This window comes from Narcine bancroftii, chromosome 1, assembly GCF_036971445.1.
Source record: "Narcine bancroftii isolate sNarBan1 chromosome 1, sNarBan1.hap1, whole genome shotgun sequence".
Classification (NCBI taxonomy): Eukaryota; Metazoa; Chordata; class Chondrichthyes; order Torpediniformes; family Narcinidae; genus Narcine; species Narcine bancroftii.
Genome location: NC_091469.1, coordinates 472,496,919 through 472,772,106, shown reverse-complemented (window position 1 = coordinate 472,772,106; position 275,188 = coordinate 472,496,919). Strand labels below are relative to the sequence as shown.

The 275,188-nt window shown below is 41.1% G+C and overlaps 1 protein-coding gene across 5 annotated transcripts; it reads left to right on the top strand.

Annotated features, from left to right (window-relative positions):
* The first annotated feature begins 40,652 nt into the window (after positions 1–40,652).
* Positions 40,653–233,506, top strand: rbm33a (RNA binding motif protein 33a). 5 transcript variants are annotated; one of them, XM_069914774.1, is made up of 20 exons: positions 40,653–41,059; positions 43,929–44,007; positions 55,335–55,383; positions 62,674–62,744; positions 87,105–87,453; positions 94,625–94,765; positions 103,683–103,851; positions 109,044–109,228; positions 112,992–113,283; positions 120,160–120,218; positions 125,951–126,077; positions 126,278–126,597; positions 132,754–132,924; positions 133,833–133,901; positions 145,292–145,618; positions 177,123–177,749; positions 192,410–192,610; positions 201,282–201,470; positions 222,189–222,277; positions 226,046–233,506. In XM_069914774.1, exons 1-20 carry the CDS (start codon positions 41,041–41,043, stop codon positions 226,095–226,097), a joined length of 3,585 nt encoding a protein of 1,194 aa, XP_069770875.1. In that variant the 5' UTR covers positions 40,653–41,040; the 3' UTR covers positions 226,098–233,506. The 5 variants fall into 5 exon arrangements, with proteins under 5 accessions (XP_069770875.1, XP_069770876.1, XP_069770877.1 ...); XM_069914775.1 differs by having other exon boundaries at positions 40,654–41,059; positions 125,954–126,077; XM_069914776.1 differs by lacking the exon at positions 133,833–133,901 and having other exon boundaries at positions 40,654–41,059.
* The last annotated feature ends 41,682 nt before the right edge of the window (positions 233,507–275,188 follow it).

Genomic DNA, 275,188 nt, shown 5'->3' with positions numbered 1-275,188 from the left:
TTCCCCTCAAGTCTTTGTCATTGCAATTATTGGGGCCACTGATAGTGCCCAACAATCGTGGTTAAGTGAAAAACACACACAAATGCTGGAAAAGGTAAAGATACATCACCAATATTTTGGGCCTGAGCCCTTCATCTGCATCAGAACTGAGAGTGTAAGGTCTGTACAAAGAAGTGAGAGGGAGAGGTAAGGCAGAAACTGCAAGCAATAGGTGGATTTAGGTAAGGAGGGATTGATTGGTGGGGGAGGAAAGGGTGGAGCTAATGACAGAGGCTGCAAGATGATAAGTGGAAACAATAAAGGGCCATAGATTATGAAATCTGATAGGAAAGTGATATGAGTGAAACCAGATAAGGGAGGGTTGCTGGGCAGATGGGAACAGTAGGAGGAGGGGATGGGGAACCAGTGGAGGAGTGTGCATTATGGGCAGATGTATCTTGGTGGAAAAAAAAGGCAGAAACTGACTAACAGGATACTGAGGTGGGGTTGTATGTGTGAAAGGACATGGGTGGACCAGAAGGAGAGATAAAGCACCCGAAGGGTCACAGCTTACCTGAACTTGGGAAATTCAATCTTCATTCCATTAGTTTGAAGACTACCCAGATGGAAATGGCAGTGGAGATGGCCAAGGATTTACATGTCGGTCTGGGAATGGGGAGGGGAGTAAAAATGGCTTACAATCATAGCTGTCAATGAAGCAATTGCCCAGTAAGCACTTGGTCTTGCCATATTGAGAACACCAAATCTAAAGAAGATGCGCCAGATCAGCCAGATCTGGATGGGAAGTTAGGTCTTGGCATAGATGTGAGGGGGAGGTGTAAGTTGATGAGATTGCTCTGATAACTAGCAGACTCTTGGTGGGTCAAATAAATAGCCTCCTATATTTTGGGAGAGGTACTTCAGGATACATTGACTTGTCTGGATAGCAGCAAAACAAAGTTTTTCACTTTGTCTTGGGAATGGCATTGAAATGAAAGAGTAGCCTTGATAAATGGTGGAGCAAACTTTTACTGGGTTAAATTACTCCTCCAATTCTTATTTTTTATGTTCTTATAAGACAACCATGCAACGTGAAAGTTATTGGTAACAATAATCAAGGTCTCTCAGGAAGAGATATGACTAAACTTTCAATCAAAATAAGAGTCGGAAAAACTAATAGACTCAATAGACTAATTTGTCTTGTAGACATAAAGAGTCAATTGTGCCATTAGACAAGGAACGACCTCTTGAGGTGTATTCATGTAAGGAGCTACCACAAGAAGGCAGCCAATATCATAAAGGACTCCCAGTGGAACCTTGGCTGTGTGGATTTTAAAAAATTGGTTTGTAGGAAGAAAGAAAGCAGAGATTAGTAGTGAAAGGAAAGTATTCTGCCTGGAGGTTGGTGACTAGTGGATCTGTTCTAGGACCCCTGCATTTTGTGATTTTTATAAATGGCCTGGATGAAGAGGAGGAAGGATGGGTCAGTATGTTTGTGGATGACATGAAGGTTGGAAGAGTTGTGGGTGCAGCTCAAGGTTGTCAAAGGTTACAAGATGATATATAGCTAGGGTGAAGAGTTGGGCAGAAATTTAGCAGATGGAGTTCAATCCTGATAAGCGTGAGGTGATGTATTTTGGAAGGACAAACTAGAAGGCTGATTACAGGGTTAATGGTTGATTACTTAAGAGTGTGGATGAACAGAGGGACTTTGAGGTTCAAATCCATACATCCCTCAAGGTCACCACACAGGCTGATATAATATTTAAGAAGGCCTATAGGATGCTGGGCTTCATTAATAGGGGGATTGAGTTCAGGAGATGAGAGGTCATGTTGGAACTCTATAAATCTCTGGTAAGACCACACTTAAGAGTATTGTGTTCATTTCTGGTCACCTCATTGTAGAAAGGATGTGGAAGGTATGGAGAAGGTGCAGAAGAGATTAACCAGGAGGTTGCCTGGATTGGAAAACAAGTCTAGACCTGTGCAATCTCCTACTCACCTAAAATCCATTCATGCACATGCTGCTTCTTTCTGAGGAGTGGGACTGAAAGGAACCATCATCATCCTATGGGATGAATAGCCAGAAGAAAAGACAAGATTATGAGAGGCATAGATAGGATGGACAGCCAGCATCTGTTTCCCAGGGCAGGAACAGCAAACACCAGAGGACGTGTGCAAAGTTAAGGGAGGGAAGTTTAGGGGAGACATCAGGGGTGTGTTGTTTGCTCAGAAAGTTGTGGGGCCTGAAATGCCTTGCTGGGAATAGTGGTGGAGGTTGAAACATTATGGTCATTTAAGAGACTCTTAGACAGGCACATGGATGAAAGTAAAATAGAGGATTTAGTGCTTTTCATTGGAAGGAATATGGGGATCAGCACAATCTCGAGGGCCAAATGGCCTGTACTGTGCTCTAGTGTTTGATGTTCACCCTAGTCATAACCTATTCTCACTGCTGTTTTTGAAAAGGAGGTGAAGAAGTCTGAAGTTCAACATTTCTAGGTTGAAGAACGGTTTCGTTCCAACAATTATAAAGCTCCTGCTAAATAGTTTATTTTTCATTTTGCAAGCTATGATTAGTTGGGTGCTGTAGGGGTTGATGCAGGCACTATTCAAAATGCATGTCAATAATTTTAATAGATCCAAATTTATTGCATCCAACTGTGGAGGAATATAAACCATGCTGAGTGAATAGGCAAGGATGTGGCAGATTAAATGAAGCATTAAGAAAATGAGAAGATGCAAAAAAATGGAAAACCAGATTTTTTTTTACACTACAGGAGACTGCAACTGACGATTGGAGCAACCGGATGCTCTTGTACAAGAGCCACTGTAACTTAATGTGCAAGTGGCACATTAATGATGAAGACAAACAACGTGTTGCCCTCTCCTGCAAGAGGAGTTCGAGTACAAAGTGCGTTCCTGCCTCAACTTCTCCTCAATCTCCTTGATCATAAGCACATGAAAAGAATAATCTTGTGTTGACACGAGTGAGGACTGGTATGTCATGGATTACTAAAATATCATGTTCATGGTAATTGTTCTGGGATTCCAAGTATGCTGCTCTTCACCATGTGTTTCATGCATTGGAAAATTGCACGGCTACTGGGTCTTCTTGATCTGTATGGATCCGTACTTTTAGCAACGCGGAGAGAATGGCACACAAATCACAGTGCAGTATTCCACTACTATGTTCAGCATTTCATTGAAGAATACACAAAGGTTCATTTGCTTCAGACTGTGGTGATGTGCAGCTTAATGAATTCTAGTCCGGCATCTGAATGTGACAGAAAAATGAGACATAAATATTTATAAAGAACCATAAAAGTGAAGTGGATTATTATTCCTACTTCTGTGCAGTCACCCATGAAAATTCATGACATTTCTGTCGACATCATCCACAAACAGTTCAGCTGCGCCAACACATAACATGGATAGTTGATGAACTATTAAGGATCATTTATGAACTTTTCCGAGCAAACATCAAAGTTAATTAAATCATGAATATTAGTTCCACAGTGTAATTAGGGCATTGAAAGTTAGGCTAATGGAACTTTTAACTTTTCCCTTTTGTTGGAACATTTGACTCTTGAATTACAATCTAATGCTCAAAATACCTTTTTTTTTTAAAGGGAACTGAGCGTTACCTGTGCCTGATGAAATCAATAGGATATTCTCAAGCTGAACCAGAATTTTGTGGAAGTTTATCAACAGTGAGAATTTATATTTGCTGATTTGAAAGAGGAGAAAGATGGGTGGGAGGACATTAGTGTTTACAAAAATGAAATGGACTGTTGGATCAAAAAAGAAGACCATGAATCTGGAAAAAGATCAGCATTGTTAGGCAGCTTCTGAGGAAAGAGAAACAGTCAACATTTCAGGTCAACAACCATTTGGCAGCAATCCTAAATTCTTCTGACATTTGGTTTTAAGCTTTGATTGCAGGAAAATAGCAGTTTATTGCACTTATTGGACATTGAGAATCAGCATGAGATAAAAATTGAGAAAGAATTCTGTTAGGGTCCATCACTGCATGGTAAGGGATTTGTTTCATCCATGATTGCAAGAAACTGGAGAGAGCTGTGAACACAGTTCACACCATCATCCAACCTGCCCCTTCTCCCTTCATGAACTCCACCTCTGCCTTGAAAAGCAGCCAACATATTAAAAGACTCATCCCACCCCACCCATACACTCTTCTCCCTCTTCCTGTCAGGAAGAATATTCACAGGTATGAGAACACGCACCACCAAGGATAGTTTCTTCCTTGCCATTAACATATTCCTTTTTTTCTCTTTTTCTTTTTTTTTAATTTTTTTTCTTTTTCTTTTTCTTTTTTCTTTTTTATTTATTTTTTCTTTCTCTTTATTTATTTTTTTATTTTTTTATTTTTTTGCAACACCCCGTCCTTGAAGTTCCTTGAAGAATGAAGAAGGTGCCTCACCTCGTATTCATTCCGAATGAATGTTCCAGACGGTGTCCCTATTAACATATTCCTGAATGAGGCTCACACTATTAAAATAATGTTGCATTGATTTCTCTCTCTGTAACTGCACTCTGTTTACTTGCAGTACTGTGTATGGGTTGACTAACAGAACTGCTCACAGAACAAACTTTCCCACCACAACTCAGCAAATGTGAGAAGAAACTTGAGTTGAACAAATGTGGATTGATGAGAAAGCCAAAGTTAAATGCAAATCGTGTCCAACAAATTTGTTTTAATGAACTAACATATGGTCAATGAAGGAAATGATGGATTTACAAATGGAACATTATATGTAATAGGCTTGTCATCAATATTGAATTTGTTGGAATAATAAAACATGTACCAGCATAGACAGAAAATTGGATAAGTAATAGGGTGCAGATAGGTAACAGTGAAGGATTTTCCTCGAAGGCTGTGGAAATATACATGGTGTATTACCCTTCCTCAACTTCTTCTCCCCAAAGACAGCAGTTGGACTCCAGCTTTTCTTAAAATGTAACTGCTTATTTGGACTTTGATGCACTGTTTCAACTTCCAAATCTGCATTTATCATAAAACTTGGAGACATAGTGAACTAAGGAGGATAAAAACTCCTTTATTTTTTCACAGGTGCAACGTGCTTCTAATGTCTTCTGTTTATGAACGGGCTGTTAGAATGAGCAAATTATTCAGATTAAATCTAATACTGAAAAATTAAAAATGTTACCTTTGTTTGAAAGAATTAGAAGAAGCAAGATCAAGTAAAAAGAAAATTCTAAAATGGTTACAAGATCAGCAAGATCTGGGTGGATGTGTGGCTAGTTTTGTTCAATGTAGATGAGGACATAGGACAGTGATGACAGTAGACTTGGAAGTCTTTAAGTTTTGTGGTGTACTTCACATTGTGATGTTAATGAGTTGAAAGCACCTAAGAGGTTTACCAGATTGATACCTAGGATAGGCTGGTTGTCTTACGTGGTTTCTGATGCACCATCAATGACTCCAAAAGACTGAAGATGAGCAAATTGATAGGCTTCTATTTGCTATAGAACAAAGGTACGTCCATTCTACTCAACTGTCCTGCAATGGGGAGGGGGCTGTGGAATAGTCACCTTTATTCAGGAGCCTGTGGGAGGAGCCACAGGAACAGTCCACCAATGGGTGTGCCCAAACAGATAAATATATACATACAGTGGTTTACCACATTCACCCCTTGTTTTTATTTAAAAGAGTCCAGGGTGGTGAAGTGGTGATGCTACAGTTACTAAAAATAACAATAAATTAATCCCTTCATTCCAATCTTTCCCATTCTTCAGAAAATAAATTCTCATCGTATTTTTAAGAGTAGAATGAAATTAATTCCCAACCCAGAAATCAACTGCTGAAAAACCCAGACATAAAGTTAGATCTCTGATCATTCTGTATCTCCTTAGGTAATCCAAAAACTGAAAAAAATCTTCCCAAAGCCTTTACCACCATTTTCACTTTAATATTCCTTAATGGGATAGTCTCTGGAAGTCTCAATGCCGTACACATAATTGTTAACGAGTACCGATTCCCAGACTTAGTTTTAGGCAGGCGATCCACACAATCCACAATAACCCCAGTGAAAGGTTCCCCAACAACAGGAATAGGTTGCAATATAACTACTGGAAGACCTTGGTTAGGTTTCCCCACAACTTGACAAAAGTGACATGTCCAGCACCAATTTATAACACCGTTCCTCAAACCAGGCCTGAAAAATTTTCTCAAAATCTTATTCATGGTTTTCTTTACACCAAGATGACCACCCAAAGGTGAGCTAGATTTAAAATTTAATTCCGGTAAAGTCTAAGAATGACCACCTGATGAATTACTCCCCACTCTTCATTAGCAGGAATATCAAGAGGTCTCCATTTCCTTATCAGCAATTCACCCTTCAAGTAGTATCCACAAGCCATTTCTTTAATCTCCTGTTCAATTACTGCTTTGTTCCGGAAGTCAATAAGATCTGGATCTATTTTCTTTTGCTGAATTAACTCTTTCCTTGACAAAGAGAAATCCTGACTCTCACATTTAACCTGCTGTTTCAAGACTATTTCAGAAGGACTGGGCAAGTCTCTATCAACAGGATCTTCCTCTGCTCTCATCATTTTCTTAGGCAAAGACCTTGTGACAGCACATACAGGATATGTCTTACAATCTTCTTCAAACGTATCTTTACTAGACTGATTTGTTAATCTCAAAGCTGACCCAACTTTATCCTCTGCCAAATCATTCCCTAATAAAAATGAGACTCCCTGCATGGGTAACTTTGAAACAACTCCTACTACAACTGGTCCTTTAACTAATTCTGAATTCAGCACTATGTTGTGAAGAGATACTGACTCTACCTCACCTCCAACCCCTCGAATCAAAGTCATCTCCCCTGTGTCAGTCTTTGGATCAAGAGTTAAAACATTCTCCAACAACAGTGACTGTTGTTCTAAGAATTTTAACTGGAACCTATGATTCTCCCTCCTTTACTGAAACCAAGCCCTCTGACAAAAAAAGGTTTGAAAACATCCATGACACAATGACCAGGTTTGGAACATCTGCTCTCCTTAAATTCACCTGTCTGAATACATGCTTCTGGTAAAACCTCCTTTTCAACACTAAACAATTTGACCAGTTTTTTTTAGAAAAATGACGTACAAACCCAGAGGTTCTGCCCTTTCCCACCTTACCTTCATCTATTCTCTTTACATTCTCCCCAGACTTAATGTCAGGCTTAATAGTCTGCTCCTTCTGGGCGGGCTTATTAATCTATTCCATATCAACCCTCTGAAAAGCCTTACTTTTCTAAAATTTGTTCCTGTGAATCAAGGCATATTCATCCCTAACCTTGCCATTTGCTGCCACGTCCCTGTGTCTCTCTCATCCAAGTATAATTTAATCTCATTTGGAACACACCTTTTAATTTCCTCAATGAACATCAATTCTATCAATCTGTCAAAAATCATTATTTATTCCTTTTGAGGTGCACCAATGGTCAAAACATACAGATTTTCCCAGAGAAAAATCCAAATAAGATTGGATCCATGTTTTCACTAAACTAAATTTTTGTCTTTCTGCATCTGGAACCAACTCATAAGCTTTAATACTGCTTGTTTAACCATATCATAATTTGCCACTTGCTCTGTAGTCAAACTAGAGTATGCAATTTATGCTTTTCCCTTCAATACACTTCGGAGCATAAGAGGCCATTTTATGGCCATCTTGATCTCTCAGCAACCTTTTCAAAAAGCTGAAAACATGTATCTATATCTCCCTCATCAAAAGGAGGAACTAGATTTACCTCTCTACTAGCCAAAAACCTCTCCCAAGAGTTACAGCCTCAATTCCCTTACTTCCCTCCATCTCAATTTTTGACTCCTCTAATTGAAACCGTCTGTCTCTCAATTTTTTCTGTCCTATTTTCTTTGTTTTTCATCATCCTCCCTCTATTTTTCAGCCACCTCTAACGCATATTTCCTCCATTTTTCAACTTCCTCTGTCTATTTTTTTTGTTTCTGAAACTCAAAGTTCCATTTCTCTCTTTCTTCTTCCACCCTCAATTTCTCCATTTCCAATTGCAATTCAACAGATCTATCCTCTGGAAAATTATCTGTCTTTCTCAACAAATTTTCCCTCACCTATTTTATATTTCACAATAATCCTCTGTATTTGTATTTTCCTCATCCAGTGCTTGACTTCAATCAGCTTTAATGCCTTAGAAATAACCACCAGTTCCTCTTTTCTCTTGCTCTGCAGCTCCACAGATGAAGGTTGTGACAAAAATGTATCCATTGCTGCTGTTTTCATTCAGACACAAGCTTTAAATTAGCTTCGAAAAACCAATTAACTAATAAATCACAAAAACTCCAAAAGTTTAAGATACCAAAACTCCAATTTTCAATCTGAAAAGACAAGCTCTCAAATGCTATGGGCGCAGAAGACCCCAAAACCCAGCAGCAAGAAATTTACCAAGACAAATGGTTACTTATTACTCTTAGCTTAACCTAACGTCACCCCCTTCTAATTGTAAGTGCACGTGTATGTAATGTGTATATAAGTTCAGAAAAGTTCTTTGATTCACAGTCCAATCTCACTTCTCACCCCTGAAAGTTCACTGGTATCAGGCAATCCTTACACTGTGCACAGAATTTAACATTTATGAAGTTCACCGGGCTTTGGTGCTTGAAAGGTAAATAGTTACTTCGAAGGAAGGTTCTTCTCAGTTTCAGAGAGAGATTTGTTGCTTGTTGGACACCTACAACTGATTCCTTCTGATTACCCACTTCAGTGTCTTGCTGAGGAAACTTGCTCCATCAGGGTTTTCCAGATGATAACTGATATGCCATAGACATGGACCAGACAAGCATTATACTAATATTGGGCTTTTATTAACAAGCTCACACCAAGACACAAGAGAAACTTGTCCGTGAACTACTCTTTGCAGACGATGCCGCTTTAGTTGCCCATTCAGAGCCAGCTCTTCAGCGCTTGACGTCCTGTTTTGCGGAAACTGCCAAAATGTTTGGCCTGGAAGTCAGCCTGAAGAAAACTGAGGTCCTCCATCAGCCAGCTCCCCACCATGACTACCAGCCCCACCCCCCCCACATCTCCATCGGGCACACAAAACTCAAAACGGTCAACCAGTTTACCTATCTCGGCTGCACCATTTCATCAGATGCAAAGATCGACAACGAGATAGACAACAGACTCGCCAAGGCAAATAGCGCCTTTGGAAGACTACACAAAAGAGTCTGGAAAAACAACCAACTGAAAAACCTCACAAAGATAAGCGTATACAGAGCCGTTGACATGCCCACACTCCTGTTCGGCTCCGAATCATGGGTCCTCTACCGGCATCACCTACGGCTCCTAGAACGCTTCCACCAGCGTTGTCTCTGCTCCATCCTCAATATTCATTGGAGTGCTTTCATCCCTAACGTCGAAGTACTCGAGATGGCAGAGGCCGACAGCATCGAGTCCACGCTGCTGAAGATCCAGCTGCGCTGGGTGGGTCACGTCTCCAGAATGGAGGACCATCGCCTTCCCAAGATCGTGTTATATGGCGAGCTCTCCACTGGCCACCGTGACAGAGGTGCACCAAAGAAGAGATACAAGGACTGCCTAAAGAAATCTCTTGGTGCCTGCCACATTGACCACCGCCAGTGGGCTGATATCGCCTCAAACCGTGCAACTTGGCGCCTCACAGTTTGGCGGACAGCAATCTCCTTTGAAGAAGACCGCAGAGCCCACCTCACTGACAAAAGGCAAAGGAGGAAAAATCCAACACCCAACCCCAACCAACCAATTTTCCCCTGCAACCGCTGCAACCGTGTCTGCCTGTCCCGCATCGGACTTGTCAGCCACAAACGAGCCTGCAGCTGACGTGGACTTTTACCCCCTCCATAAATCTTCATCCGCGAAGCCAAGCCAAAGAAAAAGATAACCACCACTAAACTGACCAGTGGGAAAGCATCTTCATCTGTTATACCAGTGGGGTTGAGTATCTTTACAGCCATAGCCAATAGCAAGCAGTCAGTATAACACAGTCCCCCCCATTACATCATCACATTCACCCACCCCCTCCCCCAAAAAAAATTGACCAATTTTGAAAAAATACAATAATGGCAAAAGCAAAAGAAAAAAAAAATCATGGAAGATGAAGGGTTACAAACAGAAATAATGAGAACACATAGCAAAAACAAACAGACTGCAAGCTTGAGATAATACAGGGTGACTCCACTCACTGTAATTATGGCTAAGATTAGAAATGGCCATACAGCCTTTGTGGAGGCTTTGAGATACGTGTTGATCTACGCAAAGGCACAGATGGAAGAGTCTTATCTCTAACCGAAGGACTTCTGTCGCCAGGTGTGGAAGGGTGTGGACGGCACAAGGAAACATTCCCAAGAAGAGGGTATTGCTCCTCGAGTGTTTCACGTGATGGGAAGGGTAGAGATGGAGTTAGGTCAGTGGAAGGGTGAGCAGGCTGTAGACCAGGTGAGGCTAGATCCCTAAGGGAAACAGTGTCCTTTCTTCCATCAGGAAAAATAACGTGAGCATACTGCGAATTAGCATGAAGCAGTTGAACATGCTCTGCAAGCGGGTCAGCTTTGCTGGGTCCAACACGTTTTCTTAATAAAACTTCTCCGGGTTTAGATAGTGAAGTCGGCAAGGTCGATCCAGTTTTCGATTTTATAGGGAAACAGGTCTCAACTTGATTTAGGGTAGCTGCTAAGGCCCAATCTGACACATCAGATTCCACTTGGAATGGTAAATCCTCATCAATAGCTGACATTGTCGCCTTGGCTATATCCTGTTTGATGTTTTCAAAAGCACGAAAGGCTTCTTCAGACAGAGGTAAACTAGTAGTTTTAAACAGTGGCCATGCTTTATCTGGGTAATTGGGCACCCAATGAACGAAATAGGAGAAAAACCCCAGGCAACCCTCGAGCGACCTTAGTGTTCCAGGTGGGAGTAGATCCATGAGTGGTCTTATTCTCTCTGGGTTAAGGGTTAAGTGCAGATGCTTAGCCAGTGGGAGAAAATGTTGTAAGTTCCGATCGTGATCATTCAAGTCCTTGCTACAAATAGTGACATTGTCCAGATAAGGGTATGTGGCTTTCAAGTTATGAGCATCTACTAGCTTATCCATCTCTCTTTGAAAAATGGATACACCGTTGGTAACCCCAAAATAAATTCTTTTAAACTGAAAAATTTTGCCATTTGCCTCAAAAACAGTAAACTGCTTTTCATCTTTGTGAATAGGCACCTGATGATACGCTGATTTCAGATCAATTGTGGAGTATATTTTGTATTGTGCAATCTGGTTTACTATGTCTGAGATACGAGGCAGGGAATAAGCATTTAGTTGCGTAAACCTGTTTAGTTGTAGTCCATGACTATTCTATGTTTTGTGCCATTTTTGACAACTACAACTTGTGCGCACCAAGGACTTGTACTGGGTTTGATAATTTTTTCCTTCAATAAACGTTTAACCTCGTCCTTAATAAAGAGTCTGTCCTCTTTGCTATAGCACCTACTCTTTGTAGCTACAGGCTTACAATCCGGGGTTAGATTGGTAAAAAGATGTGGAGGTTTAACCTTTAGAGTTGATAACCTGCAAACAGCCTCTTGGGGTACTGTGATTGATGGTAATGGGCCATTAAACGGCAATATGATACTTTTTATTTGGCTTTGGAAATCTAATCCTAAGAGCATCGGAGCACACAGACCGGGGAGCATGTGCAATTTGAAGTCTGTATATTCATTTCCCTGTATCTTCAGGGTTTATTTTACAACAAATTGTTGCATCTTGCTTCAGTTCAGAACAAGCCATAGAAATTTTGAGCTTAGACGAATACAAGGTAAGATTCAGGGTACTAGTGGTGGTAGGGTGAATTTAGCTGTCAGTACTGCCCAAATCGAACAGTCAATAGGCTCCCCGTTTACCTCCACCTACATCATGGAATGCTTCAGGCCATGGGGTTCATCTTGATTAATCATCACGGATGCCAAATCAGGGTCTTCCCACGGCGGCGATCTGTCGGAATTCACCACGTCGCTGGCAATTCCACCTACAATTTCAGAAAAAGAAGAAGGAGAAGAGGAAGAAGAACTAGAACTGTTGGCTCTCCAGGCCCACACAGCAGTCTTGTGGCAGCGCACCTGCTTATTAGTAGCGTTTGAGCGCTTCTTCTTCTTCTTACTCTTCAGCTCACGGCATGAGCTAGGCGAGAGCTCTCACGCATGGCAGGCTCTGGCCTAGTGCCCTCATATTCCACAGTTGGCACAATTGGCTTGCCACACGGGGCACTGAGAGCGAAAGTGTAGCACCAAACCACAGAAGTAGCATCTTCTGTAGCGGCTTTTATGCTGCAGTTTACTGGCGCTCAGCAGTGGATCGTCGCAGCGAGCGGGCCTTGGGAGTGCTGTTTCAGCACCTCTTTCTCGAGGGCTTTAGCACTTTCTAGTGCAGCCCTAAGAGTCTTTGCTTGTTGTAGAGCATCATTAAAGGTTGGACCTGGGGTCTCCAGTAAATGTTGCCCTATGTACCCCGATCCCAATCTGCTTATGAATGTGTCCAACATCGAAGATTCTCGGTGGGCTTCGGCCATGGCAGCAGCGCAAGCACAGGCTTTTAGCTCTTTTAGTGCGAGCGCAAAAGCATCTTCACTCCACATAATCATTTATAACCATATAACCGTTTACATATACATAACCGTTTACAACGCAGAAACAGGCCATGTTGGCCCTTCAAGTCCGCACCGGTTCACTTGAACAACTCCACTAGCTCAACCCTTCCGCTCTCCGCCCATAATCCTCCAACCCCCTCACCTCCACGTACACATTCAACCTTCTTTTAAATGACAGAAAGGACCTTGCCGCAACTATCTCATTTGGAAGGCCATTCTATTCTGGCACCACTCTCTGAGTGAAAAAGCATCCTCTAATATTTCTCCTAAAGTTTTTCCCCCTTACCCTTAACTCATGCCCTCTTGTTTCAACCTCCCCTGCCCTCGGGGGAAAGAGTCTGTTTATGTCTAGCCTATCTATTCCTTTCATAATTTTAAATACCTCTATCAAGTCCCCTCTCAGTCGTCTACATTCCAATGAATAAAGTCCCAGTTTCCTTAACCTCTCCCTGTAATCCAGATGCTGTAAGCCAGGCAAGATCCTTGTAAATCTTCTCTGCACCCTCTCCACCTTATCTATATCCTTTCTATAATTTGGAGACCAGAATTGAGCACAGTACTCCAAACCTGGCCTCACCAATGCCTTAAACAGCCGCAGCATCACCTCCCAGCTCCTATACTCTATGATTTATGAAGGCCAGCATACCATATGCCTTCTTAACCACCCTGTCTACATGGGAATCCACCTTCAAGGAACTCTGTACCATAACCCCCAGGTCCTATTCTGGTTATTTTTACCAAAATGCAACACCTCACACTTGTCTACATTGAATTCCATCTGCCATCTTTCAGCCCACTCTTCCAAACAAATCAAATCCTTCTGTAATCCAAGAAAACCTTCCTCACTATCCACCACTCCCCCTATTTTCGAATCATCCGCATATTTGCTTACCCAATTAACCACACCCTCCTCTAAATCATTAATATAAATGATAAACAACAAAGGACCCAGCACTGATCCCTAAGGCACCCCACTTGTCACAGGCTTCAAACCAGACAGAGAGTTGTCCACCATGACCCTCTGCTGTCTATCTCCCAGCCACCTCTGAACCCATATCATAATCTTTCTACTAATTCCTAGTGACTGAACCTTCCTTATTAACCTTCCATGCGGATCCTTATCAAAAGCCTTACTAAAATCCAAATAGATCACATCCACCGCTCGACCTTCATCCACCTTTTTTGTCACTTCCTCAAAAACTCAACAAGGTTCGTCAAACATGACTTTCCTTTTACAAACCCATGCTGGGTGCACCTAATCAATCGCTGCCTATCCAGATATGCATATATACTATCACGAAGAATACCTTCCATAGCCTTCCCCACCACCGAAGTCAAACTTACTGGCCAATAATTACTTGGCCTACACCTAATGCCTTTTTTAAACAACGGAACTACATTCGCAACCCACCAATCCTGTGGTACAACACCCTCCTCCAGTGATCTTTGAAAAATCACTGTCAGTGCCCCCACTATTTGCTCCCTGACCTTACTTAAAGTCCTGGGAAAAATCCCATCAGGATCAGGAGACTTATCCACCTTAATTGACCCTAGAAGCTCCAAAACCCTCACTTTACTAATCCCTATCCTCTCCATAACTAAGCCCTTTGCCTCACTTATCTCATATAGCCCAATGTCCCTTTCCCTCGTGAATACAGATGAGAAAAAAATTGCTCAATATCTCTCCCATCTCATACTGTTCCTGACATAGTTCACCGGTCCCATCATCCAGTGAACCTATTCTATCCTTAACCCTCCTTTTACTGTTCACAATTCTGTAAAAACCCTTAGGATTCAATTTCGCCTTATTAGCTATGGATTCATACCTTCTTTTTGCCTTTCTAAAGTTCTTCCTGCAATCTAAGTATCAGTCATACATCTCCCCAATCCAGTTTTTTTATATTTAGCATTGGCCTCCCTCTGGTCCCGAACCAACTTCTTAATTTTTCCAGAAAACCATGGCTCCCTTGAACCTTTAGTCTTCCCCTTTGGCCTGACTGGTACATAAAGATCCTGTACTCTCAAAATCTCACTCCTAAATGCCCTCCAAATTTCTTCTACATCCTTTCTAGCAAAAAAATCAGCCCACACAACTCTCTGAAAATTCCTTCTCATTTCTTCAAATCTGGCCTTCGCCCACTCAAAGACCTTCAACCTTTGATCTGACCTATCCCTTTCCATCATTAAGCTAAAGCTAAAGGACCCATGATCACTGGATCCAAAGTTCTCTCCAATGCTCACCTCCGTCACCTGCCCCATTTCATTTTCAAGCAACAGATCTCACCCTGCTCCCCCTTTAGTGGGCGTCTCAACATATTGCTGCAAAAAGCAATCCTGAACACAATGCATAAATACTGAGCTATCCTGCCCTCTTACTGACTGAGTTTCCCAATCTATGTTTGGAAAATTTAAATCCCCAACCAGCACCACCCTATTTCTCCTGCACATCTCACCTATTTCCTTGCACATTTTCTCTTCTAGTTCCCTATCCCCACTTGGAGGCCTATAATAGTAACCTCACCCTTCTTATTTTTCAGTTCACCCACACTGCCTCCCTCGATGAGCCCTCCAGTCTATCTTCCCTCACATCACTGTAATATCTTCCCTGACAAGTAATCCCACACCTCCCCCTCTTACTCCACCAACTCTGTCATATCTAAAGCACCGAAACCCTGGAATATTTAACTGCCAGTCACAACCCTCTTTCAACTGCGTCTCACTAATGGCCACACATCATAATGCCATGTGTCAATCCATAGCTTTAGCTTACCCAACTTCCTTATTATGCTCCTTGCTTTAAAATAAATACCTCTCAGGATCTCCTTATCCTACCTTCTGCCTATCCTCCTCTCTACAAAATCTTTTTATTACTTTCCACTGTTCCTCTCTCAAATTATTTAAACATGTCTCTTTCCTTCGCCTACAAACCCTCTCCCTGCTGACTTGCCTCACTTGAAACCCTGACTCCAACCATACTAGTTTAAACTCCCCCTCCCCTGACAGCCCTAGAAAATGCCCCAGCCAGAAGACTGGTCCCTCTGGGATTTAAATGTAACTCTCTCCGGCTTGTGGTCTTTAAGCTGATGTCTTGTGAACTAAGTGTTTTGTGGCCTATCATAATAGGTTCAGAGGAGATTCACTGCATTCTGATAGACAGCTGTCTCCCTAACCACGGAGTAGGGTACTTCTCCAAGGAGAGCACCACAAGATGGTCCATTTGTGCTGCGTCTTGCACAACATTGTTCACTCGCATGTATGCTTCAAAACACGAGCCAATGGTGAAAAATTTCTCCAGCTCAGGTGGCATCTTCATCTATCTTGAGTCTTCCAGGTTTCAGGGAAGTATCCACGATTGAGAGTCTGTTAATAAAATTGATATGCCATAGACATGGACCAGTCAAGTGTTTTACTGGGCTTTTATTAACAGACTATAACCACCAGAGAACAAAACAAAGGACTCTACATCACCTTTGTTGACCTCACCAAAGCCTTCGACACCGTGAGCAGGAAAGGGCTTTGGCAAATACTAGAGCGCATCGGATGTCCCCCAAAGTTCCTCAACATGATTATCCAACTGCACGAAAACCAACAAGGTCGGGTCAGATACAGCAATGAGCTCTCTGAACCCTTCTCCATTAACAATGGCGTGAAGCAAGGCTGTGTTCTCGCACCAACCCTCTTTTCAATCTTCTTCAGCATGATGCTGAACCAAGCCATGAAAGACCCCAACAATGAAGACGCTGTTTACATCCGGTACCGCACGGATGGCAGTCTCTTCAATCTGAGGCGCCTGCAAGCTCACACCAAGACACAAGAGAAACTTGTCCGTGAACTACTCTTTGCAGACGATGCCGCTTTAGTTGCCCATTCAGAGCCAGCTCTTCAGCGCTTGACGTCCTGCTTTGCGGAAACTGCCAAAATGTTTGGCCTGGAAGTCAGCCTGAAGAAAACTGAGGTCCTCCGTCAGCCAGCTCCCCACCATGACTACCAGCCCCCCCACATCTCCATCGGGCACACAAAACTCAAAACGGTCAACCAGTTTACCTATCTCGGCTGCACCATTTCATCAGATGCAAGGATCGACAATGAGATAGACAACAGACTCGCCAAGGCAAATAGCGCCTTTGGAAGACTACACAAAAGAGTCTGGAAAAACAACCAACTGAAAAACCTCACAAAGATAAGCGTATACAGAGCCGTTGTCATACCCACACTCCTGTTCGGCTCCGAATCATGGGTCCTCTACCGGCACCACCTACGGCTCCTAGAACGCTTCCACCAGCGTTGTCTCAGCTCCATCCTCAACATCCATTGGAGCGCTTACATCCCTAACGTCGAAGTACTCGAGATGGCAGAGGTCGACAGCATCGAGTCCACGCTGCTGAAGATCCAGCTGCGCTGGATGGGTCACGTCTCCAGAATGGAGGACCATCGCCTTCCCAAGATCGTGTTATATGGCGAGCTCTCCACTGGCCACCGTGACAGAGGTGCACCAAAGAAAAGGTACAAGGACTGCCTAAAGAAATCTCTTGGTGCCTGCCACATTGACCACCGCCAGTGGGCTGATAACGCCTCAAACCGTACATCTTGGCGCCTCACAGTTTGGCGGGCAGCAACCTCCTTTGAAGAAGACCACAGAGCCCACCTCACTGACAAAAGGCAAAGGAGGAAAAACCCAACACCCAACCCCAACCAACCAATTTTCCCTTGCAACCGCTGCAATCGTGTCTGCCTGTCCCGCATCGGACTTGTCAGCCACAAACGAGCCTGCAGCTGACGTGGACTTTTTACCCCCTCCATAAATCTTCGTCCGCGAAGCCAAGCCAAAGATAACCACCACTAAAATGGCCAGTGGGAAAGCATCTCCATCTGTTATACAAGTAGGGTGGAGTATCTCTACAGCCATAGCCAATAGCAAGCAGTCAATATAATACACCCCCTCATTACATCATCACAATAACCTTTTTCTTTCAGGTCACCACAGAGTTCCTTTCCTGTTTCTCTTATTTCAAGTGAGACATTAGACAGCCAGCCAACTCCTCTTGTTTGGGCCACAAGGGATTTGAACAGGTTGAACAAAGAACTCACAAACCATCTTCCAAATGGGGGTTTTCCACTAGCTTGTCAGCTTGTCCTGTTCCAGTCCCAGCTGCTGTTGCTGAACTGTAGAACTGATCTCTCTCTCTCGCACCCACTTGAAGCCATGAACATGAGTGTTGACAAATATTCATTTCCTGCTTTGGTTTTTGGCAATGGGCCAACACAATCCACTATCACTTTTGAGAGGGGCTCCCTGAAAGCAGGGATGGGTTGTAAAGGTGCCACTGGTGGTCCTTGATGAGGCTTGCCCACCAGCTGACATGTGTGACAGGTTCTACAAAAGTTCACAATAACCATTCTTAATTTCGGCCAATAAAACTGTTTCCTCATCTTCACTCCAAGATGACCTCCCAAAGGTGCCAACTTTAATATTTCATTCCTGTAAGTTTTGGGAATTACAACTTGCCTTATTTCCACCCAGTTTTCACTGACAGGTATCACTTGTGATCTCCACTTTCTCATCAATATTCCACCTTCAACAAAGTAACCTACTGGCACAGTTTCAATTTCCTGGTTAGACAGATTCTTATCTCTTATCCCAGCAAGATCAGGATCATGCTTTTGTCTGGCTATTAATTCTTCTCTTGACAGCAGCAAAGCTGCATCCTTAGGGTTGTCCTCAGTGCTTGCCTCCACTACAGGATCATCACAGACTTTCTCTACCTCTACCTTTTTTCTAGACATGGCTCTAGATTTCCAAATCCTTTTTGGACTCATAAACCAATGGCTTACTTGTGAGTTTCACCGCAGGTATGACTTTACCCTCTGCTAAATCATTCCCTAACAAAAGAGAAACTCCATCCACCGGCAGACTTGATCTTATCCCTATCGTAACCAGGCCACTAACTAAGTCTGATTTCATCACTATTCTATGGAAAGGTATAGGCTCTGCTTCACCACTAATGCCTTTAATTAAATTCACATCTCCAGTATCGGTCTCCTCACCAACATTCAAAACGTTGCTTAATACAAGCGATTGGGTTGCTCCAGTATCGTGCGGGATTTTAACTGGAACTTGATTGGATCCTTCTTTAACTGAAATGAAACCTTCAGTCATGAATGGTTTAAAAATATCCCTAACTTTCTCACTCTGAACACAGGCAGTTGGTGCCACCCCTTTCTTTTTCTTCCTTTGCAATACAGGACAATTTGCTATTATGTGCCCTGCCTTCTTACAATAGTGGCAAATAACACTCGAAAATTTTTCCTTCACCTATTTCTCTTCCTCTCTTCCTTTAACCTCACTTCTAAATTTTATTTCTACTCTACTTGGATTATCAGCAGTATTCCTTTGAAAAGTTTTTCCTGGTGACCACTTAGACTTGTGGGTTAAAGCATCTTCCTCTGCGAATTTAGCAATTCTTGCCAAGTTTTTATATTTTTCTCTGCCAAGAACACTTGAATATCTCAGGAACAAAATTTTTAATCTCCTCAATCAGAATGATTTCCCTCAATAATCAAAGTTATTTTCTACTTTCATTGCGGCACACAACCAATCAAAACACACAACCTTCCGAGAAGCAAAATCCAGGTAAGATTGGGTTGCTGCTTTTTTTAAACGCCTGAACTTTTGTCTATAAGCCTCTGGGACTAGTTCATAAGATCGGAGTATAGCCTGCTTTAATCAGCTGCTTGTTGTACCATGAGACACAAATACACCTGTTGGGCTTTCCTTTAAGAACATTTTGTAGCAGGAGTGACCACTGGTCTGGTGGCCATTTTAAATTTACAGGTACTTTCTCAAAATGCTGAAAATACTGGTCTATTTCAGCTTCCTCAAATGGAGGAACTAACCTCACTTCTCTACTGACCAGAAACCTCTCCTCCTGACCAGCACATGGGTTTTGGGTTTTTCCCTCTCCTTGCGTTACGGTCAGTTTTAATTTAGTTAGTTCTAGCTCATGCTTCCATTCTTTTTCTCTCTTCTCCTTTTCTGTCTGCCTTCTTTTCCCTCTAACTCTAGTATTCTCAAAGCCAACTTTACTTCCTCTAAAGTTTTCTCCTTTGGAAATCGCCCCTAAAGCTTCCAAACTGGTTTAATCCTGGACGATGCCACAAATTATGTTACAAGATCAAACCAGCAACCACAAAGAAGGCAGATCACACAGGGGTAAACATGAACAATTATTTTATTAACAAAAATTCAACTTCAAACTTTAATTCAAAATCCCCCCTTTTATAACAATGCCCACTGGTTACTATGCAATCTCTATAACAGTGTAAAACCCTCCAACTCCCTGTTCACCAGCCTAAATATAACATATGAAATTAAAGTCTAAGTTATAGTTCCAACCAGCCTACAGAAAAAACTTCAACACAAAACACACAAGACTCACAAAACTTCGATCAACCAAAGCAAAGATCATAAACAAAATTCAGTTTGTTTGGTAAACTGAAGCCAAAAGATTTTTGAGAGAGAGAGAGAGAGAGAGAGAGAGAGGGAGAGAGAGAGAGAGAGAGAGAGAGAGAGAGAGAGAGAGAGAGAAAGAGAGAGAGAGAGAGAGAGAGAGGGAGAGAGAGAGAGAGAGAGAGAGAGAGAGAGAGAGAGAGAGAGAGAGAGAGAGAGAGAGAGAGAGCACAAAATTTGAAGTTGTCTTCTTGTGTTGCTTGCAGAGAGAGGAACAACTGGCTTGGTCCAGATCTTTCTGGCTGCATTCGGAATGTCCATCCCTTTTAAAATGCCCAACATTCTAAATGGTCTTCCAGACAATGACTCATGTTTTGGGCTTTCTTCCACTCCACAGCACCCCCAGTGGTGGTTTATCATCCAAGTCCAGAAATTTTAGATCATTTTTTGCACATGATCAGTCCGTCTCCCACTCTCTCGGCAGTCCACCTTTACCTTGGCTCTCTAAGCCAAACTGTCACTTTTCAACACAAAACCACACGACACATAGGCCAATACACAACGCAGAACTCTGAAACAGTGGAAAGAAAAAGTCGAACACCACTGTGTTAGGTAATAGGTGAATCAGTTTGCAAGAAACTAGTTCCTTGGGATTCATAGCAAAGTGCTGAAACATTCCACAGCCAATTAGAATTTGCAGGTTGCAAAAGAGAGCAAATTTGCTACTCTAGTGGTAATGTGACAAAGGCAAATCTCAGAGATGACCCACTTACTCTGATCAGAACCACAAGTTCTGAAATAAAATATTGTCGATATTGGAGGTATACAATTGTTATGGGTCAGAATTCACCAAGACAAATAGTTACATAAACAAAAGTTGCTTTTAATTATCTTTAAACATGAAAACAGGATTGAACTTTAACTTATTACTATTAACTTATCTTAACCTAACTTAACCACCTTCTAATTCTAAGCGCACGTACATGTAATGTAGTTCAGAAGAGTTCTTTGATTCACGGTCCAATCTCACTTTTCATTGGTTGCAGGCAATTCTTAGACTGTGCACAGAATTTAACATTTATGAATCTTCACCAGGCTTTGGTGCTTGAAAGGTAAATGGTTACTGTTCAGGAAGGTTCTTGTTGGTTTTCAGAGAAATTTGTTGCTCATTGGATTCCTTCCGATCAGCCACTTCATTGTCTTGCTGAAGAAACTTGCCCCATCAGGGCTTTCCAGATGATAACCTCTTTCTTTCAGGCCACCACATAGTTCATTTTTGTTTCCCTCATTTCATGTGAAACATTAAACAGCCAGCTATCTCCTCTTGTATGGCCCACAAACCATATAACCATATAAGCATATAACCATTTATGGAGAAGAAACAGGCCATGTTGGCCTTTCGAGTCCGCACCGGTTCACTAAAACAACTCCACTAGCTCAAACCTCCCACTCACCACCAATAACCCACCAACCCCCTCACCTCCATGTACACATTCAACTTTCTCTTAAATGACAGAAGGGACTCTGACGCAACTATCTAATTCCAAAGATCATTCCATTCTGCCACCACTCGCTGAGTGAAAAAGCCACCTCTAATATTTCTCCTAAAGTGTTGCCCCTTTACCCCTAACTTATGGCCTCTTGTTCCAACCTCCCCTGCCCTCAGGGGAAAGAGACTGTTTATGTCTAGTCTATCTATTCCTTTCATAATTTTAAATACATCTATCAAGTCCCCTCTCGGTCGTCTATGTTCCAATGAATAAGGTCCCAGCCTCCTTAATCTCTCCCTGTAATCCAGATGCTGTAAGCCAGGCAACATCCTTGTAAACCTTCTCTGCACCCTCTCCACCTTATCTATATCCTTTCTATAATTTGGAGACCAAAACTGAGCACAGTACTCCAAACCTGGCCTCACCAATGCCTTAAACAGTCACAGCATCCTATACTCTATACTATGATTTATGAAGGCCAGCATACCATATGCCTTCTCACTACATGGAAATTCACCTTGTGATAGTACAGATCTATCACCAATGTATATAGTGTATATAGTTACAGTATCTAGACTGTGCTTACAGCGATTGGCTGAGAGTTTAGCCACGCCTACTGTCTGGGCCTTAAAGGGTTGTGTCCCTAGCCAGGTCGGATCATTCTGGACTGGTCGGCCACCTGTGAAGAGCTCCTGTCCTTTGCTAATAAAAGCCTTGGTTTGGATCAACAAGTCTTTGGTTCTTTCGACGAGCTCTACAATTTTATTAGCAAAAAGAAAAAAGAATTTTTTTTGAAAGGGATGGAGCGTTTGACTCGGCCAGAAAAACTTGATATCGACCCACAGACAGCTACAGCCTTCAAAGCCTTTAAGTTCTGGCTGCTGAACTTTGAAAACTTCCTGAGATTCATTGAGGTGGAGGAGGATAACCAGTGTCTAACAGCATTGCTGTCTATGGTGTCCTTGAGAGTCTACAAGAACATCCAGGATGAGACCACTTACACCGCAGTCATAAAGGTACTGAAAGAACTGTATGATCAACCGGTGAACAGAGTTCATGCCCGGCTCGTGCTTGCGTCAAGGAAGCAACAGCCGATCGAGGAGTCACGTGATGGAGTAGTGGCCGGACAGTGAACTCCAGCCCTCTCCAGAAAAATCGGGAAAAACAAAGGAAAACACAAAGGCACAGAAATAAAAGTTAAAGAAAAGTGAGTATAAAGGTGGAAAGAAAATGGCGACAAAAAAAGAAAAATCGAAAGCAACGGTAAGAAGAGAGGAAGAGAAGACAACGGAGGACGAAGGTGAAGGCCTTACCTGTCCGAAGAGGCCCGCTGTGGAGAGAGAAACCCGCTCCCTCAGGTCGGTAGATAATGGACTACAAAAATGGCTCGCTGAGCCGAGTAAAAGTGCGCGATGCGCATGAAAAAAAACACACCGACGGGAGGGGAGACCAGCTGGGGAGTCGATCTCCACAGCCGGCAACGACAGCTGCAGAACACCTGCAGCAAGAAGAGACCACAGAAGACAATGGAAACAAGAAAGAAGAGAAGAAAAGGGCAACAAAGAAACAACAGATGGCCAACCCAGAGGAAGAAGAAGAGGAAGAGGGAGAGTACAGTGAAATAGAAGAAGAAAAGAAAGGCAAGATAAAGGAAGTACTTTCTCTTATTAAAGGATACATGGAGTCATTTAAAGAATGGCAAACACAGGAATTTAATGATTTAAGAAAAAGAATAAACAACACAGAAGAGAAAATGAATAAAATAGATATGACCTTAACAGAAATGGGAAAGAAAATGGACAAGATGGAAGAGCGGGCAGTAGCAGCAGAAATGGAGGTAGAAGACTTAAAAAAGAAATTGGAGGAATCTAATAAAAAAGCGATAGAGACACAAGAACTGTTAGCTCAAAAAATAGATATAATGGAAAATTATAACAGAAGAAATAACATAAAGATAGTGGGCCTTAAGGAAGATGAAGAAGGCAAGAATATGAGGGAGTTTATAAAAGATTGGATCCCTAAGACCCTAGGAAGTCCAGAACTACAGCAAGAAATGGAAATAGAAAGGGCACATAGAGTATTGGCCTCTAAACCACAACCACAACAAAAACCAAGATCTATTGTAGTAAAATTCCTAAGATATACGACAAGAGAAAAGGTACTGGAGAAGACAATGGAAAAAGTAAGAGAGGGCAACAAACCACTGGAGTATAAAGGGCAAAAAATCTTCATTTATCCAGATATAAGTTTTGAACTCCTAAAGAAGAGAAAAGAGTTCAATACAGCAAAGGCGATTTTATGGAAGAAAGGGTATAAATTTATACTAAAGCATCCAGCGGTATTGAAAATATTTATTCCAGGACAACAAAACAGACTATTCTCGGATCCAGAAGAAGCACGAAAATTTGCAGAACAATTACAAAAATAGACTGAGGGAGGAAGACGGGTAATGAGAGTTAAAATGATCACGATTGATATGTATGTGGGTAAAGACAAAAAGAGACTGAGGGATGAAGACGGGTAATGAGAGTAAAAATGATCACGATTGATATGTATGCGGGTAAAGAGGTATAAGAGTGAATAGAGACAATGAGCATACATGAATGTATCTGTACTTAGAGGAAAATATAGATAGTATAGACAAGAATTAATAAGGGAAGGTAATGGAATAGAGAGAATAAGGAGGGAATTAAAAGAGTGACCTTTGTGACATATGAAAAATGGTAAATATTTGTAAATTTATTAACTTAATTCATGCAGTAGAAGGAAATAAAGCACCCCAACCCAACCTTCCCCAACTCTTTATTCCCCAAGCCCCATGCCGCAACAGAAGGACAACAGCACCCCAACGACCCAGGCCACCCTGCCGACAGCACGACTGGGGAATTGAGCAAAGGAGCAGTCGCACCCGACGAGCCCGCTGGCGACACCACTTCAGCGACGCCAATCCCGGCAACACGGCGGTCACGCCGGATGGTCAGATACCCCGACCACTACAGTCCTTAACCTACCCCTTCCTTTCATTCTCTCCCTCGTTTTTGTTTTTTTTTCCAGGGTCAGTTCTCCAAGAAGGGGTGAATGTGATAGTACAGATCTATCACCAATGTATATAGTGTATATAGTTACAGTATCTAGACTCTGCTTACAGCGATTGGCTGTAAGCCACGCCTACTGTCTGGGCCTTAAAGGGTTGTGTCCCTAGCCAGGTCGGATCATTCCGGACTGGTCGGCCACCTGTGAAGAGCTCCTGTCTTTTGCTAATAAAAGCCTTGGTTTGGATCAACAAGTCTTTGGTTCTTTCGATGAGCTCTACACACCTTCAGTGAACTCAAATGTCCCTTTGACCTTCAAAGGTCCCTTTGCTCCTCTGCATGCCTCAATGCCCTCCTCTTAACTGTATATGTCCTATTCTGTTTACTTTTACTGAAATGCAACACCTCACACTTGTCTATATTGAATTCCATCTGCCATCTTTCAGCCCACTCTTCTAAACAAACCAAATCCTTCTGTAATCCAAGAAAATCTACCTCGCTATCCACTACTCCCCCTATTTTCATATCATCCGCATATTTGCTTACCCAGTTAACCACACCCTCCTCTAAATCATTAATATAAATGATAAACAACAAGGGACCCAGCACCGATCCCTGAGGCACCCCGCTTGTCACAGGCTTCAAACCAGACAGAGTTGTCCACCATGACTCTCTGCTGTCTATCTCCCAGCCATCTCTGAACCCATGTCACAATCTCTCTACTAATCCCTAGTGACTGAACCTTCCTTATTAACCTTCCATGCGGAACCTTATCAAAAGCCTTAGTAAAATCCAAATAGATCACATCCACCGCTTTACCTTCATCCACCTTTTTTGTCACTTCCTCAAAAAACTCAACAAGGTTCGTCAAACATGATTTTCCTTTTACAAACCCATGCTGGGTGCCCCTAATCAATCACTGCCTATCCAGATATGTGAATATACTATCATGAAGAATACCCTCCATAGTCTTCCCCACCACCGAAGTCAAACTTATTGGCCAATAATTACTTGGCCTACACCTACTGCCTTTTTTGAACAATGGAACAACATTTGCAACCCTCCAATTCTGAGGTACCACCCCCTCCTCCAGTCACCTTTGAAAAATCACTGTCAGTGCCCCTGCTATTTGTTCCCTGACTTCCCTTAAAGTCCTGGGAAAAATCCCATCAGGACCAGGAGACTTATCCACCTTAATTGACCCTAGAAGCTCCAAAACCTTCACTTTACTAATCCCTATCCTTTCAATAACTAGGCCCTTTGCCTCTCTTATCTCGTATAGCCCAATGTTCCTTTCCCTCGGGATTAGGGAGGAAAAATAGTTCAATATTTCTCCCATCTCATACGGTTCCTGACATAGTTCACCAGTCATCCAGTGGACCTGTTCTATCCTTAACCCTCCTTTCACTGTTCACATATCTGTAAAAACCCTTAGGATTCACCTTCGCTTTATTAGCTATGGACTCCTCATATCTTCTTTTTGCCTTTCTAATTTCCCTCTTAAGGTTCTTCCTGCAATCTAAGTAATGACCATACATCTCCTCAATCCCTTGTTTTTTTTTATATTTGATATAGGCCTCCCTCTTGTCCTGAACCAGTTTCTTAATTTCACCAGAAAACCACGGCTCCCTCAAACCTTTATTCTTCCCCTTTGGACTGACTGGAACATAAAGATCCTGTATTCTCAAAATCTCACCCCTAAATGCCCTCCAAATTTCCTGTACATCCTTTCCAGCAAAAAGATCAGCCCACAAAACTCTCTGCAAATTCCTTCTCATTTCTTCAAATCTGGCCTTCCCCCACTCGAAGACCTTCAACCTTTGTTCCGACCTATACCTTTCCATCATTAATCTAAAGCTAATGGACCCATGATCACTGGATCTGAAGTTCTCTCCAATGCTCACCTCCGTCACCTGCCCCATTGCATTCCCAAACAACAGATCTAACACCGCTCCCCCGCTAGTTGGCGTCTCAACATATTGTTGCAAAAAGCAATCCTGAAATGCGTAAATACTAAGCCATCCTGCTTTTTTACTGACTATGTTTCCCAATCTGTTTGGAAAATTGAAATTGTCAACCAACACCACCCTATTTCTCCTGCACATCTCACCTATTTTCTTGCACATTTGCTTATCTAGTTCCCTTTCCCCATTCGGAGGCCTATAACATACCCCCATAATAGTAACCTCACCCTTCTTATTTTTCAGCTCTACCCACACTGCCTTCCTCAATGAGCCCTCCAGTCTACCTTGCCTCAGCACTGCTGTAATATCCTCCCTGACAAGTAATGCCACACCTCCCCCTCTTACTCCACCAACTCCGTCACAGCTAAAGCAGCAAAATCCTGGAACATTCAATTGCCAGTAACAACCTTCCTTCAACCATGTCTCGCTAATGGCCACAACATCATAATGCCACATGTCAATCCACACCTTTAGCTCATCCAGCTTACTTTCTATGCTCCTCGCATTAAAATAAATACATCTCAGGGATCTCCTACATCCTACCTTCTGCATATCCTCCTCTCTTTCATTCTCACATTTTTCACTACAACATCTTTTTACTACTTCCTGCTTTTCCTCCCTAAAATTATTCAAACTTGTCTCTTTCCTTAGCCTACAAACCCGCACCCTGCTGTCCTGCTTAACTTGAAACCCTGTCCCCAACCATACTAGTTTAAGCCCCCTACTGACAGCTCTACCCATCATTATAGTATAGGTCCCATCTCCCCCAAAAAAGGTCCCAGTGGTCCAAGAACTTGAAACCCTTTCTCTTACTCCACCCCTTTAGCCGCACATTTAACCTCCACCTAATTCTATTTCTGCCCTCACTGTCATGTGGCACAGGAAGCAATCCAGAAATTATCCCCTTAGTGGTCCTCCTTTTAAGCTCCCTACCCAACTCCCTATGCTCATTCTGCAGGACCATTTCCTCCTTTCTTCCAACATCATTGGTACCAAATGTACCACAACCTCAGACTCACCCTTCCCTTTTAGGATGTTCTGAACACGCATAGTCACATCCCGGACCCTGGCACCGGGGAGGCAAACCACCATCTGGTTTTCCTTATCGCGTCCACAAAAAACTCTGTCTGTCCTTCAAACCTTTGAATCCCCTATAACTATCTCCCTTTTCCTTTTATCCCTACCTTTCTGGGTCACAGAGGTTGACACCACACCTCTGCCCAGAATGGTCTGACTATCCCCCCCCCTCAGTACTCAAGGTGGAGTACCGATTTCTGAAGATTACAGACTCGGGTGCTTGCACATGAACCTGACCCCTCCCTTTCCTCCTCCTATCGGTAACCCACTGCCCTTCCTCCCATGGCCCCTGTGTGACCACCTGCCTGTAGCTCTTGTCTTCAATAGCCTCATTCTCCCTAACCACAAAGTAACGTCATCAAGCTCCAGCTCAAGTTCCTTGACCTGGTCCTTCAGGCCACACTCCTTGTCCGTGATTGCCTCACTCTCCCTAACCAGAGAGAGGTCATCGAGCTGCAGCTCAAGTTCCCTGACTCGGTCCCTTAGATGCTGCAGCTCAGCCCACTTTGTGCACACGTGGACGTCCGGAAGACGTGAAGACTCCATGACTTGCCACATGTGACACTGAGAGCAGAAAACTGCCCTCACACTCATCCTTCCATCTTCTCCTCACACCTTACAAAGTAAAAAAAAAACAGATATATATTAAATTAACTGTGAATGTCTTATCTTTAGTCCAGCTCGCTTGTCCTCAGCCTCTGCTCGCTGAAGCCTCTCAAGCCAAAGCCTCAGAGACCTACTCCTTCACTGGGCCACTCACTCATTGGGCCACTCCTCACTGGCCACTCCCTTATACTTACCCTCCTTTTATTGGCCCCTTGACCAATTAACCCCCGTCACTCTCTCCAAGCTCCTCCTCCTCCAGATAGTCGCCCCAACTCCAGTCGTCACCTCCTCCAGCCCGAACCAAGTAGGACCAAGCCCCAGTAAGCCCTGGAATTTAACGGCTTACCTGCCCGTCACACTCTCCAAGCTCCTCCTCCTCCAGATTGTCACCCGAACTCCAGGTATTGCAAAAACAAATGCAAACACACTGTATATATGGTAACCTATGACCATGTACTCCTTTTGGAATGGCCACCCTACCTTCAGAATAGACAAAAAATAGAGTTCCATATTCCTTAAATTCCATCCCACCAGCATCATAATTTAACTGTAATTTAATTGTATTTTTTTGCCAAATCCAACAAGATTCCACTACCAGACAACTATTTCCTTCTCTTTCTGTGTTTTGAAGGAATTGCTGCCTTTGTGTTTCTTGGTGAAATCATCACCTCCTCATGCAACTGCAAAAGTTGCAATGCCTCTTCTTTCACCTCTTCTCATCATCCAGAGACTTAAACAGTCTTTTGGATTAAAGAATGATTTGCATGCACATCTTCCAATGCACTGCACTGCATTTGGTATTCATAATGTGACATCCTCTCCAGTGGAGGAACCAACACAAATTGAATGAATACTTCGTAGAGCCCCTACTGCAGGAGTGACACAAAGTTGCGCTTCCATTCACCAGCCTAATCCCATTTTTCTGACTTTTCTGTCTGTGGCCTACTACATGATTAGAATGAAGCTTACGGAACAATACCTTGTCTTCCACCTGACACTTTTTAGGCTTCTGAACTCAATATCAAATTTCCCCTCTTGGTAATTTACTCTTTTCTTTCTGCCTGTTCTTATTTTACAATCCAATTTGTATTGTCTGACCTGCAGGGCATTCCCACAGTCTCACTCTAAACCATAGATTCTCAAGGTGGGGTGTAGGAATATTTTGGGAAATAATTAAAAAGATGGTTTGAAAAATAAACTCGTTGTGCTGGTGTGAAAGGTATCACTTTGCAACACTGTCAGTACAGCACAATTGTGATTTCCAAGAAAAATCTCTTTGTTCTTTTTATTTTCATAACGTGTTTTTGCTCTTCCGATGTTTCTCTGTTGTTTCTCCATTGTTTCTCTTATTTGAACTGTTGTAATCCTTGCTTAACATTATAATTATATATTTTCTGTCCAGTCTTATTATCATCCATTCTAAATTATCTCATTTGCAACGAGGATTCCAAATTATCTCAACAATCACGTCTCCGTCTGTACCCCTTTACTTTTTCAGTTCAGTGGTGAGTAAGACCTGTACCTGTATGTATCTTTGTGCATTAGCGTATTGATGGGGAGGTGGGATACCACCCCAGGTGCAGCCTGAGGGGGATGCCAAAATTGGGAAAAAAAATGGACTCCAGAAAGAAAAGCATGAAAAAAAAAATCAGAAACCGCACTAGTGTTTTTTTTCCGTGTTTTTTTTTAGGGTCAGTATTCTTCCTTTGATTCGATCATTACTTTTATTACATTTTTCAATTCTAAGACATAATAAAATATTGATTAATCTGTTTAAGGGAGCTCACGCTGTTGTATATTCAAAATGAGCAGACCAAGCAAGCAAAGGGTTTGTCAATTTTCAGTGCTTCTTGAAGTTTGGGTTTATACCTGCTGTACACTATGAATGCACACCTTTTTGCCTATTATACCAACAGACTTGCCAAACGAATCAATGAAAGCAGGCTGTCTTAAAGCTCATTTGAGGGTAAAATATCCTAACCATGTCAATTCAAAATTGGAATATCTTAAATCACTGAAAGAGAAGTTTGAAAATAGATCAAAAATCACTTAATTATTTGCTGCACAAACTATAGCCCTGAATCATACCTTTGAAGCTATCTAAGAAATTTCTTTGCTTATAGAAAAACATGGGTAGAGTCATATGACTGGTGAGGAACTGATTAAACCCGCAATATCATTGTTTCTCAAAACAGTTCTGCAAAAGAATGACAAAGATGTCTGAATAATGCCATTGAGTAATAGTACTGTCTGCAACAGAATAGATGACATGGGTCAAGATATTGAAAAACAGCTTAGTGAGAAGTTGAACTCACGAAAGTTCTCAATACAACTGGATGAATCTTCCGTACGGGACAGTGAGGCTCTGTTATTGGCATACATGAGATATATTGATCAGGAAGGTTTCAAGAAGAGATCTTGTTTTGTGAAACATTAGAAACAAGTTGATATCTACAGCAAGCTCAAAAATTATTTGGATGAAAATGAAATACCACAAGGAAACATTGTATCTTGTGCTGCAGATGGTGCACCTGCTATGATAGGTAAAAAAAAACCCAGGATATTTAAAATTAATGAAGGATGAATTTTGGTTGTGCATTGTGCTATCCACTGAGAAAACTTAGTTGCCAAGAACATTTCCCCTGTTCGACACCAGATACTGCATTCTGAGATCAAGTGCATCAATGCCATCAAAGCTAATGCCAAATGTGAATGTCTGTTTAAGCAGTTTTGAGTCAATAAAAATACAGAACATGTGAGATTATTGGTTCACACTAAAGTAAGGTGGTTGTCAAAGGGAAACTGCTTCAAAAGGTCTTTGGAACTGTTTGATCTCTTCAAGGAGTTTTTGAAGGACAAACCTGAAATGAAGCTCTTGCTAACAACAGATGGCAAAACTTATGTAAGTTACTTGATAGACATTTTTGAGAAACTAAGTGCATTGAACAAGCAACTCCAAGTAGCAAATATGACACTCGTTGATGCAAAAACAAAGATATTTGGATTCATGACACTTCTAGAATTATGCCAAAGGAATATTTCTGCAATAAATTTCACTCAATTCTATTGATTGAATGTGTGAGGTAACCAATGCTGCTACAAACATTATTGTTGACCATTTGAAAATGTTGGTTACCAACTTCAATGATAGATTTTGTGATTTAAAGGCAATGGATTTTCCCTCTTGGTTAACTCAGCCATTGCTGGTGGACTTTTCTGAAGTTCCAGTGTAATATGAAAAGGAGTTATCTGAGTTGCAACATGATGAATCTATGAAAATTCTGTTCAAAGTGAAAGGAACCATGATGTGGCTGTCCAACGAGATTGAAAAGAAATACGCAAACTCAACTACTTTAGCAAGGGAAGTTTTTCATCATCTTATTTAGTAGAATGTGGCTTCAGTGATTCGCTACAAGCTAAGGGAAACCGAATGGAAATTACAAAACGTGGAGATTTAAGGTTGAAATGAACAAAATTAGTCTCTCGAATCAAAAAATAATCTGCAGCCAGTGTCAGGGGCAAGGTTCCCACTGAAGTGACAACAATTGTTGAATGCATGTTTGAGATGGTTGACATATTGAAGTAGTAGTTGAATATGAAATATGTGCTCCAATGTCTTCCTGACCTTAATTGCATTGAAGTACACTTGCAGTAAATGATTGAATTAAAACTTCTTCTGAATATATAACTTTTTCTGCTAATGGTGGAGTGTATGATTTTTTGAAAAATTTAAATGGGGCCTAAGGCAAAAAAGGTTGAGAACCACTGCTCTAAACCATTAAAAGACAAAGAAGTATTAGGTACCTGTAACTGCCTCCTTTAACTGTTTGGATAACTTGGTTGTTTTTTCTCTCCCAATTCTGACCAAAGGTTTCAGATCTGAAACAAAAGCTGTTTTTCTTGCATTTATTAAATGCAGTCATTGTTATAATTTTAAACCCAAGATTTCTGATCAATCATTATGAACAAATATGATTTTAACACCAGAATTTTTAGGCTAGGGCCACTGCATTCAAATTTTAAAATTTAGACCTACAACATGCTAGCAGACCCTTCCGGCCCATGAGCCCATGCTGCCAAAATACCCCAATTATCCTACAACCCTTCATACATTTTGAATGTGGGAGGAAACCAGAATACCCAGACACAGGGAGAACGTACAAACTCCTCTAGACCGTGCTGGATTTGAACTGGGGTCGCTGGCACGGTAATAGCATTGTGCTAAGCGCTACGCTAACCACGTCGCCCCTGCCACTTGTGCAAGTCGGCATTGCCACTGATTGCTGTAGAAATGGTGTCTCACAAAGTCTCCATGAATCGAACGCCGTCAGTGGTCTAGGGTGTGCACTGTTTTATTCGTACTTGTCAGCTATGCCCAGGGTGCAAGGCTGGAGTTGACCTCTGGTTAGTAGCAGGTGTGTGGAGGCCACATTGACTTGTAGCTGAAAGTGGTTTAATTTATTGTCGGCGGTGAAAATGCAGTGACTTTTACTTTCGGTTGCCAACTCTATGTGTTGAATCTCTGACTTCATACAAAACTTTTATGATTTTCCTGACCTGGGAATTAACTGAAAAAGTTTGAGTCACAGACCAGGAAAAACATAATAGCCGGCAGTTTCTAATCAGAGGGCACTGTTGGCTCATTGCCGACCCCAGAAATAAATTGAAACTTAAATCAGGGAGATTGTTCCAGCAGAAACATGAGAATCTGGAGTCCTTCCCGATGAAGCAAAACAAGACCACTACATCGCCTTACCACACAACATTCTGGCTCCATCAGCCCTTCCCCCATCACATAGTGTTGACAAAACGTCAGCAAATGTTATCCCCAATCAAACCGACATAAGTCTTCCCACAATCTTCCTTGAAGGTACACCAATTTCTATCTGGACATTTAGTATCATTATCCTGCCACCAACAGTCCTCATTCTAATGGACTGTCTTGTCTCTCCCTCATGCAACCAACCACTTCACAAGTAAATATCCACAGGGCACGAACTGCAAGAGAGAAGCAGAGTCTGGGTTAGTTACAAAACAATGGCCACTGACCAATTCAGCCACAAACCCATCGCACCACGGCACCCAACCTTCCCATTGACTGAAAGAACTGGATGTGGTGCAACTCATGTCGTCCGGAGAGGACCACAGAGGGCCCCGTTGCAGCGCCCATACGAAGGGCCATATAAGGTTCTCCGGCGGTTGGGTGAAACTTTCACTTTAGATGTGGAGGCAGTTAAGAACTATTTACTGTGGACCGCTTAAAAGCCGCTCATTTGGACTTGTCACAGCCGGTGCAGATGGCTGCACCCAAGTGCCGGTGCCGGCTCCCAAAGAGACAGGACGCATAGCCGGTTCGGGGGTTGTGTGGCGGCGCATATCCTCATGGCGAACTGGCCCTGCTTCTATTGCCACGTGGCGGGGCAGCCATGGGGAAATGGAATCGTCCGAGGTTGCTCTCTGACTCCAGCATCCCTTTAGCGATTATGACGTCACAATGCACCAGGTGACTGAGCTCATGCTGCCCTTAGAATAAAAAGTTGTTAACAACCTTCGGTGAGGCAGCAGTGATTTCCTTCAGCTCTCGCAAGTGCCACACTATCTTTGTTTCAGATTGGGGTCCCTTCTCGAGACTTGAAAAAGAGTGCTGACTCAAAGCATACATTTGTAGCGGCTGCTACACGCACACAGGGAAACACACCATAGGATACGGTGGAGGTTTCGGTTGTACTGTTTATTTGAATTTTGTGCGCGCCCCTTTAAGGCCAACAGGAGTACTGAGCTATGGCCTAAACCACGAGGCAATCAGCAAGCCCCAACGGCGCCATCTCCCAGCACGCCGATACAAGCGGGGCTGGTTCGCTACAAGATATGTGCGCCGCCACACATTGTCTATTTCTCTCCATGGATGTTACCTGCCCCATTGACTATCTTTAGCTTCTAATTTTTTTGCTCATGGAATTATTTGGTATGGTAATACTGTATTGAAAGTATAAACAAACACACATTAAAATGTAAATGCTCCTTTAATAAATCTTTTATATGTTGAGGTAAATAAACAATGCTTCCTTCTTATTTTTCAAGCTCTTCTTCTTGAAAGGCCAGACAAGTTGTTGCCCTGGCAACTAGCCTTCAGTGAAGACCCTGACTGTTTTTTAAATTCAGGCTAACTTCTATCTTCAATTATCCAAATTAATCAGCCATTTCTGAAATTTATTAACTCAATCCTGCAACTGGAAAATTGGGAAAATATTCATTGGTTAACATGGACAAGATTGTCAAATCGGCCTCTTAAATGCCATGAAGTTCTACAATGCTGTAAGAAAACAGAAAGAAATGAACATCAATGGGTGTGAGAGAGAAATAAAGGAAAGACAAAAAGGGAAGAAGTTAGGAATAACTACAAGTAGGACAGGATGATCGTTCATCAAAAAGTGGAGAAATTGGGTAGTTTAAACAGGGGCAAAGGAAGAAATGTACCAAAGTTTGGCAGAACGTGATGAAAATAAGTAATTTGGGGAAATGGAGGATTAGAACAAGGTTCAAGTGGATTGCATGGGGAAAATAATGCCAGGATCAATGTCTCCAGAGTCATAAAGTTTTACAGACCAGCCACACGCCTCTTGGCTCAGATCTTGCAAACAAGGTTGTCCATTATCTCCAGCTCTTTTCCTCCTGGCTATTGAACTGTTAGTGGAATCCATCCATTTAGATCCAGACATAAAGTGTTTCAGGATCAATCAGGAAGAATATTACATCAATCTCATTTAAAAAATTGCAGTCTAAATTGGAAGATTTTGGGATTATTTTGGGTTATAAAATCAATTGGGACAAGACCGAGGTTATGCCACTTACAGGTGGGAATTACGAACAAATTAAAAGAATTTCTCAATTTAAGTGGCTGCTCAATGGGATTAAATATTTAGATATCAAGGTAGATAATACCTGCAGAATTGAAATAAGTTGAATTATCTTCCCTTGCTTCGGAAGATTGAGGATGACTTTAATAAATGGATGACCCTCCCAATAATTTTGTTTGGAATGGTCAACTGTATTAAAATGAATGTGCTTCATAGAGTACAATTTTTTTAAAAAGTTTGCCTGTTCCTATGCATCAGTGATTCTTTCAAAACCTTAATAAATGCATCAGGAAGTTTCTGTGGAAAGGTAAGTCTTCCAGAGTGTCTAATGTGGAATTACGAATTGGGAGGATTAATGCTCCCGATTTCAAAAGAAAAATTTTTTGGCAACCTAATTTTGATGGAGGAGACAAGTCTTCATGGGTAAAATTGGAGTTGCATAAAGTTTGTGAGAGGATAGCAGAAAACCTTATATGTATATATAAATGGAATTCTAAATTATTATCTGGCCCTAAGGAAGCCCCCCTATAAAAGAATATAATTACAATATGGAATAAAATAATGGTCAAGTTGGGGCCTTTCACCTAAAACATCCCTGGCTCAAAATATGTTAATTCCATTAACGAATGATAATAAAATCATGGACACTTTGTCCCAGAGAAGGGTCGAGTGTATTGAGGATTGTTATGAACAGGAACAATTTATGACATTTGAGCAAATGAGAAATAAATAAGAGTTTTAAATACATATTTTTTCTGCTATCTTCAGTTAAGATCTTATTTAAGGGACAAATTAGAAAGAGTGAAATAGAGACTCTGGTTTGGAAGGGTAGCACAAAAAAATTATTTCAAAAATGTTTTCCTTACTTCAGGTGGGAACCCCTATACAATGGTTGGAATCAGATTTGGGTATAGAAATTGATTCATTTTGCTGGCCTGACTTATGTACCAGTGGTTCTCAACCTTTTTCTTTCCATTCACATACCACTTTAAGTATTCCCTATGCCATAGGTGCTCTGTGATTAGTAAAGGATTGCTTAAGTTGGTATGTGGGTGGAAATAAAAATTTTGAAACCAGTATGTTTTAATCGTATCTCATTGACTCATTATGTGCACAGTTTCATAACTCCAAAGGAAATGGGCCAATGACAATTTTTCTCAAGCAAAATATTTCAGTCACAATGGCGTCTACAGCAGTGATTCTCAACCTTCCCTTCGCACTCACATGATGAGGTCCTGAAGAGGGAAAATAGGGAGTTAGGCAAGAAGTTAAAAAGCAGGACCAACAGGATGGTAATCTTGGGATTACTGCCTGTGCCACACACTAGAGAGGGTTGGAATAGAAAGTTGTTGCACGTTAATGTATGGTTGAAGAGTTGGTGCAGGGGGTAGGTTGCTGATGTAAGAGAGGAAAATGATAACTGGATTCGTGGCTATGATCTTTGAGTCCTCTTTGGCCACAGGGGAGGTTCTGGTGAATTGGAAATATAGTTCCCTTGTTTAGGGAGAATCCAGCAAATTATACACCAGTGAGTCTTGAGTCAGTGGTGTGCAAACTATTGGAGAGGGTTCTTGAGATAGGATCTTTGAGCACTTGGGGAAGTATCGTCTACTCAAGGATAATCAGCATGGCTTTGTGAGGGGAAGGTCATGCCTTTTGAGCCTAATAAAGTTTTTTGAGGAAGTAACAAAAGTAGTACAGCAGATGTGGTCTATATGGATTTTAGTAAGGCATTTGACAAAGTCCCCTCATGAGAGACTCGTTCGATAAGTCATAAGGCCTGGGATACAACCTTGGCTGTGTGGATAAAAAATTACTTTGCATGTAGAAAGCAGAGATTTGTAGTGGAAGGAAAATATTCTGCCTGGAGGTCAGTGACTACTGGAGTTATGCAGGATCTGCTCTGGGATCTCTGTTCTTTGTGATTTTTATAAATGACTAAGATGAAGAGGTGGAAGGATGGTCAGTAATGTGGATGATACAAAGGTTGGAGGAGTTGTGGATGGTGGCTGAAATTTGTTGTAGGTTATAAAAGAATATAGACAGGATGAAGAATTAGGCAAAAAAGTGGCAGTTAGAGTTCAATCTGGATAAGTGTGAGGTGATGGATTTGGGAAGGACAAACCAGAAAGCTGAGTACAGGGTTAATGGTTGTTTACTTAAGAGTGTGGATGAACAGAGGGACCTTGAGGTCCAAAACCATACATCCCTCAAGCTCACCGCGCAGGTTGACAGGATAGTTAAGAAGCCCACATATCCAACAGAGATGGTCCTCACTGGGGCCTATGCAAGTATGCATAGCAATTGTTTTGCTTTGGAGAAATTGGATGAGCCAAGGGAGAAGCTATTGGGTGCGAGTACAAATCATGTCAGGCAGAAGGAGGGTGGTGGAGGAGGACTTTGAGGTTTTCTTTTTGGGGAATGGACAGAAGTGTACAAGGACTGGACATCCATGATGAAATTGAGGTGGTTAAGCCCAGGGAACTGAAAGTTCTTGAAGTGATAGAGAGCATGTAAAGTGACTTGGATGTAGGTGGGGACTGGACAAAGAGGAACAAAATGGAGTTGAGATATGATGATATCTGTTCAGTTGGCAGGAACACAGAGACAATGGGTCCACTGACGCAGTGGGGTTTGTGGATCTTGGGTAGGAGATGGAATTGGGCACTGCATGATTGAGAAACAATGAGATTAGAGGCCATGGAAGTGAGATAACGGGCAAGGTCAGTGATGGTGTGGGATATGGTGGCCTGCTTCTTGGTGGGGTCATCTGGCCTTGGCAAGATAGAGGTCATTCCAATAGACCTCTCTTGTCTGCAACTTTGATAGTGAGGTTGGGATTGGTGGGGAGAGAATGGAAGAGAGTGTGTTCTGAGAGGGGAAGATTGGATCAGTTGAGTAGAGTGGTGAAGTTGAGATAATTAATGTATTAACACCAGTCAGAATTGAAAGATCCTGAGTGGGCAGAAGGCCACATCAAGGTGTTTTTAAAAAAAAGGCAAGATAAGTTAAGGGGTGCTCAGAGTGGCATGCAGAATCCTTGTTGAAGAAGTAGGCTCAGTGGAAGAGTTCACCATTATGGCAAGCATGGATCTTTTTGAGGTCTGGGTGTCCGAGAATAAAGGCAAGTCTTCAACCGTGAACAGAGATTTCTGTCTCAGAGAGGACAGTGAAGACCCAGCAGAGTTAAAGGGTCAGCAGGGGTGGGGGGGGGGGGGCAGAGGTTGGGCTGGTCAGAAGGGGGGGCAGAGGTTGGGCTGGTCAGAAAGGGGGGGGCAGAAGTTGGGCTGGTCAGAAGGGAGGGGCAGAGGTTGGGCTGGTCAGAAGGAGGGGCAGAAGTTGGGCTGGTCAGAAGGGAGGGGCAGAGGTTGGGCTGGTCAGAAGGAGGGGCAGAGGCCAGAAGGGGGGCAGAGGTCAGAAGGGGGGCAGAGGTCAGAAGGGGGGCAGAGGTCAGAAGGGGGGCAGAGGTCAGAAGGGGGGCAGAGGTCAGAAGGGGGGCAGAGGTCAGAAGGGGGGCAGAGGTCAGAAGGGGGGCAGAGGTTGGACTGGTCAAAGGGGGGGCAGAGGTTGGGCTGCTCAGAAGGCGGGACAGAGGTTGGACTGGTCAAAGGAGGGGGGCAGAGGTTGGGCTGCTCAGAAGGGGGAGCAGAGGTTGGGCTGGTCAGAAGGGGGGGGGCAGAGGTTGGGCTGGTCAGAAGGAGGGGCAGAAGTTGGGCTGGTCAGAAGGGAGGGGCAGAGGTTGGGCTGGTCAGAAGGAGGGGCAGAGGCCAGAAGGGGGGCAGAGGTCAGAAGGGGGGCAGAGGTCAGAAGGGGGGCAGAGGTTGGACTGGTCAAAGGGGGGGCAGAGGTTGGGCTGCTCAGAAGGCGGGACAGAGGTTGGACTGGTCAAAGGAGGGGGGCAGAGGTTGGGCTGCTCAGAAGGGGGAGCAGAGGTTGGGCTGGTCAGAAGGGGGGGGGCAGAGGTTGGGCTGGTCAGAAGGGAGGGGCAGACGTTGGCTGGTCAGAAGGGGGGCAGAGGTTGGGCTGATCAGAAGGGAGGCAGAGGTCAGAAGGGGGGCAGAGGTTGGACTGGTCAAGGGGGTCAGAGGTTGGGCTGGTCAAAGGGGGGGCAGAGGTTGGGCTGGTCAGAAGGGGGGCAGAGGTTGGGCTGATCAGAAGGGAGGCAGAGGTCAGAAGGGGGGCTGAGGTTGGACTGGTCAAAGGGGGAGCAGAGGTTGGGCTGATCAGAAGGGAGGCAGAGGTCAAAGGGGGGGCAGAGGTTGGGCTGGTCAAAGGGGGGGGCAGAGGTTGGGCTGGTCAGAAGGAGGGGCAGAGGCCAGAAGGGGGGCAGAGGTCAGAAGGGGGGCAGAGGGCAGAAGGGGGGCAGAGGTTGGACTGGTCAAAGGGGGGGCAGAGGTTGGGCTGCTCAGAAGGGGGGACAGAGGTTGGACTGGTCAAAGGAGGGGGGCAGAGGTTGGGCTGCTCAGAAGGGGGAGCAGAGGTTGGGCTGGTCAGAAGGGGGGGGCAGAGGTTGGGCTGGTCAGAAGGGAGGGGCAGACGTTGGCTGGTCAGAAGGGGGGCAGAGGTTGGGCTGATCAGAAGGGAGGCAGAGGTCAGAAGGGGGGCAGAGGTTGGACTGGTCAAGGGGGTCAGAGGTTGGGCTGGTCAAAAGGGGGGCAGAGGTTGGGCTGGTCAGAAGGGGGGCAGAGGTTGGGCTGATCAGAAGGGAGGCAGAGGTCAGAAGGGGGGCTGAGGTTGGACTGGTCAAAGGGGGAGCAGAGGTTGGGCTGATCAGAAGGGAGGCAGAGGTCAAAGGGGGTCAGAGGTTGGGCTGGTCAAAGGGGGGGCAGAGGTTGGGCTGGTCAAAGGAGGGGCAGAGGTTGGGCTGGTCAGAAGGGGGGCAGAGGTTGGACTGGTCAAAGGGGGGGCAGAGGTTGGGCTGGTCAAAGGGGGGGTCAGAGGTCAGGCTGGTCAAAGGGGGGGTCAGAGGTCGGGCTGGTCAGAAGGGGGGGGAGAGGTTGGTTGGGCTGGTCAAAGGGGGGGGTCAGAGGTTGGGCTGGTCAGAAGGGGGGCTGGTCAGAAGGGAGGGGCAGAGGTTGGGCTGGTCAGAAGGGGGGGCAGAGGTTGGGCTGGTCAGAAAGGGGGGGGCAGAAGTTGGGCTGGTCAGAAGGGAGGGGCAGAGGTTGGGCTGGTCAGAAGGAGGGGCAGAGGTCAGAAGGGGGGCAGAGGTCAGAAGGGGGGCAGAGGTTGGACTGGTCAAAGGGGGGGCAGAGGTTGGGCTGTTCAGAAGGGGGGACAGAGGTTGGGCTGGTCAGAAGGGGGGGCAGAGGTTGGGCTGGTCAGAAGGGAGGGGCAGAAGTTGGGCTGGTCAAAGGGGGGACAGAGGTTGGGCTGGTCAGAAGGGGGGGCAGAGGTTGGGCTGGTCAGAAGGGGGGGCAGAGGTCGGGCTGGTCAAAGGGGGGGTCAGAGGTCGGGCTGGTCAGAAGGGGGGAGATGAACTGCTGAGCGTTTCAGGGGGGAGGTGAAAGAAGGATGTGGTAGGAGAATTGGTGGGGGAGATGGGGCACTGAGATCCACGGCTCCGGCCTGCTTTGGGATGGGAATCAACGATGGAGTCGGCGGGAGGGAACCAGGCCAGGCCAACTTCGAGTCGGAGCTGGCGGCTTGATGACGTGAGCCTCCGCCCCGCCCCGCCTGTCTGTACGCATGCGCGGCGCCGATGTCAGTCTTCCTGTAGACCATGATGCTTCAGGAAGCCGCCGACCATCCGCCATGTTGTAATTATCTCTCTGGAGAGAGAGACGAGCCGGCGAGAGGGTAAATTAAGTGAAGAACGAGTATTTCAGCGGCGCTCTTCCGTCTCGGTCGGCGAAACGCACAGCTGGGTTGATGAAAGACCGGCGCTCAATGTAAAGAGAGGAACGGCAGCCCCTCACGATGGCCTGCAATGCTCAAGGTTCGTGACAACATCAGAGGCCGTAATGTTAGGAAGGGGAGGGGGAGGGTCTTCATCGCGGGCGAGGCTCACGGAGGCTCAACCTGACTTTGGTGGGGGGGGGGGGGGGGGGAGGTGTCTGCCCTGTGCGACCCGAACTGTCGAGTGGCCTAACTTGTTCATCGTGCTTGATGATGGTATCTGCGTTCAGCGCCTCCCCCCCCCCTCCCTCCGTGTGTTTGGGGGTGGGGAACGATTGTCTTGCTCTTTCACGATTCCCCCCCCCCCCCCCACCCCCCACCCAGGAAAGGAGAGGCGCGGTTTTGCTGGCCCGATGGTCCTTTTTCCACCCCTCAGTCGCTCGAGTCTTAATTCAAAAATAAACAACCACGTTCAACATGGCTGCCACCCTCCGGGGATGCAAACATTAGTGGTGATTTTTTTTTGGGGGGGGGGGTCAGAACCTTCCTGAAATGGATGATTTCCCCTTCATTTTCATTAGGTTTGTGGCTGAATTGGTCGGTGGCCATTGTTTTGGCAATTATTTGCTGAAAGGAGCCCAAATTATGAAATGGAATTATGCAAGGAATTGTCAGATTCACCCTGTTCCATAGCCACATCTTTTCACTGGACCGTTGAACACTTTGAAAACTCATGTTTCTTGGTTCAGTCTTCATAATATGTGTATATTTTTTTTTATTTTCGTGTCACTTTCTTGTGTGCTTCACTCCAAATCGTGGATAATTTGGTGGGAGCAATGGATAACCTATTTAAAAAAAAATCCAAGTACTGCCGAATTGAAGTAAAAGTTGGAAATGACAGAAATATAGAGTTGTTCAGGCAGCATCTGTGGGAAGGAAGCCATCCAGTTGTCCAGACTGTTTTTCTGTCTCGCTTGTGTTGCTTGACCACTTGACATGAATAGAATTACTTTAGTTTAATTTCCAGCCTCCTGTGAACTTGTGGGTAAACAGAGGTACTGTGGTTCTTAATCTTATCTGTCCCTTTTCATTAAGAGCCACTTAATATCGCAGAAGAATTGATGTTTAGATTGATAACTAAACATTGGATGGTCACATTGATCTAGTTTGCTTATTTTAAATTTCTGAGTGATTCATTATTTTGGTGCTTCAAAAAAGTTGTAGTCTGTCAAATCATGTTACATATTTGCAATCATTAAATCGAACAAATAGATACGAATATGTTTTATGATTCACACATTATGCTATTTAACAGCTGGCAAAAGTTGAAGGTTTTCTTCAGCCCAAATAATAACACATTTGTGGTTAACAACTGAGTAATTTATTTGAGTATGGTTTCGATGCAAGACATTGATGTGCAAAATTAGAGAATGTGTATAAGAGATAATGTACTAATGTGTCTAGAAAACCGGTTGGTGGGCAGGAAGAAGTGGTAACAAATGGGTTCTTTTCAGATTGGGAAGCAGTTACTAATGGGGTGCTACAAGGTTCAGTGCTGGGACCTCGCAACCATCTGCCAATATATCTTCAGTCTGTCACTGATGACTCTTGTATACTTCTACAAGTGTACCGTGGAGGGCATTCTGGTTGGTTGCATCACTGCCTGGTATGGAGGTGCCAACTCTTGGGACAAGAATAAACTTCAAAGGGTTGTTAACTTGGCCTGTGACATCACAGGCAGCAGACCTTTTTTTTACACAACTCTTCCCCCACACCGCTTCACACTAAAAATCTGTACACTGTCAGGTCTTACAGTTGGGTTTTTTTAATTAAAAAAAGGAAGTCTTCATTGGGGAGGTCATTTATATTTTTATAATAGTAGTTCTTTTTAAAAATTATATTTGGGCCCCTATATGGTCCAAATATTGTTGCCACATTTTTATAAATGTCAAATTTGTTCTTTAGATAATGTGATTTTTTTTCTTTTCCCCCTCCTAAGTATATAACTGTTCATTTCTGTCTTCCATTGTGCTATCTGTAGAGGGGATTCAGATTTTCAAGTAATTATAATACATTTCTTAACCACAACTAAAGCTATTTTAACAAATTAAATTTGGAATTAAGTTAGCTTATTACTTAATTCAATAAAATTGCCCAAAAGATAAAGCTCCGGGTCATCTGCGAAGGCCACCCCCTGTTATCCTTGTTAGTATTTCAGTAATATTCTGCCAGAAAGGTCTCACCTTTACACATGACCATGTAGCATGTAAGAATGTTCTTATTTCTGTCTACTGAAGTCAATGAGCAGTTCCTACTCCTTGCGGACATTGAGGGAGAGGTTGATGCACTGACACCATTCCACAAGATTCTCTACCTCCTTTCTGTACTCTCACCTTATCCCAGCCTCTTCACCAGGCCCATGTTCTGGTGATATAGATTTGGTTTATCTGGCTAATGGAGATTCATCAATATGTAGTAGATTTGATGTTGGTTATGTTGTTGAAAGCTGTGGGTAATTACTTGATTGGTCAAATTTTTCTTGATTTCCCATTTTGGCTTGTTCCACATAATAAGAAAGGAGAATTTGTAGAGAAAATTATTTAAATATTTTTTGAGTTCAGTGAATTCAAAAACACTTGTTTTATAATTGTGCACTTCAAGCTTTTCAGGCAAGGCACTTTAACCAAATTGTTCACTCAGGTGATGTAATAATTAAAGAAGGTTCTCCCTTCCAAATAACAAAGATTATTTAAAGGAGTGGAGGTAGTATCCCAATTTAAAAAAAAAAAAATCTTCTACTCTATCATTTTGCCAAGTAATGTAATATGAGAGGAAAATTCTAAGTGATAATTTTTAGTCTTGCTGTGAGATCGTCTTTTGCGGTCAATACCAGTAATTTATCATTATGGTGTATTATTATTTTTCTAGGCCGTAACTTATGTAATTACATTTTTCTTTTGGTTTGATAGAAGATGAATTTGACCAAGTTGATAAACCTGGTGCTGAAAGATTTCGGAGAAGACGACCAGCCAATGAAGAATGGGACAGGTAGTACAATCATTTGTTTCTGATACACAATTAAAACAAAACCTGTATTGCTGTCTTTCAAACAAAAATACACTTGCATTTGTATAGTGCCTTTTATGTCTAATGAGATATAGCAATGTATGGGCTGCATGCCCAGGCATGCTTGAAAGAAGTTGAGGGTGAAATTTGACTGCTCCAATGATTGTCCAAACCCTTTTTACACTTGGTGAATTCAGCGTGTAGGATGGCACCAGCTGCTTTGAGCAGCCTCATTCAGCAACAGGGCGAACATGTATTCATGCGTGAACAGGTTCCCAGCACACCAGAAATATTGGCTCCTAAGAGTGCTCCTTTGGGAGTGCTTTATTAGTGTTTAGAGATAAATTTGGAAGAAACTAGCATAATTATATATGGATAATATATAGCATTATTGCAAGTATATTTGGCACAGTTTTCTGATTGTGGACAAACAGTATGCAGATAAATGCAAGATTAGAATGATGTATTTAAAGGTAAAGACAAAGAAATGAAACTTCGAAGTCAGTGAAGAGGGAGGTTGCAGGGCCATGAGTGAGAAAAGGGAAACACAATGATTGTACATGACCAAAACCAAAAGATAACAAATATGGAAAATACTGAATGTGGGTTTGTGACTCAACATGGATCTTTTTGGGCAAGTGGTGTTCAAACTTTTTAGCTTGTTTAGGTTGATTACATGTTCCAATTTACCAGCGTCAAAAGTTTCCTGCAATATTTGTTAATGGATACTTGAACACCACCATTTTATTTTTGCATTATTGTTTTCAGAGAAAGCTTCAAAATATTATTTTGGCTTTTTCATGTTTCTTATTGATGTTGCATAAATTTGGATTTTATAGTAACATTGAGGCTATGCACTTAAAACTTTCATCCCAAGCTAAAGGTAATATAGCAATTCCAGGCTGACCATAGTTCAGGTTCAATTTCTTTACACAAGTCTCAGTAAAATAAAATTAAACAGATGTTTACGCAATAGAAAGGTTAGAAATAAGGTATATTTGTTGAATTGGCATTGACTTAAGACATAAGTATGGTGAAAATACAGTTTTAGTCATGTGTATCATTGCAGTAGAATATGCTTAATGAGCTGATCAGGGATCTAAGGATAGCTTAGTGATAATTTTAAATGCTGATGAGGTTATTAAATATGAAAATACAAATTCTTTCCTTTAATTTTCATGTTTTTAAAAAAATCTTGTGGAAAAGTTGGACTTCAGAAACCATCATAAAATTGTAGAAATCAATAAAGCACAAGACCACTAAAGGGAACAATGAAAAGCTAAGAGGTTGCAATGACGTGCATAATTCGGAACATCCTACTATCATGGAACTTGAAAGAAACGGGACCCTTCTAGCCTGTGCCGAACCATTTTTTTTTTGCCTTGCCCCATTGACCTGTACCTAGTCCATAGCCCCCCATACCCTTCCCATCCATGCACATGTCCAAATTCTTCTTAAATGTTAAAACTGAGCCCACATTCACCACTTCATCTGGTAGCTCGTTCTACACTTCCTCCACTCTGTGTGTGAAGATGTTCCTCTGAAACTTTTCCGCTTTCACTCTTAACCCATGTCCTCTGGTTTGCATCTCACTTACCCTCGGTGGAAAAAGTCTATCTACATTTACTCTGTCTATGCCCCTCATAATTTTAAATACCTCTATCAAATCTCCCCTCATTCTTCTACACTCCAGGGAATAAAGTCCTAACCTGTTTAACCTTTCCCGTAACTCAGTCCCTGAAGTCCGACAACATCCTAGTAAACCTTATTTCCACTCTTTCCATCTTATTGGTTTCCGTCCTGTAGTTAGGTAACCAAAACTGCACACAGAACTCCAAATTTGGCCTCACCAATGTCTTATACAATTTTACCATAACATCCCAACTCCTATACTCAAAAATTGATTTATGAAGGCCATTATGCCAAAAGCTCTCTTTTTAACCCTGTCCACTTGTAATGTAACTTTCAGGGAACTATGTATTTGTATTCCCAGATCCCTCTATTCTACCGTGCTCCTTAGTGGCCTAGCATTTACAGTGTATGTCCTTTCTTGGTTTGTCCTTCCAAAATGCAACACCACAGTTGATCTGCTTTAAATTCCATCTGCCATTTTTCAGTCCATTTTGCCAGTGTCTCCAGATCCCTCTGCAAGGTTTGAAAATCTTCTTTGCTGTCCACAACACCTCCAATCTTAGAGACATCTACAAACTTGCTGATCCAATTTACCACATTATCATCCAGATCATTGATATAAATAGTTCCAGTACTGATCTGAGGTACACCACTTGTCAAGGGCCTCCAATCTGAGAAGCAATCTTTCACTACTACTCTCTGGCTTCTCCCGTCTAGTCATCGTCGAATCCAGTTCACTACTTCACCATGAAGTAGGGGGCAATAGTTTAGAAGTAACATGAGGGGAAACTTCTGCACTCAGAGAGTGGTGGCTGAGTGGAATAACCTTCCGGAAGAGGTGGTTGGAGCAGGGTCATTTCTGTCACTTAAGAGAAGGTTGGATGAGTGCATGGATGGGAGGGAATTGGAGGGTTATGGGCAGGGAGCAAGTAGGTGGAACTAGTGGAGTTCTTTTGTGGACTAGAGGGGCCGAGATGGTCTATTTCCGTCCTGTAATTATATGGTTATACAAATACCCAGCATCTGAACCTTCCTGACTAGCCTCCCATGCGGGACCTTGTCAAAGGCCTTTCTAGAGTCTTTTTTCTTTTTCTTTGGCTTGGCTTCGCGGACGAAGATTTATGGAGGGGGTAAATGTCCAAGTCAGCTGCAGGCTCGTTTGTGGCTGACAAGTCCGATGCGGGACAGGCAGACACGGTTGCAGCGGTTGCAGGGGAAAATTGGTTGGTTGGGGTTGGGTGTTGGGTTTTTCCTCCTTTGTCTTTTGTCAGTGAGGTGGGCTCTGCGGTCTTCTTCAAAGGAGGTTGCTGCCCGCCAAACTGTGAGGCGCTAAGATGCACGGATTGAGGCGATATCAGCCCACTGGTGGTGGTCAATGTGGCAGGCACCAAGAGATTTCTTTAGGCAGTCCTTGTACCTTTTCTTTGGTGCACCTCTGTCACGGTGGCCAGTGGAGACAACATCCACAGATTTTTGTCAACTTTCCTGATAAGCTCCTCGAAAAACTCGAAGATTGGTTAAACACAACCTACACCATACAAAGCCACGTTGACTATTCCTATTCTGTCCATGGCTATCCAAATAGAGTGAAACTTCATTAGAACGCGATTCGTTAATCCGCGGAATCATTTACAGTGCGGGTGTCTGTGGACCCCAAACATTGATTTTAGGATGCCAGGCTAACAGCCACAAACTCAAAAATGGACTCTTATGTATCATTTATAAGATGTGAATGTTAATATGTGGAGTTTATAGATCTTAAAGGTTTGAGTCACAGTATTCTGTTTTCCTGCTTCCTGAATCATGACATATATGCATCTGTTCCGCGACTCGGCTGTAATGCGGTATGAAATCTTGGTCCCCAGTTACCATGTTCTAACGAGGTTTTACTGAAATTGTATATCCAATCTCTTAAAACAACTTCCAGTGATTTACCTGCTACTGACGTCTGGCTCACCGGCCTATAATTTCCAGGGTTACTTTTGAAGCCTTTTTTAAACAACCCTCAAATCCTCCTGCACCTCACCCATGGCTAAGGACATTTTTTAGAATATTTTATTTTTTGTTTTCCATCAATAAATAGGGAGATAACATCACTGATTGTTACAGAATATATCAATATTTCCCAGCAATCTACATGCATATGGTGTTTGTCCTCCTTCCATTCCCACCCCCCCAAGGGAAAGACACAGAAAGTGAAAAAGGAAAGGGAGGAAAAAGAAAAAAAGAGGCTGCATGTGGTGTTGGTGCTTCCAATAAGTGTCCATAGAGGCTGTGGAGCCACCCCTTATATAATTACTTTTATTAATTCATCTTATTGGTTGATCTCTAAATCTTTTATCAGTGTGTGGCTCCAGCTGTGCTTCCATGTACGTCAGAAATGGCTGCCATAATTTAACAATGGTGCTGTGTTGGTTTCTAAGATTTTATGTAATTTTTTTTCCATGGGAATACAGATATGCATCTCAGTAATCCACTTACTGATAAGAAGAGGGGAGTCAGACTTCCAGGTCGCTGCTATGCATTTTTTTTTGCTATTGGCGAAGCAATAAATATGAATTGAATTTGGTTAATTTATAGCTTATGGCCATGAGGTTCCCTGATATAACGTTGGATCCGGTGGAAAGGTTATCTTTGTTATTCTGCTTAGTATGTCAGCCAAATCCTGCCAAAATGGAGCTACCTTTGTGCAGGACCAGTTTACATGAACAAATGTTCCCTGCTCCACTCCATACCTGAAGCATGTCTCTAGCACCTCTCGTTTTGACTTGTAATCTTTTACAGTGTGAGGTAAAGCTGGTGCAGAAAGTTGTATTGAACTGGTCTGTATCTAGAATTAATAACTGTTGTCACACTGTCTCTACACCAATCTGACCAGCATCTCTCATCAATTGTGATGCCCAGGTCTGACTCCCATCTCTTTCTTGATCTGTGTAGCCCCAGCTTGGGGCTTTCATCTTGGAGTACCAAGTACATTCTTGAAATATATTTTAGGTGAGTTCCCCAGTCGAAGCAACCCTTTAATCTCACTTGGTGTAGGTGGGGTCATTGTAGGGCCTTACCTATCCCTTAGAAATTATCTTAACTGGAGAAAACAGTGAAAGGTCCCATAAGACAAATCGCATATACCCTTTAGCTGTTCGAAGGACATAAGCTATCTCCCCTCGTAGCAGTCCTCTATAAATTGGATCCCTTGCCGATGACAAATCTCCAGGATTTTATTGCCCGTGTTCATGGGCATCAATTCATTATGAATCAGTCGTATTTAGTGATATTTCCACTTTCTCTCCAAGACGTTCATTGATTTCATGCCAGATTTTAATCAGATGTTTCAGTATGGGTTTTTTTTTTTGCTATTAATGTGGCATCCCATTTGTGTATGAAATCCTTCATCGTCCTCTCCCCCATGGAATTGCCAAAGACTGGAAAAGATATTGGAGTGCCGGCATCACCTTCATCTTTATGCAGTTAACCTTTCTCACTAAGGTGATGGGCCGATCGCTCCATCTCATTCAATCTTCTCTGGTATAAGGGCAATAGTTAAGCTTGTATACATTTTCCATATTGCTATTAATCTTGATTCCTAGGTATTTCACAGTTCCTGCATGCCAACTAAAATTGCTGTTTCTTTGATATTTTTAGTGGTCAAATTTATTCATTCACAGGATCATGCTTTTTTCTGTGTTGGCTTTATAGCTCAATATTCCACTGTGGCGAGGAACTTTGGCAACGACCTGGCTGGGCATTAAATTTATCTTGTACTTGCGCTGACCCACTTTGAATCATTTTATCACTGGCTCTTTCCTTTTTTTGATCTGATAAAATTCTAGCTTTATATTATGCGTATGCAACCCATCCTTGTAACTGAGCTGAAATTAAAAAGAAATGTATTCCAGAATAAGAATCAAATTAATATGAATAAAATGAATAATCCCTTTCACTTGGATTTAATTTTCTCCAAATATCTACTAAATTCAAATCTTCCATGAATGCCAAAATTCTTTTTTTGCAGTTTTAGTTAATGATTTTTGTGATTTATGTAATAATATGTCTAAACCACAATTAAAATCTCCACCAATTAATACATTTCCACACTGGATCTTTCCTGATGGCCTTTGCTAAATGGTTCAATTGCTAAGACGAACACCCCTGGAGACAGGTGACAGCTCTGCCTGCTGGACCTACTGAGGAGGAATGTTGGTGTTATTTGCCCATTCATACTGACTTTTGCTCGTGGTTTGTCATAATGCTTTTATCCAATTCACAAATGTTTGTCCTATTCCAAATTTTTCCAAAACTTTAAACAAAAAAGGCCATTCTAGCTATCAAAGGCCTTTTTAGCATCTAGCAAAACTATTATTCTTGGATCATGTTTTACTTGTGCAAAATGTATAATGGTAAATTGTCTGCCTCTTCCTGATGAAGCCCACTTGATCTGAATCTATCAACTTGGGAAGGTACCAACCCAGCCTATTGGCCAGTGTCTTGGCTATTGATCTGTATTTAATAGTGAGATAGGTCTGTATGAGGATGGCTTCAACAGGTCCCTGTTGTTTTTAAGTATCACCACAATGATAACTCTTTAAAAAGATTCTGGGAGAGTCTGCATCTCTGCCACCTGGTTCACTATGCCCATTTTCAACAGTATCAATAGGACTTTGAATTCCTAATAAACCTTGGGGGGGGGGGGGGTGGCATCCTCTCCTGGAGATTTGTTTGTTTGTAATGGCCCCAAGGCCCGTTCAATTCCTCACTGGAAATGGGACATCTAATTTCGTCCGGTTGTCCTGGGCCAATCTCAGCAACTCAGCCCCTGTCAAGAACTCTTCAATTTTATTTTAGTCTCTTGGTCTCTCAGATTTATGCAATTTCTCATAATAAATTAAAGGTGTTATTTTGTTTCTTTTGGGTTGTATGCTACTGAGTCCAGCCATGATTGAACTGCATTGGTCATCCTTGGAGTTTCCTCTGCTCTCAGGTGGCTAAGGATATTTTAAATATTTCTGCCAGAGGCCCTGCAATTTCTACACTAGCGTACCTTAAGGTCTGAGGGAATACCTTATCAGGCCCTGGGGATTTATCTGCCCTTGTTTGCTTTAAGACAGCAAGCACTTGCTCCTCTTTAATCTGAATAGGTTCCATAACCTCAGTGCTTGTTTTCCTTACTTCCCATTACTCTGTGCCCATTTCTTGAGTGAATATTGATTTAAAAAAAATCAAGATCCCCTCTTTTGTCCCTATATATGTGGTTTAAAAGGTGATTACACTGATTTTCAAAGGGACCAATTTTGACCCTTTCTATTCTTTTACTCTTAATATACTTGTAGAAACCCATAGGATTTTTCTTCACATTGTCTGCCAAAACAACCTCATGTCTTCTTTTAGCTTCCTGATTTCTTTCTTGAGGTTTTTCTTGCATTTTTTTATACTCCTCAAATACCTCATTTGCTCCATGTTGCCTGTACTTGCTAAACACCTCTCTTCTGAACCAGATCCCAAATGTTCCACCAAAACCAAAGTTCTTGATGTCTACTATCCTTGCCTTTAGTCCTGACAGGAACATACAAACACTGCTCTCAAAGCTTTATCTTTGAAGGTCCTCCACTTACTTCACACATCCTCGCTCGAAAACAACTTAACTCAATCCACGCATTCTAGATCCTTTCTCATTTCTGCAAAATTGGACTTTCTCCAATTTAGAATGTCAACTCCAGGCCCAGACCTATCCTTCTCCATAATTAACTTGAAATTAATGGCATTATGATCAGTGGACCCAAAATGTTCCCCTACACATACTTGTATCCCTTGTCCTGTCTTGTTCCCCATTAGGAGATCCATTATTTCCCTCTCTCTAGTTGATATGTCTATATATTAAGTTAGAAAACTTTCTGAATGTATTTGACAAACTCCAAACCATCCAGCCCTTTTACATTATGGGTAATCCCAGTCAATTTGTGGCAAATTAAAACCCCCTACTATCACTTTTCCCGTTCCTCAGCTCCACTCATTTAGCCTCAGTTGACGAGGTCTCTGGTCTGTCCTGCCTGAGCACTGTTGTGATATTTTCTCTGCCAAGCAATGCCACTCCTCCCCCTCCCCCTGTTCTATCGCATCTAAAGCAACAGAACTCCAGAACACTGAGTTGCCAGACCTGCCTCTCCTGCAACCAAGTTTCACTAATGGCCATAATGTCATAATTCCACATGCCAATCCATGCTCTAAGCTTGTCTGCCTTTCCAGCAATACACCTTGCACTGAAATAGATCCACCTGATAACATTTCTAGCCCGTACAACCTGTTGACTTTGAATGGTGCATGCAATTTTCACAATCTTTTCCCTCCTTCACTCCTCTGTCTGCTCTGGCACTCTGGTTCCCCTCCCCTGCAAATCTATTTTAAACTCACCAGCACAGCACTAGCAAGGATATTGGTCTCCCTCCAGTTCAGATACAAACTGTCCCATTGGAACACGTTCCACCTTTTCTTTAAGAGACCCCAATAATCTAGAAACTTGATACCCTCCTTCTGGTACCATGTCTTTCGCCACAGGTTAAGATCCACTATCTTCCTATTTCTAACCTCACTTGCACATGGCACAGGTAGCAGTACTGAGATCACAACCTTGGAGGTCCTGTCCTTCAACCTAGCACTCTCCTTGTAGGATCTTCTCATCTTTCTTACTCACATCATTGGTCCCTATATATGTGGTTTAAAAGTCAAGACATTCTATTGATAGCTGTGACTCCAACTACATGATTATTGAAAATGTATAATATGAGAGGTACAGTAGCTGTAATCTTTCCATAATTTTTGGCTTAGTCTATTTTCATGCATCTGCGAAGTGTCTTAACCATTTTACAAAGTTGAGGATTCCTTCATTGTAGTAACTAATTGGCCTCTAAATTGTGATCATAGGCATGTGACATTTCTCAATGCAAAGAAAGGAGAAAATTCAAGAGAGATCTCATGCTGGCCAGTGTCCTTGGAGAGAGAAATGCAGTGTTAATGTTTCAGGTTCATGAGCAACCAAGGTTAAGGATCTGGTTGGGTATACAATTAAAACTTCACCTGATCAATTGCAATATGAACTTGATTTGACATTGAGGACTTTTGACTGCAGATTCAGTTGAAATTTGTTGAATTTTTCTGAATCTTGTCAAGTTCTAAACTAGGTTTTATAAAAAGATTTTCAATATTGCAAATGGTGCATACTTTTTCTGCTAAATATTAGGTACCTGGGAGGCTGTATTAAATACTGATTTGAGCATGGCATATTGAGCATAGTGGATTCTAGCAGTGCATCTAAAATCTAAACACGCAGTGACCATCCCTGAGGAGTTGAGGAACAGTAAGGGCAGCATTCGCAAAGGATCTCTGGTGAAATAGAAGTCACTGAGCATTGAGGAGAAAATGCTGTAGTGCGTAGAGGAAAATAGTTGTGGTTATTGAGGGTCTGTCATTACACAGGTTTCTCACAGCATATCCAAAGCTCAACCAACTTCTGTTTCATCAATGATCTTTCGTTACGAGGTCAGAATTGGGCATGCTTGCTGATGGTTGCTTAAATTCATTTTCATTTTCAGCCAGTTCCTTCATTGTTATTATTTTTGGATCTCTTCCCAGTAGCACTTTTGGAAAACCTTGATTAGAAGAACTGCAATGGTCTTAAAAAAAAATTGAACCACAATGACCTTGAAAGGAAATAGAGTGCACAATGAATGTTTGCCCTGCCATTGAAACTCGGATCCTTTAAAAATTGCTTTGACACCTGATATTAGGGAACAAATCAATGGAAAGGTTTCTTGTGTGTTATCATTGATCTGATGAGCAGTTGTCCAGTCATCGTTGATGGTGATGCTTGTAGTTATAAAAATGATAAATCATGCAAAGCCATCAATGTTCAAATTAGAGGATAGGTTTGGCAAAGTGAAAGAGATGTATGATTTGACCATTTAAAAAAAACATTTTTGCTCTATTGCAAGAGAATATTTCCAATTTTCTTGATGTTGCATCAGGGATCTGCAACTAATCTTGAACACAATGAGAGAATTCTGAAATGAAATAGTTTCAGTTTTTCTGATTTTATTCTCCAATTGGAAATCGGGATGTCCAAAGCAATTGTTAATCCCATTCCAAGCATAATTCCATTGATTCTGTTTCTGAATCTCTCTTGCATTGAATATATGAATAAGGGCCAGGACTAAGCCATTAAACAGTTCTTTTTTTCATTTAATAAGATAGAGGGTGTTCTTATTGATGAACCTATACTGTAGCTTCCTGTTGAATTCAGTTGAATAACAGCTTCTTTGAGACCTCACTTTGAGGAGTCTGATGGTGGAGGGATTGCAACTGTTCCTGAACCTGGTGGTGCGAGTGACTCTTTCCTGATGGTAGCAGTGAGAACAGAAAGTGTGCTGGGTGGTATGGATCCTTAATGATTGCTGCTGCTCTCTGACGATGGCATTCCTGAAGATGTTCTTGATGGTACGAAGCATTTTGCTTGTGATGTGCTGGGCTGTGTCCACTACATTTTGCAGGGCTTTAGGGTCAAGGGTATTGGTGTCCCCATACCAGATGCAGCTGGTAAGCACAATTTCAACCACACATCTGTAGAAATTTGTCAGAGCTTTTTATGTCATACCAAACCTCCACAAACTACTGAGGAAGTAGAGGTGCTGACGTGCTTTCTTCACAATGTTGTTGGGTTCAGGAAAGATCCTCAGAGAGTGACTCCCAAGAACATAAATTTGTTCACCCTCTCCACCTCTGATTTCCCCCAATGATCACTTGATCATACACCTCTGATTTTCTCTTCCTGAAGTCAACAATCAGCTCCTTAGCTTTGGTGACATTGAGTTTGAAGTTGTTGTTGGTGCACCATTTGGCCAAGTTCTCAATCTCCCTGCTGCATGGAGACTCATTTTCAGTGAATTTGTAAATGGTGGTGTTGTCATACTGAGCCATACAGTTATAAGTGTAAAATGAGTTGGGCTGGGGGGAGTTGTTAAGAGTGCAGCCCTGTGGTGCTCTGGTACTGATGGTGATTGTGGAGGAGATGTTCTTACCAATCCTCACTGATTGTGGTCTGGAGGTGGGGAAATCCAGATATGCAATCCTCTATCATTATTGTTCCTCTCACACTGGCTTCTGAGAACTCCCATCTCCTTTAAATCCATGAATAGGTATCCCTTTTAATGTCTGGTATTTTCACAAACCTTACTACCTGAACATTATCCGTTATGGTGCTTGCCTTATGTTGTTGCCTTCTCGTTGGTATCAGCCATTGCCTGATTATTCCTGATAAGTACCATGGAATGTTTATATTATTAAAGATGCAATATTAATTCAAGTTGTTATTTGGATCAAAGATAGATAACTTGATAGAAAATTGGTTGCATTTTTCTTTGCATGAAGTTTGTATGTATAGAGTGTATAATTTGCAGTTATATTTTGTCTTTTACATATGCATAAAAATGCATTTGAATGTGCAGATACTTGAGTTTTGTAGTTTCTAATGTTGAATCAACAAATAACTAACTTAAATGTTATGCTGATGTATTAGTAAATAGTTTCTAAATGAGTGAACGTAAAAATATAAATTTGTAATGTTCCTTTGCATAACCTTTTTCCAGCAGTGGTCATTAAATAAAATTATGTACAATTACATTATCTTGCAGTGATCTTGAAGATGATTTACTTAGTGATGATTGGGGATTGAGCAAAAAGGTAAGACAAACAAAAAAAGTTACTGGATTTATTCTTTGGAACTCACACATTTAATGTGTTCTTATTTTATTTTTTGTGTGTGGGAAACAGTGACATTAAGAGTTAATGTTGGTCTGCTAGTTTTCAGAACCAAATAAATGCACTGAGTGAGAAACATTATTGAAATTTAACTGGACCAGCTGTATTCTTTCCATGATTATATAGAGTCAGGCAGAAGCTAGTTGAACTATAACAAATAACCAACAGTCTGACTCCCAAAGCAAAATTCACCTGATTGAAATCGGGATTGAGGTTGAACTTTGTTGGACTTGTCCTCAGCAATATTTGAGCTTAGTACCATTCAGAAGGAAATTACATTCTTGATTGGCATCACAACTACTGCTTCAAATATTTATCTTGTTCACCATGGCTTCCTCAAGCATCATCATTTGGCACATGTTGTTAGATTATGTTACCAGTTCCTATATTGACCTAATAGGAGATTCAGCAAGGAAATGGAACTTTAGATCCTTGCTGACAACAATCATCCATTTACACCATTCCAACATTAATCCTAATTTATTTTACTTTCACAATTTCATCAACTACCCAGATATTGTACCACTTGTAAACCAGTGGTAATTTGCAATTAATCTTTCAACTACTGACCACCACCTCTTTGGGATGAGGTTGAAAACTTGGGCACCCAGAGGAAACTCATACAATTAAGGTGTACATGCAAGCTCCATACATAGACCACTGAGATCTTTGGCACTTTGAGCCACTGATTCAACTAGCTATGACACTTTGCTGCTCTATCATTGATTCAAAATCCTAAGGTTATTTGCAGGATATATACATAGAAACATAGAAAATAGGTGCAAGAGTAGGCCATTTGGCCTTTCAAGCCTACACCGCCATTCAATATGATCATGGCTAATCAGTACCCGGTTCCTGCCTTCTCCCCATACCCCCGATCCCCTTAGCCATAAGGGCCAAATCTAACCTACTTTTAAATATTGATAAGGAACTGGCCTCAACTACTTCCTGTGGCAAATAATTCCACAGATCCACCACTCTCTGAGAGAAGAAATTTTGCCTCATCTCAGACCTAAAAAATTTTCCCCTTATCCTTAAACTGTGACCTCTGGTTCTGGTTTTTCCCAGCATTGAAAACAACCTACGTGCATATAGTCTTTTCTAAATCCTTAAGAATTTTGTATGTTTCTATATGATTTCCCCCCCACCTCAATCTTCTAAATTCCAAGCCTAGTCTATCCAACCTTTCTTCATATGCAAGTCCTTCCATCCCTGGTATCAGTCTAGTGAACCTTCTCTGCACCCCCTCCATGGCGAGGATGTCCTTCCTCAGATAAGGAGACCAAAACTGCACGCACTACTCCAGTTGTGGTCTCACCAAGGCCCTGTACAGCTGTAGCAGGATCTCTGTACTTCTCTTGCTATGAACGCCAACATACCATTCGCCTTCCTCACCGCCTGCGGTACCTGCACGCCCACTTTCAATGACTGATGCACAGCAACACCTAAGTCTCGCTGCATCTCCCCTTTTCCTAAACAGATACCATTTAGATGATACTCCTCTTTCCTGTTCTTACCTCCAAAGTGGATAACCTTGCATTTATCCACATTATATTGCATCTGGCACATCTTGGCCCACTCGCCTAACTTGTCCAAATCACACTGCACCCTCCTAGCATCCTCTACACAACTAACCCTGCTACCCAACTTCATGTCGTCTGCAAATTTTGAGCTATGGCTATCTATTCCCACATCTAAGTCGTTAAACAATTGTGGACCCAGCATGGAGCCCTGTGATACCCCACTAGCCACTGGCTGCCATTCTGAAAAAACCCGTTTATTCCTACTCTTTGCTTCCTGTCCATCAACCAATTCTCTATCCACCTTAATATCATACCTCCTGTACTGTGCTTTTCAAGTTTGTACGTTAGTCTTCTGTGCGGAACCTTATCAAATGCCTTACTAAAGTCCAGATATACCACATCCACTGATTCCCCCCCTATTCTCTCTCCTGGTTATATCCTCAAAATACTCTTAGATTTGTCAGACGTGATTTTCCCTTCACAAGACCATGCTGGCTCCATTCGATGATACCACTACTCTCTAAATGTGCTGCGATTGCATCTTTAATAACTAATTCTAGTGCCTTCCCTACTACCGATGTCAGGCTAACTGGTCTGTTGTTTCCCGGTTTCTCTCTCCCTCCCTTTTTAAAGAGTGGGGTTATGTTGGCCACCTTCCAATCTTCAGGAACTAATCCAATATCTAAGGAGGTTTGAAAAATTATCACTAAAGCATCCACTATTTCCTGGGCTACTTCCTTCAACACTCTTGGATGCAGACCATCAGGCCCTGGGGATTTATCTGGCTTTAATCCCTGCAATTTAACTAATACAACCTCTTGATTTACAATTATTTCCTTTATTCCCTCCCTCACATTTGATCTCCAGTCCTCAACAATTTCCTGAAGATTAGTTATGTCTTCCTTGGTGAAGACAGAACTAAAGTAATAATTCAAACAGTGTGCCATACCTTTGTTACCCATGATTAACTCACCCGTTTTTGTCTGCAATGGACCCACATTTGTCTTAACTATCCTCTTTCTCTTAACGTATCTTTAAAAGCTTTTACAGTTATTTTTTATCTTCCCTGCCAACTTCCTCTCATAATTCCTTTTACCTTTCCTAATTAATCCTTTTGTCCTCCAATGCAGAACTCTGAATTTCTCCCAATCATCAGGAATTTTTTTTGTGGCTAAATTATATGCTGCTTCTTTGGATTTGATACTCTCTCTGATTTTCCTTGTTAGCCACGGATGCGCTACCTTCCTTGATTTATTCTTTTTACAAACTGGGATGTACATTTGTTGTACTTGCTCCAAGCTATCCTTAAATGATTGCCATTGCATTTCTACCATTAGTCCTTTAAGTACCATTTGCCCATCTATTTTATCCAATTCACATCTCATACCATTAAGGTTTCCTCTCTTCAAGTTCAGAACCTTTGTTTTTGAATCAACTCTGTCATATTCCATTCTAAAGAAGAATTCCATCATATTGTGGTCAGTCTTGCCCAAGGGATTCCTCACAACAAGATTGTTAATTAACCCTTCTCCATTACCAGTCTAGAATGGCTTGTTCCCTCCTCAGTTCCTCAACATGCTGATTTAGAAAACAATCCCACATACATTCTAAGGAATCCTCTTCCTCCTTACCTTTACCAATTTGGTTTGCCCACTCTACATGTAGATTAAAGTCACCCATTATAACTGCTAATACCATTCCTAACCTCACTGCTACTGTTAGGTGGCCTGTACAAAACTCCCACTAGCGTCTTCTGCCCCTTTGAGTTTCACAGCTCTACTCCCATCGATTCCACATCCTCCAAGCTAATGTCCTTCCTTTCTATCACATTCACCTCTTCCCGAACCAACAATGCTATTCCACCTCCTTTTCCATTCCGTTTATCCCTCCTGAATGTCGAGTAACCCTGAATGTTGAGCTCCCAGTCACGGTCTCCCTGAAGCCACGTCTCTGTGATCCCAACTATATCATAGTCATTAACAGCTATCTCCACATTAAATTCATCCACTTTATTACAAATGCTACTTGCATTGAGACACAAGGCCTTCAGACTTACTTTAGCCCCACTCTTAACCCTTTTACCTTGATGTAAATAAGTATCTCTTTTTGATTTTCGCCCTGGTCTTAATGGCCTGTCACTATTGCTTTTCACCTTGCTATCTTTTGCTTCTATCCTCATTTTACACCCCTCTCACTCTCTGGACTGGTTCCCATCCCCCTGGCACATTAGGTTAAACCTTCCCCAACAGCGCTAGCAAACAAACCCCTGAGGACATTGGTCCCGGCCCTGCTCCGATGCAGACTGTCCTGATTGAACCAGTCCCAATCTTCCAACAATCTAAAACATCTCCTACACCACTGCTCAAGCCACATATTCATTCTAGTTATCGTGTTATTCTTACTCTGACTAGCTCGTCGAACCAGTAGCAATCCAGAGATTATTACCTTCGAGGTCTTCCTCCTTAATTTATTTCCTAACTCCCTAAATTCATCTTACAGGACCTCATCCCTTTTTTTCCCTATGTCGTTGGTACCGATATGGACCATGACAGCTGGCTGTTCTCCCTCCTGTTCCAGAATATCCTCTAGCCGCTCTGAGACATCCTTGACCCTTGCACCAGGGAGGTAACACACCATCCGGGAGTCTCGTTTGCAGCCACAGAAACTCCTGTCTATTCATTCCCCTTACAATGGAATCCCCTTTGACTATTGCCCCACCATTCTTTATCCTGCCCTCTTGGACACCAGAGCCACTCATAGTGCCATGATCCCAGCTACTGCTGCCTTCTCCTGGTGGGCCATCTCCCCCAACAGTATCCAAAGTGGCATATCTGTTCTGCTGGGAGACGACCGCAGGAGACTCCTGCACTACCTTCCTACTACTTTTCTTACTGTTGATCACCTAGACCCTATCCTTCTGTCCCCTCTGAAACTGAGGTGTGGCCAACTCACTAAAGGCACTATCCACCAGCATTTCAGCATCCTGAATGCTCCAAAGTGAGTCGACGCGCAGCTCCATTACCAACGTGTGGTCAATCAGGAGCTGCAGCTGGTCACACTTCCTGCATACGTAGTCCCTAGGGACATTGACAGTATCCCTGAGCTCCCACATAACACAGAAGGAGCATGACACAAGTATGAGCTCACCTGCCATGCTTGAATCAAACCCTCTGTGTCTAAGTAAAATGAAAAGAATGGAAAGACTCGCCCCTCTATTTTTCTTACCTGTGACTCCGCCTCTCTATGCCGAAGCCTCTCAGGTCAACGCTGCAGGTGTCCCACTCCTCCACTGAGCTGCTCCCTTATCCTTTCCCTCCTTTTATTGGTCCTTGACCAATTAGCCCCTCACTTTCTCCAAGCTCCACCTCCTCTCGAAAACCGCCTGAGCTCCAGTTGCTGCCTCCTCCGACTCTCCACCTGAACCAAGTAGATGGCAAGACCTTTAAGAGGTACAGAAAGATCTTGGGTTGCAAGTCCACAACTCACTAAAAGTGGCCACACAAGTAGATAGGGTGGAAAAGAAGGCTGAAAACCTCTTTAATTATTTGGGTATTGAGTATGAAAGTCAGGAAGTCATGTTGCATGTGTAAAGAGCTTCGGGCCACATTTGAAAATGTGTAGTTCTGGTGGCTGCGTTACAAGAAGAAAGTGGAGGATTTTCAGAGAGTATAGAAAATGTTAATTAGGATGTAAGATGGATTACAGTTTATTGGCTAGAAGGAGAGATTGGACAAACTTGAATTGTTTTCTTGGAAATATTAGAAGTTGAGAGAATGACCTGACAGAAGTATATAAAATTAAGGGAGGCATAGATATTGTCTCTAATCCAGAGTATAAATGTTAAAAAAATAAAGGGCACAGGTTGACAAAGCAAGCTATTTTACGTAGAGTAGGTACCTATACCGCAGAGCTGGGAGATATTGTGGAAGTAGATACAATTGCATTGCTAAAGACACATTTGGGCACATGAATATAAAAGGAATGGGGTGGATATAGAGCATATGCAGGAAGATGGAATCTATTCAAATTGGCAACATGGTTGACACAAACATTGTGGGCTGAAGAGTACCATAGGAGTACCTGAAGGCTGATGTCGTTCAAGAATTTATCATTTTTTAAAATGATGTGAGATTGGACGATGGATGAAGGACATCCATCACATCAGTGGAATCTGGGTATGTTTTCCTGGAACACAAGAAGTTGAGAGGAAAAGTTTAAAAAGTGACATGAGAAAAAGCTGTTTAACTTGGTGGTTAGGGTTTGGAATATGCTGCCAATGGTCGTGAGGGGAGATTTATCTGCTGTATTTGAAACTGAGCTGGATAAGAATTGTTATGAGCCCAGAGGAGCCATAAACCCAGCAGCAATAGATAATCACCAAGACAAATGGTTACTCAAACAAACATTACTGTTATCTTTAAACATGAAAACAGAATCACACTTTAACTTGTAACTATTAACTAACCTAATTTAACCCCCTTCTATTTCTAAGCACATGTGTATGTAAGTTCAGAAAAGTTATTTGATTCACCGTCCAATCTCACTTCTCATTCCTCCAAGTTCACTGGTTGCAGGCAATTCTTATTCTGTGCACAGAATGTAACATTTATGAAGTTCACCAGGCTTTGGTGCTTAAAAGGTAAATGGCCACCGCTCAGGAAGGTTCTTTTGATTTTCAGAGAGATTTGTTGTTCCTGGAAACAAACTGATCCCTTTTAATCAGCCACGTCAGTGTCTTACAAAAGAAACCTGCCCCATCGGGGTTTTTCAGATGATAACCTCTTTCTTTCAGGTCACTACAGAGTTCCTTTTTGTTTCCCTTATTTCAAGTGAAACATTAGGCAACCAGTCCTCTCCTCTTGCATGAACCAAAAGGGCTTTGACCAGGCAAAACTAAGCACTCACAATCTGTCTTCCAAATGGGGTTTTTCCACAAGCTTTCCAGCTTGTCCTGCTCCAGTCCAGCAGCCTGTGGCTCTGAACTACTCCTCAGATCTTTTGTCTTTCTGGCGTGAGCAGAGCTCCAGTATTTTACATGAGATCTGTTTTGAAGTGTTTGTACACTAAAAATTTTGTCCCAATTTATCTCCCAAAAACATATCTATATACAATACAGACACAACATAATCTGTCACAGAATGTAAAAGGAAGAATTTTGCAAGGTCATAAGAAGGGGCAAGGTGATGAGATGAGTTGAATCACTCACTGAGTTGATACGGTCTTGATGGGTGAAGTGGTCACCCACATTTTAACTATTTTGTGAAGAGGGCATCTTACAACACGTCTCCAGGGAAATTGGGAATTGGTCATTAATGCTAACTTTGCTAGTAACAGCCCATCTCTTTGATGAAATAAAAAATTAAGAGACAATTTTGAAAGCACTAATTACTGAAATCGTAACACATCTGGTTCAAGATTCCATTTATTGACATGTAATACATTGAAAATGTAACATGCATGATGTATGAGTAGAGTCTAAAGGAGGCGGCCATAGTCAAATCAAGGTTGAGAATAGCTGTGGAAGAGCATAAAGACTTGGATCAATTGATTACAAACAACTTCAATTTGCAGTTTGTTAGTTGAAAACTGAAATATGTTACAGCTGATGAAAGTTTATTGGATAAGGACATTTATGGTCAATTCAGAAATGACATTGAAGTGGATTTGATGCTTTTTATTCACATGTTAGAATCTGTCTGACCAATCTGACGAAGAGCTTGATGATAACCTTTTGCAGAGTGATGAAGAAGCAAATGAAAGGTACAGTAAATTCTATATTTGATGCTCTAGAATTTCAAAATCATATTTTCACAAATAGATATGATGGTTGACAACCTGAAATACTGGGCATAAAACTATAATTAAACTATCATATCACTGTTTTGCTATTCTCTGTCAACTAATGTGCATCGATTTTGGTATATCTGATCAGAGCAAAAATTTATGAAATGCTTAAAAAGTTGTAGAAAACCTATAGATTATGAAAAATAGAAAATCACTGTAATTGAATAGGATGGTATTTGAAACTTTAAAATCTTGGAGAAATTCAGAACAGTTACCAACGACTATGAACATCAATCACCCAATTTTACAATATTTCTCTTCCATCCCATTTTATTCTTAGACATTTCCATCAACTTATCCTCAGATTCTATCACTGAGGACAATTTGCAGTGGCTAAATAACTTGCCAACCAGCAATATTTTTGTGAAGGCAACCTGATGACTAAGGAAAGTCAAGTGGTCACAGGGACAGCATGCAAACTCCACACAAAATACAGCAGGTCACAATCAAATCCAGGTCTCTGGATCTATTGAGTAAGCTGCTCAACGGTCCCACCTTGTAATTGCAAATATTTTACCTGTTATTTTTAGAAGCAAGAAATGAAAGTTGCCATATGTGTTTTTTTTTTTAAAAAAGCAAGTTTTGACTGATATGCCTTTGATAGTTAATCTTTTCATTTTGAAGTTGAATTTTCAACCTACAGCTTTTACCCAAGTAAGCAAATACAATTTAAATCTGAAGCATTCACATGTGAGTGCCCAAACTTTGTTCAAATTAGACTATGGTTACCATGCCACATTGAACAAAAATCACTCTTGCATTGTGCAATTATTATTAAATTTAGGCACGTGAATCTTCCACATACTTTTGGTGGCCCAAAAGATGAATGTTCCAGATTTGTTACAGGAAGAACCACTTTTTAAATCTTTTCTCAAGTAAATCTGTCAAGTTAATCTTTCCATGACTTTAACATGAAGAACATGATTTATGTTGTACTTTTACATTCAATGTGAAGATATGGTGAAGAAGGTGAATACAATGTTGGCATTTATTACCAGAGGAACAACATACAAAAGCCAGGATGTATTTTTTTGGAATATTTTATTCTATACATTCAGTAATAATGAATACAAATATCAAAAGAACAATCAGATTACATCCATGATGGTTTGCTCCCCATCCCTAAGTCTACCCCCTTCCACCCAATCAACCCATCTTTAAAAAAAAAATACTACAGAATAAAACAGAATATAACTTTATAGGTATAAACAAAAATAAATAAAAGAAAGATCAAAACCTGGATTGTCGAGAAGGGTGTCCCCCAGTTCTAACATAACTACATAGAGGAGAAAATATTGCAGGTCCAAAGGCTTGAGAGAATTCAATCCCATTATTTGGGCATATGGGTGCCAGAATTGTAAAAAAAAGATTGAGGATTTATTCTTTAAATTATAAGTAATTTTTTCTAAAGGGGTACAACTTTGAATTTCAACATGCCACCTTAACATATTCAAAGATGTATCAAATTTCCAAGTAATTGCAATCCTTGCGACTGCTAATTTAACAAATTCCAATTGATAAAGCGATAATTGCAATTTTGGCCTGTACCCTCAATATTACATATAAAAATAAATCACGACATTGTGGAAAAAAAACCTATAACTTGTTCCTAAAAGTTACATAAATTTGCCCAAAGGGGCTTCACTTTGGGACAAGAACATGTCAAATGGACAAAGGATCCTACTTTTTGACCACACTTAAAGCTTTGATCTGATAAATTTGATTTCAGTCTATTCAACTTCTGTAAGCCAGGATGTAATGTTGAGACTCTGTAAAGCACCGTTGAGACCTCACTTGGAGTATTGTGTACAGTTTTTGGCACCATATTTGAGATAAGGTGCTGGTGTTGGAGAGGGTTCAGAGGAGAATTACTAGAATGATAGCAGGAATTGAAGGGATAGAATATGAGGGATGATTGTCAGCACGCGTTGGCATTGAAAAGGATGAGGGGAGACCTTTTGAGTGCTGAAAGGCCTGGACAAAATAGATGTAGCAGGGATGTTTCCCATGGTAGGACAGGGGGAGGGGTCATAACATCAGGATAAAAGGGCATCAATTAAAACAGATGTGAAAAAAAATTTAGTCAGAGGGTCATGAGTCTGTGGAACTTGTTGCCACAGGTAGTTGTGGAAGTGAAGTCGGTGGGTGTATTTAAGGCAGAGATTGACAGGAATTTGATTAGTCAGGGTATCACGGGTGAGTGGGAGGATAGATCAGCTCATGATCAGAATGATGGAGTAGACATTTATTATTACTGCATGTATAGAATAAAATAAAATATTCCAAAACAATTACAATAAGGCCTTGAACTGAAAAAAAGTGCATAACCTAGCATAATTTCACTTCCCTTTTGAAAACTGTGGTGTGATTTTCTTTTTAAAAAAAAAAGTTGTTCAAAGTGACAAATTACCCTTGTGTACTCTACCGGCACCACCTACGGCTCCTAGAACGCTTCCACCAGCGTTGTCTCCGCTCCATCCTCAACATCCATTGGAGCGCTCACACCCCTAACGTCGAAGTACTCAGATGGCAGAGGTCGACAGCATCGAGTCCACGCTGCTGAAGATCCAGCTGCGCTGGATGGGTCACGTCTCCAGAATGGAGGACCATCGCCTTCCCAAGATCGTGTTATATGGCGAGCTCTCCACTGGGCACCGTGACAGAGGTGCACCAAAGAAAAGGTACAAGGACTGCCTAAAGAAATCTCTTGGTGCCTGCCACATTGACCACCGCCAGTGGGCTGATAACGCCTCAAACCGTGCATCTTGGCGCCTCACAGTTTGGCGGGCAGCAGCCTCCTTTGAAGAAGACCGCAGAGCCCACCTCACTGACAAAAGGCAAAGGAGGAAAAACCCAACCCCAACCAACCAATTTTCCCTTGCAACCGCTGCAATCGTGTCTGCCTGTCCCGCATCGGACTGGTCAGCCACAAACGAGCCTGCAGCTGACGTGGACTTTTTACCCCCTCCATAAATCTTCGTCCGCGAAGCCAAGCCAAAGAAAGAAAGAAGAAGATCAGTGTTGGGGAAATTCAGAATACTGGACATAAACTTTTAAGTTGTAATAAGATTGAATTACATCAAGCATTGAATTTTCAAAATTGATATTCCTTGATAAGCTAGCAAAAGCACAAGGAACATGAAGAGGTAAATAAAATGGAGGTATATATTACAAAGTCATTAAGGAATGGGTTGGCTTGAAAATTGTCTTTCCAGATAAATGTTTAATCATAACTTTGATAAGAGGAATAATTGTGACACTTTGGTTTATTCTAATATAAAGTAATTATAACAAAAGTATATCATATTTGTTGGAGATGGCTTGTTAATTGCCACATTTACATTAAAATGTGTTAAAGTGCATGCCTTAGGACATTGAGAGAGTTCAGTACTGTCAAAGACTTGGCAGAGGGGAAAGGGCTGCGCTTCACTGAGTGAGCAAACATCCATTCCATTTCTACTCCAAGATCTTTGAACACTGTTTTGGCAGGGTTAGTAAATTGCGACATAATGATCTAAAACTATCTATTCGGCTTTATAAATTTTCTCACATATTCGTTTGACTATAACGACAAAAAAAATGGCATTTCTGAAATTCTTCAAAGCATCTGCAATATCATTTTCAATTAATCATAACACATTTCGCCAATAGTGGAGAAAGATAACTTGAATTGTGTAGGTCGGCTTTCCACTGGTCAGATGTTTTTTTTTACATTATTGTTGCAGATTAATTTGGTCTTTTTTTGGAAATTTGTACTAGCACCAGTACTCTGAACGAGCTGTCTTGACTAGTGTTTGCTGTGAAGTGAAATTATGATTTTGACAATGTAAACATCTTAAAATATGCTTGATAAAATATTTCCGAGCGAAGCCTCAGTGGTAATATTGTTCAAATCCTTTACACTGACAAATATATTAGGTGCATGCCTTCATGGATTACAATATATGCATAGAGTACTTGATACTGGTTGCTTCATTAATGATTTAAGAAGAAAGCAAATTTTAAGCTTTGATTAAACTTTTTTCTGGTGAACACTTTCCATGGATGCCAGGTTGAAACCTGTGTAATCAGAAGTATGTTGAAATGCAATGTTTTTTTGGCATCTTCAATGTTGATTCAATTCTTCAATGGTAAGAATATAAGATTTTTTTCCCTCTAATGCTCCTTAATGTCCTTTCAACATTTTAATCTTAAGTAAAATTCTTCATTTCAGAAGAATGGTTCACTTTAGTTCATCTTGTGATAAATCAAAATTTGAGATTCGTTCTTCAATTGTTGTCATCAATCTTCTTGTATTTTTTTACATTCTTGGAGAATTGCACAATCGTGTGGGGTAACCTGAAAATTTTAATTCAAATGGGGAAAATTTTAATTCATCTGGGGATGCCTGTTTATAACTGTTGTCAACTGCTTAATCAATTAGTCAAATATGATTTCTCTTTTACAAATGCATTGTTGATTTTTCATGATTACCTTGAATTTAAAGGTGCCCTATTGTAATGTCTTTAACAGTTTAACATTTTTTATGACAGTTGAGTAACATGCTTTTAGTTTCATAAATGCACAAAAAAAATGAGTAGGAATGGGCCTTCTCTATTATTGAATAAAATCAAGCCCGATTTAGTTCCGGCCTTGACATCTTTTTTCCCCACTCTCTCCTGTTACGGAGTCCAGAGGACCCCAAAACCCAGCAGCAATAGATATGCACCACAACACAGGGTTATTCAAACACAAGTAGTTTTTAATTATATTTGAACAAGAAAACAGAATTAAACTTTAACTTATTACTATCAACTTAGTTATTAACCTACCTAACCTACTTAATTCCCCCCTCTAATACTAAGCACAGGTGTGTGTGATGTATATTTAACATTTAAAAAGTTATTTGGATCACAGTCCAATCTTACTGGTTGCAGGCAATTCTTGTAGCATTAACAAAGTTCACCAAGCTTTGGTGTTTAACAGACAAATGGTTACCACTCAGGAGGGTTCTTGCTGGTTTTCAGAGAGAGATTCCTTTTCCAGGACATCTGCAACTGATTCCCTTCCAAATAGCCTTGCTGACGAAACTTGCCCCCTTCAGGGTTCTCCAGATGATCCTCTTTCTTTCAGACCGCCAATCTCCTCCTTTGATTAGGCTGCCTTCCAAAGTTTGACAGCTTGTCCTTCTGGAACTGATTTCTGTCTCTCCTCTCTATTTCACTCCCTCCCTCTCTGAGAGCCAAACTGTTCTGTCTGCCAGTAAAAATCTCATGCTCTCGCAGGCAAGCTGTATGCCGATACTTCGTTGCCTCTTGCAAAAAGCACTCTGCAAAAGTGCTGCAAATATTCTGTGTTTTAAAATGTGTGTGTGCAAGCTACTCTCTAGCAATTCTTCCCAAACCACCTCAAAATACTCTGTCACTCTCCCATTACCACTTGACTCCCATGTAATTCAGATATTGGTCGGTCACCATCTGCTCAGTGACTATCTTCACAGCTCTCTGTCATAGCAAACTCCTTAGAGTCACAACCTACCACCTGCTGAGGGGAGAAATTCCTTCTTGCATCCATCTTAATAGGGCAATCTCATACTCGAAACCATGCGTCCCAATCCTAGAAGTTCATAAAATTATGAGGGGCGTAGATATGGTAAATTGTCAGAACCTTTTTCCAAGGGTAGAGATAAACTAAAGGGTATAGATTGAAGTTGAGGGGGGAAGACTTGAAAGGGACCTGAGGGACACCCTTTTCATACAGAAGATGGTAGAATGAGCTGTCAGAGGAGTGGAAAAGACAGAAACAATAACATTTAAAGACATTGAAATGTCTTTTTCTTTGGCTTGGCTTCGCAGACGAAGATTTATGGAGGGGTAAATGTCCATGTCAGCTGCAGGCTCGTTTGTGGCTGACAAGTCCAATGCGGGACAGGCAGACACGGTTGCAGCGGTTGCAGGGGAAAATTGGTTGGTTGGGGTTGGGTGTTGGGTTTTTCCTCCTTTGTCTTTTGTCAGTGAGGTGGGCTCTGCGGTCTTCTTCAAAGGAGGTTGCTGCCTGCCGAACTGTGAGGCGCCAAGATGCACGGTTTGAGACGATATCAGCCCACTGGCGGTGGTCAGGGTGGCAGGCACCAAGAGATTTCTTTAGGCAGTCCTTGTACCTCTTCTTTGGTGCACCTCTGTCTCGGTGGCCAGTGGAGAGCTCGCCATATAACACGATCTTGGGAAGGTGATGGTCCTCCATTCTGGAGACGTGACCTACCCAGCGCAGTTTGATCTTCAGCAGCATGGATTCGATGCTGTTGGCCTCTGCATGGATAGGAAAGGCTTGGAGAGATGTGGATCGAACACTGGATTAACTTGGATTGACAACTTGGTTGGCATGGGAAAGTTAGGCTAAAGGACATGTTTCTATACTTACAATATTTCGAAGTTACGAGCCCAGAGAATTCCAAAAACTAGCAGCAATAGAAATTCACCAAGACAATGGTTACTTAAGAATGTTTTTAATATTCTTCCTATATACTAATAGGATCAATATTTAACTTGTTACTATTAACTTAACCTAACTTAATCCCCTTTAAATTCTAAACACACATGTGTAATGTGTATGTGTTCAGGAAAGTTATTTTTCACTGTCCAATCATTCTCTTTTTACTTCTCCAAGTTCACTGGTATCAGGCAATTTATCGTATTGTGCACAGAATTTATCATTTATGATCTTCACCAGGCTCTGGTGCTTTAACTTAAATTGTTCCTGTAAAGGAAGGTATCAGAGAGTTTGTTGGACACACATAAACTGATCTCCTTCAATCAGTGACTTGCTGAAAAAACTTGCCCCCCTCATGGGTTTTTCCAAATGATAACCTCTTCTTCTAGGTTACCAGAGTTCTTTTTTCCCTATTTTAGGAGAAACACATTAACCAGCCAAATCCCCCTGTAATTGACTACAACAGTTTAGAATGGGCTGTAGTTGGAACTCAAAACCCGTCTTCAAATGGGGTCTTTACCAAGTCTCCCAATTTTGCATCTCTCTCCCTCTCTCTCTCTGTTTGCAAAACCACAAGACCCCTCTTAGAACAAACTTCAACTGGCTCCAGTTTTAAAAGATTTTATCAGTTTCTGAGCCTGACAATAGTCCATCTCTCTCTCTCTCTCCCTCTCTCTCTCTCTGTTTGCAAAACCACAAGACCCCTCTTAGAACAAACTTCAACTGGCTCCTGTTTTAAAAGATTTTATCAGTTTCTGAGCCTGACAATAGTCCATTTAAAGACAATAGTCCATTTCAATTCCACAGCATCAGTCACATTAACACCTTCTGGTGAAGTCTTCATAGGCACTCTTCATGGTTTCTGTAAAGACATTGGCAGACATGAAGTGTATCCTAAGGCATAACTCTTGTTAACTAAAAGTTAACTTTTAAATTTGATGTCTTTTGTGGAATTTAAACTGAGATGTCTGTTTGTGAAGTGTGACCTAAACTAATACCATAACCCCCACAATCTAACCTTACCCCTTAAGATATATTTTATTCCATAATTTTATTAACTTAATCCTTAATAATGATCAGAATCTGTTTGGAAAAAAGGTAAGTTGGGGTCTACATCTATCACCGTAGTTGCTTTTCCTTCTCTGAAGATAATGTTTCTGTCTATTCAGCACACGCAGATTACTTCCTACTGCCACCACGCCCTTGAAACATTATAATTTCGGTGTTCCTCTTGTAGTGACATCAAGGAAGTGTGCTTTGAATGATCCAACACCATTTTCTTAAAAAAAAAAAAATGATTTGGAACGTATGCACAGATTGCTGTCGCTGGGGAGGGACAGAGAGCGACGTCAATCTGTGCATGCATTCCAAATCACAATATAGGTTGTGTGATGCCACTGCCCCTAGTTACCTGGCACAGTGAGGAGAAGATGGTGAGTGAAGGAACTGGGGGTGCCAAGAGCAGGGTCATCTTGCTCACCGCCTGGCAAGAAAAGGGGGGTAGATCGAGCGGCAGGAGGGAGAGGAATGTTGACTGCATCTCCCTCCAGCGAGTTGCACACAGCCTTCTCAGTGCTGTGGAGTTCTCGGTTGCCGTGATGCTATGGCCGTGGGGATCAAACTGCAACGTGTGAATAAAGGTTTTCAGCATCTTTTCCCTAACTGCCCATGCATCTGTGCTTATCACTGCTTATTTCCTTATGCCTCAAGAGTATTAACTCTGCTTTCAATTATTTTTTTGTGTGTCTTATTCCAGGAATGTATGATAAGACTGTTACAGTCTGTTTATTTTTGATCTGTACAGATAGACCCCAACTTAGGATTTTTTTTAACTTACGATGGAAGTCATAGAACCAAACTCCTTCATAAGTCAGGGTCAACCTGTGCTGTGCTGTACTGTAAAATTTGAAAAACAATTCCATCTGCCAGTGCAGTACCCAATTTTGAATCTGATTATATATTCTGAGGTAGCTTTTGACAACCATCCTCACAATCCATAACACCTATTTTGGTCATTTGCAAACATACTATTCACATCTCTATTTATATTCAAGCCATTTATTTATATTCTAGTGGTACATTTCATGTCACAGTCTTCCAATCATAAAGTAACACTTCTACTGCTACCTCTGGCTCCTGTCTCCGAATTAACTTTGGATCCCATTCATCATTTTGCTGAGGATCCCATTTACCTTAAACCAACCTACCTTGAAGAACCCTGAGGAATGGTCCATGTAGATTACAATTACTGCCCTGTCCACATCAATTGTTTTTGTTACCTCCTCAAAAAACCCCAACTTAATCAAATTAGCGCAACAAGGTTTCTCCCGCACACCATACTGTTTTTCTCTAATCACTCTATTTTTGCAGTTTAGCATAAATCCTGTCCTTTAGAATTTTCTTCAGAAATTTTTCTATTATTAACCTATGGCTCATCAACTTGTAGTTAGTTCATTTTTTTGATGCCCTTTTTAATTAAGAAAATGGAATTTAATGGTCCTCCAGTCTCCTATAACCATATAACCACTTACAGCACAGAACAGGCCAGTTCGGCCCTACTAGTCCATGCCGTAGCAAATCCCCATCCTCCTAGTCCCACTGACCAGCACCCGGTCCATACCCCTCTATCCATGTAATGATCCAGTCTTTCCTTAAATGTAACCAATGATCCCGCCTCGACCACGTCTGCCGGAAGCTCATTCCACATCCCCACCACCCTCTGCGTAAAGACATTTCCCCTCATGTTCCCCTTATAATTTTCCCCCTTCAATCTTAAACCATGGCCTCTAGTTTGAATCTCCCCCTTTCTTAATTGAAAAAGCCTATCCACATTTACTCTGTCTGTCCCTTTTAAAACCTTAAACACCTCTATCAAGTCCCCTCTCAATCTTCTACGCTCCAGAGAAAAAAGCCCCAGTCTGCACAACCTTTCCCTGTAACTCAGACCCTGAAATCCTGTCAACATTCTCGTGAACCTTCTCTGCACTCTCTCTGTTATTTAATGTTTGGTGAACAAATATATAAAAATCTGTCAGAGCCCTAGAACATCTCAGAGCATCTGTGATAGATCTTATCTAACCATGGGGATTCGTCCACTCAAATATATTTCATTTAACACTGACCTACTCCTGTTAACTTATCTCTCACTTTCCACCATGTTCTTTTCCTTTGTACTTACAGATGAGAAGTATGTGTTTGGGACCTCTCCCACATCTTTTGGGTTCACACTCCATCGGTTTCAAAGCTTTTTCACTAGCTGCCTACTTGTTCTAATATATTCATGCAGTGAATTGGGATTATCTTTAATATTTTCTGCCAAGGATATTTTGTGACCACTTTTTGCCCTCCTAATTTCTTTAAATTAATTACTGCACTCTGCATTCCCCAAAGAACCCTAAAATTCAATCATACTGTAATATATCCAGTCACTTATTGGTGGTGCCTTTGTGATGAGGATTGAGGATCAGAGGTCCTTTGGAGTAAATACTCAAGGATCCCTGAAGGTGGCAGCACTAGTAAAGATGATATTTGGGATACTTGCCTTTATTTGCCAGGGCATAGAATACAAGAACAGGGAGGTTATGGTGCAACTTTAAAAAGCACTGGGTCACGGCTGGAGTATTGTGTTTGTGGAGTTTTTGTTATAATATAGGAAAAGCATGATTGCAATGAAGAGGCTACAGAGATGATTCACAAGAAACATTTCAAGCAATTTCAAGTTCATGATCAGATTGAATAGATTGCTTATGCTTTTTTTGGATCAGAGAAGACTTGAAAGAAGTTCAAAATTATAAGAACTGTAGTCGGGAAATTTTTCCCCTTGACAGAGTTATCTAAAGCCATAGGGTAAGGGAAGGGAAGGGATAAGAAGTTTTGAGGGAATCTGAAGAAGAATTTTTTTCATTAAGAGGGTTAAGTCAGAATCTGGAAAACATGGACTGAGAGGGTAGTGAAGACGTAACATACTTTTGTAACATATCTATGAGTGCAAGATTCACCAAGGCATCGAAGACAACATTCTCAGTGTTGAAGAATGGAATTAGAAAGATGGTTATTTGATGGTTGGCATGGACATAGTTATTTTGTGTGTGGTGTGAAAACAGGTCATTGGAAATATGAAAGTGTTGGGAGTCTTACACAATTGTATGAATACTTGTGTGTACAATTTCAGGTATGCCCAAGTTCAGTCTCCTTATTTAAGTAGGATATATTTGTGTTGGAGCTGGTTCATTGGGCTCTGGGCATGAATGGATGAGTTTTCTTGTGATGCCCATGTGAATTGGAGAAAGAGATGTGATCTTCATGAAATATGCAAAGGTTCAGAATTTGAGGAGCTTAGTTCAAGAGGAAATGCAGAATTGGGGGTGGTGTCATTTTTAGAACAAGGGATTACCAGTTTAACATTGCAGTACTTTTTTTGAGACTCCTAATCCTTAGCAATTCTTTATCCCAGAATGTGGGGGAGACTAAAAAAACACTGATTTTTTTTGCATCATATGCAAGTTGAGGGATATAAGGGGAGGGGGGGGGGGATCAGATTGAAGGTCAAAATAAGATGCCCTGACCTTACTGAATAATGGAGCAGACTAGGCTAGCCGTTTGAGTTGCTTCTGCTCCAATTTCTTACTCTGCCAAGAATTGCTGAATGTTTTGCGAATTTCAGTCAATAATGTGGATAAGCTTGAAAGCTGACGGCCCTCATGGCAGAGCTTTTATTGCTGACAGATGAATTCTGTTAGTGCAGCAAGTTGCTTTCATTACACTTGATCACCTCAATGTGGCCACTTGGAAAAAAACTGTGATTCAGGGGCAGGTAGCTAATCTGCTCTTATAAATTGTTACCTGTAACCATCTAACATCTATTGGCTTTGATTTTAAGCCTCAAAGCCACCACAATAAAATACCAAACTAGGCAATCTATGGCTTGATTAGTATTTATTTGGCTGAATATCCTGACAATAACAAATGATGTCTAAAAAGCCTCATCAATGCAGATAAGTTGCTGAAATAAATTTAAGAAGGAGATGAAACTTTTTGCCTGGTTTTAAACCTGAAATTTGCAAAAACATTAAGAAGCATTCTCTCCACATGGTTATAGAGAGAATGTACAAACTCCTTCCAGACAACGCCAATTTGAAGACAGGCCGCTAGCATTGTAATAGCATTGTGCTAACTGCTCCCCTGAGAAGATTCAATCTTCTTCAGCATGATGCTGAACCAAGCCATGAAAGACCCCAACAATGAAGACGCTGTTTACATCCGGTACCGCACGGATGGCAGTCTCTTCAATCTGAGGCGCCTGCAAGCTCACACCAAGACACAAGAGAAACTTGTCCGTGAACTACTCTTTGCAGATGATGCCGCTTTAGTTGCCCATTCAGAGCCAGCTCTTCAGCGCTTGACGTCCTGCTTTGTGGAAACTGCCAAAATGTTTGGCCTGGAAGTCAGCCTGAAGAAAACTGAGGTCCTCCATCAGCCAGCTCCCCACCATGACTACCAGCCCCACCCCCCCCACATCTCCATCGGGCACACAAAACTCAAAACGGTCAACCAGTTTACCTATCTCGGCTGCACCATTTCATCAGATGCAAGGATCGACAATGAGATAGACAACAGATTCGCCAAGGCAAATAGCGCCTTTGGAAGACTAAACAAAAGAGTCTGGAAAAACAACCAACTGAAAAACCTCACAAAGATAAGCGTATACAGAGCCGTTGTCATACCCACACTCCTGTTCGGCTCCGAATCATGGGTCCTCTACCGGCACCACCTACGGCTCCTAGAACGCTTCCACCAGCGTTGTCTCCGCTCCATCCTCAACATCCATTGGAGCGCTTACACCCCTAACGTCGAAGTACTCGAGATGGCAGAGGTCGACAGCATCGAGTCCACGCTGCTGAAGATCCAGCTGCGCTGGATGGGTCACGTCTCCAGAATGGAGGACCATCGCCTTCCCAAGATCGTGTTATATGGCGAGCTCTCCACTGGCCACCGTGACAGAGGTGCACCAAAGAAAAGGTACAAGGACTGCCTAAAGAAATCTCTTGGTGCCTGCCACATTGACCTCCACCAGTGGGCTGATAACGCCTCAAACCGTGCATCTTGGCGCCTCACAGTTTGGCGGGCAGCAACCTCCTTTGAAGAAGACCGCAGAGCCCACCTCACTGACAAAAGGCAAAGGAGGAAAAACCCAATACCCAACCCCAACCAACCAATTTTCCCTTGCAACCGCTGCAATCGTGTCTGCCTGTCCCGCATCGGACTTGTCAGCCACAAACGAGCCTGCAGCTGACGTGGACTTTTTACCCCCTCCATAAATCTTCGTCCGCGAAGCCAAGCCAAAGAGAAACTGCTCCCCTAACCATGCTATCCTTAGTCTGAGGAATATAGTACAATACTCTCCACTTGCCTGGATGAGTGCTACTTCAACTTCACAGGAACCATGATACCATCCAAGACAAATGAGCCACCTGTTTCAGCCTACCCACCACCTTTATACTATGACATTTGCTCGTGCTATAGCTAATTGACAAAGGGAGCTCCTTAAGCACTTCCAAAACTTGCAGCCTCTAATGCCCAAAGAACAAGGGAAGCAGCTACAATTGAACACCACTGTCCTTTAATTCTTGATTTTGTCATTACTGTTTAAATCCTGGAACTATTTTCCTAATAACACATAGGAAGTGTCTATGAAAATGATTTCACTGGAAGTGAATACTCGAGTTTTCATGTAAAGATGCTTAGTGCACCAGAAGCCTTCCAGAAGGACAAATGCGATTGGGTACCAAATGCAAAGAAAGGTAAATAGTTTGGAATAGAGGAAATGAAGGAAAGATTTAATTGAGGTGCATAAAATTATAAAAGTTCCTTAAAGAATAAAGAGGAATGATAAATTTCCAGGGAGGTCTTGTAATCCCTGCCTGAATGGATTGTAAAAGCACAACAGTGTACTTGCATTTGAAAAATAAACTAATGTATAGTTGAATTAGTATGTTGTTTAGTTCAGTTTTTGATTTGAATGAACATAATGGTCTCCAGCTGTTCTATAACTTTGATTCACTGCACTGAAACATCTTTACAAAAAACTATTTTGTATCAGTCAATGTGAAAACAAAGCTGAGCTGCAGAAATTGCTAAGAATTTCTATTAAGCAGATATCTGATGTTGAAAATGCAAAATATCATTATCAGAATTTATTGTCATGAACAACTCATTAAATTTGCTGTTTTGCGGCAGCGTCACAGTGCAAACATTTATATAAATCACCTGACAAAAAAAAATAAAAGTGGTGAGAAAAGTCCAAGTAAGGCAGTGGCTTTGGTTCATTGAACATTCAGGAGTCTGACGGTAGTGGGGAAGAAACTGATCTTGTGCCGCTGAGTGCTCGTCTTCAGGGTCCTGAACCTTTTTCCTGATGGTAGCGGAGTGAAGAGAGCATGACCTGGGTGGTTAAGGCCTTTAAGGATTGAGGTTGCTTTCTTAAGACACTGCCTCATGTAGATGCCCTCGATGGAGTGAAGACTGGTGCCTGTGATTCCTCAAGCTGAGTTAACAACCCTCTGGAATTTTTTCTTGTCCTGAGCATTGGCAGCTTCATATCAGACAGTGATGCAACGAGCCAGGACACTGTAGAAGTTTTCGAGAGTCTTAGGTGAGTCAAAACACCTCACAAGGTATAGCTGCTGGCGAGCTGCCTTCGTGGACTCCAGGACAGATCCCCGGAGATGTTGACCAGCAGGAATTTGTAGTTAGTGACCCTCTCCATTGAGCCTTCGAGGACAGTTTCGTGTTCTGACTTCCTCCTGAAGTTCACAATCATCTCTTAATAGTGTGGCATTCAATGTAATCTGTTCCTGTGAGGAACTCTGAATTTTACACATATCAGAATCTGAACATCATAAAGTAAGTTTTTAATTCTACACCTCCTGATTTAAGAATCTGAAATTTACACCCTGATGTCAGTATTAACAAAATAATTGGATCTACATGGCTTGCAAAACAGAATTATCACAGCAAGCAGAATCCACTGAAATCTTGACAATTTTATTCACAAATCACAGAGACAGAAAAGCTAGTCTCCCAGTAAAGTATTTGCCCAGAGGTGTGTCATGATTTTTTGGAGGGGGAGGGTGGGGGCGGGGGCGGGGGGGCAGGAGGTGTGGAGAGGGAATTCCAAAGTTAACTATCATGTATGTTACTGATGATTATTAAGATTAAAGATGCTCAAGAAGGTTGATTTGGAGTCCACAGAGGTGGCTGGACAGTTTTTGAGAAGAAGGGCAAAGTGTAATTTTAAATGCAGATATGGATTTTTAAACTGAGGCTTTGCTTAATTGGATGGAGTAAAAACACAAAAATACTGGAGGAACTCAGCAGGTCACATAGAATATAAAGACATAGCCAACGCTTCAGGCCTGAGTCCCCCTTCAAAGTACAATATGAACAAAAAACAGGCAGGCCTATTGGTGAGGCCATATTTGGAGTATTGCAGCACCTAACTACAGGAAAGATGTCAATAAGATTAAAAGGTTGCAGAGAAGATTAGCTAGGATGTTGCCAGGACTTGAGCAACTGTCTTGCAGGGAAAGGTTAAATAGGTTAGGATTTTATTCGTTGAAGAATGAGGGGAGATTTGATCGAGGAAAACAAAATTGAAGGGTATAGATAGGGTAAATGCAAGTAGGCTTTTTCCACAGAGGTTGGAGAGATACAAACCAGAGGACATAGGTTAAGGGTGAAAGGGGAGGTGTAGGTGGAACATAAGAGGGAATTTCCTCACACAGGTGGTGGGAATGTAGAAAGAGGTGCCAGTTGAAGTGATGAATGTGGGTTCAATTTGACATTTAAGAAAATATATGGACAATTACATGGTTGTGAGGGGTATGGAGGATTAGGACTGGGTGCAGGCCAGTGGGATGAGGCAAAATAATAATTTGGCACAGACTAGAAGGGCTGATGGGCCTGTTTTCTGTGCTGTAATTTTCTCTGGTAAGACACAACTAGAAGGAGCAATAATAGGCTACATCTCCACTTGCACCTGCTCTGCCATTCCATAATATCAGAGCTTGTATTTTACTTAGAAATCACTTTCCTAGACCAACCCAAATTCCTTATTACCCTAAATATACAACATTTTATCTCTCTCTTGAATATGCTTGGGGACTGAGTTGCCAATTACCTCATGGGCGGGTAATTCCAAGGATGCTCTATTTGGATGAAGAACTTTATTCACAACTTAGTACCAAATGTGGTTCTGAGCACTCCATTGAAAAGAAGCATCATCCCTCTTGACCCTGTCAAGCCCTTTTAATATTTCCATTGTACCTCATCAGGTCTCATTTTTCTAAACATCAGTCCGTTTAGGTGTAGTCTGCTTAATATTGCCTCAGAGGATCTCCATTCCCCAGTAATCAATCTGTTAGGGAATAGTGGAGGGAGTGGTCATCGTCAGAGTAAGGGAAGTTGGCTGAGTCAGAGTGGTAATGCTTTGGCTTAACAGGCTTTGGTAAGAGGTGAGGAATAGTCAGAATTGAAAGTGCCACTCTGAGGAACAAAAAGGATTTGGCAGGTAGGCACAGGTTAGGGCAGGTTTTAGATACCATATTTTGTTCATTTAGTCATAGACAGTGGGAATGGCAGTCAAGGCAGGGGAATGCTTCTCTTTCAAAATGTAGGTCATCAGGGAAGCCAGCAGTGTCCCTGATGACTTCATCTGCGAGAAGTCCATCCAGCTGTAACTCCTGACAAGCTGAGTTGAGGAATTGGAGCTGAAGTTGGATGAACTCCGGATAATTTAGGAGGTGCAGGGGGGTGATATACCGGAGTTACAGCAACACTAGGAGGAGGGTAGATGGATGACAGTCATGAGAGGGAAAGGGAACAGACAGGCAGTGCAGGGCACCCTTGTTACCATCCCCCTCAATACTTTTGTGGGGGATGACATACTAGGGACGAGCCATGGCTATCAGGTCTCTGGCACAGAGCCTGCTTCTGTGGTTAAGAAGGGAAGGGAGGAGAAGGGGCCAGCTGTAGTGATAGAGGATTCCATAGTTAGGGGGACAGATAAGACGTTCTGTGGAAGAGATCGAGTATACTGGATGATATGTTGCTTCCCTGTTGCCAGGGTCCAAGATATCTCAGATTCACAGCATTCTCAGGAGGGAGGATGTCGTAGACCATGTAGGGACCAATGACATGGGTAGGAAGGGTGAGGAGGTCCACAAGGAAAGTTTGGGGAGTTATGCACTATATTAAAGGACAGGACCTCCAGGGATGTGATCTCAGGATTGCTACCCATGCAATGTGTTAGTGAGGTTAAAAATAGAAGTGTGATGCAGCTTAACAAATGGGTAAATACATGGTGCAGGAAGGAGTGTTTCATGTTTCTGGATCATTGGGCTGTCTTTCCAGGGGAAATGGGACCTGTTCCGACGGGACAGTGTGCATCTGTCCTATAAGAGGACCAAGATCCTTGTGGGAAGGTTTGCTATTGATGCTCCGGTGGGTTCAAACTAGATTTGCACGGGGAGGGGAACCAGAGTGCCAGAGCAGATAGAGGAAGGAAAAGATGATGTGAACATTTCGTGCACTGTTAGAAATCAACAGATTGAATGTGGTGGAAATTTTCTCAGGAGCATCTATTGTAGGAAAGGCAGATGAGCTTAGAGTGTGGATTGGCATGTGGAATTATGACATTGTGGGCCATTAGTGAAACTTGGTTACAGGAGAGGCAGGACCGGCAGCTGAATGTTCCGGCTTCTGTTTCTTTAGACATGATAACAAGGGGGGGTGGGGGGGTGGGGGAGAGAAATGAAAGGAGGCATTGCTTGTCAGGGAAAATATCACAGCTATGCTTGGTTATTGATCCTCCAAAATATTCCGTATGGAATTTAAACTGCAGGTGGTAGTGGGTGCGCTTAGGCAGGACAGACCAGAGGGCTTATCTACTGAGGCTATATGGGTGGAGCCAGAAAGGTATGACTACGTTCATCGGATTGTCTTTTGACACCCAATAGTCAGCGAGCGAGTATTGGAGAACATCTGTAGAGAGATAGCAGACAGCTGTAGGAAACAAAGTTGTGATAGTAGCAGATTTTAACTTTCCACATATTTGACTTGGAGTCCAATAATGTAAAATGGCTGGATGGCTTGGAGTTTGTCAAATGTGTTTAGAAAAGTTGACTCACTTAATATATTGAGGTACCAAATGGAGAGGGTGCAATACTGTATCTCTTATTAGAGATCAGGACAGGTGACAGAAGTATGTGGAGGGGAACATTTTGGGACCAGTGATCATAATGCTATTAGTTACAAGTTAATTATGGCGAAGGATAGGTCTGGGCTTCAGGTTGAGAATCTAAATTGGAGAAAGACCAGTTTTGAGGAAATAAGAAAGGATCTAGAATATGTGGATTGGGATAAGTTGATTTCAGGAAAGGATGTGCGAGGAAAGTGAAGGGTGGTTGGAATTATGTTAGGGTAGTATGACAAATACAATAAATATTAGTTATAGATTGATTCCATATTTTTTTTTACATCAACTATATCTTACTCCACGAAAATTAAATAGATCGAAATCAGATAAATATTTTTGGTGCAATCAAGAGATAGGCACTTTTTTGCATTCTACATGGTCTTGTTCAAAATTGAGGCCATTTTGGATGGAATCAGGAAAATTTGCGGGAATTAAATTTACGCATGATCCAATGCTTTTTTTAAAATTGGGTAACATTTTGGCGATAAGACCAAAATTGAAATAGAAGTTTTTTCAAAGGGAATTTGTGAAAATTGCATAAGCAGTTGCAAGAAAATGTATAGCAGTGACATGGAAATCAGATTCCCATTTAAGAATGAAAAGATGGCATGTGGAAATACATGGTTGTATACTGTTGGATATGATTCCATTACGTGTACGTGATAACATGATTTATACTGAATGCTTCATAGTAATGCTTGTAGTATGTAATTAGTGAAGCATTGAGTTAGTCTGCACTGATGTTGTGGCTGTCGTTTATTTACAACGGGTGGCTTCAAACATAACAGTGGTGACGGGGATTCAAGGACTCACTCAACCATTACCAATTTATCCATTCTAACTACTGAAGACAGCGAAAAGCTGGAAAACCCAAGAGATGGCAACAGCAGTTTCTGCAGCTCACTTCGACAAATTCAATGAAGATGAAGACACTTGGGAAGCGTATGTAGAACGTTTTGATAATCATCGTATTGTACATGAAAACCCTCCAGTGAATAGAAAACGTTAATTGTCTCTAACCGTAATGGGAAGAGACACCTATGAGCTCTTAAGATCGCTAACTAGCCTACACATGCCTTCAACAAAAACATATGCTGAAATCTGTCGAGCTATCGGTCAGCACCTTAACCCCCCGACCACTAGAAATGATGGAAAAGCAAATTTTACCAATGTAAACAGCATAGAAAGTTGTCCCAAATTTCATGGCTGCGTTACGTAAACTGTCTTGATACTGTGCATTTCGACAATTCAGAGACAGTGCGCTAAAACATCAATTACCTGAGGAAAAACTAATTGCAGCACAAAATCTGACACTTGAAGAGGCATTAGACATTGCTTCTGCTGCCGAGACAGTGACAAGCAATGCAGATGTCTGCCAGAGAGACTTGGCTATCAATAAATCTTGGCGCCAAGATTCTTCCCTCCGGGAACATGCCCGCCAAAAACGTTTTTGTTGCAGGAATCAGTCCCAATAATTACTATTTCAATAAAGCCAAATGCCACAAATGCGATGAGAAGGGAAACATCAAAGCAAGATGCCCAATGATTAAACTAAAGAAAGATTACCATTTCCAACGGTTGGAGGAATTCGGTCTTACCATCAACCCAGGCAAATGTCAGTTTGGTAGATCCACCATCAACTTTCCAGGACACAAAGTAGACGCAGTCCGTGCTTTTTCCAAACCTACCATGGTTAAAAGACTGCAGAAATTTCTGGGCCTGATAAATGTTTATCACCGGTTTATTCCCGCAGCTGCTGACATTCTTCAACCACTTTCAGATTGTCTCCACCAAGCACAGGGATGTGATCTGGACATCAGAGGCGGATGTTGCGTTTACGGCTGCCACGGAGGCATTGGCCAAAGCAGCAATGCTTGCCCATCCCAACCCTGAGGCTACCTTGGGGCTTAGCACTGATGCCTCAAGTATGGTCACTATCAACCTCTCGCTATCTTCAGCCAACATTTAAGGCCAGCGGAAATGAAATATAGTATGTTTGAACGGGAACTGTTGGCATTGTATCTAGCCACACGGCCCTTCTGATATATTTTGGAAAGTCTGCCTTTCACTGTGTTTACAGATCATAAGTCCTCATTTTTGCCTCAGCAAAATATGGATCCATGGTCAGCAAGACAGCAACGTCATTTATTATGTGTTTCAGAATTCACGACACGGACGTGCACCATGTTTCAGGAAAAGACACTTTCATCGTAGATATGCTGTCCAGACTGACTGTATATCATATTCAGGGTGGAATCGATATTTCTAAATTGGCCAGTGAGGCCATCGACCCTGATGTTCAGGCATACAGTATGGCCATTACTAACCTGGACATACAACGGGTGGCGCCACAACAGGACGGCCCAACCCTTTTTTGTGACGTGTCTTTGGGCTACCCTAGACCATTTATTCCGGCCCCATGGAGGCGACGCCTTTTTGACCAGACACACGGCTTGTCTCATCCGTCCATCAGAACATCAGTCAAGTTCATGTTAAATAAATATATATGGCATGGACTAAAAAATTACATTGCTCAATGGGCTCATACTTGTAACTCCTGCCAGACGGCCAAAATTCAGCGGCACACCAAGGCACCTCTTCAGCCTTTCCCAGCAGTACGCAGGAGGTTTGAACACGTGCATGTGGACCTGGTCGGACCATTGCCAGTATCTCAAAACATGAGATACATTTTAACAGTGGTGGATCGTTTCACTCTCTGGCCAGAGGCCATCCCTTTGCCTTCCAGTGATACTGAAACATGTGCTAGGGCATTCATTGTCAATTGGATCGCTAGATTTGGTGTCCCAATGCACGCAACTTCAGACCGCGGAGCACAATTCACCTCTGCATTATGGACTGGTTTACACACTTTTGCGGCACACACCTGCACCACACCATGGCGTACCACCCACAGTCCAATGGCCTTGTGGAACGTTTCCGCTGGCAACTAAAGTCTGCACTTAAGGCCCGACTCACCGGATCCAATTGGGTCGATGAGTTGCCATGGGTTCTACTGGGAGTGCGCATGACCCCAAAGGAGAATTTGTCTGCATCATCTCCAGAGATGGTTTATGGTACGGTCCTTACAGTTCCAGGGGTCATTCATTTCACAACCCACTCTGACCTGGACGTCCTTCAGCAGCTTTGACGTGGTATCACTAACAGCAAACCTGTTCCTACCAACTGGGATGGAACCCCTAAACAACATATGCCCCCACCGCTCCTGGACGGTGATTTTGTTTTTGTATGTAGACAGGTCCCAGGAGTGCTGTTACAATGACCATATGAGGGCCCTTTCCACATGATTAAGAGGCATGGGATTGTGTTTATTTTGGACATTGGGGGCATTCGCAGCTGTTTAGCGTAGACAGACTCAAGCCTGCGCATGTGGATCCCACTTCACCCATTCAGTGCCTCCAGCCCAGGCGACGTGGGTGTCCACCTAAGGCACACAAAACTGGTGTTTTAGTTTCCAGCAATGATTCTTGGGGGGGGGGAGGTTGCCAGCGGGGTTCTTTGGACGTATGGAACCATAATACGGACAGCTGAATACTCACCTAATGGACCGCATGCGAGAGATTCTGAGTGCCGAGGAACAGCACGCTGATCTACTGAGTCTCCTGCTGGAAGGTGCGGGACACTCATAAGGCTTGATTTAAACCTTTCGGTCCCGTGGATTGGCAACAAACTTGTAGTGATGTCCCACATTGTCCTGTGGAGCCTGGGATTTGCGGTATATAAAAGAAGCTTGTAAAGTCTGAATAAATCAGTCTTGAGTTGACTAATCTGGCGTGTGTGTTTGTATTACTTTAGTAGCTCTACTGTAGTAGCCGCTACACCTTCATAATTCAGAAGAGATCATTTCCTTTGTGGTCTATCATCTCCACCAAACACTTTCTTATTTTAGATCTTCTTTTCCCACCATTCAGTGGCCCAAACATTCCTTTCAGCGAAACAGAAATTCACATTCACTTCCAATTTAGTGTATGGCATTTGATGCTCCCGATCTGTGTTTCATTGAGAGGAACATCCCTCAGTTTTCCAGTTTGGCTATAAATGTAGTTCTTCATTTCACTGGCAGAACTGCCTGGTTGCTGCCTTGTGTTAACAAGCTTCCATGTGGCCATCTTGCAATCTTGAAAACTGAATTTCAAATTGAAAATTATTGGTAACTTGCATTGTTTGCTTTTCCTGCTGTGGTTATCAATCTGAAATATTCTATTCACCCCCCATTCTGGTCCAATCCATTCTTTCCATGCCACTTTAAAGCTAGCCTGTTTTCTTTCTTCCAGTTCTGATGAATTGTTTTTGATCAGAAAAAAAAATTCTGTTTCTTTTAATACAGAATCTGTTTTTGCTTGTTGAATGCTGTGAACAATTTCTGTATTTATTTTGGTTTTCCGAACCCGCAGTATTTTATTTTTAAAATATTTTGTCCACTCTGCCAGTTTTGGTTTGCACGTGACTCCCATCTCTCCAACAGGGATGCCTTCTGAAATGGCCCAGCTGCTTTAAAGAACTTGATTTTGTGTAAAAAGATTGCTGGAGCAGGCCAAGACCCTTGATGAAGGTTTTCAACCCCAAGCATCAACATTTCATTTTGCTTCTGCTGATCACATTTGATTCTTCCTCCACCAAATTGTTTTTTTTAATGTTCAAATCTGCAATCTCTTGTGTGTCCACTAATTTTGTGCATTTCAGCTCCTTGATTGTGACTGAAATTTTGTCCTTTTTATTATTAAAAAAAATGTTTTATTTGTAATCTCTGAGTAAAATAGTACTGAGAAATTGTCCCAGCATAAGGAGGCACATCAAATGAGAGATGGTAGCCCTGCCATCCCTTGTTGATTGGTAAGCTTCTCGTCTCCTGATTGAGATTGCAGGTTGCTTGACACAAAAAAATCTTAAGTATTATTAAACATGAAATCGCACTTGTAATTGTTGGGGAATAAGGATTTGCTTTGTGAAATCTATCTGTAATCCTTCTGACTTGCAACCTCAGTAATTAAATAATACCATGACTTTGGAGGTAATCATCCTTTGCAAGCATTTTAACTCTTTCTCCAGATAAATTGGTTTCTGAAGTGCTTATAGTATTGGTTTAAATTTAATATTTTATTAAATATTGACTGTTATATAATTGTCTGACTTTGTGAGAGAGTAGAAGACTATTCAGATGTGCTAGTCTTTAAATTGAGAAGAGCATAATTCCTGCAGCTTTTTCCCTTCCTTTCCAGGTTTCCTTATTTGTACGAGGGATATCCGAGAGCTAATTTTTTAAAGTTTCCTTTTGGGAAGATGGAAAGCAGCCAGAATGCACTAAGTTTAAACAATGTTTTGGATAGGTGCTAATTAAATAACCTTTAATAATTTTAACCCTCATTATCTATATCTTTATTTGTTAGTATATGCTGAGGCTCTTAATTTCTCTCAGTTTACCAGCAGTTGCATTTCCAATTAAAATATATATTTTTTAGCCTCCACTTTACCCATCCATAGCCAAATAAGAGGGTAAATTGAAATTGGTCATTGCTATTCTTGGAGAGGGGATGACAAAGTATTTGTTACAAGCAAATTTCTAAGAGTGTGCACCTACACCATGTCCCCTATCCTGGAAGAATGCTCATTTTGAAAATGCTCGATGATGACTTTTCAAGCACCCAAGACACGCATGGGAAATTTATTTTTTTTGGCTGTAATTCAAAACGTGACTTGAAAAATGGATGTCATCAGTAATGTGTTGTCCTGGTCTCTGAAGTGGTGCAAGCAACCTGAAGGATGTGATTGTAATATATGAAGGCAAAATTTTGATTTCAGGATGAAATTAATACTATATATGGGCATTGTCAGTTATAGGAGTGTATGCTCCAATTGATACCAGTGTATTACCAGGTGGAAGTAATGACAAACAATGTTTTAATAATAGAAATAGTTATCTATACATATTGCTAGTTAACCAACAGTGTTTAAATATTCTGTATATGCTCTAAGTATAAAAAAAATTGTAGAAGTGATGGAACTTCCCAGGAGGGAGCCAGAATCTAGAGAAGGCAACAATGGTTATGCAAACCATTCGTCAAAATTGTTCAAACCTCTTGTATTTCCAGCCTTTTCTATTTTATTTTTGATTTTCTGCACTCGGGTTTTTTTATAATCTTTTATTTATAATTGAAAGATTAAAATGGTGAACTTAATTCATATTGAAGTATTTTTGTGATTTTTAAATATAGCATTAAAGGGTTTAGTTTGAAATCTTTGAAGGTTTTATTTTATAAAATTATAACTGGAAAGAATAAAACTTGGCCATTAACATCAACAATGTGAATAAGAGGAAAATTTAATTGCTTTTTGTTGTAACCAACTGCTTGTTTTCATGAATAACGTGTGTTTTGCCTGAGCATTTTTGGAATTAACATCTTTGCACAATATTTTAATATTTAATGTTATGATGCTCCTGGCTCACTATCAGTTTTAAATGTAGACTAATGCAAAACTTTTAGAAACACTGGATTTCATTATTTTAAAACAGGCAGTGTAATTTTTTTTTCTTGCAGTTACCAAGGTGAATCAATTGATATCAATGTCTCAGCATCTTTCCCAGCTTCATCCTTGGAATTGTCACAGAATATTGGTGACAAATCTACAGAAGAAATATTCCATTATGCAAACCAAGATGCAGATGATGAAAATGCAGCCCTGGAAGATGTAGAGGATGCACAAGAAGAGATTGCAGGCTATAATCAGGATGAATATGTTGAAGAGGAAGAAGGTATACAGTACGAAAGCAATGACTCTCATCTAGATGACCAAATGGATTACCCGACAGAACAGGGCGAAGAGGAGATGTACAATGATGAAGTGTTAGACCTTGAAATCAATGACCCTCTAGATGATGAATTTCAAGTAAGTCCTTTTCTGTTGTATCATTTCAGATAACACTTCATCACCAGGATCCAGACTGATTTTAAAACTATTTCTGTCCCAGGAGAGGTGTGAAAATTAGACCTATTATCACTCGCTGTCAGTTTCTTTATCTCCTGTCTGACAAAGTTTATGTTGACAGCTTGTTTGGAGGTAGGCAATACCCTTCTGACAGGCTTAGAAACTGCTTGGCATTATGACCTTGAGGGTTGTATCTTTGTGAAAAACCCTGCATTGTCTGATGCAGATACACTGCCAATTGTCAAGCACAGTTAAGGTGAAAAGCTTTTTTTTATCTGCAGATTGGATGGGATCTGATTGAGCCCTGTAAAGGTGCATAGATTACTGACCTCTTTAGAATGTTAATTTTCTCGAAATGATTGATGTTCTTTGCGTCCTTTCTTTCAACACATAGCAGCTTTAAGCTGAATAAAGAGATTAACTCTTAGCTCTGGAGATGATCTCTCATGTAGAAGCATTTATCACCATTAAATGGGTAAAAACCATATGTCAGATGCATTTTTGAAATGGAAGAAATGCTGATCTCTATAATGAATTTATTATGGCTGGGTTTTGGGGTGAATTATTAAATCTTGTTCTTGATAAAGAAAATTTAAATTAATTTTGATATCAATTTCATCATTTTTAGATTTTGTTGAATTATTCCAACTTGTTTCCATTGGATGTGGAAGGTTTGACATGAATAAACTAAACCTGAAAATTCATAGAATTGTAGCTTGATTTAAATAATTTTTTTTTGTTTCCACTTCAAGATTCTCTTCCCTTGTCTTTCAATTAAATGATCGTCCAATTAAAACTTTGGATTCTGAAATTCTGTTTTTTTTTAAAGCAATGCAGTGACATTACCCTTCTCTGAGAATCATTTAAAGCTGATAATGCTCACTCAATTAGAACAAGTGAAAATGCTTTTTAAAATGATTTGTGCCTTCACTTTGTCAACATGATCACCTCAGGTGAATTTCTGGACACACATGACCGAATGGCCAGAATCTTGCTAGTGTTTTGCAAAACATCTTTCTGAAGCTGGTACGTCATTGGGCTGCGGTGACGCAACTTTTCCCAATGCTTAGTACTATACATGCTACTACATTACCTGAGCAATGCATATTTAGTGTGAATGTTAGAAAATGCAGTCCTGAACACTTTTAACATCACCCCCTATCCCTTGATGAGACAATAAAATGTTGACTTCTTGCTTATTTGAGAACCACATGATCTCCACCTTTTGTTTGTGATGTTTGACACGATCCTGAATAGTAGGCGGTCCAGAAGGTTAAGGAACATGAGATCCAAGGAGAGTTGGATCATTGGGTACAAAAGTGGTTTGGAGAAAGATGTTTTTCTAATTGCAAGTCTGACCATTGATGTTCTCAGGGATTGATACTTAGACCTTTGGTGTTTGTGATATGTATCAATAACTTAGAAATGAATGTTAAAGATGTCATCCTATAAACAAGAAAACAGGCCATTCAGCTCAACACATCCATACTGACCAAAATGCCTATCAAGTGTAAAAATAACGCTTCATCACTATTCTGTGCCTCCTATCACCAGGTCAGTTTGTTATGATTGGTAGATTTACAGATGACACAAAATAATGAACCTCTGCTCTTCTATCCACTCCCACCCCCAAGAACAGATACATGTACAGTTCATCCTCATTCACTTGCATATACAATCACCCTCATACACTTGCAAATTCAAGTTTATCATCTGATTGTACAAATACAACCCTATGAAACCGCTTTCTCTGGCCCTTGGTGCAAAAATCATGTAAACACACCCAGACATAACACACGTGTAGACAAATGATACATATGCAGTGCACATATAAAAATTGGGGTCTTGGAGGGTTAGTATAAGCTGTTCATTCAGTTGCTCAGCAGATGAGAAGAAGCTGATTTTCTATGTCATTCTTGTGGTCCTGTGGATAGACCTCCCATCCAATGCTCTACAGCAACCGTATCACATTGCGATACAGCAGGTAGGACACTCTTGATAGCGTTTCTGTAGAAAGTCAACGGGATGGTAGTTGGTAGCATTTCCTGCCTCAGAGTTCTCTGGAGGTGCAGTCACTGTTGCGCCATTCTGACAAGTGAGGAGATGTTGGGTGTCTAAGATAGTTCACTTTTTCAGTTGACTCCGAGGAACTTGGTGCTCTCTTTCTCCACTACTGAGCTATTAATGTGTAGTTAATAGTCCCCCTGAAGTCAATGAAATTCTCCTTTTGTCTTGTCCTCGTTGAGAAGGGTTGTTATTCTTGAACCATATCACAAGATTTTCCACATTTCTGTGGTGCGACTCATCTTTGTTGCTGACGAGGCCAACTACTGTCATGTCATCAGCAAACTTGATGAGTGTTGGAGCTGGATCTGGCTTCACAGATGTGGGTCAGTAGTGTGAACATTAGTGGGCTAAGCACACAGCCCTGAGATGCGCCAGTGCTCAGCGTGACACAAGAACAAAAGATAAAGGAGCAAGAGTTGGCTATCTGGCCTGTCGAGCCCATTCTGCCATTCAATGGGATCATGGCTGATCTGATGATAGGCTCATCTCCACCTACCTGCCTTTTTATAAAAATCTTATCAAACCTTGTCTTAAATATATTTACTGAGGTAGATTCCATTGCTTCAATGGCAGCGAATCCTGTAGATTCACCACCACCTGGGAAAAGCAATACCTCTTCATCTCCATTCTAATTCTACTACCCAGATCTTGAGGCTTTAAGTTTCCCCATCAATGGAAACAACTTACCTATCTCTATTTTATCTATGCCTTTCATAATTTTATATGTTTCTATAAGATCCCCTCCGATCCGAAATTCAAGTGAGTAAAATCCCAGACGACTTATCTCTCCTCATAGACTAACCCTTCATCTCTGAACTCAAACCTGGTGAACTTCCGCTGAATCATCTCCTAAGCCAGTACACTCCTTTCTCAGGTCAGAAGAGCAGAACTGCACACAGTACTCCAGATGTGGCTTCACCAGTACCTGGTACAGTTGCAGTATAACCTCCCTGCTCATAAATTCAGTCCCTCTAGCAATGAAGGCCAAGGCTCCATTTGTTCTCTTGATGGCCTGCTGCACCTGCAAGCCGGCCTTTTGCGATTCATGCACAAGCACTTCCAAATCCTCTGCAAGGCAGCATGCTGCAATTTCTTGCCATTTAAATAAAAATCTGATCTTCCATTTTTTTCCAAAGCGGATAACCTCACATTTACCAACATTGTACTCCATCTACCAGACTTATGCCCACTCATTTTACCTATCTATATCTCACTGTGGACTCTCTGTATCTTCTGCATAATTTGCTTTTCTACTCAATTTAGTGTCACCAGCAAACTTATGGCCCTTTTATACAAAGATCCCACTAAATTGGTGTGTCAAAGACCCGTGTTTAAAGCTAGGTTGGGTCGGATTTAAGCATTCACACTGAATCAAGAAAAGCTGGTTCAGTGCGCCACTTTTACATCAGGACCTACATCCCGGTGCAAAAGGAGGTGGGACCTCAGCATTACAGCGTTGGTATCCTGGGAAGGCGGGTAAGCCTTTGACACTGGAGCTGATGCAAAAAGCAGATAAGTACCAGGATGAAATTGACGGATATATTATCTTTTATATTGTATATAGATATGTTTTTAAAGGAGTGTAGGTCACAAACAAACACTTCACAAAACAGATCTCATTTAAAATGCATGAGCTTTGCTGAAAGTGAGTCATGCAGGTGCCGAGAGCCTTTTCAAAGACAATGAAATGAAACATTTTGCTAAGGAACTTCAAAAGCAGGTGTAAATGTATTATTGTTTTGAAAGCAATAGTTGAACAGGCTCAGAAGATTGGGTCCGATGCCACTATCTGTCTGGTTGCAGTTTTCTCTTTTTTAGGAGGGTCAGGTGGTTTTGCAAGCAGAGAGTGAACAAAGACCAAACGTGTTTTTTCTCAGAGAGAGAGAATTCATTTCGAGTTCTGTAGTGGCTTTTGAAAGCTGGCAGCTTGTTTAAACCCCATTTTGAAAACGGGTTGTGAGTTTCAGCCTGTTGAAAACGCTTGTGGTCCTATCTATGAAAGGCATAGATAAGATAGAGGAAGATAAGTTGTTTTCATTGATGGGGAAGACTTAAAGTCTCAAGATCTGGGTAGTAGATTTAGAATGGAGATGAAGAGGTATTGCTTTTCCCAGGTGGTGGCGAATCTACAGAATTCGCTGCCATTGAAGCAAGGGAGTCTACCTCCGTGTGGCTGGCTGGAGTGTTTAACCTGAAATAAGGGAAACAAGTGGAACTCTGTGGTGACCTGGAAGAAGAGGTCATCATTTGGAAAATCCTGATGGGGCAAGTTTCTTCAACAAGACACTGAAGTGACTAATGGAAGTAAATCAGTTTGTGTGTGTCCAATGAGGAATAAGTCTCTCTCTGAAACCAACAAGAACCTTCCTGAGCGGTAACCATTTAAGCGCCAGAGCTTGGTGGAAATTCATAAATGTTAAATTCTATGGACAGTACAAGAATTGCCTGATACTGGTGAACTTGAAGGAGTGAGAATTAGATTGGACTGTATATCAAATAACTTTTCTGAATGTATACACATTGCAGACACGTGCACTTAGAATGGGATTAAGTTAGGTTAAGTTAATAGTAATAAATTAATAAATAAACATAAAAACTGGATCTTATTAAATAAAACTCAAAACTACATTTGTCTTGGTGAATTTCTATTGCTGCTGGGTTTTGGGATCCTCTGGGCTCAAAACACTCCCCATACTATGTTCGTCGCATTCACGCAGGTAAGTGAAATGATTAAAAAAAATACCAGTTAATTACCTTCTTTCAAGGGCACTGGAAAAGGGTCTTTAGATACACTACACTATCCCCTTCTCCAGATCATTAATGTCTATTGTGAACAGTTGCAGGCTCAGCCACAACCTCTGCAACACCCCACTCACCACTGATTGCCAACCAGAAAAAGACCCCAGTATTGCAACTTTCTGCTTTCTATTGGTTAACCAATACTCTATCCATGCGAATACATCACCCCCAATTCGATGTTTCCTTATATGTGTAAGGTTTTTATGAGATACCTTCTTGACTGCTTTCTGGAAATACAAGTAAACAACATTCATCTGGTCCTATCTATGCACTGTGTACGTGATATTCTCAAAGAATTTTAGTAAGTTTGTCAAATAGGACCTGCTTTTGCTGAATCCACATGTCTGGTGGATCCATTTCACTAGAGATGCCTCGTTATTTCTTTTTTAATGATAGCTTCAAGCATTTTCTCAGCTATTGATATTAAACTAACTGGCCTATAGTTCTCTTCCTTTTGCTTACATCCTTTTTTGAATATTGATGTGACATTCTCCATCTTCCAATCCACTGGAACCTACTCAGCGCCAGAGAATTTTGGTAAATAATTACCATGTTGCTGCTGGACATTTTGCTGTTGACCCTTTCAGATTGTGGTTTTTCCATTGGAAGTCCAGAATCCAGTTATAGACAGGGACGTTGAGTCCCAGTGAGGACAACTTCTTCACCAGCATCTGGGGAATAATTGTATTAAACGCCGAGCTGAAGCCAATGAACAGCAGCCTGGCGTATGAAGCGTGGGTCAGGATGGATGAGGGGCAAGGTTATCGCATCATCGGTGGAATGGTTCCATCTGTGGGTGAACTGAAATGGGTCCAGTGTCTCTAGGAGGTGCAATTTGATATATTCCATCAGTAGATGCTCAAAGCATTTCATAATGGAGGAGGTTAATGCCACTGAGCAGTAGATATTGAGGCCTGTTCGTGTCGCCCTCTTTGGTACAGGGATGATGGTGGCTCTCTTGAAACCCATGGGGACGATGGACTGCTGCAGTGACATGTTGAAGACTTGGTTCATCATCTTCCCTTTCTTTGTGTGCAATCCTCCCTCCCTCATGTGGTCAAATATTCTCTATCTACAATGAATTCATACCAACTCAGTTAATGTGCTGGGCTGATGAAAAGATGAATGAAGCAGGATACATTGTTAACAAAAGCATTGGTAACTAAATTTGTTATCTCCTCAAAAAAATTCAAAATTGGAATAAAAGTATTGAAAGGAAGCTTGATTATTGAAATAAACAATGCAGTTTAGATTTGACAACTCATATATTCAGGTCTTAAGTTGCTTGGTTTAAGCAGATTTATAAGCTGGCATATATATTTCAGTTTAAAGAAAAGTAGAACTTGTAATTATAGCATTTACATGGATATAACATTGCATTGGGATGACGAATAGTAGGCTTACTTTGCCAAGAAGAAATAGGAAGTAAAGATAAAAACATTAAATTCAGATTCAGATTTATTGTCAGAGTACATCCATGACATCACAAACAACCCTGAGATTCTTGCTCCTGTTTGAGAAGCAGAATTACCATTTCTTGGCAGTCCAAAGAAAAAGTACACATCAACATATACATGTAAACAAATAAGGAAATGTAAACAAACTGTGCAATACAGAGGAAAAAAAGTCACTAGAGCCCAAAATTAAGAGTCCTTAATTAAGAACCTAATTGAGTTTCTTGTTGAGGAATCTGATGTTGGAGGGGTAGCACCTGTTCCTGAACCTGGTGGTGTGAGTCTTGTGGTACCTAGACCTCTTCCCTGATGGTAGAAGCAAGAACAGAGAGTGTGCTGAGTGATGTGGATCTTTGATGATTGCTGCTGCTCTCTGACGGTAGCATTCTATGTGGATGTTCTCAATTGTGGGGAGGGCTGTGTCCATGACCTTTTGCAGGGTTTTTCACTCTGGGCATTTGTGTTTCCCCCCTTACCAGACCATGATGCAGCTGGTCAGCATACTTTCTACCACATATCTGTAGAAATTTGACAGGGTTTTCAATATCATGCGAAACCTTCGCAGATTCCTGAGGAAGTAGAGGCGCTGACGTGATTTCTTCATGATGCCATTGGTGTGTTGTGTTGAGGAAAGATCCTCTGAGATAGGAAGAACAAATTTTCTCACCCTCTCCACCTCTGATCCCCTTCCTGAAGTGAACAATCAGCTCCTTGGTGTTGGTGAAATTGAGTGTAAAGTTGGTGTTGGTGAAATTGAGTGTAAAGTTGTTGTTGGCAGACCATTCAGCCAAGTTTTCAATCTGTGTTACCAGGATGAAGAATATTCACAATTGTACGTTGCAAATCAAGATCTGCCAGGACAGCTCCAAACTCGGGAGGGTGAAGAATATGAAGACCCAACAATTGCAGACGTACAAGAGAATGCAACAGAAAAACTAAATGAGCCTGAAGAGGTAATGTGAAATATAGCTTTGGACATGGCAAACTCCAGTTATGATGAAAGTTCACTGAAATGTTAACGTTATTTCTTTCGACAGAGGCTGCCTGACTTGGCTAGTTTTAGAATTTGACATTCTTATTTCTGATCACCAGCATTTGTAATATTTTTTTTTCTGCTTTTCAACACCTCTGACATTTATTCAGGACAACGAGAAATTTCAAGTAAACCAAAGTGATTCTGCACAAGAATTTATCGATAATTGGAAAAAAAAGTTGATTTATTTGACACTGTTTGTAGTGGTTAAGTACAGTTGACAGTCACACAGGATTCTCTTTCTCAATTGAGGTCTTTGGAGAAAGAGTGAGAAATCAATTTGAAAAGCATTTTCTATGGGTAGTCCCTGAAGGACACTTCTTACTTCTGCATTAAGCCATGCAGGCCAAACTGACCAAGAGTTAATTACCTCACCATGTTGATTTGCCTCATCTAAATGTCCTTCTGAACTTGTTTTGATGATGAGGTGGAAAAGATGTGATTTTTAAAGCATCAGAAACAATAGGTTTTATTTTACTTATAATGCTTTAGAAATTCTTCTATATATCAAACAGCTTTTATGCATTAAGCAAAAAAAATTAGTCAAAAATCTCTTCATTAAATTCAGTAATTATTCATAAAGTTGCTTCAGCCCCCTCATCCATCCCAACCATGATACCTATCTACGCTAATTCCATTTGCCTGCAGTTGGCCCATATTTCTGAATTTCTTTTCTACTCTGGTATCTGTCCAAATACAATTTAAAATAGCCATTTTCAACCTCCTTTTGATTATGGCCCCCTTGTGGCTCTGCTCAAAGTTTATGGACCTCTTACCCTGCAAAACAGTCAAATTTAGTTATTTTTTTCTGTACTCCTACCAACTACATAAAAAACAGAAAAAATGTTTTAGGATTTCAGTCTGTGCCTCCCCACCTTTAAATGTGCTCTGGCCCCTGTTGAGAATGGCTGAAACATTGTAATTGATTCTGCCTCTACCACCAACCATATTACCTTTTGCGAGGGGGGGGGGATAATGCTCTGATCTTTTGCCCAGAGTCAGGGAATTGGTAGGCAGAGGATATAGGTTTAAGGTGAGGGGAGGGATTTAAAAAGTGCCTGAAGATAACATTTTTTACATGGAGCCTGGTGGGTATATGAAACAAGCTGCCATTGAACGTGGTTCAGACAGATACTATGGCAACTTTTAAGAAACATTTGGATGGATGCATGGATAGGATAAATTTTGATGGATATGGGCCAAGGGCAGGTATCTGGGTCTGATGTGGGTGGGTCATTTTGGTCAGCATGGGCAAATTGGGCACACAGGCTGTTTCCACACATGATAGCCCTATTTAAATATCTCTGCTCTACCTTAAATCTATGTTCACGGGTTTCAGACATCCCCCAAATGGATAAAAGACTGTGATCATCTACCCACCTATGCTCCTCAGAAATGTTTATAAACCTATGTTCCAGTGAGAAGATAAAAGTAAAAACACAATGGTAGAGAAACTCAGCAGGTAAAACAGTATACTTTATTTAGCAAAGATAAAGATACATAACCAATATTTAGGGCTTGTGCCCTTCTTCAAGATGTGAGCAAAATGTCAGCAGGCACCTGACAATGGTGGGGGTGGTGGGGCAGGGGAGAAGCACATGCCCCACAGGCAAGAGGGAGGGAGGGCACAAGAAAAAAAAGAGAGGGATATAGGAAACAGTGGCATAGGGAAGAGAGGGAGAGTGGGGAGTGGTCTCTCAGAAACCAGATAATTTGATGTTGCTGCCATCTGGTTGGAGAGTACCCAGAAGAAATATTAGGTGTTGCTCCTTCAATTTATCGGTGGCCTTGGTTTGGCAGTAGGTGAGGCATGAACCAACATCTCGACGTGGTGCAGAATTGAAATGATTGGGCACTGGGAGATCCCTGTCATTGATGTGGACAGAGCGAAGGTGCTCAGCAAAGCAATCTCCAAGTCTGCATCTTGTCTTCAATGTAGAGAATAAACCTTCCATTGTAGCCAACATCCTGGTGAATCTTTTTTTTAAATTCTGTTCACATCCTTTCAGTAGTGTGGAAACTGGAGCATTCCAATTCTTATACTAGCCACTTTCAGGTGGCCACAAACCTCGATTGTAAAGGCGCACAGAATACTCCTGTGCGGCTTTCGGGTGGCCATCTGAAACCGGAAAAGCCACCCAGGAGGGTTACTCACCTAACCCTTCTCCGAGAGGTATAATTAGCATGCTCGGAGTATCGATTGTGGCAGCTGAAAGTGGCCGGGCTGCCAGGGGGCGGGCTGATGACGTTGTCAGCCACCGACTCCATGGACAAGGAAGCCAGACTAAAGTAGACTTCTTCAAATTTTATTTTGTATCCTCTCCCGCTGCCGGTCTCTCTCTTCCCCCCTCTCCCCCCCCCCCCCCCCCAAACCCTTGCCTGCCTGACTGCCGCTGCTGGTTCCCCACCCTCTCCCACCTGACTCTCGTTGCCGCTGTCGGTCTCCTCCCCCCCCCCAAACCATCGCCCGCCCAACTCCTGCAGAGAGTCCGGCAATTGGAGTCGGGCGGGTGGGGGTGGGGGGGGTGGTGGAGAGACTGGCAGCAGGAGTCGGATGGGCGAGGGGGTGGGGGGGGAGATCGGCAGCGGGAGTCAAGTCATGCCTGAGCTGTTTGTCAGGCATGCCTTGACGCGTTGCTATGAAATGAGGTCAGCGTGGGCCAGACTAGACACCTGTCTGGAGTAGCCGGCTTTTGCTGCTAGACAGCTAGCAGTCAGCTGGCACATTTAGGTGCCAGAAAGCCGTCCATTCCGTGGCCACCTAAATGTGCTAGCTGAACTCTCTTGCCACGCCTGCAGCTGCCTAATCTTCTATCAGAACACCTGAAAGCGGCTACTCAGTGCCTTGGCCTATGAAGGAGTATGCCAAATGCATTCTTACCCTATCCAACACTCCAAAGTTCCTCAGTATATCAATACCTCTGGGGACCCTGCTATTTATTTTGTATATCCTGTTGGCATTTGATGTCCTAAAGTACATTTCTCACATTTGCCTGCATTAATTTCCACCTGACTCTGCTCAAATTAAAAATTACTATTAAAATATTATTCATTTAATTAGGAAATTCAATGAATTGGAAGTGTTTAAAATACAGTACACAAAAACTTAAAATAAATGCATTTAAATTAATTTATTGAAATCAAGTAAATTACCCAAAATCTACTCCTTGGTATATTCTTCAGAGATGATGGTGCTGAATGTTTGCTGGCAGCTACAGAATCCTATGAATTCTGTTTTGGATTGGTGGATTAACAAGGATCTCTTGGAAATATCAGGAGTTTAGTGGGCTCAAAAGTGTCTGTTCTTAGTTTTAAGCTACCTGAGAAAAGCTGATTTGAATATATAATTATAGACACATTGAGAGTTAAAAAATTATCACAAATATGTATATTAAATTGCAAAATAATAAATGATAAAGGAATGTAGAAATCTAAACAATGTTGGATTAAGTACAGATTTAAAAAATGAAACTTGGTCTGAACTATACAATAAATACACGGTATTGTACAATATTGATACAATATAATCTTACAGAGATTATATATTACACCAAAAATTAAAAGAATGGAATCCCACATTATCAGATAAATGCTTCCATTGAAAACAAGAAATTGGTACAATACTACATTCAATTTGGACATGTGAGAAAGTAACATTTTTCTGGGATGAATTGAATCTAATATTAAATCAAATAACAAAAAATAAAAAGCCTAAAGATCCAAAAAATTTTCTATTAAGTAATACAAATGATAAAGTCTTACAGTTAAAATTGGATAGATCTCAAAAACAGTTTATCATGATTGCTTTAGCAGCAGCAAAAGTAATGCACAGCAATAACTTGGAAAATGGAAACATCTTTGAAAATACAGCGCTGGTAAATAGAAATAGATCGCTGTATTCCAGTAGAAAAAATCACCTATAATTTAAGAGATAATTTTGGACAATTTAAAAAAAAAAAAAATCTGAGAACCATTTATAAAGTTCATTGGTAATCTCCAGATTCAAACCACCAACTCTTAAAGGAGTAGTATAATGAATGTTACCGAATATATTATATCTAATATTATTAAAAATTGACACCCTTTTATTTATTTGGGTTTAATTTTGGAGGGAGGAGGAATGGGGATAAAATGGAAAATGTCACTATATATATGAAGTTATGTACGTAAAGTGTATAGTTTTGAATTATTGTGACTTATTAAATAAAAAAAAATTAAAAATGGTGTCTGTTCTTTACCTTCTCTAGTGGTAGATATGGTTAGTAAATTCTGGCCATGGTTATGTAATTATATTTGGGCCTCAGAAATAAATTATAAAGTGTGCAAGAAAGAAACTCAGGGTTTCATGGTTAGCCTAGTTGTTAATGCAACACTTTGAGTGCCAGTGACTCAGGTTTGAATCCAGTGCTGTCTGTAAGGGGTTTGTACTTTCTCCCTGTGTCTGCGTGGGTTTCCTTCAGGTGCTCTGGTTCTCTTCCACCTTTCAAAAACTGGATTGGGGGGTGGGGGGGTTGTTGGTTGTGGGTTAATTGGGCTTGCAGACTGGAAGGGCTGTTACCTTGCTGTATATCTAAGTTTAAAGATTATCGAAGTTCAAATTTATTGTCAGAATACATTACACGACATCACATACAATCCTAAGATTCTTTTAACTTGCGGGCCAAGCAGAATTTCTGATGAATGGGTAATTGTAAACTGTACTCAAGAAGAAAGAAATGTACACCAAAAAATGTAAACAAACTGCAAATACAGAAAATAAAATATTTGGTAATAAATAATGAGCAAAGTAAGAATCCTTAAATGAGTCTCTGATGTTGAGGGGCAGCAGCTATTCCTGAACCTAGAGGTATGAATCTTTTGGCACCTGCACTTCTTTCATGATGGCAACAGCGAGAACAGAACATGACTTGGGTGGTGTGGGCTCTTGATTCCTGCTATTTTCATTGTGCAGTGAGACGGGCTCTTCTCAAGCAGCTTAGGAAGTCATCTCTAATGTGTAAGCAGCTGTACAAAGTTGAGGGGCACGAGTACGACTATAGAGTTACAATGTAAAGATCAGTTTGTATCTAGCAAGGGCATCACCCTGTTGTGGGGTTCATTCAGGAGCCTGATGGCTGTGGGGAATAAACTGTATGCCTGTTGGCACGTGCTTTCACGCTCTTGAACCTTCTCCCCAATGGGAGAAAAGAGAGGGGAGCGTGTCTGAAGTGGGATGGATACTTCAACATGTCAGCTGCTTTCCAAATGACATCCTAATAGTGAAATGATTAGTAGTCATCGACTGTCTGTTTCACTAATGCCCTGCAGGGAAGAATATTAATTTTTCCAGCCTATTTGCTGTATGTTAATCCAAACCCTCAGCAATGTCTAACTCTTAGCAACTCTTTAAAATGACCTAGCCATCTACTCAGCTGTAAATATCAAATTGTTATGTTAAAACATGAGAACAAAGCTGGAAGTTCTGGTCTGCAATTACATTGAAATGGACTCTGTTCTGAATTCATATGTGGCCGAGACAGACCCAGTTTCTTGAACATCTGGGGATATTGTAAGATGCTATTTTATTGGGCGAATCTGACGATAGCCTGGCAAAATAGAACTTGCAAAGTTGCATCTTTATCCGGATGTTTTATCATGATCCTTGAGAGGTTTAAATTCATCAGCTGCAGTAAATAATCTGCTGGTTGAACACAGCATATCAAGTCGCATCAGTGGGAGCAAAAGGAATTGTTAACGTCTCAGGTTGGAACCCTCTGCTAGAACCCTTTTATGCTGCAGGTTCCAGTACAGTATCTGCAGTCTACTGTGTGTCTCAAGATGAGGTGGGCAACTAGTGTACATGTGGGAGAAAATGGCATAGGCAGTCATCTGGATTAACTCTAGATCAAAAGAACATTCTAGACATTGGATCAAAAATGAACAGAAGAATCAATTGAGCCGTCCCACAATTCAGTGTCTGGACATCACCTGAAAGAAAACCTTTAACTTCAAAGGACATTTTCTAGGTCAGGAATTTCATTGCCCATCAACTAAGGATGACTTGGTGCCATCACAGTTGACTAAGTCTTGAAAGAAATATGTGGCAAATTAGATGTGCAGCAAACAGAACATCCAAATCCCATGCTTTACAGACTTGTAGGAATTTTTGCCATTTCATCGCTGTGCTTGGATACTGGAACCTTCTAAACAGTACTCTTTATTGGAGTAACTTCGTGAAGTTGAGCATATTCACTTTCTCAAGGATAGTTCAGCCCATTGGGATCATGCCATTATCCAGCAATGCAATTCCGTTCCCACTCTTACTTGCCTTTAGCCTTGAAGTTTATTCTCTCTCCCATGACCATTATTCCCCTCTCTTGGCACTTGCCTACAATGTTTAATTTACAGTAGCCAATATCCTTAAAAGGACATCTTCGGGATGTGAGAGGAATCTGGAACACCAAGCAAAACCCAATGTGGTCATGGGGTAGAAAATCTCTGTTTCTATAGGGGTAATGTACAAACCAAGGTTCCTTCAACTGTGAAGGTTGAGTTAACTGCTGATCTACAATTGCCACTTGCTGAAAAGCTCAATAATTTTCTTCTTTGGGAGGAAGCTTAATCTTTGAAGTTTCCTGGTCCAGAGGGAAGGCCAGGCTTGATAACAGAGTTCACACACTGCAGAGATGGAACAATTAATAGGTGTTTCAGGAATTTTAAGGAATGGTAACAGGCCCTTTCGCCCCGTGTCACCCAATAACCCACAAGCCCCATACATTGTTGAAGGGTGGGAGGAAACCTATGCAGACACTGGGAGAATGTACAAGCTCCTTACCGACAGTGCCAGATTTGAATGCTGGTCGCTGGCCCGGTAAGTGTTGTACTAACCGGTACACAAACTCTGCCACCCTATGTGGATTGCACAGGAAAATGGCATTGATGTCGAACAACAGTAAAGAACAATGGAGGCTTGAAGGATCAGAGGGCCTGCTGTTCCTGATTTATGTTCTTTTTACACAATTATGTACATGAAATGAATCAGAATCTGTTGCCTCACAAAAAAAATATGCAATGATAAGTAGAGGAAACATTTAATAGCTGGAATTTCTCTCTCTCCTTGCATCTAATGCAACTTTATTGACATTTATCTCATCAGTAGCTGTGGAACTTTGCAGTACATTATTGGATTTGTCTACTGTTCTGCTTATAACACGGTGACTCCACTTTCAAAAGTGCTTCATTAGCTGTAATTTAAAAAAAATTGTAATAATGTCATTTTTTTCTTTTCTATCTTTTGAAAAATGATGTACTGTATGTGACATTGTATAGGACAATCTCAAAACTTAAAATTATCACCTTAAAATCAGGCTTGTCCTTTTCAAAGTGTCTAAATTTTTTTTACCTTGACGACAAAGTCGCAAAATGATGCCATCTTCCTGCCGGCTCTGAGGCAATCTCGCGCAATTATCTTTAGTTATTTGTGAAGTCTCATCGCTTATCCTCGGGGTTGGGGGGAGGGGATCTATTTGCCCGGTCCGACTGCTGTTAGTTCTCTGCAGGCTTTAAACGGCTGGTACAGGAGCTGACAGTGGTTTATTTTAAAATTTAGACCTTTGATTTGTTATTTAAATATTGTGATTTGCTTTTAACAGCATCCACTGATCAGCGGTAAGAGCCATATTTTGGGTGGGGGTGGTCATCTTATACAAAAGATATCGCTCAAAATCAACATTTTAGGGAGAAATTCTGGTGTATATGGTAGCCAACATTCATATTGCTACCAAATTAGTGCCAATGTACTCATTCACTAAAATGTCCATTTTGGGTTTTGCAACACCACTCAGTTTTGGACTTCCTCACTGCCTTGATCCACATATGGATTAAGTGCTGAGTTTATGAGATCACGTGAGAGAGAATGCCATTAATAATAAGCATTGGTGAAAAAGAGACAATGGATCCTAGATTAAACCACCCCATAAAAATTCCGTCCACAAAGGAAAACAATCATCCCAACTTCATAGTCATTGCAGGCAGGAGTGTTGCAGGCCTAACCATCTTCATCAGCTGCATCAAAAACAACCTTCCTCTGTCATAGGGTCAGAAATAGTCATTTGATTGTGCAATACTCAATTTCATTCAAAATTCCTCAGCATACAAGCAATAAAAACGAGTTAAGCATGAGTTGAAAACTGGCAAATATTAGCAATGGAACAAGTTTTAGATGATGGTTGTTGCCAACAGCATAGTATAGTTGCCATGACATTAACACTGACATCTGTTGTGGGGAGGAGGAGGGGATTGTGTTGGTTTCTGATCAGAAGCTCAAATGTGACAGCCACATAATACTCTGATCAGAAGAGGTCAGAATTATCTCATGATTCCCTAAAACTTGTGCTTGACTACACACAGAAGTCGGGAGTTGGTTTGAATTGCTTAGATTAGCGCAGTTCCAGTTATGCAACGGGAGCTCCATACCATTCAGGGCAAAGTAGTCTTCTTGATCTGAACCCCATTCGCTACCCAAATATCATTCCCTGCGTTAAATGTCCTTGGCTACTGCAATAGTAACCCCAATCCGTAATCACTGCCACCAGAAATGGGCAGGTGTTTCAAGCCATATAGAACCACCAAATTCTATATTTCTCCCAAATCGACTTCATTATTGCTGGGTCTAAAACCTGTACCTTCCTATCCAACTGCACTTCGGATCACAACTATTGTAAAGGCAGTCACTACCACAAAGATTGGACAATAAAATGCTGAACTTGTCAATGACGAACATTCCCAAAAAGTGAATAACACAAAAAGGAGATGACTTTTATTTCAGTAAATGTTGAAGTGTTGTTTTTAAATTTAAGGTGATGAAACTAATACAGGAAGTGGAAGAAAAGAAGGATGTTTCTGATGACGAAGATGACGACGACGAAGAATCCGGGCGAATTCGTTTCAAAACTGAACGGAAAGAAGGAACTGTCATTCGGTTAACGGATGCAGCTCGAAAGAGGAGGAATATACCGGACACGTTGGGTAGGGGAGCATCATGTAATTAAGTTTGATTGTGTTCTTGCAAATCTCATTATCCGAAATCCTCAGTTGTCCAAAAAAAAACTGGATCCGGAAATGACACCTGTTTGGCTCCGAAATTTTGTTTTTGGATAATCTTGGATTTCAGAAAAATTAGAAATCCTTGTTTATCTGAAAAATTTCGAAGTCTAAGTTGCCACATTTCACCTCCGAAAATTTTTTGGATAACTGAGGATATTCAATCAGAAATCCTCAGTTATCTGAAATTTTTTTCCGGAGCCAAACTAACTTCACAAGTTGTAATTTTTTTTTGGAATTTTGGAAAAATCTCTGAGTAGAATTTTGAGTTTTTGGTGTTGGATTTATCTTATTTTGTTCAGGTTGTTTTTTTTTTAAGTGAGAAAGACTTTAAAAGCCTTCTTGTTGTTTGTTCTTTAAACACTTCTTTGTTTTGCTTCATTTGGGAAGAACCCAATCTAATTCTGACATAACAAACAGTGGGTGTTCACTTTAACTTCAGTAACATTCTCATTACTACCCTGTCCAGGGTCTGTAGATTACACTTATTTTCTTTTTCAACTTTAAAACAAAACCAACCTGAACAAAATAAGATCAGTTATCCACAAATATCGTTTATCTGAAATAGGCCGGTCCCAACCATTTTTGATAATCGGAATTGTACTGTAATGCAAAACAAAAGACTCCTATCCCCTGATTTCCTTTCTCTGTTTTTTCTTGAAGGAACTAACTCGTGTCTGTTAGGAGTTTGATGGGAACAGGTGGATGAAATTGGTTGTTAACCTTGTGGATAATCTGATATGGGTGTGTGCGTGTTGAAGTAGAAAGTCTAATCTACAGACCCTGGACAGGGTAGTAATGAGAATGTTACTGAAGTTAAAGTAAACACCCACTGTTTGTTTTGTCAGAATTAGATTGGGTTCTTCCCATCTGATTTTGCTGATGGGTGGGTGGGTGGGGGGCGGTGTGGGAGTCGTTAGATGAGCAAATGCAATGAAGACAGAGGAACTAGGATAACAGAATGGAGTCATTGCAGGAGACAGGGTGGGACAACATCTAATCCAGAAAGCTGGAGGCGTCTGATGCACTCTGATGGATTTTTGTGACCATCTTATCTCCTGAGATGGGGACAGATATTCAATTAAGGGAAGAGTCAGAGGTAGAAGTTGAGGAGCTATGAGAGTGTTATTTGTTACTTCATTTTTATGCCTTTGTTAACAATCTGAAGCAGCAAATGCCATTGTTATTTATCACCTTTGTTACATTGCATTCAAAATAATAAGATGAATGTTGGCTACATTACAAGCAGCTAGTTCATTGGACTATTTGTTTTTGAGGTGTGAGTTTGCTTGCTCCATGACATCTTGGAAGTTTAATTTGGATCTAATTTAATTTGGACATACAGCCCAGCAACAGGCCTTTTTGACCCATGAGCCCGTGCCACCCAATTGACTACAACACTGGTTATGTTTTGAATGGTGGGAGGAAAACCGAGCACCCAGAGAAAACCTCCACAGACACTGGGAGAACATGCAGTACCAATTCCTTACAGACAGCACTGGATTTGAACCCTGGTCGCTGGTGCTGTAACAGCGTTGCGTTTACTGCTATGCTAACCATGTTACGTTCACATTCTCAAAATTAGATAATCAATTAAAAAAAAATCAAATCTCATTAATACAATGTCACGAAAGTATATTTGGCTCACTATTCTGCCAAGAAGATTTGCTATTATTAGCTCATTAGCGACCGAACCAACCAATTGGATTGAACATAAACTGCTCTCCCAGCCCGCTCGGCCATTTCAGAGACATTTAGAGATGGACAATAATTGTTTACGTTGACAGTGATGAACAAATCCCGCAAACAGATTAAGAAAAAAGAGATTGCTTCTATTCCTTCTCATTCCATCTAGAATTGAAGATTAAAAAGGAAAATGCTGTTTCCCTCCAGCAAGGGCTGCAATAATGACTCTTTCTCCTTGGATAAAATCTGCAGTGCAGGTTCTTGGAAAGCAAACTGGAATAGTGTTCATTCTCATGTTCATGGATTATTTAAAAAATGCTTGTCTCACAAAGTTAAGACTTTTCAGGTTTTAAGTTAATATGCTCTTTCATTGTTTGCCACAAAATTTGGGGAACAATAAATGAACAAGTATTTAAAAAAAACTCTGAAAAATCAATATATGTGGACAAAAAAGAACCCTGCAACTGCTTTCAACTAGAATCTTGAAGCACTTGAAAAAGCATTTAAAGGGCAATTGACACTTCAGTTGAAGTTGCAAATGCAATCTTCGCTTTGTCAGATTTTGCTGACCTAATGTGACAGCTTATTTCTATTGGGTGAAAGCATTCTTGCCAGCTGATTAGACTTGTCGTGTGAAACCATTTTATTGTCAACTATACTGAAATTAATCCCGACGTCTAGGATGTAACATGCATAATTGCTGATTCACTGTATCACAAAACGAGAAAACATTGTGTGTTCATATTTGAAATTAAAGGTCTAATATGAACGTTTAAGTCAGGAAAGAATGATGGTTTATGTGGAAAAAAAACCTGACCTGAAGTTGATGCTACTTTGTTGGCGATAGACTTTTCTCAGTAATATTTTGTTTGCTTTAATAGAAACATGGTGCCGATCTGAATTGCTCTTCTTCTTTGTAGTTGTATAAAAATCCATAGCATCTCTGCGGAATTTAACCTCCAAGCAAATGGTAATGTGGCTCATAAATAACCTAACTACTCAAGCCTGAATTCAAAGGTTCCAGCATATTATGTTGAATTATAATTCATTATATACTGGAGGAATGCTGAAGTGTCATCTTTTGGATGGGGCATCAACTGCTTACCTAAACTTGAGGCTTTGTGTTATTCAAATCGGTTATGAAGTTAATGGTTTCATTGTTTAGTTGGAATAATCGTGAGCAAACTGAATGACATGCTAGTAATATAACTGTTTTGGGATGCGCATTGTCAAAGACCGTATGCTTGTGCATTCTTTCTTCCTCTTTGATATTTGCAAAAAAATGATGTTCATGAACCAATATGTTGGGTTCCTTGTCAAAAGCAAAGCTCATTATTTTAGAAAGGGATATACATTTATAAGCCTCGTTTTCTGTGTGGGAAGTGGTTCATATCGATTGATCAACTTTGAAGGCAGAGCACAATGTTAAAGGGATGACTGAGCAGTGTGGAAGAACAGAGTGATCTTGGGGACCATGTCCATAGCTGATGCAGAGGTTGATGGCGTTGTTAAGAAGGTCTTCATTAATCATGGAATCGAGTTCAAGAGCCATGTGGTAATGTTGCAGCTATCGAAGATCTTAGACCTCACTTAGAATATTGTGTTCCGTTCTGGTCACCTCACTACAGGAAGGAGGTTGATGCAATAGAGAGAGTGCAGAGGAGATTTACGAGGGTGTTGCCTAGATTGGAGAGCATTGTTCATGTGGATGGCCAGAGGCTTTTTCCCAGGGCTAAAATGGCTAACCCGAAGGGACATAGTTTGTTGGTGTAGGTTATTAGGTCCTGACATATGAAATATGTTTTTAAATGTGAGTGTTTTTCCTTGCACCATATATTTGGTTGGTACCAGAAACCTGACTTGTCAGAAAATAGTTGCAGCATTGATTAAGTATATTTTCCAATTTCTCTGTAACTTGATCAATTAATTGCAAACGTGAGTCATTTCAACTGAGAACGATGCTACTTGAGCAAGACTCGATGACAATTATTACTTTCTCACTTGACTCAACTGAGAATGTCATTAACATTTATCCACTTTCTGCAATAATATTGAATAATTCATAAATAAATGATAAGTCTGAACTTTGAATTTGATACTGCCTCAACCACCATCTCCAGCATGCTGCTCCATACACCCACCATCCTCTGTGTTTTTAAAAAAAAGTTACAGCTTGAGTTCCTATTGAATCTCTATCATTTATGTTAAATTAATGCTCTTTAGTTGTTGATTCCCCCTATTATGGGTAAAAGACTCTCTGCATTCACCCGATTTATCCTCTGTGAGATCATCCTTCTGTGCTCAAAGGATTAACTTCTCCTTGTTGCTCAAGTTCACAAATCCTGCAACAATTCTCTCAATCTTCTCTGCATCCTCTCCAACATGACTTTTTTGCACCCCCTTCAGCTTGAAAACCCATGATATACTGCCAGGTTCCCAACAGTAGATAGTAATTGGATGAATATGGGCAGATCATGGGAGGTTATACAAGGAATAAAGATGCAATAATGGGGAGGTGGTTAACTTTCCCATTCTTGACTAGAGTTGCCTGAGTCCACTTAAATGGGTCGGAATCCGATAAGGTGAATCAAGGCAATGTCATCAACTGCAATAACATCACTTCTGGATGACCTCAATGTCTTTAATGCTCGCTCCGAAAGAGAAAACAGTGATATGCACCTCAACAGGTCAACGTAGCCCACAGTGACTCATTTTCTAACACTAACGTAAAATGAATCAGCAGCAGGGTGAATTCTCATAAACTTTCTAGTCCACGTGGTGTACTTGGCTGCATCTTCGAATCGTATGCAGATCAATAGGCTGGAGTTTTTGCAGATGTTTTCAACCTCTGCTGCTATAGTCTGAGGTCTCAATTTGCTTTAAAAGAACACCCATTATATTAGAACTCAGGAAGAACAACGACTGTTGGTTGATGGCACTTGCATCTATCATGTGGAAAGTGAACAAGAAGTCTGCAGGGGCTGGGAAACTAGTGCAGTAAACAAAGATTATGGAGGAACTCTGCTTCAGGCCACACATCAGCCACAGAAAGCAATAGGCAGTGGGTGATTTAGGCATGAGCCCTTCTTCCAGCATGCCTAAAACCTGAATAAGATGATGTTTTGTGGGGAGGGGTGGGGGTGGGGGTGGGGATGCAGATGGATGGTGAGGAAGGAGGAGGAGCGCAAGATATTGAAATGAATTGCTTTAAGAGATTAATTCTGAGAAATCAACCCCTGTCTCAGGTTGGACTTAAGCCCACTCCAATTCATTTTTGTCTCGCTGGCCCTCCACTCTGTGTGTTTGATCACCTTGACCACAAGAACGTCTACATCATGCTGTGGTCATTTACTACAGCTTGTCAACTCACACCCAATATTTTGGTGCATGTGACGATAAACTTCAACATTTATTTTGTGTTTTCACTTCAGAACTTTCTGATGAGGCTAAGGCAGCGTTACGTGAATTTGAGGAGACAGAACGTCAACGGAAACAAGGAAAAAGGGGGCGAAGAGGGCGTTCAGCTAACTTTGGGTTTTGTGATCCAAGGAAAGATGGTGGAAGGAGGAAAGACCAACAGCGCCTGCCTTTAATGCAAGTGCCACCATCACTACCGGTAACACTTGTTTGCCTGTTTGTATGAGTTCTTTTGTTTTGATTAAACTGGACAGCAATTTTTTTCAAAATGTTTGCTTCCTGAAAAAAAAATTGGGAATTATGATACTCAACTTCAAGATGAGCACAAAGACGATTTCAAATTTGTTGAATCACGTCGTAAATTGGAGAAACATTAAATCAACTTTTATTAAATTTTGTATGTTTAGTTCCACTAACTTAAAAATATTTGGCCGCTGATTTTCATTCATACTCAGCATCTGATGCCTCTCGCATCATTGTCCAACAGTAGTCGGCCATTGATGGATTCCGGTTGTCCTGATATGGTGCAATTCCCTGGTGAAACTTTTTTGAACATTTAATTTTTCATTTGCATCAATTCTTCATTATATAAAATAAAAATGATATATAATTTTTTTCTTTTTATGGCCCTTCCTCCCCCCTCCTGCAAAAGAAAAAGAAAAGAGAGGGGAAAAAAGAAAAAAAAAACACCTGAAGTTATTTATCATTCACTATTCATATATTCCTAACATATTATTCTATCCTATACATATTATTTGGGGGGAGTGGGTGTTATGGACGATGTGGTTGGGCTCTTACTGGTGAAATCCATATATGATTTCCAAATCACCTTTCACCATGTTCATCACTGACTATACCAAGATCAGCAGGGAAGATGTCCATATGTGAAGGCAGAAAAGGAATTTTCAATGACACGCTGAACTTCATGGTTTGGATGCTTGAAGCCTGTTAAAGATATGACAGGAAAGCACAAAAATTTGTCGCATCAAAAAAAAGGTACGATATGAAAATTTTAAGGTGATTTTCCCGATCAGCAGTCCAAAATCCATAAAATACACCCAAACGAGTTCAGCAACCAAGATCCTCCTTGAACAGCATTATTAATTGTTATTCAAGTTGATTGCATTGGGAATGACGAATGATTAGCTTTTTTCCCCAAGTATATCTGCCTCCACAGCTGATCATTAGAATAGATTCTGTGATCACACAACAAACTGCTGGAGGTCTGGCAGCATAAATGGAGGGGAATGGCCAGTCAGCGTCTTGGATTGAAACCCAACTCCAGGGCTGATTCCAGCATCTGCAGTTTCTTGTGTGCCTTGATTTTTTTTTAATGGTGCTTCTGGTAATTCTCCATTTTTTTTAACAAAATCTAGAGACCCACTGTTTTTAGTATTTCATTAAGAAAATGTAGAAACCTTTCTATTGTCAGAAGAGCTCCAAACCTAAAGAAAATTAAAATTTGAATTGAGAGGTTAAGTAAAATGCACAGTAAATAAGAAATCAGATTGATTGTCATAACAATTTTTTCCCCTCATTTTGCTCAAGTTTTTGCCAATATTTTAGAAGGACCACTTGCAAATGTATTTTTAATGAATGGATTCATTATGTCTTCTCAAGTATTAATCACTAAATATGAATTTCATTTTGACTCATAGAGTCAACTGTATGGAAACAGGCCATTTAGCCCAACTTGCCCATGTTGAACAAAAAGCACTACCACATTGGTCCCACCTGTCTTGTTCCTCTACACCTATTCTATCTTATAATTATTCCAAAGATTTTCTTTCATGGAGGTGGTTAATATTGTAGACACGTGGGAACCTGCGAATGCTGGCATCCGAAGTGGAACACAATCTGCTGGAGGAACTTAGCAGGGTCAAACAGCATCAGTGAGAGAAAAAAAATGGTCGACATTTTGAGCCAAAATCTTTTATTGGGTCTGGTAGAATGCAGTAGAAAGACCAGTCTTAAAAAGGACAGAGTGGGACAGGTGCCCCATATGGTATTGTGAGCCAGGTAGAGGTGAGACATGACAGACAGAGGCAGTGGATTGGCAGATGCCAGACAATAAGAAGTGAAGGTGATTTAAAGATAAGCCAGATGGAACTGAAGGTGGGGGTTGGAGGGAAAGAAAGAGTGGAAGAATCTAGTGGGGAGATAGGGGTTGGATGGGGGTAGAACCAAAGATGAGGGTGGATAAGAATGGGTGGGTGGGAAAGGGGACAAAAGGGGGTGTGTGTGTGTGAAGGAAAGAGTAAAAGGGGTACAGAGAAGAGAGAGGGGGGACTTGTTTTCCTCATTTAAGAGATTCTATGTTCATACCATTGGGCTGGAGATAGCCAGGGAAGAATCCAGGATAGACAGAGTGGTGGGAATAGGAAGAGGAGTTGAAATGATAATGCAACAAGGAGCTCAGGATGGCCATTATGGACTGAGTGTAGATATACTGCGATGGTTCCCAAGTCTGATTTTTTTTCTCACCAATGTAGAACAGGCTACATAGTGAGCACAGAATGCAGTGAGGTTAGAGAAAGTGCACATGAATCTTTGCTTCATGTGGAAATATTCTTTGAGACTGTGAATGGTAGTGAGGTAGAGGTGTGACACTTTCTGTAGTTGCTGAGAGTGGGTCGGGAGAATCTTTAGACAAGGGAATGGGAGCGATCTCTGGACAAGGGAATGGGAGCGATCTCTGGACAAGGGAATGGGAGCGATCTCTGGACAAGGGAATGGGAGCGATCTCTGGACAAGGGAATGGGAGCGATCACTGGACAAGGGAATGGGAGCGATCACTGGACAAGGGAATGGGAGCGATCACTGGACAAGGGAATGGGAGCGATCTCTGGACAAGGGAATGGGAGCGATCTCTGGACAAGGGAATGGGAGCGATCTCTGGACAAGGGAATGGGAAAGAGAGAAGTCCCACTCCTCCCACTCTATCCATTTCACATTGGTTTTTTCTATTATATTTCATTAGGTTTGATTAAGGGGTTTCTCCCTCTGATGCTACATGACCTGCTGAATGAATTGAACAGAATCGAGCCTTAAAAATCCTGGTGTAATCACATGTGGAATGTAATGAATGAACTATTCTGAATACCACTCCTTAGGACTTCAGGGATTAAATAATGAGGAGAGAGTGTAATGTATCTGTTCTCTTGAACATGCTTGGCAATGTTTTGATTTAAAAAAAAATGTTTTCTACATATTCCAGATTATGTAGGTTTTTAAAACAAAAATACATTTTCTCAATAATTGGTGATCAGGATATCAAGTGAGATTTGGATTCTAGTTGGTAATAGTGCTCCACTTCAAAAGAACCAGGATGACACAGGAAATCTTTTGGTCTACAACTTTATCTTGTGACTGACAGCTGAATATTAGACTAAGACTCTGACTCCCTTGTCTTAGCTGTTAACGGTGTAATGATCCACAAATCCTCTTTCTGTTTCCAGTGGTCATTGTTGACTGTGTACGTATAATATTTTGATAACCTATAGTCTAATTTTTATTGAAGTTCTAGAATAATATACAAGCTTGCACCTGTGGTCAAAGAACAGAAAGCTTAACACTGGGCTAACCTGATGCTCCATGTTGATTCAAATTATAGTGGAAAATAATCAGATTTACTGAATCAAAGCAGAATTCTACCAATCATAGGAATGCAGATGTGATTTGAATATGAATACTCTTGTCAAATTCATCATATGGTGCATTCTACCTTCTTAGAGTTAAACATCAGTATAAATGAAACAAGTACCACAAATTTCCCCAAATTGCATTCATAATGGTTTTGTTAGTAGGACGTATTTTTTGTGTGTGTGTATTTGCCTCCTGTATTCACAGTCTTTGTAATAAATGAGCTAATGTAATAAATTGTATAAAATTATATATTGAGCCAAGATCTTTAGTTTTTGCTTGATGAAAAACAAAGAATGATCAGCGGTTTCTTTTCTCAGAATCCTCGAACTGCTGTAAATTCCCCAGATCATCAGTCTGGTAGAGGCAATTTTCAACAGCGACAACAGCCACAGCCCCTCCTGGTTCCTCCAAGGCACCCTTCCGCATCTCAATTATCCGTTTGCCCTCCGCAGCAACCTGAACAGCAACACCCGCAGCAAGAACAGCAGCAACCACAGAATTCAGAATCTGCATCTATCAGTTTGAATCAAACTGTCATCCCAGCACAACAACCAAAGAATATTCATATAAACCCTCATTTCCGAGGTCCAGTGGTTTCCCCCGTCCAAGGTTAGAATCATAAAAGAATGTGTAAATTATGCTTCCTGAGAGAGATTGCATTCCTATTTACCTGGTTACATTATGGTAAAGAAAAGTAATTTCCATCTGCAGTTGCATCGTCCTCACCAAAATGACCCATTACTTCCAACCCTAAATGTGGTTGTTTCCTGGGCCTTTATTTATAGGTGGCATTAGATTAGAACATATTTGGCCCTTCAGTGGACAACATGATCAGAGTATCAGAGTAGGTTGCCATCAGGAGCAAACATTTAGCTGGTTCACCGCACTCTCCTCCCCTGAAGATGTGGGGCAGGTGAGATGATTTCTGATGTTCCCTCAACCACCAGAGCTTCAATGCCCTGCCCCAATTTGGTAAATAATTTGTGTTGGCAGCATTGAACATTGACAATTCTTTTAAAACCAGGAATCCAGTTCAATCAACCAAAAATAAAAATATTTATAAACCATTAATGCAACTCTGTTATTTGGCTGATGACAAAGACTTAGAAAATCATATAGCATAGAAACACAACCTTCGGCCAACTGCAGCTCTTTTTGCACTGGCTAACCAGTAGACTGGCTGTTCAGTGAACCAGTTAAGGAAGCTGTTTTTTCCTTTCAGACTAGACCACTGTTAACCGGTTCTGTGTCCTTTCACACTCATCCCCAGGGATGGGGGAAGCTATCCTCCACCAATGATGTCTGAGTGATGCATCGAGTGATGGTGGACCAGTCCTAAATCCTGATCAATGTATTATGACCTTGTATTTAAACAAAATTAATCATGTCTAATTAGATCATAATTAACCATTATGAACAGCACAGTATGAGCCCTTCAGCCCCTGTTGATGTGCTGACCTATATAAACCTTTATAAATTTATAAAAGACCATGGGAAAGTTCTAGTGGAAATAGCTCACAATTTATAAAGACCTTGCGAAAGAGTTATGGCAGATCAGCCCTCCCAGAATTCCAGAGAAAGGGCTCTATGCACGGCGCACTCATGGAGGGGTTTCTCTGCCCCCCCCCTCTCTCTCTCTCTCTCTCTCTCCCCCCCCCCCCCACCCCCACCGCTGCAACTTTCCCACAGTCCTTTAGAGATTTATAAAGGTTTATATAGGTCGTCAAAGTTTACATCTTTTTAATCTTTTGTTTCCTTCAAGTTCCTGCACTCATGTAAAAACGGAATCAATGTGCCGCTACTTTATCCCAGGATTCCCTATGTCCCTTTCACACTGGGCTAATCAGCACGCTGCCATCTTAGATGCCGTGGATGATACTACCTACCTAAGTAGTATTATCCCTGTGTCTGATGACGCCTGTGTGCTTCCACACTGGACCGTTAACCAGTAGAGTGGCCGTCAATTTCTGGAACAAGGTGCTAACAGCCAGTGAAAGGGGGTTGCTTATGTGTTTGAGGATCTTTTTATGCATCTACACTAGCTCCATTTGTCCCTTATTAGTGCCACATCCTTATGTGCCATGCCTATTTAGATATGTCCAACTGCCTCCTGAACCTAGTAATTGGGTCTGATTCCACCACCATCTCGCAGTGCATTCCAGGTCAGAGTCCACTTTGTTTTTTTAAAAAAAAAATCCCCTTTAAATCTCCTTTTTCCCACTTTAAACCTATCCTCTCTTGTTTTTGAAACCCTTACTCTGGAGAAAATATTCCCCTGTCTATGTCTGTTATAATTTCATAAACTCTATCAAGCCTCCTTTGCTCCTTCCGGGGTAAACAATCCCATCTGTCCAGTCTTCCATGCATAAAATTCTTCAATTTGGACAACTTCTTGGTGAACCACCTTGACACTGAATCGTATCCCTCCTGTTGTGTGGTTGTGGCCAGTATTCCAATTGCAGTTTAACTTGTGCTCCATAAAACTGCACCATATCATCCCCTCCCTCTCTTATATTCTGTGCCCCAACCTTTGAAGGCAAGCATGCCATAAGCTGCCTTCACCACCCTATCCACTTGTCTTGCCAATTTCAGGGAACTTCAGAGTTGGACCCCAAGACCTCTTTCCCCGTTGTCCAACCATTTGCTTTATATATTCCACTCCTATTTGTTGACTTTGCAAAATGCATCACTTCCAACCTGATGGTATCAAATCCAAATGCCAAACTTTCCATCTGATATTTTTCCTGCCTTGGACTACCTTCTTGTATCCACAACTCTACCAGCTTTTGTATCACTGACAAACTTATAAATCAAGATGTTTTATTTTTGTATTATTTATAAACTTTCTAATCTTGGAGGTTTGAACTTTGTTCCCTTTATGCTGCCATTTCAATCATTCAATTCAGACGCCAAAAAGAAAAGGTGGGTGTGGGGGAGTGGCATGACTGGTATGACTGGTCAAGTATAGTATCACAGCTAAAGAAAGAGAGGATGCTGTAGAGGGGTATCTACTGAGACTGAGTGGGTGGAAGTCAAAAATAGGAAGGGAACAATCATTGTCAGGTGTGTTGAAAGATTCCTGACACAGTATGTGGACCAGCCGATGAGAGCAGAGGCCATACTTGATTTAATTCTGGGTAATGAATCTGGTCAGGTGGCAGACCTCTCGGTGGGGGAGAATTTTGGTGAGAGTGACCACAGCTTCCTGAGCTTTAGCATAGTTATGGATAAGGATAATAACAGACTAAATGGGAAAGTGTTTAATTGGGGAAGGCCTAATTACGATGGGATGAGGCAGGAACTAGCGAGAGTAAATTGGAAACAGTTGTTCAAGGGTGAAAGCTCAGAACTAATGTGGAGGAAGTTTAGGGCCCACTTTTGTTTGGTTCATGATAGGTTTGCCCCACTTGGACAGGGAAAAGATGGTAGGAAAAGGGAACCATGGTTGATGAAGCAGGTGAGGCAGCTGGTCAAGAGGAAGAAGGAAGCATACATTAGATATAGGAAACAGGAAGGGCTCAGGAGAAATGTATGGTAGCCAGGAAGGTGCTTAAGAAAAGAATTATGAAAGCTCAAAGGGGGCATAAGAAGGGGTTGGCATGTAGAGTTAAGGAGAACAGAAGGATGATGAGAATGAAGATGGGGCTGCTAAAGGATAAAGGAGGCAACATGTTCTTGGAGGTGGTTGGGGATGTCCTAAATGAATACTTTGCTTCTGTTTTCACAAGAGAAAAGGACCATGATCAGGTTGACGTCAGAAAAGAACAGGCTTGTGTGCTGGATAATGCGGACATTAAAGAAGAGGAAGTATTGAATCTTATTAAAAGCATCAAGATTGACAAGTCTCTGGGGCTGGATGCGATATACCCCAGATTGCTGTGGGAAGTGAGGGAAGAGATAGCTGGGACAGTAATTATGATCTGTGAGTTCTCTTTGGCCACAGGGGAGGTGCTGGAGGATTGGATAAAGGCAGATGTAGTCCCCTTGTTTAAAAAAAGGTAATGGGAAGAATCCTGGGAATTATAGGCTGGTGAGTCTGACATCAGTGGTGTGTAAACTATTGGAGCAGATTCTTAAGGATAGGATCTATGAGCATTTGGAGAAGTCCAGTCTACTCAAGGATAGTCAGCATGGCTTGGTGAAGGATGAGTCCGATTGAGTTTTTTTGAGGAGATGAAATAAATTGATGAGAGGGTAGGGTGGTGGATGTAGTTTATCTAGATTTTAGCAAGGCATTTGACAAGGTTCCCCATGAGAGACTCATCCAGAAAGTCGTGAGGCACAGGATCAGTGAAACTTTGGCTGTGTGGATAAAAAAAATTGGCTTGCAGGTTGAAAGAAGAGATTTGTATAGTAGAAGGAAAGTATTCTTCTTGGAGCTAAATGATTAGTGGAGTGCCACAGGGATCTGTTCTGGGACCTTTACTCTTTGTGATTTTTATAAATGACATGGATGAAGAAGTGGTAGGATGGGTGAGTAAGTTTGCAGTTGCTCCTAAGGTTGGAGGAGCTGTGAATGGAACTGAAGGTGTCGAAGGTTACAAGAGTATATAGAGTTGGGCAGAGAAGTGGCACATGGAGTTCAAGTGTGAGGTGATGCATTTTGGAAGGGTAAAGAAGAAGGCTGAGTACAGGGTTAATGGTCACTACTTAAGATTGTGACTGAACAGAGGGACCTTTGGGTCCAAATCCATGCATTCCTCAAGGATGCCACACTGGTTGATAAAAGAGTTAAGAAGGCCTATGGAATGCTGGGATTCATCAATAAGGGGATTGAGTTCAAGAGTATAGAGGTCGTGTTGCAACTTTACAACTCTACTTGTCTCTACAAGGATGTGACCACACTTAGAGCATTGTGTTCCATTCTGGTCAACTCATTATAGGAAGCACATGGAAGCTATGGAGAGAGTACAGAGGAGATTTACCAGTATGTTGCCTGGTATGGGAAACAAGTCTTTTGAGGCAAGGTTAGCAGAGCTGGGACTTTTCTCTTTGGAGCATAGAAGGATGAGAGGAAACTTATTAGAAGTCTACAAGATTATGAGAGGCATAGATAGAGTGGACAGCCAGAACAGATTTCCTAGGGCAGGAGTAGCAAACACCAGAGGAGATGAGTACAAAGTGAAGGGAGGGAAGTTAATGCAGAGGATTTAGATGCTGGAATGCCTTGCCAGGGATGGTGGTGGAGGCTGAAACATTAGAGGCAATTGAGAGACTCTTAGACAAGTACATGGATGGATAAAAAATATTAAGGGGTAGGGACGGTTTAGTTCTTTCTTTAAGTAACATGTGTGTCGGCAAAACATCGAGGGCCAAAGGGCCTGTACTGTGCTGTAGTGCTCTATGTTCTAATTTGCAGAATCCATAGATCTTTTTCACAGGTTTAAAAGAGGCTTCTAATTATTCATTTTTAATTACATAATATACCTTAACATTTTCATTTAAATCTTAACTTTGGCAATAAATTAAATTCCTGTCTTTAAAATAATTCCAAAGAAAATCCTGACAACTAAATGATAACTCTAACAAATAGTGGAAGCTTTTATAGACAGATCCTTTGCGAACAGTTTAAGCATTTCTTCTCTGCATCAGTGATCTCCTAAACTGTGAATTGCTCCTTCAGTGATTCAATATTTTTGTATTCAGTGGAACAACTCTGTTTTAGAGCAAATGTGTAGAGTAGCTTTTACTTTCAGCACCAAGGATATAGAATAAAGGTTAGTGTAGCTCCTGTTTTATTTATTCCTTTGCAGAATAACATGGCATTTATTGGCTGTTCAAATTTTTTAAAAATTGTATAAAATTGTACAAAATTGAACATTGGGTATATGCAAACACTTTTTCCACTGTTTGGGCAAGATAAGAAATAGGACACGAATTAAAGGTGAAATATTAAAGGTGATGAGAGTGTGGAACAAACTGCCAGCAGAGGTGATGGATATAGGTTTGATTTTTGACATTTATGAGAAGGGTGGAAGAGTACGTCTTGGGTGCAGGTCATTACACTAGATGGAATAGATTGGGACAGATGAGAAGGCCAGAAGGGCCTGTTTCTGTGTTGTAATGTTATTTTATTGCTTCTTCCTTTGGTAAGCCATTTGGCAGTAGTTATGAGTCATCCACTATGATGCCAATGGAGTTGCCAATTTAAAAAAAAAAAATCTTTTCCTTATGAAATCTTCATAATCAAGCAGTGCTATTGTCACCCTTTCTGGTTTCTGCTTTGTATTTCATTACTCAGATTTAAATTCCCTTACTTCAATGGTGGGTTACAAACTGCTGCATTCAGATCAATATTCCAGGTTTTCAGTTCAGTAACTTAATCACTATACTGATGTTTGGTTTACAATACTGCTCCCATCTTGAATCTTGCAAGGCTATTTGGCTTTGTTGCCAATAGCAAATCAGTTATGATGTGCAATAAGTAAGTTTTAGACAATGCTTATTGTCATTTCATGACAGGTGCAAAGCAGTCAAATTTGGGACAGTTGATTTCAAAAGTACATTTTAAAAGCTCATAATTAACAATTACAAAGGCTGCAAAATTTCTCTTCTTTATAGATAAACTTAAGGCAGTGAACTTGAAAGTGTGCAGAAAAGAATTTGTGCATGGACTTTAAAGCACTCCTTTAATTCCTCTGGCAAATTAGACAGGTTAGGACCTGTAGGCCCCTGTCTGTCTCATGCATATGTTTAAAAGTGGATTAAACAGTGTTAACATCCTTTCAAGTATGTTTTAGGCTGGATCTTTCTTTCTCATAAATTGCTACTTTGTCACTCTGAACTATTTTTGATTACTTTAATTTCCAGGCGTTTCTTCTATTTTTTTTAACATTTCAAGAATTTTTAAAATAAAATTATAGAACCACTTTCAAAATAAAACCACATTTACTTGTTAGTACAGGGAGCTTTTGCGCCTATAGGAGGCAAAGGGAAGCTGCAGTGGGTCGGAGACGACGAGTGATGAAGTGCTGGTAAAAGAAAACAATTTATAGTGTTAATGTGGCTTTTGAAACTTATTTTCCATGTTACTTGGAGTATGTTCAGAATATTTTGATCTCAAAAAGTATCACCTTTGTTAATCCATTGTTTTCCTAAAACAAATGTCAATAAAAGGGTTTCTTTAACAGTTTCAAATTTTGTCAAAATATGCACATGCCAATTTATTTGCTTAATCAGTTTGTGATGGGATCAAGTGGTCTTTAATTGGAAGTGTACATATGTCAGAACCTGTTTTAACAACATTAACTGTTATAGGTACAGACCCAGATGGTGTTAAGTGATAATTTGTCTACTGCTTTTGTATAATATGATATTCTATAACAAAAATTGCAGAGAAGAGGTTGTAATGTGTTCAGTACAGTAAAAAGAAGTGATTTCAGCTTTGAATGTTGAATTTCTTGTAGCCAATATGCCTGAATCCTTTGAAAGGTCAGAACACAAAGGTAATGGCTGTGTTTTTTTTCCCCCTCATTGTAATTGCAGTGCCCTTGATGCCTACGCCAAACCAGCCAAGGCCTGCTGTGGGCCCCCAGAGATTCATGGTGAGTAGCAGCTGCTTCCCTTTGTATTGCAATATTGATTGCGCGTACCTCTGTAAAGTAGTATTAACATAGTAATTAAATACCAGCAAAGCTAAATAAAGTTTTGAGAATCTGTAAACATTGTTGGTTCCCTGCACAGCTGGAAATGTTTGATATGAGCTTTATGCTTTGATAGGTTTGGTGATTTTACTGTAAGCTCTACAAATGTGAAAGCGACAGGAGATGTAACAAGGACTTCACACGATTTAAAAAGCAAAATCTATTAAAATAGATAAGACAGAATTTTGCTCTATAACACACCATCTTATTATTTTTCAAATAAAAGAAAGAGATACTCCCACTGTTCCATTTGGTGGTATTAGTCAAGGTCAGAGGGCTTGATTAAATTCGGAGTATTCATTTAGTTCCTGACATTTCATTGCTTTATCTACATGGTTTTGCATTTGTTTGTCTTTTTGGCTTCTTTAATGTATATCTGAATCAATGGTATATTGCAAAATATTTGGATCACCCCTATTTGACCCTGAAGGAATTGCAGTATTTAAACATCAGTATTTTGTTAATGCATTATGCTGTAGAATATATTTGCAATTTCCCAACCAAAATTGTCCTCAAATCTAGTCCTCTCTTGTGAATCGCAATAGCTGGTAGAATAACGAGCAAAGGAATCGAAATATACAGCAAGATTATAATAGATACTGAGATCAAACATATCAGCTAAGAGAGGATCTGTAGTTATTGTTCTGAACCATGGAGAGTAGCATTGTCGTCTACAGGGTACAAGACATCAGATGGTGGTGATTGACACTTCCTGGGTAGAGATTCTCATCGCAGATTATGCAAATAGAGTATGAACAAGGTTGCTGCGGCAAATTACATTTCATTTAGGTTATGGACCTTGCAAAAAATGAGGCAAAGATGTGTTCTGGGTAACAAAATTTCACCCTAAGCATTTTGTGTTTTCAAACCATGTTTTGAAAAGCCATGTAATTATAACCATTATAGGTAGTGAAGAAATGAATGGCATTTTTTCTCATCAGATCTTGGGCAGTGTAGAGCAGATGCAGTATTAGGTACCATCAGCTGTCAAACACTGTCAGACTGGCATATACAGTGCACAATTTAAAATGCAGGTGACATAATACCAAGCAACTTCCATTTGCCACCAGGCATCTGATTAATCATGATTAACATATATTATCATACTATCGAATTTAATCATATCCGCTGGTTTCCATCAGCAGAACTCAGTGAAGTTTTACAGAATATGGTGTGCATTTGAGTTTTGCACTTGCGTATACTGTTTGAAGATCAAAAAAATGTAATAACTTGGAAATTAATTCTTCCCTTCATTTTAATGCAGATTCAAAGGCAAAGATATAATTTAAGACTTTAATTGTTTCCAAGAAGTATATCAAGATTTTAGATAGGAATAGCTTTAATCTATCTTTCCTGGAAACCATTTCTTGATTGAGGACATAACTTTCGTGGCTTTGAATAAATTTTGTACAAGACTTGGTTCTTCGTTTACTGTTCTCTGCATGTGCAGTCCCAGAAAGTGTTTTGTGAATAGCTTCCAGTGTTTCATTTTAAGTAACTAATTCACTTCATACCAAAGACTCTTAAATTCTAACAATTTTCCCCTCATGAATACTTGAGAATATCTGGTTGTCTAAAATCTTGCTCAGCAGGAATCCATCAAATTCTTTTTATACATATTTTGATGTGAAGCCAGTTGTAATTCTTTCCTTAATAAATGCATTGTCAGTGCAAAACCAGTATCACTAGAAATAATGCATTGTTTTAAAATCAAGCCCGTTTGGACCAAAACCTGCCGGCTCATTCCCCGCCATTCAATGAGATCATGGCTGATCTGATACTAAAATGGGGTAGTCCCACACCATACTTACCTTTTCTAAATGCTGAGAGCTGATCTTGGTGTTCTTTCAAAACAGGACTCTAGCAGCATAGCCTGAGCGCATTGAGATAGTCCTTCCCCCCCAAAAGGTTTTAAGCAAAACATCCTACTATAAAAGTTGAAGTAATTTTCAGTAGTTTTAAATTGTCTTCGCCAGTTTTGTTAATAACAAATATTTAGAATTATAAAAATAATTCTTTAAGAAAAACAAAAAAAAACCCAGAAAAATAACTTGAAACATAAACTAAGGTAATTTTACAAAATCATCCTCCTGAGGCTTAACTAAAATCAATGTATTTTGGACACTGACAAGAGCCAAGATGTGCTTCCTTGGTGTAATACTGGGGAACTAAGGAAAAACTCTTCTACAGGACAGAACTTTGGGACACAATACCATGCACAGACATATCCACTTGCAATGATGAGTTCCAGCCCATCAAGCAATGTTACAATTTGTTACAAAATGTTACCATCAAATTGTGAAGATGAAATTAACCTGCTGCAGTGGGTTCAGTGAGCTAATGATTAAAGTATACAAGTTCAGAGACCCACCCGATTAATGGCCAATTTGTGTGCAGTTATTCTGACAATAAGGCTGTGAGCTACAGTGATTTTAATACCTCTTGTGATTAAGAATAAATCAGCCATTATTCACAATTGCTATTGAGCAACAACCTCTGATGGAGTTGCATGTGGATATAATTTGGTTTTTCTGTGTCCCTGCAGTTAACACCATTGGTGATAGCTTTGGTGACAACATCAAGACCACACCGAAATCATGGTCTTTTTGATTTCATAGAGGATAAACTTCTGTGATATTAGTCAGTAAGAACTAGGAAGTCCAAAACAAACAAATTAGCGTGAACTTAGAAATATATTTTCTGAAAGAAGCTTACTACAAATATGATTTTCTTTATTAATTCACAGACATCACTGGCAATATTTGCATTTATTGTCCATCCATAATTGTCCCCGAACAAAGGAGTTGATCTCAGTTTCGGGCAGTTAGGGATGGGCAGTAAGTGCCAGCCAGGTTTGAAATGGCCTTCAGGCTAGAACTGGTGTGCATTGCCGAATACCCATCCTGAAGGGCACTATTGAATTGGATGTTTTTAATGCAGTCAAATAGCTTCAGTTCTCATACCTGAGACTTGCTAGCTGTGTAATATCGTTAGAAAAGGCTTGAATTTGTTGATATCTTCCATTTTGAGGATCAAATTGACAGAATATAAATATTTTATCAGCATCTATGCAGTTTACTGATATTCTCAACTGAATAATGTGTCCCATGAGCTTGATAATTGTTGAACTATGCACAGCGTAGGATGAGCTATTTGGGCCATTGTGGATCTATCAACAATTTAAAGTTACCAATGCAGCTAAGAACAATTTATATAAACTTTACATTTTCAAGTATTTCATCAATTTTCTTCAGGAAAATGCCATTGACTGCTTTCTTTACCACTTTTACTCAATGGATTCCAGATCATAATATTAAATCAATCTCACCTCACTTGAGGGTCATTTGTTAAGTACCTTAATTTTGCCCCCTTCAGCTAACTGCCCGTTGTTGGAAGCAGTTTCTTATTACTTTATGAAAACATTTTAATTTTGAGCAAATCTACTAGAACCTCTTTTCATCTTTTCTCCTCTTTGGAGAAAAATCTGTTTCTATAAGCTGTCTGTGTAAATGAAATCCCTCACTGCAGTCTCTCCAAGTCCTTGACTTCCTTTCTAAAACATGGTGCTCAGCTTAGTATTCCAAGTAAGGACAAACTAATGATTGATAAGTGGTCATGTACCAGAAATTTGTAAAATGTTTTAACCTCAGTAACTTATACCTGCACTTTCAAAGATTTGTAAATGGGAGTCTCCAGATCCCTCTGTTGGTTATACCTGCTTGAAAATTATAGCAAAGTATAACATTTATAAAAAGCTTTTTTGAGAATTTACCCATGCATTTCAAATTTACATGCTTGAATTCTATATATTTTGCACAACGGACCTTGTTTCAAAAGGCATCTCATTGAATGTGCATCTTAAAATATTAAGGTTATGAGTCAATTTCTCATTTTTATATTTACCTTCTGAACATTTGCAAATGATATGTACCTGGATTATTAAAATTAAGATGTGGGCTGATAGGTGTGAGATATTCAGTAAATCCTTTAATTGATGGTTTTCCTGTCTTTGCCCTCATTAGTGCATTTTGAAGTTAGGGTTGTTTAAAAATAGAAAATTGTCATGGTGCAAAAGTTATTTAAATGGTTTAATTTTTGAATGTCAGATTGTTCTAATATTCTAAAAACTGTTCGAATGAACCATCATGTGTTGTTCTACATTTGGCTTTGTACTTGTATAAATAGCTACTGCCAACATTAACCTTTAAGAAGTAGCAGTTATTTTGTTTGGTAATATGGATCTTAAACATCTGTAGGATCCTTTATTTAGTACTAAAATTTAATATAACAAAAAACCCCCAAAATATACATGCCTCAGGGGATGACTCGGAGGTTAATAACCCACTCTGCTTCATATAGCTCTTTGAATGTAAAGAGATAGGCGTACAGGTTTATTCATGACATCTTTTTTTTCCTCAAGCATTTGATACTGTCACTTCTGGTCTTGAAGATAAGGGGATCTATATTCAGTAACTGAAGATGCTTCACTGTGTATTGTTATAGTCATGCAGGCTGTATAGCAATCATTTAATTTACTTCGGTTTTGCCTCTTTGCTCCAAATTCAGTCAGTTGAATTAACTTGTGCTCACCCACTGTATCAGATTTATTTTAACATATAAATATTTTACATTTTAAGTAGGATTAATAATACATTTCTGCCTTGAAGATGGACACTATTAATTTGTTGAACAATTCATAAGATTTCGACGTGTTGTTAAAGTATTTAATTAAAGGTTTTTGTGACTATACAGCTGAAGCTATTGAGAAAGCTGATAAGTCATACAATAGTCATTTGATCCTTTTGGTTGGCTATACTTCCTTTCAATAGTTGATTAACTTTTTGTTGAGCACCTCGTGAAGTTTTAGCTGTTTTACTATTGTAAGTAGGTGCCATCATTTCATGTGAAAAGATGGATTACCATTGATAACATCATATAATTAACATAAGGTGTAAATGCAAAAAGCACCATTTGTGTAAGATCACATGCCAAAGAAGGTTAATTTCTTAACTGGAAAGGGTTATTGAAAGAATAAATTGACTGGCCAGTTGTCATCTCATTCTGCAAATGGATGGAAACAGCCGTGCTTATTTTCTTTAAAAGGCGTGATCAAAAGTGTGTGTACCCATTCCTCTTTCTTTGGATTGCAAGTGAGGTGTATAATGTGCTATTCATAATTTACAATGGATTGATGGGACAGAGAATTCCTTTGCACATTTATACTTGCTCAAAAATGACAAATCAGGAAATGGCTGACCAGACTGGTAGAACAGTTAGCCTTCTGCTTGCAATCTGTCTTTATTCCCATTGGCAGCTATTCATCTGCTTTTTAAACCCATTAACAGTAACTGTTGACCATTTGAAGCGAATCATGGATAAATTCTGAGTTGGAAATGCAGACATTTTTGGAAGCCGTATTAATGAGATCTATCGATTGAATTACATTTCTTCAGGAGTGAAAATGGATAATATGGTCATCAAATAGTTTGTCCTGATAGCAGAGACTCATTTCTGACATCAGCTGTTGTGTGTCCTGATTGATTTGAGAAAAAGATTTGCAAGTAGCCAAATTACATAATGTAATAAGAGGAAATTCATTCCGACTTGGTGTGACCACTGTATAATTTCTTTAGCAGAATCCTCCAGAATTTCAGCCACCTATTCCAGTCCCTGCAAACTTTAATCAACCGCCCAGGCAACCTCTTCAGGAGCCATGGAGAGGGCCACACCCACCAGAGAGAGAGCCCTTCTTCATTGGTGGTAAGAAATAGTGATATTTTTTAAAACCTCTGCGTTCAGCCGAAAAATAATTGTTTTTTTCTTGAAATAAATAAAATTGTGAAGTTTTAAAAATACTGATCTTGAATGCTCATGCTGTAATAAGTGCAGGTCTTACAATGTAATTGTTAATTGAAAGGAATGATATTCTGCACAAGATTAATAAATGTTTGGACCCACAGAACCAAGATTCCAAGGGCAACATATGTTTGAACAGCGGAGTCCTCCTCCACCACTTATGAACAATCACGCAATGTCCTTGCAACCTCCCATGGTGTACACCCATCCAGGCCCAGGTTTCAACCAGCAAGGTCAACATCATATGTTTCAGAGGGAAGCTTCATTGAGAGCCAGCCTTCAGCCCCAGAGTCACATGGCGATGCCTCCATTTAACCAGCCTGGCCCGTTAACTCCAAGACCATTCATTCCTCCAAGACAACAATTTCCACAAGCTCCTGGGCAGCCATTTCCACCATCTCCCCACATTCAGCAAAATTTACAGGTATGGAGAATTAAACGCAGCAAATAACTGAAAGGAAACATCGAGAGTATAACCTTGCTTTTGGCATTTAAGGTTAACAACATAATAACCATTAAATTAAATGTAGATTATTCTGGATACTTAATTTTTTGTGGACAATGATCGTCTTGTTAGCAGTACAATTATTTTTTCCATGCATCTATCAATTTTGGGTTTTTAATGATTGGCACTGTGTATCAAAGTTTGGAGCAATCTGAGTTGATGTCCAAGTCACAATATCACAATTTGTGTGCATGCTGGATCATGATTTGCTGAGGGAAATATTTGGACTGCATTATTGAAGAGAGGGGCGCCCCCTGCTGCCTATATGGTAAATAGATTTTTAAGATGGAAAGTGCATGAACACATATATGTGCCTTTTGAAATACAGATATGCGCTGTTTAATGTCCATGATATGTTCTGTGAAATTGGGCGTTATGCGATGAGAAAGTTGTGTGAGCACCATATTTACTGTTTACACTTAGCAAAGCGATGTGGGATACTGAACTTACCCTAAATTAAACTCTTTAATTTTTTTTTCCCACTTAAAATTTTATGTAAACACTTTCTGAGCCTTTTTCACACACAATTTAAGAAAGAGGATCAGGATAATTCACGTCGTGTTCCACTGGAAGAGTTTCCGGTCGAATAACCTCCATCGGTGAACCGTCACTCTGTCATGCCTGAAGGACCTGACCTGGCTGAGGATCTTCTTGGGGAGGCTTTGGCTTCTTCAGGAGGATGCCCAGTGCAGTTTGCCAGAAACACTGCATGAGGATTCCTCTCTATCAGCGAAAAGTGTTCATTGTTTGGGTCCATCTCTCCCGCACTCTTCTGCAAACTGTTAAAGTCTTCAAAGAATTTGGCTAATACCTCAGTAGTGAATCTCTTCTGCACCTGTTCTTCTCCTGCAGTTTTCTTTTCCCTTGCCACTTCAGCTATTCGCTCTCGCTCTAGCTCCAGCAACTCTTCATTTGTTAGTTCCTTAGGAACCACCCCTAGGAGTTCTTCAGTGTCCACATCATCTATTATGTGCAGGTTTAGGTTGATGTTTACTGTGTGGACAACAGCTTTGTTAATCCTTGCAACCACATCATCTTTTTCAAACCCCTTGAAAAGTCATGCACAAACAGTTTCAATATTTTTTTCTATATGTCATTAATGCACTTTTTGGTCACATCATCCCAGGCTCAAGCAAGGCTCTTTATGCAGTGGAAAATGTTGTACTCCTTCCAGAACTTAATCAGTGTCTTACCAGTGTTGCAGCAACAGTCTGAGCAAAGGTCATAGTCCTTGGCCGATTGGCTGGATTAAAGAGGTGGTGTTCGGAGAGAGGAACACCACTTTGATGTGGGGATGGAGGTCATCAGTGAAAGGGGCATGTCCTGGAACATTGTCTATAATTAGCAAAATCTTGAAAGGTAGGCCTTCTTCCAAACCGTACTTCTCTATTTCACTTGCATAGGAATCGATATAGGCATCCTGAAACAGCATTTGTGTCATTCAGGACTTTTTATTGCCTCTGTAATAGACAAGTTAGGTGTGATTGTTAATGTTCTTTGAAGTCCTGGTGTTTTCATTATTACAAACAAGAAATGGCTTTAACTTGTAGCCAGCAACATTGTATCCTAACAACACAGAAGAACAGGTGCAGAAGAGATTCACTACTGAGGCATTAGCCAAATTCTTTGAAGACTAACAGTTTGCAGAAGAGTGCTGGAGAGATGGACCCAAGCAATGAACACTTTTCGCTGATAGAGAGGAATGCTCATGCAGTGTTTCTGAAGAAAAAGCAAATTCGGCAAACAGCACCGGGCATCCTCCTGAAGAAGCCAACGCCTCCCCAAGAAGATCCTCAGCCAGGTCAGGTCCTTCAGGCATGACAGAGTGACGGTTCACCGATGAAGGTTATTCGACCGGAAACTCTTCCAGTGGAATTGGCTTCAAGGTCCTTTCAGGCATTCGTTTCCAGAATAAGGAGGTTTCGTCCATATTAAAAATTTGCTGGGGAATATAACTTCCCTCTACAATTAGTTTATTTAAGTTACAACAAATTCTTCTTGCTGTCTTTGCAGCAGCCCTCGCAGACTCACCACTCACTTTCACATTATGCAGCAAAAAACATTTGAAGCGCCTGAACCACCCAGAGCTGGCACTGAACTCAACATCGTAGTCTGGTCCTGCTTTTTCCTTAAGCATCTGGAACAAGCTCTTTGCCTTAGTAGTGACCGTCAATTTGCTGAGAGGGACTCGCTTTTGTGTTTGGTCCTCAGTCCACGTCATGAGCAATTTCTCCATATCTGACGTCGGTTCCTCTCACATTTTCATTAGCCGTGTAGTTTTCAGTGGAGCCAACCCTTTAACAGCGTGGAGAATTTTTTTCTTTGTTTTTGAAGATTGTTGAGATTGTCAAGTGTGTGACCAATAGCATTCACAGTTTTTCCACCTTTGTTGTTTAATAACCCTTTGTTTCACTTCCAAATCGATACTTCTCCTTTGCCTCTTGCTGCTGCTCTCACTAGCACTGGTTTTGCTGCATTTGGGACCCATGATAGATAGAAAGTACAGTTCAGTACCTACATATGTAAACCTTTGTATACAAAAGACATGAGATACACATGACGCATGTGGGAAGTTGTTGCGTACGTCCAGTTACATCTGCCACTTACCATTCTCCGCTCGGGATTTCAGAACTCTATTGTAACCTTATGGGACCGTGGATGACGGCTGTGTATGGAGTTCGGCGCTGCCCGAACGGATGTTAAGCGGCACATACAATATGGTTAACTGGAGATCTGTGTAAAATCCAGAAGCATCACTTTAAATTAGGTGATCTTTAATAGACCTCTGAAATCAAGCAGAAAAATTAAACAAGGACAGAACTGTTTTGCACAGGAACTTTTATAATCAACAAGTATATATTTAATTATTTTAAACTTAGTTTTTTGCATATCGGCTTATAGTATACTTTTCACATTTACTTTTCATAGTATTTTCACCAGAAATTGTCTGCACGGTGTAAACTTTTTTATGTTTGTAAAGATTTACCTATTTGGATGCAAGTGGATATGCATCCTGTCCATATCCTGTTGTAACCTAAGGCAACCTTCTACACTATCCACAACAGCTCCAGTCTTTATGTCATTGCAAACTTACTGACCCATCATTCCACTTCTTCATCCTGGTCATTTATAAAAATAACAAAGAGCAGGGGTCCCAGACCAGATTTCCGTGAAACTCCACTGACGTCCAGGGAGAATATGTTCCATTTGCTATTACCCTCTGCTTTACACATGCAAGCCAATTCTGAATCCACACAGCAAAGAATCCATGGATTCCATGCCTCATGAGTTCCCGAATAAGTCTGCCATGGGGGGGACTTTGTCAGAAGCCTTACTAAAATCCATATCTTTGGCTTGGCTTCGCGGACGAAGATTTATGGAGAGGGTAAATGTCCACGTCAGCTGCAGGCTCGTTTGTGGCTGACAAGTCCGATGCGGGACAGGCAGACACGGTTGCAGGGGAAAATTGGTTGGTTGGGGTTGGGTGTTGGGTTTTTCCTCCTTTGTCTTTTGTCAGTGAGGTGGGCTCCGCGGTCTTCTTCAAAGGAGGTTGCTGCCCGCCGAACTGTGAGGCGCCAAGATGCACGGTTTGAAGCGATATCAGCCCACTGGCAGTGGTCAATGTGGCAGGCACCAAGAGATTTCTTTAGGCAGTCCTTGTACCTCTTCTTCGGTGCACCTCTGTCACGGTGGCCAGTGGAGAGCTCGCCATATAACACGATCCATATACACCACATCTAACACCCTGCCTTCATCAATTTCTTTTGTTACTTTCTAAAAATAAAAACTCAATTATGCTTGTGAGCATGACCTGTCCCCACCCACAAAGTCGTTCTTTCTATTCTAGAGAAGATGATGCTTCTCTAAATGCTTGTAAATTTGGTCTCTAAGAATCCACACCAATGATTTGCCAACCACTGGTGCAAGATTTGGTGGTTTACCAATTCCAAAGTATCCCTATTAACATTTTTAAATATTTGCCATTCTCCAAACCTCTACTACCTCCCCTGTGGTCAGAGATGGTGCAAAGATCATTGCCAATACCTAAGCAATCTCTTTCCTCTCTTCCTGTAATAACCTTGTGAATGTCTTCACCAGTCCTGAGGACTTGTAAACCCGAATGTTTCTAAGAAGATCCAAAACTTGTCTTTCTTGACCTCAATATGCTCCAGCACATAAGCCTGTTCTATACTTAACTCACATTGACCAAAAAGACCTTCTCTCTGGTGAACACTGAAGCAAAGTATCGTTTAGGACCTACCCTACTTCCTCTGCTTCCAGGCACATTTCTTCTTTTATCCTTAAGCAGCCCTACCTTCACACTGGACATTCTTCTGTTCTTCATATATGCATAGAATGCCTTGAGGGTTTCCTTAATCCTGTTTGCCAAGGCCTTTTTGTGCCCCCTTCGAGTTCTCCTTAGTCCTTTAGCTTCCTTTCTGAGTACCAAATGATTTTCATGATCCTTTCCTAAACCCGATGTATGCTGTCTCAAATCTTTTGTCAAGCTCAATTCCCTTATTCTGTCATCTTTTCACTCTCAGTGGGACAGACCTATCCAGAACCCCACGCAAGTGTTCCCTAAATATCCTCCACGTCACTTCTTTGCTTTTTCCTGAGATCATCTGTTCCCAATTTATTCTCCCCAGTTTCTGCCTAATCCCATTTTAATTGGCCCTTCTCCATTTAAACACTTTATCTACTCCTATACTTGTCCACAACTATACTAAAAGCCAGAGTTGTGGTCCCTGTCACCGAAGTGGTCACTGTCTCCGAAATCCTCTCCCACCAAGAAGTCTGGCACTTAACTGGTTCATTACCCAGAAGTAGATCCAGTAAGATTTCTCTTTTCATCAGCTTGTCCACATACTGTGTCAGGAATCCTTCCTGGCCACATCTGGCAAATTTTGCCCCATCTATCCCTCTTGCCAGTCAATATTGGGGAAGTTTCCCATAACAACCACCCAATTTTTATTGACACATCCAAAATCTGCCTACTTATCTGCTCCTTAGTATCTCGAGGCCTATTTGGCAGCCTATAGACTACCCCTTTCCTGTTTCTGACTTCCACCCACACTGACTAAACGATCCCTCCACAACGTCCACCCATATTGATTCACTAAACGATCCCTCCACAACCTCCTTCCTTTCTGCAGCTGTGATACCATCCCTGATTAGTAATGCTTCCCTACTCTCACTCATCTACTTCCCATCCTATTACTTGAAACATCTAAAGCCTGGTACCTGCCAATCCCGTGTCAGCTAAATCTCTGTTACAGCCACAACATCGTAATTCCGCATACTGATCCATGCTCTCAGTTTATCTCCTTTATTCCTAATACTTCTTGCATTGAAATACACATTCACTGACTACATTTATGCTCCCTTTACTGCCTGTCTTCCTTCACAGTATCACCACACATTGTATCAACCTTTCCACTATTTGCTCTATTATACTGGTTCCCATCCCCTGCCAAGCTAGTTTAAACCCTCCCTAATAGCTCTAGTAAATCTCTCTGCCAGGTTCAAGTGTAACCTGTCCTATTTGTACAGATCGTACCTTCTCCAGAAGACATCCCAATTGTCCAGAAACCTGAAGCCCTCCAGCAATTATACAGATGAGCATTCATCTACCATATCATCCTATTATCCTCAATTACTACCCTTGAGGTCCTGTCTTTCAGCTTCCTACCTAGCTCCCTGTATTCTCTCTTCCGAACACTCTGGCTGCTCACCCTCCCTTTTCAGGATGCCAAGAACCTAATCCAAGACGTCCCTGACTCTGGCACCTAGGAACCAATAAATCATCGAGGGTCCACATTCCTACTTCTCTTCTTTTATCCCTCCTTTTCTTCTGAGCCACAGGGACTCTGGTTGGTCATCCTTCCCAACAATATCCAAAATGGCATACTTATTGAGGAGATAATTATAAAGGGTTCTAAAATTTTGCTTGATCCATGCCCCAAATTCAGTTGGCTTAGGGTCCTATTTTCAAGTTACAACTCTCTATGACTACATTTTTCTATACTGTAAAATAAAAGACAATGATATTAGTATTTAACTTCAATTTTTCAGCCTCCCATGCAGCTGCAGCCATTGCCGCCACACCAGAACAGTTGTTCTCCTCAACCGATCATTCCCAATGCTCCACACCAGTTTAGACCACACTTACAGATTCTTCCAACGTCTGTAAATGACAAGCGACTTCAACGGCCACAAAGACAGAATCTAATGAAGCTTCGACATGTAAGTACCTTTTCTCATTTAAGAAAGGTTTCTTTAATTATAAAGTGAGGAATCTAATTTTTTCTGCTGATCTTAAAAATTTACAGTTCTGTTTTCCTGGAAGCAAAATTCTACCACAAATATTTACTCTCAGGTGTTCCTCTTGGCATGTCGTGTTTAATTTAGAGAAATTGTGTGTTTTGATTGAACTATTGACAACTGATGACACTCTTTTCAACATAAAATGGAGGAAAAAATCCTGCTCTTGATAATGGTAAATGTTTGATCAAAAATTTATCAGATTTACTTCAATTTTGATTTGCTTGTCTAAGAGTAAGGAAGTGACATTAGTGGAGGCGTCTTGATATTCTGCTTTTATTTTTGTTTCACACAGAAGTCTTTTATTGGAAGTGATTCTCCGGTGTCGTGCATTCAGACATAGACTGCAAGGTTATTAGCTTGTAAGCAGTGGCTTTCTGAGCAGTCTGTCGACTATCAATTGAAGTCCTTGTTCTGTAGTTAGCCACGAGTTGCAGAAGACAAACAGTTTCTGATAATTTGTCAGTCATCGAGCTTCATGGCCTATAGCTTCAAGGCATCTAAGATTGAGGAAAATGTGAAGAATTGTAAAATTGACATGCAGTAAAGGACTTGAGAATTAAAAAAAAATCAATGCATGTGTATTGGAGCGTATAAAATTTTAAGAATAATAAAGGTCTTTTGATCCAATCAACATGCGCCTTTTTAGTTATTCCCGACTCCATTTTCTCTTTTACATTATATCCAGATTTCCTTTAATTTTTAATTCATTTATAATTTTCACTTTAAAAGTGTTCCTTTCTTTCTTATCTCTGCTTTCATTGTATGAAATATTCCTGCCTGAATTCTATCCTCCCCATAATTTTTTAAGCTTTTTTCATTGTGAACAGTTTTCCTCGACCTGGATCAGCTTCACCAGCCCCATGAATAATTTTGGAAACTTGTCCTTATTGGAAAAGGTAATCAAGTGCAAGTACACATTCACAAAAACATTTTAAAATGCTTCCAAAGTGATCATGACTAATCACTAAGTAATCTAGCTAAACTCTAACTTAGAATACATTGTACCTCTATTTATAAACATGTTCCCACTGGTAATGCTCTTAAAACTAATTTTTTCAACTAAGCACAGCATCAATAGCTTGCATGTTTTTTTTTAATTTAAAAACTCCATCCACTGCCTGTTCAGTAAGCCATTCAATCCAAATTTCTGTTTTAATTGTTTTCTCTGCTGCTATTTAACACTTGATTTATTTGACAGCTAAATGCTAGCCAATAACTATTGAATTTGTTTTGTGACTATATTTGGCTAGCTTTCAATTTTGCTGAAGTCAGCATGTTTGCAATTCCCATTGGAGAAAGTTCTTGTTTAACTATTCTGGTGACATTGGTTCAAAAAAATTGGAATGAAAGGGATTTGGGAATGGCATTCATTCTCACGGTGGTCATTCCAGCATTGTTGATGCAACAGCAAATTTATGCATTAATTTTCTCAGATTTCAGATTTATTGTCAGAGTCATTGTCATGACATCACATCTATCCCTGAGTTCTTTTTTCTGTGGGAGGGGGAGGCAGAATTACCACTTATTCGTAGTGCATTAAAAACTGTACACGTCATATACATGTATAGAAATTAAAAACTATAAACAGATAACAAATGTAAACAAATTGAGAGAATAATTTAAAAAAATCACTGAAGTTCATTCGTAAGAGTACTTAAATGAGTTTCCTGTTTGCTGATGGTGGAGGGATAGCAGCTGTTCCTGAACCTGCTGCTGCGAGTCTTGTGGAACCTCTACCTCTTTCTCGATGACAGTGGCGAGAACAGTGTGTTTGCTGGGTGGTGTTGATCCTCGATGATTGCTGCTGCTCTCCAACAGCAGCGTTCCCTGTATGTGTTCTTGATAGTGGGGAGGGTTTTGCCTATGATGACCTGGGCTGTGTCCACTACCCTTTGGAGGGATTTATGCTCAGGGTATTGATGTCCCTATACAGCCGGTCACCACACTTTCTACCACACCTCTGTAGAAATTTGCCAGGGTTTCTGGTGACGTACCAAACCTCCGTAAACTCCTGAGGCGCCGACTCACTTTCTTCATGATGCCAGGAAAGATCCTCCAACATAGTGACTCCAAAGAACTTAAATTTTCTCATCCTCTCCACCTCTGATCCCCCAATAATCACTGGATTGTATACCTCTGGCTTTCCTTTCCTGAAGTCAGCAATCAGCCCCTTAGTTTTGATGACATTGAATGCAAGGTTGTTGTTGGTGCACCATTCAGCCAAGTTTTCAATCTCTATCCTTTATGCTGACTCATCCCTTACTTCATGCAACTCACGACCGTGGTATCATCGGCAAATTTGTAGATGGTGTTATTGTCGTACCGAGCCACACAGTCATAGGTGTAGAGTGAGTAGAGCAGGGGGCTAAGAACACAGCCCTGTGGTGTTCTGGTACTGATGGAGATTGTGGAGGAGAAGTTCTTACTAATCTTCACTGATGACTGGAGGTGAGGAAATCCATGATCCATTTACACAGTGGAGTATTAATCCCCAGGTCTTGGAGTTTGCTCATCAGTTTTGAGGGGATGATGGTGTTAACTGCCAAACTGTAGTTTGCATCTTTGCAGACCAGTTGTTCCAGGGCTTTGTGTAGAGGCAGTGAGATGGCATCCACGGTAGACCTGATACTATGATAGCCTCCACTGCTTCAATGGGCAACAAATCTACAAATTCACCACTCTCTAGGGAAAGCAGTTCCTCCTCATCTCTCCTAAATCTATTACGCTGAATTTTGAGGCTATGTTCCTTAGTTCTGGTCATTCCCCCACCAATGGAAATAACTTACCTACCTCTATCTTATCTATGCCTTTCATAATTTTATACAAGATCCCCTCTCATTCTAAATTCCAGTGAGTACAGTCCCAGATGATTCAATCTCTCCTCAGAGACCAACCCCCTCATCTCTGGAGTCAACTTGGTGAACCCCTTTGCACCACCTGCAAAGCCAATACATCTTTCCTTAAGTAAGGTGACCAGAATTGTACACAGTACTCCAGATGTGGCCTCACCAGTACCTTGTACAGTTGCAGCATAACTTCCCTCCTCCTAAATGCAATCCCGCTCAGAATGAAGGCCAACATTCCATTTGATTTCTTGATTACCTGTTGTACCTGCAAGCCAAACTTTTGTGATTCATGCACAAGCACTCCTGAGTGCTTCTGCGTGGCAGCATGCTGCAATCGCTTGCCATTTAAATAATAATCTGATCTTCTATGTTTCTTTCCAAAGTGGATAACCTCACATTCACCAACATTGTACTGTATCTACCAGACCCTTGCCCACTCACTTAACCTATCTATATCTCCCAGCGGCATCTCTGTATCCTCTGCATAATTTGCGTTTCTACACTCAATTTAGTGTCATCAGCAAACTTATGGCCCTTTTACACAATATCCCACTAAATTAATGTGTGAAAGACCCGTGTTTAAAGCAGAAGGAACACTGCCAGGTGATCCGATGTTCCAAAATGCGGTTTCAATTAAGAACGGTAGGCTTTCATTAACTTGGTGTATCAGTGATCGGGTGTACTACGACCTCTGGTACAAAAGATTACACGCTGGTGGTCATTGGGCAGAGTTTTCTTGATGCGAGCCTGGTTAAAGTCCCCGACTGAGATTTGTAGTGCGTCGGGTTGGGTTGTCTCTTGTTTACTGATCACATCATGCAGCTCCACAATTGCCTATTTCTAATTGGCATCAGGAGGGATCTAAACTCCAGTGAGAATCACTGGTGAGAACTCTCGTGTTAATTTCATGCTTTGGACATAGTGCCATGGATGCAGCACAAAACCAGGCCCATCAGCCTACCATGTCCACACTGGCCATCAACTATCCATTTGCAATAATTGCACATTAACTCTCCTGTTCCTACTTCCTATGTTCCTATGTTAATGTCAAAAGGAAGTATAAAAATTAGAATTAATAAGAAGCATTCAACCTGTTGTGTGCGCTGCCTTCAAAGTATACATTAATATTATCCATTTTATGACCTGTAGCGGTGTTCTCAAACCATACTCTGACCGTTCTCATTCAGTGGGTTCCAGGTGATGCTGTCAAGCATGGATCTCTGGAAACTAGTCTTCAACATTTAAGCTACATCCTAGATTTAGACAGAAACTGTGAAGTGGTGGAACGGTTGACATCCAATGACTGACATCCTTGCAAAATAACACTGAGACGCAGTAGGTGTATGATCCAAACTCTCAAGGCTGTGTGCACTCTGGGTTAACTTTGGGTACAAGGCTGAGACCCTCCTCCCTGTCACAAAAAAATGAAAAATTTGCTGTGGGTCGTGAGTTAGAGAGATGAAAACAGATATGGAGCTAGCTTCACAAAGAATGGGAAAAGGGAGAGAGTGTAGCATGTCTTCATGTGGTCCTGCGAATAATCATCCTTTGATCCTTTGCCCTATGGCAATTTTCTCAGATTGGTGCATGCAATGAGTGGAGCATTTTTTAATTCCAATTTTCAATTCCTTTTTTTGAACTTTTTGTGTGTGATTAATATTATAAGGTTAATACATAATTTACTATTGTGTAACTTGATTAAATGAACAAACCCAAGAACCAGTGACTTTGCCGAAGTTGGAAGTTAGGGAATACCTTCCACTTGCTTGCTTTTCCTTGGGTCTGCTTCCCCCATCCTTAGCTCTTTGCATCACCCTGAAATTGACTCCATCTTGAACACCCAAGATTGGAGCAGGAGTTGTTAAACCGACCTAGCCTCTTTACTCCTTGAAGAGCTCTTCACCCTTCTGTCCAAAAGCACTTTCATGGCCAAATTAATATTTTAGTGGACAAGTTGAAGTGAGTGTAACCAAGCCACTTGATAGTGGTGGGTGAAGGAACTCAAGAGATCTGAGGACTGCATGACTGGAGGGAGTAGAGAGTGACTAGCCAACAAAGGGATTTGAGCAAAATGAGCATTTTAAAATGTCTTTCAGGTAAAGGATTTTCAGTTGGACTAAAAAAAACTTTATAATTATTTTGTTATTGTTTAACAATGTGATTCAATCTTTTAACATGGTTCCTTTTTGTAATTCTGTGATGAATCACTTAATTTGTGAATCACTGAACAGCTCTACTCACTGTGTATATTTGTTTCAGCTACTGAAAAGTGATAAAGTACAAGTTGTATAGTTTATTTGTCATGTGTACTGAATTATAATAAGTAGCTTTGTTTTGTATTCTATCTGGGCATTTGTACTCATAGCAATCAAATGGATAAATTAAGGGCACAGGGCAGTGTGACAATAGTCATAAATGGTGCACGGTATGGAGAAAGTAGGAAAACAGTGCAGGGATTGAAAAAAGTATAGTTATCCTATAATAGAGTGCAAGAGCATCATCTTTTGTCAATAGCAGCAGGCAAGAAACTATCCTTGAATCTAGAGGTTTATATTCTCAAGTACATCAGCTTGACAAAATGAGGGTGGGTGGGGTGGAATGAACGTTGGAAGTTTGCTTCTTGCACACCAATAATTAGATTGATGCTGAATAAAGTTGAAATGCGTAAAAGTGCGCACAACCTATTTGTCCTTATTTAAAATATTTTTTTTATTTAACGCTTCACCGTGAACCACGTCAGTAACAATATCTACAGATATTCATTATTAATATGTACACAGTGACATTTTCTTTTTTTTTTACTTATTTGTCCCTTGAAATGTTTCTTGCCTATTTACATTCTTTTAAACTTTTATTTTCTTGTTATTTTTTAAGCTGCTCTGATTTTCTCCCTTCTGCGAAGACAGTATTTTTGGTTAAATATTTGTACTTGGTATTTGATTCAATGGGGTAAATATTCCTTTTCGGGAACAGATTGTCTAAACATTTTTTAACCAATGGGTATGCAATATTGAGGCTATTACCAAATTTTTGATAGTGTTCAGATATACCTTCCATGAAGAAATTGTAAGCAAGATGAGTACTGAATTTAAAGTTAATCGCATTCATTTGGGGAAATAAAGTAACAGATCCTTCAATTAACAAAACTTACTCAGTTCCTTCAGTTCCAAGGACTGCATTTTACTGATTGTGTTACTTCTACTAGCAGCTAGTGCCCTTGAATAGCCTTGTGGATGGGATTTCAGCCCACGAGCCCGTGTCACTCAATTAACCTACAATCCCCCAGTACTTTTGGGATGCTGGTAGGAAACTGGAGCCCCCAGGAAAAACCCACGCAGGCACATGGAGAACGTACCATCTCCTTAGAGACAGCGTGGGATTCAAACCCTGGATCCCTGTAATGGCTCTAACTACGCTGCAATTGCACTAACAATGCTGTTCTGTGGAGTGGGCCAAGAATTCCGAACAACCATAATGTTATTTCACATTGTGATTGAAATACTGGAAATTAGAATCAAACACAAAACTTTTCTTTAAATATTTATTTTATAAGAAACATTGGTGAAGAGCAATAGTTTATGGTATGTTCTGAATTGATTTCAGCACCCTTGTATGCAAATTAAAAACATTTTTAATGTGGGCCTTAACTCAGCTTTTAACAAAGCTTTTAGTCATCTGTCATATCTAATGTAGTTTGTCCCCAGCATGTAATTGTCTTGTGCAAAGCCAGGATTCTAATCCTTGAGAAGGTGGTGATAATAACTATCTTTGCTGCAGTCTGTGAAAGTCGTCCCACAGTGCTCACTAGTGAAGGTTATAATTTAATGATACATTTCTAAGCCAGGATAGCACATTATTGTGACTTAAAAATTTATTGTGGTTGGTGAGCTGTGCAATGAATGAAAGAAAAACCACACCGAAGCTGTGAGTGAGCTGAACCAACCAAATGATTTTACTGCAACTCTCCGAGAGCTTATCAGCTCAACCCCCATGATCCTTTGTGCCTCTCCCCACCGGGACCATTGCAACGTCAACAAGTGCGAGCCTGCACCTCTGTGACCAGGTTCGTTTGCGAATCAGTGCAGCCTGCTAGAATATATTAAAATTTGTGAGTGGTAGGCTGGTGTGGTGTAACTGGGTCTCTAGGAGCTGTTCCAGTGCTGCCCATTAGGCCAGACGCGAACTGTGGCCCCTGCTCGACGTGTTATTGGAAGGCCGAAACAGGCAATCCAGTTGGCGATGAGGGCCCTGGCACAGGATGTCGTTGAATTGTTCGAGAGCGGGACAGCTTCCGGCCATGTAGTGAACCTGTCCACCCTCGCGAACAGGTACATGGCACCTCTGAAAACCGGCAGCAGCCCGACGATGTCCACGTGGATGTGGTCAAATAGTCTGTATGTCGGCGGGAAAGACTGAATAGGGGCCTTCACATGCCTCTGCACCTTGGATGTCCGACAGTGCAGGCCCAGTGGCTAACCTGTTTACGCAGGCTGTGCCACGTGACTCTATGACCAGTTGACTTGTCGACTGGATGGATGGGTGGACCAACCCATGTAGTGCGTTGAAGATGAGATGCCTCCACACGACAGTAACGATGGGCCTAGGTTGGTTGGTGGATACATCTCAGAGAAGTGTGTCTTCAGATGGCCTGAAATGCAGGCTGTAGCCCTGAGACTGCAGTGCGGTAGGCTGGTATCTCACCATCCTGCCACTGGACTGCTGCGAGCGCTGTATAGTTGATTTTGGGAGACAGGGAGTGCACAGATAGGATGGATGTATGGGACAGTGTGTCAGCCACGAGGTTGTTCTTGCCAGAAATATGCTTGATTGCCTTCGTTTACTCTGAGATACAAGACAGGTGACGCTGTTGCCTTGCCGACCACGAGCCCGACACCTTGGCGAAGACAAAAATGAGGGATTTGTGATTGGTGAAGTCTGTTAAATCCCATTCTTCAAGGAAATAGCAGAAGTCGGGTATGGCAAGGTAGAGGGCTAGCAGCTCCTTGTTGAGCGCACTATACGTCTGCTCGAGGGGCCGTAGGTGTTCGCTGAGGAAAGTGATTGGTCTCCAATGTTCATCAATTGGCTGCTCCAGAACACTGCCAACTGTCATGTTGGATGCGTCGACTATGAGAACGGTGGGCACGTGAACATGCGGATGCAATAGAAGGATGATGTTGGCCAGAGCGTCTTTATCCTGATTGAAAGCTGCCGTAGACTCTATGTCCCAGGTGAGTTCTTAGGTGTGATCGGATACCAGCTTGAAAAGATTTTCCTGTCAGCTGATGGCAGGAATCAATGGTAGAAGTTGACCATCCCAACAAACTTCTGCAAACTTTTGACTGTAGTTGGCATGGCGAACTTATGATTGCCCTCCACCTTTGGAAGAAGGACTACCCCGTGTCGATCAATGCTGTGCTGAAAGAAATAGATGGCCATCAGGTTGAACTGACATTTTGCTAGGTTGATGGTTAGGCCATAGACGCTCAGTCTCTGGCAGAGCAGATGCAGGTGTGTTAAGTGCTCCTGTCGCGAATGACTGGCGATGAGGATGTTGTTTCAGTAGATAAAAATGAAATCCAGGCAGTGCCACACTGAGTCCACGAGTCTCTGGAAAGTCTGCACTGCATTTTTGAGGCTGAATAGCATGTGGAAGAACTCAAAGGTTAAATGGAGCGATGAGGGCTGTTATGGGGACTTTGTTGGGGTGCATGAGGATCTGGTTGTACCCCTGGACCAGGTCGACTTTTGAGAAGAACCTCGCTCTGTGTAAAGTGGCCATGAGGTCCTAGATGTGGGGAACCAGGTACTGGTTGGCTGTCATGGTCTCCATCCCCCAGAAGACTTCTGAACTCTATGTAGAGGAGAGGCCCATGGCCTGACTGAATGCCGAATGATCCCCATCTCCTCCATCTTCCTGAATTCTTCCTTAGTGAGCCGCAGCTTTCGGGTAGAAGCGTGCTTGTCCAGGTGGTTCCTGTGTGGGATGTAGTTCTGGACGCCATGATTTTGGACTGCAATGGAGAACTGTGGTGTTATAATGGCCGGGAATCCTGCCAGGACTTTGCCCGATAAGGTTACTGAGTCGAGGTGGAGGGCTGGGAACTTGGCTTCTTGAAGGGTTAAGGTCTGGAAGGTCCTGGAACTGACCAGACGACACCCTTTCAGGTCCACCAGGAGGCAGTGGGCTCGAAGGAAGTCTACGCCCAGTAGGGACTGAGATACGTCAGCCAAAGTGAAAGTCCAGGAGCAAACTTTAGCTGGATAGTCTGTGCCCTGTATGTGTGTACGCTGCTATTGACAGTGGTGAAGGATGGTCCTGACTTCCCGGCATGGGTGTCTCGGTTCGAGGGGGGCAAAATGTGTCCGCGAGGAAATGCCACCTTGAATGATGGTCCCATAGATAAAGGAGGCTGTCTTGGCGGCTGGCCGACCATCAAAGCCATCAGCGACAGCCAACCCTGGCGTTTCCTGGATGGGAGTAAGGTGGTCGGCAGTGGCGGGCTCCAGAGCCCCATTTCTGATAGTAGAAACGCCACTGCTCTGAGTTTGAACCTTCATTTGCTGCATTTGCTGCTGGCCTCGGTGAAGTGGGAGAGAGATGGGTCATTGGGCCGCAGCAACGAGGTCAATGGGCGCCTTACCATATTGATTGGCGTGCCGTAGGAGATCTGCAGGGACTGCTAACCTGAGTGGGTCGCTGAAGTCGTCATCTGTGAGGAGTAGGCGGATGTCTTCTGCCATCTGTTGAAGAAATATCTGCTCAAACAATAAGCAGGGCCTGTGGCCATCCATTAACGGCAACATGTTGCTCATAAGGAGACGACAGGCCATTCGTGTGGAGTAGCCATGCTGCTTGCTCGCAGAGGGAAAAGCTGAAGGTACGGATAAGGAACGTCTTAATTACCTCATACCTGTTGGCGGCTGGCAGCTGATGTAATAAGTCGATGATTCATCTGGCAGTCTCCTGGACAAGCAAACTGACCATATCTTGCAGAGTCTGCGGTGATCTGCCTGACCTGAAACTGGGCCTGAACCTGTTTGAACCAGGCAAGCAGCTGTGAGGTCAAAAAGGTCAGTAGTTTCAATAAGGCTGCGTTCTGTGTGCTTGTGCCGTTCATCATGGGGTCCACTGTGGTTGGTTGCTGCGCAACAAACAAAAGAAAAACCACCCAGAAGCTGTGAGTGAGCTGAACCAACCAATTGATTTTTACTGGAATTCTCTGAGAGCTTATCAGCAAGAACCCCATGATTTTCACCCCCACCCCCCCCAACCTTCACTGGGACCATTGTGACGTCAGCAAGTGTGAGCCTGCGTCTCAGTGTCCTGGTTCACTTGCAGATCAGTGTAACCCGCTGAAATATATTAAAATCTGAAAATATTTCTCAGATGTTGTCTGTTTTCGTTTTATATGAAATACATTATCTGCAGTTATTACTGTTTAATTTTCATTTAGTAGAGGAAGAAAATATTCCTTTGCTTGCTATCATTTTATTCAGATTTCAGATTTCTTGTCAGAGAACATGCATAATATTTCATACAACCCCGGGATTCTTTTTCCTCTGTACAAGGCAGAATTACCATCTATTAGAGGTGCAAAAATAACTTCACAAGGTACATACGTAACAAATAAAGAAATGTAAACAAACTGCAATGCAGAGATTTAAAAAAAAAATTAAAAGTAAGTGAAAGTGCCTCTACTTCTTGCAATTTTCTATGTTAAAAGTAAGTTGTAAATACATGAGTTTGCAAACCCTCTGATTATACTAAAAGCACAAAAATGCAGTGTCCATAGCAGGTAAAGATATATAACTGATGTTTAGGGCCTGAAGCCCTTCTTCACCTCACAGTTTTAGCATTTGTTTTTAAAATTTTTTATGAGTACCACGGGGTGGTCCTTCTTCCAAAGGTGGAGGGCAATCATAAGTTCGCCATGCCAACTACAGTCAATGGATCATTTACCCTGTTACCATGGACATCTTGTGTTGAATTTTCATGCCTCTTATAACTTAAAAACTCCTGATATGGTACCTTGACCTGTACCTAATTATACTTCCATGACTACTGCATGGCCTTTCGTGCTCCTAAAGGCAACTATTTTAAGTTGTTTTCTTTGAATACCAACACTTGTTCAGACCAACTTTAAAGAAATAACAATGGATATTGCTATTATTTAAGAACAACTTGATACATTTTTCCCTACTAATCTTTGCAGAAAGAGTATGAATATTTAAGTTGAATTGCAACTTGGCTTATCCAGATTAAAGCATGGATTTTATATCCTTGTATCTAAAGGGTATAGCTATCTGTGGTTAAAATCTGGTTGAAATACACTTTGGAATCATTTTATACCATCACCTCTCTCTTCGCACATTTGCCCCAAGTTCTCATTCAGGTTTAGACTAGATCTGGTCGATTTTAATTATCTGCCTGCTGGGCAGGAGCTTTTAGAATTGGTGAATCAATTTAACAATCAAAAGTTGTTTTGTCCCACCTAGAGCCATTTGCCTGCTTACATGTTTTCTAAATAATTTGTTCAAGGGGTTGGAAATCGCAAGCAAGGACATCCCAAGTTAACTCATTCCTGTGATTCTGGATTTGTATATTGGTCAGATCAAGTGAGGGTCGATCGAGGCTTCCCTTCCAAAGTGAACCAGATTATCCTGTTGTCAAACTGGTGGTAATTTTAATTCCATCTTTAAGTGGTTGACTGTGCATATGGAAAATTGGTATTTCCCCAGTTGGACTATCTAGAACCGGGATTGCCATCTAAAATTAAGGCGTTAGCCATTCAGAAAGAGAGCTAAAAAATTTCATCTTGGAGAGAGTGCTAAATCTTCAGAATTTCTTGTCAGTTATGCCTGCGAGTACGATTGGTTATTAAGCATCATGAAGACAGAAATTGATCATTTTTTTCCAAATATTAAGGGAATCTAGAGATGGGATGTTCGCACAGTTTAATGCCACTGAGGTAAAAGGTGATCGATCATCTTATTCACTTTCATGGTGTGTGCAGTGAGCTGAGTGGCATATTCCTGCTTCCATTACTCATTTTCTTTTATTATTTAATTTCATAAAGTATAATTACTTTGCTATCATGGTGGAATTTTTTTTTTCTTTTTTTTTTCTTTTTTTTTTCTATCATGGTGGAATTTAAGATCCTATCTCAAGCTTTGTTACTCTGGAATTGAAGACATAATCCCCCTGCTTCCTTATCCTTGATGATAGAATTTGGTCAAGTTGGGGTTTTGTCCTGGTTGAAATTTAGCTGTTAAGCTCAAAAGTGAATCAAACTTGAGAGCTTTGTGACATTTTACTAACTCTTAAACAATTTGTTCTGAAAAGCATTGCTTAATTATGGAATTTGTAAAATCATTGTCTTTCAGTTGATTAACTTTTATCTAAGATATCAATTCCTTCATGTGTTCACTGTTTGCAGAATATTCCTGGCATTCAAAACATGAATAAGCTTCCAAATCAATTCCAGGCTTCTCCTCAACGGAACAGCAACCTTCGTGAATTGCCTATTGCTCCTCATAACACTACCGTGAAACATCACCGTCCAATGTCAGCCCCTGCTGCTCAGGCTACAGCTGCTTCCTGGACAAAATCCACTGCCTCAACTACAACCCCTACTCGAATGAAACAGACTGCTCAAAGTGCACCTACTGTTCAGACTGTATCGGGAGAGTGGGCATCGCAAAAGATCCTGCAGCAAACAAACAAGAAGCAGAAGGGAGCATCACACGATTCTACAATGGGAGAGGTTAGAAGTTCTTAACTATCTTTGCAACTGCATATTTTGAAATTTAGGAGAAAACTTTATGCTGTTACAGCTAATTTCTGATTTGTTCAATGAAATACCCTGCACACATTAGAGATTAAAAATTTTGAACTTGGCATTAAAAAAGCAGCATTGGTAAATCAGTTTAATGTTTCATCGTTTAACATGTAATACCTTCAGTTAATTTGATTTTTGGGCAGAATTACTGATACTATTTGTTAAGGATAAGGTTTCGAGTTTGTTCATTACAGAGGAGGCTCATTATAGAGATTTTGCAATTGCGTAAGATGGAATAAAGCAAATTTTCATTATTAATTTTACAGACGAGGACTTCAAATTTATGACTTTTAGCATATTTTGATTAAGTGCTCATAGTAATATAGTTTTTTAAGTATTTATTTCAAATTGTATAATCTTAAACCAATCTATTTTTTTGGAATATTTTATTTAAAGCTTTCTCCATACAGGTAGTAGTCAAGGTTCATATAATAATACAAATTGCAAAAAGAAAACAAACTGGAAACTACATACATGATGGTATATATTTTCCACCCTCAAAATAGTTAATATATAAAAGATACAATATAATTATATAAAATAAAAGAAACTCAGGATTGCACAGGGGGATGCGATCTAATATGTTTAAACAGATTCTTTAATACAATTCAGTGGAGATTATCGCAGGTCTCGAGGTACAAGAAGCACAACATTATAAATTTAAAACTAATTTTTGAGTATAAGGGTGCCAAATTTGTAAAAATGTAGCATATTTATTTCTTAAATTATATGTAATTTTTTTTCAAGGGAATACAACTTTGAATTCTGCATTCCATCTTGCCATACCCAAATGTGTATCTGATTTCCAAGTAACTGCAATACATTTCTTTGCCATTGCTAATGCAACTTTAACAAATTCCAATTGATATATTGACAGTTTTAGTTTAGGTCTTGTTCCTTCAGTATTGCCTAATAAAAATAAATCTGGGTTTTGTGTTCCTAAAGATTCCCTAAATCTACCCAAGAGAGTCTTACCTTAGGACAGGACCAAGTTGAATTGAAAAATGTTCCTACATCCTCACCACATATCAAACGTTGATCTGATTTCCATCTATTCAATTTTTGTGTTGTAAGATATAACTGATGTAAAAGAATATCGTGAACTAATCTATACCTTACATTAATGGTGCCAGTCATACAATCCCGGAAAAGATCTGCCTATCTTTGCTCAACAATTGCAATATTCAAATCTAATCCCCACCTCTGCCTAGCTTTATGAACTCCACATTAAGGAGTTCCTATTTGTAATAAAGAATATATTATAGAAGTAAACTTCTTAACAATTCCTCTCCTAATAAGAATTTCACTACAACCAGGAAACAACATGGTTGGTCCTAGCTTGTCCCTCAAATATACTCTCAATTGAAAATAATAAAAAAGAGTATTTTGGGTTACTCCATATTTATTTCTCAATTGTTCAAATGCCATTAATTGGCCTCTTTCACAACATTCTTCAACATTTATAATCCCCTTATGAAACCAAATATCTAAAAATAGATGATCTTTTGAACAAGTTAAGAGAATTTTGAATTAAAGACATTTTGGGGGATATATGCATCAATTTCATCATTTATTTCATTCCAAATATTAATCAAATGCTTCAACAATGGTGTTTCTTTTTCACAAACTATCAATTTTGCATCCTGTTTGTATATGTATATAAATGCCTCTGCTTTTCTCTCTCCTATTTTATTCAAATCTATTTTAACCCATGCAGTTTTTCTTCTCTTTCAAAAAAAAGTAAGAAATTTTATTTGTGCCGCTCAATAATAATTTTTAAAATTAGGAACCTGTAAGGCCTCCCAATTCATATTTTCATGTTAACATTTCCATGGAAACTCTTAACATTTTACCTTTTCAAAGGGATTTTTATTCAATCCTTGAAATAAGTTTGCAATATTAAAATAGGTAATGTTTGAAAAAGATATTGTATTCTTGGAAATATATTCACCTTAATATAATTAACCTTTCCCACTAAAGTTATAGGTAAATTGATCCATTTTTAAAAGTCTTCCTCAACTTTTTTAAGTAATGATAAATAATTTAATATAATCTTTTGGCCATTTAACCTGGCCATTTAACCCTTAGGCATTGACTATAGTCTCCTTCTGTTAATGGCATAATTTCACTTTTATCTCAATTTATTTTATAGCCCAAAATGTTTCCATATTCTTCAATTTAACATATAGTTGTTGTAAAGAAGCCTCAGGTTCAGTCAAATATATTAAAACATCATCTGTAAATAAACTAATTTTATGCTCTTCTTGACCAACACTAAATCTCTTAATTTTCAATTCACTCTGAATTCCTTTTGCAAATGGTTCTATAGGTTAAATAAACAAAGCTCGAGGTAAGGGACATGCTTGTCTACTTGACCTTGCCAACTGATATTTGACCATTAGTCACTCCTTTAGCTTAAGGATTATTATATAATGCCCTCATCCAGTTTAAAAAGGTCAATGTAAATTTTTCCAAAACCTTAAACAAAAAAGTACCATTCCAGTCTATAAAATGCTTTTTCTGCAACCAGAGCCACTGCAACATTCAACTGTCTTTTTTTTTTGCATTAAATAAATTATATTAAATAATCTGGCCACATTGTGAAGACAGCTGTTTTTTTTTTACAAAAAACCTGTCTGATCCATATTTATTAATTTAGATAGAAATTTAGTCATTCTATTTGCAAAAGTTTTTACAACAATCATAATCCACATTTAATAATGAAATAGGTCAATAAGATAAAAGCTTTAAAGGGTCCCTGTCTTTTTTAGGTATCACTTATTATTGCTGTTCAAAATTATTCTGGGAGAGTATGAAAGCCTGATCTAATATTTCCATAAAAATAGGAATTAATCTTTAAATTCTTTATAAAATTCAGGCAGGAATCCATCCCCTCCTGGAGATTTATTACTCTGTAATGAATTCATCGCCTCCTTCACCTCTGATGTTGCACTTGTAGAAGCAGTAGTTAGAAAGTTTTGGAAAGCATAAGATAGGACCATCTGAGCATTTCCCTGAGGGCCATATGCCACTAGTGGACTGGCTCTTGTCGCGTGTTTCTTTTTGGAAATTATTGAAGTAGATTGTGCTCATACAGGCCTGCTGTTGAAATTTTCTGTGATCTTGAGAAGATCAATGGATGATTTCAGGCATGAGCTTCAACGCCTCTGATATAATGAGCTTTCCAATTAAAACCATGGAAGTTGTATTTGCATATGAAAATGCAAATACAACTATATGCAATTATCCCTTTGTTTCTTTTTAAAATTATTTTTATTTTCAAATCATCATGAAAATATGAAATTCTTCAATATCATAAAAGAAACTTTGAGTAAGAAACGATAAAGCAAAAAAAAGGACAAGTCCTTCCCCTCCCATCCACCCAGGGAAAGAAAGGGAGAGAAATAGTCAATAGAATTGAAAAGAGAAATGGAAAACAGTGTGGCGGCGCACGCTCATGGTGAACCTGCCCCGCGTGTAATGCCATGTGGTGGGCAGCCATGGGAAGATGGCGCTGTCAGGGGTTCTTCCTGATTCAAACCTCCCTCTCAGCGCATGCCTCAGGCAGCCATTATGATGTCACCACACATGTGGTGACTGAGCCTGTGCTGTCCTTAAAGGGGTGCGCGCTAAATTAAAATAAACAGTTGTTAACGACCCTCAACGTGGTGTCTGCTTTCTTCAACTGTGCAGAGCGCCACAGTGGTGACTCCGACGAGCCCAGATGCCTTTCTGTACTCAAAAGTATGGATTCGGCTGAGGTTAACGCCATGGTAGTCAAAGTGCCCCCCTTCTGGACCCATCGCCTGCGGAAGTGGTTTGGGTAGACGGAAGCACAATTGCACCTTAGAAACATCTCAGCGGACGCCACAATGTTCTACCACGTCATGAGTGTGTTGGGTCAGATCACAGCAGCCAGGGTGGACGACCTCATCCATCATCCTCCAGCTGAGGGTAAATATGCCGCCCTCAAGACATTTGGTCTCAGCCCCCCAGCAACGGGCTTCCAGGCTCTTGCACCTGGATGGGCTTTGGGACCGCAGCCCATCAGCGTTAATGGATGAAATGCTGGTCCTGGCGGAGGATCATAAGCCTTGCTTCCTCTTCCGCCAGATTTTCCTCAAGCAAATGCCAGAAGATATTCAGCTGCTCCTGGCAGACGAGGATTTCGTGGACCCACGCAAGGTCGCAGCCCAAGCAGATGCCCTCTGATACACGAAGATGGAGAATGAGGCTGCCCTCAACCAGGTTTCAAGAACAGGATCCAGTCGACCACAAGCTGCCCCAAGTACAAGCTAGAAGAGAGCCATCCAACCTGGTTCAACCACCAGTGCTAGGGAGCCCAAGCCTGTAAGAAGTGCTGCCAACCCTGTAGCTTCCAGGGAAACGACCAGGCCACCCGCCGTTGATGGCTGCGACGGCTGGCCAAGCGAATATCCTCCTTCATGTCACCGACAAGTCCACCGATCGGCATTTCCTGGTGAACACAGGGGCCGAGCTGAGCGTCCTACCCCCTACAGCGCTAGAGACTCATATCTGGTCACCTGTACCAACCCTGCGGGCGGCCAATGGTTCCACCATCAAGACTTTAGGCACCCACAGGGCGCAGATCCAGATCGGCAAAGAAAAATTCCACTGCAGGTTCGTGCTGGCCTTGGTGGGCACTATGCTGTAGGGGGTCGATTTCCTGAGGGCTCATGGCTTGCTGGTCGACATGAAGGGCAAGAGGCTGGTCAACTTCCGCACCTTCCACTCTGTGCGTTTGAACATCGCGGATGCCTGCAGACCCGAAATTGCCACCGCCAGGGATGAGTACACCGAGATACTCCACGAATTCCCCACCGTCCTGGAGCCACGCTTCAATACTGCCTTCCCCAGACATGGAGTTTTCCACCAAATCGCCACGCAAATCCCCCGTTGCACGCCAAGCCCAGATGGCTGCCCCCTGAAAAACTACAGCAGGTGAAGGAGGAATTCTCAAGGCTCCAAGAGTTGGGGATCGTCCGCCGGCCTCGCCACTCCATATGGTCCCCAAATCATCAGGAGGCTGGAGACCCTGTGGAGACTAGCGATGGCTAAAACGACGCCACAACTCCCGACACGTACCCAGTCCCTTTCCTACAGGATTTTTTGGCCATCCTCCACGGCGCGCAGCTCTTTTCCAAAGTCGACCTTGTACGGGGATATCATCAGATCCCAGTGCACCCCGACTTTGGCCTTTTTTAATTCCTCCGTAAGCCGTTCAGGTTAAAGAATGCGGCCCAGATGTTCCAGCGCCTCATTGGACACAGTGGGAAGGGACTTGGACTTTGTGTTCATCTACTTAGACGATATCCTGATCGCCAGTCGAAATCACGAAGAGCACAAGGCCCATCTCCACACCCTGTTTGCCCGGCTGGCGTAGTTCGGCCTCACAGTCAACGTGGCCAAATGCCAGTTCGGAAAGCAGTCGCTGCAGTTCCTGGGGCACACCATCTTGGCGGCTGGGGCTGCTCTGGTGCCAGAAAATGTGGCAGCCGTCCAATGTTTCCCCAAACCTGCCACCCTCAAAGGCCTGCAAGAGTTCGTTGGGATGGTGAACTTTTACCATCGGTTCATCCACTTTTCACACTGATCATTGCGAAGGAAATAACATTTTCCTGATCGGCAGATAAGGTGTTTACGGCGACGAAGGAAACCCTCGCCAGTGCGACACTGCTGGTGCACCCACGCCTGGAGGCACACACGGCACTCTCAGCCACAGCGGTTGGGGGAGTGCTGGGCAATGGTTGGGTGGGCAGTGGCGCTCGCTGGCCTTTTTCAGCAAGCAGCTGCGCCCACCGGAGCTTAAGTACAACGTGTTCAATCGGGAACTGTACTAGGCCATCCGCCATTTCCACTATTTCCTGGAGGGCAGAGCCTTCACAGTCTTCACGAACCACAACCCCTCACCCAGGCACTCGCCATGGCCAAGGACCCCTGGTCAGCTAGACAACAGCACCAACTCTCTTACGTGTCGGAATTCACTACCAACATTCGGCACAGGGCAGGCAAGGACAACGTGGTAGCGAATGCACTCTCTCGCCCATCCATTAGTACTCTAGCCCCCGGCCTGGACTATACATAGCTAGCCCAGGCCCAGCAGCACAACGCGGAGACGGAAGCCCTCCAGGGCGCCATCTCGGGCCTCGAGCTCAAAGACATCCAGTTGCCCAACAACCCGGACACACTGCTCTGCGACATCTCCACAGGCCCACCGCGCCCGGTAGTCCCATCGCAATGGAGGACAAAAGTTTTCAGTCTAGTCCACGACCTTGCTCATCCCTCGGTGAAGACAACCGTGCGGATGGTGGCGGAGCGATTCGTGTGTCACAGACTTAAGAAAGAGGTGGCGAAACTGTCTAGGAACTGCACGAAGTGCCAGGCCTCCAAGATCCACAGGCACACGCAGGCCCCAATCCAACCTTTTGACTCGCCAGCACGGAGGTTCCAGCACATGCACGTTGATGTCGTCGCCCCTTGCTGGTATCCAGAGAGGTGCACTACCTACTTACAATAGTGGACCGAGCCACGAGATGGCCTGAGGCCATTCCGATCAGAGAGGCTTCAGCGGAGACGTGCACTAGGACCCTCGTCTGCCAGTGGATCGCCCTCTTGGGCGTGCTGGCGCATATCAGCGGCGACAGGGGCGCCCGGTTTACCTCTGCTCTATGGGCCCAGCTGGCAAGACTCTTGGGGGTTAAACTCCACCACACCACTGCCTATCACCTGCAATCCAACGATTTTTCTATGTTTATACATTCTACTTGGGTTTGTCCAAAATATATACATTTTGGTCCAAAATTAAACTTTTGAACACTCTCAATGGATCCTAGAATTTTTTTCCTAGAAGATATTAAAAATATTTGTATTAAATGGGATTTTTACAAGTTGCTTTAGCAGTTTCATATTTGGAGGACCAAGTCACCAAATTGCAGAATCCATGTGATTCAAGGAGTGCAGATATTTGTTAGGATGTTGCTGGGACTTGAAGGTGAACACACCAGGGCCTACAGTTGGTCCTAATGTTGTCGACACATTCTTGGAAAGTGTGACTTGAAGTGAAATTAAGGTTTTACCATGGGCTCAATTATCAAAAATAAGAGAAGTTCCTATTTTGGACACCAAATATCATCATTCAGGTGCCTTGCTGTCCAGTGAGGGCGATCCTGTCTCTCAATCCACCACAATCACTGAACCTCTGAATTGTAGTTGTGGCCTCCCCGTTCTTTTTTGAGCTGAGACCAATATTGACGTTTAGGTCATGGTTACAGATGGGCTGGAAATACTGAAGAAGTTTCCTTTTGTCTTACTCAGTTGCAGTGTCCATACTGGATGGGTAACCCTGGCCATTGATCAGCAGATCCAGAGAACACCGCACAGTACAGGCCCTTCAGGCCTTGATGTTGTTCTAGCCCATATATTCATTCCTTAAATATAACGTACTAAACCAATGGTTCTCAACCTTTTTCCTTCCACTCACATACCACTTTTAGTGGTACGTAGGTGGAAAGAAAGGTCAAACCCTATTTTAAAATAATCATATGAACAATCTAGAGCCGTCATTCTCAACCTACCACATGAACCAATCCCTTAATGTTCAGAGATTGCTTGGGGTGGTAGGTGAGTGAGAAGATCTGGTCCCAGCACCGATCCCTGCAGCACACCACTAGTCACAGGCCTCCAGTCTGAGAAGCTATTGTCCACGGCCACTCACTGGCTTCTCCCACACAGCCAATATTTTTGAATATTTTAAGATGAGATTTCACATCCAAAGTATAGAGAACCTATGGATAGATGTTAAAATTCTCAAAGATACACTACACTTAAAATCACCAATGCCTGAAGAGGGCGCACAAAATCAGTGAACCGGTGCGGACTTGAAAGGCCAACATGGCCTGTTTCCGCTCCGTAAATGGTTATGGTTATGATTTGGTGGAGAGGTTTCACTGGCACCTGAAGTCCGCGCTGGACTGGACAGACGAGCTGCTCTGGGTCCTTGGGATCAGGATGCATCCAAGGAGGACCTGCAAGCCTCGTTGGCAGAATTGGTATATGGTGTGCCACTCTCCCTGCCCGACGAGTTTTTCGGCCCAGAAATGGACGCAGTACCCGAGAACACAAACCTGCTGGCGAATCTCCGCAGGAAACTGGCCTCCCTGGTCCCTCCTCCTCCATCGTGCCACAGCAGCCGCCATCCCACCGCCCCAAGGAACTGGACCCGGCGCAGTTTGTGTTCGATCGGAGAGGACCGCAGTGGGCACCACTACAGCGCCCGTACGAAGGTCCATATAAGGTCCTCCGGCGATCCGGCGGAACTTTCACTCTAGACATGGGGGGGAAGGAGGAAAACTTTACAGTGGACCGTTTGGAGGTGGCCCACCTGGCCTTGTTGCAGCCAGTACAGATAGCCGTGCCCAAGCGCTGAGGCCACCCGCCCAAGTGGCGGGACGCGTAGCCGGTTCTGGTGGGTGGGGGGGGGGGTTGTGTGGCGGCACACTCTCTCATGGCGATCCGGCCCCACGTGCAACGCCATGTGGTGGTGCAGCCATGGGAAGATGGCGCCGTCAGGGGTTCTTTCTGATTCAAACCTCCCCATACATGTGGTGACTGAGCCCATGCTGCCCTTAAAGGGACACGTGCTAAATGCAAATAAACAGTCGTTAACGACCCTTAACGTGGTGGCTGTGCTTTCTTCAATTGTGCAGAGAGCCACAAGAGATGAAAAAAGAAAAAGGTTTCATTGGATTCATTAATCTGACAAATATCCTGACTTACACAGAATCCCAGGTGGACTGAGGGCAGGGGGTGGGTGGTGGGGAGGAGGGGTCTTGTTAAGAATCTACACCTATGTGTTGAAGATATGGACTCCAAATTTTTAGAAAAACATTGTATACAAGCGTATATTTCCGCTTTTCAAGAGTCATATTTAGATGGGAATCAGATTTCCGGGTAACCACTAAATATTTCCTGGCTACCGCCAGTGCAATCTTTACAAATTCTTATTGGTTTTTTGACAACCTTTAGGTCTTACATCTCCAAATTTCCCAATATAAATAATTTCTGTATCTGTGTTCATCAAATTTTAGTGATTTGTTCTAGAAGATTTCCCAAATCTTCCCAGAAAGGCCTCACCTTGAACATGACCAGGTTGAATGAAAAAAGGTTCCTGTCTCTTCGCCGCATTTAAAACATTGATCTGATATTTCTAAATTTAATTTGTGTGATTTTTGTGACATAAGATATATTTGGTGCAAAAAAAAACTAATGCACCAATCTATACATTTTATTAATAATATTGGTCATGCTGTCCTGACATAAGTCGAGCTTGCTTCTTTCATCAATCAGTATAACCAAATCTATCTCCCATCTTTGTCTAGATTTGTGTAAGCCCTGTTTCGAGGTACACATTCGAATTAGGAAATGAATTTCTTTGTAGTCCCCTTTCAAACCAGAATCTCTACTTCACTGTACTGCGATAAGGTCATCATTGGGTCTAATTTGTCCCTTTAATAAGATCTTAATTATTAATCACAAAATTATTAGCAAATAGATTAGCAAATTGTTCACCATAGTTGGTGAAATTAGATCAGACGGAATTTGTTAAAAATAGAAGGGCAGCAGGTAATGTATCAATCTGATATATATGGCATAAGAATATCAAGAACCAACAGTGGCAGTAGCTCTAGATGCAGAGAAGGCCTTTGATAGGCTGGAATGGAGCTTTCTCTTTAAAGTAAATTACCAGAAAAATTTATTAATTGGATCAAAGCCCTATATAATAATCCTAAAGCATGAGTGTTAACCAATGGATATATTTCAGATTATTTCAAATTGACAGGAATGCCCACTATCACCTTCCCTTTTTGCTTTGGCAATAGACCATTGGCAGAAACGGAAAGAATGGATAGAATGATAAAGGGAATAAGGATTAAAGAGGTAGAATTTAAAATTAGTTTATTTGCAGATGACATTATATTTAACACATCCCAAAGAATCAATAAAGAGGTTACATACATAAAAGTGAAGTCATGCCAATGAATATGGAAAACTATACACAATGTAAAAAAGAATCCCCTTTTAAATGGCAGGTACAGGGAATGTGTTATTTATCCATCAGAATAAATAATAATTTAAATCATTTGTTTAAGCTAAATTATCAGCCGTTAATGAAAAAAAATACAAGAGGACTTCGAGAAATGGAAAGACTTGCCAATAACTCTAATAGGGAGAGAAAACTAGATCAAAATGAATATATTTCCACGGTTACAATATTTATTTCAAACGCTACGTATTCCTGTAACGGTGGATTTATTTTTGAAAAATTGAATAAATTGATAAGAAAATTGTTATGGAAAAATAAGAAACCAAGAATAGCCTTGGAAAAGCTGACAGGGACATATAAACAAGGGGGATTGATGTTGCCAAATTTTAAAAACTACTGGAGGGCTGCCCAATTAAGATTCTTGTCAGATTTTTATAAGACAGGAGAAAAGCCAGCCTTCCTTAGGATGGAACTATATAAACTAAGGCAAAATGTATCGGAACATGTACTTTACAAGTGGAATGAAAAGTTAGTGCAACATATAATAGTCTACCAATACTACACCATATATTAAAAATATGGAATAGAATGCATTTAGAGTGAAAATTAATGAACTACCAAATATGTTGCTCAAACAAAACCAATTAATACCTTTCACAATGAATAATATATATTTTAAGGAATGGTCAAGAAAAGGAATTACAAGAATAAAAAACTTTTCTGGGCAATAACCTACTGACATTTGAACAGCTAAAAGATAAATATGGAACATCGCATGGTTCAATATTTTCATATTATCAATTAAAAACATTTAAAATAAGAGCTGGGAAATGATCTACGGTTGCCGGAAGGTAGTAGCTTTGAATATATAATCATGGACACCGATGATTAAAAAGTTTATTACAAATATGTAGATTAAATTACTAGACAAAGGAAAAGATGAGGCAATATATGGACCCAAACGCCATTGGGAAAATGACTTGAACCTACAAATAAATAATGAAGCTTAGAAGGAATTATGTGCGTGCACCATGACAAATGCAATAAATGCTCGGTATCAAATGATACAATATAATTGGCTTCACAGACTATACGTTACACATCAAAAATTAAAAGAATGGAACCTGACATTTGATAAATGCATTCGCTGTAAACAAGAAATTAGTACAATGGTACATTCAATTTGGACATATGTAAAAGTGATACCTTTTGGGAGGAATTAAATTCAATACTAGATCAAATTACAAAAAACAAGATAGCAAAAGACCCCAAAAATTCTGTGAAGCAATATTAAAGACAAAGAGTTAAAATTAAATTTAAACAGATTCCAAAAATGATTAATCAAGATTGCATTAGCACCCCTGAAAATACAGCAGTGGCTCACAGAAATGAACAAATGTATTCCATTAGAGAAAATCACATAACAAGAGACAATTATACACCATATGACCAAATTTGGGACCCATATATAAAATTAAGAGCCTCCAGCTCTAAATGAGAAATAGTATTCGCAAGGAAAAAGTGAATCATACAATATTCAAATGCCATGCTCCCTCTTCTTGTTTTTTAATTTCTCTTTATTTTCAGTTCTGTTGTCTCCTCTCTATAGTTATTAGTGGGGGGTGGAAGGGATGTGGTTTGGGGAGAAAATGGAAAAAGTCACTATGTATATATACCTACAAACTTTGTGTAAATATTGTTAGAGATTGGTTATATTGTGAAGATGTTCATTGAGAATAGCAGAAGATAATATTATTAGTTATGCTCTATTTGGTTTTTAATTGATCAAATTACATAAATTGCTCCTTAATATGCCTGATCCCTTTTTGGGACCAGGTGTCCAGGATTTGATTGCCCATTGTTAAAAAAATAAACCTATTTTGAGCTAGAGGCACTTTAGGAGAAAGTTCCCGTTTAGTCCCGATTTTAATCATTTATTTTATTTCAAATATTAATTATATATTTTCATAAGGGGGGGGGGCTTCTTTGACATCCAAAATTAATTTTGAATTCCATTTATAAATAAAATCTTCTGCTATCCTCTCTCCAACTTTTTGCAGCTCTATTTTTGCCTAAGAAGGCTTGTCTTCTCCATCAAAGAGGGAGGTGACAAACTTCATTTGGGTTGTCCAATATTATTTTTTGAAGTCTGGGAGCTTCAAATCTCCCATCTCGTAATCTTATGATAATGTATCAATAGAGACTCTGGGTGGCTTACCCTTCCAGAGGAATTTCCTACAATTGACCCTGCCAACAAGAGTTATTGGGAGAGTCAACTATTTACCAAAAGTATTCCCCAGTTCTCTTAAAGCAAGGGAAAATAGTTCAACTTAAATCAATATCTTTATCCCTAAATATTTTTTATAATCCCTTTGTTTCTTGTATGCTATTTAAATGGTTTTGAAATATCAAGTGCAAGTTAGTTGTCACATGTACCAAGGTGCAGTGATAAAGATAATCCAGCTAGACGTACATAGTACCAAGGGTAAGACACGGTACGGAAGAGTTGCAGAAAGAGATCTGAAGTGGCATAGCAAAGGGGACATCATTTTACCATTGTGAGATGCATTCAGGAGTCAGATAATGTCCTTAAATTTGGTGAGGCATGATTTCTTACTTGTAGTCATGAATCTTCATCTTGGTGGGGGCGAAATTGGGAAGGGAAAGGGGGAAGGAGACAGTATGAGTGGGATGAGATGAGTTGTAATATGAAAGGGCAAGAGGAGGTATAGATGGAGGGTAGAGAGCTATGTATGACAGTTGAGCTATGTTCATGAACCTCTGGGGTTCTTGGGTCTTGGCTAGAGCAGTTTCGGTTACATGCAGTGATGCATCCTTCAGTGGTGCACCTGTGGAAGGGATGCATGTGACATGCCAAATGTCCTCAGGCTTCTGAGGAAGTGGAGATGCTAGTGACCTTTCTTGACAATATTTCCTAGAAAATATTCATCCATCAATCAACTTCATTGAAATAGGGTATCTAATTATTTTTGGAGATCTGGGAGTCACTAGTAAGATCAGTACCTGTAATAAACATCCCAAATTATCCTTGTGAAGGTGGTGGTATAGTTTCTTATTGACCAGTTCACTTCTGGTCAATGTCCTCCTAAAATGCTTTTGAATAGGAAGTCTCTGGATTCCAGCAACAGTGAGAGAATGGCCATATATTTCCAAGTTAGGATGGTGCACAACCAGGAGGGAAATGTTCAGGCTGCGAAATTTCCTTGCGTTTGCTATCCCAGCTCTTGGTGATTGGGATCATGAGTTTGGATGGTGCTGTTCGAGTTGCCTACTTAATTAACTGTAATGCATTTTGAGGACTGAATCCTCTGGATCAGTGATGTAGGAATGACTAAGATGTGTTGGAGGTACTGTTCCAATGGGCCCTTTGGTCTTGAACGTTTTGGAGACTCGAGAGAAAGTTGGAAAAGCAATCATTGAAATAGGTAGAAGGTATTCCATCAAGCTCGACTTTGCACCTTTTGAAAGTAGCAAAAATAGAAAGTAAAGTCAGATGTGTCTGTATTTCTGTAGAGTGAATGAAATTGCTTTAGCGTGAGAGAGGAACTAAGCCAAAGTAGATTGGAAGATGGCACTAGTAGGGAAGATGGCAGTCCAACAATGGATGGAGTTTCTGTAAGAACTGAGGAAGGTGGAAGATAAGTACATTGCAAAAAAAAAGTAAATACCAGTTATTCAAATGGAAAAAATGTCACAGCAGTGACAGAAGTCAAACCCAATGTAAAAACAAATTATACATAGGAACATAGGAAGTACGAACAGGAGTAGGCCAAAAATGGCCCATCGAGCCTGCTCCACCATTCAATACGATCATGGCTGATCTAATTTATGACCTAACTCCACCTACCTGCCTTCTCCCCATATCCACTAATTCCACAAGAAAGCAAAAATTAGTGGGAAGATAAATGATTGGGAATTTTAAAAAAGTTTGCAGAAGGTATCTTTAAAAAAAAACTAAGGAGAGAAAAGATGAAGTATGAAAGTCGGCAGGAAAATGTTATCAAAGAGAATACTAACAAGTAAAGGAGAGGTGAGAGTAGATATGGGACTGTTATAAAATGAGGCTGAAGAAATGACAAGTACGAGATGACAGAGAAACTGAATGAGTATTTTGCGTCAGTCTTCACTGTGGAAAACAGCAGTATAGCGGACTTTCGAGGATTTCGGGGAAGAGAGGTGAATGTAATCAGGATCACTGGAGAGGTGGTATTGCCCAAATGTAGGTATGTCCCCAGATCAGATGGATTGCACCCTCAGGAGGCTTTGGTAATGATCTTTCAGTAATCTATAGATTCTGGCATGGTTCCGGAGGACTGGAAAATCACAAACTTCACCTCTATTCAAGAAGGGAGGGAGGGAGACAGTGGAAAGGAAATTATAGAACAGTGAGCCTGATGTAAGTGGTTGGGAAGATGTTGTAATCAATGGTCAAGAGTGAGCTTACAGAGAACTGGAGGCACATGACAAGATAGACCAAAGCTAGCATGGTTTCCATAAGGGGAAATCTTGCTTGACAAATGTATAGCCATGCATTGCCTTGCGTCGAGGTTGCTTTCTGGAAGTGGGGACGCAAATTGATTTGGGCGCAAGTCGATCATCATAGTGAGATCTGTGTAGTGGGTTCATCCCAGGACAAAGCAATGTTCTTAATGCAGTGGTAAATATTGTATTCTTTGCAAAATTTAAGGTGTGTATTTCCAGTTGTATCTTCCTCAGTTGCACTAATTGTTTGGGTGAATGTTCTTCTTACATAATAGGCTTTGAAGACTGCAATAACCCCTTGATCCGTGATTGGATCAGTGAGGTTGTATTGGAAGGGAGAAACACCACTTTGATATTAGCAGGATCGGGGATAAGCTTTTGATTCTGATCTTCTATCCATGTTGCAAGCAACTTCTCCATATCAGCTATAGGCCCCTCTCGCTGCTTAGTTATTATTGTTGATTCATTGATGCAGCTCCTTTAACTGCTTGGGTAATTTTCGTTTGATTCTTCAAGAATGTGGTTATGGTTGGGACAAGGGCTAATGTTCCTACCAACATATTCTATCGAGTCAAGAAAAATGCTCTACCGTATAGTGTGATTTTTTTTCGAAGTAAATAGAGAGAGTACACATGAATGTAATAACACAATAACAATAAAAGGTACATGCTATAGTCGCACTAGGAATGCAGTGAGTGAAAGAACCACACAGAGTCGAAAGTGAGTTGAACCAACTGACATTAATAGAACTCGCGCGTGCGCTTAAATCCCTTGAAACCTGATGATGCTTGCAACTCCAGGAACCTTTATGATGTCAGCTGCCATGCTGTGGGCTTGCCCCGTAGCTGGAGTGCTCTCAGTCAGATCTGCCACGGACTTGCCCGCAACTCTGTGTGCCAGTTCGCTTGTTGAGTGGCCAAGCCACCACCTGACTCCCCCCCCCCCCACCCCCCACCAGCCCCCCAAAACCAGCGTTAGGAGGTGTGAAGTCCACGGCCAACACTTCTTTAGTAGTCTGTTTGGGTGGTCAACCTCGTCAGCGTGGGGGTGGCACAGTCAAAGGATGTCCCAGGTCTAGGTGCGCCAGCTTGAGTTGGTCAGTGGTGAAGGTCTCCTCATGGCCACTCACGTTGAGGACGCACATGGTTCCATTCTGACATACCACCTTGTATGGCCTCATATGATTGCTGGAGTGGAGTCCAGTGCATGCCCCTGAGGACGAAGACATTGTCGCAGTCCCGGAGGTCATTGGGGATAAAGGAAAGTGTTGGGCTGTGGCACGAGATACGGACAGGAGCTGGTGTCCCGATCTTCTCTCGAAGTCTTGTGAGCACTGCCGTGGGCCACTGGCACAAGTGCCTGGAACTGTCGGTGGGGTGCCGTATACCAATTCTGCTAAAGACATGGCTTAGTCTTCTGTGTGAGCTGTGCGGATGCCAGGAAGCACTCATGGGAGCTCGTTCACCCAATCTGGACCTCAGGGGGTCCACCATCAGGGCCAACTTCAGGTGCAGATGGAAATACTCTACCAGGTCGTGGTGTAGTGCAATTGGGTCCCAAGTAGCTGTGCCAGTGCCGACCATAGACCGGACATGAACTGTGAGCCCCCCATCCCGCCTGAGGTGATGTTGGCAGGCAAGCCGAAACATGCAACCCAGCTTGGCGCAGGACTCTGTGGACATGTTGGTGAGCGGTACAGCTTCTGGTCACCTGGTGAACCTGTCAACTATGGTGAATGGGTACTGTGCTCTCCGGAGGGCTGGCAACGGACCGACAATGTCCACATGATCATGCTCAAGCCTTTTGTGAGTCAGCTAGAAGGGTTGAAGGGGGGACCTTCATGCGTGTTTCGACTTTGGAGGTCTGGCAGTGTATGCATGTCCTGGCCCAATGCATGACCTGATTGCGTAGGCCGTGCCAAGCAAATCTATCCGCTTCCAGTTGGATGGTAGCCTGAATGGATAGATGGACCAAACCATGTAGTGCGTCGAAAACATGATGCCTCCAAGCGGCTGGAACGATGGTCCAGGGTTGGCCGGTGGACATGTCACAGAGGAGCTTGCTGCCTTTTGGGCCGATGGGGATGTCCTCAGGTTGCAGGCTTGAGACTGTGGTGTGGTAGACTGGCTAACCTCCACTCCTGTGTTTACGAGGAATTTTTGCCCAGAGTGTTGGACCCATAATTAAAGAAGGTTATCATCGTGGCCAGCCACCGTAGCCATTAGCAATGGCTGGCCTTGGCATTTCCTGGAAAAGAACAGAGTTGGCGGTAATGGTGGACTCCTGAACCCCACTTTTGGTGGTAAAAACACCAACAGTCTGAACTGGGGTCATTCCCTGCTGTGCGCATCACTGGCTTCATTGGTGGCATGGGGCAGGCCTGGGCCTTGGGGCGTGATGCAGCAACTTGGTCAAGGAGGCTCCGCCTTGCGGTTTGGTGTGCCACAGGGTATCTGCGAGGGCTGCTAGTATGCATGGGTTACTGAAATCATCGTCATCGATGAGGAGGCGGATACCTTCTGGCATCTGGTTGAGAAAGACTTGTTCAAACAGTAAGCATGGCTTATGGCCATCTGCTAGTGTCAGCATTTCGTTCAGTAAGGACAATGGTGCGTGGCCCCCTAGGATGTCCACGTGGAGCAAATGCTCTACGCGCTCACAGCAGGAAAGGCCAAAAAATATGGATCAGTAGAGTCTTGATTGTTTCATATCTGTCCACAACTGGTGGCTAGTGTATGAAGTCAATGCTTCGGCCTGCTGTTTCCTGGTCGAGTGAACCGACCACATAGTAGTATTTTGTGGCATCGGAGATGATTTGCCTGACCTGGAATTGGGCTTCAGCCTGTTCAAACCAGACCTGTGGCTGCGAGGTCCCGAAAGTCAGCAGTTTCAGTGAAACTACATTCTGTGTGCTTGAGTTAGTCATCGTTGGGTCCAAATGCAGTTTGGACTTTCGGGGTCACCAATATAGTTGCACTAGGCATGCAACAAGCGAAAGAACCTCGCCAAGTCAAAAGTGAGTTGAACCAAACTGATTTTAATAGAATTCTTGTGTGTGCTTAAATCCATTGGAACCTGATGGTGCTTGCGACTCCCAGGACCTTTATGACGTCACCTACCAGACTATGGGCTTGCTCCAAGCCCAGAACTCTCATAGTCAGATCTGCTGCAGACTTGCCCGCAACTCTGTGAGCTGGTTTGCCTATTGTGTGGGTGAACCGCCGCCATACATATTGTATGAATCTCAATTACATATATGTACTGTATGATAAGTTAGGTGTATGTGTAGTCACGTCTCCAGAATGGAGGACCATCGCCTTCCCAAGATCGTGTTCTATGGCGAGCTCTCCACTGGCCACCGTGACAGAGGTGCACCAAAGAAGAGGTACAAGGACTGCCTAAAGAAATCCCTTGGTGCCTGCCCCATTGACCACTGCCAGTGGGCTGATCTCACCTCAAACCGGGCATCTTGGCGCCTCACAGTTCGGCGAGCAGCAACCTCTTTTGAAGAAGACCACAGAGCCCACCTCACTGACAAAAGACAAAGGGGGAAAAAACCCAACACCCAAACCCAACCAACCAATTTCCCCCTGCAACCGCTGCAACCATGTCTGCATCGGACTTGTCAGCCACAAACGAGCCTGCAGCTCCATTACCCCTCCATAAATCTTCGTCTGCGAAGCCAAGCCAAAGAAGAAGAAATATGACTGGCAGTGCAATTGCTTTGTTTTGGATTTTGAGCCCACGTTTTGAATGCGTGACTTAACATCTGCTAACAGCCGCCAATGTCGGACCTGGCTTAAATTTTTATTAAGTTTTTAAGGTGACCTTGGACGTATCTGAAATTTAACGTTACTCAATTGGGCGCAAGTCGAGGTATGGCTGTATTAGAATTCTTTGTAAAAGTAACAATCAGGCTAAATAAAGGCGATACATTGGATGTTGTATATTTGAATTTTCAGAAGGCCTTTAACAAGGTGCCGCATATGAGGCTACTTAACAAGATAAGAGCCAATGGTACAACAGGAAACATACTAGTGTGGGTAGAGCATTGGCTGATTGCCAGGAAGCAGAGAGTAGGTCTTGTTGGTTGCTAGTTGCTAGTGATGTTCCACAGTCTTCATTGTTGGGGCTGCTTCTTTTTATGTTGTATATTCATAATTTGGATTAAGGAAAGAATGACTTTCTGGTCAAATTTGCAGATGATAGATGGAGGAGCAGGAAATGTTGAGGAAATGGATAGGCTGCAGAAGGACTTAGATTAGGAGAATGGACAGAGAATTGGCAAACTAAATATAATGTCCAAAAATGCATGGCCATGCACTTCGATTGAAATAATAAATGGGTCAACTATTATTCAAATAAAAAGAAAATTGAAAATATGCAAAGACACATGGGAAAAGGTAGACCAAAGGTAAATTTTCACATTGAATCAGTCAGTGGTGAAGAAAGCAAATGCACTGCTGGCATTAATTTCAAGAGGAATGCAATATAAGAACAGGGATATGATGAAGCTTTTATAAGGCACTGGTAGATAGTTTTGAGCTCCTCATTTAAGAAAGGATATCCTAACATTGGAAAGGTTTCATAAGGTTGATTCTGATAATGAAAGGGTTATCATATGAGGAGCATTTGCCAGCTTTTGGTCTGTACTCATTTAAATTTAGAAAGGGGTGGGGGAGGGATCTCATTGAAAAATTTTGAATGTTTAAAGGCATGGACAGAATAAATGTAGAAAGATTATTTCCCATGGTTGGAGAGCCTCGTACAACAGGATTGAAGGGCATTTGCTTAGAACGTCGATGCGTAGGAATTTCTTCTGCCAGATGGTGGTAAATCTATGGAATTTGTTGCCACAGGCACCTGTGGAAGCCAAATCATTGGGTGTATTTAAGGTAGGGATTGATAGGATTTTGATTAGCGAGGGCATGAAAGGTTATGGTAAGGCTGGGCAGTAGGGATGAGTTGAAAAATGGATCAGCTCATGATCAAATAGCGGGGCAGGCTCGATGGACTAAATAGTCTATTTCTACTATGTATTATGGTCTTAAATGAAGTTGAGGCCTTGCTGCATGTAGGCATGGATGGCTCCATAAGCTGAGGATTGGCAATGAAGTGATTTTTTTTCCTTCCTCTTTGAAGTCTGGAAGACCACTCAAATTATTTTAAGATGCAACAGGGTGAATTTTTACTCTCCACAAAGTGCAATAAAATCATCTGGCCTACTAATGCCATTTGCCACCATTTGATCATGGTAACTGAAGTTCTCATCTCGATACTTTAAATGTGAGAATCGGTCTTTGCCACTTCTTCAGGCACTGGATTTCATTTTCGCATCACCCTCTGTGTACAAAGGTTCTTCTTCAGTTCCCTCAGAGTTGATGGCTTTGAAGTTAAATATTTAATCTCTTGGAGACAGATGTCCCCAATAATTTGCCTGAACAACACTGAGGCAGCTGATTGTTGTATTGTTTAGATTGAGGTGCAGCATTCTCTGAAGATCTTTACTCTGAACAGGTTTGTGAGGTTTTTTTGTATTCATGAACTACTGAAACTGTTAGACAGTTTTATGCTCCAGTGATAATGCAGCATTCAAATATACATTAAATTAGAATAAAATAACAATTAGCATGGAGTTAAAGACAAGAATGGTGCCAGCTAAAATGCATTTTTAGGGACATTGTTGATATTGAGAAGACATTGTTCAATAAGAATTCCATGAAGGCATGTGCACTGTTCATGGGAAATCAATATCTATTTGTGTTGGATAATTGATTTAGAATACTGCTTTCTGTAAATATTAAAGAAAAACCTCAAGGTTATGCTGCTGCACTAGTTGTTGCAGGATTCAAGAGTACCTAATTATCCAAAGGAATCCTCCTCACAAATAAAGTAAAATACCACAGACACCCAGGAGACCAGGATGTATCTGTGGCAAAAAACAGTTAATGTTTCACGTCGCACAACCCTTTGTTGGATTTGAATGTCTTGAACCTGAAACATCATCTCTCATGCCACAAATGGTATCTGACCTGCTGCGCGTTTGTGGTATTTAATGATTATATATCAGATGACTAGATTTTTTATTTTTGAGACTCTTAATTTTGGGCCCATTTAGTTCATTCAATAGAACTCACTAGGTTGTAAATTCAAGCCTCACTTTCAAGATCTATGTTCACATTCAATGGTCAAGGCCGGGTATTCAATCTTTCTCGGATATGTATTGACCAAAGCTGCCTCTTTTGAGCAATTATTTGCCAAATTTAAATGACCTAATCATTTTTTTTTGGCTATTTATAAATTAAGAGCATCTTAATTTCCTTAAAGTTGAGGCTAATCAGAAAGGACTGCTTTTAGCCCTTAATGAACTACTATTAATATCTAGTGATAGTTAAGAAAGTTTGGGAACAAGACTTTCAACAAGTATTTGCTGAAGATGCATGGGATTCTATTTTGAAGCATGTACATTCATCTCTCAGTGCTAGACATTCCTTATTACAATTTAAAGTAGTCCATAGGGCCACGACTCCAAAGTTCAATTAGCTAAATTTTATCCCAATATCTCCTCTAAATGTGATAAATGTATAATTCAGGAAGGTACTTTCCTCATAAGTTTTGTTTATGTCCCTCATGTAACTATTTAAAGAAGTATTTAGTACACTGTCTTTAATTCTTGATATCATATAACAATTACAGCACAGAAACAGCCAGTTTGGCCCTTCTAGTCCATGCCAAACACCTTCTCCCACCTAGTCCCATTGACCCACAACTGGCCCATAACCCTCCACACATCTCGCATCCATATACCTATCCAACTTTTCCTTAAATATTAAAATGAACCCGCATCTACCACTTTAGACGGAAGCTCATTCCATGCTCCCACCACCATCTAAGTGAAGAAATTTCCCCTCACGTTTCCCCTAAACTTTTCCCCTTTCAATCTCAATCCATGACTTCTTGTTTGAATCTCCTCCTCTCACAATGGAAAATGCCTGTCCACATTGACTCTATCTCTCCCTCTCATAATTTTAAATACCTCTTTCTTTCAATTCACCCCTCAATCTTCTACACTCCAGGGAATAAAGTCCCAACCTGCTCAACCTTTCCCCGTAACTCAAACCCTGAAATCCAGGCAACATTCTTGAAATCTCCTCTGCACTCTCTCTATTCTGTTTATATCCTTCCTATAATTTGCCTACCAAAACTAAACACGTTATTCCAAATTTGGCCTCCCCAATGCCTTATACAACTTGAGCATAACATCCCAACTCCTGTATTCAATCTGACTCAGAGCCCTTTTATTGCTTTTTTTGGAGTGAGTGAACCAATGGACTTAATTTTGACTCCATCTCAATCCCATGTAGTTGCTTTTGCTTCCCTGATTGCTAGGAGGCTCCTTCTGCTGCGGTGGAACAATATTTTCCCTACCATGCATACACAATAGTTATTGGATTTGAAGGCATCCCTTTTCCCTAGAGAAAATTAGTTGTTCATCTTCTAAAATGAGTATTAAATTTTCATATCTTTGGGGTTCTTTTTTTCCCCAACTATTTTCAAAATTTATAGTGTGGTGGCTCACCACAAGGAAGGCGAACCGGCCCCACTTGAAACCCACGTGGCGGGGCAGCCGGCCAAAATTGCGCTGTCGGGGGTTTCCCTTCCTTCCAGCTCGGGGCTCAGAAACCCACGCTTGGGGACCACGTGATGCCCGGGTGACGTCAGCGCCCTCCAGCGCGGTTCTCAGCCAGGTCTAGGCTGGGAGTATAACTGCAGCCCAGCAGCCTGCAATAAACTAGACTGCTCACTGAGCTCAACCCGTCTGGTTGCGTGTGTTACTGCAGGAGTAGTGTAGCCACCGCTACAATTGGTGACCCCGACTGGTTCAAATGTCTTTGAACCCATCGTGAGCGAGCCTGGGATCAGCGCTATAGCTGTGAAACTGCCTGAATTCTGGGTTCAGGAGCCAGAGACCTGGTTCAGCCACGTGTAGGCCCAGTTTCACCTCCGCCAGATTTCGTCTGACATGACCAAATTCTACCATGTGGTCGCTGCCCTGGACCAGGCCACCGCCAGACACATGCTGCACCTTGTTCAGCACCCACCCGCCGAGGACAAGTACGAGACTATCAAGCGAGTGCTTACCGGGTACCTCAGACACCAGCGTGCCACTCAGGTGCTGCACCTTGACGCCCTGGGGGACAGGTCCCTGATGGATGAGATGCTCGCGCGCATGGGTGAGCACACCAACTGCCCACTTTTCGAGCGCATCTTCCTCGAACATATGCTCGGGGACATCCGCCCGCTGCTGGTTTGGGAGAGCTTTACTGACCCGAGGAAGGTCACCCAGAAGGCCCAAGAACTATGGCTCGCACGATTCTCAGAAGGCTCAGTGGTCCAGCAGGTCACGAGGCATGGGCTCGGCCACACCAAGCTCACCCCTAGAGCTGCGGTAGAGCACCCAGCCCCTGCAGTGGCCCCCAAGAGCATAACCAAGGCCACAGCATATGCTTCAGGCCTCTGATTCTACCACCAGTCTGGGGAGCCAAGGCTCGGAAGTGTCATCAGCCCTGCTCGTTCCAGGGAAATGATCAGGCTGGCCACTGTTAATGGCTGCGGTGGCTGGCCAAACACAGAGCCTTCTCTACCTGTGGGACTCAGTCAGCAGCCGGCGGTTCCTCGTTGACACTGGAGCCCCCATCAGCGTCATCCTGGCTATGGCCATTGAATCCAGGAACTGACGTGGACCTCCCCTCCGTGCAGCCAACGCGACAGCAATCTGGACGTATTGAGATAAGACAGTCCCCTTCCAGATCAGTCAACAGAATTTTGTGTGGAGGTTCACTGTCTCGTCCCTCCCGACTGACATCCTGGGTGCAGACTTCCTCCTCGCACACGAGCTTCTGGTGGACATTCGAGGTAGGTCTTCCAGGCCGTTCGCCTCGACGCCTCCCGCTCAGAGCAACCGCAGATGGCCACGATCAGCACGCCCAGAAACGAGTTCCAACAGATCCTGGATGAGTTCCCGACACTCCTCAAGCCACAGTTCTCTGCTGCCTTGCTGCGCCACGGGGTGTTCCACCACATCCCCACCCAAGGCATGCCGGTTCAAGCCAAGGCACGCCGGCTCCCGCCTGACATGCTCCAGGTAGCAAAGGAAGAGTTTTTGCACCTGTTGGAGCTGGGGATCATTCGCGGTCCCACAGCCCGTGAGCCTCGCTGCTCCACCTGGTCCCGAAAGCCTTCGGCAGCTGGCATCCCTGTGGAGACTATCGACGGCTCAACGAGGCAACCATTCCTGACTGTTACCCCATCCCTCACATCCAGGGCTTTACAGCCAACCTGCACAGCACGAGGGTCTTCTCCAAGGTTGACCTGGTGCGCGGATATCACCAGATCCTGGTGCACCCTGAGGACATACCCAAGACGGCCATCATCACCCCCTTTGGCCTGTTGGAATTCCTGTGCAAGCCGTTCGGGCTCAAGAACGCCACTCAGACCTTCCAGCGCCTCATGGACTCAGTGGGGAGGGACCAGGATTTTATCTTCATTTACTTAGACGACATCCTCGTTGCCAGCAGGGATCGGGCGCAACACAAGGCCCACTTACGTGCCTTTTCTCTCGGCTGGCCGACTTCGGCCTTACCATTAACCCGGCCAAGTAAGTGCCAGTTCAGGAAAGAGTCCATGCAGTTCCTGGGCCATACCATCATGGCCAAAGGAGCCACACCCGCCGCAGCGAAGGTAGCCACTATCAGGGAGTTCCCACGCCTGAACAGTCTCAAGGGGCTGCAGGAGTTTATGGGTACGGTCAACTTTTACAACTACTTCATCCCGGGAGCTGCGCGCATCATGCAGCCACTGTTCGCCCTCATCGCAGCCAAGCACAAGACGCTCGCTTGGAACCCAGAAGCCTGCATTGCATTCGAAGCCACCAAGGACGCCCTCGTGAAGACCTCTATGCTCGCCCACCCGCACACTGACCTGCATATGGCACTCTCTGTCGATGCCTCTGCCACAGCCGTTCATGCCATCCTGGAGCAGCAGGTGAATGGGCATTGGAAGCCGCTGGCATTCTTCAGCTGCCTGCTCCGCCCTCCAGAATATAAGTGTAGTGCCTTCGACTGCGAGTTACTGGGCATGTACCTGGCGGTGCGGCATTTCCGCTATTTTCTGGAGGGGAGGACTTTTACCATCTTCACTGACCACAAACCCATCACCCAGGCACTCGCGATGGCAAAAGATCCCTGGTCGGCCAGCCAGCAGCGTCACCTCTCCTTCGTGTAGGAGTTTACCACCGACTTTCGGCACAAGGCGGGGAAGGACAATGTGGTTGCTGATGCACTCTCGCGCCCAGCCATCTGCGCACTGACACCCGCCTCAACTTCGACCAGGTCGCCCTGGACCTGGAAGCTGATCAGGAGACGAGGGCCTTCAAGACCACCATCACCGGCCTGAGAGCTGCAGTTCTGAGACCTCCCGGCTCCAAGCGGCAAGGCACCATCCTGTGCGATATCTCCTTGGGCACCCCGCGGCCAATGGTTCCTCAGCAGTGGCGCAGGCAGGTTTTTCGTCACATCCACGACCTTTCACATCCGTCCATCAGGTCCACGGTTCGGGTGGTGGCAGAACAATTTGTATGGCATGGGCGGCAGAAGCAGATCGCGGGCTGGCCCAAAACATGTATCCATTGCCAGACGTCCAAGGTGCACAGGCACACCAGGGCGCCCATACAGGAGTTCGAGCACGTCCGGGAATGGTTCAGCCACATTCACTTGGATATTGTCGGGCCCTTACCCTTTTCCCGGGGCAACAGTTACCTGTTTACAGTGGTGGACCGGAGCACTCGCTGGCCCGAGGCAATCCCGATGCCAGACGCCTCCACCAACTCCTGCTTCCGAGCCCTGTTGTGTGGTTGGGTCGTCCGGTTCAGCGTCCCAGCTCACCTCACCAGCGATCAGGGCACCCAGTTCACATCTGCACTTTGGGCGCAGCTCGCCAACAGGTTGGGGATACAGCTATACTGCACCACGGCCTACCACCTGCAGGCCAATGGACTGGTCGAACGTCTCTGCACCACCACCTTCAGTCGGCGCTCATGGCCCGCCTCACTGGTCCTGACTGGACGGACGAACTGCCTTGGGTGCTCCTGGGCATCCGCTCCACTCCCAAGGAAGATCTGTAGGTGTCGTCAGTTGAACTGGTCTACGGTGCGCCACTGGCACTACCTGGTAAGTTCGTCATCGCACCTCAGAATCCCCAGTGGTCGCCGCACGAACTACTTCCTCACCTCAGGGCATGCTTGAACTCCTTCGAACCCCCATCACCGCCCAGGCATGGCACCCACCCATCTCACGTTCCTGGCGAACTGCTTTCCGCGGAGTTTGTTTTCGTTTGGGGGGGCCCGACCACAGGACCTCTGCAGCGACCGTACGAGGGGCCGTACAGGGTTATACAGCGTTCTGTCTCGACATTCACACTGGACTTGGGCAGCAGGGATGAGCTGTTTACCATGGACAGGCTGAAGCCAGCGCACCTCCATCCCACTGAGCCCGTGGTCGTTGCCCAGCCCAAGAAGCGAGGCCGCCCGGCAAAAAAGGATATTGGCGCCTGTTCTGGTGGGTGGGGGTGTCTGTGTAGCGGCTCACCACAAGGCAGGCGAACCGGCCCCGCTTGTAAGCCACGCGGCGGTGAAGCTGTCCAAAATGGTGCCGTCGGGCGGACGTTTCCCTTCCTTCCATCTTGGGGCTCAAAAACCCGCGCTTGGGGACCAAGTGACATTGCCACCTGACTTTGTCAGCATTTGCTCAGGTTGGGGTTAGAAATTAGATTAGCAATAGATGTTTTCTTTTCCTTTCTTTTTTTTCATCAGTTACAAGGATGATCCATATCTTATTTGCTGTTGTTTATGATCTATAATTCTATTTTATCTTTACCTGAACATCATATCATGTGTATCTATGCAGCCTGGTATTTTTTTCCACAAAAAAAAGATTGAAAAAGAAAGGATCTGAGATTTCATGATCTAGTTCATATTTCCAGCATATTAATTGAGTGCTGGTTTGTAGCAACCTGAGAAATGGAAAGGAGCAATTGTTTCTTCCTGTTCAACTGGGTTGTAAAGATCACAGCCCAACAAGCCTAAGAGATGTCCTTGTCTCTGTCCCTTGTTTACAAACACTTGATTTGTGGCCGCCCCTACAGGTAAGAAAGCTCTCATAATACTGTTAAAATCCAAAACTCTGACCTGGATACATGTTCGTTCATCCAGTCTTCCTTCTCTCTCCTTACTTAGTAATTGCTGTTTCTCATGAAATTGTAGAATGGAAAATGGCCTGTAGGCCCAACTCATTAACGCCGTCTTCATCCATGCAACAGCAAACCCTGGAGATGTTTTACCCCTTTGTTTATCCTATTGGTATTTTTGTTTAAATATTCATTAAGCCTGTCCTCAACTCATGGTATTTTGTCCTGGTTTTTTCCTGAAAATTTATACGAAGTCATTACTTAACAAGTCGCACATTTTCTTCATGTGCAATATACAAAAGTGATGGAGGAATTCAGAAAGTCACAGTGCGTTTATAGGAAGCAAAGCGATAGAACTAACGTTTCAGGCCTGAGGTCTTCTTAAGGATATGAGCAAAAACCAGGCAGGGGCCTGAATAAAAAGGTGGGAGAGGAGAGGAGGGATGAAGGGGAGGGTGGAGGAGGACAGGCCAACGTGGTGGATATGGGTGGGAGTGCAGAAGAGAAAAAAAGCTGGGAAGTGATAGGAAGGGGTAGCTCTCTGAATGGAGAGGGAAAAGAGTGGGGAGACAGGAATAAGGAAAGAGAGAGTGGGAAGGGTTTAACGGAACCTAGAGAGATCCATGTTAATGCCATCTGTTTGGAGAGTGCCCAGACGGAATATTAGGTGTTGTTCCTCGATTTTGAGGGTGGCTTCGCTTTGGCAGTGCATGAGGCCATCGACAGACATGTTGGTGTGGGAATAGGGTGTGGAATTGAAATGGTTGGCCACTAGTAGGTTCCCATTATTGCAGCAGACAGAGTGAAGGTACTATCTCCCAGCCTGCGTCCAGTCTCTCCAATGTAGATGTCATGTTGGGAAGAGTATCAGGTTCAGAGAGTTAACAGAGAGATGAGCCTGGACACAAGTGTTACAATCACATGTAACTTGAACACACAGGAGACAAATGGGAGAACATTAAATGATACTTGATTACTATATTTCTTAAACAATGATGTAGACATTCACATCAGAGCTAGGTTGTACTCCGATACCAGTGGCCGCCTATACTCTACATACTCACACACTTGACTGTACACTCTACAGACAGGGACACCCTTGAGAGTTTACACTCTACAGTCAGGGACACACACCCGATTCTCTGTACCAGTGGGGGTGTGGCTCTCTGCAAGTCCTGATTTATCACAGTACTACGACTCATCTTCAGGGTAGTGCACACCTTACCCGCAGCACTTCAGTGATGTCCAGAGTAGCGACCTGGCATGGACCACGAGGCAGAGAAAAAAAATGTGCTAACCATCAATATTTTCTACCATTCTGATCTGGGCATCTAGCCAGTAATGACCCTAGGTGATTTAAATTTGCCAACAGCAAGGTGTGCACTAATTGGTGACTGGAGTCCAACCTTGATTGTCAGGTGATGTGACTTCTGAATAAGTTAAGGACAGGGAAGACGTGTGGCCACCTGAATCCACGGTATTCCAGACAGGCAGGGAGGCCATGTTTTCCTCTGCAATCCACATACAGGTGTCTACCTTTTATCCGGGATCATCGGAACCGGACACCCGCCATTGTTCAGAATCTAACTGATTTCAAAATAATTTTAAAATGGCGGTCCCTTTAAGCAAATGTGATGTTTCAAAATCACACAAAACAGGGGGCGCAGGGTGTTAAATGAATTTAGATAAGTAAAGACCATAAGATCACTAGCATGCTTTTTTAAAATTTCAAAGTAAAACTGGCTCAGGCATAGCAGACATCTGAAATAGTGCAAATGCCGTAAACGCACATTACAGCTCAAACATCATGTGGATTTGAGGGCGGGTGCCAATACACTCGACAGGGAGGGTATCTTATAAAGTAATGATTCTGCTAATCAGCGATGGCACCTGACAGGGATTTGCTCTATAAAGTTATAATCGCACTAATTAGCAACAGCGAATGCCAGGAAGGGACGCTTGTTAGGTGATGATACTACAAATTATCGACTCAGAACGCGACGGGATGCATGTGAGTTGAGCAAGGGTCGCGTTAGGTCATTTCATTCCATAGACTTCTGATAGAGTGGTAGTGGACCTTGTTGGCCGATAGAGTGGCAGTGGACCTTGTTGGCCATGTGCCAATGCTTCTGTGCTTTGAAGTATCTAGCCTGTTATCTTTCAGACATTTGCAAAATTGGAGCTTATCTTTTTGAGATGTAGGCATCTCCTAATTTAATTTGAAAATTACTGGTTTATATCTACAAAGGTCACAGAGTTTGAATATTTCAAAAGAGTTGGTGAGTTCTCGCTGAGTAGGGGTGTTATTCCTATTTGATATCATCCTGTTAAGTTGATGTCATATGGACTGTGCAGATCAAGGGCAACCATTTTGAACATGGAACAAAAGCATCCATCACAGCATTCTCTCATTTGTAAACATTTGTGTGCAGATGGCAAGGCAGAGAAATTTGAGTTCACACTTCAGAGGAAGTATCCTAAAAGCCAAAAATAGAGCCTGGCTAGGTAACATTATGTACCATGAACTGAAGAAATTGAAAAGAGCAAAGAAAATGTCTCCTTAATGGGCTCTTCCAAAATGTCATCAGTTTTGAAGGATTGGATGAGGGAAGAGTTGCCATTGAATATTTGTGCAGGTGATGAGTGAAGGCATTGAAGAATGCTTCCAAGTGGAAGTGCACGCCAGTGCATTGCGTGGACTGAGGATCTGAAGGAATGATGCCAAAGATGTACGTGGAGGTCATATGAACCCTGGAAAGGGCTTCTGAAGGCAGTTTGACTAGAACATGGTGAAATCTGGTCAAATGTTGCTGCCTTATTTCCTTTGTTGATCTCTAGTTGTGGGCAATGAAATTGGCGACCCAGTGACAGGACGAAATATGTGTTAGAAGTTTTTTTTGTCTGTATGTGGAAGCAACTTTAATACTGTTATGACCCTGGTTTTCATTAAATTAATGGTATCCTCTGTTTGTGGATTCCATTAGAAACATTTTGATAACCATTGCTACATTTAATATTTTAGATATTGTATGCTCTTCATAGTAGCATATCGCCAGTAACTGGAATAAAGTTTTCATTGTTGGTTTATGTTTTAATTTTAAAGAGTCTATTTATTAAAATGTCTATCCTATTCATTTGGGCAAGACATTTACATCAGGTTTCACAGGTAGATTTGAGTTGCAAAGCATTTTGTATTCTTTTTGGGGGGGGGGATTGGTATTCATAAGATATTATGATTAACCATTTCTTTGTGTAAAGCTGTTTTAATGGTGAAGGCAATTACGGTAGTACCTTGTCTCCCTGCATCTGGCATGTCTCTAGAGAGCCTTTAATTAACTCATTAGAGTTGCTAACTTGGCCAGCACCTCTTGACTCTCCCCAGTACGTAGGGTTAATTTTGCTTAATGAAATTTTTTTTTGTGGAACTGTGACAAACCGAGAGAAAATTTCAGCAACAATATGCATTTTGTGAGAAATAAATGAATTCTTTTGCATAATTAAATGTGAAAGAACAAAAGGAATTTTTTGTAAGAAACATGTATTCTGGGTATTCTCATAGTCCAATGCAGAATTATTGAAGTTATAACCCAGAGGTGAGCACTCAGCTTCACTTGGCTCTTCAGTTGGACCTCATCAGTCTAAATCTTTTCCTGCCTTTTCCCAATAAAGCATTCTGACTGATCTTGCCTTTCCAAATTCCTGTCTCTCGGAATCCCTTTCAGTAATGTTCCCACACTGTCCTAAGGCTTGCCATCTTGTCATTCTCTGACTTATTCCTTCTTAAATAAAGGCACAACATTAGCAGGCCTCCAGTGTTCTGGTTCTGTGCCTGTGTCTAACAAAGTTACAAAAATCTCTGCCATGGCCCCACCCTTGCTTTCCATAACATACTAGGATAAATCTGGTCAGGCCCGAGATATTTATTCACATATGTTTCAGGATTTCCAGTGCTGCCTCCTTCAAAATTTTCCTGTTCTCCAGAATATCACTCTTTACTCCCTTGAATTCACTGGCTTCCATATCCTTCTCCATAGTAAATATAGTTGAGAAGCGTTCACTTAAGACATCCACAGAAATTGTTCACTGGAGTCAGCCATGTTACTGTGGCTTTCCCCCAGAGGGCATGTCTCCCAGCATTTCTGCCTGTCCCTCATAGTAGTCACTTGTGTCTGGTTGAACTTGCAATATGACCACTTCCTTGAAACTTTTGTTTTTTACCACTTTCTTCCACCTGTCTGCTCCTCAGGGAGTCCACCTGCTGTTCCATGCAGTTTGAGAGAAGCTATAGCTGGACACATTTCCTGCAAATGTTGTCAGTGACACTTCTCCCTGATCTCCCATATTTTGTAGGAGAAGCATATCACACCACAGACTGCCATGTCTACCTCTGAATGTAATACAGGGCTAAAAATAAGAAAAAAGCTAGATTTAATCTCGACTTCCTCCAACTCCCCATGGAGACTTGCTTGTAGAATCCCATCTCTCAAGTTGTTAACTTGTGAAATTCTGTGGCAAAAAAAATTCCCTTCACCTTTCAGCTGTTAAATAGATAGATAAATTTGCCTTTTTCAATGCTAACATTTTTAATTACGTTTATTAACCAACTTCTTTCTCTGCCAGACTGTGGATGAAGATGAAGAAACAAGGGTGTATCGTTTGAAAATTGAGGAACAGAAAAAACTCAGAGAAGAAATACTAAGGCAGAAGGAACTCCGACGGCAACAGCAAGCTGGTGCCCGAAAGAAAGAACTTCTTGAAAGACTTGCACAACAACAGCAACAACAATCACCGTTTGCAGGTCAACATCCATCCCACCAACTGGAAAATACACCACAGGCTTCCCAGAATGTTAGTCCAATTACACCAAGTGCTGTAAATCAAACACAGTCAAATATAAAAAGCAGACTGTTCACGAGAAAACAAAGTACAGTACAGCAGCAAGTCGATAGAACTCAACAATCTGGAAATATTCTGCAAGTTCAGACAGAAATGAGGAAAAATTTCAACCAGAACAAACCGGTCAGAGCTGCACCTTTAAATCAACTACAGTTTCCAAAACTGGCCCAGTCTAAGCCCATTGGCACATCAGAACCCAAGGTGCAATCTGGGAAGATGGTTATTCCTTCAGTCAAATCCCAAGAATTAAAGCCTGGTGCTAAACGGACAGTGATGCAAAGAATGAACAGTGGAGGAGGGGATGGTCCTCACATTAATCCCAAAATAAGGATACTCAAGCTACCAGCAATGGTAAGACCTGTTTGTTTGTAAAAAATGTGGGAGGATCGTTTTGAAAAAAATAAGCATTAATATTTTGCGTATTAAATTACCAGCAATAACAGTGGTGAAAAAAATTGCCTTTATTACTGAAACAGTGGCTACCGAGGCTTTAGCTCGATAATATTTGTTGTATATATTGGAGATATCTACCTGCTTTGATTGCTTAAATTTCTGGATCACTTTTCCAAATTGTTGGTAATATATAACCAGAATTTCAGAAATTAAAAAAAAAACTCTCGCATTAGAAAATCTTAACGAAGTCTCATTTACAGTTGCTGAATGTATTTATTCATACAGTATTATCTCGCAATGCATTATAGGCACTTGGTGTTAATGAATCTCCCATTTGTCAGCGATTTGCAGAATTCTCTTTACGAGCACATTGAAAACTTGGAATGACATCTGGTTTCATCTCTTAAATACGTCAATTGCACTTAAGATGGCCCAGCAAGATAGAAACACGTTCTTAAAGATCTGAAAATTATGATTCAGTGATGAATCACCTTAAGTTTTTATTTGGACCAGATGGTACTACTTGAAGTGCAAAAATTAATCTATAACAGTATGGTGCACCAAAGTAAAATCTCCTGCAGGTAAAGCCCATGTGTACCAATTAAACTTTGGACTGATCTTAACAGTACTTCAAATGATTCGGGTTTTCAGGGCTTAGAATGAAAGAAGAATGTTAAATCTGCTTATTTTTTCATAAATGCTGATGGGATTTGAACATAAATCTGAATTTTTTTTTATTTGCAAGTGATAAATGAAAGCATTGTGAGTAGATTCTTGTCTTGGAAAGCCTGCAGCAGCTGAATTGGTGGCAGTACCTTTTGACAGTGCGTGTAGCCTATTTATAAAGGGAATTTTAGCAATGCTGCCCAGGAAGCTGCACTGCTGTCGTTCTGTGTGCTCTGACAATGTTATCTTTTCTCTCAGTACAGAGTATCAAATGTCTGTCAGGAATACAGAAATTAATTTAATGTCACCTGACGGGCAATTAATCTTGAGAGGTTTTCATAATACCTGTACAGAAAGAGTTGCCAGTTTGCAGGATTTGGATTTCGGGGCTTAGTTGCAGATAAGGGAAATTAATTTTTCATCAACGTTAGCACAGACTAGCAGGACCACAAAGACTGCAGCAAATGGATGGGGAATTTGTCATGTGTTGTCACTCCAGAATAATGGTACTTAACATTTGATAGGTGTAATCAAGGGAGGTGCAATTCTATAGAAAGGGATTAATCAATTTGCACACTGCTGGATGTCGTTGGTGTTATCACCACTTGCTTGGATTTTAGAATAGGAATAAGATTTAATCGGTTAGAATTTGAAGGTCTTTTGGAAAGGATTTTTCTCTGACCAACTGATAGAATCTAATAAAAATATAATGGTATTCTGGCAGGAATGTGCAATTCATGCATTTGCTAAGTTTAAATCTTAGATAAAAATGTATTTTTTCTTTTTAGAAAATACTAAAGACGTATTAAGATGCCACTTCTGGATATTTAAAAATTAAGATTTGTTTGTCATGTGAACTTTATAATTGCAGGAAACTAACAGAGGCGCGTGTAAAATAAGCAGTTCTTCCAAGAAGCCTAACCACAATCACCCAGTTCCTTATAATCCACGAGAAAACCCAAAAGTGCAAATGTTGGGAATGGCAAACAAAATCAGAAGGTTGTAAATACTCAACAGTTCGGGTAGCATCCATGTACAGATAATCAAAGTTTCAGAACTTTGAAGCATTGCCTCCTTGTCCATCCATGTTGACTTTTACCCTTCAACCCATGCAAATTTCCTTGCTGACAATTTCGGACGACCACCGTTTCTTCCCTGGAAGTGGAATCCACAGCCTTGCATTCTCTGCAGAGCAGTTTCTCCTTGTCACATTCCAGCACATGATCTTATTTTGGTGTTCCATGTCATGATGACTCAATATTGGAAAGTCTATATCTTGCATCTGAGCAATTTTTCATGAAGCAAATGATATTTTTTCGAGGTTGTGTCTTTGATGCTGTATTTTATGGATTTTTAAAAAAATCATTGTTCTGAAATGCCAAACTATTGACCAATATTTACTGTATTTATTTCAAATTCTGAGTATTCAAGGGGATTGGATTAAATTATTTATAGTAAAACCCTGGTATCTGGTACCTATGGGGATTGGTAGATGCCAGATTAGTGAATCTTCCGCTTGCTTGAGATTTTGTGATGTGCAGATTGACGGACTAACTGCTGGGGGATGCCAATTTTAAACAGTCGTATTTTTTACCTATTTATTTTCTGGATTTTTTTTCCAGTTGCTTGAATAATGGAGATTTTTAGTGTACTTTCACCATTAGACAGGGAAATTATTTGTGGGAAAATTAAAATTTAAGAAAATGATCAGTTTTTTAAAAATGGCTAACATTGGCAACATGATACGAGCTGTTAAATGAACAGGAGAGTATGAATGATAAAAGATTTCTTTTTTTGCCATATACACAAAATATGCAAAATTTGTTTTCCTTTGTTTGCCCTTTGAGTGAATAAGAAAACCAACCGCATCATTGATTAGTTTATAAGGACACACACATTCTCTTATAATTTTAATGGTAATGAGTTTATTGTCATATACATTGTACAATGTACAAATGCACCAAAATTATTAATTGCTGTATCTGCACACATACTTCATAAAAAAACTGCTTCATTTGGATACATTCACTTAAAATTGATGCTAACTATAAAAGATAAATACAGTACAACTCCGATTAACCCAAATGGTCAGAACAGGCCTATGTAGGATAAATGTTTTTTCGGATAACTGTTAATTTTTTTAAAAATAGCCCTGTAGCAACAGCAAATCACTTGTATTGATGTTTAAGCAACACCAAACAACAAGGGAAGGCTTTTTAAGCATTAAAATAATGTTTAATTCTCACAAAAAAAATGGCCTCAATGATGCCACCGATCACCAAGACCTCCCAACCACTACCGCCGATCCCCGACACATCCTCACCACTGCAGCTGATCTATGGGGAGGCTTCCCGGGTCGGTGGAACACTCACTGACAAGTTGGTGGGCTCCTGTCACCAGAACTCCCGACATCATAACCCCGACTCCGAATCCTCCCCAGGCCTACCGCACACGCGAACCGGAGAGTCCGGTGTAAAGAGTCCAGTGGTAGGCTGAGGGGAGGGAATGCCACTCCTGCCCAGGAGGCTGCTCTCCTTGATGATGCCGGGACAAGGGATTCTTCCGACTGCTTGTGGCTGGGGGACAGTGGGTCGCAGTTTGAGAGGGAGAATTAGAGAGAAAAGTCAATAGGGAAAGGTGGTGAAGAAATGAAAAGAGAGAGGGGAGGGATTTACCTGATACTAGGACAATCGTCGTTCTAATTTCATGTCGAGTAAATTTTTTTCAACCTTTTGAGGTAAGCTCGGCTCTGAAAAATTTTTGGATAAATGAGGATTTCAGAGAATCTGATTTCGGATAATCAGATTTGTACTGGATTTAATATTCTCATTTACAATAGCTCAAAAATAAACTATTGTTAAAATAATGCAGATAGGTTTTTTTTGTGATGTCATGATGTAACGAAGGGATGTTCGAAAGCTGTTGGGAAGAAACTGTTCTTGAACCTAGAGGTCTTGGTCTTCAGACTTCTGTACCATCTACCTGAAAGTAGCAGTGAGAAGAGGCTGTGATAAGAGTGATGGGGTTCAGAACCTATGACGGACCTGGCATTTCTGGGCTTTGTTCTTCCATTTCTTGGAAACCAGTGTGGATTTTTACACGTTACTTTTCATCTGTCCTTTGCACCTCACCTGTCGTTATCCTCCTGTAGCCTCCCTCTGTATTTTGATAATTTTCACTGCCTTCCACCTTTGTGTTATCCAAAATCTTGCTGCTTGGTGATTTTTGTTATTTATTACTCATTCCTAGCTATGATCCATATTTGCTTGGTGCACCTGCAAAATCCTCTGCTCTTCAGTGCCCACTACCATTTTCTTGGCGATACCTCAGCTTTCAATTATCTATGTAATACGTTCTAAGGTTCCCTTTCTAAACAGTAAGGTTCCTGCTTCACCACACCAGAGAAGTGAGGTCGGTGCTCATTTGGGGTGCTCCCTGCATGCTCTCACAGAAACATGCGGGTTGGCAGGTTAATTGACCTCTAAAAGGGCGGCGTGATTGGAGTAGTGGTTTGTGCAGTACAGCTCTGTTGCAGCACCAGTAACCTGGGTTAAAATCCGGTGCTGTCTGTAAGGAGTTTGTTCGTTCTCCCTGTGACCTGCGTGGATGTTTTCCAGGTGTTCCGGTCTCCTCCTACCTAGAACGGGATGGTTAGGTTAATTGGGTGTGATTGACAAGCACAGGTTTCAATAGCCACCATGGGTTTCTATCGAGCTCTGTTGTTAACATTTTGATTGAAAATTTAAATTGCCCTTGTTGTAGGTATGTGGTAGAATCTTAGGTGGAGTTGATGAGAATCTGAGGTTTATGTAGGATCACAGTAAAGGGTTAGCAATGGATGCCATGGTATGCTGAAAGGTCTACGTCTCTGCTATATCTCTCTGCGTCCCTGAGTCTAAACCATTCCATCTGTTTCTATTCCTTTAATATTCTCGACATTTGTTACCTTTGACTATATTTTTGACTACCTTTACTCAGGGGCATATTTTTGCCATCCACGCTTATATTGCCCTTGGACATTTTTGGTGCAGAAGGGTCACGCAAAAGCCATTTATATTGACGAAAGAGTCTAAAGACAAAAGCTCAGCAGACTCTGCAGCGTTTTGTGTAAGGAATAACATCGTCATGAAAAAGAGGAAAAAAAATAAGGATGCGATTGTGTGGACTGTGACTTGTGCCACAGCTTTGGCAGGTTGTTTCATTCGTGCCACTTTGGATATATAAATCACAAGTTTTCAGTCATTAATGGATGGGATGTACGCTCTGCAGGTTTGGGAGAGTCCTGGTCATTAGGTTCATAAACTGCTGGAGGAACTCAGCGGGCTGAGTGGCATCAGCAGGAGAAAAAGAATGTTTCAGATCAGAATCTTTCATCAAGACTAATTTGGTACTTAGCCAGGGGGATTTCTTTTAAATAAAAAAGAACACTGGAGAGAAAAAAAAATGACAAAAGGACATCATTGTGAACTATTAGCCATAAATGTTGCCTGATCAGAGCTTTCCTGGTTTCATTTCACATCGGGTATCGGCAATACTTATTCAACTTTGTCAGAAATAGCCCTTTTATCTTTCACTTCCACCTCCACCTCAGTTAATCACGTCTTTAATCAATGTCAGATCATTCTAGTTTTTAAAGAATTTTTAAGCGTGTTTCTTTTCCCTGGTTCTCCTTTTTAAGTGCTCATCTATAATTTGGTGAAGGATTTACATATGAGGCATTGCAAGTGAGAAGCTTAGAGATTGGTCAATAAATTAGAGCAGAGTGCAAAAATTAGTTTGTGACTAATTACGAGTTTGTTCCCTCTCTTCACACTTAATGAGTGATTCCAGTGTGACTGACTTCCAACCGAATGGAAAATGCCAGTAAATGTCACTTTTCACCATAAGCCAAGACCAGATTTTCCTTCACTATCCAGGAATATTTCTGCTTGTATCTGGAATTCACCTCCCTTCATTTCTATCTCGCATGCATTTCTTTGTGCTTTTAACAGGCTTGCATTGCCCATCTGACATGATGATTGTACTGGCAGGATGTTAGAAAACATAAGTGAGTTATGCCAAAAATGTCTCAGAATTTGGAAATAATAACATAACAGTGAAAATAACTGGAATAAGGCATTTAATGTGGGCTTATTGACAAGTCAATGATAGAAAAGCTCAAAACGCTTAGTTACTGAATTTTGTTGCTTCATTGAAGTTTGCCATTCTCTTCAAAACTAAAACTAACTTTCTGTAGGAGCCTTTTTTTAAAAATTCCTGAAGATGTACCAATGTCTGGACCCATGCTGATTGAAAAGGCTGAAAACATTTATGAGAAGATGGAAATGACTAATTTCCATAATTTTTGGATGGAATCTTAAAAAAGAAATTAGAGAGGCCAAAAAAAAGCATGAAGAGGCTTTGGCAGACAGAGTAAAAATAAATCCAAAGGGTTTCTATAAGTACATTAAAAGTAAAAGATTAGTGAGGGATAAAATTGGACCCCTTGTAGATAGCGAGGGTAGGCTGAGTGAGAAGTCAGAGGAAATGGGGGAAATTTTGAATGATTTCTTTGCCTCGGTATTCATTAGGGAAAAAAATATTGAACCAGTGAGGTAAAGAAAAATAGTGGGGAGGTAATGAAGCATATAAGGATAACCGAGGGGGTAGTGATGGCTGTTTCATTTAAAAAAGATAAAGGTGGATAAATCTCCGGGACCGGACAAAATTTTCCCAAGGACACTCAGGGAGGCTAATGGACAGATAGTGGGTCCATTAACAGAGATATTTAGGATGTCACTGGCCACGGGGGTAGTGCCAAAGGATTGGAGGGTGGTGTATGTGGTTCTGCTGTTTAAATGTAAACCTGGGAATTATAGGCCCGTGAGTCTGACGTCTGTGGTGGGCAAGTTGATGGAAAGTGTTCTGAGGGATGGTATTTACAAATTTTTGGAGGTACAGAGATTGATAGGGAGTAATCAGCATGGTTTTGTCAGGGGTAGATCATGCTTGACAAACCTGATTGAGTTTTTCGAGGGGGTTACAAAAAAGGTTGATGAAGGGAAAGCTGTGGATGTTGTCTATTTAGACTTTACTAAAGCTTTTGACAAAGTTCCCCACAGGAGGTTAGGAAAAAAGGTGGAGGCATTAGGTATAAATGAGGAGGTAGTGAAATGGATTCAGCAATGGTTGGATGGGAGGTGTCAGAGAGTAGTGGTAGAAAATTGTTTGTCCAATTGGAGGCCGGTGACTAGTGGAGTTCCACAGGGATCGGTCCTGGGTCCACTATTATTTGTTATATATATTAACGATCTGGAAGTAGGGATGGAAAATTGGATAAGCAAGTTTGCGGATGATACAAAGATTGGTGGTGTTGTGGACAGTGAGGTAGATTACCGTAGATTAAAAGGTGATTTAGGAAGGCTGGAGGTGTGGGCTGAGAAATGGCTGATGGAATTTAATACAGATAAGTGTGAGGTGTTACATTTTGGAAAGGCAAATCTAAATAGGTCATATGCATTAAATGGTAGGCTACTGAGATGTGTAGAGCAACAAAGGGATTTAGGAGTTGTGGTAAATAGTACCCTCAAGGCTGATACTCAGGTAGATGGTGTGGTGAAGAAGGCATTTGGAACGTTGGCCTTCATAAATCGGAGTATTGAATTCAAGAGTAGGGAGGTTATGATAAAATTGTACAAGGCATTGGTGAGGCCAAATTTGGAGTACTGTGTACAGTTTTGGTCACCAAATTATAGGAAAGATATAAACAAAATAGAGAGAGTGAAGAGAAGGTTCACGAGAATGTTGACAGGATTTCAAGGTTTGAGTTACAGGGAAAGGTTGTGCAGACTGGGGCTTTTTTCTCTGGAGTGTAGAAGATTGAGAGGGAACTTGATAGAGGTGTTTAAGACTTTAAAAGGGATAGACAGAGTAAACGTGGATAGGCTTTTTCAATTAAGAGTGGGGGAGATTCAAACTAGTGGGCATGGTTTAAGATTGAAGGGGGAAAATTATAAGGGGAACATGGGGGGAAATTTCTTTACGCAAAGGGTGGTAGGGATGTGGAATGAGCTTCCGACAGACGTGGTCGTGGCGGGATCATTGGTTACATTTAAGGAAAGACTGGATAGTTACATGGATAGGAGAGGACTGGAGGGGTATGGACCGGGTGCTGGTCAGTAGGACTAGGAGGGTGGGGATTTGTTACGGCAGGACTAGTAGGGCCGAACTGGCCTGTTCTGTGCTGTAAGTGGTTATATGGTTAATAAAGGCATGTTGTTTTGGTTGGAGAAATAATCGCTGAAAAATTTAGTGAGTTCTTTAGAAGATGCTGGATGAACATTGCCTCTCCACTGTAGAGAGAGTATAGAGGAGATTTAAAAGGATGTTGCCTGAATTGGAGAGCATGCCTTATGAGGATAGATTGAGTGAACTTGGTCTTTTGTCCTTGAAGTGGCTGAGGATGAGGGGTGAACTGGTAAAGGTGTATAAGATGATGAGAGGCATTGATAGTATGGGTGGGCAGAGGCTTTTTGGCAGGGCTGAAATGGCTTATCACGAGGGGGCATAGCTTTAAGGTGCTTGGATGTAGGTACAAGGGGCAATGTAAGAGGTAAGCTTTTCCACACAGAGGATGGTGGGTGCATGGAATTTGCTGCTGACAAGGTGATGGAGGCACTTACAATAGAATCTTTTTAGAGATTGGTACATGGAGCTGAGAAAAATGGTGGGGGTGTGGTGTTTTGCAGTTGGGAAATTCTAGGCAGAGTAGGTTTATCAGTTGGCACAGCGCTGTGGGCTGAAGAGCTTGAACTGTGCTGGAGATTTCCATGTTCGCTCCCTTCTCCAAACAAATTTACAATGTCAACAAGACTTGTATGGTATTGTTGTCTTCTTGAGTCAACATTAGTGGGAGCAAAGGGAAAAAAAACTGCATTAAACTTTCTGCAAAATAATGAAAGTTTTGCTGTTCCTGCTTGTGACAGCACAGGAGATGCGCACAAAGTAAAATAGTTGAAAAATGTAATAAGTCAAGGGCATCACACAGCTACCAGTGGAACATAAAGTGCAGTGTCACGGTGGGATGACTGAGAAATTTAGCATTAATTCTATGTTTTGCAAACAAGAAAAATTCTTTTGAATAAAACAAAACAAACAAGATTGGAGTTTATTTTCATTGAGGAGCTCACCTTTCTGAGTTTGAGTTGTAGTCTGAGAACATTTTCATGTCTTTCCTGGCTTTAGAAACGACCCCTCTGCAGCAATGGATGAAGGAACTTTTTAAAAAAACACTGTTCTATTGGAAGGATTTAATGCATAAGTAAGGGTGGCATTTAAGGATTTCACTCTACGTTCACCATCAAAGATGCTATTTATAATTTAGAATGTGTGGGAAGTTCTGTGAAGAGACAAACTTTTAGGAGAGCCTGGAGGAAATTCATACAGTACCTTGTTGGACTGATGGGGAAAAAAAAGTTTTAAGGTTTCAAAGGAATCAAAAAAGAAGCTAATTCGTGAAATCCTGAATGTCCTCCATCCACTCATTTAGCGAACAAGAAATGGAAGACTATAGATGCTGATATTGAAGTCAACATTAATGGAAGATCAAATCATCCAAAATGAGATAGTAGCTTGTCGTGCATCCATTATACAGAGGCACCAAAATTCCTTCTTGCTACAGTCACACAGGTATGCGAAATATATCAACTACAATAGAATAAATTACCACAATATGCCAAGACAGAAAAAGAAATGATAAATAGAAACAGGTAGATAAATATTCACGTGCAGTTGGTGCATGAAGAAAAGTGATGTTTATTGTCAGACACGTACAGCACAAAAAGAGGCTCTAGTCCCACTGTTCTGCGCCTAGTCCAGGGACCTCCATACCTCTTTCATCTATGTACCTGTTTAAATTCTTCTTGAATGTTAAAATTCACCACTTCAACTGGCAACTTTCTGTGAGAAGAAGTTCCCTTATGTTCCCCTAAACGTTTCCCCTTTCATCCTTAACCCATGTCCCCATAATTGTATCTCACCTATCCTCAGTGGAAAAAACCTACCTACGTTTACGCTGTCTATACCCCTCTTTATTTTAAATACCTCTATCAAATTTCCCCTCGTTCTTCCACACTCCAGGGAATAAAGTTCTAACCTGTTTAAACTTTCCCTATAGCTCAGTTCCTGAAGTCTAGGCAACATCCAGTAAATCTCTGCATTCTTTATATCTTATTGATATCTTTCCTGTAGTTAGATGACCAAAACTGCACACAATACTCCAAATTTGGCCTCACCAATATCTTACAACTTTTACCATAACATAAGTACAATATCAGAATTTATTGTCATGAACAAGTCATGAAATTCAGTGTTTTACAGCAGCGTCACAGGGCAAATATGTATTATAATTATTTTATGACATTACTATTAAAATAAAATAATAATAACAATAAATAATAGTGCATGAAAAGTAAGGCAGTGTCTTTGGTTCATTGATCATTCAGGAATCTGATGGCAGCGGGGAAGAAGCTGTCCTTGTGCCGCTGAGTGTTCATCTTGAGGCTCCTGTACCTTTTCCCTGTTGGTAGCTGAGTGAAAAGGTCATGGCCTGGATGGTGGGGGTCTTTGAGGATAGAGGCTGCTTTTTTTTTAAAGACACTGCCTCATGTAGATGTCCTCGAAGAAGTGAAGTCTGGTGCCTGTGATGTCGCAAGCCAAGTTAACAACTCTCTGGAATTTATTCTTGTCCTGAGAGTTGATGCCTCCACACCAGACAGTGATGGAACCAGCCAGAATGCTCTCCAAGGTACACCTGTAGAAGATAACGAGAGCCTTCGGTGACAGACCAAACCTCCTTGGACATCTCATAAAGTCGCTGGCGAGCCTGCTTTGTGATTGCATCAACGTAAAGGCTCCAGGACAGATCCTCGGAAATGTTGACACCCAGGAATTTGAAGTTCTTGACCCTCTCCACTACTGTGCCCTTGATGAGGACTGGGTTGTGTTCCCCTGACTTCCAGAAGTCCACAATCATCTGTTTGGTTTTGCTGACGTTGAGCGCATGGTTGTTGTTACATCATTCAACAAGCTGATCCATGTCCCTCCTGTATGCTTCCTCATTGCCGTTTGTGATTCCACCCATAACTTTGGTGTCATTGGCAAACTTGTAGATGGCATTGGAATAGAGCAAGAGACTAAGCAGATAGTTTTGAAGTCCCCCTATTTACGGTCAGCATAGAGGAGGTGATTGTTGCCAATCTGCATTGATCATGCTATAAATCCTGAGCAAGCCATTGCAATACTTGAAGAATCTCATGAAGATAATGTGCAGATGCTGAAAAAAATTCTGGACATTTAAATTTAGACATACAGCATGGTAACAGGTCCTTTCGGCCCATGAGCCTGTGCTGTCCTAATACACCCAATAGACCACACATGTCAAACTCAGGCCCGCGGGCTAAATTTGGCCCGTGATATAATTATATTTGGCCCGCAAGATCATATCAAGTATGTATTAGAGCTGGCCCGCTGGCCGCCGCGCCAGTGTAGTGCATGCACAGCTAATACTACAAATCCCAGAATGCTTTGCAAATGCGTTGGCGCCGGCCCGTCAGCCCACTAATCGCCCCCACCTCCTCTCTTTACTTTCATTAGCACCTGCGACCTGTCGCCTAACTCGCACGTAATAAACCCCTTACGAAAAATGGCCAAACGAAAGACAGAAAACAGGACCTTTCAAGACAGGTGGGAGGTAAACTCTGACCCCAGAGTTTGATGAACTTGCATCTAAGAAGAGATGCCAAGTATCTGGTTTAGACCCAGGTGCATCAGAGTAAATCACAGTGGAGCAAGCTAAGCTTGGATTAATATTTGGACTGTTCATAGTTGAAAGATTGGATTTTCATTGAAGCAAGTTGTTATTTTTTTGATTTGTTGGCTTGTGAAAAAAAAACATTTAAAAGGAGCTTAAAGGCTATAGAGAAATATTATTTATTGAATATTTTATTTCTCATTTGTTAATGCTTCTTCTGGAAAGAGTTTAACCCAAACTATTATTAAACATTTATTTTAATAAGAAAAAGTTTAACATTACATATGTTGAAAGAAGTGAAAACATGCAGATGTTGTTGAAAATTTTCAATAAATATTTAGTTTGGCCCATGACTTAGTCCAAGTTTTTAATTTTGGCCCTCTGTGAATTTGAGTTGGTCATTGGTCATTCATTCCCTTGCCCACTTGATCACGATCCCTTTGTCACCATAGGCAACCATAAACCCTATTCAGTAACCACTATACCACTAATTTTGGTGTTCCCATATCAGGACCACGTCCTTTTTACTTTTGTCAACAGTCGCAATGGGGAATAACCTCTAGCTGTTTTCTTCCCACGTTAAATGGTTCTAGTTTATCATATGATTCAGAATTTAATGTCATGAACAAGTCATGAAATTTAATGCTTTGCGGTAGCGTCATAGAGCAAACGTTCATATTATAACCATCTTACAACATTACTATAAATAAATAAAACCAATAGTGCACGAAAAGTAAGGCAGTGTCTTCGGTTCATTGATTATTTGGAATCTGATTGCAGCGGGGAAGAAGCTGTCTTTGTGCTCATCTTCAGGTACCTGTACTATTTTCCCAATGGTAGGGGGCATGGGCTGGGTGCTGGGGGTCTTTGAGGATAGAGGCTGTTTTTTTAAGATACCGCCTCATGTTGATGTCTCGATGGAGTGAAGTCAGGTGCCTGTGATGTTGCAGGCCGAGTGAACAACCCTCTGGAGTTTATTCTTGTTCTGAGAGTTGGCGCCTCCATACCAGGCAGAGATGCAACCAGCCAGAATGCTCTCCACGGTCCACCTATAGAAGTTTACGGGAGTCTTCGGTGACGTATCAAATCCCCTCTGACACCTCACAAAAAGTATAGCTGCTGGTCAGCCTTCTTTGTGATTGGATCAACATATGGCTGCTTTTCTTTCTTTCTTTTTCAATCTTTTTATTATTATTATAATTTATAAACACATACAGTTCAAAGAGATATAAAAAATACATAGTAAGTAATGAATTAATACAGAGATATTAAACAATAATATTACAGAATAAAAATATATCATAAAAAAAAATTTAGATCAGTTTAGGGTGTGAACTATCTCTAAAAAAAAAGATATAATTAATAACAATATATGAAAAAAGAGAAAAAAAAACCCAAAAAAGAAGAAAAAACAAATCTGAATTAAAAAAAACTTTAAAAATAAACCTACAGATATAGCTAAACCACTCCGATCTCATCTTACAGCCCAATTATCATACATAATCATAGAAAGAAAACTCACCACAAATGAAAATATTGAATAAATGGTCGCCAGGTTAACTCAAACTTAGAAGGGGATTCATAGACAGAGTTTCTAATTTTCTCTAAATTTAAACATAGTACAGTTTGGGTAAACCATTGGAAAACAGTGGGAGGATTAACCTCTTTCCAATTCAATAGTATAGATCTTCTAGCCATTAGTGTAAGAAAAGCAATCATACGATCCGCAGGAAGAGATAAATAAGTCAAATCTATCATAGGTAATCCAAAAATTGCAGTAATGGGATGTGGTTGTAAATCAATATTCAAAACAGTAGATATAATGGAAAAAATTTCCTTCCAATAATTCTGTAAAGAGGGACAGGACCAAAACATATGTGTAAGGGAAGCTATTTCCAATTGACATTTATCACATATAGGATCGATATGAGAATAAAAGCGATGGAGTTTATCTTTAGACATATGAGCTCTATGAACAACTTTAAACAACTTTAATACAGTTTAAAGGCTGCTCAGCCTTCAGTACCATTATTCCCTCAGTGCTGTTCAGTACTGATGGTGCTGTAGCACTGATGGAGATTGTGGAGGAGATATTTTTACCAGTCTTCACTGATTGTGGTCTGGAGGTGAGGAAATCCATGATCTAATCATATAGTGGGGTATTAACTCCCAGGACTTGGCGTTTGCTGATCAGTTTTGAAGGGATGATGGTGTTAAATGCCAAATTCACCATAGTGTCTCCAGCCAATGCTGCCGCTGGTTAAATCTGAGGGACATCATGCACGTGCAGTTATCCAGACCTCAAAGACGAGTTCATGTTGCAAGCCTTGTAGTGGACTGAACTCCACTTCCATACTTATAATTTCCATTAGGCCCCTTAAAATGTATTTCAGTCTCTATTCCCAAGTGTATGTACATTGTTGTAAAAGTAAAAATACGCACTGCTACTACATCATCTTATGTATATGACAAAAAACTTGTATCATCTTACCAAATCTGCACTGTTGAGAAGATCCCACATATCTTTTTGACCCTGACTTACCCAACCCCACCCTCGAGATCTGCTGCACTTGCCAAGGGGGACAAAATAGTTTCTGCTTTCCTTTTTTTCTACACAACCTCACTGCTCCAGCCAACTGAAACTATTCTATCTCAAATGGTTGCAAGAAGCAATATGATAAATAGGCGATCATCAATGCACCATTCAATTGGTGTTTTTTTTTAACCTGTTTGTAGTTTTTATATACTGAGGTGGTTTAACTGATCTCTTAACAATGATTTGAAGTTGGCAGCATTGAATTTTGGCACCATTGCTGTAATTCAGAGATGATAATAATGTAAAAAAAAATCCTAAATGATTAACTGTTCTAATTGATATTAAAGTAATTATCGAATGATTGTTGGATTATTGATAAGGAACGCCAGTATTTTACTTGAAATCTCTTTAGTTCTGTAAAGTGGTTTGAAATAGCAGTCTTTGTAATCAGTGGGGTGAATTTATCTCCCTAGTGTTGCACAGAGTCCTACATTCAGTATGGAAACCGCGCGGTATAGTTTATTTCTTCAGATTTAGGAAGGTCGTTCTACCTTTAGCACATGTTGAGTGGTAAATGGTTTTGTGTTGAGTGAAGATACTGAAGAGCATGATGCTGTGTTCTTGCAGCAGGGGAGTGAGAATACTGGCTTTTCTCTTCCTGAGGTCCAACCTCAGCGGCCGCACCAACAACAACTCCAAAAACAACAGACTGTTCGGAAGGTCACATTGACAAAAGGAGGGTCACAGCAGCGGCCACAGCAACAACGGCAGCAATCTGTACCACTATTGCTGGGATTTACAAAGAATTTAGCCGGTCAGCAGAACAGGGTAAGTAAGCACATATACATTTTGAATAATGTAAATGCCTTGTGTTATGATGTTGGACAATTATGGATGCTCTAATCTCAAAAGACAATAACAGGTTAATTATTTGTGTATATTTTGGCAGGCATTGTTTAACATGTATTAACTTGAAAGAGTAAGTGTCTGGAATTGATTTTTTTCTCCCTCACCCAGTATTTTGCTTCACTTCGGCACCACATCGAGGGCCAAAGGGCCTGTCCTGTGCTGTAATGTTTGATGTTCATTTTGTATATATAAAACTGATGTAACCAAATTCCATACCAGCAGGAAGATGGCATGCCATAGAGTTTCCTAACACCAAAGCAACTTTTGGAAGTAGTGTCATAATGAGCACTGGAACTCTAATTTGCCATTTTAAGAGATGCTCAGTTCTTGGAGATGATTCATTTTATTTTGGAGGCAAAAAGTGCATAGAAGGGCCAGGAATAAATACTAACATTAGGGTAATTTTCAAGAATGCTGTCTTCACTGTGACCTGGCACTCTCTCTGTAATCTGAATGATTTTTCTAATGTGCACTTCATTTAAATTATGTGCCACAACAGGTGAGCAATCCATTATGCCTAGAGGTTGATGTTGAAAATGACCCCTGTTGAATTTCAATATGATTGGTTAATACTGCAGTGTTTGAAAAAAAAATGTTCATCGCAAACAATGACATTTAAAAAAAATCAAAGCAACCTGTTTTTATTGTGTATCAAAGCAACTGGTGTTTTACGATGGCACGGTTAGTGTAGCTGCCTAACGCTGTCACAGCAACAGCACCTAGGACCGGGGTTCAGATTTTGTGCTGCCTCGAAGGAGTTTGAATGTTCTCCTCACGTCTGTGTGGGTTTCCACCAGGGGCACCGGTTTCTTCCCACCTTTCAAAACATAACCAGGGGTTGTCGGTCAATTGGGTATATTTGGCGGCATGGGCTTGTTATTGTGCTGTCTAAATTAAAATATTTAATGTTGGTTGAGGATTGAATGTTGACTAGATTAATGGAATGAACTCTTTATCCAATGGCATGGTAGGATTTTGTCATTCCAACAGTGGGAGCAATTAAGTTGCCTGCAAATCTCTTTGCGAGGACCTATGGTTTGAAGAGCTTTAAATAATAGCAAGTTATTCCTTTGATGCAGGCAAATTAAAAGCAAGCCTGAGGGGAGAAAAGGATTAAACTATTTTGACCCCTGCTGAATTTCTAACATTTCGGCAGCAATCACTTTCATTTTCTTTGATACCAGCAAATTAAAAATACGACTCAAAATTTGTGGATTTGATAGATGGAATTTGAACTTGACCATTTCCTGTTAGAACAATGCTACTGCATTTGCTTACCTAGAGATCTTTTGCTTGGCTTCGCGGACGAAGATTTATGGAGGGGGTAAAAAGTCCACGTCAGCTGCAGGCTCGTTTGTGGCTGACAAGTCCGATGCGGGACAGGCAGACACGGTTGCAGCGGTTGCAGGGGAAAATTGGTGGGTTGGGGTTGGGTGTTGGGTTTTTCCTCCTTTGCCTTTTGTCAGTGAGGTGGGCTCTGCGGTCTTCTTCAAAGGAGGTTGCTGCCCGCCAAACTGTGAGGCGCCAAGATGCACGGTTTGAGGCGTTATCAGCCCACTGGCGGTGGTCAATGGGGCAGGCACCAAGAGATTTCTTTAGGCAGTCCTTGTACCTTTTCTTTGGTGCACCTCTGTCACGGTGGCCAGTGGAGAGCTCGCCATATAACACGATCTTGGGAAGGCGATGGTTCTCCATTCTGGAGACGTGACCCATCCAGCGCAGCTGGATCTTCAGCAGCGTGGACTCGATGCTGTCGACCTCTGCCATCTCGAGTACTTCGACGTTAGGGATGTAAGCGCTCCAATGGATGTTGAGGATGGAGCGGAGACAACGCTGGTGGAAGCGTTCTAGGAGCCGTAGGTGGTGCCGGTAGAGGACCCATGATTCGGAGCCGAACAGGAGTGTGGGTATGACAACGGCTCTGTATACGCTTATCTTTGTGAGGTTTTTCAGTTGGTTGTTTTTCCAGACTCTTTTGTGTAGTCTTCCAAAGGCGCTATTTGCCTTGGCGAGTCTGTTACCTAGAGATATACTTGTGGTATCCATCAGGTATTGAGCGAAACCCAGAAAACATGCTGCTAATTATCACTTGTCAAGGTTCATGCACGAATACTGTCATTAACTAAATTTGCTGTCCAGTTAAGTAACATAAAATTAAATATGTCTCAGTTACATTTATTCCAAATGACATTTGTCATCCTTTTGCATTGTTACAGGCATCAAGGCTCCAAATCTCACAGGTGGAGTCAGTGAAATAAATCTCACCATTTTGCCTGATGTTCAGACATAATCAATTCCACATCTAGATAAACTTCAATATTGATTGTTGTTTTAGTTCAGTGCATTTCTTTTTTTTAAAGTGCACCAAACTTTCACTTGTAGATGAGAAATGGAATTTAACTTGGGTAGTAGGTTAGTCCAGGACAGGATTTGCATATTAAATGGTAGGGCCCTGAAGAAGGTTGCAGAATAGAGAGGTCTAGGGGTTCCATGAAAGCAGTAGCACAGTTAGACAGGGCATTTGGTATCTTCAGGGCATTGAGCTGGGGTTTCCTGTGAGAACTGTGCAAGGCACTGATGTGACCATACTAGAGTATTGTGTGGAGTTTTGGTTAGCCAGCTCCAAGAAAGATAACACTGAACTGGATAGGGTGGAGAAAAGATTCACAATGCCATTGAGACTGACTGGCTTGAGTTATAAGGAGTTGCTTGATGGTTGGTACTTTTTCACTGGAGTCCCTTCTCTAGGTCTTATAAAATCATGAGGGAAATGGAAAAGGTAAAAGATCTAGTCTTTTTCCCACAATAGGTGAGTCAAAAACTAGAGGTAATTAATTTAAGAGGCCTAAGGGCACCTTTGTTTTGTACAGAGGATGTTAAATATGTGGAACAAGCTGGTCATGGTCAAGGCAGATACAATAGGGACATTTAAAAGACTTTTTAACAGTTACGTGAATGGAAAAAGTTTAGAGGGAAGTGGGCCAAATGCAGACAAATGGGATCTGTTAAGATAGGCGGCTTGGTCGACATGGACATTGGTCTAAGGGGCCTGTTTCCATGCTGTAAAACTGGCACTATAAAGTCTTGAGTAGCTTGTTTAAGATTCAATTGACATATAAACTCTCTCGCTGAGAAATTTAATGCTAAGGAAATGATGATGAGTTTATTGTAAAATACACTGCATAATTTACATACACAACAAAATTCCAGTGCTGCAGGTGAATAAGTACATAGCAAAAAAAAACTTTTAAACTGGGGAAAAAAACAGCATACTAAATACTTAAAGACCATCAATATGCACAAAAAATAGATAATCCTGGTGAAAGAAAAGTGACTGAGCAATTGTGGAGACAGTATTTTTGTGGTGTTGGAGCAGCCCCTGATTAGTGTAACAAGAGCCTGATAATTGTTGGAATGAAATTTCTTGAAACCTGGAGATGCTGCTCTGTTTCTGCCCAAAGGTAGCAGTGAACAAAGGTTGTGGCAAGGATGATGGGGCTTAATAATAGAACATAAAACAACACAGTACAGGCCTTTCAGTCCATGAAACTGTGCTGACCTATATTAACCTACTCCACAACAATTTAATCCTTTCTTACCTCACACCCATATCCCTCTATTTTTCTTACAATGGCAGCCTTCTTGAGGCAATGCCTCATAAAGATGCATTCAATGGATTGAAGGTCATAGTCTGCAGAGGACCTGATTATTGTTATCTTCTGGAGCCTTCTGTGTTCCTGGACAACTGAATTCCCAGATTGGGCTGTGATGAAACTTGTCAGTATATAGTGTACCTGTGGAAGTTTGATAAGAGTATTTGACAATATGCTAAATCTCACCAGACTCCTTAGAAAGTAAAGGTGTCGGTGTACATTTTTCACTTAATGTGTTGGTTTCTGGAGGGGCTTTCTGAAATCTGTATTCCCAGGCTCTTGAGATTCTAACCCTCTCCAGCTCCATCTGATCAATGCAAGCAGGTGGTTCCTCAGCTCCTCTTTCCTAAAATCAACAATAAGGTTAGCGTTATAATTAGCACAGTGTTATTACAGCACCAATGACTGATTCGAATCCGGTGCTGTCTATAAGGAGTTTTGTATCTTCTCCCCGTGTCTGCATGGGTTTCCTCTGGGTGCTCCAGTTTCCTCCCACTCTTCAAAACCTAAGGGGGTTGTTGGTTAATTGGGATATTTGGGTGACACGGGCTCATGGGCTAGAAGGGCCTGTTACCACACTTCATGTTTAAATAAATTAAAATACCCCCTTGGTCTTGGTGACGTTGAGAGTCATTTTGTTGTACTGGTACAAATGATTTTACCAAAGGGTTACTGGAAGTTGATATTTTCATTAGATCTGGATCCAGTGGACCTTTTACTGATTTATACAATGTTCCATCAATTACCTTGTAATTAACCTCTGTTCTTTGGGAATAGGAATTGCAATGAATTATTTCTTAGATTGCCTGAGATGGTACTGCTGGGCTTTCTTTGCACAACACGAACGGCTCATCCATAATATATTTTGGTAGGAAAATCCAGGAGTTTATCTGTCCGAATGGTAGGTGTAAAATTTGAAAGAACATTATGAGCTGATGATCTTTCACTGATCTTACTACTTTTCCATCAGTCCAGTTGGTAATCAAAAAGATTAATTTTCACACAAAAATTGGGATTAGAGTTGTACACCTTAGAACAGTCCCTTCAGTATAATTCATCCATTTGGTCTTGGGAAGAAGTTCAACATGCAACATGTGGACTATGTCCCCTCCGAAAGTAGGTGAGCTAGACCTTCATGGGGGGGGGGGGGGGGGGGATGGGGAGAACCTTTGGTAAATGATTCAACTTTTATATACTGATGTGAATCCTACCCAAGGGGCATTTTTTCCAGACACAGCAGTTCAAGCTGCGAGAAAATGTAGAGGGTAGGATAATTACAATATTTAAAAGGCATTCATGGATTGGAAAGGGTTAGGGATATGAGCCAAATGCAGGTAAATTGGACTAGCTCAGGAAGGCTATTTGGTTGGCCTGGATGCATTGCGACAAAGCACTTCCTTGTATGCTGTATAATTCTTTGATTTTGACTCAAATAATCAAACTTGCAAGGTCATCCTTAGTAACATCCAGAGTGCACATTAACATTTGGAAATTCTTTTATTCCCCCCCATCCTTAGTTCCAGTGACAGGAGAGATCAAGTAGACAAGGGTCGAATGGATCCATGAAACATTTAGAATATTCAGGTAATTAGTTAGAAAATTGGAAGAAATTAAAAGTAAACAAAATGAAGGGCTCTAGTATCACTCTGCAATCTCAGTGATGGTTGGTGATAGGATGGTGAATCTTTAATCTTGTACAATTATTGACAGTGGAGCATCAATCATTAATTTGTGTTCAGAATAAAATCATAGAACATTACAGCACAGAAACAGGTCCCACTAACCTGCAGTAAGTACCTCTCCAATCCATGTACTGTCCAAATTCTTTGTAAATGTTAAAATTGAGCCTACGTTCACCACTTCAGCTGGCAGCTCATTCCACAATCCCACCATTCTCTGTGTGAAGTTCTCCCTAATTTTCCCCCGAAACTTTTCCATTTTCACCCTTAAGCCATGTCCTCTAGTTTGATTTCACCTACCCTCAGTGGAAAAAAGCCTACTTGTCTATCCTCCTCATAGTTTTAAGTACCTCTATCAAGTCTCCCCTGATTCTTCTATGCTCCAGGGAATAAAGTCCTAACCTTGCCCTGTAACTCAGTTCCTGAAATCCAGGCAACATCCTAGTAAATCTTCTCTGCACTCTTTCTCTCTTTTTGATGACTTTCCTGTAGTTTGGTGACCAAAACTGCACACAGTACTCCCTATTTAGCCTCATCAATGTCTTATACAACTTTACCATAATATCCCAACTCCTATGCTCAAAACTTTGAGATATGAAGGCTCTCGATAACCCGATCTACCTGTGATGCCGCTTTCAAGAAACTACGTATCTATATTCCCAGACCCCTCAGTTCTACCCCACTCCTCAGTGACCTACCGTTTAACGTGTATGTCCTTTCAATAGGTTTCTAGAAATTGGGGGAATAGTGCAGAAAGAGAAGAGCAGGCCATGATCTTCATGTTTGGTAGAGCAGGCTGAAAGGGCGAAATGTCTGCTGGTCTTGATTCTTATTCTTGCTCTGATTGGGAATTAGCTTCATTGCAATTGTCCTGCTTTTTATGAGAGGATACGCTTGTGCCATTTTGTCTGTTGTTGGTTTGATGCCTGTATAGTAACTAAAATGGGAGAGCTTGCCTAGAAGCACACCGCTTGTTTCAGAGAGTAGGTCATTAGCACATTAGTCAGGACGTTACAAGTCTTACAGCATGAAGCAGGTCCACGGGGCCCAGCTTTGACCATGCTGAACAACATTCCCTCCAGCTGTAGACCCACTCGCTTGCATTAGGCCCATGCCCCTCAAATCCCTTCCCATCCAAGTGTTTCCTAAAAGAAAGCTAATATATCTGCCTCTACCAGTTTGTTGGTAGCTTGTTTCATCTGCCCACCATCCTCAGAGTTAAGAATGTTTCCTTGTGTCCCTTATAAATTCCACCCCTTTAACCATTACTCCCAGCTGTTTCTTGGTGTTTTGTGAAATGAATCAAATTGGCCCTAAATTGACTTCTGTACTGGGAAGGAGCCAAGATTGACCATCCACATGACCCTTTTCCCTGAACAGTTTTGCCATAAGCACTCCAGAACTGGATTCTGCTTCCATTGAGGATAGGATGTACTTCCCATTCATTAGTTGTTAATTGTCTACCACCATTCATGACCTTGATGTAGTTTAATGGGGTCTGTAGTTGTGAGATCACTTGTGCCCCTGTTGCTCCATGACTTGATCTTCTGCAGTACTGATTTTACCAGGATTGATGTCATGGCTTAATGCTACTTGTACAATGCAGGATATGTTGAACCTTAAAGTTAAAGATTGTGGTACTGTACATTTATGCTACAGCTAATGATCCACAACATCCCACAAATGCTTGATTTTGAGTTGTCACATGTAATTAGAGTCTATTCCACTTCGCACATTTGTTGTGCCTTGCAACACATTGAAGCATATCCTCAACGTGAAGATGGGACTTTGTCTCAGAAATGACGATGAGGTGATCACCTTTCTCACTGCTATCCTGGAGGTGGATGTACTGCAGGTAGATGGATGAAGATAAGGTTGAGTTAGAGCATTCTTCCTATTTATTTCCTTTCTAACTGCCACCAATCTCACCTGGCAGCAGTATTCTTCAGGACTCAGTCTGTGGTGGTGTTACTAATCCACTCTTGGTGATGAATGCTGAGGTTCTCCAGCCAGAGTGTATTCTGTGCTCTTGTTGGGAAGATATTATCAAGTGGACTGAGGGAAAAATTGAACAATAGTAAAAACACAATGCTGGAAAAACTCAACAAGTCAAATAGTGTCCTTTCTATAGCAAAGATAAGGATTCATAATTGATGTTTTGGGTTTGAGCCCTTCATCAGGTATCTGGATGAAGGGCTCAAGCCTGAATCGTCAATTATGTATCTATCTTTGCGATAGAAAAGACGCTGTTTGACCTGCTCAGTTTCTCCAGCATTTTTTTTTAACTTCATGACTTTCATGTTTTACTTTTGAAAAAATTGAACAATATTCTCAAAAAACCTTGTTGCAAAAAAAAAACACATCATCACCACTAACCTCCAGGAATCCATAATTTCTGACCACTAGGATAGCGCTAAGATCTTCGAGGCCAAGCATTAGGAGTTCATGGAAATCCAGACAAGTGCCATAGAGGTAAATGCCTCAATATTTACTCAACTACCCCAGTGTGGTAGAGCAAATGGATCATCAACTTGACTCATTAAGCCACCTCAAAACAAACAGATCTGGAAAGAAATCAACCTTGATCTCAGGGAACTGCCCAAGAAATATGTTCGAGAATCTTTCTCTCCACAAATATTGTGAAGTGGTCACTCTTTCCAGGATTGATATCAAGAGTTTTATTTTTGTATATTGATATATTGGGACAAAATTGTTACAGGGAAAGATTAAATAGGTTAGGACTTTATTCCTTGGAACTCAGAAGAATGAGGGGAGATTTGTTAGAGGTTTACTAGATTATGAGAGGTATAGACAGAGTGGATGCAGGTAGGCTTTCTCCACTTAGATTGAGGGGGGGATAAATACGAGAGGTCATAGTTTAAGCTCAAAGGGGAAGGTTTAGGAGGAACATTTGGGGAAAGTTCTTCACTCAGAGAATGGTGAGAGTGTTAAATGAGTTGCCATCTGATGTGGTGAATGGGGGCTCTATCTTGTGTTTTAAGAACAGGATAAGGATTGCACATGAATGCACATATAAATGAGATCTTTGCTGTTATAACATTGCTTCAAGTTGAAATAACTGATATTGATACAAAATTTTAGGACAAGGCATAACATCTTTAAAAATATAACTTTGTTTTAAACTGTAGGGTCACACGATGTTGCTGTGAAACCATTATATGATCCATGGAAAGTTTTGAGCCACAAGCTGACACCCCAAGGACAAAATAAATTGGCTGAGTGTTGTGTTCTCCACAGGTCATTATGCAGGGGCGCAGCATAGCATTACCAGGCCAGATGGGCCGAGGACGCATGATGCAACATAAACAGAATCTACGAGTAGTGGAATGCAGACCTCAACCATGTGTGGTGTCAATTGAAGGGCTTTCTTCTTCAACCACTGATAACCAGTTGAAAAACTTGCTGATGTCAGTTGGACCTATTCAGGTAAGTGACCTCTTCCATGCATTTTTTAGCACACAAATTATTGTCAGCCTTTTATAATGTTATGTTTCAATACATATAATCCCAATGTTTCTTAACATTATCATATTTCATTGTTGGTAAGTATTTCTATGTTGGATATATTGCATTAATGTTATAATCTGCAGGGACTATAAATTGCAGCTTCTGGTATATTTCATGATATGCAGGACATGTATTAGCATGCAGTTTTTTCACATGGTTTGCACTTTTGTTCATGCACAGATGGCAGCAGGCTTGTCTTAGCTTATCACCCTCTTTGACAGAAGTGTCTGGATTTTGAAGAGGATTGCTGAGCATTACCTCAAGTCTTAACATTTCCATTGCATTTGTCTTTAAACTCTGTCCTTGAACACTTTTTCATCTCAAGAGGCATCTTGGGTCAATCCATAAATGTTATATTTTGGAGCTAGCATTACATTTATGGTTTAATTTTGTAGATGTGATCACATTGTGATGTATTCATGAAATGTTTTCGTCATCTTCTGTGAACGATGCACTAATGCCAGTTAAGTGCAATGCACGAATGTTTAACAGTGGAATCAAGAACTGCATTACTCAGAAGTGTAAAATTGAGATGTTTTCCCACCCCTCGCAAAACCTAACTTGGTCTTTCTATGCTTACACCATTTGTTTTATTGGGTTCTGACTGAGCATCTTTGCTAGCAGTTAAACTGTGGCTCAAGTTCGAACTCTTCCACAAAGTCTAGTACAGTAAAATTCCCAGTATCCAGCACCTATGGGGATTGTGGGTGCAGATATGTAAATTTTCCAGTTGACTGAGGCACATATTTACAATGGCTAACTAATACACCTGCATTAATTATACAGTTTTAAAAACAAAAGACAGTGCAAAATGTAAAGTTATTTGGGAAAAAAAATCAGTGTTGGAGGTCTTAATTATGTAAAGTTCACTTTAATTTGGTAATTACCGTAGTTTACAAAATTATATTCAAATTTGAACCCTGGTTACTGACACTGTAACAGCATTGTGCTAACCGTGCTGCCGTCATAATTAACCCCCCATCCACCCTGGCCAAGTTTACAGTTAAAGCCTTACTAATATACTTAATACTTATAAAGATTAAAATTTTCATAGACAGGGATAGGGACAAACTTTGGGAGAGCCATCCCAGTGGTGAGCAGCATTGGCCAGCTCTTCATCCTGGGCAGCGTCATCTTATTCAAACGTCACTTTATTCAAACAGCTGTTGTGGGTGGGGCACAGCCACTGGCTGAAGGCTTGCTCCTATCTTCACCAAAGGATTATGTGCTGCTTTGGAGAATATTTACTTTTGGAATTTAAAACTTATTTTCCGAATATTGATTGGGAAACCCATTCCGTGAAAGGGCTGGATGGGTTGGAGTTTGTAAAATGTGTGCAGGATAGCATTTTACATTAATACGTGGAGGTACCAACTAGAGAGGGAACTGTGTTGGATTTACTGGGGAATGAGATGGGTCAGGTGACAGAGGTATGTGTGGGGGAGCACTTCGGGTCCAGTGATCATGGTGCCATTAGCTTCAAGGTAATTATGGAAAAGGATAGGTCTGGGCCCAGAGTTGAGGTCTTTGAGTGGGGAAAAGCTAGGTTTGAGGAGATGCGAAAGGATTTACGAGGGGTGGATTGGGACAATTTGTTTTCTGGGAAGGATGTAATATACAAATTGAGATCTTTTAAAGGAGAGATTTTAAAGAGTACAAAATCTTTATATACCTGTTAGGTTGAAAGGCAAGGTCAAAAGAGCCATGGTTCTCAAGGGATATTGGAAACTTGGTTCGAAAAAAGAGGGAGTACTACAATAAATATAAGAAACGGGGAAAAGGAGATGCTTGGGTACTATATTGAATGTAAAAAGAATCTTAAGAAAAAAATTAGAAAAGCTAAAAGAAGGTATGAGGTGGCTATAGCAAACAGGGTGAAAATAAATCCAAAGGGTTTCTACAAATATGTAAAGAGCAAAAGGAAAGTGAGAGATAAAATTGGTCCAATAGAGAATCAGAAAGGACAAATATGTGTGGAGCCAAAAGAGATGGGGTAGGTCTTGAACAATTTCTTTTCCTCAGTATTTACTGAGGAGAAGGATATTGAACTGTGCAGGTTAAAGGAAGCAAAGGGGGTAAATATGGAGACTAAGTGATTAAGAAAGAGGTAGTACTGGAGTTTTTGAAACATCTAAAGGTGGATAAGTCTCCAGGTCCTGACAGGATTTTCCCCAGGTCCTTGAGAGAAGTTAGTGAGGAAATAGTGGAGGCTCTGGCAGTGATTTTTCAAATGTCATTAGAGACGGGTATAGTGCCGGAGAATTGGCGTGTTGCTCATGTGGTTCCTTTGTTTAAAAAGGATTCGAGGAGCAAGCCTAGCAACTATCGGCCTGAAGTTTGATGTCTGTGGTAGGTAAATTGATGGAAAGTGTTCTTAGAGATAGTATATATAAGTATATGGAGGGACATGGTCTGATCAGGGGCACTCAACACGGATTTGTGCATGGAAGGTGCAATTATACTGAAATTTATCTATTTACTGAAAGCCTACAATTTATTTTTTTTTAAACGGCAGATGCTGGAAATCTGAAAAAAAATCATAAGGATTCTTCACTTTTTTGAGAATTGTATAAGACAATCTATAATTTGTATGTAACTCGTATTCAGTATGGCATTATATAATTAATTAATATGTTGTGGGAGGCTGAGCCATGCCTGGAATGAACTGGCTCACGGAGTGTTGACTCAGCAGGGGCAGAAAGCCCCGAAGTACTGGGCTTAAAAAGTGCTTGATTACTGAGTAAAGTAGTTGATCTTGACTCAACTACAACGACTCGTGCGTTTATTTTGCTACTGCAGTGATGATCCTGACGGCGATTTGGACCCAAAATGAGCACGTTTTGGACCTTGCAGCTGTAGTCTGGTTTCAGTGGACAGAAGCCCAGTTCCACGTTCAAAATATTAAATTGGACGCCACTAAGTACTACATGATCAGTTCACTGGACCAAGACACGGCAGGAAGAATTGTCGATTTCCTGAGTCAACCCCTTGAAGTTGACAGGTACGACGCCATTAAGGAGTTACTCATTTGTACCTTCAGGCTGTTATGCCGCAAACGAGCAAAGAAGCTGCTGTGAATGGATGGCCAAGGCAACCGAACACCGCCTGCCCTTATGAATAGCATGCTGGCGCTGATGGGTGGCCACAAACACTGCCTGCTTTTTGAGGAACTGTTCCTGGAGCAGATGCCAGAGGTTATTCGCCTGCTCTTGGCACACGATGATTTTGATGACCCCTGCGAACTAGCAGCCCGTGCTGATATCCTCTAGAATGCAAAACAACATGACGGAACCTGTATTGAATTAGTTGCTGCGTCATTCTAGTGTGCTCGATGGGCCAATGCTCCAGGAAAAAGGGCGGTGACGACTATGGAAGATAGTCCAAACAAAGAACTGGTGTTACTATCATTAGACATGGGGTTCTGCAGCCCACCATTATCTCCTTCCTTGCTTATACACAGGAAACGCCTGGGCCAGCCGTTGCTAGTGGCTGCAGCAGCCGGCCATCATGACAACCTCTTTTGTCTATGGGACCAGCATTTGGGTCAATGTTTCCTGATCAATACAGGAGCAGAGATCAGTGTTTTGCCTCCTTCGGGCCAAGACACCCGTAATGGAACGTCTGGATCATCCCTCACAACTGCCAACAACAGCAATATGAGGGGATATGGGCTGTGGACTTTTCCACTTGAATTCTGCCCTTGCCGATTTAAGTGATCTTTCACATTAGCTGAGGTATCACAACCTCTTCTGGACGTAGATTTCCTATGAGCTCACTGTCTCTTGGTGGACATAAAGGGTAAGCAGCTGGTTAATTCCAGGACATTCGAATCACTTGCTTGCATCAGGCAACTCCACCTGCACACCATTTGGATTCGGTGATCTTCTCCTTGAACGAGTGCGCCAAGATCTTGGCAGAATTTCCAGACATTGTCACACAGCAGTTCTCAATTGTTTTGCCCAAGCACAATGTCCAGCATCATATCCCACAGGAGGAGCGCTACTGCATGCCAAGGCCGCAGACTACCTCCAGACAAACTATGAATTACTGAAGAGGAGGTCCGTAAAATGGAGGAAATGGGCATAGTCCGTCATTCAGACAGTCCGTGGGCATCTCCCTTTCACATGTGCTGAAAGCAACCAGTGGATGGAGGCAGTGTGGAGATTATCGCCAGTTAAACAATGTCACGACAACTGACTGGTACCCTATCCTTCACATCCAGGGCTTCACCATAAACTTGGCCGGGGCCAGGATCTTCTCCAAAATCAACCTGGTGAGGGAATATCATCAGATTCCATTTCCCCCTAATGATGACCCCAAGACGGCGCTCATCATGCCATTCGGCCTCTTCGAATTTCTGCGTATGCCCTTCGGTCTGAGGAACGCATTACTTATGGACTCTTTGGGTTTTGAATTCATTTACTTGGATGATATTCTGATTGCCAGCTGCTCTTGTCCAGAGCACAGCAAACACTTGTGTTTATTCTGCCGGAAACTCAGTGACTGGCCTGGCTATCAATCCAGCCAAATGCCAGTTTCGCCTGTCCTCCGTTGATTTTCTAGGCCACCGCTTCAATTGTCATAGAACACTTCCGCTCCCTTCCAAGGTGGAGGCCAACACGTAAAAGGTCTACAAGAGTCTGTCGGCACAGTGAATTTTTACCTTTGGTTTTTGCTATCATTGGGCCTGAATTATATGCGGCTTCTTTCCAGGCAACCAAAAAACCTGAAGTGGGGTTAGGAAATGACAGCTGCCTTCAACAGAGCCAAGGAAGCATCCTCGACCTAACGTGTCCACAGCTCTCCCAGTGGATGCCATCGGTGGTGTGCCAGAACAACTGGTCAAGGGCAATTGGAAACTGTTCTTTTTCTTTTGTGGTGTCAAATGTAGCTGATGAATAAAATTATATTGTACTAACATATACTTCACATTTATTGTACTTTTCATATTTTCTCTACATAATTTGATCATTCACGTTCATTTATTTGTTTATTAAAATCCTTTTCTCATCTTTGACTTGATTTATGTACTCCTATTTTATTGTATTTTCAGATACCTGAAACTTTTCTTTCATTTGATCAATTGTAATAAATTTCCCTGCTTCAATCGTCTTAATACCCTGATATTTCCACATCTTTAAAAATTGGTTTCTCATGGAAAATGGAATAGATCTATTTTGGAATGAAGGTGTTATTCTAGACATTAAACCTCATCCTCCAATCTGTTTATCAACCTTATTCCAAAGATCAATTAAATGTTTAAATATCGGAGTTTCTCTATTCGCTATTAACAATCTATAAGGATATGAGGATTTGTTACTCCTATTTTATCAAGTTCTATTTTCACCCAAGCTGGAGTTTTAGCTATATTGCAACTGAACTGCTTTATAATAATTCATAAAATTTGGGAGCTGCAAAAACCCTGGTTCTATGTTAATTTTTCCAAAGAAACCCTTTAAATTTTCAATTTCCACAAAAATTTCCTAGTAGAAGCATTTAATTTTTTTTAAATTTGAGGATTTGAAATTGGAATTGATTGAAAAAGTTATTGAATTCGAGGAAATACATTAATCTTAACACAATTTACTCTACCTATTAAAGTAATAGGTAACATATTCCATTTTTCCAAATCATCTCTTATTTTCTTTAATAGTGGTAAATAATTTAATTTAAATAAGTTTTTAAATTGTGGTTCCACATGGGTACCTAAATATTCCAACATCTCTCCATCTAAATTCAATTACTGTCTGACATTGTTTGTAATCTCCATTTACAAAGGGCATAATTTCACTTTTATCTCAATTAATTTCATAATCTGATACTTCCCCATACTCTTTTAATCTAACTTTAAGAAAAGAATTTAAAGGATCTTTTAAATAAATCAAAACATCATCTGCAAAATAAAATTTATCTTATATTCATCCATTGCCATGAATCCTTGATTCTTGTCTTATTAATTGAGCTAAAGGTTCAATTGTTAAAATAAATAAAGCTGATGGCAATGGAGAACCCTGTCTCCTTGATCTAGTTAACCAAAAAGGTGCTGAAACCTGACCATTACTCAATATCTTTGCACTAGAATTCTTGTATAACATTTTAACCCAATCTATAAATATTGATCCTAACCCACATTTCTCCAAAACTTTATTGAGGAAGTCCCATTGTAGTCTTATCAAATTCTTTTTATGCATCCTAATGCCACAGCAACACTTAAATCTCCTCTCTTTTGAGCTAAATGTATTAGACTAATTAACCTTGCCACATTGCAGATTTCCAATCTTCAACAAATCCAGTTTGTATTAACTTTGGTAAACTTTGCCAACTGATTCGCTAAGGCTTTAGCTTCTATCTTATGATCAACATTTAATAATAAAATTGATCTATATAATGCTGGTCTTAATGGATCTCTATCCTTCTTTGGTATCACAGTAATAATTGCAGTTGAGAAGGAGCGCAGCAATATTTTTTGTTGTCCCATTACACACACTATCATGGGCCTGAGTGGCACTTTACGTGTACACAATGTCTTTTTGTGCTTTAGTTTTTACCTATAGCCCTTTGTTCATGCCTGCTGGTGCAGAAAAAAAAAACATTTACTCTGTCAGTCCTATTGTGATCTTGTATATTTGAATAAGATCACTTCTCATTCTTCTAAATGCAGAGGAATACAGAGCTAAACTATACAGGTTCCTTTTATCCCAAGAATTAGCACTGGGGCTGCCTCCATTGCTACTATATCCTTTTCTGAGTAAGGGGTCAAAGACCATGTAAAGTATTTCATGTGTAACCTCACTAAGACCCAGTAGAAAGGTAACAAGACCTCCCTATTCTTAAACTCCAAAATACAGTTTGCCTTCTTTGTTGAACCTGCCTGCTAATGTTTTGTGATTCATCCCACTAAACTTCACCTGATACTGCTTTTCAGAATTTTACATGCTACTGACAGGATCTTTTTCCCAGGATAAAAAGCTCACATGCTGTTAATGTGAGGGAAAGAAAGTTTAAAGGCAACGTGGGGAAAATTTTTGAAGACATAAAGGAATGGCTGCCAGGAGTTGTGGTGAAGCTTTTGCACCGCTTCTAGATAGACACATTTATCTGTAGAAAATATGTATCACATGCAAGCAGAGTTTTAGTTGAATGTAGGTACATTGTTCAGCACAGAAATTTAAAGTTTTTAAATTGTAAATTTAAACATACAGCATGGTAACAGATCATTTCGGTCCATGGTGCCCAATTTATCCACAATTAACCTACCCCCCCCATTACATTTTGAACAGTGGGAGGAAACCCCGGGGAAAATCTACACAGACGTGTGGAGAAAGTACCAACTTCTTACAGACAGCACAGGATTCAAACCTCAGTTCCTGTCCCAATTGCTGGAGCTGTAAAGGCGTTGCACTAATTGCTACACCAACCGTGTTGCCCCTGTGGGTTGAAGCAGCTGTTTCTTTGCTGCACTGTTCAATCACTGTGGCCTGATAAAAAGAATTAAAATACAGATTATCCAAATGAAGCGAGAGACTATGACCTCACACTTTCTCCCATTAAACTCTGCTTGGCAGGTTTTTGCTTAATTACTCAGTCTGTCTCAGTCCAGTTGCACAATGTAGGACATTGACAGAATCAGAGGTGCATGCCACCGATTTACAAAGGTAATAGAATAAGTTGATCAAAATGAGGCGCACAGGTACTTTGTTAATTGGGCACAGAAAATAAAAATACAAAGGATGTGGTCAAATTGGACAAAAACTTGTTGGACCATCTCTCCTGAGTCCGAGATAGAACATAGAACATTACAGCACAGTGCAGGCCCTTCGACCACAATGTTATTCCACAACGATCTAATCCTTCCCTGCGTCACAAGTATTTTTCTTACTTGTATGTGCTGATCTAAGCATCTTTTAAATGTCCCTATTGTACCAGCCTGAACCTCCTCTCCTAGCAATGCAATCCAGGCACCCTTCATGCTCTTTGTTTTTTTAAAAAAAACTACTTCTGACGTCTCTCTGAACTTTCCACCTCTCATCTTCAACAGTTAAAGAAGAACCCCCATTATCTAAATGCCTCATATGCAAATTTTCCAGCTGACTGAGGCACATTGTTACAATGCCTAACTAATACATCTGCATTAAGAACACACAGTTTAAAAGACAAAAAACAGTGCAAAATGTATTTTGAAAAAAAATCAGTATTATGGTATTTAAATTACATAAAGTTCACTTTAATTCCTGTAACTAACAAAATTTAAATTCGAATCCTGGTCGCTGGCAATGTAACAGCATTGAGCTAGCCACTATACTAACTGTGCTGCCCTCATAATTAACCCCCTACTCCAAGTTTACAAATAAAACCATACCAATATATCTAATGCAGTAAAGATTCTTACCAAGCAGGGATTGGGAGACACTTTGGGAGAGTCACCCAAGTGGCATTGGCCGGCTCTTCATCCTGGACACTGCCATTTTATTCAAACACAACTGTATTAAATATAACCATATAATAATTACAGCACGGAAACAGGCCAATTTGGCCCTTCTAGTCCGCACTGATCCAAGTACCCTCCTCTAATCCCATCTACCAGCACCCTGCCCATATCCCTCCATCCCCCTCCCATCCATATACTTATCCAACTCTTTCTTAAATGACAAAATTGACCCTGCCTCCACCACCTTTCTTGGAAGCCCATTCCACACAGTAACCACTCTCTTGAGTAAGGAAGTTATTTAATCTTTCTTCAGACAGCTGCTGCAGGTGGGGCATGACCGGAGCACTCCACTGGCTGAGGTTTGCTCCCATCTTCACCAAGAGGTAGGTAGATAAAGGAAATGGAGTAAATATTCAGCTTAGATTTATTGTCTCATGTATCGAGGTACGGTGAGGAAGTGAATTTTGTGCTTAATCCAGCTCATCAACCCTTACATAGTATAGCAGTAAAAACACAGTACATCATGAAAAGTTATAGAGAGATCTGTTCGAACAGAACAAAGGCAACATTATTCTACCAGAGTGATGTTTGTTCAGGAATCTGATAGCGACAGGAACTAAACTGTCCTTCAATCTAGTGGTTTGTGAACTTAGACTACTGAACCTTCTTCCGAACAAGAATCTTGCATCCCTCTTCATTTTCTGCCAGTCAATGCAGATTGTTGAATCTTAATGCATAATTCACCTTTCAGTTTCTGTTTGCAACCATGAGCCTGGTGAGCCTTCCTCATGATTACATCGACATGGGGGACCCTGGATATATCTTCAGAGATGTTGCCACCCAGTAATTTGAAGTTCTTAACCCTTTTCGCTGCAGACCCCTCGATGAGGTCTGGTTTGTGTTCTCCCGATTTCCCCCTCTTGCAGTCCATTTGTTTTGCTAACGTTGGGCACAGTGTTGTTGGTGGTGACACCACAGCACATTACAGGCACAGAAACCGGTCCTTAGCTCATAATGCTCATGTTAAACTAAAGCTCTGCTGTTAACACATGGTGCAGACCTCTCTATTCCCAGTTTATTCATGTGATTATCTGGAAGCATTTTAAATGCTACCATCATATCTGGTTCCACGACTACCCAGTATCAACCACTCTCTGTGTGGGGGAAAAGAAACTTGCCTCACATTTCTTTAAACTCCCCTGTAATTTCCTCCTCCTTATTCAAGGTTGTTTGTGTGCATTTTGGGTTGGTCATGTAGAATTTGCAGCACCTTTTAATACGCAGTTCCCCCATTTCAGGGCACCATAATGTTTGTAACATTTTGCTTCACAGGTGTTTGTGAGTATTTTGGCATGTTTAATTGCCTCATTGGTGCAGGCATAAGGGAACTAAGCTTGATTCTAAGCTTTTGATCACCTTTGGAGTCTGTAGTGGCCATTTTTCAACATGAGGAGCAGAGTTGTTCCAATGAAAGTCAAAGAAGCCATTATGAGGCTGAAAATCAAAAATAAAGACATCGCCCAATCCTTAGGATTCCCAAAATCAACAGTTTGGAGCATCATTAAGAAGAGAGAGCATTCTGGTGAGCTCAGTAATCGCAAAGGGACTGGTAGACCAAGGAAGACCTCCACTGCTGATGTCAGAAGAATTCTCATCAAAATGAAGAAAAATCCCCAAATGTCTGTCTGACAGATCAGAAACATTCTTCAGGAGGCAGATGTAGATGTGTCAATGACTACTGTCCACAGAAGACTTCAGGAACGGAAATATAGAGGCTACACTGCAAGATGCAAACTATTAGTTAGCCACAGAAACATGATGGCCAGATTACAGTTTGCCAAGAAATATTTAAAAGAGCCCGCAGAATTCTTGAAAAAGGTCTTGTGGACAGATGAGACCAAGATTAACCTGTATCAGAGTGATGGCAAGAGCAAAGCGTGGAAGCTTGTCCAAGATCTGTGAAACGTGGTGGTGGGGGTGTTATGGCCTGGACATGTCTGGCTGCCACAGATACTGGTGCACTTATCTTCACTGATGATGTAACTGCTGATGTCTGTAGCACAGTGAATTCTGAGGTGTAAAGAAACATCTGCTCAAATTCAAGCAAATGCCTCCAAACACATTGGATGACGTTTCATCCTACAGTAATAGAACACACTGCTAAAGCAACAAAGGAGTTGTTCAAAGCTAAAAGTTGGAAAAATTTTGAGTGGCCAAGTTAGTCACCCAATGTAAATCCAATTGACCATATGCTGAAGAGAAAACTAAAGGAGACAAGCGCCCAAAACAAGCAGGATCTGAAGTTGGCTGCAGTCGAAACCTGACAGGACAGCATCAGAGAAGATATTCAGTACCTGGTGATGTCTGTGGATCCCAGACTTCAAGTAGTCATTCCAGACAAGGGACATTCAACAAGGTACCAAACCTGACTAATTGCTATGACCCAAATATACTGCCCTGAAACAGGGGACTATGTATAAAATGTGCTGTGATTCGGCGGGCAGCAACCTCCTTTGAAGAAGACCGCAGAGCTCACCTCACTGACAAAAGACAAAGGAGGAAAAACCCAACACCCAACCCCAACCCACCAATTTTCCCCTGCAACCGCTGCAACCGTGTCTGCCTGTCCCGCATCGGACTTGTCAGCCACAATCGAGCCAACAGCTGACGTGGACTTTTACCCCCTCCATAAATCTTCGTCCGCGAAGCCAAGCCAAAGAAGAAATATAGAATGTGCACCTTAATCATGTGAATCTTTTGATTACAAATTTAAAACAATGGAGCACAGGAAAAACAAGTCTTTCTCCCAAACTTTATGTATGTCCTCTGGTACTGATTTTTCCCTACTCCAGGCAAAAGATTTTGCACTCACCTGATCCATTCCTCTCATGAGGATCATTCTGAACAATTTAGAAGATAATCTGAGGCAGAAATCATCCTGTCAATGATTTTAAATATTACGTTTGTTTTTCTGTTCATAACTACAGCTTGGATGCCAGAAAATTTCCTTTGCAGATTTGCTGTTGTTATTTAGAAAGCCATGTGAAGGAGTATATTCTCTGCGAAATGTGTTTAATGCAGTATTTAAATTCAATTTCAAACAAAACATGACCCAAAAATTGCATCGCATTCATTTTGACACAATCTAAAAGGGTGATTCCAGACATGCCTGCAGATTCACTCTCAAAATGTTTTTCATATTAAGGTTTCCAGATCACCAAGATCAGCCATGATCTCGTTGAATGGCGGAGCAGGCTCGAAGGGTCGAATGACCTACTCCTGCTCCTATCTTCTATGTTTCTATGTTTTTGTAGTGCATTTGTGATGTGGGTAGAGGTACACGTGAACAGCACCACTCAGGTCTACTGCGTAATCCTGAAGAAGATTGCATTGGTTAGATTATCCAAATCTGCAAAATTTGAATACAACTAGATTTGATTTTAGGTTTATTGGGAACTATGGAGAAGATGGCATGTAGACACGAGACTTGGTTCAGGATTTTTGTAGATAAGTATGTGTGCAAGTCGGTGTCTACAAAGGGTTAGAGTTAGGAGGGCATCAAATAATGTGTTGGAATTGTGGTGAAGATCTGGCTAGTGCACTCACCTGCAAGGGAAATGAAGTGAAGTGCAAAAACAGTGGATTTGCTTTTCCCAGATTGGGGCCAGACTGGAAGCCTGAAATGGATGTTGTAATGATGGAACTGGGGGCATTGGACAACAAATGGAAACTAGCATTGTGTGCCTATCTAACAAAAGGCCAACATGTAGAAAAGGAAATGGACAGCAAAGGCCTTTGAGGGATTGCGAGGTATTGATGAGGGTGGAAGGAAAAGTTTTAATGGAAGGTGTAGTTCACTGATCATTTACAAGTTCAAAGGAATAAATGATTCTTTGGCATTTCCACCACCACTGGCATTCAGTGTTTCAGCAAGTTGTTTGAACTTTTATCCTCATAGTTGCATTTATTTTGTAGCTTTGCCCACCTCTCTTTAAGGATGTTTTGTGTTGAATTCAAATAGTACGAACGTATTGCCTCTTCCAGCATCAGTACCCTACATATTTGGTCATCATTTCTGTCCTATAGAATTCTGAGTTCTTTCTGCTCTTCATGGCTTATAAAAGGCCTTTTAGCCAAACTTTGGGTAATTTTGTTTTTTTCCTTTCCAAATATGTTCCTCCTCACAATGGAATGTTGTAAGCTATCAGCTGGATACAAAACATCAAGCACAATTGGAGTCCGCAAAATATTTAATCTTTATTCTGCAAAGATTTTTTTGTGACAGTGGAGTCAATTTAGGTGAACCCAATTTCTAATATCACTGACTCTCTACTCAGCTCTAGATCACCTCAAAACCAGCAATTCATACATACAGCTGCTCTTCATCAACTACAGCTTGGCCTTCAATATCATTATTCCCTCAGTGCTAGTCAAGAAGCTACAAATTCTAGGCCTCTGTACCCCCTCTGCAACTGGTTCCTTGACTTTCTCATTGGAAGACCAGTCAGTAACAACGTCTTCCTCTCACTGATTATCAATGCAGGTGCACCCCAAGGATGCTCATTACTCATTATACACCCACGACTGTGTGGCCAGGCACAATTCCAATGCTATCTACAAGTTTGTAGATAACACCACAGTTGTTGGCAGTAGGGAAGCGTACAGGAGTGAGATACATCAGCTCTTTGAATAGTACAACACTACAACCTTGCACTCAACATCAGCAAAACCAAGGAGATGATTGTGGACTTCTGAAGAAGTCAGTGGAACATAACCCAGTTCTCATCGAGAGCTCAGTAGTGGAGATGGTCAAGAACTTCAAATTTCTGGATGTCAACATCTCCAAGGATCTGTCCTGGAGCTGCCATGTTGATACAATCACTAAGAAGGCTCGGCAGCGGCTTTACTTTGTGAGGTATTTGAGGAGATTCAGTATGTCACCGAAGACTCTTTACGAAGACTCGTAAACTTCTGCAGGTGTGCTGTGGAGAGCATTCTGGCTGGTTGCATCACTGCCTGGTATGGAGACGCCAACTCTCAGGGCAAGAATAAACTCCATAGGGTTGTTAACTTGGCCTGTGTCATCACAAGCACCAGACTTCACTCCATCGAGGACATCTAAATGAGGTGGTGTCTCAAAAAAGCAGCCATTATCCTCAAAGACCCCCACCACCCATGCCTGCATCACTCTGCTACCATTGGGGGAAAAAGTACAGGAGCCAAAAGACGAGCCCTCAGCAGCACAAGGACAGCTTCTACCCCGCTGCCATCAGATTCCTGAATAATCAATGAATCAAAGGCACTGCCTTACTTTTCATGCACTTTTTTTATAGTAATGTAAGATGGTTATAAAATGAATGTTTGCACTTTGATGCTGCCACAAAACATCAAATTTTATGACTTGTTCGTGACAATAAATTCTGATTTTGAAGAATAATTTTTTGGAGATGAGGTATAAATTGCACACAATAGTGTAAGCGGCATATTTTTGTTGGTTTTATTCGTGAATTCCCCATTGGAAGCCAATTTTATATTTGTTGAAGCTGTGTCTTTAATGTGTACAAATTGGATTATTAATAGATTCTGTAAAGTCAAGCTGACTGCCAGAAAATTTCCTTTGCAGATTTGCTGTTGTTATTTAGAAAGCCATGTGAAGGAGTATATTCTCTGCGAAATGTGTTTAATGCAGTATTTAAACTCAATTTCAAACAAAACATGACCCAAAAATTGCATCGCATTCATTTTGACACAATCTAAAAGGGTGATTCCAGGCATGCCTGCAGATTCACTGTCAAAATGTTTTTCATATTAAGGTTTCCAGATCACCAAGATCAGCCATGATCTCGCTGAATGGCGGAGCAGGCTCGAAGGGTCGAATGACCTACTCCTGCTCCTATCTTCTATGTTTCCATGTTTCTATAAGGGTAAGAGCAGAAGAAGAAAGCTGCCGATATTTTGTTCCCAGAATGGTAATTTAATGAACAGATTAAATGTCTCTACCAATTTACCACGCACTGAAACACTGGACAATTGGAAACTCTTAGATAGCAAGAAACTATTTCTTCAAAAAAAATTTTTAAATATGCAAATAAGACAGTTAAATAAAATTCCACGGAAGGAAGGAAACTGAATGAGTGCTTCAGACTTTATTTTGGTGAAAGTCCATATAAAGAGGTCCTTTGGTGACTCCAAGTACATCTTGTATAGAAATTAACCATATAGGCTGAAATAACTTAAAGCATAGATTTTAAAATAACAAGAAAAGAACTAAAATTAAACTTGGTTCGTGGAAAGGCACAAGGATTAACCAATATGTCCACCATAATTGTTAAGATTTACAGATGACTAGTAATTGTGCCACATGCTGGTAAAATGATAAAACTGATCCTACCTTTTTAACAAGTTACAAAGTTGTAAGCCATGTGTTGTGCCTTTTCTGATGGCCATCTAGCTAAGACAACAATCTGCCGGATGTGCTTTTGGTCCTTGTTTCATCTGTCACAGCTTCCATATACAAAGTACTAGGGAGGAAGTAATAGCACCTTTGGAGTGTATTAGGGTGAACAGATAACCAGAACCTGACTGCATCCTTCGAGCCTGTGGAAAGGTAGGGAAAAATTACAGGGGACCCTTGCAGAGATGTTTACATTATCATTGTCTTCATGTGGGATGCCGGAAGATTGAATGACAGCAATGGACAGCAAGGACGTTTTTATGATAAAGCACAGTATGGCACAGTAGAGTCCCTTTAGCCCACAATGTTGCATTGACCTATATAAAACTACTGCATATTAATCCCTTCTTCGCAGCCCATAACCTTCTATTATTTTTTGACATCCTATCTCAGAGTCTTTTAAATGTCCTTATTGTATCAGCCTCTTACACAATTTCTGCCAATGCATTCCAGGTCCCTACCACTGTTTATGTAAAAATTTGGCTCTGATATCTCCCCTAAACTTTCCTCCACTCACCATAAATGGATGTCTTCTGGTATTAGCCATTGCCACCCTGGGAAAGAGGCTCTTGCTAACTATAATCTTATGAACTTCTATTCAGTCATCTCTCATTGTTTATCGCTCCAACCTTGCTGCAGAAGACGTTCTCCAATACAGGCAAAATCCTGGTAAATCTCTGCACCCTCACCAAAGCTTTGACATCCTTTCTTTAATGAAGCGATCAAAGCTGAACACAATACTCCAAATGTGGTCCAGCCAACATTTTATAGAGCTGCAACATTAACTCGTGATTCTTGAACCCAATGCTCTGGCGAATGAAGACCAGCATACATATAGCTTCTTAACCACCCTATCAACCTCGACAGATCTAGGTCAGCGAGATTCATCTGTTCCTTCACATTGTTAAGAAGCCTGCCGCTAAACAAGTTTTCGACCTCAAGTATAACCTTCCAAAGTGTATCACTTCACATTTATTTGGATTGAATATCATCCACTACTTCTCTGACCAACTCTGCATTCTTTTGTAACCTAAGACTACCTTCTACACCAGCAATTCTTAATTTTTTTTGGCTATGGCTCCCCCCCTCCCCCCCCCCCCCAGGACTGCTCAAAGATTTTTAGCCCCTTCCCTGTGAAGCAGTCACGTTTTGTTTCTTTCTGTACTTTTCTCCTACTGGCAACATTTAAAAAAAAAACATTAAAAATGTGTACGTTACGAGGTGAAAAGAAAACAAGGCTTTTACTTAAATGTGCTGTGGTCCCTGTAGAGAATGGCTTTTCTACACTCTACATAACACCTTCAACCTTCGTGTAAACTGACATACTCATCCACTTCTCTTTAGAAATAGCTCTGAATTAGGAATTGAAAGGGAGGGAAGGATGAAGAAAAATGAGAGGCAATCTGATAGAAATGAGTAAAATTGTGAAAGCAGTTTGAAAAATACATAGAAGTTGTTTTCACAAGTTGGTGAAATTAGAACCTGGGGAGTTGGCAGAATAGGATTGAGATGAAGAGGAACTGCTTTTCCCAGAGAGTCGTAAATGTGGAATTCTCTTCCCAAGGAAGCAGTACAGGCTGGCTCATTCAATTATATCTAAGGCACTGGTAGGTTTTACTTGTCTGACATTAATTCCATTTTTAAAATAAAATTCTCATTTCATTTCCATCAGCTCTCCCTAGATTTTACCTCTCACCCACCTACTCGAGGCAATTTTCAGTAGCCAATTAACCTACCAATCTTTGGGTTGCAGGAAGAAACCAATGCTACCATGCCACTGGGAGAATGTGCAAACTTCATGCAGGCAGCACTGCAAGTCAGGATTGAGCATGGGTTGGTGAAAGCTGCAAGGCAGCAGCCACTGTGCTGACACAGGTAGTTCTGGTTGTGAATTGCACAAGTTCATGAAGGGCAGCATGGTTGGTGTAGTGGTTAGCACAATGCCTTTACAGCACCAGCGATTGGGACCGAGGTTCAAATCCCGCACTGGCTGTAAGGAGCTTGTATGTTCTCCCCGTGGGTTTCCTCCCACCGTTCGAAATGAACCGGGGGTGTAGATTAATTGGGTGTAAATTGTGCTGCACGGGCTTGTGGGCTGAAATGGCCTGTTACAGTGCTGTATGTCTAAATTAAAATTGAAATTCCCAAAGGATATCTGTCCTCATAAATGATCTTTCATTGTAAGATCAGTCGTGGGGGTATTTGCAGATGATTGAACAGTATTCTGTTCCATATCTTCCTCATCGTGCGAAGCAGTGCATGCCTGCAAACGACAAGACCTAGCCAGTGCTCAGCTCTGGACTGAAAGGTAGCAAGTGGCACAAAAGTGCCAGACAGTGACCATGGGCAAGAGAATCAAATCAGCTGCTTTTGATATTCAACAGCATTATGATCAGCACAGCAACTTTTCAGGAAATTACAAAGCCAAAGGTCTTTAATCACAGTTACACATGGGTTAAATGTTTCCAGCACAATTCTTTTATCCTCACTCTTTAATTGTCTTGGTTTTACTTTGTCATGCCTGTATTTATAAACAAAAGATCAAGAAGGATTCATGGACGTAAACTCCAGATTCCTCTTTAAATATCTCCTTCAAAAAAATGATGGTGGCACCTGCTGAAGCTGCTGTATTGGCAGCGCTGGTGTGGGGAGTGGAGACGCAGCGCATCCCGTGGGGTTCTGCAGCCCAATCCTACGGCTGATGGCTCTGTACAGGCTTTAAAAGGTCTGTTATAGAACCCAATGGTGACAGTGACAGTGGGGTCTGCGCCAAGGATGGCGGCCCCTGTGTCTGGCAGCAGCCTTGAGGGCTTGCAGACTCCAAAGGAGCAGCAGACTGGCGCAGGGCACCAGTAAAAGGGAGAAGACCCCCCCCCCCCCCCCCCCGCCATTAAGAAGGGCGGTGACCACATTGGTGGACTAGCGAGGAGCTCTGTGGCTGAAGGGCTCACACAGGTGCAAACTGTTGCTGGTTTGCGGGCAACGAACCCACACAGGCTACAGGCTGCTAGCGACTTGAGGTCAAAGGACATCCCAAGCTGCGGGCTGTTGCAAACTGGTTCATGAGAACCAGATGTCAGAACCAGGATTCAAGAGGACGCTGAGAGCAAGGAGAGCTCTCATAGGGCCCTGGCACTGAAGGCTTCCTCATCATGTCGGAAGTTTGGATCTAGGCTGGAGTTGCTGATGGTTTGAACTGAACTGGGGTCTTGTGCAGCTGCAGGAGCACTGGAGCCATGGTTATTTTCAGGGGACTTTCTTTTACTTTCTCTGACTGCAAAGGGCGCCAGAGAATACGAATGCTAATCATGAATCTGCCTTCTGACAGACAAAAGGCAATTTCATGTAATACAGGTACTCCACGACTCGTGACTTACGCAACTGGTGTCCATCCACACATATGACCACATTTTTTTAAATTAAGAAAAATATAAAATTTACACTGTTTATGTTGTATTTGATAAACTATAACAAGGATATAGGGAATGTAAGAGCCAAAATGTGCATACTTACCTTGTTAGTTGGCATCCTGGGGTCCATAGGCTGGGCGTGGCCATCTTTATTCCTGTGCGCGTGCGGGAGTCTTCAATTGGTGTAGGCGCAGTGGGTTTGCGTATTGGAGTTTGGTTGATGCATGCGCAAGAGTTAACGGCGCTAATTCAGTATTGTTGGGGCGCTTAACTCTCGCACATGTGCCAACTGATTTCCAATATACGAACCCACCACGTATGCGCCCAGCCTACGGACACTGGGACGCCAACTAACAAGGTAAGTATGCATTCTGACATACGCCCATTCCGAGATACGACCAGTCATCCAGAGCGGAACACGGACGTATGTCAGGGAGTACTTGTATTAGATTTCTGTTGTATTAAGTGACAATAAATAGTATTTGAATAAGTTCAAAGCTCTGAAGTCCCTCATTTGGCTTGGAGCAAAATTTAATTTACAATGCTCATGATGTTCTTTAGGATCCTCAGCTGATTTAAGGGGAATGTTTAAATGTTGCTTTTGCTGGAGCCTTCCTTATTAGCTGTACTTCAGATTAATCTTTGTAAGACAGAAACATTTGTGCACCTGCCTACATTTTACTCATACCTTGACAAAAGGGCTCAAGCCCAAAACGTTGTTTATGTAGGTGTCCCCCTGCTATCCAAAAGTTCAGCTTTTCTATGAAACCTTTTGTAAGCTGAAATGGTGTAAAATGAAGAAGCAATTACCATTAATTTATTTGGGAAAATTTTTTGAGAGTTCCTAGACTCAAAAAATAACCTATTAAATCCTACCAAATAACACATAAAACCTAAAATAACACTAACATATAGTAAAAGCAGGAATGATATGATAAATATGCAGCCTGTATAAAGTAGAACTAATCTATGTGCAGTGAGAGGGAGGAACAGGGTCATCCACTGTATTAACATCTCATCATTGCCTGAATCCATCAGGGCAAGTATGTCTGCCTGCCTCGATGTCGAATGTCTGAGTGTAGTTCCTGCGGAAGGAGCTTGGTGGCGCCACTCTCGCTACTTGGGGGTGCACGCTGCCTCTATAACAGCTCGCTGGGAAACAAGCACAACGCTGTTTTCGTTTTTCACCTTTTTTCATAAAGGCAAAATTCCTCTTAGGATTTCTTTCAGTTAGCGAAACAGGTACTTAATGTAAATCTTTTGTAAAAATGAATTGGCGTAAAGCAAACTTTCGACAAGTGGGGGATACCTGTATCTTTGCTCTATCAAGTACACTGTTTAACCTGCTGAGTTTCCCCATCTTTGTGGTTTTATTTCAACATGGTGTCTGCAGACTTTCATGTTTTACTCAAATAGGTTTTGAAGGCAGTTCAGATTTCAGATTTATTAGAGTGCACAGATGACATCACAACACAGCATGTTACACTTGCTGGTTAGAGCTCAACAGGATAGCTTTAGCTTTACGAATTGAGCAGAAGTAATTCTGATTTATCCCTAATGTGCCGGGTATTCAAATGGTACTCTTGGGGAAAGAAATGTAGAATGAGAAATGTAGAATGAAAGAGGGAACAAAAAAACAACTCAGAATCAGCATTTATTGTCTTAAACATTTATCGCAGAACTCGTTTTGCAGCAGTGCTGGTGCATAAATTCCTATTAATTTTTTTTCAATAAATAAATTAGTTCAAAAGAAGGGGGAAAAGTGTCTGGGGTTCATGATCCATTCAGAAATCTGATGACGGAGAGGAAGAAGCTGTTTTTGTACCATTGGATGTTTATCTTCAGCCTCCTTCCTGATGCTAGCAATGAGAGGAGGGTGTTGCCTGGGTGGTGAGGGTCCTTAATGATCGTGTAACCAATTCAAGTTAAAGCAGAACAAATAAAAGCAACATATAGAGAATATCTTGAACTCGTTTTTTTGTAAAGTTTTGCTTGTGGAGTAAATTGGGCTTGAATTCAGAATCTTGCAGTTTGACTTGCAGCGGATGTTGTGCCGATTTATAATTACCATGGTGTGGATATAATTGTTTGTGAGATCTGTCCTGTTGCTTATCAGAAAAATGAGTGAAAATGAACTGCTCTTACATAAAATTTTAGAATAATGCAGCGCAAAAAGATGTGATTTGCTCATTGTTTTTTTTAATGTGATTTCTCGCCAATCCCACAGTGAAAATAAATCATTGCAATATTTACCGCGTTTCCATTTAAATGAACCTGCTTTTGGTGCTTTTTTTTTGCCAAGAATAAAATGACAAAACTATGTCTTTTTTAAAATATAATTGCAGGACTTCAAATTGATGCGAGAGCAACGAAAAGCCGTCGCAAAATTCAAGGAACCAGCTCATGCTTCAGCCTTTCAGCAAAAATTTCACAGGTAATGCGTACGGTGCGACATGTCCCAGGTTATTGGGAAGCGTGAGCTGAGATGGCTGAGACTTTGACAGAGATCATTGTGTCTTGTTTCGCTACAGGCGAGATCCCAGAGGACTGGAGAGGAGCCATTGTCATTTCTTCACCCCCATCCCACACACAACTCCCACTTTAAGCCTTCCCCCTCTTCCCCCTCATAGCCAGCGGCCCGCTCTAGATATTTTTATTTTCAATTGCCGCCGAGGCATCAACTGTTCTCCACTCCATACTGAAGACCCCTTCTCCCACTTTAAGCTACCTTCCTCTTGGAAAATTCGTCCTGGCCATCTGCCCGCTCTAGATCTTTCATTTCCAGTTGCTTCCGAGATATCAACCACTGCTCCTCAGCTAATGTTGTTCCTTTGTATAAGAAGATTAAAACGGACAAATGAGAGATTATAGGCCAGTGAGCATATCATCAGTAGGAGGGAACCTGTTTGAGAGATAGGATTTGCTCACATTTGGAAATGTCAGAAAGGTTTAAATTAGAATGGCAGTGGGGCGGGAACCAGAGTAGCAAGCGGAGGAGCTGAGGGGTAGCAGATATTATGGCAGTTACGTCTGAAAGGAAGTGAGGCTGATGGGAAGTAGTGTGCTTATTTTAATGCAAGGTGCATCTGGATAAAATTGATGAACTGTAGCACACTGCAGTTGCTGGAATCTGAAGCAACTTGCTTTTCCAGATGCTCCACGGACCACAGATGAACTTTAAGCCTGGATCAGTAATTGGAATTATGCTATCTACAGCCATTACAAAGAATTGGCAGCTCAATGTTCCTGGGTTTCAATGCTATAGATGGGACAGAGATGAAGGTAAAAGAGGTGGATAGGAAGTGAGCACAGCTCCTCTGAGAGGATGCAAGGGAGAACTCATCCACTGCAAAGAGATTGAAAATAAGAAAGTTGTATGAGAGGCCTCCCAATAGCCACCGAGACAAATTATGGAAAGTTGCAAAAAAAGCAGGATTTTCATAGTGGGAGACTTTAATTTTCCCAATATTGACCTGGATATCTTAGATGGGGCAGACTTTGTTAAAAGTGTGTCAGGGATGGTTCTTTTGAAATGGCATGAAACTCCCCCAACTGCACCTTGAACTGGGAAATGGGCCTGACGAAGTAATATGAGATTCAGTGGGAGAGGATTGTGATCACAATTCTTTAAATTTCAAATTAGTTGGCACAAGATGATCGATGAGATTTGGGCAGTGATGGTCCATGGGAACTTTTACTAAGACATTTGACAGTATCCTTCATGATAGGCTGACCTAGGAGATTAAGTCACATGGGATCCACAAGGACTTAGTAGATTGGATTCAAAATTTGGCTTGGCCACAGAGATAAAGGATAATGGTGGGCATGTGTTTCTCTGATTGACGTCAGTGACAGACTGTGTTCCATAGGGATCACCGTTGAGACCTTTATTATGTGATATTTATATAACTAGGATAAAAGTGTAGATTGATTCAAGGTTTATAGATGACACAAAAATTGATGTTCAGAGTAAAGGTGGTTGTCAAAGTAGACAACAGGACGTGGGGGAGGAGAAATGGCCAATAGCATTTAATCCAGCGGGTGCTGAAAGTAGATGCAATATTTTAACAGGCATTTAGACAGGCATATATGGACATGCAGGGTATATAGGGATCATGTGCAGGCAGACAATATTAATTTGGCATTATGGTTGGCACAAACGTAGTGGGACAAAGGATTTGTTCTTGTGCTGTTCTGTTTTTTATGTTCTGTGTGTTAAGTATTTTTTTTTACATTTTCTTGTTGGAAAATTACTATACATTAGGTTTTTTTTGTTAAAACAAAATGGTAGTTCAGATTTAATTTGATTTCTTATTCCTAAATTCAGTTGTTCTTCAGATATTAAACCCCCACCCCACTCCCAAACAAGGGCATAGATACGGTGAATAGTCCAGCCTTTTATCCAGGGTGGGTGAGTGGAAAATTAGAGGGCGTAGGTTTAAAATGAAAGGGAAAAACAATTAAAAGAACAACTTTTTCACAAAAAGGATTTTGTGTGTGTAGATGCTTGGACAGGTACATTATAGGAAAGGGTTGGAGAGATATGGGCCAAGTGCAAACAATTGGGGTGAACTAATGTGGATAATTTGTTTAGGATGGATAAGTTGAGCCAAAGGACCTGTTTCTGTTCTGTGCATCAGGGAATGAAGAGCACAGTATATAGTGTATCATTTACCTTTTAATGCTAGGCCTAACATTAAAATGAACATGACCGTTCACATTTTATCAAGCTTTTATTTGGAGTTAATCATATTACTTTTTTCTTTGACACAGTTTAACATTTTCTGTCATTTGATTGAACCTTCATATATTATAACTGTGCTCTCTCCCAGGAGTTGGGTTGGGGGCAGGGACATGGGTACTTCCTAATGATCTACTGGCTGGAGTTTGGAATAAAGCTTTCATAAACAAGTGGAGATCCCAAAATCCAAGTCCAAATGGGATTCTTATCTGCAGTGAATTGTAGGTTTTTGCCCTTCTCACTACTCAAGCCTACAGAGGCCAGTTGAACTTTTCGCTGCATTCCAACTCATGGCTGCTGTCGTCCTTGCCACCAGTTCCTAGAAATACTTGTGCGGGAAGTTTTGTCTTTACCGCACAATGTTTGCTTGAGAATTGCATTTTACATCTGATTGAAGGACACTTGAAATTCAAGTTCGTTTGTTGCCATGAGTGCCAAGCTACAGTGAGAATGTTCATTTTGCATTCAATCCTGCTAGTCAGCCCATTGATTGCCCATCATCATTTCTACGGGCTGTGTCGAGATCCCACCAGCCACGTCTACCCATCCACCCCTTTTCACCTTCCACAGGGATAACTCCCCTCTACATCTCTGTTGTTCTTTTCCCACCTCTCCTTTATCCCCGCCAGTTTCACCTACAACCACGCGAGGCAAAGATTTGTGCATTTCCCTTTAACCTTGTGCACAGTATTCAATGCGTGGCCTCCTGTATATTGACGAGACCCAAGCATGGATTCGGCAACTATTTCACAGAGCACCCGTACTCTGCCAACAATGTACATTTCGAGCTTTAAGCTGCTTGCCACTTCAACTCCACTTGTTCGACATTGGTTCCTATCTGTCCTCTCCTCCTTGAACTGGGTGTCTCTTCTCCAAAGACACTCTTGATGAAGGGTTTCAATGCAAAATATTGAACAATTCCCTCCTCCCCAACTACTCCTCTCACCCACCCACTTCCCCCACCCTGCCGATGAATCTGAGTAACCCACTGAGTTCCTCCAGCAGTTTTTTTTGCTTATCTCTTACAATCTGACCATTCTGATGTGCTAAGAACTAAATCTCTAGTTCTAAAATCCATATGAAAGTTGCAGAAACTCATCTCCTCAGTTTTTGCTGACTCCATTTTGATTATTGAATGACTGCTTCATTCTATCCCAATATTGAATATAAATTGTAATTATGGCATCAACTACGAGCGGGTCATGTTCTCCTTTATGCTTTTATCTTGTTCTTGTTCGTTACCTTGAAATATACCTCATTTGTCAGCATCCAGTCTTTAACTATATATTTTTGTTCAATCTCTGGCCAACTGGTCGGGGCATAGATAAGGTGAATGGTCATGCATGAAGTGTATGAAGAGGTATTGACAATATTTTAATACTAATTTTACATGCAGTTGTTTTCTAATCCTGAATCTCTTTCAATTGTTGGTGCATTACTTTTTGTTACATATTTTTGCAGGCACATGATAGATCTCTCTCATATCAATGTGGCACTGATCATGGATGAATGATTATTTTTTGAATGGAAACACAGCTACGTACTAGTGCACAAGATCGGATCAAGTCCAGTGAAGATGTGATGTGACAGAGCTACCATGCAGTGATCAATTTCTTGCCAATGTGTACGCTGTCAAATTGGTGAAACCAAAGGAGTTGACCCAAGTCCATTGTGGGTTGAAGTTTGTAATGGCACTGAAGAAGTGTTTGTACTCTGGTTGCTACATGTTTGTTTCTTGTCACCAAATGGAACAAAACCACTTGTGTGGATTGAAAAGAATGACTCTCTGTGAACAATGACTAAAGTAGGCACTGTAGAAGTAGTTTGGCTGCTTATATAATAGAAGACTCTTATGGTGAATAACACTAGATAATGGTTGCTGCAGTCTTCTTTCCCTGCAGGATTAGTTTTGTGTCACATATATCCCCCATTTTAACTATTTTGTACTAATGGCATGTCCAGCTTCCATCATTATGTCCATTTAAGTAAGAATTAGTCGGAAATAGCCAGGTTGCATTGAGGAATGCATTGCCACTGACTGAGTTCCAAGTTCATGTTAATACAGTCTTTTAGATCTCCTGAAATGTGCTTAGATATATAATACAAAATAGAAACTTGAGGGGCGTATGTTGGATGAGAGTTTGCCTGCCATTGTGGATTCGAGTTTTATTTTCATTTCGCAGTAAAATCTACTTGGAAAATTTATAATTAGGAACAGTGTATTCTGTCACCAAGAAATTTATATTGTTAATTTTTCAAAAGATATGAAGAAGGTCCAGATCATCAGCTCGTTGCCTTAAAATGTGTACCTATCCTTTCCGTTCAAGAGTGAAAGAAAGATCAGATCTAAAGTTGGAATATGAAGCTTTTAACCTGTTCAGGCCACATAATTTTGAAGAAGTTAATCTTTTAAGGATTCAAAATGATACACATGGTTCTTTTGAGTGTAGATTTAAGATGGATGAGGATGGGCTACTAATGAATCCTGATACATTCCTATATATAGGTTGATCCATAGTTGTTTTTTCTCCATATTATAGACCATGGAATTGTGATCGGTCTAATGACTCGTTCAAAGTTTTGTGCAAGTCTTTTAAATATTTTCAACCACAGTTGTACTTTGAAGATAGTTGTCTATAACTTCATGTGAAACTTTTGATTTTGTACTGAACTATTATAACAGCAAGCACTTACAAAAATAGATTCACGTTAAACTCCGGAATCAGTTTTCATTCCTCTATCAGTTAGTAATTTTTTTTACTATCGTAATGTATCTGCTGAATTCTTGTCATCTGTACAAACAAATCTTTCACTGCCATGGGCAGTGTATACTTACTAAGTATACCCACCTTGGATGGATGGTGAAATTAGCCACCTATCAGTTTTCCATAGCAGATGGGATTCTGCTTTTGTTAGTGACGCTCAAAACTGAAAGACCTAAAGAAACAGGGTAATTAGCCTAGGTTATCTTGGGGTGAGGATAAGAATTGTTTTAGATATTTTAAAGTGTACACCATAGACTTCGTTGATCCTTTTTTTTAATTGAATCTCTTTGAATACAGAATTGTTTATTATTCAGATAATTTGGAACTATTTATTGTGAGTTTGTTGGCTAGTTGCAACACTTCTGTGTCAATCAAACTATGCAGAAGAAAATCGTGCAGTCAAATCAACTTTTGTTTGACTGAATTGGCATTCAGATTAATACTTAAGTGCAGCTGGAGAAACTATCACCACAAATTTGTTGCTCAGAGAAAGTTGAATACTTAACATCTTTTTTAGAGGGACAAAATATTTAGGTCTTTGAGAAGCAAGATCTTAATATAATCCTTGAGAAAGTTTGATCTGCAGAGTCCTATTGGATGAAACGATCTAACGTCGAGGAAGAAAAGTGGAACTAATCCAGATTTGTCACATCTTGTTATTCTTTGAGGATTGTTACCTTTAAATAGATGGATATTTAATTGCATATTTTGTTTATGCTGATTTATGAGTGTAAACACTGGAAGGTTTTATCACTGGAGATTTATCACCGATTTACAAAAACAATACTAGTTCAGGAGGTGCAGGTTATTGAGCCAAGAACACATTAAGCTTATGCAAGTCACCTTATAATCTGATGTGATAGTCGATCCTGATTCGGTGCAAAGACTAAAAGTATCACGAGGATTTTCATTTTAGCTTTTTGGGCCCACCATAAATTTCAGTTTAAATAAATAGAAACTTGTTACATACAATTTGTTCGATGTGACTAACAGAGCTTTGACAGAATGCATCTGTCTCTGCTGGTACTTTCTATATGAGGAACACTTTGATGTATTATGATCACGTATAGATGGCCTGGAACACGGTAAGGGTCATTGGCTTTTTTTTTGTAGTTTATTTGATTTTTATTGAAACACAAAAATTGAATTGAATTTGGTTCTCTTAGCTGTTATGTTCCACTTGCATTTCTCATCTTTGCTTTGGAAAACCAACTAGGTTCCAATTTGTGCATATTCCCAGCAACAATACACAATGTAAAATATACAAATATTTATAGATATCTGGCATGTAATACACACACACACACACGTGCAGTCAATCATAACTTTTATCACAGAAACAGCAACTTTCAGTGTTGAGGTATGAGTGTTGAGGAGCATATATGTTCATTTGTTCACGGTGGTAAGGGTTGTTGCCAGAGGGGAAGAAGTGATGGGGGATAGGAAAGGTGTGGTAAAACTGTAGGTGTTTAGAGGAAGATTTGCTGCAACCATCATCAGTTGTTCACTGCACATTGGTGGATTTCACTGAAGTGTAAAGAAGCCATTTGTACAGCAGCATGTTACGTAGAGGAAAATGCTTTCAAGTCATCGTTCGTGGTGCCCCATCTACCTTTTAGGTAATTTGCATTAGCTCAAACTTTCTTGAAGTTGCTTGTGGTTTTTCTTTCATGTACCGGTACTTGGAACTTTGTTGGATGCAAACAATTGTTGAACTGAACAAGGACATTCTGTGTATTAATACATTTTTATAAAGATCACAGTTCTTCCATATGTACTTTCTCCTGTTTATTTGCATGAGTCTTTTTAGTTGGAGATGACAATTTATAACTCCTCAGTGTGTATGTGGAGCCAAATATTTTTTTTGGGGTGGGGGGAGATGCTACTGTTTTATTGTTCCATATGCAGTAAAGTGTATCTTGTGTTTGTGGGGTTGAGTTTAAAAATAGCGTAATTTCAATCTGATTGCGTAATTTTATTTTCTGGATGTTTATGGGAATCTTGACGGCTGGAATTAGTTTCAAAGTGGGTGGCCCAGTGCATTTACACAGATGAAGTCATATTTTGTACAGCAGGGAGCAGGAACCAATCCTTGGTCTAAAGGGTTGCTGTGAAAATATACATAATTGTCCAGCTTTAAATCTCCTACCTACAGTATTCTAAAATTGATGCCTGCACTGATGTGTAAGGATAACTTGCATTTCACAAACATGTAAGCAATCAACTAATGATTTATATGGGGCTGCTTCAGGAAAGATCCAGTCACGCTGCCTCTTTGCTGACAGGGACTATAGTTCATTGTTCTAAACCACATCAACAATTTTAGCAAGTTGGCTTGCTGTCCCTGTTCAATTTGGATACGTCATTACTTGCTGATTCGTGAAGCATCCTAGTTAATTTTTCACTGCTTACTACTGAAAGTGTGAGAAGCAAACATTCTTTATGAGAGTTTGTAAAGAGAAGTTTTGAAATACTGTATGTTGAAGATTTCATTTTTTTCCCAACCTCCCTTAAAAAGTGTTTTAGTTGTACATTTCTGATTAGTACCAGAATACTAAATAGTTTCACGTTTATAGGTGTGAAGGAACTTTTTCTTTTTTAATATTTTCCACATTTATTCATGTAATGGTACATTCCATTGGCTTGCAATACACATGCATCCAGTCACATTGTTGACACTTGTAATATTCTTTACTATTTCCCCCCTCTTCCCCCCCCCCCCCCCCATGCACATAACTTGAAAGTGTGGATCATAATTGTTAACCAGGCAGTTTAGATGAATATTTAAGTACCGTCCATTCGGATAATGTGATGCACCCTTCATTTTTAAAGTGGCCACAACTGTCAATGCTAAAATGTAGATCTATAAGGGAAGAGATGGAGTTTTGCATCTACCTTTAGATGTAATCTATTTGTCTGTCAGTGAGGACGCATTATCTTTCTGTTTTGGATGGGTTAGATTTGAGTAGGTTAGAATTAATACCTAGTTGTGTGGATATTTTAAATCTGAGCCTTATTCCCTACTAGTTTGGTATTATTTAACCTGCTGTAGCTTTTGCATTTGTGATGTCACTTTAGTGTAGCATCGTTCAAGTTTATCGTCATGTTTATTTACTGTTTGATGTTGCTTTGCTTTGAATTTGGCTTCACTTACTCACTTAGTGGATTACAAAGAAAATTTTAAGAAGTATTTCTTGTGTTTTTTCCTTGTACTTGCGGAGAAGTAAAATTAATATTTATATATAAGGTGGAGCAACCAAGATTTGATCAATCGTGTCGCAAAGGTTTAATGTTTATTGAACTGTTTATTGAACCTCATTGTTCACGTTGTATTTTATTCAACAAATTAGATACCATGGTTCTTCCCATAGCTTCAGTGCATTAGAAATAACCATCTTTTTTTTCTCCTGCAACCGTTAGTAATCGCTTATTGACATTGTTTTTCTGTCCAATATTTATAACTGGCATATTTAACTCAGTTAAATACAAGCATTTTTATTCTTTTAAGAAAAAGTCACTTTAAAATTACTGCATTTATGCAATTATTTGTCAGTGCAAAAGAGTAAAATATGTTATTTCCCAGTATTTCAAAAATTCCACACCGCTTTTATTTTATGAAGCAATTTAATGGGTCTGCATGCAAATACTTTTTGTTTTTATTTTAAACTGGTTACTGAAATATTAGGTAATATTTGTGGATAATTTGATAATAAGTATTCCCACAGTTTTATGTGGTAAAATCTTACGAATCCAAAGGATCTTATACAAGATGAGCTTCTTTTTAAACTGTTGCCTAGGTTGGTATTGGTAATTGAGACCATTACGTGAAAATATTAAATAAACAAACTGATTCATATTGAATCTAAGTGTAGCTTTTACTAGAGCTCTTAGAACACAGTTGGGAAGGATCAGTATTTGAATGTTGTAACATCATCTTGTATGCTGCTTTGGTCCTCCAATTTTTGGTCCAGGGCTTTCCCCCCAAAAAATGCATTGTGAACAACAGCCTCTCTGTATTTAAACTTGAACTAAAATTTACCCCTGCTATACACTATCTGATTACTTTTGCTTTCAGCTATATATATGTATATATGAATTGTAACCACTTGAAGCGACAGTGTTAGAATGTAAAAGTACTCAGCAGGGTAAGATGGTAAAAGAAATACATTTCCTTAGTATTTTAGGATGATTGTATTTATGAAAAAATGTTTTGTTGCATTTTGGGCCCGTGTTTCTTTCTCAATTATGAAAAAATGATGGAAGGAAGATTGCAATCATTTTACTATATCTGGATTGCGATCCCTATCTGTCACATAGATTCTGTTTTTAAAGAGCAGTCAAAAAATTCAGTCCGAGAAAGCATATGTAAAGAACCATGATTTTTCTCTCCATCAATACATTTCATGTCTTGGGTTAGAGCAATTTGATAGTTCAAACATTTGTCAGAAAATAAATAGGCCCTTGTGGATATTATGAACTGTTGGTCATCCCTGATGTCTTCCTTTATACCGTTAGAATGGATAACCAGAGCAGATAATTTTAGCAAGTCGGCTAATATTTTTTATAATCATTTTAAATGCTGTTTCCTGAGTTTGAGAGGCAAACACTCATCAGATTTCCCACAATCCCTGAAAAACTGAGCCGCCACATTATTTATCCATTATCCCCTCGTTCATTCTGGTGAAAGTCTTTTCCATAATGCTCAAGAACTCTTAAAACTACAAGGTGCCCTCAGTGTGATTTTCTCCAAGTCTGGCCTGAGGGTTGGCAGGGAAGCAAACACTACCTGCACTTCATCTGTGTTTCAATGAGTGGCATGTTAAACATGTATTCACAATTGTGTTTCTTCTAGGAATCGAGAAGTTGCAGATGGTGTTGGAGATGAAACTTCTAACAGATTTCTGTCCTTACAGATGTAGTATTCTGATCTGTTGTGTCTATATCTGGATCCTAATTTTTTTCCCCTAAATAACTTCTGTTTAATCCACAGAGCATTCAACATCTTTTATCTCAACACTTCCTATTAACTCATGCAGAAATCTATTTGGTGCTTCCTGATGTGGTGCCTAGTATTTAGAATTATTGTATTTTTGGGAAATGCCTTCATGGTTACTCTCCACAAATGGCTTGTACTCAATCATGTGGTCCTTGTCTTTTTTAGTTTACAGTGTAGATGTTCACTCAACTCTAAACTCCATCATTGTTAAGAAATGATTCACAATTGCCTTTATGACATTGAGCAATGTTTAAATTTGTTTTTGAGATTGTCGTCATTTTTTTTGTATGGCAAATTCTCGTGCATGGGTGATATGTTCACATTTCAGTAGAAAACTAATTGGGTATAAATGTATAATGAGGGTTTTGGTAAAAGTTTATCATTTGTTAAATTTTGAAATGTTTTGCAATATGTCATGCCAGAAAAAAAATGATAATTCAGAGTATGGGCACCATTTAACTTTTTATTTTACGAGTGATGAAGGAAGTACATTGTGTGATTCAGGATTTGGTAATACATATATTCATGAAAAATGTCTTTATTTTGCTAATGAGCTTTTCTTGCAGGTAGTTTGTGGAGGCAGTAACCTGGAACTTTGCAAGCTTGTTAAATGTATATTGAAATTGTCCTAATGTATGACACTAACTTGCTGTTTTTCTTACAGTTTAAGCCCCCACAGGAGGAATGTAGAGGGATTGCCTTTCACTTGAGTTGGCCACTCTTTTCTGTGGTAGAAACGATTATATGCTTAGCAGTGCGGCACCTGAGAACTGCATATGGTTAACTTAAAAAGGTTGTTGTATTCAAAATTGTATCTGTCACTGAAGTTGATCCTTCCTAACATGAGTTTACAGTTGAGGTTTCAATAGATGCTCTTTGGGAGTTACAGTAGCATTGACATTACAATGGAGTACACGTTCTCAGGGTTACTAAATGCTGATGGATGGATTTGGAGGTGCTTCATGCTCCAAATATTACTGTATAACATTTAATTAAATGCATTAATTGTTCAAATATCAAATGTTTGAATCTTTATTTTTAATTATTTATGGAGAACATAATATTTTTGTTTTGAATATTAAAATAAAGGTTTTTAATATTAAAATTGTATTTATTCTGAACTGTGAGTAAAATGAATGTTAATAAACTGTTCTAAAATGACTCTGGCATATTTTGACTTATTTTGAGTTGGGCCACAGGCATGCACAATAATCAACAGTTTCTCATTTGAGGGAGTATGTTATTCACAATGGTTTACTGTCTCAGAGTTCATCTCCAAGCACAAAATTTCACAGCATTAATACCAGTGGTAAATAGTTATCTGATTGATAGAAAGTGCATGAATCGCAAAAGGTTGGTTTGCAGGTACAGGAGGCTATCAGGAAGGCAAATGGAATGTTGGCCTTCATTGCTGGAGGGATTGAATTTAGGAGTAGGGAGGTTATGCTGCAACTGTACAGGGTACCGGTGAGGCCACATTTAGAGTTCTGCATGCAGTTCTGGTCTCCTTGAGGAGGGATATAATGGCCTTGGAAGTGGTGAAGAGGTTCACTAGATTGGTTCCAAAGATGAGGAGTTTGCCTGTGAGAAGAAATTGAATCGACTGGGATTGTACTCATTGGAATTCAGAAGAATGAGAGGGGACCTTATAGAAACATAAAATAATGAAAGGAATGGATAAGAGAGGTCAGTAATTGTTTTCCACTGGTAGATGAGATGAGAACTCAGGGGGGCTCAAGATTCAGGGCAGTAGATTTAGGATGGAGACGAGGAACTGCTTTTCCCAGAGAGTTGTAAATCTATGGAATTTTCTGCCCATGGAAGCAGCAGAGGTGACCTCAGTATACATTTTATTAGATTTTTGCATTGTAGGAGAATTAAGGAATATGGGGAAAAGCCGGGGGGGGGGGGGGGGGGGGAAGAAGAGTAGCTGGAGATGAGCCTATCAGATCAGCCTTGATCTTGTTAAATGGCAGAACAGGCTCGATGGGCCAAATGGCCTCCTCTTCCTATTTCTTATGGAAAGAAGTTGTTCAAATTAATTTAATTCTGAAGTGGATTTCCTCTAGGTGTTCCAGTTTCTTCCAGTATCAATAAGGTGTAAGGTGTGTGTGTTGGTAGTCTAATTTGGCTACTGTAAATTGCCCTCGTGTAGTTGTGTGTGAATGTGGGTCAAATTGATGAGAGTATGGGCAGAATTTTTTTTAAAATGGGATTAATGTGTAACTGGATGGCCGATGGCTAGAACAGACTTGGCAAGCTAAAGGGCAAGATTGGGTTGGAGGAAGTGGGGAATGACAGGAATCTGGAACCTAAAGTAAGACTGCGGAATTGACAATGCTTTTCAATTAGAAAAACTCACAATTTGTACTGACTTAATACATAACACTGGGGGATTCATAGCTGTTGAAAATCTAGCATATTAGTAGAGTTATATGGAAGTTAAGTAGATGCGTTTAGTCTCACAATTCCCTTCTGGAAGAGGACGGAAGTGCAGGAGCCTGTTTCCATGCTATGAGATTGTAAGCCCAGGACTCCTTTTCTCTCCCAATCTTGTACCGTCCCCATTCCATCTTCCTCATCTGCCAACCAAGTTCCTCCTTGAAGGTGAGAAAGCAATGGCCTTGAGACTGGAAGACTGAAGAATTCTTTGTGTCAAAATTTGAGATATTGCAGTTTCGATTTTAAATACTAATTTAGATAGATATTTTAAAGCAAAGTATCACCAACTCTTAATATATTCCATAAAAGTCTGGTCTTCACAGCTTGAATAAAAAGCTAAATGAAATTTGACATTTTTTTATGGCATGGTAAATGCCTATTTCAGCTTTGGTGTCCTATTTCACCCAAATTAACCTTCAACCCCGTATGTTTTGAAGGTGTGAGGAACTTGGAGCACCCATGGCGAACCCACACAGACACAGGAGTAACGTACAAACTCCTTACAGACAGCGCCGGATCACAGCCAGGATCACTGGTGTAACAGTATTGTGCTAAGCTCGACGCTAAGCGTGCCACCCTTTCTGGAACAACCTTGTTCATTTGCTGCCACTTACGAATAGAAGTGGTGAAGAAAATACAGCAAAGTTACTCGGGATGAATAGGCTTAAAATTCAACGTGGCGTTGGCAAATATATTTTCTCTGTGGAGAGTGGGAGGTTGATGGGGAACCTTATGAAGGCTTATAAAATCATGAGGTGCAGAGATAAGGTAATCTCCCCCACCCTTAGTAGGAATCAAAATCTGGAGGGCATGGATTTTAAAGGAACCATCTTCACATGGCGGGTGTTGGATTTATGGAACAAGCTGCTCTACGGAATGGTAGAAGCAGAGACATCCTTACATTTAAAAGAAATTTACAGGTTCTGTACATGGATATAATGTCAAACACAGAAATGCTGGAGGAACTCAGCCAGCCTCACATCGTTCCTAGGTGGTAAAGATATATTACTGATATTTCAGTCCAAAACATTGAAGAGTGAGACCCGAAACGTTGGTAATATGTCTTGATGTCCAATGGGCGTGTAAGACTGTGGATTCTGTGTCCGCAGGGTGCTCTCACAAAATGACTCACTCCAGCTACAGTCTTGGTTGAATCATTCTTTTATCTGCAGATTGGGTTACTTTCATTCACCGCTACTACTGAAATGCCATTCAGGAATCAGTGACAAAAGTCCCCCTGAACAGCTACAATACATTCTCTTTTACCCTGATCCGTAACATATTGCATAATGTTACATCAATCATAAATTTTAATATTGTTACAAGCCCAAAGGACCCCAAAACCCAGCAGCAATAAACATTCACAAAGACAAGTGGCTTTCAAAACAAGTTATTTTTAATCAACTTCAAACATGAAAATGGAATCAAACATTAACTCTATATTTAACTAACCCAAATTAGCCCCCTTCTAATTCTAAGTTCACGTGTATAAAATGTATGTGTAAATTCGAGAAAAGTTCTTTGGTTCACAGTTCAATCTCACTTCTCCTCCTTCCAAGTTATCTGGTTGCATGCAGGCAATTCTTATACTATGTACAGAATTTAACATGTATAAAGTTCACCAGGCTTTGTGCTTGAAAGGTAACTGTTTACTGCTCAGGAAGGTTCTTGTAGGGCATGCAGAGAGAGATATTTGTTGCTCCAGGTTTTCCACAACTGAGGTACCACCACTAGTCACTTCAGGGTCTCACTGATGAATCTTGCCCTATCAGGGACTTTTAGATGGTAACCTCTTTCTTCAAGCTACCACAGAGTTCCATTCCTTCCTCTATTTCAAGAGAAACATCAGACAGATAGCATTTCCAGCCATCCACTGCTCTGGAACTTGCTTTCATCAGTTTCAAACAGTTTTCCCTGAATCGCACTTTTCAGTTACTTGTCAGTGTCCCACAAACTGACTGACTGGCTGTTAACTCAACTCTCTCTCTCTCTCTCTTTTCCAACTGAAACTCCAAAGAGAGCATGTGACTCGTGTTGCAAAGCCCCCACCTTCTCCAGCAAACAACAGGAGTTCTTTCTTCTTCTCAAGTTGTTATCTTAGGTAAACAATCCAGAATTGACCTTTCTGTGAGCACTTTGCAGAAAGGGTACTGATGGTCAAGCATTTTATGATGTCAGTTCAATTAACACCTAAGTGTGAAAGGTGCTTTACATTCTCCAGAAATCTTGCAATGTGAATTCTTCAGTCTTTCAAATAAGATTTGTTTTAAAATGTGTGAATATATGTGACCTACTCTAAATCTTATAAATTCTCCCCAAATATTAAGATTGTTACAATATCCAATAGTTCGTTCCTCACATATACAAAATATCTCTAAGTTAGTACGCTTATGGTATATTTTACCAAACATAAGACCGCAGCTTATCAATACCTAGTAGCTTGTTTCTCGCATATTCAAAGTCTCAGGGTGCTAATCGGTGCAGGTGTATATCAACATGACTACCAGCCTCCCCACATCTCCATCGGGCACACAAAACTCAAAACGGTCAACCAGTTTACCTATCTCGGCTGCACCATTTCATCAGATGCAAGGATCGACAATGAGATAGACAACAGACTCGTCAAGGCAAATAGCGCCTTTGGAAGACTACACAAAAGAGTCTGGAAAAACAACCAACTGAAAAACCTCACAAAGATAAGCGTATACAGAGCCGTTGTCATACCCACACTCCTGTTCGGCTCCGAATCATGGGTCCTCTACCGGCACCACCTATGGCTCCTAGAACGCTTCCACCAGCGTTGTCTCCGCTCCATCCTCAACATCCATTGGAGCGCTTTCATCCCTAGCGTCGAGGTGCTCGAGATGGCAGAGGTCGACAGCATCGAGTCCACGCTGCTGAAGATCCAGCTGCGCTGGATGGGTCACGTCTCCAGAATGGAGGACCATCGCCTTCCCAAGATCGTGTTATATGGCGAGCTCTCCACTGGCCACCGTGACAGAGGTGCACCAAAGAAAAGGTACAAGGACTGCCTAAAGAAATCTCTTGGTGCCTGCCACATTGACCACCGCCAGTGGGCTGATAACGCATCAAACCGTGCATCTTGGCGCCTCACAGTTTGGCGGGCAGCAACCTCCTTTGAAGAAGACCGCAGAGCCCTCCTCACTGACAAAAGACAAAGGAGGAAAAACCCAACACCCAACCCCAACCCACCAATTTTCCCCTGCAACCGCTGCAACCGTGTCTGCCTGTCCCGCATCGGACTTGTCAGCCACAAACGAGCCTGCAGCTGACGTGGACTTTTTACCCCCTCCATAAATCTTCGTCCGCGAAGCCAAGCCAAAGAAAGATATCAACAAATGCTCTATTGTTCTTTCAGATGCTGCTGCGACTTTCATTGCTTTCAGCCGTATTTTGTGTCAGCCTTTTGCTAATTTATTCCTCCTGCTGTTTTCCCATCATGTAGCAAAGCCCGACTACACTATACTAGCCCCTAGCTCTACCTACAGTTTAGCCAACTTCCTCAAGAATGGCTGAGTTTCCCTCTCCAGAAAAGTCGGGAAAAACAAGAGAAAATACAAAGGCCCAGAAATACAAGTTAAAGAAAAGTGAGTATAAAGGTGGAAAGAAGATGGAGACAAAAGGAGAAAAATCAAAATCAACGGAAAGAAGAGAGGAAGAGAAGACAACGGAGGAAAAAGGTGAAGGCCTTACCTGTCCGAAGAGGCCCGCTGTGGAGAGAAGACCCCACTACCTCAGGTCGGTAGAAAAAGACCTACAACAATGGCTCACAGAACCGAGTAAAAGTGCGCAACCGCGCATGAAAAAAAACACACCGACGGGTGGGGGGACCAGCTGGGGAGTCGATCTCCACAGCCGGCAACGACAGCTGCAGAACACCTGCAGCAAGAAGAGACCACAGAAGACAATGGAAACAAGAAAGAAGAGGAGGAAAGGGCAGCAAAGAAACAACAGATGGCCAACCTAGAGGAAGAAGAAGAGGAAGAATACAGTGAAATAGATAAAGGGAAAGGCAAGGTAAAGGATATACTTGCTCTTGTTAGAGGATACATGGAGTCATTTAAAGAATGGCAAACACAGGAATTCAATGATTTAAGAAGAAGAATAAACAACACAGAAAAGAAAATAAATAAAATGGATATGACCTTAACAGAAATGGGGAAAAAAATGGACAAGATGGAAGAGCGGGCAATAGCAGCAGAAATGGAGGTAGAAGACTTAAAAAAGAAATTGGAGGAATCTAATAAAAAAACTAAAGAGACACAAGAATTACTAGCCCAAAAAATAGATATAATGGAAAATTATAACAGAAGAAATAACATAAAGATAGTGGGCCTTAAGGAAGATGAAGAAGGCAAGAATATGAGGGAGTTTATAAAAGAATGGATCCCTAAGGCCCTAGGATGTCCAGAACTACAGCAAGAAATGGAAATAGAAAGGGCACATAGAGCATTGGCCCCTAAACCACAACCACAACAAAAACCAAGATCTATTGTAGTAAAATTCCTAAGATATACTACAAGAGAAAAGGTACTGGAGAAGACAATGGAAAAAGTAAGAGAGGGCAACAAACCACTGGAGTATAAAGGGCAAAAAATCTTCATTTATCCAGATATAAGCTTTGAACTCCTAAAGAAGAGAAAAGAGTTCAATACAGCAAAAGCGATTTTATGGAAGAAAGGATATAAATTTACACTGAAGCATCCTGCGGTATTGAAAATATTTATTCCAGGACAACAAAACAGACTATTCTCGGATCCAGAAGAAGCACGAAAATTTGCAGAACAATTACAAAAATAGACTGAGGGATGAAGACGGGTAATGAGAGCAAAAATTATCACGATGGATATGTATGTGGGTAAAGACAAAAATAGACTGAGGGATGAAGACGGGTAAGGAGGGTAAAAATGACCACGATTGATATGTATGCGGGTAAAGAGGTATAAGAGTGAATAGAGACAATGGGCATATGTGAAAGTATCTGTAATTAGAGGAAAACATAGAGAGTATAGACAAGAATTAATAAGGGAAGGTAATGGAATAGAGAGAATAAGGAGGGAATTAAAAGAGTGACCTTTGTGACATATAAAAAGCGAAATCTTTTCTGGGGGGGGCTGGGTGGGGAAAAAGAGCGGTCACTGCAAAATCAGTTGACGCTTGCGAGTGGATTCGCAAATCCAAATGGAGAGGGGAGATGTGGTTGTCCGACAAGGGATAAAGGGCAACTCAGGAGGGGAAGGGGAGATTGGGGATAAAGAAGATAGAAATAGGAGAATAAGGAAAATGTTGGATGTTGTAGGAATGTTGTCTGGTAAAGAGTTGAAAATAAGAAAACAGAAATGGAAAAGGAGGAAAGGTAATGATGGAAAAACGGAAAGAGAAGATAAACAAAATATAAAATGGCTACGCTGAACTATATGACTCTAAATATTAATGGAATACATAACCAAATTAAAAGGAAGAAACTACTAAATTTACTGAAAAAGGAAAAAATAGATATAGCATTTGTCCAAGAAACACACTTAACTGAATTGGAGCACAAGAAATTAAAGAGAGATTGGGTAGGACATGTAACAGCAGCATCGTATAATTCAAAAGCAAGAGGAGTGGCTATATTAATTAGCAAAAATGTGCCATTTAAAATAGAAGAGGAAATAATAGATCCAGCAGGGAGATATGTTATGATAAAATGTCAGATATATTCAGAGCTTTGGAATCTACTTAATATATATTCACCTAACGAAGAAGATCAAAAGTTTATGCAAGACATCTTTTTGAAGGTAGCTAATACGCAAGGGAACATACTAATAGGAGGGGATTTCAATCTGAATTTGGATCCAAATATGGATAAAACGGGGAAAAAAATTAACAGGAAGAACAAAGTAACCAAATTTATAATTAAATCAATGCAAGAAATGAAACTTGTGGACATATGGAGGAAACAAAACCCAAAAGAAAAGGAATACTCACACTACTCGACTAGACATAAAACATACTCAAGGATAGACCTATTCCTGTTATCAGCCCACATTCAAGGGAGAGTTAGGAAAACGGAATATAAAGCTAGACTATTATCGGACCACTCACCTAGAGGACATCCCTCCAAGAATGTATAGATGGAGATTAAACCCCATGCTACTTAAAAGACAGGATTTTAGAGAATTTATTGAAAAACAATTAAAAATGTACTTTGAAGTAAATACGGAATCAGTGGAAGATAAGTTTATACTATGGGACGCAATGAAAGCATTCATTAGAGGGCAAATAATAAGTTATGCAACCAAGATGAAGAAGGACTATAATCAGGAAACAGAGCAGTTGGAAAGGGAAATAATAAACATAGAAAAAAAATTAGCAATAAAGGAAGATACAACCAAAAGAAGAGAATTGGCGGATAAAAAAATAAAATATGAAACATTACAAACATATAAGGTGGAGAAGAATATAATGAAGACAAAACAGAAATATTATGAACTAGGTGAAAAAACACACACAATCTTAGCATGGCAGCTTAAGACAGAGCAAACTAAGAAAATGGTATTGGCAACAAGGAAAAAAGACAAACAAATTACATATAATCCAAAAGAAATTAAGGAAAACTTCAGAGAATTCTATGAACAATTATACCGAACCGAAAACGAAGGGAAAGAAGGGAAAATAGATGAATTTTTGACTAAAATTGAACTACCAAAACTACAAATAGAGGAACAAAATAAATTAACAGAACCATTTGGAACAGTAGAAATACAAGAGATAATAAAAAATTTACCAAATAATAAGACACCAGGAGAGGATGGACTCCCAATAGAATTCTACAAAACATTTAAAGACCTAATAATACCGCCCCTCCTGGATGTAATCAACCAGATTGATGAGACACAAAACTTACCAGATTCATGTAAAACAGCAATAATTACAGTGATACTAAAACAAGGGAAAGATCCACTCTCACCAGCGTCATATAGACCAATATCTCTGCTAAACACAGATTATAAGATAATAGCTAAACTATTAGCGAACAGATTAGCAGAACAGGTACCGAAAATGGTAAATTTAGACCAAACTGGATTTATCAAAAAAAGATGCACAACAGACAATATTTGTAAATTTATTAACTTAATTCATGCAGTAGAAGGAAATAAAGCACCGGCAGTAGCAGTTGCTTTAGACGCAGAGAAGGCCTTCGACAGAGTAGAATGGAATTACTTGTTCAAAGTATTGCAAAAATTCAGTTTACCGGAGAAGTATATTAATTGGATTAAAGCATTATATAAGGGACCGTTAGCGAAAGTGACAGTAAATGGACATGTATCAAAGCAATTTAACTTAAGCAGGTCAACGCGGCAGGGATGCCCACTATCACCATTATTGTTTGCGCTAGCTATAGAACCACTAGCAGAATCGATAAGAAGAGATAATAATATAAAAGGAATAAAAATAAAAGACAGGGAATATAAAATTAATCTGTTTGCGGATGATGTGATAGTGTACTTAACAGAACCAGAACTATCAATAAAAGAACTATATAAGAAATTGAAGGAATATGGAGAAGTGTCGGGATACAAGATAAACGTAAATAAAAGTGAAGCAATGCCTATGAATAACGCGGATTTCTCAAAATTTAAGGAGGAATCCCCATTCAGATGGCAAACGCAGGCAATAAGATACCTAGGTGTGCAAATAAACAAAAATCTAGGCCAATTATATAAACTCAATTACAATCCACTAATGAAAAAATTACAGGACGATTTAGAGCATTGGAAAGAGCTACCACTAACACTGATAGGAAGGATAAACTGTATTAAAATGAACATTTTTCCAAGGATACTATACTTATTTCAGGCATTGCCAATACAACTGACAGAAAAATTCTTCAAAGAGTTAAAGAAAATAATAAGGAGATTTTTATGGAGAGGGGGGAAACCGAGGATAGCACTAGATAAATTAACAGAATGGTATAAACAAGGAGGCTTACAATTGCCAAACTTCAAAAATTATTATAGAGCCGCACAATTAAGGTACCTATCAGATTTTTATCAAACAAGGGAAAAACCAGACTGGACGAGACTAGAATTAGATAAAATAGGGGAAAAGATACCTGAACACATATTATATAAATGGGACGAAAAATTGGTACAACATAGAACTTCTCCAGTATTACACCATCTCCTCAATATATGGAAGAAGATTCATGTAGAAAGAAATAAAATAAATTACCAAATACCAAAACTAATATTGACGCAAAATAAGCTACTCCCTTTTACAATAGACAACCTTGCCTTTAGAAAATGGGAAAAAAAAGGGATTAAAAGAATAGAAAATTGTTTTTCAGGAAGTAGATTCTTATCCTTTGAACAAATGAGAGATAAGTACAATATAACTGGAGATACAGCGCTGGCATATTACCAACTGAGATCCTACTTGAAAGATAAATTAGGAAGCAACTTGAGTTTACCAGAGGGAAGTAACCTTGAATATGTGATTACAGATACAATGTTAATCAAAAGATTTATAACAAATATGTATATTAAACTGCAAGAAAAGGAGAATGAGGAAACAAATGGTAAAACTAAACAAAAATGGGAACAAGATTTAAATATAAAGATAAAAAAGGAAACATGGGAGAAGTTATGCTCTGGAACGATGAGAAATACAATAAATACGAGGCTGCGTATGATACAATATAATTGGTTACACAGACTATACATTACACCGCAAAAGTTAAATAAATGGGACCCAACAGTATCTGATAGATGTTTTCGATGTAAAAAAGAAAGGGGAACAACAATTCATGCAATCTGGACATGTGAGAGAGTAGAAAAATTTTGGGATGATCTCAATCAGATATTAAATAAAATAACTGAAAACAATATACCAAAGAATCCAGAGATCTTTCTCCTAAGTAACATAAAAAATAAAGAATTTGGAATTGACTTGGAAGATGCACAAAAAAGATTTGTCAAGATAGCCCTAGCCGTAGCAAAAAAATGTATTATGTCAACCTGGAAATTGGAAGATAATTTGAAAATACAACAATGGTATATAGAAATGAATAAATGTATTCCATTAGAAAAAATAACATATAGTTTAAGAAATAATATTGAAATATTCGAACAAGTATGGGAGCCTTACATTAAATACAATAGCGAAAACCTACCGGGAACAAACATTACCTAAGTTGATGGAAGGAGAAGAAAAGAAAAGAATGGACTCAGTAGAATTTCTGGTGTATTTTTGTTGAATGACAACATTGTCTAACTGAATTAATGCAACCTAGATTGTATACCTAAAATGGATGAGAGGGGGGGGGGTGGGGGGGTGGCTTGGGAGGAGGGAGGGGGGAGGGAGAAAAAGTCACTGTAAATGGGTGGAAAAGAAAAAGTGTATATCATGGCTATTGTGATTTATGGTGTGAAAAATAAAAAATTTAAAAAAAAAAAAAGAATGGCTGAGTTTCTCCAGCATTTCTATGCTTTGACTATAATCACAGCAGCTGCAGACTTCCATGTTTCGCTGCCTGGATAATACTAATAATATTGTCCCCACTGGGCAATACTGTGGGGCTCTGGAGCTCATTTCTGTGCTGTAAAACTGACTATAAATTGAGGGTTACAGATAGAGAAGGTGGTGGGAATCTATCCCTCATATCAGAGCTGAAATAAACTAGAGTTCACAGAATTCTCAGGAGCGAGGGTAAACAGCCAGATGTTGTGGTCCATGTAAGGACCAATGATGTGGATAGGCAAGATGAGGAAGTCTCGCAATGAGAGTTCAGGGAGTTAGGTGCTTGGTTGAAGGACAGGACCTCCAGGGTTGTGATCTCAGGATTGCTACATGTGCCACGTGCTGGTGAGGTTAGAATTAGGAGGATAATGCAGTTTAACATGTGGCTGAAGACATGATGTATGAGGGAGGGCTTCAGGTTTCTGGAACATTCAGTGAAAGTGGGACATGTTCCGACAGGATGGTTTGCATCTGTACTGGAAGGGGACTAATATCTTTGCGGGAAGGTTTGCTAGTGCTGCTCCAGTGGGTTTTGCAGGGGGAGGGGAACCAGAGTGCCAGAGCAGACAGGACAGCTGACAGAAGTATATGTAGGTGAACATTTTGGGTCCAGTGATCATGATGCCATTAGTTTCAAGTTAATTATGGAAAAGGATTGGCCTGGGCCTTGGGTTAGGATTCTAAATTGGAGAAAGACCAATTTTGAAGGAAAGAGAAAGGATCTAGAATGTGTGGATTGGGATAAGTTGTTTTTGGACAAGGATGTGTGAGGTAAGTGGAGGACTTTCAAAGGTGAAATTTTGAGATACAAAGTTTGTATGTTCCTGTCAGGATCAAAGGCAAGATTAGAAGGCATAGGGAACCTTGGTTTTCAAGGGATATTAGAGATCTGGTTCAGAAGAAGAGAGGTGTTAACAGGTATAGGTAACATGGAGCAAATGAGGTACTTGAGGAGTATAATAAAATGCAAGAAAACCCTCAAGAAAGAAATCAGGAAGGATAAAAGAAGACATGAAGTTGCTTTGGTAGACAATGTGAAGGGAAATCCCAAGGGTTTCTATGAGGATAGTAAGAGAAAAAGGATAGCAAGGGACAAAATTGGATTCATTGAAAATCAAGGTGTTCGACTTTGTATGGAGCCAAAAGAGATGGGGGAGATTTTAAATGTTTTTTTTTTCATCAGTTTTCATGCAGGAAACAGACACAGGGTTGTGGGAAGTAAGGAAAACAAGCAGTGAAGTCATGGAACCAATACAGATTAAAGAGGAGGAAGTATTTGCTGTCTTAAAGCAAATAAGGGTGGATAATAAGGGTCTACACAAAGCCCTGGAACACCTGGACAGCAGAGATGCATATATCAGGATGCTCTTTATCGACTACAGTTTGGCATTTAACACCAACATCCCTTCAAAACTGATCAGCAAACTCCAAGACCTGGGACTCAACACCCCACTGTGTAATTGGATCATGGATTTCTGCACCTCCAGTCCACAAGCAGTGAAGATTGGTAAGAACTTCTCCTCCAGAATCTCCATCAGTACCAGAGAATCACAGCCCCCTGCTCTACTCACTTCATGGTATAACACCTGTAATGGAATATTTGGGAGATAAATTGGTAAAATTAGAGTAGGTTACATACATACGCACAGATCTTATTTGAAATGCTGAAGAATTCATATTCAGTGATTTTACAGAAACTGTGGAGAATGCTATGCACATTTCACAAGTAGGTGCTAATTGAAATGATGTCATGAAATGAATAGACCATTGTCTTGGACTGGAGTCAGGTTGGCTGTGTTGAACATTTTTACAAGACTCCTGACCTTTTTGCAAAGTGCTCACTCAAAGGTCACTCCTGGGTTTTGTTTACCTAAAAACAACTTGACCAAGAAGACTAACTCCTATTGTTTGCTGGAGAAGGTCAGGGGTTTTGCAAGTGAGATAGTCACATGGGCTTTCTGGCAGTTGGAAAGAGAGAGAGGCAGCTGAAACAAGTAGGATAAGCTGGTTGGAAGTGAACCAAACTCCAGAGCGGTGGATAGCTGGAAGTTCTATCTGTTTGATGTTTCTCTTGGAATAAGTGGAACAGAAAGCAACTCTGTTATAGCCTGAAAGAAAGAGGTTATCATCTGGAGAACCCTGATGGGGCAAGTTTAATCAGCGAGACATTGAGGCACCTCAATGGTGGTAACTCAGTTGTGGAATTCCTGGAACAACAAATCTCTCTCTTCAAATCCTGCGAGAACCTTTCTGAGCGGTAAACATTTACCTTTCGAGCACCAAAGCCTGGTGAACTTTATACAAGTTACATTCTGTGTACAATATAAGAATTCCCTGCAACCAGAGAACTTGGAAGAATGAGAAGTGAGATTGAACTGTGAACCAAATAACTTTTCTTAAATTTACACACACATTACATACACGTGCACTTAGAATTAGAAGGGGGTTAAGTTGGGTAATTAAGTTAATAGAGATAAGCTAAAGTTTGACTCTGTTTTCATGTTTAAAGATAATTAAAAACAAATTTTGTTTAAGTAACTACTTGTCTTGGTGAATGTCTACTGCTACTGAGTTTTGGGGTCCTTTGGGCTCATGACACACCATCTACAAATTTGCCGCCGATACCACGGTAGTGGGTTGTATAAAGGAAAGGGATGGGTCAGCATACAAGAAGGAGATTGAAAACTTTAGCTGAATGTTGTATTAACAACAACCTGCACTCTATGTCACTAAAACTAGGGAGCTGATTGTTGACTTCAGGAAAGGAAAGCCAGAGGTCATGACGGATCAGAGGTGGAGAGGGTGGGCAAATTTAAGTTCATGGGAATCACTATCTTGGAGGATATTTCCTGGACCCAACACACTAATGACATCATGAGGAAAGCATGTCAGCACCTCTACTTCCTCAGGCATTTGGGAAGGTTTGGTTTGACACCAGGAACCCTGGCAAATTTCTACAGAGGTGCGATGGAAAGTGTGCTGACCGGCTGCATCATGGTCTGGTATAGGGACACCAACAACCCAGAGAATAAAGCTCTCCAAAAGGTTGTGGAAACAGCCCAGGACATTACATGCAAAACCCTCTCAACTACAGAGAATGCTGTCGTCGGAGAGCAGCAGCAATCATCAAAGACCCATACAACCCAGCACAAGCTCTGTTCTTGCTTCTGCCATCAGGAAAGAGGTATTGGTGCCACAAGACTCGCACCACCAGGTTCAGGAACAGCTGCCACCCCTCCACCATCAGACAAACTCAGTCAGAGACTCATTTAAGGTCTCTTGTGCACTTTATTGATTTTCTTTTGTTCCCTCTGCATTGCACAATCAGTTTCTTTACATCTGTTATCTGTTTACAGTTCTTTTATTTGTTTACATGTTTATGCTCTGTACAGTTCATTTTTTGCACTACCTATTTATTAGTGGCAATTCTGCCGCACCCACAGGAAAAAGGAATCTTAGGTTTGATGTGATGTGATGTATGTACTCTGACAATAAATCTGAATCTAAATCCCTATGGCCTGTCAAGATATTCCCTCAGATCTTGAGAGAGGTTAGTGCAGAAATTGCAGGGGGTCTTGCAGAAATATTTAAAATGTCTTTAACCACAGGTGTGGTGTCAGAGGATTGAAGGATAGCTCACGTTGATCCATTGTTTAAAAAAGCCTCCAAAGTAACCCTGGAAATTATAGGCCAGTGAGTCAGTGGTAGATAAATTATTGGAAGATGTTCTAAGAGATTGGATGTGTAATTATTTGGATAGCCAGGGAGTGATTCGGGATAGTCAACATGGCTTTGTGTGTGGTAGGTCATGTTTAACCAACTTTATAGAGTTTTTGAGGAGGTTACCAGGCAAGTTGACAAAAGAAAGGCTGTGGATGTTGTCTACATGGACTTTAGTAAGGCCTTTGACAAGGTCCCACATGGAACGTCACTCAGGAGGGTTCAGTTGCTAGGAATTCATGCTGAAGTAGTGAACTAGATTCAACGATAATGGGATGGGAGAAACCAGAGAGTAGTGATGGATGATTGCTTCTCAGACTTCCGATCATCGGGATTGGAACCATTGTTGTTTGTCATCTATAATCAATGATCTGGATGATAATGTGGTCAATTGGATCATCAAGTTTGCAGATGACACTAAGATTGGAGGTGTTGTGGACAGCAAAGAAGGTTTTCAAAGCTTGCAGAGGGATTTGGACCAGCTGGTAAAATGATCTGAAAAATGGCAGATGGAATTTAATGCAAACAAGTGTGAAGTGTTGCACTTTGGAAGGACAAGCCAAACAAGGACATACATGACAAATAGTAGGGCACTGAGAAGTGCAATAGAACAGAGGGATCTGAGAATACAGATACATAGCTCCCTGAAAGCGGCATCACAGGTGGATAGGGTTGTAAAGAGAGCTTTTGGGATATTGGGTATAGGAGTATTGAGTATTGGAGTTGGGATGCTATGTTAAAGTAGTATAAGATATTGGTGAGGCCACATTTGGAGTATTGCATCCAGTTTTTGTCAGTGAACTACAGAAAAGATATCAATAAGATCGAAAGAGTGCAGAGAAGATTAACTAGGATGTTTTAAAAAATATTTTATTTATAACTTTCCACTCAAGCTCCAACACTTGTCAATATCATTATCAACATTATTTACATTTCGTACTTGTTAATTCCATACAACCTTCTCAGGGAGTTTAAGTGTTTCTTTTTATCCCCTTCGCCCCCCCAACATTGAACATTTAACACCAAACTAATTACACTTACACCCAATGACCAAGATGCTCACAACAAAGGCATAAACTTATATTTGGGGGATTATGGGTTTGTCGTGCATAAGCAGCCTTCCTTTTTCTTAGCTTTTGCCTGGTTAGAATAGATGAACCTCCCCCCCCCCCCACCCACTCCCCCACCAATGGAAGGGTGAATTAGGAGGATAGGGTAGGGCGGTGAGGCATGGCAGTCCACACCACAATTGTGCCCCTATGTTGTTCAAGTAGGGCTGCCAGACCTTCAGTAAAGTACTGCATGGTTTCCTTAGGTTGTAGGTAATTTTCTCTAGGGGAAGCACAGCTCTGCTTTTCTGTGTTCCAACCTTCAATACTTAAGTAGAAGTTGGACTTCCAAGCCACTGCTCTGAACTTCCTGGCCTCTGCCATGGCCATCATGACAAATTGAATTTGAAATTTGGACAGCTTCATTGTAAGCCTTATGTCCATTATGTTTCCCAACAGGAATAACTCTGGGTCCTGTGAGAATTCTTTGCCTGTGATTTTTTTTTTCCAGGGCTTGGCCCAACTCCACCCCAAAGGGCCTCACCTTGGCACATGTCCAGGTTGCGTGCAGAACAGTTCTTGTTGCAATGCCACATTGGTCTGATAATTCAGGTTCAGACCTGTTCAATTTTTGCAGCGTCAGGTACAGCTGGTGCAGAAAATTGTATTGTACCAGCCTGTACTGCGCATTAATGACTGCAGTCATGCTGGTCTGACACAGCTCCAACCAGCACCGTTCGACCATCATTATTCCTAAGTCCAACTCCCACCTCTGCCTAGACTTGTCAAGGCCTGGTTCAGGATCTTCTATTTGAAGGAAGAAATACATTGCCGAAATGAACTTCTGTAAGCTGCTCTTTGAATCACGGTCTCTACATCACTGCATGCTGGTAGGGCCATAAATGGATCTAATTTGTCCTGTAGAAAGCATCTGAAGGTAACAGTCCTCTAATCACCGGATGCCATTATGATGCCAGGCATCCAGGATCGTGTTATCCACCGTCAATGGTATTAATTTATTTTGTTCTAAATGAGGATTATTTGTTTTGATAAGGGGCTGCCCTTTTTTTTCCTGATAGTAATTGAAGGTCCCATTTATGAACAATGTTCTCCGCTACCTGCTCGCCTGTCAGGTGCAGGTGGATTTGTGTCCAGGAAGAGTGAGACAATGTATCTTGACTGGGCTGCCCAATAGTATTTTTTAAAGTCTGGCATTCGCAATCCTCCCAGTCTATAATCCCTCAATTTTTCCATCGAGACCCTGGCTACCTTTCCATTCACAGGAATCTCCTTACTCCTGAAAGTAAAGTTTTGAAGAACGCCTGGGGCAACGTCACGGGCAATGTCTGAAAGAAGTACTGGAGCCTCAGCAACACATTCATCTTGATACAATTATCCCTACCCACTAGTGTTATGGGCAGGGACATCCAACTATTTAAATCCTCCTCATTTTTCGCAAGCAAGGGAGAGTAATTTAGCTTGTATAAATTATTCAAGTTGATATCTATTCTAACTCCTAGATATTTTTATCCCATTTTTACTAAGATGTTGTCCAGAGTTACAGGGAAAGGTTAAACAGGTTATGACTTTATTCCCTGGAGCATAGAAAAATCAGGGGAGATTTGATAGAGGTATTTAAGATTAAGAGGGGGATAGATAGAGTAAATGAAGATAGGCTTTTTCCACTGAAGATGGGTGACATACAAACCAGAGGACATGGGTTAAGTGTGAAAGGGGAAAAGTTTAGTGAGAACATGAGGGGAACATCTTCACACAGAGAGTGGTGGGGGTGTGGGTGGAGCTTCCAGCTGAAATGGTGAATACGGGCTCAAATCAGTGTGACTATGAAAAAAATGGTTCAGCACAAACGAGAGGGGCTGAGGTGGCTTGTTTCTGTGCTGTAATGTTCTATGGTTCCATAAGAAGAAGGAGATCTAAAGGAGACCTTTATCATCTAAGAAGTAGCGAGTAATGGAACAGATTTCAGATTTATTGTCAGAGTACATACAACCCTGAGATTTCTTTCCCCTGTGGGCTAAGCAGACTAATCGTCCCACCCTACCTATCTACTGCCCATTAAATTCTATACCCCTACTCCCCTGAGAAGAAGAAAAATAAGAAAGAAAGGAAGAAATAAGGAGAATAAGTTAAATCATTCATTCACTCTCCAAAGCGGAGATTCAGCTGCACCCATGGACCAGTCTCAGATTTTCAAATTGGAGTAATCCAAATATGGGCTCCAAATCTTTTTAAATACAAAACATTTGTCTCGTAAATTATAAGTTATCTTCTCCATTGGTATACAGGACCTCATTTCTGAATGCCATCTTTGTAAATTAAGCTCCATCTGATCTTTTCCATGAAACAGCCATACATTTCCTTGCTACTGCCAAAGCTAATCACAAGAACACCATTTGTAATCTCCCCAATTAAAAAGATATTTGGGTCTGAAGAAAATTGTATTTTCAGGATATACTGCAAGCAGCTTCTTTAAAAACCCATTTTTAATGTTTTAAAGTTTTTTTCAGAAAATATTGAAGATGTTGCTGATATATCCTTGAAGCAATTATGAGGAAAACAAAAGCACAGGCAGTTTAAAAAAAACAAATGACTTCCAAACAGCAATCAAGTACAGAAGAACTTGGGCCTACCTTCAAAGTAAAGCCTCCGGTGTTGATTTCTCCTCATCGAAGACCGTAACAGCAGTCCCTCGGTAAGATTCACTCGACTCAGGCACCAACCTCACGCAGCGTTGCGGAAGATGGCGCCGGCACCTGACGTCGTCCTCCTCCAGACCAGGAGGAGTAACTGAGCATGCGTGAAACTTCGCGCATCCGCGTTATATCGAATGTGGCCCGGGCTGCGGGAGGACCCGATTTCTCTTGGCCCAGTGATCCTGGGTTGATGGGGGGTGGGGGGGGGGGGCTGTCCCGAACTCACAGTCGGGCTGAAATGCCTTCAGCATCAACAGAGGAGGAAGAAGGAGACACTGGAGAAGTGAAAGAAGAAGACATTTATTAAGGTACAGAGGAGGAAGAAAACGTCATGTAGGCCCATAGCTTTTTAACAAAGTTTCAATCTGACCCTCATTAATCAGATTCTCCATCACAAATTGATATATCTAAACAGATAGAAAATTTGGCAACTCAGAATGGTCAAGATTTGTCATCTAAGAAGGAACAACATGTTGACATTAAGGGGGAAATATCTTCTATTAATTTGGATGTGGCAAAGTGTGTGAAAATAGTGAATTAAGTGCAAGATGAATTTAAGAAGATTGAAGATGATTTTCATGATTGTAAGTATGATGTGGAACAAAGAAAAGAAAAGATGGGTCAGATGGAGGATTCATTCACAAGTTGGGAAATTCAGAGAAATTATTTATTGAAGAATATTGATGCATTGGAGAATCAATGTCGAAGGAATAATGTTAAAATTGTTGGTCTCCCAGAAGGTTTTGAGCCCAGTTCAATTTTTCCTGAAGTGGATTCCTGAAGTTTTGGGGAAAGAATATTTCCCGAATGGTTTGGAATTGGATGGAGCCCATAGAGAGATAAGAAGGAAACCTCTTCCAGGTCAAGCTCCACATTCTATGCTGATTAGATGTCTATGCTATCAAGATAGAGAATTGATCTTAAGAGTTGCTGTTCAAAACACGAGAAGCAACAACCAAGGCCCCCTGGTAGTTCAGAATGATAGTTTTCATTTATGCATCGTAAAGAATTTAATTCTGCCAAAGCTGTTTTGTGGAAGAAAGGATATAAATTTGCTTTTCCATATCCTTAAAGTGTTTTATGGAAAATTTAAATCCCAGTTTTTTCGTGATGCTGTTGAAGCTCTCACATTTGCTAATCCTCAACTGGATAATAAACAGATGAAAAGTCAGGAAAGTTTTTTCCAACAGCCTGCACCAGTCCAGAAGGGGAAGAAGAATGGAAGGAATCTCAGCAGTTGATTGACAAACATTGATGATGATTTCATACTTGAAATGATTTGTTTATTATTATTTTTGTTCTGTTTGGGGGAGGTAGATTAACTATTGATCCTTCTGAAGTTATTGCCACCTTGTGGCATTGGTCACTCCCCTATAATTGACGAGGGTAATACTGTAGTACAGTTTTTTTGTTTATTATATATATATGGGGGTTTCTTTCTTTTTTTCTTTTTTCTTTTGAGGAGATAATTTGGTCCTCTGTGTGTGGTTGCCACAGGGAGGTGCTTCACCATGTGTGTTAAAGTGGTTTTTGAAATGATTTGTAATGATGGCTAATTTGCAGTTTGCTACTTATAATGTTAATGGGCTTAATAATCCGATTAAGAGAAAAAGAGTGTTGGCATATATTTAAAAATTGAAGGTTGATGTTGCTTTTTTTGCAAGAAACAAATTTGACTGAGAAGGAGCATCAGAAATTGAAAGGAGATTGGGTTGGACAAATTATAGCGTAATCGTTTAATTTGAAAGCAAGAGATGTACCATTTTGATTAATAAAAAGTTATCTTTTAAATTGGAATTAGTTATTGAGTCAGTAGGTAGACTTTTGATTGTTAATTGTAAAAATTTTTCTGAGTGTTGAACTTTAATGAATATTTATGCTCCTAATATAGATGATAAGAAATTTATGTTAGATTCTTTTCTTAATGGATCCATTATTAGATAAATCTCCAAAATCAGTAGTTAGGACTAAAATGGCTAAACAATTGATGGTGATAATAAACTTATGAATTTAGTAGATATATGGAGAAGGTTAAATCCTAAAGAAAAGATTTTTCATTTTATTCCTTTCGACATGATTCTTATTCTTGAATAGATATATCAGCACAATTACAAGTCTGGGTATTGAAGGCTGTATCTAAGAGTAGGATTTTGTCTGATCATTCTTCATTATTAATAACATGTACTGTTTTGGAGGGAATTGATAATGTTTATTGTTAGAGATTTAATTTTTTGTTGTTGAAAAATGTTGAATTTTACAATTTTATAAGGGATCAAATACAACTTTTTTGAAAATAAATATAGATTCAGTTGATAGTAAATTTGTTTTATGGGATGCTTAAAAGCATAATTGATGGGACAAATTATTGCTAAAATTAAGAAACGACATGTAGCTGAAGTAAATTGGAGAAGGAGATAGAGATTTTAGAAAAAGATTTATAGTGAAATTCTACGGAGATTAAGAAAATATATTTAGTTAAGATGAAGTTATGATATAATTCGTTATAAACTTATAAATTTGAGGAATTATTACAGAGAACCAGACAAAGGTGTTATGAATTAGGGGAAAAGAGTTCATAAAGTATTACTTTGGCAGTTAAAAATGGAACAAGCTTCTAGAACAATAAATGCTATTAATTAAGATTCAATTATTACAAATAAACCTCAGGAAATTAATTACGTTTTGAAAATTTTATGAAAAACTGTAAACATTTGAAGTAGGGGAGGATGAGGTTAAAATTGATAATTTTAAAAATCTGATTTGGATTCACCCTTTTTGAGTGATCAGGATGTTAAAGATTTGGAAGCTTCTTTTACTGCTAAAGAAGTAATAGATGCATTTGATCTATGCCTAGTGGGAAGTCTCCAGGGGGTGATGGTTTTAATGCTGAATTTTATAAAGAATTTCAGGATTTATTAATTCCTTTATTGATGGATGTATTGAAGCAAGCGACAGAGGTTCATTCTTTTCCAGATTATATTTCTAAAGCAATTATTACAGTTATTCTTAAGAAACACGGGGATTCATTGAAAGTAGGGTCTTATAGATCTATTTCTTTTCTAAATGTTGATTATAAAATTGTGGCAAAGGTTCTAGCTAATAGGCTGGCTAAATATTTACCAGATTTAGTTCATTTAGACCAGACGGGTCTTACTAAAAATCGTATTCGGCAGATAATATTGTGAAGTTGATTTCTTTAATTAATGTTTCTCAGGAGGAATCTAACCTACCAATGGTTATTTCGCTGGATGCAGAAAAAGCCTTTGATAGAGTAGAGAAGAGTTTTTTATTTAAAGTTTTGGAGAAATATAAATTTGGCCCTTTTTTATTGGTTGGATTAAGGCTTTATATAGAAGTCCTACTGCTAGGGTCGTGACAAATGGACAGTTATCTTTACCTTTTACGTTGACTAGATCAACGAGATAAGGCTGCCCTTTGTCACCAGCTCTATTTGCATTAATTATTGAATCTTTGGTTCAGGTGATTAGACAAGATAATAATATTAAAGGTGTTAAGGTGAAATCTGATGAATTTAAAATTAATTTGTTTGCAGATGATATTTTGATATATTTAACAGAACCTCAGAATTCTTTGAGGAGCTTACATGATAGATTGGGACAGTATCACAAGATCACAAGACCAAGGAACAGAATCAGGTCATTTGGCCCATCAAGTCTGTTCTGTAAATCTACACTAAGCTACTCTACACTGGTTCCAATTTCTGGCCTTTTCCCCATATCCCTTGATGCCTTTACTAATGAGATACTTGTCTGTTTCTTGTTAAAATACTCCCAGTGATCTGGCTTCCACTGCTGTATGCGGCAGTAAGTTCCACAGATCTACGACCCTTTGGCTAAAGAAGTTCTTTCTACTCTCTGTTTTATTTGGATAGCCTCTAATTTTCAGACAATGACCCCTTGTCCTTGATTCACCCATCAAGGGAAATATTTTACCTGCATCCATCCTATCTAAACCTTTCAAAATACGAAAAGCCTCTCTGAGATCTCCCCTCATTCTCCTATACTCCAATGAATCCAACCCAAGAGCTGCCAAATGCTCCTTCTACGTTCGCCCTTGCATTCTGGGCATCATCCTAGTAAATCTCCTCTTCACCCTCTCCAACAACATCATATTCTTTCTAAGATAGGGAGCCCAAAACTACACACAATACTCCAAATGAGGCCTCACCAGTGCCCCATAGAGCCTCATCAACACCTCTTTACTCTTGAACACTATTCCTCTTGAAATGAATGCCAACATAGCATTCACTTTCTTCATGACCAATTTCACCTGGTCATTAACTTTCAGGTTTCCTTGCACGAGGACACCCAGGTCTCTTTGCACATCCGAGGTCTGAATTTTCACCCCAAACAGTATTCTGGCAGCTTGTTTCCACTGCCAAAGTGTACAACTGTACATTTCTCTATGTTGAATCTCATCTGCCATAATTTTGCCCAGTTTTCTAATCTGTCTATAATTCTTCTGCAACTTTATGGTTTCTACTACACTTCCTACTCCATCACCTATCTTGGTGTCATCCACAAATTTGGCCACAAAACCATTCATACCATAATCCAAATCATTAATATAAATTTTAAACAGCAGCGGCCCCAATACTGACCCCTTGACCTTTTGCTTCCTGCTTATCAGCCACTTCTCTACCAGTTTAATAACTTCCCTGTAATTCTATGCCCCTCATCTGATTTAGGAGTCTAATATGCGGAGAAATATTAGAGCCTTTTGAAAATCTAAATAGATAATATCCACAGCCTCTCCTTTGTTTATCCTACTTGAGATTTCTTCAAAAAACTCTAATAGGTTGGTCAGGCAGGATCTACCCTTTAAAAAACCATGCTGACTTGGACCTATCCTGTCATACATCTCTAGGTATTTCATCACCTTATTCTTGAGGATCGACTCTAATATCTTCCCAATCACTGATGTCAGACTAATCGGCCTATAGTTTCCTTTTTTCTGTCTCCCACCATTCTTAAACAGCAGAACCACATTTGCGACCTTCCAATCCTCTGGAATCTCTGCAGAGTCTATTGATTTCTGGAAGATCATCGCCAATGGATCTACAATCTCCAAAGCCACCTCTTTCCAAACCCACGGATGCACCTCACCTGGTCTGGGAGATTTATCAATCTTTAATCCATTTAGTTTGTCTAGCACAATTTCTGTAATAACCATAACTGAATCTAACTCTACTCCCTGAAGCCTCTGACCATGCAGGATATTACTAATGTCTTCCATGGTGAAGACAGATGCAAAATATTGATTAAGCTCCTCTGCTATCTCTTTATAACCCATTACAATTTCTCCAGCATCGTTTTCTATCAGTCCTATGTCAACATGTGTCTCTCTTTTATTCCTTATATATTTGAAAAAAACTCAGTATCATTTTTAGTAGTTAGCTAATCTCCTTTCATAGCTCTTTTTTTTTCCGAATGACTTTTTTGTCTCTTTCTGTAACTGTCGAAAGGAATCCCTCTCCTCTGATTTCCCATTAATATTTCCTTCCTTGTATACCCTCTCCTTTGCTTTTATCTTAGCCTTCACCTCTTTTGTCAGCCACAATGGTACCATCTTTCTTTGGACAAATTTATTTTTCCTTGGAATATATCTATCCTGCATACCTTTTATTACTTGCAAAAATATCTTCCAGTCCTGCTCTGATCCTCCAGTTAGCTTGCTTTCGCAGTTTACTTGAGCCAGTTCCTTTCTCATACCACTGTAATTTCCTTTATTTCACTGAAAAATTGATACATCCTATAATTTTTTTCCTTTTCATATTTTAAATTAAATTCAACCATGTTATGATCGCTGTTTTCTAGAGGTTCTATGACCTTTAACTCTCTAACAACCTCGGATTCATTGCACATGACCCAATCCAGAACTGTGGATCCCCTGCTGGGCTTCACAACAAGCTGTTCAAAAAAGCTATCTCTTAGGTTTTCTACAAACTCTCTCTGCTGGCTTCCAGAATCTTCCTGTTTTTCCCAATCCCCTGTCATGTTAAAATCCCCCATAATTATTTTGATATTATCCCTATGGCATGTCCTCTGTATTTCCTGCTGTATCTCATTATCCACTTCCGGACTACTGTTTGGGGGCCTGTATATAGCCACTTTCAGGTGGCCACAATACCCGACTGTAAAGCAGCCTATTGTACTCCTATGTGGCTGTCGGGTGGCCACCTGAAAGTGGAGAATCCGGCCAGGAGGTTTACCTACCTAACCTTTCTCCTGTAGGTATAATATCCTGCTCCAAGAATCCCCTGTTGCACCTGAAAGCAGCTCAGGCAAAGCAGCTAGCAGCTTTCAGGTGCCCAGCTGAGGGCAGCTGTTGACAGTCAGCTGGCGACCTGTTGACAGCCCCACCCTCCCCACTGGTGACAGCCACCTTCTCCACTGCCAACACCTACCCTCCCCGCTGCCAAAACCTACCCTCCCCGCTGTGGACACCTACCCTCCCCACTGCCGAAACCTATCCTCCCCACTGCCAAAACCTACCCTCCCCACTGCAGACACCTACGCTCCCTGTTGCCTGACAGTGCCATGGCGTGGGCGGCCATCGGGGGACTGCGGGGCTGGGGCGGCCAGCGGGGGACTGCAGGGCTAGGGCGGCCAGCAGGGGACTACAGGACTGGGAGGGGACAGTGGAAGGGAAATTCCATGGATTCGCTTCAGCATGAAAAACAAGGTTACAGATTTCCGTTATGTTCCAGAAGTCGAATGCTGACCTCTCCATCAGCAACACTGGATCATTTGAAAATTAGGTTTTAAAATAATGCAGTTCAGCACAGGTTCAGGCACCACAGCCCCCACATCAGCGCCCAACACAATGGACAGTTGAAACCCGCAGTCCCCTTCCAGCTGCCCCAGTCCCGCAGTCCCCCGCTGGCTGCCCCAGCCCCATAGTCCCCCACCAGCCGCCTCAACCCTGCAGTTCCCTACTGGTCACCCCAGCCCCGCAGTCTCCCACTGGCTGCCCCAGCCCCACAGTCCCCCACTAGCTGCCCCAGCCCTGCAGTCCCCCGCCAGCCACCCCAGCCCCACTGTCCTCTGTCGGCTACCCCAACCCCGCAGTCCCGTGTGGGCGGCTGTCAGGCAGGAAGGAAGGTGCTGTCAGGCAGCGGGGAGGGGGCTGTCAGGCAGTTGGGAGACGTGAAAGCAGTGGTGAACCAAATGGAGCAGTCCATGGCTTTAACTCTCAGGTCTAATATTGTCGCTGTGAAAGAGCATAGGAGCACGGATTGTAGGAACATTGATGTATCGTATAAGGTCACTCTACTAATGCAGGTCAGACTTACAATAGAGATCATGGATAGGTGGGAATCTCTACAAGTTTAAAGGGTAGCAAATTTTCAGCATTATCAATAAATTTAAAAATGGGAGTGTAAAAGCTTTCTTTCAAACCACAACATCAAGTAAAAATTAACGCAACATTTCAGATGCTTAAAACTGTCAGACAGCTGCCCCTGCCTGGACTCAGGAGCCAGCTTTTGCTCTGCAGCCCCTTTCCCCGCTTCAGATCTTTCAGGTGGCAGAACACCTCCTTCAGCGCTTCCACCTGAATGTCCCTTCACAGACACCTGCAGCCTGCTCTGGAGCCGCATTCTCCAGGCGTTTCCACCCGAAAGCAGCTTATAACTGCAAATATGGTCTTTTTACCCTTGACATTTCTTAATTCAACCCATAATGATTCTATCTATTTTGACCCTATGTCTCTTCTTTCTATTGATTTAATGCCATTTTTTTTATCACCAGAGCTACCCCCTCCCTCCTCCTCCTCCCACCTGGCTATAGACTGTGTAACTGTGGATATTTAGCACACAATTACACCTCTCATTGAGCCATGTTCCAGAAGTCGAATGCTGTAATGGCAAGTAATGGCTGCACTGTGATACTTTTTCAGCTGAATCTGAGCTACCAGGTTTCTAATGCTACGTGCATTTAAATATCGTGCCCTTGAACCCGATACCAAATTTGTATGTACTGCGTTCTTTTTCGTAGAGCACTTCCTCCTGCCTGCTCACCTGCCTTTTCTTTCTGTTGTTATTAAGTAACTCTTCACCATTTATTCCTCTCCCTGTTGTAATTTCCTGTCTCCCTCCTGCCCTATTCTCTGCACTCTCATTTTGAATTCCCTCCCCTGCCAAACTAGTATGGTAAGATATCAGGTTCTACAGTTAATTGGGTAAAGAGTGAGATTATGCCCTTAGATGAAAAAGATTATTCTTCATGTAGGCATATTGTGAAATTTAAATGGTCAGATCAGATTAAGTATTTAGGTGTTAAGGTAGATTGCAATTATAGTCATTTATATGAATTAAATTATTTGCCTTTATTGTCTAAAATTAAATATGATTTGAATCAATGGAAAGATTTACTGATTATATTAATAGGATAAGTTAATTGTATTAAAATGAATATTTTTCCTTGATTTCAGTATTTTTTTCAGTCTATTCCTTGTAAGATTCCTCAACATTTTAAAAAGTATTTAAATGCTTTGGTGAGGAAATTTTTATGGAATGATAAAATGGTAAGGGTATCATTACAGAAATTAACTTGGAAATATGAATTAGGAGGTTTGCAACTTCCTAATTTTCAAACTTATTATGATGCAGCACAATTGAAATTTATTAATAGGATGTTAGATAAACCTTTGATATGGGCTAATATTGAACTATCTCAAATTGGTGAGAAGAGGATGGATCAGTTTTTTTATAGATGGAACCCTAAGTTATTGAGTAGTTATAATTTACCTGTTTTGAAACACTTTATGGATTTATGGTTTTTTAAAAAAATGAAGCCATATGTACTCAAGGTAAGATTTCAGGTAAAACTCCATTGTATGAAAATAAGCTTTTCCCCTTTACAATTAATAATCAACTTTTGAAGTGATGGGATCACTAGGGTATTAAATTTGTGCAAGATTGTTATGAAGCAGGATATTTTATTTATTTTCAAAGAATGGAAGAGAAATATGATACACATTCAAATACCCTTTTTTCTTATTATCAAATAAGAAATGATCAAATTGTTGGATAATTTTGGGCATACTTTACCATTGCCTAGATGGTCTACGTTTGAAATTTTATTTACTGAGGGTGGTAAGAAGGAATTTATATCTGAGATGTATGCTTTATTACAGAATAAAATGCTTAAGACAGATATACATAAATCTAGATTGAAATGAGAGAAAGATTTAGGTATACGTATTCCTCAGGACGATTGGCTGAATTTATGTAGGGATAGTTTGACTAAAATTGTAAATGTGTCGATTGGTTCATTATAATTTTATTCATCAATTATATTTAACTCCAGAAAAATTAAGGAAATATAATTTTATTTCTTCAAATTTATGTTTTAGATGTCATCAAGAGGTAGGTTCCTTTCTACATTCTACTTGGTCATGTGAGACAGTGAAACTTTTTGGAATAACCTGAAGGATCTTCTAGAAATTATTTTGAAAGTGAAATTTCTATTAGATCTTGCGGTGTTTTTGTTGGGTAATATTAAGAGAATTAGTTTAGAACTGAAACTAAATAGATTTCAAATCACTTTTTTGAGATTGGCTTTAGCTGTGGCCAGAAAATGTTTGGCAATTACTTGGAAAAATGAGAATGATTTGAGAATCCAGAGATGGCATATGGAGATTTTGTATTCCCTTGGAAAAGGTAACATATAATTTATGTGATAATTATCTTTTTTATTGTAAAACTTGGAGCCTGTATTTGGATTATATGGGGTTGAATTATTAAATCCCCTTCCCGCACATTAGTGGTGTTGCTCCAAACCAAATTAACTGATGAATTTTGATGTTATGTGATCTCCTCTTTCTTTCTTTCTTTACCTCTTTTTTGGGGGTAGATTAGAGGGGGGTGGGTAGGTTATGGAAGGGGGGTGGGGGGGTTGTAGGGGATTAGTTTTCAAAATATCATGTATGTATTTTGTGTCTTTTCTAAGTTTTATTCATTAATTGTATGTTTAACATATGCATTATGGTTCAATAAATAAAATTAAATATAAACAGAAGATAAATACACATGTAAACAAAAAAAAAGAAATGCAATAATCAATAAATTGTACACATAAGAGTCCTTAAACGAGTTTCTGACTGAGTTTATTCTTGAGGAGTCTGATGGTGGAGGGATAACAGCTGTTTCTGATCCTGGTGGTGTGGGTCTTGTGGCAGCTACACCTCTTTCCTGATGGCAGCAGCGAGAACAGAGTGTATGCTGGGTGATGTGGATCCTTGATGATCGCTGCTGCTCATAAATGGTGGCGTTCCCTGCAGATATTCTTGATGGTGTGGAGGGTTTTGGGTGTGATGTCCTGGGCTGTGCCCATTACCTTTTGCAGGGCTTTACACTCACGAGTATTGATGTCTCCATACCAGACGTGCCAGCACACTTTCATCGCACGTCTGTATAAATTTGCCAGAATTTCCAATGTCACGCCAAACCTCCACAAATTCCTGAGGAAGTAAAGATGTTGACATGCTTTCTTCATGATGAGATTATTTTGTTGGGTCCAGGAAAGATCCTCTGAGATAGTGGCTACGAAGAACTTAAATTTTCTCACCCGCTCCACTTCTGATCCCCCAATGATCACTGGATTGTACACCAACAACCATAGAACATTAGAGCACAGAAACAAGCCATCTTGACCCATCTAGTCTGTGCTGAACCATTTCTTTTTCCTTGTCCCACTGACCTGCACCAAACCCATAGCCCTCCATACCTCTCCCATTCATGTACCTGTCGAAATTCTTCTTAAATGTTAAAAATGAGCCCACATTTATCACTTCAGCTGGTAGCTCATTCTACACTCCTGTGGTGATACAACCACTACACTGGCTGCACTCCTACCAGTCCGCTGCAGGGGCCAACCACTGTACTTGCAGGTAGGCAACCTGGGAGGCTGGCCCCACCTGCCGGCTGTCAATCAAGGGCCCATATAAAGACTCGAGCTGGCCCCTTCGGGGACAGTCAGACATGTAGAGCCAGCAGTATAATGAGACTGGCCTGTACATGCTTAAGCTAATTAAAGCCTGTTGTACAATCTGTGGAGTTTGGGTCAGAATGTTTTGCACAGTAACGCTCACAACTCCCATCATTCTCTGTGAGAAGTTCCCCTTCATGTTCCTGCTAAACATTTCCCCTTTCACTTCAACCTATGTCCTCTGGTTTGTATCTCACCTATCCTCAGTGGAAAAAGCCTATCAACATTTACTCTGTCTACCCCCCTCATAATTTTAAATACCTCGATAAAATCTCCCCTCATTCCTCTAAGCTCAGTGAATAAAGTCCTAACCTTTCCCTGTAACTCAGTTCCTGAAGTCCAAGAAACATCCTAGTAAACCTTCTCTGTGCTCTTTCCACCTTATTGATATTTTTCCTGTAGTTAGGTGACCAAAGCTGCACACAGTACTCCAAATTTGGCCTCACCAATGTCTTATACAACTTTACCATAACATCCCAACTCAGGATGTTACCAACTGTTCCTATTCCTGAACATACATTCATGCAGTGTGGTACTTGTGGCCATACATAGCAGGGACCTGATGGAGGGGAGTGCCTCTGGGAGGACCTCTTGCCAGTGGGAGACTGGGAGGCCCTTAGACTGCAAGGCTAGGAGGACTGCCTTCCATACTGTAGCATTCTCCCTCTCCACTTGCCCATTACCCTGGGGTTGTAAATAGTGGTCCTACTTGAGGCTATGCCCCCTGGCTTAACTCTTCAAGCCCAGCTCATCACATATAAAGGAAGGCCCCCAGTCACTGTGGATATAACTGGGGAAACCAAACAGAGTGAAGAGGCTGTGCAGGGCCTTGATGACTGTGGCAGTGGTCATGTCCAAGCAGGGGATGGCAAATTGAAAACGGGAATATTCATCGATGATATTAAGAAAATACACATTGGGGTAAGTGGATGGCAGGGGTCCTTTAAAATCGATACTGAGCCACTCAAAGGGGTGGGTGGGTTTAATTAATTGTGCCCTGTCTGGCTGGTAGAAGTGCAGCTGGCACTCAGCACTCGGCACTCATGGCAGACCTGGCAGTTCTTTGTCATGGGCCTCATCTCGTCGACGGAGTACGGCAGATTGCCTGCTTTGACAAAGTGAAATAACCTGGTAACTCCAGGCTGACAGATTGTTGTGGAGATTTTGCAGCTGGTTGATCTGTGTGCTGGCACTGGACCCACGGGACAGGACATTAGCGACTCATTAAGTTTCCCCAGCCTATCGTAATTGTAGGTGAATAATTCAATCCTCCACCTCAGTATTTTGTCATTTTTGATTTTACCCCACTGCCGATTATAAAACATGAACACGGCTGCGCGTTGATCAGTCAGCAGGGTGAATCTTTTAATGGCCAGGTAATGGCGGCATCACCACACTGCCTCAACAATGGCCTGGGCCTCTTTCTCAGCCGAGGAGTGTCAAATTTCAGGGCCCTGTAGAGTACGTGAAGAAAATGCAACTGGCCAGCTTGCTTTCCACCTGAAACGGGGTGGACTCATCCACAGCATGCATTGTGCCCTTGAAAATATCTGCATTAATGCGGTTGAAGGCTGTACGAGCCTCCTCCGCCAGGGGAAGGATGTGGATTTGATGAGTGGTCAGGCCTTGTCTGGATAATTGGGGACCCATTAGACATAATAGGAAAAGAACCCAAGGCACCTCTTTGGGCCTTTAGGCTGTGTGGAAGGGGAAACTCCAGTTGCGGCCACATGCGGTCGGTCAGGGTCCAGACTTGATTCTCCATGACACAGCCAAGGATGGCCAGATGGGTGTGCAAAACACACACTTGGCCTTGTTATATGTAAGCTTAAGCAGCTTGGCTGTTTCAAGAAATTTCTGGAGATTGGTGTCATGGCCCTGAAAGTCATGGCCTCAGATGGTGAAATTATCAAGGTACAGGAAAGTGGCTCCCAACCTCTGCCTGGTTGAAGGCCCTGTCCCCAGCACAGTGCCACCTACTTAGTGTGGCAACAGGTTAAGAGTTGGGAGTGAGGTTGGCAAATAATGACGTGGGGGGGTGTAAATTTAAGTGGTGAGCGGTTGGGTTGTAGGCCATGTACGATGAGGGCCTCTGACGTGCAGTGGTCAGTTCAAAAATTGCTGGTTATACACAGTGAGGGGTGGATGGGGCCCATTGAACTCCATCGTTGAGCTTTTAAGGTGGGACTGAAAATCCAATCCCAATAGCAGAGCAGAGCTGCGACATTACCATCAGTCTAAAGTCTTTATATTCAGTACCCTGCACTGTTAGTGTCACTATGCAGAAGCCCTGGACGTCCACTGTGTGTGTGACTTGTATGGCAAGGAGACCTTCTGGTTCACCAGCAATACTGTAAGGGAAAGGTGCCGCACTGTGTCCGGGTGTATGAAGCTCTCCGTACTCCCTCTATTGAATAATCAATTCATCACACGGCCATTTACCTGAATATCCATCATTGACCTGGCGGATTGATGTGGGCTGTCCTGGTTGAGTGTGATGGAGGCCAGGGTCGGCTCTCTGCACATCGCTGTTGTGGATGACCGTGGTGTCCAAGATGGTGGCCCCAGGTCCTGAACACGGTGCTACTGGATCCCAAGGATGGTGGCCTGCCTGCGGTGCTGCTGAGTCCTGAAGATGGCGCCTAAGATGATGGCCCCTACAGATCACACATGGTGCTGCTGGCCCCGGTTGATGACGGTGTCCAGGATAGCGGTCCCCATGTTCCACACACAGCGCTGCTAGGAAGAGGTTTTGACTTGCACACTTTGGCATAATGGCCTTTCTTCTTGGAACTGGAGCAAATTGAATCCTTCGCTGGCAGCGTTTCCTCTGTTCTTACCCCGGCCACGGAAGTGGCACTTAGGGTGCTCCCGTAGCACTGTAGCTGTGGTCAGGACGCCACCGAAGCCAGGCAAAAGCAGCGGAGGTGATCGTCGAGCATGGCTGCCATGGTCCAGTTGGTAGTGGAGCAAAGGGGTGGCAGCCCGTCCAAAAATGGCAGTGACCTGGGTGACCATGAGGCAACCATGTTGTCGGTCAAGTAGGCCTCCATGTTCCGGACAGCTTACCTGCCAGCTCAACTGAGCTCCCCTTGCTCCAAGAATCTCTGTTGGTTGTAGTTTGACTTGATCCCCACTATGTAGGCATCCCGGATCAGGTCCTTTATGTACTCCGTGACAGACACGGCCTTACATTCACAGGACCTGCTGAGTGCTTGCAGAACCCAAAGATATTCAGCACTGGGCTCACCAGGTCGTTGCTTGCGGGACACTAGAAGGTGTCTGGCATAGACAACATTGATCTTACGCAGACACTGTCCTTTGAGTATGTCCGTGCCCTTGATCATTGTGCCAACCCGGGAGTGTAGCACTTGTAGTTAATCAGTGTCTGATCGCACAATGGTGAAGGAAGTCTGCAGAAACCAGAGCTCAAAGTTGGTAAATGCCTCAGGTGATTGAGGGTCAATCTCCAGCTTTTCTGGCTTCAGGATCTGCTCCATCATAACAAAAACTCTGTGAATAAAATTGATGCACCATCGATTGCTCAAAAGACTGTTGTTGAGAAACCAATAGGCTTTTATTCACTTAAAAACATTGGCACATCCATACTGTTCGACTGTCCTGCACTGAGGAGGGGGCGGCGGGATAGCCATCTTTATACAGGAGCCTGTAGGGAGGGACCACAGGTACCATCGGCCAATAGGTGTGCCTAACCAGACAATTATATGCAAAAGTGGTTTACCTCAGTGGGATATAAACACTGGAAACAAAGGCAAAGAGAAAAGTTGTGGTCAACCTGTTGTGGACATCGCTTGCACTTTTGTAATCCCCTGCACCTTGCCCTTTCTGTTGTACTATGAATGGGTTGATTGGCAACGAGGAAGTCCAGGAGGAGGTGCGGTGAGCACACAAAGTAAACTTACCTGTCAGGTTTAATAGTTAAGAGGCCAATAAAAGGAGGGGAAGGACAAGGAGCGGCCAGTGAGGAGCGGCCCAGCGAGTGAGTGGCGCAGCGAAGGAGTGGGTCTTCCAGGCTTTGGCTCAACGGGCTTCGGTGAAAGCAGGTGAGGAGAAAGGTAAGCTGAGTTATTTGTCTTTCTTAACAAGTTTAATATAGAATTTAGAGTCACGCCTATGGGGTTCGTGCTCCGTTCTGAGTGTCAGATGTGGGAACCATGGGTGACTTCCACCCTCCCCAATGGCCACATCTGTACCAGGTGCACCTTGATGCAGTTCCTTAAAGACTGAGTTGGGGAACTGGAACTGCAGTGTGATGACCTGCGGCTTGTTAGAGAGAGGAGGAGGTGGTTGATAGGAACTTCACCCTCTCCAGTGGCCATACCTGCACTGGGAGGACCGGGATGCACCTCCTTAAGCACCAGATTAGGGAGATGGAGTTGCAGCTTGATGACCTGTGGCTCGTTAGGGAGAGGGAAGAAGTCATTGATAGGATGTACAGGGAGGTAGTTACCCCTAGACTAGAAGGGTCGGTTAAGTGGGCAACTGCCACGGGAGGGAAGAAAAATGCCAGTATAATGGAGAGCACCCCTATAACTTCTTCTCAGCAACAGGTATATTGTATTGGATGCTGTTGAAGGGATGGCCTGACAGGATGGCCACAGTGACCAGGTCACTGGCACTGAGCCTGCACTGTGGTGCAGAGGGAAGGAAGAGGAATACAGTGGTCATAGGGCACTCCGTTGTTGGGGTACAGACAACGGATTCTGTGAGCCTGATAGATATACCCACATGGTGTGTTACCTCCCAGGTGCCAGGGTGCCAGATATCTCCAAATGAGTCCAGAGTATTCTGATAGGAGAGGGTAAGCAGCCTGATGTCTTGGTACATTTGGGTACCAATGACATAGATAAAAAAGGGAGGAGGTCCTGGAGGGATTACAGTGAGTTAGGATGGAAGCTAAGAGACAGGACCCCCAGGGCAGTGATCTTGGGATTGCTACCTGTGCCGAGTGCAAGTGGGGGCGACACTGGAAGGATCAGATGGATCAATGTGTGGCTGAAGGGCTGGTGAAGAAGGGTTTCAGATTCTTAGACCATTGGGATCCCTTCTGGGTGAGGCATGACCTCTACAAGAAGGATGGGTTACACCTGAACCCAAAAGGGGCCAATATCCTGACGGGCAGGTTTAATAGAGATGTAGGGTATGGTTTAAACTAATTTGGCAGTGGGGTGGGAACCTGAGTGAGAAGGCAATGGATAGGAAGGAGAAAATAGGAAAAGTTTGATAGGCAATGAAATCAAAAGGGCAGAAGGAGCATAAAGGAATCAGAGAGAATGGTCAAGTGCATCAGGTAACAAGGTGAGAGGTGTGGGAAGTAACAGATTAAGGGTATTATACATGAACACACAGAGGCTCAACTGCATATTGGAGGGTATGATGTTATAGGAATTAAGGAGACAAGGCTGCAGGAGGGACAGGATTGGGAAATTAATATTCCAGGGTATACGTCCTATTGAAAGAACAGACAGGTGGGTAGAGGGGGTGGGATGGCTCTGTTGGTGAGGAATGATTTTCAATCTCTTGAAAGGAGCAACATAAAAGCAGGTGAAATAGAGTGGATAGAGTTGAGGAATTGTAAGGGCAAGAGGACAATAATGGGAGTCATATACAGGTCCCCAAACAGTAGCTCAGATGCAGGAGGTAGAATCAATCAGGAGTTAAGATTGGCATGTCAGAATGGTAATGATACAGTTGTTATGGTTGATTTCAACATGCAGGTTGACTGGATAAATCTAGCTGGTGCGGGATTGCAAGAAAGTGAGTTTATAGAGTATCTCCGGGACACATTCTTTGGGGAGCTTGTGATGGACCCCACCAGAGGGAAGACAATTCTGGATTTGGTGTTATGTAATGATTTGGATTTGATAAGGAACCATGAAGTAAGGGAGCCATTTGGTAATATTGACCATAATATGGTGAGTTTTAATTTGCAATTTGAAAGGGAGAAGGAAAGAATGTCAGAAGTATCAGTATTACAGTTGAATAATGGGGATTATGTATGCAGCCATGAGGGAGGAATTCGCCAAAATACAAAGGAAGGATACCCTGGCTGGGAGAAATGTGGAACAAAAATAGTAGGTATTTCTGGGCATTTTTCAGAAGGTATAGGACCAGTTCATTCCAAAGAGGGAGAAAGGTTCTAAGGCAACCAAATGGCAACCATGGTTGACAAAGGAAGTCAAGAACAGTATCAAGACCAAGGAGAGGAAGTATAATATACCAACAAGGAGTGGGAAGCTAGAGGATTGGGAAACCTTCAAAGAGCAACAGAAGAGAACTAAGAAAGCTATACGGGAGGAAAAAAATGAGGTACAAGAGTAAACTAACCAATAATATAAAAGGGGATAATAAAAGCTTCTTTAAGTACTGTTACAGAGTTCTGTGTTGTGTATTGGTCTATGTGTTGTGTGGTTTTATGTTAAAAAGTGACAGTTTGCCTTAGAGAGCCAAGGTGAAGGTGGACTGCTGAGAGAGTGGGAGATGGACTGAGCATGTGCAGAAAATGATCTAAATAATTTCTGGCTTGGACAATAAACCATGACTGGATGGTGGTGTGGAGTGGAAGAAGGCCCAGATCATGAGTCATGGTCTGGAGGACAGTTTAGAATGTTGGGATTTCAAAACGGATGAACATTCCGAAGGCAAGCAACACAAGACCACTTAGAATTTTGTGCTCTCTCTCTCTCTCTCTCTCTCTCTCTCTCTCTCTCTCTCTCTCTCTCTCTCTCTCTCTAAAGATCTTTTGGCCTCAGTTTCCCAAACAAACTGAACTTTGTTTATGATCTTTGTTTCGGTTGAGATCGAAGTTTTGTGAGTCTTGTGTGTTTTGTGTTATTTTGTGTCTAAGTTTTTCTGTGGGCTGGTTGGAAATATAACGTAGATTTTAATTACATATTTTATATTTAGGCTGGGGAATTTATTAGTTTTACACTGTTATAGAGATTTGCATAGTAAACAGTGGGCATTGTTATAAGAGGGGGATTTTGAATTAAAGTTTGAAGGTGAATTTTTGGTTAATAAAGTAATTGTTCATTTTTACCCCTGTGTGATATGCCTTCTTTGTGGTAATAGTCTTGTAACATAATTTGCGGTATCGTCCGGGATCAAACCAGTTTGGAAGCTTTAGGGGCTTAGTTATCAGTCGTCTGAGTTTAACTCAACATCCAGCTTGAAATTAAAAATAAACGGTGCGTGTGTAAATGACCAGCAGAAAAACCAGCAACTATGAATATTGACCAGTTCATAGCGAACCCTTCAGTGGTTAATTTAAAAATGGCTGATAAGTCAGAAATGATGGTTATAGTTGGCAAGTTAAAACTTCTTACAGTAAGAACTGGGATGAAATAAAAGGAAATTGCCAAAAAGATTGTTAAGCACGATGTAGGAAAGGGGGTATTTGAAGAAGCTGCATTAGGACAGTTTCCAAAGGAGAAAACTTCAGAGGAAGTAAAGTTGGCTTTGAGAAAACTAGAGTTAGAGGAAAAAAGAGAGGCAGAAAGAAAAGCCGATCAGGAAGCAGTAAGGCAGGCAGAAATGGAGGAAAGGGCAGTCTCAAGGGAGGAGAGAGAGAAAGAATGGAAGCATGAGCTAGAACTAGCTAAATTGAGGCAGACCTTAATCCAAGGAGAGGGAGAAGCCCAAAACCCACGCGATGGTCAGGAGGAGAGGTTTCTGGTCAGTAGACAAGTGAGGTTAGTTCCTCCATTTGAGGAAGCTGAAATAGACAAGTATTTTCAGCATTTTGAGAAAGTACCTGTAAATTTAAAATGACCACCAGACCAGTGGTCACTCCTGCTACAAAGTGTTCTTAAAGGGAAAGCCCAACAGGTGTATTTGTGTCTCATGGTACAACAAGCAGCTGATTACAAATTTGTAAAGCAGGCTATACTCCGATCTTATGAACTAGTCCAAGAGGCTTATAGACAAAAGTTCAGGAGTTTAAAAAAAGCAGCAACCCAATCTTACCTGGATTTTGCTTCTCGGAAGGTTGTGTGTTTTGATCGGTGGTGTGCCGCAATGAAAGTAGAAAATAACTTTGATTCATTGAGGAAAATCATTCTGATTGAGGAGATTAAAAATTGTGTTCCTGACGATATTCAAGTGTTCTTGGCAGAGAAAAATATAAAAACTTGGCAAGAATTGGCTAAATTCGCAGAGGAATATGCTTTAACCCACAAGTCTAAGTGGACACCTGGGAAACCCTTTCAAAGGAATACTGCTAATAATCCAAGTAGAGTTGAAAGAAAATCTAGAGGTGAAGTTAAAGGAAGAGAAATGGGTGAAGGAAAAAATTTCGAGTGTTATCTGCCACTAGTGTAAGGAGCCAGGGCACATAATAACAAATTGTCCTGTACTGAAAAGGAAGAAAGGTGTGATACCCACCGCCTGTGTTCAGAGTGAGAAAGTAGGGATATTTTTAAACCATTCATGACTGAAGGTTTCATTTCAGTTAAAAAAGGATCCAATCAAGTTCCAGTTAAAATCCCGCACGATACTGGAGCAGTAACCATTTACCTTTTAAACACCAAAGCCTGGTGAATTTTATAAATGTTAAATTCTGGGCACAGCTTAAGAATTACCAGCAACCAGTGAACTTGGAGGAATGAGGTGAGATTGAACTGTGAATCAAAAGAACTTTTCTGAACTTACATATACATTACATACACGTGCACTTAATATTAGAAGGGGGTTAAGTTAGGTTAGTTAATAGTGATAAGTTAAAGTGTGATCTTGTTTTCATGTTTAAAGATAAGTAAAAGCAAATTTTGTTTAAGTAACCATTTATCTTGGTGAATATCTATTGCTGCTGGGTTTTGGCGTCCTCTAGGCTCATAACAGGGTCACTTTTGGGATGGCAGGGTGTGACGTGGGGTCCTGCAGGGCTTGGTGCTGGGCCTTCAATTGTTTATCATATATATTAATGATTTAGATAAGGGGATTATAAATAACATTAGCAAATTTGCAGATGGCACGAGACTGGGTGGCAGTGTGAAGAGGATGTTAGGAAAATGCAGGGGGACTTGGGCAGGTTAGGTGCATGGAAGATGCCGTTTAATGTGGATAAATGTGACGTTATCCACTTTGGTGACAGGAACAGGAAGGCAGATTATCATTTAAATGGAATCAGTTAGGGAGTGGACAAGTGCAACGTGATCTAGATGAACTTGTACATCAATCACTAAAAGCTAGCATGCAGGCTTAACAAGCTGTGAAAAAGGCAAATGGCAGGTTGGCCTTCATAAAAAGGGGAATAGAGTACAAGAGCAAAGATGTCCTTCTGCAGTTATACAGGGCCCTGGGGAGACCACACCTGGAGTATTGTGTCCAGTTCTGGTCTCCTAATTTGAGGAGAATGCACTCACTAATGAGGGAGTGCAGTGTAGAAGATTCACAAGGTTAGTTCCTGGGATGGCGGGATTGACGTATGCCGAAAGATTGGATAAACTGGAGTTGTATATATTGGAATTTAGAAGGATGAGGGGAGATACGATTGAGGTATATAAGATTATTAAACGATAGAAACTGATTACATGTTCCCGATGTTGGGGGAGACTAGGACCAGAGGCCATAGTTTAAGAAAACAGGGAAGGCCTTTTAGGACAGAAATTAGAATTTTTTTTTACCCAGAGATTTGTTGGTCTGTGGATGCTTTGCTGCGGAAGGTGGTAGAGGTGGGCTCTCTGGATAAGTTCAAGAGGGAGTTAGATAAGGTGTGTTGTGGACAGGGAAATTAAGGATTAAGGGGATAAGGCAGGGACAGGGTACTGATAGTGGAAGACCAGCCATGATCTAAATGAATGGCAGTGCTGGCTCAATAGGCAGACTGGCCTACTTCAGCACCTATTGTCTACTGTGTATTATTGTCAAAACAAAGTTTCTCCCTATATCTTGGTGCACATGACAATCGAATTCAAATCTCGCCCTTCATCGTGGTCTGGACAGAAGGTGGGCAGGTGCCCAAAACATTGGTTATGTATCTTTGCTATATAAAGGACATTGTGGGGCCAGCTGAGTTTCTCCAGCATTGCACTTTTACTTCAACCACTGTGTCTGCAGACTTCCATGTTTTACTTCTTGTACTGCATTGTGTGGTTTGGTCCTCAGGGTGTGCCAACATTAAGACGCCTTTTCTTTTTCCCCTCAGCCCAGCTCCAGTCATCTTGAGGACATGGAACCCATCACAAAATATGAACTGGAGGCCTGCTGCTTTGCTGGCCCAGTGCCCAAGCCTTCCTGAGCAGACGTCCCCATGGACAAACCTAAACCATTGTTTAGAGTCCAAAAGCAGGAGCATTAATGGAATTCATGTAGCGCTGGTACTGACATTTATAGTGTTGAAGACCTGAAGGGTTTGAGAGAGAGAGAGTGAATACCACTGACTTCTGTCTCTTTCATAAGCGCATCCATAATCTCTTTCAACTTGTACTGATCATACAGAGCCTAGATTGATCTCAGAGTCCATTGAAAGGACTTCAGGGGATTTGGACTCACTCCAACTTATCTTAACTTGATTTGGTTCCTATAAACCTGGTTGACAGGTTATTTTACTAAATCTATACATTATTTTGACAAATAGCGGTTAACACGTTTGTCTTGTTTCACTGCTTGATTAATTGTGGAGGATTTATTTTATTATTATTAAAAATCCTTGATTCCATGCAATTCAATTTGGTTACGATGCTGAGCAAATTTTAAATACCCCCCTATTGCATTAACCACATATAATGTATTCAGTTCATAGAAGTCTCCTCCATTACAGGGCAGCCCCTGTATAACATTTCCAATTCAGGACAGCTTTTTTTGTTTGAATAAAAGGATGTCTCGCAGACAATTCGACTAAAACTGCAGGGAGCTTTTGATCTGGTAAACATGTTCTGCTGTTTCAGACGTACTCAGCTGAAGATCTTAGGAATTGCCCTGAGTGATACAAGCTGGTCATGTGATCCTCCATTGAAGGCAACAAGCTGTTCAGAGATCAGATGGAAAGATTTTTTTTTGCCTAACAGGCCATCAAGGTTCAATCCTGAGCTCACATCTGCTGGGAGGAAAAGGCACAGTGTAAACCACAGAAGAAAAGCAGTGGTTAGAAAAATACATTTTCAGCAGGCTTCTGAAAGAGCTGGAAGGGAACCAAATAAGCTTTGCTGCTCCTCCCTTCAGTGAGTCAGACTGGCCCTGTTCTTGGAGTTAATGGCCTTCTAGATGTCAATCCGATTCCACCACTTGATCTCCCATATTCGAAGAGCTCATTAGAGGAAGTTGATATATTCTTATAACCAGATCCTTAAAGCACTGCGGGACCGGTCAGCAATAAAAAAGCATTCTCTACCCCAAGAGCTCTTTGCTGTTGTTCTCGCACCGCAAGGACCTCGCCTCTTTGCTCAGGTGGCCGGTGAATCTAGCAGGAGTCTGTGGGGCTACAGAGGCTGCGGGAGTGCTGGAGTGAATCCACGGACGCTCGGTGACTCTGAAGTGACTCTCTTTTGCTTCTTTATCTCTCTTACTGTAAGGGGCGCCGGGTGGTACCAGTCGTGACTCTTTGCCTTACGGCAGGCAGAAACCAACTTCGTGTAATGTTGCATGTTCTGTGCCATTACATGGCAATAAAGGAATCTTGAATCACAGTGGCTGCATCACGGTCTGGTACGGAGGTGCCAATGCTCAGAACAAGAAAAAAACTCCAGAGGGTTGTTAACTTGGCCACATCACAGGCACCAGTCTCCACCTTCATCAAGGACATCTACAAAAGGTGGTCTCTTAAGAAAGCAGCCTCGATCCTCAAGTGTTAAAGTCGAGCTCCTGTCAAGAAACAAAAAGTGCAACCAAGCCACAAAGCCCAAAACACAGCCCTTATTGAGTCACACCAGCGGGAATGAGAGATACCAGTGGTGGGTAGACAGAGTCACCTCGCTAGTACTATTTGAACCTCATTCAAAGAACAGTCACAGAGTACAATATTTAAGGCATTTTTCTGCATACATATTGGATAACATTTCTTTGAAGGTATTTGCTACAGCAAATGTTTTACATTTTGCATATCCTCTTCCAAAAGACAGGGAAATGATTTGCTGTTGGTCATTTAATTCATGTACCAGTTATAATTAAGAACATCCTTCTGGTATACAAAAAATCAACAGAAATTTGGAAGGGTTGCTCACAGTACAACTCAGTATCTATTCTCTGCCAGTCTGATTTTTGGTTTCCAATTTACACATGTAAATGGATAATTTTAATAGTAATCTTAAATTCTTGAAGTTGACAATGGTGGCCAACACTTCAAAGCAGAAACAATGCCATTCAGGGTTGGAGTGACACTGGACACTTTTTTGTAGCCTTTAGATCGCATCTAACAGGTTAGCA

What these genes read in the sequence shown, in the direction of transcription:
- rbm33a (XM_069914774.1), top strand. An exon ending in GCCAATGAAGAATGGGACAG is followed by an intron (nt 44,008 to 55,334) that starts GTAGTACAATCA and finishes ATTATCTTGCAG; the next exon opens with TGATCTTGAAGATGATTTAC. An exon ending in AGAGCCCTTCTTCATTGGTG is followed by an intron (nt 126,078 to 126,277) that starts GTAAGAAATAGT and finishes TTGGACCCACAG; the next exon opens with AACCAAGATTCCAAGGGCAA.